The sequence below is a fragment of the Antennarius striatus genome, chromosome 20 (genome assembly GCF_040054535.1).
Source record: "Antennarius striatus isolate MH-2024 chromosome 20, ASM4005453v1, whole genome shotgun sequence".
NCBI classification, from domain to species: Eukaryota; Metazoa; Chordata; class Actinopteri; order Lophiiformes; family Antennariidae; genus Antennarius; species Antennarius striatus.
In genome coordinates, this window is record NC_090795.1 from 15,710,037 (window position 1) to 15,998,394 (window position 288,358).

The following is a 288,358-nucleotide window of genomic DNA, read 5'->3' on the forward strand; positions in this document are numbered from 1 at the left end:
ATCTATCAACACTGTTCTCTTCTGCTCTTTGTCCATCACCACTATGTCTGGTTGGTTGGCCAGTAGCTGTTTGTCAGTCTGGAAACTGAAGTCCCACAGGATTTTAGCCTTGTTATTCTCAACCACCTTTGGTGCGATGGGATTTGGATACTTCTAGTCCATACTGGGTACAGATGTTCCTGTACACTATCACAGCTACTTGGTTGAGCCTCTCCATGTATGCTTGCCCAGCTAGCATCTTACACCCTGCTACCACAAGCTGGACTGTCTCTGGGGCTTCTTTACATAGCCTGCACCTTGGGTCAGATCTACTGTGATAGATATTGGCCTCTATTGCTCTTGTACTTAGGGCCTGTTCTTGTGCTGCTATGATCAGTGCCTCTGTGCTGTCTGTCAGTCCAGCTTCGTCCAGCCATAGGTGGGTCTTCTTGATGGCAGCATATTCCTCTATCTGACGGTGGTACATGCCATGTAGGGGCTTGTCCCTCCATGTTGTTTCCTCCTCCTCTCTCTCATCAGGTTTCTGCTGTCTAAGGCATTCACTGAGCAGTTCATCTGTTGGGGCCATCTTCCTGATGTACTCTAGGTTTTTTGACGTTTCATCCTGGACAGTGGCCCTGATGCTCACTAGTCCTCGGCCTCCCTCTTTCCGCTTAGTGTACAGCCTCAGGATGCTGGACTTGGGGTTAAACCCTCCATGCATGGTGAGGAGCTTTCTAGTCTTGATATCTGTGGCTTTTATCTCCTTCCTTGGCCAACCTATGATCCCGGCGGGGTATCTGACGACTGGCAGTAAATACATGTTGATGACTCAGACCTTGTTCTTGCCATTCAGCTGACTTCTCAGGACTTGTCTTACTCTCTGGAGGTGTTTGGCTGTGGATGACATCCCTGCGGCCACCTCATGATTGCCATTAACCCATTCAGTTCTGATCATTTTGCTTATCCTTGATACCACCCGGCCACATTTGTCTAAACCGAATGACATCCCTATGTCATCGCTGTAGATCCTGGTGGTGTGGATCAGTGAATCAGTTTCTCGCTCATTCCTGGCATATAGCTTGATGTCATCCATATAGACAAGGTGGCTAATTGTTGCCCCGCTTCGGAATCAGTTTCCGTAACTCCTCTTTGTGATGATGTGACTGAGGGGTTTAGGCCTACACAGAACAGCAGTGGTGATAGTGCATCCCCTTGGTATATGCCGCACTTGATGTTAACTTGGGCAATTGGCTTGTAGTTGGCCTCTAGGATTGTCAGAGTAAGAACAGCTATTGTCTGGCTGATTTTCTAATAGAATCTTCTTGGTGACTTCAAATAAGGTCCTCTGATCTGGACCCAGAGGACGTTTTGTCAACATTTACATCATATTGTATTGTTTTGTCTGTGTCTACTTAAATCCTATATACAGTGCGGCCTCATTCTTTGCGGTTAGTAAGTTCCAGGGACCACACGCGATTAACGAATCCCCAATTGAGATCATGGTCTATTTATCTTATTATTTACGGTGATTTAAACGTTTATGAGCCCTCCCCATACTAATTAAACCACCTTCTATCTGTATTACCTTTTCCCACACTCTGATAGACTGTTTAAAGCACTTTTGTGTCTCACAAAATTCTGAGATTGACAGAACGGAGTGCACTTCCGGATGCCATCAGCCAATAGAATGTGCCTACGGTATTATATAACTGCCTACCACAAGTCCACGATGAGGTGGAGTTGCGAGTTTTAATGCACGAATGCGTGAGGGCACACTGTAAATATATAAAGGTAAATAATTATTCATTAAAAAAAAAACAGAACACACCCAGCAGTTCATTTCCACTCATTGGCTTGTGGTCATTGCTCCTTTGCTTTAATTACAACTGCGGGTACAGCCTAGAGATTGGTCCTAGCTTCCTACACAAATGATGAGGATGAAAAATTATGAAATGAGTAATGTTTTCTGTTCTAGAATGATGACAGCACAGTTTTCTGCTATGTGTTGATTCTCTGCAATGACGTCTGATTCTAGGAATGTCCCTACTGAATGTCCCTGCTGAATGATTTATTTTTTTCACCTAAACCAAGGAATACTTCTCTCCTTACATGCACAGACAATTTTATATGATTGGATTTTACTCATGTGTAATTTCTTCTCTCTGTAGCTCCAGTCTGCCTCTGTCCATTTTATAACTGCCAAACACACAAATCCCATTGACAGGTCTGTGGCTGACATCAACTTCCGGCTGGTCTCCCATCTCTTCTTCACCTACTGTCATGTTTCAGTAAGTTTGTACTCTAATTCCTTTTCTGATAAACTCTTGCAAATCTCCTCACAGTGTAAATCGCTCTGCTATGCATGTTGTTCTAATCTGTTAATTTACATAATCTGGTCTGCATTTCTGTCATGCTGCTTCTGCATTTTTTAAGCTTTCATAACATAATTGTGTATAATAACACATTTTGCTGGAATGGGTGGATGGATGGATATATGTGTGTTGTATAACACACACACACACACACACACACACACACACACACACACACACACACACACACACACACATATATATATATATATAATGCACATTTTCTTTGTTACTTCTTTCTCACTTGCTGCTGTAACTTCATCTCTAGGCCATGTCAGTCTCTGAGACCTGGTACGCCATCAAAGACCACGGCACCAACTATTGCAACCTGTATAACCTCCTGGAAGGTAAGATCGAAAAAACAGCACACTGATGAATTTATTTACTAACCATTCAATTCATGTGAATGTTTTTTTCAAATTTTAAAGTTTGACCCTTATAATGCAGCTCAATGCAACATAATTCACTTGACCATGAAAAAGTACATCAGAATCTGTTTCATGTTGGTTAAGTTAGTAGTGTTGGTGGTATTAATGATCTCAAATACCTGTATTTCCCTTAATTAGTGGAGTGGCAGCAGTGAGATATCATATTGTCTTCCTCCATATAATTTTTTGGACATTTTATTTGAGTGGTTTTCTCAAACACCATCTGACAAACATGAGAATATAGTAAATGTGCAGCTATTTCTCATTAAGGAATTTATACAACATGTACTAAATCTATTAATGATATTAACTCACTTTAGCAGATTGATGAGGCAGCAGTTTAAAATATTCCACGACAATTCAATCTGCATTATGACGTTACTGTGTAGTTCTAGCTGTGTAGTGACTGCTCTTCACTCTGAAGAGAACTCTGCTTTATGCCTGTTTGCCCTGTCATTTTTTAACAGGAAGTGGTCTCACTGAAGCCAGAGGTTATAGAGAGGTCACCAGTGATTTCTTGTGTACACAACGCTCTTCAGCCAACTGCACCATCTACTGATCTGTGCATTGAAAAGAAATTACCACATGTAATCACAACATGCCACATATAAACCATGTGCCATTTCTAAAATGTGCTTTCTTTCTTTTTTTTTGAATGACTATTCATCTATTGTGAAAGCAGACTGTAATAAAAATCAACATGACAACTGATCGTCCCTTAAAATATGTCTTTAATACACTCCATCTAAGTGTGATTAATACACAAATGTCATGGCCAAGAGAAGAAACTAGCAGAAAAGAACTTTCCTGTTAAAGGTCTAGAAAGTACATTATTGTTATTATTTTATTTTTTTACTCATTTTTTTTGTGGAAACAAAGACAAACTAAAAATATAAAAGTATTAAACTGATTGAAAAATAAATATATTTTCTGCACCAGTCTAGTTTATACACTAGGATATTGTCAGTTTTACAAAAAAAAAAAAGTGGATATTATTAGCAAACTCCAATGATTTTGGAGATGTATTTCTACTGCACATTATTGTTCGGTCAAGCAGTCACTTTTCCCGTATAATCAAAATGACAATCACTTCCATTAACAATGGCAAAATAATTCCAAATGCAAAAAAAATTATGGCAGTGTCAGTTTTAGTTTGATTTAGGTATGTATAAAATAAAATTACACTTCTACTTCCAAAATATGCGGATGATTCTGGCTACCTCCCTCAAATTCTTGGAAAACCATGAACCAATTCCTCTGATAAATCCACATTTACAGTATGTCTTGTTTTAGTCAACATGAATTTCTGTCATTTTCATAATACACTAAACCACTATAAAAGAAACATGTGGCATAAATATGACAAAATACTAATTTGGGGATCAGATAGGATATAAAAGTTTGATGTTTTGTGTCTTTTCTTATTGGTTCATGGCCTTTGAGGTGTGTGTGTGTGTGTGTGTGTGTGTGTGTGTGTGTGTGTGTGTGTGTGTGTGTGTGTGTGTGTGTGTGTGTGTGTGTGTGTGTGTGTGTGTGTGTGTGTGTGTGTGTGTGTGTGTGTGTGTGTGAGCGTGCGTGCATGTGTGTGTGTGTTTGTGTGTGTGAAAAATGAAAACATCAAAATCCAACAGAGAGCCACCTGGTGTGAAGGAGGAGCATCATTCTTTCTGACACCTAAACCAGTTTTCACCCTTGAAAATGATTGCGAATTAAGGAGGGAGGAGGGAGCCACACAGAGAAATAACCACTGTTAGCAGGATGTGAATTGCAGGGCAGCTTTCATTAAGGAAGCAATATGCACTGTAGGGCTTTGTCATCCATCACATCATGCTTTAACACTCAGGAGCATCTTATCCTGTTTTAAAGTTACAATATATTGCTTCAAATAAATGTACAGTTCATTACTATGTTGTTAAATTTACAACTCAATGTTGGTAGGTTTTGTCAGCGAATCCCTGGACATTTACAATATCTAAACTGCATTTAATTTCTTCTGCACATGCGCAAGTGAGCCGCAGGTTTTCTTCTGGTCTGTGTGATTGTTCTGTTTTAATTTGTTTTATTTTTTTTGCGTCTTCTTAACTTTTTTCATGATGGATAGTACTGTGCTGATGTAGTCCAAGGAGGAAATCCTAGCCTTGAAAGTCAGATGAGAACCTGGGATTAGGGATCTCGTCCCCACTGAGGTCCAATGGAGGTACAGGTGGACATAAATTTACTGCTTTACATAAGTTATCATTTTCGCTTCAGCAGAAATTAAATTTAAAAATTGCTACTTATTTTGATTTGCTTTGTTATACCCAACACCATAAACTCAATGTATGATATTAAAATTTTCACTCAACAAAATAAAAACATTTGTTAAAAGAGTAAATAGCACTGCAAGTCTATTACACTCACTGAAAACACAAAAGACTGTCTCACGACGGGGACAGAAGGGACACTGGTCCGACACAGCAGGGTTAAAAATGGATGAAAGCATTGGAACTAATGGCACCGTGTAAAATTCTCCACTGGAGATCGGCTGCTGGAGGTTTGTACAAAAGTCTCCATTGTGGATCCGGTCCATATCCTATCATCCTGCTGGTCCAGGCAGTGGGTGCTCTGTCACACAGTCCTCTCCAGTTAATCACTTTCACACAGTTTTTGTAAAATATTTTTTTGTTGGCTGTGTGCACACTGACTTCCTGAAGGGAGGACTGCCCAGCTCTCCAGGCAGGGGACTGATGTGGACCTCTGGGAAAGGATCCCTGTTGTCCGGCACGGTTCCTTTACTGTATTTCAGGAAGAGGCCTCTCTCCCTCCCAGAGAGTCTTTGCCTACGCAGTTGTAGCACCCTCTGAGCCACCCTGGTGGATTGGATGTTCAGCAGGGAGCCCACAGCCTGGGGGTCTGCTGACACTGGCCCAGCATTGTCCACTAGCTGTTGGAGGGTCAGGGTCCTGGCTCTGCACAGCGTTGTCAACAGCCCAGGTGATGCCACAATGCAGACATCCAGTCCGGCTCCATAAACTGGTGGTTCCTTCAGCCCGAAAAGGCAACGTGGATTCTTCCCACCCCTGTGGACCCACCACCCGCAGTGCAGACCGATGGGGTCGGGTGCACTGCCATATGAGTGGCAATGACGACAGGGGGTCACGACGGACCAGACCCGGGCGGCAGAAGTTGGCTTTGGGGATGTGGAATGTCACATCACTGGCGGGGAAGGAGCCGAAGCTTGTGTTGGAGGTGGTGTTACCAGTTGGATCTGGTGTGGCTTACCTCCACGCATAGCCTCGGTTCTGGATCCAAACTCCTGGTTAGGGGTTGGACCTTGTTTTACTCTGGAGTTGCGTCAGGCGAGAGGCGCAGGGCGGGTGTGGGGATACTCACAAGCCCCCGGCTGAGCGCCGCTGTATTGGAGTTTACCCATGGATGAGAGGGTCGCTTCCCTACGCTTTAAGGCTGTGGGGGGGGAAACTCTGACTGTTATTTGTGCATATGCACCAAATATCAGTTCAGAGTATTCGGCCTTCTTGGGGTCCCTAAATGAGGTCCTTGAAGGGATCCCTGCAGGGGACTCCATTGTTCTCCTGGGGGACTTCAATGCACACGTCGTACCATTGCGCACTGCTCACACAGTCTCAGTATACGGTAAATGTCAATACATTTACCGTATATTGAATTTTATTTTATGCCCGGAGTTTGCCCCACCTCACTCCTCAAGCCAGGTGAGATATGCTCCAGCCCCCCGTGACCCACTATGGCAGATAAAGCGGTGATTACAAGATGGATGGATGTAGTGTGATATCCCGTGTGTTGTTACTGCTGTGTTGCTGTCCTGAGTTGTTCTGTGCGTGTGTGAGCTGTGCATTATATATATATATATATATATGTATTACTATATTTAATACTGTGACACCCCTGTTGTTGTATATATATGTATATGTAATATATATATGTAAAACTAGCTCTCCTAGTATATGTCTTATATCTCTCAGGGAAAACAGATCACATATTTTTTGTTAAGCTGTGCTCTCAGGCAATTGTAAAAATGGTGGATGGTGTTCCCTAGCCTTGTCACAGGATATAGAGCAGTCATCCAGCTGGTACACGGTTAGTGGGTCAACCCCTTGTCTCTGCAGAATAAATGTACACACATGATTATGTAAATGATATGTAGCACCTTGGCTTGCATGGTAATGTTTTTGTGTGACTATGCTGTCTCTGGCTTTTGTTTTAAAAGTTTTGGAGGGGTCAGAGAAGAATGGTGCATTGCACATAATGCCATCATTAAATGCATGACACATACTTTAAATTAGACATAGATAGATAGATAGATAGATAGATAGATAGATAGATAGATAGATAGATAGATAGATAGATAGATAGATAGATAGATAGATAGATAGACACATAGCAGTTGTGTATTTATGTATTGATTGTGAGCAGATGTCGCCGTGGTCTAATTAATTTGATTACATCTAGTATTATACACTCACCGGCCACTTTATTAGTTACACCTGTCCAACTGCTCTTTAACACTTATATATTGTGTGTGTGTGTGTGTATATATATATATATATATATATATATATATATATATATATATATATACACAATATATAATATTCTAGTCCAGTCGTAGTACATCTGTATAGAACATTTCAATATAACCATACGTTCTATGCAAAACATATGGTTCTGCATAGAACCAGAACATTAATGAAAGAGTAAAGGAAGAAAAGTTTTATTCGGCAGCTGTCACTCCTCGAAAACATTAATAATAGTAAAATTATGTGTAGATCCCTGTTCCACATAAGTTAGCATATGAAAGTGATATTGACTAAAATAGCATTCACATTTTATTTTTTTCAGCAATATCGTGAAAAACATTTGCTTATAAAAATATTCCTAAATTTCATATTATTTTCTTGATTATTAACTGCAGAGGTTAATGTAAAATATGCATATTTCGGCAAAAAAAAATCATTTCGTGCAGCTGTCTCACACTTGAGATGGTTGTGTGACAGCGAACATTAAAGAGACAAGCAACAAAGGCACATCATGCTGCACTGCACCACATTCTTTGAATCTTTTATGTATTTCAGAATCAAGCTTGGAAATATTAATCCTGTTTTGTGAAAACAATTGCAGTGTGAGCGTTGACAGTTATTGGAGTGCGATATTTTGTTCAACATTTTTAAATTGGTCATAAAATTGTATTTTATGTCAAATATCAGCTAAAATGCTCCTTGTACTAGACCATTTCAAAAGTGGTCAGTTCATTGGTCCCGTGTGCTGGGAGCTGTTGGAGACCACCAGAGGAGGCATAACTAGATACTGTAGCACCTCGACAGCCACGTCCCTCAGGATGCCTATTGGCTCTCTGTTTTGTCAATACAGTCATTTTTCTGGATATGACTGCAATTAAATTAAATTATTTTCTATGTGCTTTAATTCCAAAAAGGTTCAAATGATTAAATAGAGGCTTGTGTCTCATAACTAACCATGCTCATTAGACTTACAATTAGAGGGGACAGTAGGTCTAACTTCAAAATAGTTTTGGCTCTTAGAGATCATTTTTAATTGACAGTTTTCTGTCTTACTGACACATTTTATCTGCCCTTTCTGTGTCCACATTTCACTCCACCAAGATCTGTCCAATTTAAAAGCTGCTTTGTATGCAATGTGTATGACTGTACATGTGTGAATTATTCAAGAAATAAATAATATGTCAACATTATTACTGCATTTTTGCATTTGTTAATAGACTGAAGAATGAGGGGAAAATATACACCCAAACAATCTCTTTACCATCTCTATTTATCTCTTTCTTTCCACCACTCTAGCAATCTCTTTACTATTCTCTCTCTTTTTAGTTCAAAGCTGACAAATCCTTCTCAAACCAATTAAAGTGTATGTAAGGTCCTCAGGGGGCCCTCTGGTGACATTACAGGGTACAGAGTGTCAAGGGGTCTGAAGAGACTATCACTGTGTGCAGCATTCAACCAATATCCCAGAAGCACAACAATAGCTGGCCATAAATCAGCCTTGGTAGAGAGAATAGACGTTGACATGCTGGATATGAGGAGACAAAATTTGCTGCTGTTTGAAAGACCAGAAAATACACATAGTACATCACAAAAGCAGAGGAGGCCCCAACAAATGAAGATAATAATGCATGGCCATGGTCACTGCAATTCCATCCATCGGTTTTCTTGTAGACAAGAAGATTGCAATCATCATTTTGTCAGTCGCTTTTCTGCCTTGCGGTTCAAGGGTGTTTCTTGAGGGTATTCCAGCTGGCTATAGGTGAAAGTCGGGGCACGCCCTGGATAAGACTAGAATTCATCACGGCATAGACACACAAATGCACACGCTCACAATCACACCTTCAAACAATTGTCATGACCAATTCACCTCAGCTGCATATTTTTAAAGGTGGGAGTAAACTGGAGAACCTGGAGAGAACCCACACAGACATTGGGAGAACATAAAAACTCTGAACACAAAGGAATCAAACCCAGAACCTTCTTGCTGTGAGGCAACAGCACTACTGACTGAGGTACCATGCCACCCACAAAACAAAATCTGAATTGACTCTTTAAATGCTGCCATTTAAACAATGGTGCAGCAAAGGATGCAATATGGTTGTTGCTGTCATTTTCCTGAAAGTGACTGATCACCATAATCCCCTAAATGCAATCTGGATTCCACCTAGGACTCTCTGGACAGTCTCTGATTGTGCATGGCTTGTTGGCAACTGCAACACAATCTAACTCAACCACCCCCTTTGTGCCATTGTTCAGAACAAGAGCTTGAACTGTTATTTTTAATCCAGCCCATGTGTCAGTTCACTTTGCATTGAATTCAGTCCCATCGGCTGCTAGTTTTATTATCCTTTCACTGCTCCAGGTTGTGTTTCATTGCAGGAGTCTCCCAAAGTCTGTCTGCTCACACAGCAGATCGAAAGTCAGTATTTTCCTTACAGCCTCTTCAACATATACTTTCATCCTTTTGTCTCCTCCCTCGAGCATATCAGGAAGTCTAGTGACCAGCCCCTAAAGTGTTTGCTGTAGCCGGTACTGTCTCTTTGTTCCCACGGCTTCACCTCATTGCGGATTTTTAGTAGGTAGTCACGTGACACCATACAGGCATGCTATTGGCTGACAGCATCCGGAAATGCTCTCCGTTCCGTGACTTATTGAACACAGTGCACTTCCGTGAGACACAAAAGTGTCTCACAGAAGTGAGACTCCGAGAGTTTCCCACTCTCTGAATCAATCAGAGAGTGGGAAAAGGTCACACAGGCAGAAGGTGGTTTAATATCAGTATGGGGAGGCATCATAAATTACGGTAAATAATAAAATAGTTTGTCGCTATATTGCGGAAATTTGTTTTTCACTGGTGGTCCTGGAACGCATTAACTGCGAGTAACGAGATATTGCTGTACATTTGTCACGTTACATTTTTCAGCTACTATGGTGTTTACTTTTTGCAATACACATTAGTTACAAGACAGCTAAGAGCTGTGAATAAGGATTTATCATGTCTGGTTGACCATCTTTGGGTGAAGCCTCTCTGACGCAGTGTGTTTCTTTTGTCACAAAATGTAACAAATAATGAGCGGATGATGGTTCTTTATGTCTAAGAGAAGTAGAGCATCATATATTTTCTATTTAACTTGCTATATTTTTTGGTTATTACTGGATGGATATGAAACTTAATTACAAATGTATAGATGATATATTTAGCTCTTCTGGAGAACAATATTATGCAAATCTCCCCACCTATATATTTGAATAAGCTCACTTGAAAACCTCACGCTGTCACGCTTTTTAACTCCACCCACTACCTGTCAATCATGGAGCCCAACCAATTATGGTACATCTGATTGGTTAGGCGCCATGGAAGGAATCACATGAACAATATGGCGTAAGGCATCGGACAGCGAGGATTTTTGTTGCTGTTACACCTTTCGTTCACACGACAATGCAGATATCCAGGATGAAAACGCCGGACAAAGTGAAGTTTTTTGAAAACACCTGATCTGCGTTGTCGTGTGGAAGCTGTAACCAAAACTGCGTCCTGGTCCTGTTCTCGGAGTTGTTATGCATATAATATGTATATTTTAATGATGGCAGTACACTGTGTGTGTGTGTGTGTGTGCGGGGGGGGGGGGTGACACCTTATTATATATTATATTATGATAGTTTATGTTTAAAAGGTCGGCCATTAAAGTCTTTTCTATGACTTTAATAAGATGATGTGTGTTTGCATACTGTAAATGTGTGCAAGCATTTGGAGTTGAACAAAAGTTATTTCCCTACGGGAATTATTAATAGATTTATTTATTTGGTTTTTTTACACACACATACACACACACACACACACACACAGACACAGCCAGCCAGCCAGCCAGCCAGACTGACTGACTGACTGACTGACAAACACACACAAACACACACACACACACACACACACACACACACACACACACACACACACACACACACACACACACACACACACACACACACACTGCCATCACTAAAATATACATGTTTTGCATACTTCCTTATTTTGCTGACATTTTTATTCACAGGTTTTCTGCAAAATGTCACACACTTCAAGCTCATGCCAATTGATGTTGTAGACGGACGGACGGACGGACGGACGGACGGACGGACGGACGGACACTTTATTAATCCCGGAGGAAATTGCACATATCCATATCAGGCATACATAATAAATAAATACTTTATAAACACCAGGAAACAAAGAAACACTGACACCACAGCACATACCACAAGACATACACTACACTAACAGACACATGCAGCACTAACAGGACATATACTAAACTAAAATATAAACAGCATAAAATAGAATAAAAAGTAAGAGTGAAGATAGCAGGAGGCCCACATGGTGGGTAAGGTAAACCCTTCTCACATTGTAAGGCATGTCACTATCTAATGTCACAACTTGGCCTGACACTGCAGCACAGGCTGACATCCCATCTCCTCCCCTCCACTCAACCACATGCTGACGTCGCCACCTCCCGCCGCTCCTCCTGAGAGAGTCGTTGTACCCCCTGATGGCATGGGGAATGAAGGAGGACCTCAGCCTCTCTGTGGAGGATCTGTGTGACAGCAGTCTGTCGCTGAAGGTGCTTCTCTGCTGGAAGAAGGTGCTGTGCAGGGGGTGGCTGGTGTTGTTCATGATAGCCTTAACTTTAGACATGGTCTGCTCTCCAGAACTGTCTCCACAGAGTCCAGGCTCAGCCCGACCACTGAGCCCGCTCTGCGGATGAGTCTGTAAAGAGGGTCCATGTCTCTTTTCCTGGCCCCGCCACCCCAACATACAATGGCCTATGACAGCACACTGGAAATGACGGACTGCTAGAACATGAAAAGGAGCACAGGACAGATGTTGAAGGAGGCCAGCCTCCTCAGGAAGTACATCCAGCGCTGCTCCTTCTTGTACACACATTACGAGTTGAGTGACCAGTCTAGTTTGCTGTCTAGCTGCAGTCCCAGGTACTTATAGTTTCCTACCATCTCCACCTCTCTGCCCTTGATGATCACTGACTGTGGAGAGGGGGGTGCCCGCTGGAAATCCAGCACCCTCTCCTTGGTCTTGGAGACGTTTAGCTGGAGCTGGTTCTGTTGGCACCACTCCAAGAAGTCAGCCACCAATGTCCCGTGCTCCCCCTCATCACCCTCCCGGATACATGCCACTATTGCAGTGTTATCTGAGTACTTCTGTATGTGGCATGTATCCAAGCATTTAGCATCCAGTAGATGTCATACTAGAGCAAATGAAGCCTCGTGAAGCTTCGAACTGTAGTGAACCGATTGGGATGAAAGGCTTCAATGCTTCATGGGGTTTCTTCTGCCCATCATTAACTATACACAGATTTCCCAGTTAACGTAATTTTAGAGTGTCAAAACTGTTCCAACAATTTTCATGTTTTTGAGAAGAGAGTTCCAACAGCAGGAAGGACACAGAAAACGGTAATGAATTCTGAGTGAAACTAGCTGGCTAGCATGAACAGTCTGTCCACCTATGGTTTCCGTTTGGAATGGGATAATCAATGTAGTATCCAAAATGCTCCTTGGGCATCTGACAAAAACGGTCTTTAAATAACTACATACAGATTCTGTTCATGTAGTCAGCTAACAGAACTATCACTTCTGTAAAATTTCTTTTCCACTTGCTGTTTTGACAAGCGCCTTTTCCTTTAACGTTAGCTCCTTTCCCAGTCTGACGATTCGTTAGCATTCTTTCTTCTGTCAGCCAGCTAACATTCATGTACATCTTCGTAATGCCCGCCCAGCCCAATCCATGATTTGAGAATACAAATTCTTAACGTCACCACTTTGATTTTTGACTACATTGGGTGCGCTTGGTTTATAATACCTATACATTTGTTTTCATATGTTTGGTATGAAGTCTGATATTATTGTTTTATTGTGGAATTTCCATGGGTTCCTGCTAGTACAATATTAAATGTTTAATATTTACAGGTACAGTCTTGATAGTGTTTTTTTCCTTGGAGAGATTCACCTTTGCTTTACTTGTACAAGTGTTCTTTGTATCTCATTAAATTTGAAAAGCTTGGTTGAGGGCTTTATGTTTATTTATTTTTTACTGTTGTTCAGCTATCCCCTTTCCATGGTCTGTATATTTAGAAACATGTATTTTGTGCTTTTTGGTAAAACTCCAGGATGACATATGACAAAATTTGTAATATTTTACCAATTTTATGATCATATTGTGATTTACTTAATGATTCCTTTTGAAATAGTAATCTGTGTAGTCAGCACAATATGCAAACCAGGGGTCTTCCATATGATTGCCACTTCTGTGCAGATAGGACACGTTTGGGAAGCACATGGACAGGTCAGCTGCACCGCTTTTCCAGAGGGACACAATGGCAAGAACTCTGCAGTTTATTGGTCTTTTTTTTTTCATCTAACTTCATGCCATACCTAAAGCCATGCTGCTCCATAAGTGGTCCATATTGCCAAGTGTGAACTTTCCACTTTAATGCTGGCCTGATGTTCTCTTCAAACTAAATTACCGTCAGGTTCTTGCACTCACAATAAAGTATAATCTCATTTGGGAGGCCACTGTCATCCAGGAGCCTCTTATGCCATTTTCTCATGGATACTCACACAAACACACACCCATCTGTCCATTGCTGGCAGGCCAAAATCTGTCTTCACCACAATGGAGAAGCACACATACTGACAAACATATACATCATGGACACATGGCTGTAATGTCATATTGAGCTCCAGGATTTAGTAGAAATATTATACCACACCCTGTTCTATTCATCTGATCTGAATTGTTTTTTTTTCTATTTTACATCAATTTTGAGAAAATTCATGCCCAAATGATTAAACTGAGGCATTCAGTAAACAGAACACAGATATTTAATCAGATGCATTTCTCCATATGTCTTTGTTATCCCTTTCCGTTAGTTAGTTAGTCACAATGCATGGTCCTTTATTACTAGAGCCAAACATAGCTCTGTATTGTAATGTATTCCAGACAGTGAAAGAAGGATAAAAGTCCAACGAACAGAGCTTAGATAGATAGACAGACAGACAGACAGACAGACAGACAGACAGACAGACAGACAGACAGACAGACAGACAGACAGACAGACAGACAGACAGACAGACAGACAGACAGACAGACAGACAGACAGACAGACAGATGGACGGATGGATGGACGGCTGGACAGACGGACGGATGGAAAGATAGATACATACTTTATTAATCCCAAGGGAAATTACATACATAATCAGCTCACAATAAACACAAAATACACATTACAGTTATGCAATAACAACACAACAAGGAAAGACGACAATTGCAGTTTGGGACAAAAGTAAGCAAGCAAAAACATCAGAAACCAAAGCATAAAAAAGCAGAATGTACAGTTAGCCCACATGGTGAGCAAGGCACATCTATACTTATCATCATGCATCAGAGATAACTTCTTTAGACATGTAAACCAAGGACACCCACAGTGCATTGTTGCCTTTCTGATGGCACAGGGGACAAAGGAGTTCCTCTGTCTCTCTGTGGAGCTTAGTGACAGCAGTCTGCCACTGAAGGTGCTCCTCTGCTGGGAGAAGGCGGTGTGCAGGGGGCGGCTGGTGTTCCCCAGGAGATCCCAGCTAGGACATGGTCCTCCTCTTCAAAGTAATCTCCACAGAGTACATCTTCTGACCGATGACAGAACCAGCCCTCCGAATGAGTCTATCCAGATGCTCAGTGTCCCTTTTCTTGGCACCACCACCCCAACACACAATAGCATAAGACAGCACAATGGACACAATGGACCAGCATAACAACCTTAGCAGCTGATGTTGAAGGAGGCCAGCCTCCTAAGGAAGTACATCAAGCAATTAATCAATCAAACTTTATTTAATCACATCAGCAGACATTTCAAAGCAATTTAACACACAGAAACCCAACAGGACCCTCCATAAGCGACAGCGGTGGGGAAAAAATCCCCTCATTGAGGAAGAAACTCCAGGCAAGACCATGACTCTGGAGGGCCATCATCTGCCTTGACCAGCTCGGTGGCAAAGGAAATACAGTGGGGATAGAGACAGGGCAATGAAAAAAGAGAGAAACAGAGAGAGTGTGGCAGATAGGCCAGATAAAATTTGCAATCCAAATTGTGCTACTCTGCCCTTCCTTACAGTCCAAGTTGTACATCCAGTCCAAGTTGCAGTTCAAGGTATTTGAAAGTTCCAACAACCTCCACTCCCTGCCATCGATGACCACCGGCTGTAGAAGGAACACCATCTCCTTCGTCTTGGAGATGTTCAGCAGGAGCGTATTGGGCTGACACCATTCCACAAAGTTCATCACAAGTCTCCTGTACTCCCACTCCTCAACCTTCCTGATGCATGTTGCAGTGTCATACGAAAACCTCTGCATATATCTGAGTTGTGCTTGAAGTCCATGGTGTAGAGGGTGAAAAGAAGGGGAGAGAGCACAGTCCCCTGTGGAGCACATGGTGGAGCAGGTGCGGAACGGCATCTGAACTCCAACATGAGACTAGTAGGCAAACTGGAAAGGATCCATCATTCCCTTCACCTAGGGAAGCATGAGCTCCAGTACCAGTTTCTCTAGGAGTCTTTATCACAAGTATCTCCTCTTAGTCAATACAATACAAGAGGTATTCCACAGGGAAGAGGGGACCCTCCTCGAGGCTCACCCAGTTCAACACTCCTAACACTCTACCTAACACTCCTTCAGGAGTGTTAGGTAGACCTCATCTGGTCCAGCCACCTTCCTAAGAGGAAGCCTCTTCAGCGCTGATATCAACGGGTCTGAAGTAATGGCAGTGTGGGAAAAGGTGGCATGAAGTGATTAAGTTCAGTCCAGTGAAGTAAAGAGTCTCGCATTTGAAGTACAGAAAATTGTATGATACATATTGTGATGTCTGGATTGGGCTTGGGAGAGGCAGGTGAGGTGGAAGTAGAGGGAGAAGGGGAGCAGGAGGCACATAGGAAGTAGTTAGTAGGACCAGAGGAGTAGCATTGAGTAGAGGGGGAGCTGAACAGATTGAAAAAGCTCTTAAGTTCATCAGCTCGCTCCAAGTTCACCTCCACTGTTATGCACCCATCACCATACCCGTTGATTGTCCCGTGGCCACTCCAGACCTCCAGCACCTGTTTCTGCCCCAGCTGGTTCTCCAGCTTTCTCCAGTTGTCCTCCTTGGCCTCCCTCAAGCATAGGCTCACTGCATGCTGAGCATTCCTCATCTTCTCCTCATTCCTCACTCCTCATTATGCCCTGATGCTGATAGAAAGTGTTTAATAGTACTGGTTGCCGTTGATAGGCAGTGTGTAGATCACTGGATTACAACTGGAAGCTGGAAGAGATCCCTGTTCAGAAAATTCTTTAATAATCATGTTAAACAGGTTATGTCCGACATTACTGAAAAAGTCTTCAATCTATTAATTAAAATTTCTTAATTCTTAATTACAGCCCAAGTTAACAGTCTACACTCACAAAAAAGCTATTTTCCAGCACCTCTTCCTTGATAAATGTGGGATTCCAGACGCAGTCATCCAAGTAGATGGGGGCACTAGCAGAGAAATGTTTACTCTCTGTTTGATGAGCTGAGTAACAAAACAGGTTTTCTCAAAATCCCTACAAAGCCTCTGCTCATCTTGAAGGTGTAGCAGATGTTCTTGTGAACTGACTTAAGGTTTAGTTAGTTTAGTTTATTTGAAAAGGGACAATGCAATTTCATAAAACACATGATTACACATTGTTAAAAAAGCCAGAATTAGCCAGAAGGCTACTTTTCATCTGTAGGTGTCTTAATTAGTACTCAATAATGAATAGTCCAGACAGCAGACGAGGTTGTCTGAAAATCCAACACACTAAATAGAAAACACAGTGGCACAGTAAGTAGAAAAAGAACGAAGAAGAAAGTCAACTTTAATTATCCCCTATGGGGAAATTATCTTTTACACTCCTTGCATTACACCCTTTACAGTTACATGCACATAGACATACATTGTTATATACAGGCCACTTAACACAACACACAACAGCCCGTAGACATGCAATCACAGCAAACAGTATAGGGGGAGGCAGAGTGACGGGTCGCGTGAGGGATCGTGCCCCAATGAGTATCTTTTCAGGGGGACGGCGCCTTGCTCAAGGGCGCCTTGGCAGTGGCTGGGAGTTGAGCCGACAACTTCTTCCATCAGCTCACACTTCGGAGGATGTCTTGGCGGGAGCAGGAATTGAACTGCTGGTGGCTGGGCGATGTCGGGTCTTCAAGACGTCTGCTCTCCTGCTGAGCCACTGCCAGGATTATGTTTGCTCATGTAATAAACACACGTAAACCTCACAGCAAGAAGGCCTTTGGTTTGATTCCACTTTCTCACTTTAAAGTGAATAGGAAGTGAGAAAAGAACTGTCCAAAGATCAGATAGTGAGGGCTGAAGCATTACAATTATGGAAAGTTAAGGGAGGAAGCGAGAATGGCACCGGATAACGGATGGATCCAACTCCATCATCAAATTTGCAGGCGACACAACGGTGATTGGCCTCATCAGTAACAACGATGAGACAGCCTACAGGGAGGAGGTACAGCACATGGCAGCCCGGTGTGCTGACAAAAATCTGCTCCTTAACACCAGAAAGACGAAGGAGCTCATCACCCCATTCACATCAATGGGACAGCTGTGGAACGTGTCTCCAGCTTTAAATTCCTGGAGACCCACATCTCCGATGACCTCTCCTGGTCTGCTAACACCTCCAACCTGGTCAAGAAGGCTCACCAGTGCCTCTTCTTCCTGAGGACATTGAAGAGACACCAGCTGTCTTCAGCCATACTGGGGAACTTCTACCACTGTGCAATTGAGAGGGTCCTGACCAGCTGTATCACTGGTATGGGAATTGCTCTGTCGCAGACCGCGAGATGCTTCAGCGGGTGGTGAAAACTGCCCAACGCATCATAGCAACTCTACTACCAGCCATTGAGGACGTCCAGAGGAAACACTGTATAAGTCGAGCTCGCAGCATCCTCAAAGACTCCTCCCACCCTGCCCACAGACTGTTTGTCCTCCTGCCCTCCGGCAGGTGCTTCAGGAACCTCCAGACAAGAACCAGCAGGCTGAGGAACAGCTTTTTCCCCAGAGCTGTTTCCCTACTGAACTCTGCCCCCTGCTGACCCCTTCACGAATCTCCACACATCTTTCACCCATCTGTAAAATATGTCCACATTACTTAAACCTGTATATAGTCTGTTCACACCACAACAAACTGTTATCCATCTGTATAATATGTATAGCGCATTTATTTCTCATCTGTAAGATATGTCCATAGTACTTCTGTATAGCATGTTCATATCACTCCTTTTATCCATATATCCATATATTATGTCCAATTATACTCACTGCACTTTAGCCTGTATATTGATATTTTTTCCATATTTGATAACCACTGCACTCTAGTCTGTATATTCCAATAATCTGTATACCTTATTATGTATATTGTTGTATAGTTTGTTCATAGCACCACACATGTATGTATATGTATGTGTGTGTGTGTGTGTGTGTGTGTGTGTGTGTGTGTGTGTGTGTGTGTGTGTGTGTGTGTGTGTGTATATATATATATATATATATATATATATATATATATATATATATATATCCGTAACCGAAAACTGCTGTCACAACTAGAGATCGATGAAATACAACGACAATGCTACGGCAAGGGGGAGCCAGGACGCCAGGTCAGCGGGGGGATATCACCCCTCCCACAATCCGTGATTGGGTACCAAGCCCCAAGAGACATAGACAGCCTGAAGCACTGAACCTGAACCTGAAGCACTCGAAACTGCCAAACAGAGACTAACGGCTCTGGCTACCCGACTGAAGCGATACACCAAGGAGATTGAGGCCAGGAGAATAAACAAGACCTTCTCCACTCAACCAGCAAAGGTGTACTCTCAGTGGCAGGGAAATAGCATCCGGCCAGACCCACCAAGAGCTGAGGTGGAGAAATACTGGAAGGGCATATGGGAAAGAAAAGCATCACACAACACCGATGCTCAGTGGCTAGTGGACCTAAGGACTGACCACAGATGCCTCCCAGAACAAGAACCAGTAACCATCTCAATGGCAGACATCCAAGAAAGAGTGTCAAAGATGAAGAGTTGGTCAGCACCGGGCCCCGATATGATCCATACATACTGGCTAAAGAAGCTGACAGCACTCCACGAGCGTCTAGCAGCACAGATGAACCAGCTGCTAAGGGACGGGACGCACCCAGAATGGTTGACTGAAGGCAGGACAGTCCTGATCATGAAAGACCCACAGAAGGAATCTACCCCATCCAACTACCGGCCAATAACCTGTCTCAGTACAACATGGAAGCTCCTGTCAGGCATCATGGCAGCTAAGATGAGTAGGCACATGGATCAATATATGAGTGGGGCACAGAAAGGAGTTGGTAATAACACCAGGGGAGCCAAGCACCAGCTACTGGTGGACAGAGCAGTACACAGAGACTGTAAGAATAGGCAGACCAACTTGTGCACCGCCTGGATTGACTACCAGAAAGCCTACGACTCAATGCCACACACGTGGATACTGGAATGTCTGGAACTGTATAAGATCAACAGGACACTAAGAACCTTCATCAAGAACTCAATGGGGAAGTGGAAGACAACCCTGGAGACTAACTCCAAGCCAATTGCCCAAGTTAACATCAAGTGCGGCATATACCAAGGGGATGCACTATCACCACTGCTGTTCTGCATAGGCCTGAACCCCCTCAGTCACATCATCACAAAGAGTGGCTACGGATACCAATTCCGAAGCGGGACAACAATCAGCCATCTCCTCTACATGGATGACATCAAGCTGTATGCCAGGAATGAGCGAGAAATTGACTCACTGATCCACACCACCAGGATCTACAGCGACGACATAGGGATGTCATTCGGATTAGACAAATGTGGCCGGATGGTATCAAGAAGAGGCAAGATGATCAGAACTGAAGGGGTCAACCTACCAGGGGGCAGGATAGAAGACATCGAGGACAGCTACAAATACCTTGGAATCCCACAGGCTAATGGCAACCATGAGGAGGCCGCAAGGAAGTCATCCACAGCCAAATACCTCCAGAGAGTAAGGCAAGTCCTGAGAAGTCAGCTGAATGGCAAGAACAAGGTCCGAGCCATCAACATGTATGCACTGCCGGTCATCAGATACCCCGCTGGGATCATAAGCTGGCCAAAGGAGGAGATAGAAGCCACAGATATCAAGACTAGAAAGCTCCTCACCATGCATGGAGGGTTTCACCCCAAGTCCAGCATCCTGAGGCTGTACACTAAGCGGAAAGAGGGAGGCCGAGGACTAGTGAGCATCAGGGCCACTGTCCAGGATGAAACGTCAAAAATCCAAGAGTACATCAGGAAGATGGCCCCAACAGATGAACTACTCAGTGAATGCCTTAGACAGCAGAAGCCTGAGGAGGAAGAGGAGGAGGAGGAGACAACATGGAGGGACAAGCCCCTACACGGCATGTACCACCGTCAGATAGAGGAAGTGGCTGATATCAAGAAGACCTACCAATGGCTGAATAAAGCTGGACTGACAGACAGCACAGAGGCACTGATCATGGCAGCACAAGAACAGGCCCTAAGTACAAGGGCAATAGAGGCCAATATCTACCACAGTAGATCTGACCCAAGGTGCAGGCTATGTAAAGAAGCCCCAGAGTCAGTCCAGCATGTGGTAGCAGGGTGTAAGATGCTCGCCAGCTCAGCATACATGGAAAGGCACAACCAAGTAGCTGTGATAGTGTACAGGAACATCTGTACCCGGTATGGACTAGAAGTACCCAAATCCCAATGGGACATACCACCGAAGGTGGTTGAGAACGGAAAGGCTAAGATCCTGTGGGACTTCAGCTTCCAGACCGACAAACAGCTACTGGCTAACAAACCGGACATAGTGGTGATGGACAAAGAGCAGAAGAGAGCAGTGGTCATAGATGTGGCGATTCCAGCTGATGCCAACATCAGGAAGAAGGAACACGAAAAGATTGAGAAATATCAAGGGTTGAAAGAACAGCTGGAACAGATGTGGAAGGTTAAGGTTAATGTGGTCCCCGTGGTAGTAGGAGCACTTGGGGCAGTGACCCCCAAACTGGAAGAGTGGCTCCAGCAGATTCCTGGAACAACATCTGAAGCCTCAGTCCAGAAGAGCGCAGTCCTAGGAACAGCTAAGATACTGCGCAGAACCCTCAGACTCCCAGGCCTCTGGTAGAGGAACCAAACTTGAGGATGACACACAGATACCACCCCACAAAGGTGAGAGGGACATTTTTTATTTTTTTTTATATCACATGAGAAAATCTGTATATCCTGTAATTGCCTTTAAACTAATTGTACTTCTGGTTAGATGCCAAACTGAATTTCTTTACATTGTACCGTATTGGCCCGAATAAAAAAAGATGGAAGGATGGAGACAAATGACAATGTGAGAAGAAGTTGGAGGGAGTAATTTGAGTATTAATTAATGAGGAAAACCAACTAAACGACTAAATAACAGGGAGAGTGTAAATCTGGGAGTGAGACAGATTTGCTTGTATGAAGTGAGGACAACTTTGAAGAGGTTTAAGATTGGATTGTCAGTTGGTCCAAATTATACATCAGTGGAGGCATGCTTAGAATGAAAAGTGGAGTTTTTTTCCAGGTTGAAATCTTGGAATGTCAGTGGATACCTGAAGACTGGATGAGGAGTGCACTGATTCTTCCGTTGAGAATAAGGTTAAAGATCCAGAGCTGCAGTAACTCTTCAGGAGCATAAAGATAGATAGATGCACTTCTCATAAATGACAGATGGAGACCAAAAGCATAACAGGAGAATAGGTATATGCAGAATCGCAGTTCGTTTTAATTCAAAGCAGATTTCAGAATACCAGGTAATCAGTTCAAACAGGCAAACAATTCAGAAGAGGACCAGACAACAGGCAGAGTCAGTACAAGGTAGTCAGACAGGAAGCAGGAATTCTGTAAAGTAGCATACAGTAATCCCTCGCTTATTAACTCTTCAAGATGCGCGGCTTCGCTACATTGCAGATTTTTAGTAGGTTTTCATATGATAACATACACGTATGTTATTGGCTGACAGCATCCGTGTGTGCACTGCATTCCGAGACTCACAGTTCCTCCTGCAACTTTTCTTTAATACAAAAGTGTTTTGAACAGTCTGTGATAACCCGTGTTGTTCGGTCGTGTGTGTGTTGCCCTGAGTTGTCCTACGTGTGTGTGTTTTGCATGTGTTGGCGAGACTGAGAAGGGAAAGTGTGTCAGGATTTGCAGTTGCTTCTCTCTCTCTCCCTCTTCTGAGTCCCTCATAGTTTCCACCTACCTAGGTGTGGCTGTTGCTGGCAGCAGAGCAGCACACCTGTGACTAATCTCCAATCTCCAGACCTTCATGAGGACCAGCTTTCCACCATTCATCGCCAGTTCGTTTGTACTGCTTGTCAGTACCAGTACCTTGGCTCTCCTGAACTCGCACCTTGAGTTTTTGATAACTCTGTTCTCTCCGTGTTCCAGTTCCGGTCTGCTGCCTGTTTGACTATTACCATTCCAGCCGCCTGCCTGCCTTCTCATCTCCTGCCGATTCACCTGCTCAGGCTGATCATCTGGTTCATCATCTCATCACATTCGTTGTTAAATAAATCTCTTTTTACCTTTTACCTGACGTCTGCGCATTTGGGTCCTACAGCAAACCTTGACAGAACGAACTGGCCAACATGGACCCTGCGGAAACAAATTCGGATCGCGTCCGCCTGGCTCTTGCAAATCAATGAGTTCTACTTGGACAACATGAGCAGCTGCTACATAGTCTCTTGGAGAGTCAAAAGACTTCACAAGACCAGATTTCACTGCTTAACTTCGTGATCCAGGAACTTGCCGGCAAACTCCCCACATCCAGTATTCAAGGGTAGCCTGTTTCACTTCAACCTCAAACCTCTGCTGCACCTCAGTCTCCACCGCTGTCCTTCAGAGAAGTTCACATTCCGGACCCTGACCATTATTCAGGTGATATGGGTAAATGTGGGTTTTTTTACTGCAGTGCTCACTGGTTTTTAGTCAAAAGCCAAACACCTATGCCACTGACAATTCTAAAATTGCTTACATTATGGCACTTCTCCATGGGAGGGCGTTAGAGTGGGCAGCTGCAAAATGGCAAAACCAAACTGGTATTCGCAGTGATTACATGACTTTTGAACAGGAGCTGAGAAAAGTTTTTGACCATCCTATCCAGGTTAGAGAAGCTTCTAAGAGGCTCCTCTCGATAACCCAGGGGACTCGTAGTGTGGCAGACTACTCAGTTGAATTCCGGACTCTACCAGCCGAGAGTGGGTGGGATGATTTGGCTCTGCAGAGCGTTTTCTTGAATGGACTTTCTGAACAATTGAAAGATGAACTTGCTGTAAAAAAAGATCCTGCAAATCTTGATTCTTTAATTTTGACATCCATTAAAATGGACAATCGAATCCGCGAGCGTTGTAGGGAGCGTTCATATTTCCACCTTGTCTAACCCTCGCAGTGTCCCACCACGCAGGTTCAGCGCAACCCCTCCTCACAAGCCTGTTGTCCTGACTACTGCAACTTCTGAGGAGGAGCCAATGCAAGTGGCTCGGGCAAAACTAACACCAGATAAGAAGCAGCGTAGAATCAGGGCTGGTGTTTGTATATATTGTGGGATTCAGGGACATTTTCTCGCCACATGTCCTGTTTGGCCAAAAGACTGGGCTCATCAGTGAATATGGGGGTGCTGGTGAGCCACATTTCCACCTCCAATCCTACAAACAAAAATTATACTTCCTGCCATGCTTTGTTTTAGTTACTCTACTCTGCCGTTGACTGCTCTAGTGGATTCCGGAGCAGAGGACAATTTTATGGACTGTAATCTGGCTCAACAAACTGAGTTGGATAGGGTACCCCTTGCTACTCCACTAGTAGCAAATGCTTTAGATGGGAAGCTAATCTCAAAAGTGACCCATTGCTCAGAACTAGTTAAACTTTTGTTATCAAGCAACCATCAAGAACAACTGCAGTTTAAATTAATTTCTTCACCTCAGACTCCGTTAATTTTGGGATATCCTTGGTTAAAACAATATAATCCGAATTTTGATTGGGTCAGTGGAAAAGTGTTGGAGTTCTTTCTGTCACTCAATAATGTTTGCAATCTGCTCTTCCACAACCAGGTTGCGGTATGCCCTCTCCAGTGCCTCCAGATCTAAGTAATGTTCCTGATTTATATCATGATCTGGCACAAGTTTTTAGTAAGAAGCAAGCACTTTCACTTCCACCCCATAGACCTAATGACTGTGCCATCAACCTTCTTCCAGGTTCAACTCTGCCTTCCAGCTGTCTGTACAGTTTGTCCAAACCAGCGAATGAAGCAATGGAGCAGTATATTAAAGACTCTATAGCAGCGGGTATAATCAGACTTTCGTCCTCTCCTGTTGGTACTGGTTTTTTCTTTGTTAGTAAGAAGGATCGTTCACTTCGCCCCTGCATTGACCACCGTGGGTTAAATAACATAACAGCGAAAAACAAATACCCTCTTCCTCTCATCAACTCCGCGTTTCAATCTCTTCACAATGCTACCATCTTTTCTAAACTGGACCTTCGCAATGCGTACCATCTTGTGCACATTTGTAAGGGGGACGAGTGGAAGACGGCATTCAATACACATTTGGGCCATTTTGAAAATCTGGTAATGCCTTTTGGGCTGACAAATGCTCCTGCAGTTTTTCAAGCCCTGGTCAATGACGTATTGAGGGATTTTATGAATCGTTTTGTGTTTGTCTATTTGGACGATATTTTGATTTTCTCTTCTTCTGTAGATGAGCATGTTACCCATGTCCGCCAGGTGCTGCAGAGACTGCTGGAGAACAAACTATTCGCCAAAGCAGAGAAGTGTGAGTTCCATGTTGAGTCGGTTGGATTTCTCGGTTACATCATTGGCAGCGGGCAAGTGAAGCCAGATCCCTCGAAGATCCAAGCAGTTTCACAGTGGCCAGTCCCAGAGACCCATAAACAACATCAAACATTCCTCGGATTTGCTAATTTCTACTGCCGTTTCATCCGGAACTACAGTTCAGTGGCAGCTCCTCTGACTCGTCTCACCTCCCCCAAGATTCCTTTTGTGTGGTCTTCAGACGCGGATGAAGCCTTTCAGGCTCTTAAGAGACGTTTTACTGAAGCACCTGTTCTCATTCATCCTGACCCAACCCTGCAGTTCATCGTCGAGGTGGATGCTTCGGATACTGGTGTTGGAGCTGTTTTGTCACAGCAATCTGCCTCTGACCAGAAACTGCATCCTTGTGCCTTCTTTTCACGCCGTTAATCCACTGCTGAATGGAATCACACTCCTGCAGACTCACCTTACATTGCTGAAAACATTCTCCCACCTTCTTGTGTTTTAGCTGCTCTTATTCCAGCATTTACCGTTCGCCGTCTTATGGATGTTCGCCGTCGTGGCCGTGGCTACCAGTACTTGGTTGACTGGAAGGGTTATGGTCTGGAGGAGCATTCCTGGGTGTCCCGCAGCCTCATGCTGGATCCTGAGTTGATTATGGACTTTTACCGTGCCCATCCTGACAAGCCCGCTGGACCGCCAGGGGGTGGTCGTTGTGGGGGGTTACTGTCAGGATTTACAGTTGCTTCTCTCTCACTCCTTCTTCTGAGTCCCTCATAGTTTCCACCTACCTAGGTGTGGCTGTTGCTGGTAGCAGAGCAGCACACCTGTGACTAATCTCCAATCTCCAGGCCAGGTACATAAAAAATGCAATACAAATACAGTTAAATAAAATTCAGAAATAAAATAAGGCTGAGTCTCAAATAGGCACATAAGCAGACTCTCAATCAAAATTAATACTAAAGCTTACTCAATACAGAAATTCAAAATGAAAAGTATAACATGGCTCTAAATAAGGCAACATCAATAGCAAGATGCCAACGGGCATTTCCTTTAAAAGGGTAAGCTAACTTTACAGGAACTGATGACAGACAACTCTGTGTCCTTAACATGTTTTGCATTTAAATGATACATTAGGCTGGAGCTGCTTTGGTGATATGAAAATTCTCTTTTACAGAAGATACAAATCACTGCGTTTTTGTTGATAGTCCCGTCTTTGTTCTATTTATAAATAAACTTTCCGCCCAAAGGTCTGAGTGGGCTTGCCTCGCTCTCCTGTGTCGCGTCCATCTCTGTTGTCAGTTACTCTGCTTTTGACTAGTGGCGCAGGTAGGAAGTGACATGCCACTGCAGCCTACGGGTCAGTCAATGGGCCACATTTAAAATGCTTGCGCATTGACTTGCCACTCACGATTAATTGCGTTAATTTTTATAGCACGTTAATGGTCAGCGTAATTAATTAATCTAATTTATGCATTAAACTGACACCCCTAATATATATATTTTTTTAAAAATCTCATTTGAAATGTAAGCAAAATATACTTGAATTAAACCAAACAGTGACTGAACATGAGTTCCTCATTTAACACAGAACATAAGACACCTTTGACACACCATAGGTTCGTAAAAGTGTCTAAATCATTCATAGCTCTGAAATAGTTCAAATGGATTCTAATTCTTGTTTGACGCATTCTTTTTAAAATGGCTTCTGCACTGCAGTGAAACGAACCTTCAACCTTTTCCTTCCTGCTTAGATAAATCGACATCTTTGCTTGGCCCAGAAGAAAATTTAGAATCTGCCAATCATTTTTTTTTATCCTTCCTGCGTTTAAGAGAGAGAGAGAGAGAGAGAGAGAGAGAGAGAGAGAGAGAGAGAGACAGAGAGACAGAGAGAGAGAGATTCAAAGTGGGTAGACAGAGAAGTAGGGTAGACAGACATCTTTGGAATAAAATGTCTAGCAATGCGATTCCCAAGACTACCAAAGTCTAAAGGGGTATGATTTCAAGGTGTCATGTTTACACATCTTCACATTTGCCCTGTTCCTTTCATCTCTCATTTTGCAGCTCTTACCAGTCCTGTCTTCTTCTTTTTCATCACAATCACAGACCAGACCAGCCAGACAGGCACTCCCTGTGCTCACTTCTTACAAAGACTCAACAATGGCCTTTGCAGACATATTCTACAGTGGTGTGTGTGTGTGTGTGTATGTGTGTGTGTGTGTGTGTGTGTGTGTGTGTGTGTGTGTGTGTGTGTGTGTGTGTGTGTGTGTGTGTGTGTGTGTGTGTGTGCGTGTGTGTGTTTGGCCCACAGATGGAGAGGTATGATAGTATATATACATTTGAGAATGCCCCCAATTTCTACCTTGTTCATTGTGTTCCACTGCTATTCAGTGAGGGTGTTTTAGAAATCAGACTCCCTATTGACACAACCACTGAATCTAAGGGTCTCTGGTCTGTGGTTTGTGTAGATTTTAGGAAAGGAGATAAATGCATTGCACAGGTCAAAAACAAATCCCAACTCTCAGTGTAGTGAAGAGCACATGAAAGATATTTCACATAAACTATCAAATAGAGACTTCATCATGAACATTTATCAGAAGTATTGTCAGAACTTATGTAAATGAAGAATATTAAACACCAGTACAGGGATTAGTTGTTACAATACCCACAGGCTAACTATAACTAAACTTTTTTTTACATATACTGTTCATACATATACTGTTGATGTTTTGTAAAATTTCTAGTTGTTTCTAGTTGTTACATCAGTGTTTCAGATGACTGATGACGCATCATGAAGAAAAACAATCAACATGCAATATTAGACACCTATAGGAGAATGTGCAGACAGACTAGAAAAGACGTGACATACATCCATCTTCCACCGCTTATCCGTAGTCGGGTCTCGGGGGCATCAGCTTCAACAGGGAGCCCCAAACTTCCCTTTCCCCGGCCACATCCACCAGCTCTGACTGGGGGATCCCAAGGCGTTCCCAGACCAGTGCTGAGATACTGTATAATCCCTCCACCTGGTCCTGGGTCTACCCCGAGGTCTCCTCCCAGCTGGACGTGCCAGAAACATCTCCTTAGGGAGGCACCCCAGAGGCATCCGCACCAGATACCCAAACCACCTCAACTGACTCCTTTCCACGCGAAGGAGCAGCAGCTCTACTCTGAGCCCCTCGTGAACAGCAATGTTTCTCACCTGATCTCGAAGGGAGACACCAGCTATCCGCCTGAGAAAGCCCATTTCAGCCGCTTGTATCTGCGATCTCGTTCTTTCGGTCATGACCCATCGCTCACGGCCATAGGTGAGGGTAGGAACGAAGATTGAATGGTAGATGGAGAGCTTTGCCTCTCAGCTTAGCTCCCTCTTTGTGACATCAGTGCGGTAAAGCGATTGCAATACCGCTCCTGCTGGTCCAATTCTCCGTCCAATCTCACGCTCCATTGTTCCGTCACTCATGAACAGGACCCCAAGATACTGAAACTCCTTCACTTGTGGAAGAACCTCATCCCCCTCAGTCCACCGGTTTCCTGCTGAGGATCATGGCCTCAGATTTGGAGGTGCTGATCCTCATCACTGCTGCTTCACACTCAGCTGCAAACCGGACCAGTGAGTGCTGCAGGTCACAGGCAGATGACGCAAACAGAACCACATCATCTGCAAAAAGCAGGGATGTAATCCTCAGGCCACCAAACTGTAATCCCTCCTCACCGCGACTACGCCTCGATATCCTTTCCATGAAAATCATGAACAGAATTGGTGATAAAGTGCAGCCCTGGCGAAGGCCAACAGCTACTCGGAACAAGTCCGACTTACTACCGTGAACCTGAACACATCTCTCACTTTGAGCGTACAGGGATTGGATGGCCCTGAGGAGAGGCCCCCTCACCCCATACTCCCACAGTACCACCCACAGTATATCCCTGGGGACCCATTCGTACATCTTTTCCAAGTCCACAAAACACATGAAGACTGGATGGGAATACACCCAACCGAGGTTATGCGTGGAGGTAAGCCCCACCAGATCCAACTGGTATCGCTCCACCTCCAACACAAGTTCCGGCTCCTTCCCCGTCAGTGAGGTGACATTCCATGTCCCCAAAGCCAGCTTCTGTCACCCGGGTCTACGTTGTGACCCCCTGTCATCACTGCCACCCATCTGACAGTGCATCCCACCCCATCAGTCTGCCCTGCGGGTGGTGGGTCCACAGGGGTGGGAAGAGTCCACTTTGCCTTTTTGGGCTGAGCTCGGCAGCGGCAGGGAAAAACTCCCTCATCGAGGAAGAGACTCGAGGCAGGACCCATCGAGGGAGGCCATCTGCCTTGACCGTTTGGGTGGAAAAAGAAATGCAATAGAAATAGGGATGGATTAGAGAATGACAGAGACAGAGAGGGAATGGCAGATTGGCCAGATAGAGTCAATATCTTAATGGATTGCATGTTAGGCTGAGTTCACCGACTCCTTGGTTGTTGTGTTCTATACTTGTTCCCCATCATCTAGTTAGTTATTCCAAAAGCACGATTACAGCTGCATGAATGACTATATGAGGGCGACGGCGTCCGCAGCCAGTTCTGATATGTTCTAACATTGTTGAGTCAAGTATAGTGTCTCTTTCACCTACTGCTGATCCCAAAGAACCAGAAAAGTGTCAGTAACTCAGGTCTATAAGATCAATCAGATGAAAACATCCCAGGTGAGTTCTGTTTTGAGTTTCTTTTATTGCAAAAATGTATACAGAAATATAAAATTACATGTACCTTACAAGACCCAGATGAGTGTAACAAAACTTTATCATGGCATATACATATACAACACTGGGTAACCAGAACATAAGACATTTGACAGGACATTACTAAGGACAGTTAACAAAAGGGGTTGGGCAGGTGTGTGTGTGTGTGTGTGTGTGTGTGTGTGTGTGTGTGTGTGTGTGTGTGTGTGTGTGTGTGTGTGTGTGTGTGTGTGTGTGTGTGTGTGTGTGTGTGTGTGTTCATGATGGTTGGTTGTATGTTATTGATAGGTTGACCATGATATTGTCCACGGTGTTGAGGATGTAGTTTGTTGGAATGGGTGAGGTCCACCAGAGGGGAGGGAAAGAGGAAGAAATAATTAAAAAGAAGTATTTCAGGTTGGGTTGGGGGGGGTATTGTTTGGGGGCACCCTGGACCTCACCATCCCAAGCAGATCTGGAGCACAAGACTTGACCAATCCACAAGCCTCACTAACCCTTATACTTAATTTATCTTACAGTATTATGTACCAATGGAAAACACATCATATACTCCAGTAAATGCTTGTCTTATTTGTAGCACAGGACCTTTGGACATTTACAAAATAACTGGAGTTTTTTCAACTTTACTTTAAAGTCCTTGTAATTTATCATTCAATGCCAATGTCATTCAGTAGCTTTCTCACATTCTTCAGTTCCACAGGGTCTGGGTAGACATGACTGAAAGAACAAAACAAATAGACACAATTATTTTAAAATATTCAGCTGGATAGATTTTAGATGTCTGTAAGGTATACCCATAAAGATAATGGACAGAAGCGGCCCTATAGGACAGCCCTGTCACAGTCCAACATGTCTTACTGCCGGCAATATGAACCAAGCCCCAGCTTCAGTCATACAGGAATTGGACAGGCCTCAGCAAAGGGTCTTGAACCCAATAGTGCCAGGGCACTCCCCACAAGACACCACAAGTGATGCGGTTGAATGCCTTTTCTACATCCACAAAGCACAAATGGACATTGAGCAAACTCCCACGAACCCTCAAGCATCTAATGAAGAGTGCAGAGCTGGTCCAGTGTTCCGGGACGTAAATCGCATTGTTCCTCCTGAATCTGATGTTCGACTATTGGTCTAATCCACCTCCCCAGGACCCTGGAATAGACTTTCCCCTGGGAGGCTGAGGAGTGTGATCCTCTGTCATAGCCCATGTGAGTGTTGAAGTCGCCATGAAGAACAATGGAGTCCCCAGTCAGAGCACTTTTCAGTACTCATGCTGTCGACTGCCACCCAATCCACACTGCACCTGTCCCCTACTTTTCTCTCGGCAGGTTGGGCCCACATCGTCCATTTGGGCTGAGCCCAGCTGGGCCACCAGGACAAAGGCCTGGCCACCAAGCCCTCGCATATGAGCCCCAGGGCCCTGGGGGGGGGGGGGTAGTAGTTGTGCCACACCTACTTCTAACACAAATCTACAGAACAGGTATTACATGGATTCAAATGTAAAATAGGACTGATTCACATAAACACAGGTTCACAATCAACTTTACATTTCATTGATCATTATTTTCATGATTAATGCTCATACCAACCATTTCACTCCCTGTGAAGAGCAGATAGAATTCCATTTTCCCATTACTCTTCTTCTGAGATATTTTTCAATACACAATCTGTTATCCCCACTTAATACAAGAACACTTTACTTCTATAATCATCACCAAGAAAATAATCCTGAACATAAACCATCTCAGCTGTTCTTGCCATTCCAACCACAAGAAGAGGTTGTAAAACAATCAAGTCAGCTTATGCACTCCCGCATTGTGAAACAATATATAATGGCAGTTTTGGCAGTCCAATGAAGCGCCAAGGAAATACACAGTTGTTTGAGTGCTTCTTGAGAAACTTTCAAACAGCAGTACCACAAGTCAAGGAAATGCCAAGAACCACAAGACTGATGTGTTTACTGTAAATCTATTTACTACTATTGTACATGCTTCAAATTCATATTGTGACTACCAATTGCCCCCTCACTGGGGTCAATTTATAATAGAGTCGCTGCTCCTTCGGAATGGAGTCAGTTGAGGTGGTTTGGGCATCTGGTGCGGATGCCTCCTGGGCGCCTCTCTAGGGAGGTGTTCCTGGAGCGTCCAACTGGGAGGAGACCTCGAGGCAGACCCAGGACAAGGTGGAGGGATTATATCTCAGGGCTTATATTATATTCCCAAACCTGAATTATATCTCAGGCTTGGAACACCTTGGGATCCCCCAATCGGAGCTGGTGGGTGTGGCCGGGGAAAGGAAAGTTTGGGGCTCCCTGTTGAAGCTGCCGCCCCCACGATCTGACTACGGATGAGCGGTAGAAGATGGATGGATGGATGGATGGATTATCAATTGCCTTGGGATCATCTAGTCAGAGCTGGTTGATGTGGCCAGGGAAAGGGAGGTTTGGGATTCCCTTGAAGCTGCTGCCCTGCGACCTGACTCCAGATGAGTGGATGAAGACAGATGGATCAATTGCACCTTACCTCTATTCAACATTAACTGGAATTTTTTTTAATTTAAATTTAAATTGATGTATTAAGTCTATTAAGAGGACGATAAACAATATTCTGAAACACATGTACTCACTGTCCACTTCCGCCATCTGGTTGTATTTTCAGGGGAATGATCTTTGTTGTGACCACATCCTTTCCATCTTTATTGGTGGAAATCATAAATAGCAGCTTCCGGTCGAAGGCCTTCTCCAGTAGCTTGAGAAGCTTCCTGCCGTCATGGTTGTCAGGAAGAAAAGTACTAATCTGGAGTCCTGTGTAAGGCTGGCCAGGATGAGGGTGTTTCTCCTGCAGAAAGAGTGGTTTCAGTGATGCAAGAAAGAACATACAAATGAACAGATGTAACTTTGTTACTGAAAGTTTAAGTTTAAAACGTTTAAACACCACTATGTATGGTGTTTAAACTATGTAGAGAACTGGAAAAAAAAATTTCAAAGAGTTTGGCCCCCGCCTCACACCCTATGCCAGCTGGGAGGGGTTCCAGCGCCCCGTGACCCACACAAGTGAATGAAGTGGGTAGGAAGATGAATGAAAGAATGAATAACAAGACCCCTTTGAGATGCCTCCATTGCATGTTGTTTTGTAACCCACCTCCACCCCAGCTCCTCCTTTTTTTGTGACTCATTTAATGGCCTTTTTTGTTATTAATATCCCGAATGAGTGTCTCTGTCGCGCTTTGCCGTTTTTCAGATAATGTGTATGATAGCTGTGTCTCTGGCTTTGTATGTTGTTAGGCAGAAAGGCAGAGAGATCAAAAACAGAAACCATAGCACAATTTAAGTTGCTACAATTGTTAATAAACCTGTATTTTGGTCTTGTTACTTTTTTTTGGGGGGGGGACATATTGGTGTAAATAACTATTTACATATAGCTGATGCTGTACTTTGCCAACCCCAAAAACCTGTATAAGACTCAATTGTCTCTTTCTCAAATCCTTACTTTACATTAGTTATAAACTAGAGAACAAATTTCTATCAGGCCAGAGCCAACAAAGGAGGACACAAAAGCAGGACTTCAAAATCTCAAGATCTGAATTAAGAACCAGTGCACAAAAAGTCAGTCCAAAAACACAAGCAACGGTATACTAAGGGGTCATCCAAAAGCAGGGTGAAAAGGAACAAAAATTGTATCTAAAAACAGAACAAAAACAGATGAACTGACACAAAGGGCATTGCACAGACTAAATGCGCAAGGGGGGAGTGTGTTGAGGGACAGGTGAAGCCAATCATGGTGGGGCAGGAAATCACATGGGACTGAAAAAAACAAGGGCACAATGTAAAATGAGAGACAAGCCTGAGTGCTAAAATAAAACAGGAAACATTGACAAGAACTGAAAATGTATGACCATAACAAAGCGTCAGTGTGTAACACCTGCTGTGTACTCTTGATGGGGGCGGCAGTGGCTCAGTTAGTAGAGCGGGTCTTCCAATGTTCCTAAGATCGATAGTTCCATTCCCGCTCCCGCCCACTCACCTCGGAGTGTGAGCTGACAGTGGGAGATGTACGTTCACCTCCTGAGCACTGCCAGGGCACCCTTGAGCAAGGCGCCGTCCCAAGTTGCTCATTAGGGCACACCAATAAAGAGCTGCACCCCCACTCTACCTCCCCCTGCATGCCTACAGGCCCCGTTGCCTGTGTATGTGTTACAGGGGCCTGTACATACTAATATGCAAGTTTAAAAAGTTCCATTCTATGCCAATCGATTGATCTGTAATCCAGGCGCGTTCGAGTGGTGCAAGTAAACAAACACATGTGAACGCGAGGGGGATGGCAGGGTTGATTAGGTAACTCAAAAAGGGGAGGGTGATAGGGAAGACTCAGGGGGGAGGGGTGCAGATAGGGAGCTGAGAGCTACGCACCATTAAAACGGACCTTTTGAGAGCGGAAGAGAATTTTTCAATATTCAATCAAAGATATTGAGGACCATGGATCACTTTGGGGCAAGACATTTCAAATACAGTGTAGTTGGACATCTGGCAACTGAATGACATGAACTGAAAAAGGCATAATATGGAATCTTTGAGTAAAAACCAATGTCTTCACTAGACAGCAGTCAACAAGGAGCAAAGTTCAGACAGCATGAATTTCACACGAAAAGGACACTGGCCTGACGGTGTCTTTACGACGTAAGCTTGATTCCAGATGAAAACAAGTCCTTATTAATACAATGTTTCATAATGTAGGAAATACACAGAATAGAAGGAACAGAGTGGATGCTTACCACAGGAGTCAGGACAAGAATTGTCACAAGAGTTGTGCCAGCTGGGTTAGACTCCAGCAACCCCAGCAATCCGCCATAAATGGAGCAAGTGGTAGACAATGCATGAAAGTAAAAGTGTAAATGTAATGTAATATATATGAATAGGTACCTGTAGAGGTTTGGAAGTGTCTAGGAGAGGTGGCAGTAGAGTTTCTGACTGGGTTGTTGGACAGGAACTTAGATAGTGAGAAGATGCATGAGGAATGGAGAAGTGTGCTAGCCCATTTTTAAGAACAAGGGAGGTGTGCAGAGTTGTGGCAACTACAGAGGAATAAAGCTGATGAGCCAAACAATGAAGTTATGGGAAAGAGTAGTTGAAGCTAGACTAAGGGCAGAAGTGAGCATTTGTGAGCAGCAGTATGGTTTCATGCCAAGAAAGAGTACTACAGCACAGTATTTGCTTTGAGGATGTTGATAGAGAAGTACAGAGAAGGCCAAACAGAGCTGCATTGTGTTTTTTTGTGTGGAGAAAACTTATGCCAGGGTGCCCAGAAAGGAACTGTGGTATTGTATGAAGAAGTCTGGAGTGGCAGAGAAGTATGTTAGAGCGGTGCAGGACATGTATGAGGGCTGTAAGACAATGGTGAGGTGTGCTGTAGGTGTGACAGAGAGTTCAAGGTGGAGGTGGGACGGCATCAGGGATCAGCTCTGAGCCCCTTCTTGTTCGCTATGGTGATGGACAGGCTGACAGATGAGTTTAGACAGGAATCTTCATGGACTATGATGTTTGCAAATGACATTGCGATCTGTAGTGAGAGCAGGGAAGAGGTGGAGGAGAAGCTAGAGAGGTGGAGGTTTGTTCTGGAAAGGAGAGGAATGATGGTTAGCCGCAGTAAGACAGAGTACATGTGTGTGAATGAGAGGTACCCAAGTGGAAGACTGAGGTTACAGGGAGAAGAGATCAAGAAGGTGGAGGATTTTAAGTACTTAGTGTCAACAGTCCAGACCAATGGAGAGTCTGGAAAAGAGGTGAAGAAGCGTGTTCAGGCAGGATGGAACGGGTGGAGGAAAGTGTCAGGTGTGATGTGTGATAGAAGAGTTCCTGCTAAAATGAAAGGGAAAGGTGTACAAAACTGTGGTGAGACCAGCGATGTTGTTTGGTCTAGAGACAGTGTCACTGAGGAAAAGACAGGAGACAGAGCTGGAGGTAGCAGAGATAAAGATTCTGAGGTTCTCTCTGGGAGTGACCAGGAAGGATAGGATCAGGAATGAGTACATCAGAGGGACAGCACATGTTAGAAGTTTTGGAGATAAAGTCAGAGAGGCCAGATTGAAATGGTTTGGACATGTCCAGAGGAGAGATAGTGAATATATTGGTAGAAGGATACTGAGTTTTGAGCTGCCAGGCAGGAGGCCTAGAGGAAGACTAAAGAGGAGGTTTATGGATGTATTGAAGGAGGACATGAAGGTAGTTGGTGTGAGAGAAGAGGATGCAAAGGACAGGGCTAGATGGAGGCAATTAATTCGCTGTGGCGACCCCTGATGGGAAAAGCCGAAAGGAAAAGAAGAAGCAGATATATATGAATAGGTACTTAGTTAGGTAGGTAGGTAGGTAAGTAGGTAGGTAGGTAGACTAGCGGGAACCTGTGGAAATTCCATGATAAAATAATAATATCAGACTTAATTTGTTTTATTTTAATCTTCGGAGTCACAAGAAAACAAACTGCTGTGTCCAACAAAGCCGTAATGGTTCCGTGTATTTGGGATGGACAAACACAAAGACAAAGGCCACTTTGGCAGTCCAGCCATCCAGGTAGACGCAGGCTTCGTGTGTTCCGTCCTGGTGAATAAAGCATCAGGGCTCCCCACATGACAACATGAGGTCCGTCACAATCAAAGAATATAAACCGTTTGACAAAGCCAAAACAGCTTCGTAAGTTAGAGACATTTACAAATGTGAAGTCCGGGGCTAACTCAGCTCGCGGCCCGAGCTTCCGGGTAGATAGCTTATTCAAAAAGTTGAGGAGATATACACAAGCCCGTAACACACACACACACACAAAGAGCCTTTAGGCATACAGGTGAGGGAGAGGTAGTGTGGCGGGAATGGAATGGAAACTAGAACAAATGACCTAGAAACTATATCACTAAAACTATGTCAAACAGAGACTAGCGAGTGAGACAAGATCATATGAGAAGACAACAACTCAAGTTTGGGTTGAATAACTTGAGTTTGAAAAAGCCATGTACCTTGGTACTATGTCTCCAAAAAATACACAATAAATTATTATTATGCATTGAGAAATTAATTAATTTCAATAATAGTAAATATGTACACAATCACATTTGTTTTGATAGCAAAGTCATAAAGTCTTCAACATAGAAGAGAAACTGATATACGACAAGCTTCAGATCAGTGAGTCACCTTTTAGCTAGCAACACTAAACGTGAGATTGGAATGAACAAGGGACATTGGTGGGCTTCCCACACCCAAATTTGTGTTTATACACACACACACACACACACACACACACACACACACACACACACACACACACACACACACACACACACGGTACCATTATTTTTTTACTGGCTTGTTTGTAATCGATTTAGTTGTTTTCTCTACTTCAAGTGTGAGTTTGAATAAGATGACGTAGTTCTGCAACTTCTGTTGATATCAAAACTCTCTCTGGATTTTATTTTGAGAACTAAGATGAACCAACAAAAGGTATTTTATGGAGTTATTATTTATAATGACTGGTTTCTATTTAAAATCATAATAACTAACAAGAACTGGCCCCAAGTGAAAGTCAAATAATGCAACCCAAAAGTCTATCACAATGGTAGGCTGAGACACGCAAGGGGATCAATCCATCCAGTGCAAAACAGAAGACAACTAAGCCGTGCCAATAAAAGAGTGAAGACAGATTTAACACGAGTTGCTCACATCCATGCACATAATACGGAAAACCAGCAGAATATCTTCATCGTTGAAATAGTGAGGCACAAGGAGAGAGTTCAGGTAGATATGCAAAACCATGCCTAACACCACCTTATGCAGTTGCTAGATACAGAGAGAAGGATCTAACATGTGAACAATGACCAGCATATAACTACATGAGAAGAAGAAGAAGAAGAAGTACACTTTATTAATCCCACAAGAGGAAATTACATTGTCACTCAGGTATAGTATATACATTCTGTGTTAGTTTTTTAACAGTATCAGGCCCCCTGAACACAGCACACAAGGGGGCCTGTAAGCATGCAGTTAATACACACATCAAACTACACACATTGGGTGGCAGAGTGACGGGCAGCGGCTTCCACAACGCGCCCCAAATTGAGCAGCTTGTAGGGGGGACAGCACCTTGCTCAAGGGCGCCTCAGCAGTGGCTGGGAGGTGAGCTGACACCTCCCACCATTAGCTCACACTCCGGTGATATCATGGCAGGTGCTGGATTTGATGCACCGATGGTTGGAGCAATCTGTCTGCAAGACATCTTCTCTCCCGCTGAGCCACTGCCACCAAAGATGGTGTAAGAAACATAAAGAAATCAACTCCATCTTGCTGCATCAATACTGATCAGACACATGATCAGAATCTAAACCGTAGATCTCACTGAAGAATATATAGAATATACTGGTTATATAGAATATAGGATTCAGATAAACATATTTCCCTTATTTTGTAAACATTGCTGAATACGGTTCTATTTTTTCCAGTTACATGTAAATTACTTAGTACCATTAAACTGGATAAGAGGTTGTAGCATGTAATATAAAAAAAAAATCATTAAACTTTGGAGTGTTAAATAATTGGGCCCAAACTGTTGTGATAATTGCATATAAAAGCAAAAGCATTGCGTGGAGACCTCGTCTATCTTGGCAAAGATGAGCATTCACTGATCACTATCTAGTTTCTATCAGCTTTCCACTGATATTCACTAAAAATAATATGCTGTATTGTGTGAAACACCATTGTTTTTTGTTTTTTTTTATCCTGCGAGTGTTTGCACTTAGTTATAAGAATACATATGTTTGTTTCTAGGTCTGCATAACAAATCCCTTATTTTACTCAAGACTTAAGAATGAGTTTATCTTAAAAAAGATTATTTACAGTAACCTAGCTAACGCTGCCTTATTGGAGCGGGGGGGGATCGAGGGACAGTGAATATAAATTCACATTGTATTCCCGATTTTTCAAGCAAATTCTGAAACCTCCAAAAAATTACATTGTTGTGGATCATACCAAAATGTTGTTCTTTTTTTCCAGCAGCATGCCCAGCCCTGGTAGATACTCCAAACAAGTATGTTGTTTCACTGTTGAGTAATTTTAGTGCAGTTCTCCTTTTGTCTCGCAAACTAGAATAACCAGCTTTGCACGTGTTCTGCGTTACACTGAACTATTTCTTCTTTCTCTCAAATGGTAATGCCATTAAATAAATAATAAATATTTAACTACGAACACAAATACATTGGGGACACTGCACATTCTATTTTCAAGCAAGAAAACTGGAAAAAGTACATAAATGCTATAATATTTCACAGAAAGTCAAGAAAATGTTGAAAAAACATCAATTAGGGAGGACGTTGATTCTGTGATAAAAAAAGGTGTTAACAGGTAGCGCTTACGTAAGGATCAAGGTAACTACTGCTTATGCTGGCTGTGCATTTGTCCTAAAAAACAGAGTAAAATGGGTCGTTCAAGACACTTTTCTGATGAAGAGCGTTTTCTAATCAAGCACTGGAAAAAAGAGGGGGAAACCTACAAAGAAGTAAAGAAGCTTGTAGGCTGTTCAGCTAAAATGATGTTGAACACTTTAAAATGACAGAACCAGAAAGACGAGGTAGAAAAATAAAAACAACTTCTAGAATGGATTTGGAGTATAGCCAAACTGGCAAAAGTTCAGCCAACGATCATCTCCAGGAGAATTCAAGAAGATACAAATGTGCCTTTGAGTACTATTACAATCAGACAACATCTATGTTAAGCCACTCTACCAGCAAGAATCCCTCCGCAAAGTCCCATTGTTAGAAAACAGGCACCTGCTGAAGCGGTTACAATTTGTCAAAGAACACTGGCCTGAAAAGAAATGGCCTAAAATTTTGTGGACTGCATGCATTAAGCTTCCATGTTGTACAGAGCCAGTATTTGGTGAGCTAACATAACAAAATGTTAGCTAACCATGTAATCTAATTATGCCTCAAAATCTCTGCCACCCTCAATTAAAAGCTTTAGAGAATATCAATACTATCAGAGTGTACTTAAGAATCTTTAGGGATTTAATAGATTTGATGTGCCAGGGCAAGTTATTCCACAGCCTGTGGGCAGTTTCCCAGGCACCATCCTATGTAGAGCTTTTAAAACCAAAAGTAAAATCTGAATATTTTGTCAAGGTCATCATCTCATTTTTATTCCGTTTGCCGCCCGCGTGATGTGCTTTTTGTTTCATCTTTCTATCTGCAACGATTGAGAAGATATTTGGTGGACTAACGGACGAACAAATGGCCAGACCAACGGACGAACACACGAACACTGACAATTACAAAATATCACCGCTTTGAAGCGGGGTGTAATGAGGTATGAACCAGGAATACGTATCCACAAAGACCGGGATCTACATTATTGCCATATATAAATATATCATTTGGACAGAGATGTGTGGCCGGATACTATCAAAGAGAGGCAAAATGAAGTAAACTGAGAGGATCAACCTACTAGAGGGCAACATTACGAGACATCCAGGACAGTTACCTTGGGATCACACGGGTTATTGGAAACCACAAGGAGGCTGCAAGGAAATCTAACACAGCCAAAGACCTTTAGACAGTAAGGCAAATCCTGAGAAGTACGTTGAACGGTATAAGAACAACGTCAAAGCTGTCAACATGTACATACTACCAGTCATCAGATAGCCCACTTGGATCATGAACTGGCCATTGTTGGACATAGAAGCCACAGGTATCAAGGCAAGAAAGCTCCCCACTCCGTTTCATCCACATCCAACACCTTGAGGTATTACACTGGTAGAAAGATGGGGGCTGAGGACTAGCAAGCATTAGGGCCACAGTCCATGATGGAACATGGAAAAGATAAATAGATATATAAATGATTTATTCAAAAGGAAATAGTGTCTGCCTAAATTTCCTACCAAAAAAATACCTAAATTAAGTAGTATATCAACAAGATAGCCCTATTGGATGAATTGCTAAGAGAATACATTAGGCAGCAGAAATGTGATGAGAGTAAGGAGAAAGAGATGTTAGCAGCATGGTAGGATAAGCCCCTGTATGGCATTTACCGCTGTCAAATAGAGTAAGTGTCTGATACAAACAAGACCAGCCAACTGCTGGAAAACACCTGACCAACAGACAGCACAAAGGTTATGACAGCACAAGAGCAGATCCAATGCACAGGGGCTATGGAGAACAGGATCTACCACAGTAGATGTTTCTAACATGATACAGTCCGCAGTGGCAAGGTGTTAGATGCTCACTGGATGAATGTAGATAGCTGGATATACTCCTAAAGGTGGTGTGAAAAATAGGCTCAAGGTGTTAAGGGACTTCCAGACTAACACAAAGCTGCTCGTTAGCCAACCAGACATAGGACCTGAACTGAGGATGACAGACAGACAGAGAGAGAAAGAGAGAGAGAGATTTTTTTGATTTTTAAAATCCCGTTTATGCATAAAAGCCAAATTACAAAATATCACGTTGACACACAAAATCCAAAAGTTTCACGCAAAAAGGAATTCACATCTGAGAGAGAGATAGGATGGAATAGATTGTGTTGTGTGGCATTTTATTTATTCAATTATCAATTACAGTATGAACTCTGACTTTCTTGATATCTGTCTGATTCTATAATGAACAGTGATCTGCGTCACGGTGGGCAGTGATGATGTTTTGGAATGCAAATGAGAAAATGATGAAAAGACCTCAAGAACTTGAGGTAGTTCATTTTAAGGATCTTGAACTGAAATTCAAAACATGAGCTTGAGTTGCATAGCTAATTCTAATCTAAAATGGCATGTAGTGGAAAAGCACAAGGTTTTCACCACACTTACTGTCTGTACTCCATCTGTAAATGTGAAGTTGACCTGCAGGGTGTTACTATTGGGGAATGCTGGCAGGACCCTGTGGAGGATCTCCCAGGTCATCTCACCCTGTGGCTGGCAGCCATTCTGCGCACTGTACACTCCATCCACTGCTTCATTTGCTGCACAGAGAACAGGCCATAGTTCGCTATTTTAAAGATGATTGGAGGACAGTCATTCAAAGCTTGCAGACACAGAGAATTAGATGTGTGTGTGTGTGTGTGTGTGTGTGTGTGTGTGTGTGTGTGTGTGTGTGTGTGTGTGTGTGTGTGTGTGTGTGTGTGTGTGTGTGTGTGTGTGTGTGTGTGTGTGAAGGACCTTGTTGTACAAATGACGGAGGGCCCTGTCCATTCAGATAACGGTTGCAGTGCAACTTTTCAGTACTCTGGCTAGAGCCCATACTGGGAGGGGGTCGATGAAATCAGAGGTGTAGCTGAAGATATATCCATAAAAAAACAATTTATTCTACAAGACCAACACTGACAAGGCAATAATTGTAATTGTAATAATTTTAAAATAGTTGTACTTATTAAAAATTTGACCAAAGTACTAAATAAAATTAAGTTCAATGTAATTTAACATTAAATTAAATTCACATTGGAATATATGCTAGAATAACGTGTTAGATAAAATATTATATCTTAGTGTGAGGCTCCAAGTGATTATTCATAATGTTATTTAATAAGCATAAATATTGAAGGAAAATCACTACTAGTAAATGGAAGGACTTGGTCAGTAACTATTTTGACACAGTCTTAAGAGCATGGTAACTGAACACAGCAAATCGTCACCCTCACATCATTATGAACCATCAGTAGAAGTTGTAATAACAGAAAGCAGGCACAGCCATTGTCATAATAGTGATTGATAACCTGTCCTTTACCAGCAGTTCGTAGTCAGTGTTGTGTCTACACTTTAGAATATGTACTGTAATTTGCCAAACAAAATGTGGATGAAGAACTTGCTGAAATTCTTATGTAGTTCAAATGAGTGTGAAGCAGATAAGAAGTTTAAAATGACTGAGCAGTACCTTTTCTTGTGAAGTTCCTGGAGTTCAGATGTTTGTTGAATTCCTGTGAACAGAGACAGAACCAGGAAGACAGGAGGGCGTGTCGAGCTGCTGGTGAATGCTGAAGGATCCGTTCTACTGGTGGAGCAGCTTTGACAAGGATTCCTCTGTGTGTGTGTGTGTGTGTGTGTGTGTGTGTGTGTGTGTGTGTGTGTGTGTGTGTGTGTGTGTGTGTGTGTGTGTGTGTGTGTGTGTGTGTGTGTGTGTGTGTGTGTGTGTGTGTGTGTGTGTGTGTGTAGGATAAAGATGACATCATTTTTGCTGTATCATAGTTTATGTTTAAAAGGTCGGCCATTAAAACCTTTTCTGTGACTTTAATAAGATGGTTTCTCGTGTCTTGCTATAAATTGATATTCCAATAACCATTGTCAAAACCCGTCTGGCTCCTCAACAATGTTAAATGAGAGTACCAGGGGGTGTCAAAGGGGGTCGTTGAAACGTGAGTTTCACCAAGCCTTTGTTTATTCATGGGTGTCTTTAGCATGAGACACATCACCTGGGGTAATCTGCTGAGTAGCATTTTGGGGAGTTCAGAAAGGACATGATTGTAAATCGGCGAAAGCTGATGTCACAGGACAACAGTTTGCCTTTTATGGATTGTGAAGTCCATGTGAAACGGCACATATTTAAAGATACCAGTGTTCAGATTTTGGACATGGAGAAAGAGATAGAGAGAGAGAGAGACAGAGAGAGAGACAGAGAGACAGAGAGAGAGAGAGAGACAGAGAGAGAGACAGAGAGACAGAGAGAGAGAGAGAGAGAGAGAGAGAGTCAAAGTGGAGAAGTCATTTCTGAACCGGGAGGGTCTGCGATCACCATGACCATAAACATATACCCTTTCATGACTGCAAGGCTATTATCACAAATCAAACACAAACACACTTCCCCTTGACTTCAATAAAGGAATATTCCATTTCCAACCATATGTGATATTTTATGCACTGTTATTCTATTGTATTTCCTTTCCCACCCGACTTGTCAAGGCAGATGACCGCCCTGCAGAGTCTGGCCCTGCCCTCCAGAGTCTGGCTCCACCCTTCAGAGTCTGCCCGGAGTTTCTGCCTCAAAGAGGGAGTTTTTCCTCGCCATCGTCGCCTGTGCTTGCGTGGAATCTCTTCGGGTAATCAGCTTCCTTCCATTTTTTTCTTTTACTGCACTGATCTCCGAGGGGAAATTGACCACAATATAGTGTTAGTCACACATGCATAAAATGTTCACAAAAATTAAAGGAACACTTAAAAGAAACACATGATCCCAATATGATACATCAGATCTCAGTATGAAGTTGAATATCTATACAAATAATAACAGGGCAATGTCTTAGGAGCAAAAGGATGCCAAGTCTTTTAATGGAAATACAAGTTTTCAGCCTACAGAGGGCTCATTTGTGTAGACACCCTAAAATCAGAGTGAAATAAGGGATGTGGTAGGCTAGTCCAGTTTTTCAAAAACTTAATGTCTGCAATTCAAAATGCTTTTTAGTATCTTGTGTGGCCCCCACAAGCTTGTATGCATGCTTGACAACGTCTCGGCACACTCCTCATGATACGACGGATGGTGTCTTGTGGTATTTCCTCCCAGATCTGTGTGAGGGCATTCCTAAGCTGTTGTACAGTCTGAGGAGCACCTAATGCACTTAAACATAATGTCCCACAGATGTTCTATTGGGTTTAAGTCAGGGGATCATGAAGGCCATTCAGTTATTTCAATTCCTTCATCCTCCAGGTACTGCCTGCATACTCTTGCCAGATGAGGCCATTGTCGTGCGTTAGAAGGAAACCAGGACCTCCTGCACCAGCGTAGGGTCTGACAATGGGTTTAAGGATTAAAGGATTAAAAAATGGGTTCAAGGATTAAAGGTGACTTTAATCATGTCACTTTTGGCACGTCAATTCCCACAATGATTCAGTGCATAGACTGCACCACACGGAAGAACAGGACCATCGATCTGTTCTACGGTAATGCCAATGAGGCATACACAGCCAACCCCTCCCCCCACTGGGTAAATCAGATCACAGAGTAGTGTACATACAGCCCATCCACATCCTGCTGGTGAAACGGCTGCCTGCACATTCCGGCAGGGCAGGAGATCCTCTGAACCTGAGGAGATGCTTAGGGACTGTTTCCAGACCATGGACTTGATTGTTATTGTGGGCTCACATTGGGAGGATGTCAATGGGTCAGCTCAGTGCTTAACAGATTATTTGAATTTCTGTGTGAAGACGGTGGTCCCTCTCAGGACAGTCAAGTGTTAACCCAACAATAAACAATGGGTAACCAAGGAGGTCAAGGCTGTCCAGAAAGAAATGAAAAAAGCGGGCATTCAGGAGGAAATCAGGAAGGCCCAGCAAGAAGTAACTCTGCCTGAGGGAAGCCAAGGAGGCGTACAGGAAAAGGCTGGAGAGCCAGCTGGGGGGCAGCTAAGTGCGGGAGGTCTGGAGCCACATGAGGACCATCACCAATTACGGGATCCACCAGCATCACCCATGAATCCACTGATTTACCGCTGACCAGATGACATCAAGGCTGAGGAGCTTTCATCCTAGGAAGGCAGCCGGACCACTGAGACTCCTTCAGACCTGTGCTGCTGAACTGGGAGACCCTTTTCAATATTTTCAGTATTCAACCTCAGTCTGCAGTTGGGGAGGGTCCCGTCTCTGTAGAAGACCACTTGCATCATCTTCAGACACAGGCACTATGCTGGATGGATTCCAACTGGTGCAGGCAGACAGGGCGAAACGAGCGGGAAGAGGAAAAGAGGAGGCCTGGCAGTGTTTGTGAGCGATAGGTGGTGTAACCCTGGGCACCCTGTTATGGAACAACAATGTTGTAAAGATATTGAACATGTTAGCGGTCAGTACAGTATGTGGCCATTCTACCTGCCGCAGGGATTCTTGCATGTTATTGCGGCAATAGCTGCGTATGCTCCCCTGACTGCTGGGGGAGCATACTCATGCAGCTTGTGATGTTCTCCACTGCAGGCTGCAGACAGAGACCCACAGGCCCTCATCTTCATTTCTGGGGACTTTAATAGCAGGACTACCAAAGCAGTCATTTTGACTGCTTTAAAAATTTGCAATGTCATAACTTGGTTTTTAAAAAAGCTGTTTACCAGTAGGACCCTGACGTTTCCTGACTCCCAATCACTCACAGTCAATACAGGTAACCTGTACCTTCAATATGCAGCTCCCACTACCTTATGACATTTGACACAATTATCCTTTGCTTTATTTTTCTTACACATTCTTCACTTGGCACTGCCTCCTTTCCATTTTCTGCCTCTCCAAATGGGCTCTTTCGCCTTCATTTGTCGGGTGTTTGCCTTAATTTTGGGGCAACAGTGACTCAGCGGTAGAGTAGGTCATCCAATGATCCCAAGATCAGCAGTTCGATTCCTGCTCCCACCCGGAGTCTGAGCTGACAGAGGTGTCATCTCACCTCCTGCTGAGGCACTCGTGGGCAAGACGCCGTCCCCATTTACAAGTTGCTCAATAGGGGCGCATCCTACCTCCCCCACACTGCATGCCTACAGATCACTTAAGTGTGTGTGTTAGAGCCTCTGCATGACAAAGAACTAAATGTGAAAGAGGATCAAATATAGCATGTAAAATAAAAGAAAAAATTGCCTTAAGCAGAGTTCATTTGCCAGTCGCATTATGAGATTCCTCTGCGACATCGTCTTATTGGTGCATTTCTTGAACAGGATCGAAGCATTTATGGCAGCCAGGTCAAAAATATTATGAAACACCGCCAATGGCCATCTTCATATAGCGGCGTTCACTGAACATTTCCTCTCCATTTGATCAAGCACATCTACCCCAACCTCGGTTCTGTTGTAGTACATAACAGTCTCCAGTTTAGTCTCGTGGCCACTTGTGATGTTGACAGCTTTGTGGATTGTGATTAGAATGGAGACATTGTTCCTTGGTTTACATTGATAGACTTTTATGGTTGCCACATTTCAGCACTTCTATAATTTGCAGGACCCTTTGCTCCTCTTCAGATGCAGAAAATTCTCCTCTACTCTTGTCTGTGTAGGTTCTCAGTTATCCAGGTCATGGTCATCCAAAGCTGTATAAATCAATCCACTGGACTTTAAGAAAGTTTCTTCTTCATCTCAGTTCTTCAGTTCTTCAGAACTTCTTCAGTTCTTCAGAACTTCTTCAGTTCTGAAGGAGCAGGACCACCAGGCTGAAAAACAACTTATTTCCAGGGGCTGAACTCCAGTGGTGCACTGTAGTCACCCTCACGCCCTGTATATCACCACAAACGCATGGGGATTTAGTGCAATCTATTGATTTTTTTTTAAGTACAATAGACTGAACACTCATACACTTTAATCTGTCACATTGTACATAAAATTGCTGTTCATATACTGTATATATTTTACATATTCAATTTTTCTTTTTTTCTTATATTTATCCAACAGCCTAACTGGGACCTTCAGAGGGGTATTTCGTACCATCTCATGTGGAATTGTGTGTCAGCATGACAAGATTCTGATTCTTTTTTAACCAAATGGTCAAGGCGGATGACCGCCTTCAAGAGTATGGGTCCTGCCCGGAGTTTCTTCCTCAAGGAGGGAATTTTTCCCCGCCACTGTCGCTTATACTTGCTCTGGAGGGTTCTGTTGTTTTTCTGTATGTTAAAGTGCTTTGAAATGTCTGACAATGTGATAAAGTGCTATATAAATAAATGTTGATTAATTGATTGAACAGCATGACTGAGTGGCTGAGGCAGAGAGATATGCTAAACTAAGGTCTGACCTAAGTGCCATCCCTTTGGAGTCTGCCACCATGACACTGTTCGTGGACAGCTCCTGCTTTAGAGACGTGGAAGACTACAAGGACAGGCCCTGTTGTTATAGAGTTAAAAAATGATAACAGTGACGTTGTTCAAATGGAACAGTGTGTGCAGCCATGTTCTAAGCCAGTTGGCAAAACCAAAGGCTTTGACAAATGCTTGTGAGTATGCAGATGGTAAAAATGCTAATATCTATACTGATTCTGCTTATGCACATGGGAGGTGTCATTTTAACTACGAAAGTGTCTTGCCTAGTTCAGAGCATGTGAAATTCATGCAATGGTTGAATTGCGTGTGTAAGCCAGAGGATGCTTTTATTATATGTGTCAACAATAATATTCTTTCAGCTAATTTCCCCTAATTTTTTCAATAATTTCTCCTACGGGGGGATGGCTAAAGGATTTCAGTATCAGTAATAGAGACAGGGTTCACTTTGCTGATTTAGACTGTCCCATTCAGTTCACTGGCAAGATTTATTCTTTGATCATTAGTCTATCCATCTTTCCAGATAACCGGTACCATTAATAAAATTATTTTCACTGAGTAAAATATTTACTACTGTCAACATGTGTATCAAGTGAGTGGTGATGGTAAAGCTCAAAAGAAGTGTGAATGGCATGTAATGAGGAGAGAGGAAGAAATAAAAGAAAGGGAATATAATTGAATTTTTCTTTGTTTTCCTTTTCTGTGTGGATTAGAACAGGATGCCAGTCAGGAATCGGGACGCATTTTCTAAAGCATCCTCTATTCGCTCAGCTTAAGTAGGATTGTGTTTCCCTGCTCCAGAGTCCCTGAGGTCGCTGAAAATCAGACAGACTTTTGTGCCACAAAGCAAATATCCATCCATCCATTTTCTTGTAGACACAATGACCGGTAATAGTCTTATCTAAAGCTGCTTCTACCGCTTTGCAGGTCACGAGTGTCCTGGAGCCTATTCTTGCTGAAGCAAATATCTGTAAACAATAAATCAGTAAAAGTCCAGTCAGTTTTTTAGTAAACTAGTGCTCTTTAAGGCTCTCAGACTATAGTATTGGGAGATCATTAAAGTATTCCAATGAATGAATGCCGGCAATATGCCAACACTCACTCACTGGAATACCGCAGCGAAAGAGATTGATTAGGTAATTTAACCTGAAAATAGTTTAGGAGTTTAGAAAGTTATGAATCTGACTGGCAAGCCCCAGCAGCAAGTGGTGCCAGAGTTCGCTCTTCAGCCAGAGTCAAACAACAAAATGCAAGTTTACTAAACTCTGGATCTCACTCTGTCACTAAATCTATTGAATTCTTCATCCTCGATGTCACTTCTGGGAAACTCTGCCAACTCCAGAGGTACAGGTTTTTTTAGACAGAAACTATCTTTCTGCTGCTCAGATACTATTTTAGGCTGCATATTTCACTATTTGCAGCTTGTAATCTGCAGAATATGATATTCCTTTGTGGGCGCATTTATGCTCAGTTGTCTTTATAAATTGATGTGTACATTTAAAATTTCCAGTGTTACAAGAGTAATAGGGGTAGCAAATACTGTCACACAAGACTAGAGCACCTTCTCACAGCTGTCAGTTGGAAAAAAACAAAACAAATAAAAAATATAATAATAATAACAATAGTAATGATAATAATAACAATGAGAATAATAATAATAATAATAATAATAAATAAAAGTCTCACCTGATTGTGAGTTGCAGTACCAGCCAGACCATGAAAAAAGCATCACTTATGTTCTGATGATACGCTAAGCACAGTGTAGTGCATGTCTTACATGCATTGAATGAAGTAATAGACTAGATTAGTAATAGACACGCCCACTGGGTCAAAGACACACTGTTGTTTCGCTCACTAGAAGAGATTAGTTCATGAATGCCAAATTGTTACACTTTATATCTTGTTAATAAAAACTGAAAAGTCATTAAAATGCCATTGAATAAAAAAAGAAAACAGTAACCATTTTGGGCGGCACGGTGGCGCAGTGGTTTGCGCTGCCGCCTCAGAACATGGCGGACGCGGGTTCGAGTCCTGCTCTGTGCGGAGTTCGCATTCTCTCCCCGTGTCTGCGTGGGTTCTCTCCAGGTTCTCCGGCTTCTTCCCACCTCCAAAAGCATGCGCTGCAGGTTGATTGGCCGTTCCAAACTGACTGTAGAAATGAGTGTGTGTGTGCATGGTTGTGTGGCTCCGCGGTGCACTGGCGTCGTGCCCGGAGTATTCCCCGCCTCACGCCCTATGCCGCTGAGATAGGCTGCGTGACCCGCTGCGGCGGATACAGCGGTGGTAATCTGAATCTGCAGTAACCATTTTCAGAACTGCATTTCATAACATCAAAAATTGAAATTCTATAAGTAAATGCCCATTGTAGCATCTTATTTGCCTTATTTTGTTGTCCAACGATGTGGTTGCAAACTGTCACACTCCATGACAGTACCTGTTTAATTTATGCACTCCTGGTTTCATAATCAGATTTCAGTCATATTAAAAATCACACAGACTATTATAGTCTCTTTGTTAACATACATAATTTGACACAGACAATAGCCAACTTAGATCAGGTTATCTATAAGCATGCAGGTCAGCACATCAGAGACCTATCTTTATTCATCTAATTGCATCTACAAGGACATGTTCTTCAAAGTCTTCATCAATGGATGTGATACTTGACTCCATTGCTGACAATGTCTCACAATATTTAATTAGTATAATCATGGCACAGAGTGTTAGCATGATTTCAGAACCATCTTTTGATGTTCTGTCATAATTATTTTGTGATTTGGTGTTAATAACAATGTACATGGTAAATCTAGGAAGACATAAATTTGGAACTGCTGCTTAATACAACCATATCAATTGATAGTTACCAACAACTCAACTGGTGTGGTACAGGACACCATTTGTATGCTTTAAGTTTGATGTTTCTCATCATCCTCCACACTGCTTCATTTTCATCATTTACAGCTGTTACAGATTTTTTCCACAAAATTTTCCTCTGTTAACCTTGAAATACGATAAATCAAGGCTTTAGTTTATTTTGAGTAAGGTGTACTTCTACTCCACCCAGAACAGGCTTTAGGCTTAGAATATTCATTCACTGGGAAAGCATATGAATATCACTTAAATGGAACTGGTACTTCAAACCAGATTATTATATTATGATAATTATTAAACCTACAATCAAGGAAAATAATTACACATACATGAATTGTTGTGAAATTACGTATAGGCAGACTAAAAGAATGATTTTCCTCAATAAGAATTCTAATTTACTGCAGACTTGTATTCTTCTGCTTCTTCCTTGCTAATTTTATATTGTGTCAGAAAACAGAGAACACACTGTCTTATTTAGGATCTCCATCAATCTACGTATTTTATTGTGTATTTTTACAGACCTTTGTTTACAGCCAAATGATCCCCTCATCACTTAAACCATAAAGTGGCAGGAATATTATCATAAACATCTTGGCTCTAAGTTTAAATGTGTGTAACTATAAATACAGAATATAGTATGAGTTTATACACTATTATCATTCAACTGAACTATGTAAAAGCCACTGTACAATGAGGATAGTAGTCTGGCCATCTTCTCCATGGTGGGAGGGGACGGGGGACAGAAGGGGAGGGGAGACAGAGTGGGCCACAAGGCTTGTATTTGAATAAAGCCATGAATGTATTGTTGTCTAGTCAGCATAGATGATGAATCCAGAGAAGGTGCTGTACTTGTTGTTGTTGCCTCCATGAGCTTTTCCTCCATCTAATTTAATGTAGATCTCATCTCCAGGTTCCAGATGCAACACAGCACTGTTACTGGCATAGTCATAGTTCTGGTCAGCATCCTGGGCTATTGCACTGGCACGCACCTATGGAAATGTACACATGAACACAGAACGAACAAATCATTCAGATTAATTTTGACCAAGATTATTGTCACTAGAATGGATAAAAACCTGTCCAAGAAATTAATTTAGGTAGCATATTTTTGTTCATGACACATACAAAATATACTGTCTGTTGAAATTGTGGACATATATAGAGAAAATTTAAGTGGTGAGGTAGCTGCAGATGGTGATGGTGGACCTTTTTTAGAACTGTCATCACTGGGTCCCTCAGAGCGTCCTCTTTCTGCCCAAGGAGGAAGGAGGGCAGGGACTCATCCCTCTGACCAGCAGAGGCGCTGCGACATGGCTGCAATTCATTCAGCGGTTCCCGACTGGCCCTGAGGACCTGGTGTGGCGGCCTACGATGCAGGCAGTACTGGCCCAGTGCTGTGGTCTGGGACTCGATCAGACTCGATCTTCCATGTTTTTATCAGAGTGTTTTTGGAATCTGGGGACTTTTATCCAAGAGGAGACCAGAGGGTTTTAAATTACTCTATTTGATTTTAAAGGAAACTGTTATCAAAGGAGGACATTTTAATGTTAGAACTATTGAAGGAGCATCAGTGGAGTCCAAATTCATTACAGCTAAAATCTCCACGTTCGGACGTGTGGTGGAGATTTATGGATCCACCCTGGATGACACTTCTGGTCTGTCCTCTGCTGGGGATGTAGCCTCTGTTGTGGGGTCGTGTCCTCTGCTGTGGGTGTGACCTCAGTGAGGCTCATCGGAAACCTGTTGAGGAGCTGGAGGAGCCGACTAACCACACAGCAACTGTCTTTGATAGATTTTTATTGTGCAGGCCTTTTAAACTCGAATCATGCTGATCCTTTCCCCGTAGAGTTTGTCTCTTTGCTCTAACGACTCCCTATCAGACCCTATCAGCCACAGTGACAGTAATGGAAAAAAAATTGTCCCCCTGGACTCCAGAGGGTTGAGGGGGACCCTTTGGAGTACTGTTCTGAATGTTGGCCAGAACCACTCCCACAAAACACTTCATAATGATTGGAAAGAGTACTACCGGCCTGAGGTTATTCAGGTAGGTTGGTAGAGAAATGAGAAGGATACAATTTGAATAAATATAAACATGGTCACTTCAGCATTAGCAATTGTCCTTGCCTCAAGCTGAGACGGGTGGGGTTTATTTTGTAATGAGTATCACCAACAGCTTGAAGGTCCCTCTGCCAGTGTCTCCTTAGGTCACTTCACCCGTGTAGTGAGATATTTTAACAAATGTAAGTAATTTTTTTGATTTTTTTGTGATAACCTCCCACCTCACCATTGGCTCGACTAGCCATTTTCTGTTAACTTGTGCATTTTGGGAAATCTACCATTATGGCTTTTAGCTGCAAGGCTTTTAAATAATATTTACCCCCACTGCAATAAGTGACAATAATTCCAGGCATGTTCAAAAGTTAGCAGCTCATCACATAGGTCACATAGAAGGAGAAACAACCTTCACACACATTCATCCCTACTGTCAGTTTGAATTCACCATCCATTCATGGCTGTAAATCATCTCAACTTCAGCAACTTTTCCACCTCAAATGTTACAGTTGACACTAGAGCCTATCCCACCTGACTACGGGGAGTGGCAGGGTACACAAATATTCTGTTTTACTTTGGCTAATCTTCATTCCTATCCACCATGAAGCCACCTTCTAAATGTTCCTCCAACTGATCCCTGCTTTCACTGCAGATCACATTGTCATCTGCGAACATCATGGTCCATGGGGAATCCAGTCTAACTTCATTTGTCACTCAACCACTCTAAATAAGAAAGGTCTCATAGCTGGTCCCTGATCCCAGTCCCAGCTCTACCTTGAACTCCTGTCACACCTGCAGTACACCTCACCTCTTCTGCTGCCCTCGTTCATGTCCTGTACCATTGTAATTGACTCCCCTGCCACTTTAGACTTCCCCTTGCAGCACAGTGTGCCCTTGTTCCTTGTGGTTAATGCGTTCCAGGAACCACATGTGATTAACGAATTACTGATAGAGCGACAAACTATTTATCTTATTATTTATGGTAATTCAAACATTTATTTTACTTTCCCCATACTGATATTAAACCGTATTACCTTTTCCCACACTCTTATCGACTGTTTAAATGATTTTTGTGTCTCACGTCCAAGACTCACGGAATGTAGCACACTTCTGGATGCCATCAGCCAATCGAATGCTTGTACAGTATCACATGACTGCCTACCAAAAATCCACGAAGAGGTGAAGTTGCGAGCGTTAATGCGGGCACACTGTACTACAGTTCCTCTCTGGATACCCTGTCATAGGCTTTCTCTAGATCATCTCTTCCCACCCATGAAACCATATTGTTGCCCAAAGTCCTAAGTCTAGCCTGTACTACTTGTTTCCAAAACCTCATTGTGTGACTCCTCAACATTATCTCATACCTCACCCTAGTTTTAAATAGGGCATGAGCATACGCTTTCTCCATTCCTCGAGCATCTTCTAACCCACTAGAATTATGTTGAACAACCGGGTCAAAAACTCCATAGCTGCGTCTCCTAGATACTTCCATAACCTAACAGGAATGTCATCCGGACTAACTATTGTCCCGTTCTTCATGCTCTTTAGTGCCATTCAAACTTCAACCTTGCTAATCACTGCTACTTGGGGCGGCAGTGGCTCAGTGGTAGAGCAGACGTCTTGAAGACCAGACATTGCCCAGCCCTCGGCAGTTCGATTCCTGCTCCCGCCAAGACATCCTCCGGAGTGTGAACTGACAGTGGGAGGTGTCAGCTCACCTCCGAGCCATTGCTGAGACGCTCTTGAGCAAAGTGCCGGCCCCCCTACAAGCTGCTCGTTTTGGGCACGATCCCTCACGCGACCCGTCACTCTGCCTCCCCAGACATTGTATAATGTCTGATGTTACTAATTGCATGCCTACAGACCCCTATTGTGTTGTGTTTCAGGGGCTTGTACACAACAATGTATATATGTATAAATGGTCTAAAACATACTGTATATGTATGTAACTGTAGTGTGGAGTGAAGAAGACACTTTCTCCGTAGGGGATACTAAAGTAGACTTTCTTTCTTACTTCCTGGTCCACCACACTTGTATCTTCTACTGGACCTTCTCTCTCATTTTCCTCTTTCATCAACTCAAAGTATTTCTTCCATCTACCCAGTACACTGCTGGCACCAGTTATCACATTTCCAACTCTACCCTTCATCACCCTAACCTGCTACCATCTCTATTCTTCTGTCTTGTCAACTTGTAGAGGTCTTTCTTTCCTCCCAAAGTGTCCAACCATGTCATCACATGCCTCTTGTTTGGCCTTTACCACCTCCACTTTGTGCTTGAGAAATACTGATTTGTCTTCATTAATTCTGCATGGTAAATGACTGTGGAATGCTGACTGAATAGTATGTGTGTAGCCAAATGTTTTTTGTTGACATGATATTTTAAAACGGAATGTTGCGGAGAAATTAATTCATGCTTTTATCTCTTCCAGACTAGATTACTGTAACTCACTTTTTTCAGGCTGCCCCAAAAAGTCTCTGAACACACTTCAACTAATCCAGAACACTGCTGCCCGTGTTCTGACCAGGACCAGTACCTGAGACCATATTTCTCCTTTGTTGACTTCTCTGCACTGGCTTCCTATGAAAGCTAGGATAGATTTTAAAATACTGCTCCTCATTTACAAAGCCCTTCATGGCCAGGCACCGACCTATCTGAAGGCACTTTTAGTTCCATAGAATCCATCAAAAGCATTACACTCTCGATATACCGTACTGGCCTCCTGTGGTTCCTAGAATATACAAAAGTAGGACGGGGGCTAGAGCCTTTAGCTATCAAGCCCCTCTATTGTGGGACCACCTCCCTCCCTCAGTTCGGGAGGCAGACATCCTCTCATTATTTAAGACTAGACTTAAAACATTTCTTTTCAACAAAATTTACAATTAAGGCAGCTTAGGTTGCTAAGTATTTTTTTTATAGACCTACACTGCTGGAGACCCAACATCCAGACTTACTGAGCTCCTCTCTACTCCTGCTTCTTTCTGAATATCTCTGTTACTCTTCCTAGTCTCCAATCACACCTTACTAACTCAACTTCTTCCCTGGAGTCTCTGTGCTCTATGTCCTTACAGGTTTTCTCAGGTTCATCCCTCATCCACCCATCCGCTGTGGACCTGCTCTTCCTATCCCACCAGTATCACCCATCACCTAACCATCGGCTAGAGTCCTGCTGCCTTTCTTCCTCTGTGCCACCATGTGTTCCACCCCTCATCCACCCACCCGATGTGGACCATCTGCTGTGGAGCTTCTCCTCCAAGCCCAACACTATCACCCTTCATCTATCCATCGGCTGGGGTCCTGCTGCCTTTCTTCCTCCGTACCACCATACAGTCATCCATGCAGCTGTAATTGTGGCTTGAATTTACCAACTACATGATGGGGAATACTGTATGTATCGAAGGCAACAACCCATGATTAAGCGCTATAGAAATAAAATTTCATCGATTGAAAATACCTGGGTAATGGCTTTGACAACATACTGAGGTTCTCCTCAGTATGAGGAGGTTCTCCAACACTAGAGGATCCCGAGGAAGTGCCACCAGAGAATGTCCCCACTCAAGAAACTGAACATCTGACATTCTACTACATATTCATTGAAAGTGTTTTCACTTTCTCCATATTGTTTTACTATCACTGTATCACACTTAAGGACAGTAACAATCATCACAACATTGTCAAGGTTATTAAGGTTAAGATTGTTGGTCTTTCTGCTCACCAACTGAGTAATGAGTACGAGCAGCAGCCAAACAGCGTGGCCTGTCAAAGTCCCCGTGACCAACACTGAGCACACTTTGTTTCCAGCATTTGATCCACTGCCATCTGGATGATGGTTCCGCTATTGAGCCAGTAAGGCCCAGAGGGGAAGAAAGACCTTTGTTTCCTAACGCTATTCTCCCCGTGAAGTCTAAGGGGCTGATATAACTTCTTAAGATTTTAGCTTTGTGCAATACTGTCTCATATGCAACATTACCATGCCATTCAGATATGTTGCTCATCCTGCTGTTTACTGCGCATGTGCGAGCTGGCCACAGATTTTTCATCTGCTCTGTTGAATTTTTTGTTTTTATAGTTTTTTTTCATCTTGTCTACGTCTTTACTTTTCTTTCTTTTATCATGATGGACAGTACTACGTTTATGTATTCCAAAGAAGAAATGCTGTCCCTGAAGGTTAGAGGGGAACCAGGGGTTCGCGATCTCATTCCCACCAACATCCAGCAGAGGTACAGAGGGATCCGAGGAGGTAAACAGAAGCAGGCTAGGCTAACAGCTAGAGCTACTAACTGCTGGCAGGTCAGATCCTCGGTTTCCTTGGTCATCATGGAGAATGTAAACTCGCTGCCCAACAAGGTGAACGAACTGACGGCGCTGTGCAGGACTAAGCAGCACTACAGGGAAACCAGCTTGTTTGTGTTCTCTGAGACGTGGCTGACGGACTTCGTAACCGATGTTAACATCGGACTGACCGGCTTTTCCACGGTGCGAGTGGACCGGGACACGAACACCACTGATAAAAAGAAAGGAGGTGGTCTGATAATACCGTACTGGCCTCCTGTGGGGCTTGGGATGCACTGGGGATGCACTGTGGAATACTTTGTGGGGGCCTTTGGTGTCGGTCTACAGTTGGTTTTCATCCACTTATTCTTATGTCTTCTTCCCACGCATCTTCTATGTCATATTATGTTTCTTCCATGTTCTTACGCTTCCTTTTTTATGTTATGTGCACTGTTATGGTAATTAATTATGTAATTACCGTATTGGCCCGAATATAAGACGACCCTGATTATAAGACGACCCCTCTTTTTCAAGACTTTTTGAACACCAAATTTAATTTTTATACAGAAAATAATTACAGTACATCTGAAACAAATGATTTTAACAATTTATTTGAGAGAAAAAGCACCACGGAAAGCTTTTCTCTGACTATGAGCATTTTTTAGGCAATCTTTTTGAGCTCTCCATCTCTGTACATTACACTCTGACACCATATTTCACAGCCGCTTTGCAATTGTTTGAAGACTCTGCCTCATTTATCACCATCATCTTGAAGTTTGCATCATAACTTCTCAGCTGCCGGTTAACCTGGTCAATCTTCGACCCACTTTTCTCCAGATTGTCGCAACGTTTCTCCATTTTCTGTTATCTCTTCTCTTATTTTCTTCTCTTTTCTTTCTTACCGCTATTTTTTATTTTTATTCTTCGTTACAGGGGTTCGCTTTGGCCTGCGGAGTTAAGTTCAGCATTCGCTTTAAATATATCTGGCGCCATCTAGCGTTGTGAATGGGTACAATGTCTAGACCCCGAATGTAAGACGACCCCCACATCTTGTTTCAATGCAAAAAACACCGTCTTATATTTGGGCCAATATGGCAATTATGTAATGTCTTTTTGTCTGTGTCAGTCACTGCTATGCGTACTTGTATTTTTTGTGAGTAGATGTTACTCTGAATTTTCTTCAGAATAAATAAAATGTCTGTCTGTCCGTCCGTCCGCTTGTCTAATTGCTGTTTCAATACATTTGCTTGTAAATGACTTGCTTTTCATTTCTGGCTACTGTTATTTACATCTTTCTAGCTATTATTTACATCTTCACATAATCTGTGATTTTATGTTTTTTATTTTTTCCAGACAAAAAAAATACCCAAATCATGTGTCATTAGTAACCCTTTGAAATAATCACGCTTTTTTGAAATTTTCATGGAAAAGTAGGTGAAAATGTGTGTTTTATGATCAGTCACAGATGTGACCGGTGGGATAATGTGTTGTACAACCATTGAAAGTATGCATAATAAATTAGTCATCCAACAGCAGGGCTAATTAAACTAAATTGTTCAAGGTGCCATTTTGTCAGAAACCCAAAGGGAAACCCTGGCTTTCATACTGAACATGTTTCTCATTTACAGTATACCTTTAACTCAAATCACTTTCAAATTATAACATTTTGAAATCGTGATATCCAAATTTTATATTTTCTTGAAAAAACTCCAGCGCTTAAAGGGTTAAAGAGTGTATAGTAAATAAAGTCACCCTACAGAAACCTAAACAGCAGCCCACACTTCCCCCACTCCACCCCTAAACCAAAACACCAAAAGCACCAAAAGACAAAATAAGAAAACACTCATCCAGATATTTCAACACTTTAGTGCAACTTTCAACATCAACTAGTGCAACATCAATTTAGTGCAACATCAATAGTGCAACTTTCTTTAGTGCATCATTAACACCAACAAAAGACAACAAATAAAATATTTTCAAGCTTTCAACTTTCAAGCAAAGGTTATATTGACTTAAAAAAGGGTATAAAAAAAAAGAGGTAGCCATTAATAACATGTTTTCAAGAAAAGTGCCTTTTCACTCTACAGTCCATGATACATCTTGAAGCACTCAATGTGTAGTGGTGCCTTGTATTTCTCACAATCATAGGTAGTGCGCTAGTCACAACGGCGACATCTCTGGAAACGCTGTATGGTGTTTATTGGCCAGTGCAAAGCATTATCATATCTTGCCTGATCTTCAACAGAAGTAGCCATTAGAGATTTCCTTCCGTGGCGGAGTGGTTTCGTGCCAAAGCTTTGCATAAGGGACTGTGCGACGATGCGTTGGAAGGTTAGCAGGTCGACGGTCCCTCCCATGATGTCTCGGTAAAAGAGGTGGCTGTTCACAAGAGAACTGTTGAGTGCCCATGCTAAGATGGGCCACCACCACTTCTTCAATCTGATTGACATGCTGTATCTTGAAACCTGTTGGTCATGAAGGTCAACACCACCCACGTGCTTTTTGTATCTGCTGATACACCCTCTCACTGTTTAAGAGTAGACTTAAAACTATTCTTTTTCATAAATTTTATTAATTAATGGCAACTTAGGTTACTACGTTTATATTCATATAGACCTACACTGCTGGAGACTCAACATCCAGACTCACTGAGTTCCTCTCTCCTCTCCCTTCTCTCCAACCATCTCTGTTACTCCTCCTCCTCTCTGAAGTCACTCTCCAAGTCTCCAATCACACCGTACTAACTAAACTTCTTCCCTGGAGTCTCTGTGCTCTATGTTATCCCAGGTTTTTCTCAGGTTCACCCCTCATCCGCCCATCTGCTGTGGCCCTGCTCTTCCCATCTCACCAGTACCACCCCTAACCTAATTATCGGCTGGGGTCCGGCTTCCTTTTTCCTCCGCACCACCATACTGTTCCACCGCTCATCCACCCATCCGCTGTGGACCATCTGTTGTGGACCTGCACCTCCCATCCACCAGTATCACCCCTCACCTAACCATCGACTGGGGTCCTGCTGCCTGTCTTCCTTGGTGTCATCTTACTTTTCCACCCCTCCGCCCAGCCGCCGTGGACCTTCCTCTGTGGACCTGCACCTCCGAGGCCACCAGTATCACCCCCATCTCTCCATGTGCTGTGCACCTTATCCTCCAAGCCCACCAGTACCACCCCTCAACTATCCATCGGCTGGGGTCCTGCTTCCTTTCTTCCTCCGTGCCGCCATACAGTCATCCACACAGCTGTAATTGTGCCTTGACTTTAGCAACCTTAACCATATTGATACTGCCTCTATCTGGCCTATCTGTCACTCTCTCTCTGTCTCTCTCTCTCTGTCTCTCTCTCTCTGATGCTGTTCTTGTCTTCCTTTGATTTCTTTTCCACCCAACCGGTCGAGGCGGATGGCCGCCCAAGAGTCTGGGTCCTGCCCGGAGTTTCTTCCTCATGGAGGGAGTTTTTCCCCGCCACTGTCGCTTATGCTTGCTCTGGAGGGTTCAGTTGGGTTTCTCTGTCTGTTAAAGCGCTTTGAAATGTCTGCTGTCATGATTAAGCGCTATATAAATAAAACTTGATTCATTGAACTTGATTGATACAGGTTGGTTGTTTGACTTTCTCGATGGCATGCTGCTGCCTGTTCCATCTATTGATGGTCGCCTCACTGTATTTATCTTCCATGTTGCTTGCCACTGTGACAATATTGTTGTCCTTCCACCGAACCATCAGCTCCTCTCCTTGACAGAGTACTTCAGTGGTTCCTCGGGGGAGCTTCATGAAGGTCTTCTGAGATGTGAATGTGACGTTAAACAGACAGTTCTGCCTTACAGTTCCAGAACTCCCATATCCTCTTTTTGTCATCTCATCGAGGAGGGAAAGGGTGGTGAAGATGTTTCCATTGAAGAAAATGCAACCTTGAGGCACCTGAGCTTGCTCTGCCTGACTGAGGACAACACTGGGTCCCTGACCAAGTCTTCTGACTTTCCTCTGCTGGTGACTGGTGGCTGCTGAGTTCTCTGACTGTCCCCTACGGCAGCTAGAGACCCTTGAGTCTTCGGACTGGCTCCCCTGGCAGCTAGTGGCTGCTGAGTCTTCTGGCTGGCTCTCATTGTTATGTTGTGTTGGAGGGCCGGTATGGTGGATGGGAGAAAGGGGTGTGGTGATGAGGTCACCGTCATCGTCATCTACTTGCAGAAGTTCAGCATTTGCGTTCAGTAGCCTGGCTGGCAAATGGCCTTTGCCCCTCATAGCCCATGTCTGACCCATCGCTATCACAATCAGTTAGGACAGCCTGTTTCTCACTTTAAGGTATCAGTGCAATGTTGCATGTCTTTCCTGGGGGCTCATCTTCATCCAACATATCTAGTATTTGAGCCAGGTCAAACTGAGAGATAACAGGAGAGAAAGAGAAAAATGTGAAAAAATGTGTGTGGTTGATGATGAAGAGGGATGTGCCTTGCCCACCATGTGGGCCCCCAGTTCACAGTTACTGTATATCTGCTTTTCGTGCATTTGGCTACGACTGCTTTCTGCCTGCTTAGCTCTGTTCCTAACTGACATAGTATTGTCTTTTTTTTCTCTATTGTTACTGTGTAATTTTTATATGTATTTATGCATTGATTGTGAGCAAATGATATACAGAATTTCCCTCAGGATCAATAAAGTATCCATCCATCCATTCCCCCATCCATCTATCCATCCATTCACCCATCCATCTATATTACCATTTATTTCAACACTTATACAATTACTTCTTTCATATTACCTCCACAGCAAATACTCATGAGGCGGTTAAACACTTCAGAGAGATTGCCAGCACATCATGAGCCACACAAATGTCGAACAACCACTCACGCACACCTACGGACAATTTGGAAACAACCAATTCCACCTGAATTGCATGTTTTTGGAGATGGGAGGAAACCAGGGAACCCCAAGAGAAACAATGCAGCAACAGGAAGAACATACAAACTTTGCAAAAAACAGAACCGTCTTGCTCTGAGGCGACAACACTACCCACTACACCACCGTACACTTTTCCATGTATGTTGTTCATCATTATGAAAAATAGAAGAAGAATTTTTTTTAGATGTCTAGCATCATCCCTTTGGTCAGAAAACCTTATAATCTGCACTGCAGCAGCTTCTGCATGCAGTGGTCACGTGAGGTCATATGTCACTGGCGACATACTTTGCTTCATCAGTTAGGGCAGCCATTAGAACACACATCACCGAAGCCATAAACCCAGAAAAGAACATGGTGACCTGTGAAGTGAACAGTTATGCCAACACAACAAGACATAAACACAAAGACAAGAACCTATCCTTCTTTAGAATACCTTCTGGGAAGCTAGGAAGGAAATGGAGAGCAAGAATAAACAGGGTAAAAATGACCAAAGATCCGAGGATCTGTCATGAGCACCTGGATGATTTCCAAAGAGATTTGAAGGTAAGATCAATTTTGGATAGTATTTATTCTGAATTCCAAAGGTTAGGTTGATAATTAATTCATGTCTGGAGCTACTGGAGGTATTGCAAAAATGTTTTTATGACCAGATTATCCTGCGATTATGGCACTGGCGAAAAGTAAACAATATCAAAAATGATAGACAGGATCTTACTGAAAAGATCTGTGAAACTGAAATAAAACATACAAAAACAGCATGTCAGGCCCTGATCCTTATACATTCGTAAATACAAAACATAATAACATGTAGTTGATATCAACTCCACACAGTAACGAATGGCGGTTAGCTAAATGCTAACATACTATGAAAATTGCCATCGACGGGCTACCACGTTAGCATCGGTAGCGCGATTTACTTTTCCATACACACAGTAAACCCAAACGGGACATTATAACTAGTGGATATCTCTGTCAGAATGTGATTCAGATGAAGATACCTGGGATGAGCTGCTAAATGTCCAAACTCTCATCCTCCGCAGACATCGGGTGATAATTATACGGGATAATTACCCCCCCCCCCCCCAGGTGAGTTCACTGGGAACTCGTCCTCAATATCTAATGATGATGACATGATTTTAGGTGATATCCTGATCAATCAATCAATCAATTTTTATTTATATAGCGCTTAATCATGGCAACAGACATTTCAAAGCACTGTAACAGACAGAGAAACCCAACTGAACCCTCCAGAGCAAGCATAAGCGACAGTGGCAGGGAAAAACTCCCTCAATGAGGAAGAAACTACGGGCAGGACCCAGACTCTTTTGGGCAGCCATCCGCCTTGACCGGTTGGGTGGAAAAGAAATCAAAGGAAGATAAGAACAGCATCAGAGAGAGAGACAGAGAGAGGCAGATAGGCCAGATAGAGTCAGTGTCAATGTGGTTAAGGTTATGTTTCCCACTGCTAAAGTCAAGGCGCAATTACAGTTGCGTGGATGACTGTATGGCGGCACGGAGGAAGAAAGGAAGCAGGACCCCAGCCGATGGATAAATGAGGAGTGGTACTGGTGGGCTTGGAGGAGAAAGTCCACAGCACATGGAGAGATGGGGGTGATACTGGTGGGGTTGGAGGTGCAGGTCCACAGAGGAAGGTCCACAAAGGATGGGAGGATGAGGGGTGGAGCAGTATGATGACACAAAGGAAGAGAGGCAGCAGGACCCCAGGTGAGGGGTGATACTGGTGGATAGGAGGTGCAGATCCACAGCAGATGGTCCACAGCGGCTGGGTGGATGAGGGGTGGAACAGTATGGTGGCGCGGAGGAAAAAGGGAGCCGGACCACAGCCGATGATTAGGTTAGGGGTGGTACTGGTGAGATGGGAAGAGCAGGGCCATAGCGGATGGGTGGATGAGGGGTGAACCTGAGAAAAACCTGTGAGGACATAGAGCACAGAGACTCCAGGGAAGAAGTTGAGTTAGTACGGTGTGATTGGAGACTTGGAGAGTGAGATCAGCGAGGAGGAGGAGTAACAGAGATGGTTGGAGAGAAGGAAGAGGAGAGAGGAACTCAGTGAGTCTGGATGTTGAGTCTCCAGCAGTGTAGGTCTATAAGAAAAGAAAAACAAAACAAAACAAAACAAAAAACAAAAACGTAGTAACCCAAGTTGCTTTAATTGTAAAATTTATCAAAAAGAAAAGTTTTAAGTCTTAAATAGTGAGAGGGTGTCTGCCCCCTGAACTGAGGTAGGGAGGTGGTTCCACAATAGAGGGGCTTGATAGCAAAAGGCTCTAGCCCCCGTCCTACTTTTGTAAATTCTAGGAACCACCAGTAGGCCAGTATGTTGAAAGCGTAATGCTCTAGATGGATTATATGGAACTAAAAGTTCCTTCAGATAGGTCGGTGCCTGGCTACGAACGGCTTTGTAAGTGAGGAGGAGAATTTTAAAATCTATCCTAGCTTTCAAAGGAAGCCAGTGCAGAGAAGCCTACACAGGAGAAATATGGTCTCAGGTACTGGTCCTGGTCAGAACACAGGCTGCAGCATTCTGAATTAGTTGAAGAGTCTTCAGAGACTTTTTGGGGCAGCCTGAAAAAAGTGCATTACAGTAATCTAGTCTGGAAGTGATGAAAGCGTGGATTAATTTCTCTGCATAATTCCGTTTTAAAATATGCCTGATTTTAGCAATGTTTCGGAGATGGAAAAAGGCCGTTCTAGAAACCTGCTTAATGTGTGTGTTAAACGAGAGATCCTGATCAAAGATGACACCAAGGTTCCTCGCAGTGGTTTTGGCCTCAAACGTGATGTCATCCAAGGCTATTACATCACTTGGCACTACATCCCTAACAGTTTTTCGGCCGAGCACAATGACCTCAGTTTTATCAGAATTTAGATGCAAAAAGTTATTGGTCATCCAATCTTTAATCTCTTTGATACACGCCTGTAATTTGCACAACTGATTGACTTCATCAGGTTCAATCGAGAGATATAATTGCGTATCATTGGCATAACAATGGAAATTGATGGAGTGTTTCCTTATCAAATTACCCAGAGGAAGCATGTAAGATAAACAGTATTAGACCGAGAACCGAGCCTTGAAGAACTCCATAGCTAACTGTAATTGACTGAGAGGAATCCTTATGAACGGTCAGTTAAATAGGACTTAAACCACATCAGTGCTGATCCCTCAATACCAATTGTTTGGTCCAGTAGTGACAGAAGAATATTGCGGTCAATTGTGTCAAACGCCGCACTAAGGTCCAAGAGAACCAGTATAGAAACAAGTCATCTGTCTGAAGCGGTTAGAAGGTCATTGCTAACCTTGACAAGTGCTGTTTCCGTACTATAATGTTCCCTGAAACCTGAATAAACTGTTGGATTTAAGGAAATCACATAACTGATTAGCGAATATTTTCTCCAAGATTTTAGATAAAAACGGGAGATTTGAGATGGGTCGATAATTAATTAGAACAGTAGGGTCCAGGTTAGGTTTTTTGAGAAGTGGCTTGATTACAGCTACTTTAAAGGACCGTGGTACATATCCAGTAGATTAAGACATGTTAATTATATTAAGGAAGTGGTTGCTAAGTAAAGGTAGGGCTTCTTTGATGAGTTTAGTTGGAATTGGATCTAACAGACAGAAGGATGGTTTAGCTGAGGAGATTATTTTAATCAGCTGACTGATCTGTATTGGAGAAAAGACATCCATCAAGAACCAAAGGGTTCAGGAGTCAGCTGTGTGTTTTCCAGATCGAAGGGACCTAAAGAAGGACCAGAGTTTGAGGACAGGACGCCATTAATTTTGTCTCTGATGAGCAGGATCTTATTAATGAAGAAATTCATAAAATCATTGCTGCAGAGACTTGATGGAATACTAGGCTCAAATGCACTGTAGTTCTTTGTCAGTCTGGATACAGTACTGAACAAGAATCTGTGATTGTTTTATTGTCCTCCATTAATGATGAATAATAGGCTGCTCTAGCAGAACGAAGTGCCTTCCTGTATTTATGTAAACCATCTTGCCACGCAGTGCGGTATTCTCCTAGTTTAGTAGAAAGCCATTTCTACTGAGGCTATCATTGCTGTCATCTACGTGAATATTGAAATCACCAACAATAATGACCTTGCCAGTTTTAAGAATTAAACTAGTTAAGAAATCGGCAAATTCAGATAGAAAGTCACTGTATGGACCAGGACGACGATAAATGATGACAAATAATAGGGGCTGAAGTAGTTTCCTGATTGGGTTTGATAGGCTCAGACTAAGACTGTCAAATGAATTGAAGATAATTTTTGGTTTAGGGCTCAATTCTAGCGAGGAATTAAAAATAGATGCAACTCCGCCACCTCTGCCTGAGACTCGAGGGATCTGATAATTTAGGTGACTGGGAGGAGTAACTTCATTTAGGGAAAAATACTCATCCTCACTAAGCCAGGTTTCCGTTAAACAGAATAAATCTATATGATAATATGATATAATGTCATTTATTAAAATAGCTTTTGAAGACAGAGATCTAATATTTAGGAGACCACATGTTATTGTTTTGTACACCGGAGCTGTTGAAGTCCTGGTTTTGATTTTTATTAAATATGGATGTCCAGTTGCCTTCCTCTGGACCTGAAATGACTTAAATTTGCATGAATTAACTTTAAACGGTCGAGGGACAGACACAGTCTCAATGGTGTGTACAGTGGGTGACAATACAGTAGGTGAAAGTGTAGTGGGTGACCGTTCTAGGAGTGCAGAGACCTGTTTAAGACTGATAAATAATAGTTTAAAATGTTGGCTCGTTACGTTGTTGCTTGCTTTATTGGCATTCACCCCGATGTCTACGATTGCATCACTTCTGTTGTCATGGCGCGCTCCATAACTTGAGATAAATTTCGTTTTTCTAAGTCCCCATTGCTCATAAAAAAATTAAAATGCCACCAAGCCTTTTATTTTTACGTATGTACTTCAAATACAGACTGGTTCATTTCGACTTTACTGTCCCTTTAAGGTGTTGTACCTCCCATCTAACACCACCTGAGCTTCTTCTCATGTTCTATCAGATGTTCTATCTCATGTTCCGTCATTTCCAGTGTGCTGTCATACGCCATTGTGTGTTGGGGTGGCGGGGCCAGGAAAGGAGACATGGACCGTCTTAACACACTCATCCGCAGTTCAGGCTCAGTGGTCGGGCCGAGCCTGGACTCTGTGGACCACCTCCACCTCACTTCCCTGGATGATCACTGGCTGTGGAGAGGGGGGTGCCTGCTAGATATCCAGCACCATCTCCTTCGTCTTGGAGACGTTGAGCTAAGCTGGTTCTGGTGGCACCACTCCACAAAGTCGGCCACCAATGTCCCGTACTCGCCCTCCTCTCTCTCCCCGAATACATGCTACAATCGCAGTGTCATCGGAGTACTTCTGTATGTGGCATGTATCCGAGTCGTGCTTGAAGTCCGACGTGTAGGAGGCGAAGAGAAGGGGGGAGAGCATGGTCCCCTGTGGTGTCCCCGTGCTGCTGGTCACCATAGAACACCATAGAAGTATGTCCCCCATATGGACGTACTGGGGTCTATCTGTTAGATAGTCCATGATCCAGCTCATGAGGTAGGGGTCCACAGCCATGGAGGTCAGATTATCCTGCAGGAGCTGGGGCTGGATGGTGTTGAAGGCACTCGAAAAGTCAAAGAAGAGTGCCCTGACAGCACAGCCCCCAACGTCCAGGTAGGAGAGCACACGGTGGAGTAAGTACAAGACGGTGTCATCCACCCCAATCTGGACATGTTAGGCGAACTGGAGAAGGTCCATTGCACCCTGCACATGTGGACGCATGACCTCCAGTACCAGTCGCTCTAGGGTTTTCATTACATTGGAGGTAAGAGCGACCGGTCAGTGGTCGTTGAGCTCAGTAGGGCGTCCTTTCTTGAGTACAGGGACAATGCAGGAGGTCTTCACCAGCCGCAGACTGGGGTTGAACAATCACTGCAGGGGGCCCTCTAGTTCCAAAGCAGAGGCTCGGAGGACACTTGGGGAAACCTGATCCGGTCCAACCGCCTTATAAGGACGGAATCTCTGCAGCGTTGTTGTCACCAGGTCTTCCTTGATGACGGTCTCAGAGACGTGTATTTTGAATAAATACACCTCTCTAATTATAGCAAGTAGAGAGGTGTAAATACATATCTAACAAAGTGTGCTTATCTTTTAATTACAATTAAATGCTTTTTCTGGAACAAATAAAGCATTCCTGCAACTACAGTCATTTCACATAGTGTGCAATAGTATTTATTGAATTGTTTGGGTGACATTTTGACTAGACAAATCTGAATAGTTAGGTTTTACGAAGTTGTATTTTTAAAAGGCTGTAACCATTAATTTCAAGTAGTCCCCACACTAGTTTTTCTAGCTCTGCGGTGCACTGGTGTCACGCCCGGAGTGTCCCCTGTGTCGCACCCCAGTCAGCGGGGATAGGCTCCAGCGACCCGCAACAGCGGATGAAGCGGGTCTAGAAAATGAATGAATGAATATTAACGTCTGGTAAAGGACAATTATCAAATAACCTGTAAAGAACAAACTTTCCTACAAAATGTATCACAAGTTACTCCAATTTGCTCTATTTTAGATTACTTTTTTTCAGCGTCAAATTATTTCAAAGTCTGGGGACATAGTCAAGACCCATTGCTTCTTTGTGTCTATTGTTCAGTTATGCCACACTGTCTTTATATCACATCCTTTCAGCCTGTCAGTCAGCTACTGCAGTGCTGGTGCACAAAACAGAAAACACACATGGGATTAAGGCAGTGAAGCTGCACACCATGTCAAATCAGATGCTGAAAAACATGTTTCAATTAGATCCACTGCCACTGACACTTTTCAGTCAGTTCAAGGGGGAAAATGTATTTTTGAGGGATAAAACCATGGATAACTTACCCATTCTCTTGATTCATGATGTCAGGCCATTGCAACAAGTGAAGTCATCCATGTTGACTTCGGACAGTCAACAGGAATTTATTTAATGTTAAACATTTTCAATATTATCATCTTTGGGTCTCTCTCTCTGTCTTTGAAGGGGCCAGAGAGACAGCCCCAGGAAGGGTAAAGTCTCTCCTGTAGAAGGACGAGGAGGTTGATGATATTGTGATAGACGAGGAATTATTAAAGATAGCTCTTAAGGAAAAACACACAAAAAAAGAATGGATAAAGTGAAGAAAATTGCTAAAGAAACACCTGAGACACCTCCTGAAGTAGCTCGGAGAAAAAAAATGACAACAGTCTGAAAGAGGCCGTAACAAAATATTATGATTCGCAATAGATAAAAAAAATTCTGCAAGAGACAAAAGGTTCAAGGGCAAAAGAAAAAAAAAGTTCCTGACCTCAACATGTTTCTGGATAGCGTCAGCTTTTATATGAAAATTAAAATGAGAAGTGATGAGCCAGTTTTTACAGACCAAGAGTTTTATAGATTTAAAAAACTAAGGAAAGAAGTAAAAGACATGATTGTAGAAGAGATTATTGTGGTGAACGCATAATTGTTTTTTTTTCTTAAATGTGTCTGTTTTTTTTAGTTTGATAAATGTTAAGAGGTTAGATGTTTCTTTTTTCAGAAAACGCACAGTAATTATTGAAAATCCTCTTTAAGTGAATCTCTTTTGGATTTCATGTCAACGTAATTATTCTGTAATTTGACCTTTATGAATAAACGTGATGTTAAAAATCAAAGTCTCTCTCTCTCTCTCTCTCTCTCTCTCTCTCTCTCTCTCTCAAATTGACCTTAAATAACTTAAATAAATAGTTCTAGGCAAGGAAACACTGTTAATTTTGAAGCTTCAAAGTTGTTAATATGCGGGTCTGCTGGTTGGCAATGAACCTAACAGCTTTAATCAGGCTCCCGGTGCTCATACAAACATTTGTTGAAAAGAATATGAAGTAGTGTAAGAAAAACTAGAACCAAAGAAATAAAATTTAAAAAAACAACCACATAAAGAGTAATGAAAATCATTGCATTCAATTTGGTCAGGATCTAAGACGAAGCTTCTGGAGTCCTTTTAAATCGTTTAACTAAGTTAAATCCAGTCCACACTGGATTTGTATTTGAACCGATCTGTTTGAATGGACGCGTCTGTCTCGTTTGCCTCCTTACCTGATTGTTCTTGCACAGATCGGCCCACATGCTGGTTCCATCCCCCCCGCGCATCAGAACGTGGTAAGTGAAGAAATAAATCCCGGGGATGGAGCACGTGAACCTCCCGGTGTTCGGGTCATAGTGGTTTCCCAGGTTGGTCACTTCGTCGTCGAACTTGAGAACCTCATAACCTTCGTGTTGCTTTTTAAGTCCCACGTAGAAGGCGATCTTCGGGACTGTGCTGTAGGTGGCCGCGCTGATCGCCCCCGCAGCGGCGCTCGGTCCCGGCTGTCCGGGTAAGCCGGGTCGACCCGGTTCCCCTTTCTCTCCGGGAGGTCCTGATGAACCAGTTGGTCCCGGCTCACCTGGAGGTCCCATCGGACCCGCTTTACCCGGACGACCTGTTTCCCCTTTCGGACCTTGGATAACAGTGGGGATGGACTGCGCAGCGCCGCCGTCTCGGACCGTGTGCGCGGCGGCGGTGCTGGAGGGAGACTTGGTCCCGTACGGATCACACACCATCCTGCAAGTACCGAGCATTTCGTAGCGAGCCGGCGTCCCCGCTGAGCTGACCAGAACGGGAATCAGGATGACCAGAAGCAGAACCATAACGACCCCCAGGACACCCGCTGCGACCGCCCGCTTCCTGCTGACCAGCCAGGTCAGACCGGAGCGATCGTGTTGTCTTTTGGGTGAAATGTTGCTGCCGGAGAGGTGAACGTCCAGAGAAACGAGTGTAGCTGAGCCACACTTTGTTGTCTTGTTGGTAATAAACTTTTGAAAGAAGCACCCCTCCCCTCGGCGATGTCTCCTCGGTATTTCCGACGTTCGCCCTGGACGCGGGGACTTCAACGCTCCCAGATTCCCAAAACCTCTGGATTGTGCTGCTCTGGGACAGAAGCACGGAGACGGTCTGAACCCAGTTTGGTTCTGAACTCTAGATGTTCAGCATCTGGCTCGTTTCTGAGAGGGAGAAGCATTACTTGTAGCGTCTGCAGGAGAAGGAGCAGCAAACGCAGCATCAAACCAGACACGGTGAGATGATGGAGTGTGAGGACCCGCTGCGCTGCCATCCAATAGAAACACGGTGTTTAGTGACGAAGCTGAAGCCATTGAGGACTGAACGTTCATATCTTTGAACGTCCGATGGATTATTTTACAGATAATACAGACATAACTGTTTGCAGGCCGACTGTTTTCATTCATTCATCTTCTATTCATCAGTTGTCGCGGGTCACTGGGTGCTGGAACCTATCCCAGCTGATTGGGGGTTGTGAGGCAGGGGACACTCCAGGAGCGACACCAGTGAACCCCGGTGCCACACAGAGACACACAAGCACACACACTCACACCTACAGGCAATTTGAAACTGACCAATTCACCTTAAGTGCATGTTTTTGGAAGTGGGAGGAAGCTGGAGAACCCAGAGACAACCCCTTACATAATATGACGGGGGGTGAGAGACCCCTGACCCACTCCCTATAGCAGTAACTGTTCGTTGACTAATTTCATTCACGTAATTTAATGTCATTTTGACTTCGTTCTACTCATTTGTGTCGGAAAAAGCTACGCTGATGTTTTTCCTTGTATATTCCTGTTCAGTGTAGCTCAGTGGTCATGATCACTTCACCAAACCGAAGTCTGGGTTTGTCTATCCCCCGAGAACCCACATCCATTTATACTTAAAAAAAAAATTATGTGGGTTTTAACAAAAACAGAGTGGACCACATAGAACAGGGACATTCACACTGGTGTTACAGTGGGTTCACTTATACATACAGATTAAAACATGTTGCAGGCCTCCAAAACGAGAGAATCCAGTGGGGCAAGTTCTGAATTGAGGCCGGATTAATTTTAAGAAAATTTGTTGACCAAAGAATTTTAGATAACGCAGGAAGTCAAGCCATCACGGCTCATAATTATTCTTGACAACACTGTTTTAATGTGTAAGATTTCTCCAGATGAAGTAAAAAAGCACTTACAGCTGTACTAATCTTACCGCATACAGTAGATGAATAAAATTAGAATCAGTCAGCAAAGAATCTGTCTGCTTTACTTATGAGGATTATGTTGCAAAAATGAAGCCCTCTGAGTTACGTCTGCTTTTATCAGTGCAGACAAGAAAACACTTGCATCTCATGGACAGGTAGCACTGGAGACCCAATGGCCTTCCATTGGGTCTCCGCACACACACACACACACACACACACACAAATATGTTATTCCTAGATTGCATATGTTAATAAGTTATCTGGCCTATCTGCCACTCTACCTTTTCTTTTCTACTCAACTGGTCAAAGTGGATGGCCATCCTCCAGAGTCTGGCTCCGCCCTCCAGAGTGTGGCTCCACCCTCCGGAGTCTGGGTCCACCTGCCAGAGTCTGTAAAAGGACTTTAAAATGTCTGCTGATATGCTGATATGATTAAGCGTTTTATAAATAGAAGTTGTTTGATGGAGGGATTGACTGATTACAGAACAGTTATATTGTTATTGATATGTTGCGTCTGGAGTAGAAGGTCATTTCCTTTTCCCAAACTGTTCATTAAAGTAGAAACAGTAGAAATACAAATGCCCTGGTAATTTTGTGGAACCAATTCCCTCCACCCACATTTCGACATCTAAAGCATTTCAATCATGCGTCATTACATCCCAACAAAATGAATAAATTATTGTTGGGGCTTTACAGCTGACGCAATTAATTAAATGAACTGGACAGAGTAAAATATATATAACAATAACATTTACACATTGTGCACTACTTAAAACAAATCTTTCCAAATACTACACACACAAAAAAGAAAGCAAGATAAATAATAAAGTAAAAATAATAACCGCTATCAAGGCAGGTACATTTCAGTTTCAACGCACTTCTCAAAACAATAAAGATTAATTTACTGCTGTCATCAATCAACAGAATAGCAAGCACCAAGTAGATAACATTAGCCAAAATAAATAACCTTTTCTCAACAAAACTCTAAAACCTTAATTCCTTTGAATATATATCCAGAATGTACAGAATAAACCAAAAATGTTTCTATCAATACCTTCAACGTTGATCAGTCATAATATATTGAGATCAACTCAAAATATTCATCCAATGCTTATGAAAATGAAGTACTTGATGAAGTACTCTGCCTCCCTACCATAAATGACCAAACTCATGCAGTCTGGCACTGCTTACCTGTGCAAAAATTCCAAAAATTTTAAGGGTGGCAGGACATCTTTCTCTGAATATCTCATCATTTAACAATAAAATGTGAAATTAAATTAAAACAAACAATTATCATTGTTTAATGATAAGGTATTCCCACCCTTTGAGCAGATAAAAAGGAAATACAACATACTTTGGGCACAAAAGATATAGCAGCGTACTGGAGAGAGTTCTCACACCCTATCAAGTATTCAACATAGTCCTGTTGACATGAGTCCCATGGTGACAGCTGATCAGGAAGGCTGGCTCTGTGATTGGCTGTAGTCTGGACACTGTGGGGGCTGTGGTGGAGAGGAGGACTCTGAACAAAGTGTTATCCATCATGGATAAACCCGTCACTCCCCACCACACACTGGACGGACAGTGGAGCTCCTTCTCCAACAGACTGCTACAGCTCTGTTGTCAAAGGGACAGATACAGGAAGTCATTCCACAGATACAGGAAGTCATTCTGAGAGATCTTCAAAGTAAGATGGAGCCTCACAGTGAAGAGCTTTATATGTAATCATGAAAATCAGTTATTTAATTTCAGTTCTAGAACTTACAGAACTTACTTATGACAAAAATAAATGTACAGTTAATTAGTGCGGTTATGCAAGGTACATCAACATACACTGTACATATAAAGAAGTCAAAATACACTCACCGGCCACTTTATTAGCTACACCTTGCTAGTACCGGGTTGGACCCCTTTTTGCTTTTAGAGCTGCCTTAATCCTTTGTGGCATATATAGATTCAACAAGGTACTGGAAACATTCCTCAGAGAGTTTGGTCCATATTGACATGATAGCATCAAGCAGTTGCTGCGGATTTTTTGGCTGCAAATCCATGATGCGAATCTCCCATTCCACCACATGCTCTATTTGATTGAGATCTGGCGACAGGGGAGGCCATTTGCTTACAGTGAACTCATTGTTATGTTCTAGAAACCAGCCAGAGATTATTTGAGCTTTATGACATTGGGGGTTGTCCTTCTTGGAAGTAGCCATCAGAAGATGGGTAACTGTGGTCATGAATAGACACTGACTCCATCTGGCCCATCTGCCACTCTCTCTCTCTGTCTGTCTCTTTCTGTTACCCTGTCCTTATCTTAATTTTCTTTCCACCCAGCCGGTCAAGGCGGACGGCCGCCCAAAAGAGTCTGGGTCCTGCCCAGAGTTTCTTCCTCAACGAGGGATTTTTCCCCCACCACTTACACTTCTTTTGGAGGGTTCAGGTGGGTTTTTGTGTCTGTTAAAGCACTTTGAAATGTCATTGCCATGATTAAGCGCTATATAAATAAACTTGATTGAACTTGATTGAGATGGATGCACATGGTCAGCAACAATACTCAGGTAGGCTGTGGCGTTGCAACGATGCTCAATTGGTACTAAGGGCCTCAGAGTGTGCCAAGAAAATGTTCCCCAAACCATTACACCACCACCAGCAGCAGCCTGAACCATTGATATCAGGCAGGATGGATCCATGCTGTCATGCTGTTGATGCCAAAGTCTGACCCTAACATCCAAATATCGCTGCAGAAATTGAGACTCATCAGACCAGGCAACATTTTTATAATCTTTTATTGTCCAATTTTGGTGGTGATGCTGTTCTGCATACCTCAGTTGTAACGAGTGGTTATTTGACTTACTGTTGCCTTCCTACCAGCTCGTCTGGCTATCTTCCTCTCACCTCTGGCATCAACAACTGAACTGTCGCACATTAGATATTTTCCCTTTTCCGAACCATTGTCTGTAAGCCCTAGGGATGGTTGTGTGTGAAAATCCCTGTAAAAGAGCTGTTTCTGAAATAGTCAGACCAGCCCGTCTGGGATCAATAACCATGCCATGCTCAAAGTCACTTTAATCACATTTCTTACCCATTCTGGTGCTCTGTTTGAACTACAGCAGATTGTCTTTACCATGTTTACATGCCTAAATGCATTGAGTTGCTGCCATGTGATTGGCTGATGAGAAATTTGCATTAATGAGCAGTTGGACAGAAGTGTCTACTAAAGTGGCCGCTGAGTGTGTACAGCAATCCCCTTTTACCCGCGGTTAATGCATTCCAGGACCAACCGCAAATAACGAAATACCGCAATATTGCGACAAATTATTTTTCTTATTATTTATGGTAATTTAGACGTATATGAACCCTCCTCATATTGACATTAAACCACTTTCTATCTGTATTACCTTTTCCCACACTCTGATAGATTGTTCAAAGCGCTTTTAAGTGTTTCTTTAATACACGGAAGTGTGCTGCGTTCCGTGAGCGCACTTCTACATGCTGTCAGCCAATAGCAAGGGTGTACGGCATCACGTGGTACAAATGTTTTTACTTTTCATGACACTGCCGTAATTTCCGGAACGTAAGTCCCTACATAGTATATGTTGCACCAGCCAAAAATGTATAGTGAAGAAGAAAAAACATATATAAGTCACATTGAACCAACAGACCCATTTTTGGGGGGCGGGGGAAATTTAACCCCCAAACGAATTTTAAACAAACCCACTAGGAATGGATTTTTTTAAAAGTCGTTGGGCTGTTACCATGTCTTTGTTAAGTCGAACAGAGAAAGTCTAGCTTAGGTCGGTGTGGAGGTCCTGGATGAGATGTCCCTTGCCCGTCAGTGAGTGGATGTTGAGCAGAGCGAAGCTGAGTTCAGTGTTGTCGCAGGTGGCAGTGGTGCTAGCCGAATGAGCTAGGTGGGCTACCATGCTGTGGTCAACCATCGGGCTGATGAGGCATGGATGGCGTTGGGAGTTCGACCAGATGGACTTTACTGCTGTTGTATACAGTGTGGAGTGGTGGCTGAAGAGGGGCCGGTCCACCTCCTGTGCAGTGGCGAGAAGCCATTGAGCAACTTACAAGCCCCACAAGCTGCTCGTTGGGTGCTCTATTGCTGCCTGACCCTCTACCATGTTTCCATCCCAACTTGCATGCTTACAGGGCCATTGTGTGCATGCAGGCATACCGGCGTGTGTGTGCGTTCCAGCCTGTAAATCTGTGGAATATACTGTATATGAGCAAAAAATTATTTCCCCATGTGGATCACTAAAGTATAAATAAAATGTAAAAAAGCAGAAGTGTTATTAATTTGCGATGCTCTCACTGGGTTAGTCTTTCCATTTACACTCAAAGAAAATGTGATCTTGGACTTCAATGCCGCTTGGATGGGCAGGGAGATCCCAGAATAGAGCCGCGATCACTGTCACTTCACTACTCCTAGCTGAAGGAGTCCTATACATTTCATTTTTAACTTTCATTTCTGTGCCCGGTGCTTTTCTTCTTCAATTTGATCCCTCAGTCTATCCCAAATTATTGTTGTTTTAGTCCAACCCATTACCTCAGCCAGATTTATGTCAACTGTTGTTGCATTCACTGAATTTCCTGCACCGTCTTGCACCTCAGTCTCCTTGTACTGAACACCGAAACATACCTCTTCAGAAAGGTTAACATTTCTAATAGATTAAACTCGGCAGAATATCTTTCTGAAGAGGACAACATGTCACAGGGCATTGCAAATACTTTATTTGAAGTGTTCAAAACAGAGAGCCAATGATAAAAGAATTCATTTATTTTCAATATTCGCTTCTTCGCAGGATTACTGGAGCCTAGTCCAGCGGACAGGGGGCGTGAGGCAGGGTACACTCCAGGCACAACACCAGTACACCACGGATCCATGTGGAGACAGACAAACATGCACATACTCAACTCACCCTTATGGGCAATTTGAGACCGGCCAGTTTGCTTGAAGTGCATGTTTTTGGAGGTGAGGTGAAACTGGAAAAACCCAGAGAGAACCCTGAACCACTTTGCTCTGCAGTCCTTGTGCCACCCATGACAAAAGCATGAACTGATAAAAATATATTAATTCATATTTGTAAATGGCTGAAATGCAATACATGCTTATTAAAGCTTATAAAATACAGACAACTTGAAATTGAAGGTACAGTGAAGTTGAAATGCAGGAAAAATTGAGGTGATTCTCAGATCAGTGGAATGATCACAGTTTCTGGTAGGCTTCACCGTAAGTCTGAAAGTCAGAACATCCCACTGTCCATCAGTTTCCACACTTGCCTCAGACCACATCTACTGCTATAGCTGGTACACAGATAATCCCACTCTCCACAGCTATGCTGTCTATATAAATGTTCCATCCACATTCAAACTATTTTATTAGAAATACATACCGGAGTATGTCCCAAAACCTCCTGCTAAATAGTCCAAGATTTTTGGTAATCTAATTTTTGGCACATCTGGGAATTACTTATATAAACTAAGTACACATACTGTTTGATTTGCATAGTATAGACAGTACATCTGTATGTGATTCCAGAAATCCAGAGAGGAACAGAATGATACTCAACAGGAAATCAGGGGTTACAAATACATGAAAGTGTTGGTAAGTAACAAAAACAAGTATAGCCACAAACAGTCTGTTATCATATGTAATGATGTGTGAGTGATTTATATATGTTTGTCCAACATGAAATATAACAAAAAATGGCTTCCAGGAAAACAAAAAAGAACAATGATTGCAATTTCTGAAGTGTATCAAGCACGTATCAAAACCCAAATATTTGAGGGTTGAATACTTTCAGTGACTTTTAATTACAATTAAAACCTAAGTGCAGCAGTGAATAACACTACCCTTTAGAACACTTTCAAGGTTACAGAGGCTTTTAACAAAAAAGAAATTATATATATATATATATATATATATATATGATAGATATATATAGATATATATGATATATATATGATAGATATATATAGATATATATGATAGATATATATAGATATATATGATAGATATATATAGATGACTACCAATGATCACTTTAAATAAAAAGAAGTCCATATAGCACTCAAGACCCAGACATTTCAGAAGGGTCAGAAATCGACACGGACTCATGCACAATAGAATACAGTTCAAAGATTATAGAATAAGAAACGTAATGAATACATTACCGTGTGACAGTGAGTTATTAACAAAAAATAACTAACAATGCAGTGAGGTTAATTGCTAAGCAAGTTCTCTGCTTTTTGTCCTCTTTATTTGTTCTTGGCAGCTAGCGGTTTGCGGCTGATCTTCTTACTCTTATCGTTGCTCTTCTTTGGAGGTTCTGGGTTGGCTTGCATGTGTCTGCCATAGAGACTGAAGAAGAGAAGAAAAACTTTGTTCAGAATGCATAGATAACTAGTAACACAAAGATGCATCTGAACAGCTTCATTGTCTGTCTCTTAGGACCATAAAATGCCCCCAATGAAGCAATGGTGCAATGTGACAGTTGTCAGCTTTGAATTTGGACTTTCAGAGACCCCTACCTGCTCCCCTCTCAAGCACAACGTCTGGCTATTTCTGACAGAGACATTAAATTACTACTGGCTGTAATTAATGAGGTACCTGGTAGGTCAGTATGACAAATATACTCAGAAACAAATGTGGTGTTACACCCAAAAAAACAGGTGCTCCTAAAGTCTTTGCTGGTGCTACTAACTTCTAAATTTGGGATCACCAGTGCTACCAAGAAAAAAAAGTTAATTTCAAGGCCTATTATTAAAGTGTTGAAAAGTATGAATACTTTTCACACAAAAAATGTGACGTTAATGTGACATTTCACTGCTATGCAGATCAAACAAACAATACTTATTATTTGAGACCACTGACACAAACAGCCCAACTGTATAAAAGACAGTAAAATGTGGACAACCTACAACTTGTTACTGCTCAAACCTAACAAAGTTGAAAATTTTGTCTTTGGCCCTACACACCTCAGAAATAAACACTTTGTCTTGAAATGTAGTAGTTAGAACAATCTTTAAAAATAAATCTGAGAGGTAGAGCTCTCAGCTATAAAGCCCATCATCTCTGGAACAACCACACAGTTCCAAGTCTGTGGGGCAAACACTCCCTCAGTGTTAAAGGGTAGAAATAAAACTTTCCTTTTTGATAAACCTTACCGTTTACAGCTGTGGTGCCATAACCTCGGAGTTCCTCTGCCTTACCATTTCCCAGCTCCCTGGTGTTATGTGTGCGTCAGGCATGCTACTTATCTGCTGTCTGGTGGAGATGTGACCACGTGTGCTTTGGTGACGGTTACATAGCTAGGGATCGTGACCTGGACTATCATTCGATTCATTGAGTGTGTCTGTGTATAGCAGTGGTGATCGCTCTCATCACTGCTGTGAATCGATCTCCCATTTACCTGTCTGACGGAGAGGGATCCTTCATCTGTGGTTCTCCCACTGGGTTCTTTTTCTCTCTAAAGGGTTTCTATGATGTTTTTCCTTACCCGTTTTGAAGGTCTGGGGAAAACGGTGGTGTTACTCCACACAGATTGTAAAGCCCTCAGTGGCAAATTGTTAATTTACTATACAAATACAATTTGATTGATTGTTTGATCGATTGAGTGATTGAATGATTGCAATGATTGCAAATAATTGAAGAAGGCATGCTATTAGAGGCAGTGTAATGTCTTGAGCAATGTTCTCCAGGGAAACCTTGAGTCCTGCCATTCATATGGATGTTGCACATACCACCTATCAACACACTGTTGGCCACAAACACCCTTTCATGGAAACAGTATTTAATTGAAACGGCCTGTACAAGAAAGATAAAGAATCCTGCCACAAAACAAGAATGTGCTGAACACAAAAACTTCAAACTGCCCAAATCCATGTCCAAGCAAGCATTGTAGGACATGCTGGACAAACAAGTCCAATCCATGAAGGCCCCACCTCGCAATTTACATGAATTCAATGACCTGCTGCTTACAAGAAGATGACTATGTGCCACAAAAAAAGCTGCCAAAGTTGAAGCCAGTGGTTGAGGAACGTGCAACATATGCATTATGTTTAGTTCACACAGGTTGGCAGAGCTAAAGACTTGAAAACAGCTATCAGAATTAGAGCCCAGTAATTGTATCAGTCAAATCTAAGTGTTTAGTTTGCCTGAGTGCTAAATATATGCATACAATACTTACAACAAGATAAAGGCCATTTATTAGAAATGTATTTCACTAGTTTGATATTGACACCTTTGAAAGTAAAATGTAAGTACTCAAACTGTTATAAAATACAAAATGTTCTTCAGATGAAATAAATCCCAAGATATTTCATCAGGTGTACTGTAAAGATGCTGTATTTCCTGTAAAAATACATTTTACCGCACATGGCCAAGTAATTAATAATGTATAATTTTAAATGATTGTGACCTCATAGACAAATTACTTTAATGTTGAAAATATGTTTAGTGTTATTACTTACTACTTATATGTTTCAGAGCGAACATATTCAAAAACATGGGAAACGCCCAGCTGGAACTGATCTGCAATGGGGGTGACCCAGGGATTATTCTCTGCTTTAAAAACCTGCTTCGGTCCAGTCAGATCCAGATTACCTGCAGATCAACAGGCAGATGAATTGATCACACTCAACACCTTTTCATTTAATAGAAGACAAAAACATGCAATGCACATGAAACCTAAAACAAAAACCTATTAGTTCATATAAAAACATCAAACCAAGAAACAAACATAATAGCGCCCCTCATTACATGATATCATAATTCTGAATTCTTAACTTAGGTTAAATGCTAGTCACTTTCTTGTTAACAATTCCTTACTTGTCGCTTTAAATATCTTATATTCCACATGATGATGGCTCTAAACATTACCAATCTACATGCAAATTTTTTTCTGGGTTTCTGTATGAATCCCCAACAAGCCTGCTAGTGATATGTTAGTCTCTAACTTTTTGTGATTTTATGAGTAAAGAGACCATCCCAAGCATATCTAGACTAGATATGTTGACCAGAATGCAGGTCCAAACCACTAATGCACTGGATTGTGGATGATCTCATCAAGACAGAGTATGTTTTGGTTAGATTTTCTTACCAGATTTACACAACTTTATCTACAACATAAACTAAATTTACACAGAAATACCATAACCTGACCCCCCCCCCCCCAACGGTACACTTCGAGTTACATATTAGCAAAAGCAAGAAACGGTCTTGTGGTGGATTAGTTTTCTGTCACTCAGCTAGAGAAACAACAATCAGATACCATGCATGTGTTCACAGGCATAGCCAGACACAACTGGATTCCACAGGGAATGGAAAAGGTTTTCACTTCCTGAGCTACTAGGTTTAAGGAAAGTGTGTAAACTGATGTCCTGTAACATTTGTATTCTGTGTTTGGTACCTAGTTCAGGGGGCAGGACAGTGAGTCTGTTTCCCTGGATGTGAAGCTCTTTGAGGTGAGCTAGCTCCCCAATCTCCTTAGGCAAGGAGATCAGATCATTATCCCTCAGACTCAACTACAGAAGAGAGAAAAATACAAATAATAAAAAGAAAAAAGTAGGCAACAAAGATTCAGAATTTTAAACATAGAAACAACATTGTAGTTTTGGAAGTCAAATGTTCTTAAACATTTTTATATTAGCTGTTTCTTAAAATTACATGATAATTATATACAGTACAGTCAATAAAATCTAAATAATAAACCCATGGTATGTTGCCTCTACATTATCACATAAAACAGAGGTACTCATCTAAAACTGTAAGAAGTTCATTCCAGTAACTCATTTTGATCAAATCACATATGAAATGTTAGTATTTTTGCATAATTAAGCTTCAACTTCATTCTTCTGTATTTTGAACATTACTTCTGTCTTTCAGGCTGTTGTTGGTAAAACTTATACAGGTAAAAATACAGCAGCCATGCAGGACACATTGGGAAAACAGTGCAGTGAATGCCCATTCTAAATGAATCACCAGACAAGACACATTAATCCCACTGCCATCTTACATAAGATTTACTTCTCTCATTCAATAAAACATGCGTGCAAAAATGACTAAAAATCGTTGTAATATTCAAGAAAATTAAAGCAATATAGTGACCAAATTTCATTTGGATCTAATTTGAATCATCCTCTCATAAGGTTTCACGGTAATCAGTTGAACAAAAGCAAGAAGTGAACCTGATCATATTCATTCATTTTCACAACTGCTTCATCCACTGATCACAAATGTTACAAATTAAATCGACTTGTCTCTGGTCCTGTCCTGGCAAAGTTTACAATGTGTTACTAAATTAATTAACCTGGAATCTGGAGCTTAAATGAGAGTGAATTATGGGACTATTGCTAAAAAATATTGTAGGCTTTTTGGTATCTCTCACTGCTATATTGAATGGTAGCTCATGTGGGTTACTGAGGTTGATTATTTCAGTTGTATTGGCATTAACTTACTATTTGCAGCTTGGTCAGCTTCCCAATGTCAGCAGGTAGAACCTCAAAATCATTATCACTCAGATAGAGAGCCCGTAGAGTAGCTGTAAAACAGAACCCTGTTAGTTAGCGTGGGTGTGTCTGCAGGAGAAGAACGTGAATATCTAAAATATCCAAACAACAACAGATTGTTAGTGTCCTTACGTGTGTCATGTAATGTCTTTATGAAGTTAACTATTGATCTTTATGAGCAATCGCGCTCTTATCCAATTCCATGGGGACAAAAAAAAGTTCATTACGTTAAGCAAATTTATGGAATGTTGACTGAAAGGGTATGGAGTGGGAGGGAAAGGTGCACAAGCAACAGGAAAGGTGCTCAAGGTGAACCTGCTCTCATCTGTGAAAAGTACAGGGTGCCAGTGGCGGACTTGAGCAAATGCCAGTCGAGCTCCACGGTGCTAGGAAGTGAGCTCAGGGCCCACTACAGGAGTCTGGATGCTGAATTCCCACAGGATCTTAGCCTTGTTGTTCTCAACCACCTTAGGTAGCATGTCCCATTAGGATTTGGGTACTTCTAGTCTATACTGAGTACGGATGTTCCTGTGCACTATCACAGCTACTTGGTTGTGCCTCTCCATGTATGCTAACCCAGTTAGCACCCTGCTACCACATGCTGGACTGTCTCTGGGGCTTATTTGCATAGCCTGCACCATGGGTCAGATCTATGGGTGGTAGATATTGGCCTCTATTGCTCTTGTACTTAGGGCCTGTTCTTGGGCTGCCGTGATCAGTGCCTCTGTACTGTCTTTTAGTCTAGCTTTGTCCAGCCATTGGTAGGTCTTCTTGACGTCAGCATCTTCCTCTAATTGACGGTGGTACATGCCATGTAGGGGCTTGTCCCTCTATGTTGTCTCGTCCTCTCTCTCGTTCACTGAGCAGTTCATCTGTTGGGGCCATCTTCCTGATGTATTTCCTAGGTACCCCTTTATTCACCGTGTGTGTGTGTGTGTGTGTGCGTGTGCGTGTGATTGTGTGTGGTACTGTAAACTTACTGAGGTAAAAGAAGTTTCCAGGCAGGGAATTCTGGCTAAGGTTGTTGTAGGTGAGATCCAACACTTCCAGAGCTGGCAACGAACCAAATCCTCTTGGTAAGCTGGTCAGACGGTTCATCCTGAAGCCACAAATACATATATGCAAAATATAAGTTAGTCACACAGAAGTCTATTAGTGTTAATAATGTACTTATTTCAAATCAGATTCTAAATAACATATTTTCCTTTATATTACATGGACAGAAAACGATAGATGACTTCATTAACTACCAAAAGTAAATTAAGTTGTCAAAGCAGCCAAGAATAGTAAAATAGAGTAAAAGTACGACACAGTGCGCCCTTGCGCATTCGCGCATCAACACTTGAGACTTAACCTCATCGCTGGTTTTTGGTAGGTAGTCACGTGATACCGTACGCCCATTCTATTGGCTGACGGAATCTTGAAGTGCGCTACGTTCCATGAGTCTTGGAACGCACTTCCATGAGACACAAAAGTGCTTTAAACAGCCGATAAGAGTGTGGGAAAAGGTAATACAGATGGAAGGTGGTTTGATATCAGTATGGGGAGGGTTAATAAATGCCTAAATTAAGGTAAATAATAAGATAAATAGTTTGGTGCTATATTGCAGAATTCGTTATTTGCGAGCGGTTCCCGGAACACAATAACCGCGAGTAACGAGGGTGCACTGTATACACAATCCAACAAATATGCAAATAACAAAAATTACACAAAGTAATAAAATTCTAATTATGTAGCCCGGTGGTAGACCACATGCTTTGCATTAAAAAAATTATAAATCATAAGTTAAACTCATAAATCTAATAATTATAATAACAATTAATTATAAATGAATTAATTCATCTTAACTGCTGTTTTTGCTTTTGAGGAGCCTATCCCACCGGACTAACTCGTGACCCGCAACAGTGGATGAAGCGCTTGGAAGATGAATTAATTAAAAGTATACTAAATATATTTCTATATATTTTTTTATATTAAATACACACACACACACACATATATATATATATATATATATATATAAAATAAAATTATCAATATTAGCCAATGCATATAAATTTTACAATCATACTATTACCGATGTCCTTCTATAGGGAGATAGATACTTTGATACCTTTATTTAGAAGTGCAGAAATATAAATATATGCATAAATATTCGTAGTAAGTAGAGGGTAAGGTGAAAACAAAAAGGAAAAGAGGAAAATAAATAACGAACAGCCTGAATGAGGCTTACATTCTCCTGAGGAAGCTTGTAGATAGAAAGACCGACAGAAAGAAAGAAGAACGGAGATTGACAGATAGCCAGATGATACTTTAGAATATGAAGCGTTTCTGGTCTATGGACAACAGTAATAAACATGATTCACTGTAGATGAATACAATAAATGGATGATAACCAACCCAAGATTGAGGTGTTTCAGCTTCTGCAGACTGCTGATCTGAGTCGGCAGCTCTTCAATCTGGTTGTTGAACATGTTTAGAACCTCAATGTTCTTCAGCTCAGATATGTTAGCTGGCACAGCTAGAAAACAGAGGAGAACAATGACACACACAATAACTTGCATATATCTCCAACTGATAGCTTTTTATCTAATGAATCACACAGGATGTGGATAACAATCAAGAGCTATTCACATTCTATCGTCCAGTTCATCAATATTAGCAGACAAGATCAACCCCATGTGCTAACTCCACTCATTGTTGTTTGACTGTAATGCTAGATTCTGAAAGTTGAGCTTACAGTCGTATAGTTTCTCTATTCTTCACTTGTATTATTTTCTTTGTGGTCTACTGTCACAGAATAAGTCACAGATCAATGTGCTGATAACAAAGAGCAAAAAACTTGATCCGATTATCAGGCAAAACTAGTGATGCAAACAATCATAAACCAAGCAGGGCCTGACCTGAATGCAGCAAGGAGTATGAGTGCTGGAGAGGTAATGTCTGCACATACTGATAGCATATCAGTTGGACTAGTGTGTCAGTGAGTGTGTTCACACATATTAGTACATGTATAGTGACATTTGTTAGATATTCTATTACAGGACTGCAGAACAAATGGGCCTAAAAGCAGAGAAATAGAAGTGGGTATTCATGAAGTTAAAGATTTTTTATTTATTACAATATTTATTATATTCTTACTCCACGTACGCGAGCAAGCCACAGATTTACTCTGCTCAGCGTTTGTCTGGCTGTGTTTTTATTGTATAATTCTTGATCATGGACAGCCTCCAGCCAGCAGTGCTGGACTGGTGTACTCCAGGGAGATGCTGTCCATGAAGTTCAGAGGAGGGCTGAGGATTTACAATCTCATTCCTGTTGAGCTTCAAAGGAGATATAGCAGTAGAGAGGGATAAACTAAGCTAATGGCTAAAGCCACTAGCCAGAAGCCAGTCAGATTTTCCAGTCCTCCCGTATTCATGAGAAATGAGACCTCCCTGCCATATAAGCTGAACCAACCTGACGGACGGCACTGTGCAGGACTGAGCAGCACTACAAGGAGACTAGCTTATTCATCTCCTCTGAGACGTGAGACAACGCGCAACATGTCTAATACTAATGTCAAGCTAACCGGTTTTCTTCTCCACACGAGTGAACCGGGACATGAACACCGCTGGGCAGTATAAAGTATCAGTTATCTACACAAACACCAGATGGATAGATGTTGAGTGGGTGGGTTGATGACAGACAAACACACAGACAGACAGACGCAGCACACATACATTACATCCCTCTGATGAAGAGGTTGTTTGCTACAACCCCGTGGGTCAGAATATGGCCCCTGATGGAAGCTGAGGAGACACTCAGGGACTGCTTCCAGACCATGGATTGGGATGTTATTGTGGGATTGCATGGGAAAGAAGTCAAGGGGGCTGCACAGCTCGTAGAGGATTATATGAACTTCTGTGTGGACACGGTCCCTGTCAGGAGAGTCAAGTTCTACCCTAACAATAAACCCTGGGTAACAAAGGAGGTCTTGGCTGTCCTGAACAGGGAGAAACCAGCCTTAAGGAGGTGGAATGAGGAGGAGATGAGGAAGGCTCAATAAGTAGTAAGACCCTGCCTGCAGAGGTCCAGGAGCACTAAAGAAAGAAACTAGAACCAGCTGGGGCGTAACCAGGTGCAGGAGGTCTGGAGAGGCTTGAGGACCATCCACTGGGTGTGGAAAAGAATGAAACACAGAGGAAGGGACGTGGAGCGAGATGATGAACTTAACAATTTTTTTTGTTCATCATCTTAAACATCCTCTGCCTCTGCAGACCGGCTTCGTCATGCCTCCTCCTCTTCCTCTACCTTATACCTACCCTGAGCCCACTCCAAAATGCACTGCGCACACTGGATCCATTTCAATTACCAATTTCAATTTAAATTAAATCCCACACACTGGTCCCCCTACCTCACTAGCTCCACCAACACCCCCTGCTACCTCCACCAACACCGATTTTACTGCTGACCAGGTGCTGTCAGGCTGAGGAGGCTTCCCCCCAGGACGGCGGCTGTACTCTTGTGTTTGTTTTGCTGTGTAACTATATGTTCTCAGCATCTGTGTTGTGTATCTTGCCTCTGTAGTATAATTGCTTTCTCTTTTGTGTATTTATGGCTATCTGTGTTTATTTGTGCCCTCACTGCTGTGCTGTTTTGTGGAATGTGTTAGCGTATGAGAGCAGATGATCTACGTCAGTGGTTCCCAAACTTTTCAGTCCGAGCACCCACTTCTACCTCCCGATTTAGCTGACGCACCCCAATGCCCAAAACATGAAAAAAAAGAAAAGGCGTAGTCTTCATAGCCGTATACTGTAGGTATCAAGTTTAATAATATAGGCTCCTGTTAACACAGAATAGATTGTGCAATAATGGGCCTAATGATCTCTCACTTTAGAAACGGTGGGGAGAATAATAGTAACAATATAAAAATGACAATAATAATATTTTAAGTCAAAATGGTCGCCGAGCGAGCCGACTGCAGATGAGTGATGAACAGTAGTTATTACTATGCAGGGCTCGAAATTAACTTTCTTTCTTGGTAGCACTGGTTCTCCCAAATTTAGACGTTAGTAGCACCAGCAAAGACTTCAGGAGCACCTACCCAAAAGCAAGGCAGTGACGGAGCGATAGAGACACTCCGTCCATCTCCGTTCCGCGCCTCTCTCCCCCAGGAGGGCATGCCGCAGCATGTCCTACCGGGAGGAGACCTCGAGGAAGACCTAGGACACGCTGGAGCGACTATGTCTCTCAGATGGCCTGGGAATGCCTCAGGCTCCCCCCGGAGGAGCTGGAGGAGGTATCTAGGGAGAGGGAAGTATGGGCATCCCTGCTGAGACTGTTGCCCCCGCGACCCAACCCCGGATAAGCAGTAGATGATGGATGGATGGATGGGATGGATAGAAGGTAAGTTCGCAAAAAAGTTAAAAGGGCTTGAAAGCATACAGTTTAAAATACAAGTGTGATGTCTCAGTCTTTGGCCTTGAGTTTACGTTATGGCATATTCCAGCATTTCAGAAGCTCACACACAAGCTTTCTCTTCCTAGAGAAATGCCACTCTTTTGTAAAGAAAAAGCTTAACAAAATCATCATCCCATCCAGTCCCTGATTAAGACCAGATGTCAAGAGCTATTATTAGAAGCAGTTTTAATCCTATACTTTACTACTATACAATTTTTGCTGTCTTACTGCAAATAGCATCACAGAAGAGTTGCACAGTGGTGGGGGACAAAGGGGATTGTTATCTACAGTAGTATCATTAGCAGCACCTCCAATAACCACAAGGTGGCACATGCGAGCACTAACAATACTCTGTCCTTCATTGCTTCTGATTCTGCGCATTTGTATTTGTAGCAAGAGGGTGAGAGAGAGAGAGAGAGAGAGAGAGAGAGAGAGAGAGAGAGAGAGAGAAAGAAAGAAAGACAAAGACAAAGACAAGGCTATCCATTTATCATGAATTTTTTTCATTTAAAAAAGATAATCTCCAGATTTATTGCAGCACATGTGATTGTTAAAAAATGCACAGATATAATGAAGGTGTTTATCTGCATTTATAAAGTTACAAATTATGTAACAGGTTTGAATTTAATCTGATTTCAAAAAAATGTCACACACTTCATTTATTTCTACAAATCACTTCAGAGACTCATTGAAAGTGATTGAAAGAGGGAAAGTGGAAAGTGATGGCAGAGAAGGTGCTAAGTGAATCAACTGCTTTATTAGCCTTGTAAAACTTGATAGTGACGTACTTGTGTGTGTTTTGCAAACACTTAACACATCGTGTGACAATATGTCAACCTCTTAATATTTGTCAAAGCGACACACTGACTGATGTAGATGATAATATTGGTAAGTGATAAGTCAGGATAATTACATCCTGCGAAGCGGTGACTTGTCAATGTTTGTGTGTTCGTCCGTCCGTCCACCAAATATCTTCACAGCCATTACAGATAGAAAGGTGTGAGAAAAAGCATATATTACTCGGGCAGCAAAGGGGATGAAAATGAGATGATGACCTTGATGAAACTAGGTCAAGGTCAAATTTCAACTTTAGAACATTTTTTTGTATGTACAAGAACCGGATAAGACGGAAAGACAAAACAAAAAGGCGTTATATTCAGGGAGGCAAGGGTGTGAAAATTAGATCACAACCTTGAAAAACTAGATCAAGGTCAAGTTTTCACTTTTATACCTTTTTAGATACACATCTCTGAAACCTGATGAGATATAATCAGAAAACAAAAAGCAACATTTTTAGGAAGCCAGAGAATTCAGGGATGTCGTGGGATGTTGCGGTCTCTGACTGCCTTGTTAGACATTAGAATTATGGAGCTACTGGCCATTTACTCTGTATGTGTTCATCTTGCTTATCTGCTCCATTGGGGCGAATGCCAAAGTCGCCTGTCACTCTGCCTCCCCTGCACTGTACTAATTTGCATGCTTACAGGCCCATACTCTGATGTGTTTGTTGCAAGGGCTTGTACACAATGTTAAAAACACACATGTGTAACACATATATATGCATGTATAGCTTGAATGAAAAAATAATTTCCCCATTGGGGATCAATAAAGTTGAATTTAATCTTTCTAATCTTAAAATGTTCACTGCTGGATTTCCTGCTTTGGTCTATACTGACCTCTGCTGGTGTCATTACAACACATCGCCCCAACGTCACCTTCATCCTGGATCTCACCATTTTGAGCCTAATTGAAATACAGACTTCTTCTTTTCCTCCATCTAACCCCGTCTTCTGCATCCTCTTCTCTCACACCAACAACCTTCATGTCCTCTTTCACTACATCCATAAACCTCCTCTTTGGTCTTCCTCTAGGCCTCCTGCCTGGCAGTTCAAAACTCAGCATCCTTCTACCGATACACTGCAGCTTTAACGACTCCCTCTATCATGGCAACAATTGAACTTCACAACATACAAACCTACTTAAAATCTTTCAAATAATAAATCAAGAAATAGCTGCCATGTCATTGTCCTCATTGTCTTCTGCACACTTGTTGAACTGATCTAACTGTTCAAGGTAGCAACATGCAAGAGCAGCTTACCTGTGAGCTTGTTGTGGCTGAGGACCAGCTGAGTGATGTTTGACAAAGTGACTGGAATGACAGAAACAAAGTTCTTTTTACATGTTATATTTCAAATTTCGATATTTTTAATTCTTCTCTCTTCCCACCATACCTAACATTTAACCATAAATGGCTAAATATTTATTACGTGAAGAAAGTTACATTTTCACCAAGTACATCACCAAAGATGGCACAAGATTTCTAGCTAATTACATCTAGTTAATTACAAACCAATTATTACCACACACAGTTCAATGCACATCACTTTATTTAAGCTGTATACCACAGATTTGGTTTCTGTCAAGTATTTAAATTAAATATCATGAAAGTCTTTGATTTTTAATATTTTGCAATGAAGAGTTTCGGATGTTATGTTATGACAGAATAGATGTATGTCCACAAACTTGCTGGTGAGACTTACGCTACACCAGCTACTCGCATGAGAAAATCCATTTCAGCCGCTTGTATCCACAGATGTTATTACAAGGTTTCCGGTGTAATTCAATACATGCAAGATGTCATGGTTAACTCCAAACGAATGATGGCGAGATTTTGCATGGTGCAAGCCAGCTTTAGTTATTGAGAACATAGGCGACAAATGAACTTTTCTCATCAAACCATCTGAAGTGTTGTTCCACAACATGGTGAAACTGGCTCTGTTGCAGACAGACTACAGCCCGGTTCAAAGAGTAACGACCAGATCAGGATTGTTACCTCTGGATGCAACAGTAACAGGATCAATTTCGTTACTGCAAGTTGCAGTGCTAAAGAGATAACCTCTAATCAGTGGCCCTTCTGTCAGATGGAAACATCCATCCATAGAGACATTTCAGGGCCGGCGTGACGCTCCTTAGAGAATTGAATTAAATTCAAAAATAAAACCATAGACATTTTGTTGGCACCTCCCACAAATACTTGTCCATTATCTTTTGCAGCTTTCATAATGCCATTTGATTTTGCAAGGATCCTGTCAGGGCAGAACGGTGGTGGGTGTCGCTGTTTCCTCACAGTAAAAACATTCTGAGTTCCTATTACAAGTTTTTTAGTTCTATTACAAGTTCCTCTGCTGGTGTCAGAAGTCCATTTATGTTGGTGTATAGCTTTCTTCTCCTCATGTGAGCTGTTCCACCTTTCGTACTGTTGTGGGTTTCTCTGTAGGATGTATCAGATGTGAATACTAATATTATTAATGGATTGGATTTGTATCGTGCTTTTCTAGGCATTCAAAGACACTTTACAGTGGATCCATTATTTGTTCACTCCTCATTCATACTTGGTAATGGTAAACTACATGTATAGCCACAGCTGCCCTGGGGAAGACTGACAGAAATGTGGCACCCAATCAGCACCAACGGCCTCTCCAACCAACACTGGAGCAATCACACACACTCACTCACCATTGAGTCCCTCACTGGAGGCAAGGAGGGTAAAGTGTCTTACCCAAGGACACAATAACAAATGACTAGGGGAGCGGGAATTGAACCGCCCATCCTACGATCATTGGACGACCTGCTCCACCACTGAGCTACTGCTGCCCTGTTTGCTCGCTGCTTTTCTTTTCCTCATCAAGGCGTAATACCTCTGTCTAGCACAGCCCTCCAGACATCAGCTACCCAACCCACTTGGTTCAGGTAGTCTACCGTTACCCACAGGGCAATGAAAGTTCTATTCTTCATGTTTCCAACAATGCTGTTAACTGACAACATTCTGTTCAGGGAACCTTTTAGACTCTCTCTGGAAGATCTCTTAACTGTTAGACTTTGGCCTGCTGTGCAGAAAAGAAGGTGTCAAGTCTTGAAGTGTAATATTTTCTATTCTTTTCTGAATGATTACAGTTGCTCCACAGTTCAAGGTCTCCTTTTCCATATTTTGCTCTTCATAATGCTCCAGAACGTCAAACACAAAATTATTTTAATAAAGTTAAATAACAAATATTTATAAAAAATATTTTTTTTGTCTTTTATTTTTCAGTCGAATTTTAGTTTGTTACCTTTATCACACTAGTTATAGTCAAAAAAGCACCACAAAAACCAAGTTTGATGTGGTTTACCGACTGTTGTATATTAGGGTGGGCTACATTAGGGTGGGCTACATTAGGGTGGGCTACATTAGGGTGGGCTACATTAGGGTGGGCTACATTAGGGTGGGCTACATTAGGGTGGGCTACATTAGGGTGGGCTACATTAGGGTGGGCTACATTAGGGTGGGCTACATTAGGGTGGGCTACATTAGGGTGGGCTACCTCACCACCTCTTAGGTGTGGAATGTCCTGGAGCTAACTTCATTCCACTGCTCGCCCAAAACAGCTAACCAGGACTGAATCAACACCTCCGCAAACATCAGCGAACATAAATAAAGCGAGAATAAATATCTAATAACAACTTTAAGAGCCTTACATAGTCCTGGGATGTCCAGCATGTTCGAAATGCCCCTGTCACACATCTCCACCTCTGGGAGGTTCTTGTCCCGACTTTCCTCCACTATCTTCCTCAAAGACTTCGACATGTTTCTGAAACCAGGGGGGGAAAAAGTACGTAAAATGTTAGCATTCGTAAACCATAATGTTACGTGGGCGTGCGGTCGTCATACCTACCGCTTAATAGCAAATCAACGCAGCTTTTAAACCCAGCAGAGACCCTTCCTTCAACGAACACCCTACCGGAAGTGTCCGGGAGAGCCACTATTCCATAATAGGATGTTTCTTTTTCTTCAAACTCTTCTCCTGGCTTCTTCTTCCCATTCTTTGACGTTCATTGTTGCCAAACAAACTTTGAGTCGCATTACTGCCACCAACTGGACTGTATTGGAATAGGAGCTGATGGAGCTCAAATCCACTCTTTCCCGTGTAGACGAGAGCAGACAGCCGCTTTAATGGCTCTGTGGGTCACATGTCTGCCGGAGCCAATCACAGCTGACTATGGGCGGTGCCTGATTCTCTTCCCAATGCCGCAAAAAACAGGAAAATGTGTTTCACTCACTCTTAAAATAGAACAAGAATATATGGTCTTTCCTTCATAAGGCATGTATATCCGTTGTTATATACTGGAATTATTTTGTAAATGGTATCGACTGTAAGAATGGACAATTCCCAATATTTTTTGTGACAATAAAGTGAAATAAATTAATTTTACAATTACTGTCTTTATAAATACTACCGTGCAAACCACTACATAAAAATGTATTGATGTGAAGTGTTCTTTTTGCAGAAACCATCCTGAGGCGGTTTAGCTCCTCATGATCTGAGACCATTCAACACCTCTCATTTTGGAATAAATACTAACAACCTCACAAGGACAGGTCATGTCATTTGGGGCAGATAATGAGGAGTTAATAGAACCGAAAACCTTTTAGTTTTATATGAATATCTTTCTAGTTAGTCAGGTCAGGTCAGTTATTGATGATGGGCGCATCATCTGTCAATCTACAGTGTGTTCAGTGCTGGAAAAGTAATGAAATAATAAAATCAACCGTCATCCAGTCGGGAGGGGGCGCTGGTGAGCAACACAAGTTGAAGAAGAACAAGAAGACGAACGAAGAAGGAGGAGGAGGAGGAGAAGAAGAGAGTCGGGTGTTGCCGATGGAGGAGCCGATGGAGGAGCAGAAGGAGCTCCGTGTGCTGGAGCTCTACAGCGGGATTGGAGGGATGCATTACGCTCTGACAGGTCAGCAGACTGTCCGCTAGTCCCGGTGCCTGCCTTTGTTCGTTTTTTCTTCGTCTCTGTTGTTTTTCCCCCCCTTGACAACAATTTCACACTTTGACAGATGGATGCTTTACTTTATTTAGTCCCTGTTCTGGTTACAAACACGGGGTGGTTCCGGTTCGCAGGGGTTCTCCAGCATCTGTAGGGGGTTCATCTGAGAAGAGATCGGAGATCTAGATCATTTATTTCAGCTCAGTTATTCTGTCACAGTCGGGATCTCGTCCAGGTGGAGTTTGATGGATAGAAGGGAACAAGTGAAGCGGTCAGCATGGGGTCCATCCAGACTACATGGAGGAACCTTCTCCATCTGGTCTCCATGGAGACTCAGTCCTCTGGACAGTAGGCAAGGCACGATGTCCTTGTGTTTTGCCATGATTTCTGATTGGAAGTGGGAATTGCAGAGTAAATGCAATGCATTAAAAATAACAGAATTAAAAGTTCATTATCTGTTTTATTTATTATCTGTTTCTGTTTTTGACCTCACAGAGAGTGGCATACCTTTCCAGGTGGTGGCTGCCATCGACATTAACACCACAGCTAATGAAATCTACAGTCACAATTTCCCCAACACTCCCGTCTGGAACAAGACCATTGAGGTGGGGGGTTAAAGTGTGTATCTGGGCTTGCGCTAGCCATTCGCCACTTCGCCATAGGCGAAGTGAATTCCAGATTGCCTACAAGGTTTATAGACTGTGTAGCCACAGTGGCGTTCTTATTTTTATGGAAAAAAGGCTCAAACTTACAATTTTTTCGCTCGCTAGCGAGCGCCACTATTTCTGCATGCCGACGGAAATAGCCCAAGTGACCCGAACGCTCCCGATCATTAAATATGCACTCGGGTCATGACCTCCTCTCGTCCAATGAAACACAAAGATTCTTTTTTTACAAGCTAAACCCTTGAATCGGTGTACGACAAGGCGAGGACGATCGATCTAAATAAATTAAGAATCCAGTGTCATACAGTAGAATTTGTGAAAAAATACTAATTAATCAGCAAATGGTGAATGCTGAGAGGGGGGAGGAGTGGTGACAGACCGATCAGAAGGTAAATGAAAGATATTATCAATACTTTTTTTTAGTCTTAGACTTTTGATCTCTATGACCGGCAGGAATAACCAGCGATGCATGTAAATATGTATTCACTTCGCTTGCTATAATAGCAAGTAAAACTTACAAGTAAACATTGAGTAATATTTTGTATGACTGTATTGTTGAATCTCACATTTATACCTTCATAAAGTAGGACAGAAATAAAGAGAGTTCAGCTTGAACTGTTGACTTTGGTGTATTTTTGTAGGTAAACTGAACAGAAGATATTTCTCTCTCAGAATGCAGGAAAACAACCCCATTTTCTAAAAAAAATTCCCGGGGGGTTCCCCCCCACACACACACTCCACGACAGGTGTGGTTTTACACCACCCAACAATTGAAAACTTCCATCCACTATGTGAAAATACAGTCATACAAATTATTACTCAATGTTTACTTGTCAGTTTTACTTGCTATTACAGCAAGCCGCTGTCTTGGACACAGAATTACTCAATTCGTTTACACTGAGCCACAGTGGCTTAGTCATACTAGCTCCTGGTGCAAGCCCAGTGTGTGTGTGTGTGTGTGTGTGTGTGTGTGTGTGTGTGTGTGTGTATACCTCTATTTTTATTATCTTTTATGTTTTATTTTCAGGGCATAGCAGTTGATGACCTCAATAAATTGTCGTTTGACCTGATTGTGATGAGTCCTCCATGCCAGCCCTTTACGAGGTTGGTTTTATTTCGTGTGCACTGAGTCCTAATAATTCCAAAAATAGTAGAGAACTTCCTTACCCTGGACGCTTGCCTAGTAAATGTCCAACATACTTGCCAATTATCCCCCCACGGGGGATTAATAAAGTAGATTTTAGTGAAGTTTTTTTCATTATCAAGCAAAGATTTATCAAGAAATTCTCAAAAGAGTCTCCTCGGTTTAAGTATTGATTAACATAGTAGTAACAGAGTAATATTTAGAAACTAACTTAAACAAAGAATAAGAAAATTCTGGTTTTGTGATGACAGATATTTGAGAAAAACTGTCTCTTGAATTTGTGCACATGGAAAGCAAAAAAAGAAAAGAAAAAAGGAAGACACTGAATAGACCACATATTAAGCTAATAACAACATCATCTCTGTAGATCCAACTCTGAATCTGCAACATCCCATAGTTACATGATGTACAGTCTTACATATTAATCAAAGAAAACTTATCGTAAATCTCTGTTTAATTATAATGGGGTTTTTTACTTTTTTCCCACCAAAGTTTTTTTTGTTTGTCTCTGTAGGTTAGGATTTAAAAGAGATGTTTCTGATGCCAGAACCAAGAGCTTCCTGCACATCCTGGATCTTCTGCCAAGGTCTTCAATCTTAAGATTTAAATTTATCTTATGGTTAATGTCAGTGAAATAATTTTTTTGCATAAAATACTACATTTTGAAGGCTAATCCTCTTTATTCTCTCAAGCATAAGGTAATTTGACACAGCTCAAAAAGATCAATAATAAGATCAATAATTGTAATTGAAGGCAGTCTGTTGTGAAAGATTGTCAATTTAATGCTAACTTAACTCTAGTCCCAAACTTTTTGACAAGAGGAAGGGACCCGAGGGCCAATCCCAGCAGTCGATGACAATTATATTTAAAACAATGCACAGAAATATTCTGTTATTTAATGTTTCCATTTACAATAATTTCGGGCCTATTGTTGGAAAGCATATTTATTCCCCTTTAAATGGTGCCACATTTGTAAGGAACATCTTTTGGGGGGTGTGGAGCAGAGCCAAGTGTCTGAGAAATATGACAAATCTTCTCTGCCATTATCTCACAACACTTGTTTAAAAGAATAGAATGTCTCAAATAGAATGTATCAAGCTAACTTTGAGGTCTGGGCTCTTACTTGAGCCCCCAGGTTTCTACATGTTGACCGTCTGTACATGTTTTCATTGTTTCCTCTCACCCTACATTTGATGATGTGGTCAGATTGAACAGGTTGCCCAGCTTCATCTTGTTGGAGAATGTTAAAGGGTTTGAGACCTCCTCTGCCAGGTAAACTAATCGCCCATTGTCTTTACAGAATATTCTGTCTGATTATTAGCTAAACATCTAGAGTTGGTAATCCTTAAAGCTGAGTGTAAAGTAGCTTCACTTCTATTTGGACTTTGACAAAGCTTCTCATCAATGAGGCTTCTTCAGTTCTGACTGGTGGACGGTACAACAGTGTTGGTAACTTTTCATAGGTTGCTAACACAGTGATGACTGTTGAGGTAACTCCTTAACAGATGACTCAAAAGTACTTAGAAGATCATTTGCTTCACATTCAGTCTTCAAGGATTAAACATCTTGAAGTTGTAAGTGACTTCTTAATGTAAGTGGGTTAACTTGTGTAATTGTTTTCAGATATTTGAAATTAATTTGGAATCATTCATAAGACAGTTACTTTTCTTAACCACTGTAATAATGATCCATATGAGTGAAAATGTTTGATTTAAGGGGTGATCTGTCCTCATGTTACGCTTCTATTCTCCAGGGAACATTTGGTGGAAACATTAACGAACTGTGGATACGCTTTCCAGGAGATCATGATCTCTCCCACGAGTGTAAGGAAACCATTCTGCGTTACCAGCTTCTGTTGAGATCTCTTTTTATGGAATTTATACATGATAAGTCATATTTACATGCAACGTGTTATTTTCATAAATCCAGGTTGGGATCCCAAATTCGAGACTGCGCTATTTCCTGGTTGCTAAGTTTTCAACACTGAAAGTAAGGCAGACGGTGAGCACTGATCCTCTTTCACATGAAAGATTGATTTTACTGTTTCTATCAATTTTGAGCAGAATTTGTGAATCACTGTCATGCCTGTACTTTCTTAGTGAAGTTTACATTGCAGAACCTAAAGTATTGTTTTCATTGCTGAGGTAGAGAAATTGAAAGGGACAGTAAAGGATATAAACACCTTTACAACATAGGTCAGTAAGTTGTAGATATGATCTACGTACTGAAGAATGATATCTTTAAAACAATTTTAGCCACTCTTCATTTCTCTTTCTGTCCACGGTGTTTTATTGATGTGGCTAAGAGGGAAGAATTGGTATACAGACAATACAGTAGAACCAAAAGTTACCCAACAACCACTTTATATTAGGTTTACTTGGTATATATACCATTTGTCAGCTATTAGTAAAACCTGAACCAACACAAAACAACACAATGTCTGATTGTAACACATTGTCCAATATAAGTTTCTTTAAACAGGGCGAAGTTTTAACATTAAACTCACTGTGACCATATTTGTACCAAAGATATTTTCCCTGTAAAATGTGTCTCCAACATTAGTGAACTAATCATTGAAATCACTGACAGAATGCAATCCTATTTTAGATTTTAGATGCCTTTCCCCATCCTGCTGAGAGTGATCCATCTGAGAAGCCCACAGTCTTGAGTGCTTTTCTTTTGGGGAACTGCCAACCAGAAGAGGAAGAACAGGCCAGTCGTGTCCTCTATAAAGTAGAAACAATGAAGGATGCGCAGAAGAAGCTAAAGCAAAACAGTGATTTGTCTTTGAGGCAGATCCAAGACTTCTTGGAACCACATATGGACGTAAACATGGAACACTATCTCCTTCCTCCTAAAACACTTTTGCGATATGCTTTGCTCTTGGACATTGTTCGGCCCACCTGCAGGAGGTCCATTTGCTTTACCAAAGGGTGGGTGCAACAACTGTGTGCGTGTGTGTGTGTGTGTGTGTGTGTGTGTGTTTTAACAACCCCTGGAAAAGGTTATGGAATCACCAGTCTTGGAGGGTGTTCATACAGTTGTTTAATAGAAAAAATGCAGTTCAGACATGACACAGAACTAAGTCATTTCAAATGGCAACTTTCTGACTTTAAGAAACACTAAAAGAAATTTAAAAAAAGTGTGGAAGTCAGTAAGAGTTACTTTTTTAGACCAGGCAAGTCCGTCATTAAGTTGAATGAGGTGTGCTTGTGTTTGAATTCAAGACACTAGAATGGAATGGCTGTTAAACATGTTGATTTCAGGAAAAAAAATTGAGATGCTCTCTTAATGTTTTCCAGAGCTGCATATGTTCATAGTTCAGGTGTGATAAGTGTTTAATAAGATAGTGTATTTGTGTTTTATCCATAGTTATGGAAGGTATGTTGAGGGAACCGGCTCAGTGCTGCAGTGCTGCATGGAAACACAGGTGAGTTTTGACTTCAGCTGAGGCAATAATGAGATTGAACCACACCAGAGTTGCACGTGACTTTTCATCAGTGTAAAAGTTGGTCCACTTTTGTTGTCGTTTTTGTCATTTCTCATCTTGATATCGGATAACTGCTCTACCGTCTGTCATTGCTGCCCCCGAGTAGGGCGACTGTTCAATCGATCATTGTTCTTCCATACGTCTGCTCTCTAGCCAAAAGTAATTAAACCTCTTTTTCTATGTATTTGGCAAGAAACTATTCAGAAACTTATGGAAAGTTTAATTAATAATTGTTTTGCATTTAAAGGATTTTATATACTGTGCATTTTCAGGATACAAAGATCTTCTACATTTTGCTTAGAAAATGTAGAATGCTTAGAAAATGCTTAGAAAAAAATAAATGAGACATGGTAACACAGCTGATAGAAGCACCACATGTGAAATGCTTTTGACATGGTCATTGGAGACATAATGTGTTTTCATTTGTGGTACAATAGTGAAATGTTAAATTAGGTTATCTTTTTCTTGCATGACATTATCTTAGACTAGAGTGCATGAAAATCTAGAAACAAGTTATAATTTGTTCATTTTTTTCCAATCCAAGCGTGAGGTTACTTCTAGAAACAGGTGACTGCAGCTCTTGGCCTTCATTAAGCGGCTGGTTTGTGTTCATTGGAGTACGCAGCAGATTTCAAGAGTTGTTGAACTGGAGAATTTTTCTCAGTTTTGTTCTAAATTTCACTGTTTTCTCTACTTCCTGTGGATATTCAGGTTTTTCATTCATTCATTCATCGTCGACCGCTTCATCTGCTGTGGCGGGCCCTGGGGGGCTGGAGCCCATCCCAGCTGACTGAGGCCGTGAGGCGGGGGAAAAAATTAATGTTTAATTTTGTTGCTTTTTTTAATTGGTTCATATTTTGCTGCTCTTTCTGTTACTGTTTAATGCTGTGTGTCTGTAAGGGTTGTCAACACCTCAAATTCCCTTCAAGATCAATAATCTCACCTTCTTTCCTTCTACTGCTGTCCTTTTCTTTTCCTTCCATCTGTTGCTCTCCATTCTTCCTTCTCCGTTCTTCCTGCTTTTCTTCTTGTCTTGTTTTTCCTGCTCGTCCTTTCTTCCTTACTATTCCTTCTTTCCTTTCTTTATTTTTTCCTTCTTTCCTTCCTCAGATGGAGAGTGTGTTTAAAGGATTAGACGGGTGCACAGAAGAGGAAAAACTCCAGAGGCTGTTGAAACTGAAGCTCCGTTACTTTACTCCTAGAGAAGTTGCCAACATCATGGGTTTCCCTCCAACTTTCAGTATGTTAAATGACTTCTTTTTTTTGTTTTTCCTTTTGTTCAGACAACATGCATATTTTTTTTTGTACCTCAGAATGGTTGGTTATCCATTTTATTCAAGCTATAGAAACTATAACTACCATTGTACAGTAATTGTGTCGAGGTCCTTTTTTATTTTGCTTCATTTCATTAAAACAAAATGATTTGGATTTAATCTTTTTGGAGGAAAATGTGTAACTTTAGTGTTGCCAAACCTTTTCAAAATTTTCTTCTAAATATCTTATTGGATTTTGAGCATTTGAATGGAGTGTACGCTCATGTGTTACTGTACTAACTGCTTTTATGTATTTTGCAGACTTTCCTGAACAAATATCTACCAAGCAGCGGTACAAAGTTCTTGGAAACAGCCTCAATGTCCAGGTGGTTGCCAGACTCCTATGTCTGCTGGTTTCTTAGGATTGGTGATGCACCAACATTGGAAATCATCTTGTTTTTGTGCCATCGATCAAACAATGAACTCTGACCAATGGCCGTCACTGAAAATGTGTCATTTGTTTTTTGTAGATGATATATATTTCTTCTATATATTTTATTTCTTTGTGTCAAGTAATTCATATTTTTATCATAACTTTTGAGGGATTAATAATGTATATATTCTATTCTGGACTGAAAAAAAATGTGCTCATGCTGAGCAACGATCTGATTCCTAATATAGTTGCAAAGAGATATTTTTTCACCTTGTCCTTTATGGGTAGTGACTGTTAACCACTTTGTCATGTCAGCTAGCATCAGTAACTAGCTTACTGATGCAACAGCAGACACTTATGAAAGGGGAAAAAACACTTGTGTTCTTCAAACTGTGATTCAAGAACTGAATGAAGATAGACTATATAAAACCAAATGCGTGATTGAAAATTGGTGAGGTGGGGCAAAAAGAGCTCATTTCCACTACACTTGAATGTCAAAACAGGAATGAGTAAAATACTATGATGAAGGTGCAGTTGTAGTTGCAGTAATCCAGTCTGATGCACCTGACCTTTAACAGACCTAAAGATAAAACCTTACAAAGTCATGTAGACCCAGTTCTTGCCAACATATGGGGTACGTGGTGATGCTGTTTGAGATACCCAGCCTTACCTGCAGGATTCATGTGCACTGTATATCAGATGGAATGTTACTCAAAAGTAAACTCCCAACCATCACTGAAAAAAAAAAACAGGGAAAGTGGCAGTAGTTCAACGAGAGGTGAGCAATGAAAGAGCAGGTCAGGTAATAAAACATGCAGACCCAAAAGTTACAGATTTTCTTGAGAAAGAACACAATGAAAATAATCGTTACCCGAGTTAAATCACACAAGCTTGATTAGTATTCCACAGTATTGTTGATGATACAGATCCATAGATGTCGGTCCGTGGATGTGGAGAAACAGTCGTAGTCCGAGAGCACGTCTGAAGGTAGAAGTCAGTCTGAAGAAGACTTAACCAAAATATTTATAAAACACACAGTGTCTGTCTATGTGGATGTGTGTGTTCTACCCTGTGTGTAAGAGTCGTGACAAAGGATAAGGGTGTACTGTATATACGAGTTTAATTTGTTCAGTGACCGCTCATTGGTCAATCTGCTCATATCTCAAACAAATTTTTCCCATTTAAAATAAAACTCGATTTACCCTGTACGAGTCTTGTTAAAAAGACCCACATTCCCTAAATTACAATAACGAATTATCGGCCAGTAGACATGCAGACCTACAGTATCTGTGCATAATTAATTACACGTAGGTTACATGAACAATGACAAAGTATGAGAAAAACGCAAAAGTCACAAGAACACATGAGCCATGTTTTTACCCCACAAACAAGAACGAGATCCAGTCTTAGCTGATGTGTCCATCTACCATTACATGGGATTACATGGGAAAGAACTAGATACGTTCTCAGCTGTTGTTGTATCTGTCTGCTATCCATCCGCCTGACCAGAAGAAGTATTGCTAACGGACTGTCCCCTAACCAGACAGTTCCTTAACCACAGTCCCCTAACCATCAACACCTAACCAGACTGTAACCTAGCCAAACTCTCCCCTAACCAGTCACCTGACCACACTATTCCCTAACCAGACTGTCCCCTAACTAATCTGTCATCCACTCAGACTATTCCTTAGCCAGACAGTCACCTAACCAGATTATAATCTAACCAGACAGTTCCCTAACCAGATTTTTTTTTACATCCCGCTTCAAAGCAGTGATGTATTGTAATTGTCATCGTCCGTGTGTTCGTCCGTCCGTCAGTTTGTTCAGATGTCCACCAAATATCTTCACAACCGTTGCAGATAGAATGGGGAAACAAAAAACACATTAATCGACCTTGAGAAAACTAGGTCAAGGTCAAATTACAACTTTTGTACATTTTTTTTTTTACATATCTCAGGAACTGGATAAGATAGAAAGACGAAACAAAAGGCGTTAAATTCAGGGAGGCAAGAGGTGATGAAACTTAGATCACAACTTTGACCTTGAAAAACCAGGTCAAGGTCAAATTTTCACTTTTATACCTTTTTAGCTACGAAACCTGATGAGATGTAATCACAAAACAAAAATCAACATTTTCAGGAAGCCAGAAGCACAAAAATGTAATGATGACCCTCACAATACTGCAGGTTGTCCTGAGTCTGTCTGCTACAGTATACCTCCAGCAGTGGTCAGCTTACAAATATGAAATGAGAAGCCAAATACTCGATAGTACAATATAGAATTCATTGCTGCGACCATTATGAAAGTAGGTCAGGGTAAAATTTTGAATTCAGGGGTGTCACAGGATGTTGCAGTCTCTGACTGCCTTGTATGTATTTCCTTTTTCAACCCAACCAGTCAAGGCACAGGAACGTCCATCCGAGCCAGGATCTGCCCCAGGTTTCATTCCAATGGGGAGTTCTACCTGGCCACTGTCGTTTCACGCTTGCTATGGGGGGGTTGTTTTTTTTCTTCCTTTTTTTGTCTGACTTTGTAAAGCACTGCAAGGCAAGCGCTTTATAAATAAGAGTTTATTTGACATGTATGATGTGACAAAAGGAAGAAGTATGGCCAGGGCTCTTCTATTAGGTAGTGCCATCTTTCTCCACTCCAATCCAAAATGTAGCTGGTACCTTTGACTGAAACTGTCTCATGTTGACTGAAGAGTGGACATCAATGTCAAAAGTGAGAATAATAATAATAATAATCAGAATGCAGACATGTATGAGTGTAGTTCAGCACTTTAATATTTACTCAGAGGCACAAATACAATTTACAAGGCTACCTTCCTCTATGTGTGCCCACAAGGAACAACTGATCCATCCTGAGGCCTGCAGCTGAGCCAGAGAAGAGCATAAACACGCATGCACGCACGCACGCACACACACACACACACACACACACACACACACACACCAGCTGGTGCTCTCATATAACAGAGGTGTTCATTAACAAATCAGATTTAACGTCTGGATCCGAGCTTCTGCGACACCCTGAGGTAAATTTAATCTCCACTCACGGAAACGTTCCAGATGGGAAACACACACAATCCTGTTTATCTCCAGAAACCTTGTTCTTTCTGATTTTAGCGCCTTCTGTTTAAGGTTTTATGCTTTTTTTGTTTCCTGTTACCGCTACACAGCTCAGTAGACTAGAACAAATAAAGTTCTCTAATGATTTTAAAATGTTTTGCCATCTGTTTCTGATGAGTTGGAACAAAATCTCCATCCTCACATGAACCACCTCTCTCTGCCTCCTTTCATAAAAATCACACGGAAACACAAGACTTTGACAGAGGATCAGTTATAATGTTACAAACACCCCAGAAACCCAAACTAGGAATTAACGCAGTCACAAAACAACTGAACAAAAGAAAACAAAGGACTCAAGTAGTATGACCCACAATCACAAGTTGCCATTCGCTTGCAGGAAAATCTGACTTTCCATTTTAAAAATGCTGCACAGCTAAAAAAAAACAACAAAAAACGTGGAAAAACACAAGACGACTTTTCAGTCTGAGTTCCTTCCACAAAACTTGGTAAAGTGTTAAATGGTTTGAAATGCCTTTACCTCCGCTAGCACTAGTAGCTCCTGTACTTCATTAATGTGCATTCATATAGATTCCTTTTTGGAGGAGCTTGTTAGTTTAGAAAGCAGCAGCTACTGCGACCAATACTACTTCCACACTTTCTTTTACTCTGAGACATTTTTGGCACATTTTCTCCTACACATGCTGATATAAACGGATCATCTATTCAGTCTGGGGACACACAGATGTTAGAATATTATAAAAACAAAATGAAAGCATTAGTATTAAATATCCTGGGATGCCTTGTCTGGTGCATCATCAGTATGAGGAGACTGCAGCGCTGGGTTTAATGGTAGAAAGCATCACTGAAGGCGAACAAGCCACATCGGAGGACACACTGAATGAAGACAGTCAACGGTGCTGAAACTGAGATGTAGGAAAAACTCCACTAAGGTGCCCGTTTGTGCTTTAAAATGTTAACAGAACACTTTTCTTTTTTTAAATTATAAAAACTAGGAGGCTGTTTAATATTGTAAAAACCTGCTACTGTCAAAACGTCCCTTTGATTGAAATAACCCCAACTGAGCACATTTCTAACCATTAACGTGTATACATGTCATTTACGAACTTTATAAATGGTGCTAAGGTATAATGACCTATGGCTATTTCCCCTATTCAAACATGTAGCGTGATAATAGTGTCCACCGTGTGGTGAGTATTTACACCCCACCCCCCCCTCGACTCTCCTCTTCAGCGGCTGTAAATCCATGAGCGTTTCTCTACACCTCTGTACGTGTGTCTCCAACGACCGCTGAATGTTTGCCAGAGTTGACGCCAGACAAACGGAGAGACTACAAGGTTCACATCAAGAACGTGTTCACGTCTGCAGAGCTTCACAAGGTGGGGGGGCAGTAATTCAACATCGACGCACGAAGGAATGAATATCAGAAAGTAACAGAACTTTACAAGCTTTCCAGAAGTAAATGGACAGTATGAAGTGTCTCTATGCTCTGTCTTCCATGGGGGGGGGGGTGTAGACACACGCTGTGCTGTTCCTCACAGCCAATCATTTTGTTCTTTTCCTCCTGACGTCTTTCAGAAATCTGTCCCGCCTTCCAAGAGCCCCAGTTCCTTCATCATAACCAAGTTAGGCTTCTTCCTTGAAAATGCCCAGTGGCCAGTATCCATAGCAACAGCACGTATGCAGAATGGGGGGGTTGAGAGTGTTTGTTTTTTTTTTCTTGGTTTGATTTCTTAAGAGTAGATGGTGATGACTTCACGGCCACCGCCTCGCACCAGGAGGACCCGGTTCAGACCCTCCATGAGAACCTCCAAGAACTCCATGTCTGAGGAAACACAGGTCAAGGTTTAAAGCAAACAGAACATCACCTCGCACCACAAAGGCCCACCTTCCATGGCACCAAGATGGTCCTAGAAAATCTCTTTCATGAATGGCTGAACAGCCGGTGTGGAGTTCCACAAACCAAAGGAGTCAAAGCATTCAGAACACCTGCCCCCACCCCATGGAGGACGGAGTCTCCTGAAGTTATTCAGCTGGTGTTCAAGTTATTTAATCATTAAAATCTTGCAAATGAGAGCTGAGCTTCTCAGACTGCATTGGAAATGGAGGAAGGCCTCCCTCTCTGTTGGTTTTACATACATGATCCCTTCAGTTCCTCTCTCCAGACACAAGCTTCACCGGCCTAAACTTTAAAACATCTCGTGTAACTTTTCACATGTATGCGATGGAGAACGTAGACGAGAGCGGTGAGACTGAAGCGTGCTGTAAAGAAGAAGCAGAAGGTTTGGAGGAGTTCTCAGGTGGACCCAGGAGTTCTCAGCTCCCGTCCATGAAGGATACAGTTTTCGTCTCCTCCTCTGTTCCCGGGGGGTCCGGGCATGTTGAGCAGAACCAGGTGAGCTCCCTGCGACTTGTTGACCACCACCTCATTCAGTTTCACCGCCGTGTGCATTCGGCGGACATTGGACTGGTTCCTAGTTCAACAAGGAGGTCAAACCGTTAGCATCAGGCTACTGAACATCTCCTTCACGTTAGCACGTGTTAACCAATGTGGAACTAGACACTCTCTTTATGCTGGGGTCTGATCTGATTTAGATCTCAAAAATTCATCAAGATGTTTTTCACAACAGACACTTTGACGCGTCACAACCGAAAAAGCAGCGGTTCTGTTTAATTCCAGACCCTAGAAAGGAGAAGCTAAACTGGAACTGAGCAACCATTGATGCTACCTGCTGCTGCTTTTCCAGCCATCACATGTCAAAGTGTCTTTACTCAGTCCTGAGAGAATCAGGAGCACAACACTCACTAATGCACGTCTAGAGACACATTCACCAACACATTTTATTCAGGACCGTAATTTCCACACTACTGAGCGCACCTGAACATAAACCGCACCAACTAAACTTTAAAAGAACAAAAACATTGTACATATATAGGTCACATCTGTCTATAAGCCCCAGGTGTTAAAGTGTTAAATCATTAAATATTTACGAACCTCAGATTTTTCATCAGGGATGATGTGGAAATTCTATTCTATTCTACAATAGCGAAGAACAAGTTTCCCCTACAGGAGATTAATAAAAAGTTTAATAAAAGAACTGGTACAATAATAATAATAATAATAATTATTATTATAATTATTATTAATAATACTAATAATAATAATAGTATCATCATCATCATTATTATTATTATATTATTATCATTGTCTTCCTCAGCGCATTATCTCTTGATCACCTATCTGTGTCACTGTTGCACTTCCTGCTAGGGCGCCCCCTGGAGGTTGTTGGCTTGTAAAAATCTATTGATTAACCTAATTTTTTTTTTGGTTCAAAGCATTTGGAAAAAAGTATCAGTTTATAGTCTGGAAATTACGGTACATCATTTTAGTAGAAGCAGTTGTGATGGCGTGATGATTAGCCTCATGCACATAGAAGAAGACAAAACATGGTGAAGGCAAGACTTAATAAAGAGACAACATTTATAAGGTCATGTTGCCCTGAAGCAGAACTGGTGATAATAATGTGTGATTCCAGACTAAGCTGCATGTGCTGATGGCTCAAACTGGATCCTGCTGATCTGTAAATGTTGTCTCTTGATTTTCATCTTTGCTCTCAAAGCGTGTCAACAGTCAGAAGCCAACATTCAGTAGGACAATCGGACAAAGTCCTACTTCCTGCTGGGAAACATTTGTGCCATAATGCCAAGAACAAAGCCAAACAAAGAGACATGGAAAGCACAAATTTGTTCTTGCATACAAAAAAAAATGTCACATGCTGTCAGCCAGTGGAGGCTTTTCCACCAAACACACTTGAGGTCCGTCAGTAGGGTCGCATCTTCACAGGCGAGCCAGAATTTATAAGTTATTCCTTGTTACCCAAGAAGGAATGATATGAAATACTTCATGTGCCATCACAAAACTCTTTACAACTTGAGCTTGTCGGAATTGTTGGACAGTGCAGATGCCACTGCAGGCCGCAAGGAAAAATATTTGATTGTCTTATTTTATGATCAACAATAAGAACTTGTTTTTCTTTGAGTCGCAACTTGTTTGCAAAAATAAGGCCAGACAGGAAGTCTTTTTTTTTTTTTTTTTTCAGCAGCTTCTGCCAGAGGCTTCACAAGCAGTAAGGAGATCACACAGGTGTGACCCTCTCGGTGTGTTTAATGGCATAATGGCATAATAACTGCCAAATCTCAAACTGAGGTGTGCTGTGAAGAAGAGGCGCCGCCGCAACCTTACCGCGCACTTCAACACACACACAGACACACACACACACACACACACACACACACACACACACACACACACACACACACACACACACACACACACACACACACACACACACAGAGAGAGACGAACAGGCAGGAGGCGGACAGAACAGAGCTAGAGCCACCACAGCAGCAGCACAAGGAGGCCTGGGGGTCAACAGAAGAACACTTACAGACTCTCCCACTCTCTGAAGGAGAAAACAGGACAGAACAACAGAAACACACTTAGATGCATCCAAGCTCTGGGCCACATGATTCAACCCGTCCCCACTGGGATGCGTGACCCCCAACCCCACAAAGTGGCACAAGGTTGTCTATAGGAATGTGTTTACCAAGCCTGATTGACATTTAACCTGTAGAGGTGGACCAGGACACTAGTGGCCACATGGCCAGCAGTGGGATGGGGGGGGGCGTGTAGACACACCACATGCAGCATGAATCACACGTCATGCAGACGGTCATCGGCCGCTGCCCTGCCTTCACTGAACCGTTGTCTCCACCGTGTGCTGGAGATCACTTCTCATCCTCCACATATTCTGACTTTTAAAACTCGGGAAAGGTGCAAATGTCTCTCACCAGGCACAAGTAGCACCATGTTGTATATTACAGGGTTATCAGTGGCCCTTTTCAGCTACAGACACACACCCAGAGGCCGATCAGACAGACTTACGGCTTCATGTTAAACAGGTCGCGTACAGCTACGTTGGCGTTGCATTCGCGGTTCCGATTCCGCTCGGTGAACAGCTTGTCCTTCGTCCACGTCATGTGAACCCGCTCAGGCGCGCCTTCGGCCTTGTCATTAATTGCCGCATGAGAGGCCGTGTTTCTGTCGTGGATGAGCTGGGCCTGGAGAGGAGGAGGAGACGAGATGAGAGACGAGCAGGAGAGAGGAAGGTTGGGGGGGGGGGGGGGCTCGAAGGTGAGGAGGTTCAGATGACAAGATCAAATCAGAAACAACGGTGAAGGTTAAAAAGAGTCAAGAACAAACAGCACAATAAGAGATGTGGTCAAACCATGCTAGAAAATGATGAACAATACAAACCTCCACTGCTCAACGATGGTGGAACACATAATAATAATAAATGTACAAATACACAATAGGTCTGCATGCATTCTGCAGCTTAATGATGGACGACAGCGACGGGGGTGAAAATAACACACACAACCACACAGGTTAAAAGAACTAACTAGTCCACAGCGGCTCAATAAACGGATGCTGGTGCACAGTTTTTTCTCACAACAACATTTTTTTAGCGCATCTTTATATAAGACAAACACGTGATTTACTTCTGTAAATATTATCAACAAGTATTTAGCAATGAGTATTTTTTTCGCGTATTTTTGAGACAAAGGTTGTAGGAGTTTAACAAGTTTACACTTATTCCTACTCATTTACGGACAGTGTTCACACCTTTCTGGTGTATTTATTATTGTTAATTATTGTTATTTTGTTTTTGTTATTCGAAATAAATGAATTCATTCATTCATTCATTCATACAAGCTTTATTGGTCTTAAATTGGAGATGGATCAATTGTTGATTGGTTGTTGTAGCTGCCGATTAAATGCATTCATTTTTTATAGTTATGTGTATATAGTGACATAGTTTTCATTACGGTTCTAGATCTGCAGAGTGCATAACTAAAGTGGTAAAATTGTGAAAAAAGTAACCATTAATTACGTTTACCTCCAAAATGTAGACCAGTGGAGGTCTAACTAAGGGCAAAAGGGGAAATACCTCAAACCTGGACGTGACTTCAAGCAAAATGTGCTTAATCATTCAGTAGTACTGTCATCAATAATCACCTATCGATACATAAAGAACAGGATGTCACATGCAGTTGGGAGTCATTGTTGTCTAGTCTGCAGACGGTTACAGGTAAGACAGTCGGGGGAGGAAGACGATGGTGACGATGGGCAAAGGGAGCACAGTATTGTCCTAGAACACGGAGCAGGGAGGTTCTGGGGTCCAAGCCCCAAGAGGAGCTCTGACACTGAGGCTCGTTCACTGTACTGGGTACAAACCAGTCACACTGACTCTCTGTTAGCAATCCTAATGCTAGCAGTCAGCTTAGAAGACACAACCAGAAGCGAGTCTGTACAGAAAGTGAAAATGTTGGCGCTCAGGAGGTTGTGACATAATCCCGAAGACATTTGAGTCCAACTGTGTTCAGAGAATCCTAAAACAATACTGTCCATTCTGTCCACCACACTATTCAGGGAGGATGGGATGGGCTGATGGGAAGTCCAACAGCTGGCTTGTTTCCACAAAGAAGTTCTGAGCGACAGTGCTGGACCATGAGCAACAAGAGGAAGCTTGTCTTTCTCTGATGACATTATGGGGTGTTTGACACTCAGTCAGCTTCTGAGCAGTCGGCTCAAGAGCCTGAACTCACTCCAGCCATTAACCAGCCATGTCTTAGCGCTGGCGCTAGGCCAAGTTATTAAGCTTTAGAAAACAACTAACCCACATCTTAAACATTAATTCTCTTCTGATACGACTATTTCATAATAATGTTAAGTGAGAATCACAAACTTTTCCTCCAGAATCATTGAACTCATGACGACGTCTGTTCTGAACACCTGGTGAACGTCGACGTTCTGAGCCCAGATCTGAAGCCTCGATGATGATTCAGACGACAAGCAGCCTCCGTCTCCACATGATTCACCTTTGTGAAACAGGACAGGAGTCTAACGCTAAGGGACAGCGGGGGGTCACGATGGGGCTACCTCATCCTCCTGAGAATCCTCCATCAGTGAGGACTGTCGGCTGAGGGTCTTGGTCTGAGCCGTGTTCTGGTTCTTCCTTCGGATGGAGCTACGTGACTCATCAGTGATACTCTGAATCTGAGGCGTGGCGCAGACGTGATGTCACAAGAACAAGAGAGGGCCAGTTGTCACTTCATACATGTCAGAATCTGTGTTATATTAGTGATCAGGCTTGTGCTGACAGCATCCAATCAGCTGGCTGCTTTTGGATCTCCATAGTAACGGTGCGTTCCTAGAGCCGAGCTGGGCAGTAGTAAAGCACTGGGGGTCGGGGTTAATACCTCTCTCTCCCTCTCAGTCCTGGACAGCTGCATCTGTTTGAGCATCTGAGACCTCTGCTCCATCACCAGGGTCTTCTCATAGGTGAAGGCTGAGATGTCGTTGTCGTGCTGCACAGCAGAAGAGAAAACACAAATAAAGACTGGGAAACAGGAGGACTCCAGGAAGTCAGGTGACCCAACCCCGAGCCGTCTTCCAGACTAGCTGGTTAAATCATGGATGTTACTGAACTGGTGAAGAAGTATTGTTTATTTAAACTGAACATCGTCACCCTTTAACCATTACCAACACCTTTATCTGAGAACAATATATAATCTCAAGTTGGTCTAGCGATGAAGGCTCACCATCTCCACCACCTCCACTTCTGCATCCAGTCGCAGGTGGTAGAGGAACATCTGGAGATCCTTCTTCATCTGGATGCTGTTGTCATCCATCTGGGCCACAGTGAAGATACGCATCTTACACTTCCTCCACACCTGGAGGAGATCCCACAGTGATCACGAGTGAAGGTCCAAAAACGAGAAATATCGCAAAGGTCTTCAGCCCTTAAGGTGTCTCAGACGGACGACACATGACAGACCTTGTGCTGTCGCAGCAGGAAAGGCAGCAGCATCAGCAGTCCTCCATCATGGACCACCCACCACACGTCAATGCTGCCCTCCCCCAAGCGATCCTGATTGGTCGGAAAACTATCCACGTTCTTTGCCACAAGCAAGGCCTGATGGGCCGCCGTGGTCTCCCTCACTGTCTCTGCATTGACAGGGGAAGAGGAAGAGGAAGAGGAGGGGGAAGGGGAGGGGGAAGGGGAGGGGCTTACTGATCAGGTTTTGTATTTGACATTAAGACATTGCTTTCCCACATAAACACCATAAATTTTGTTACCATTTCTTAGTATGAGTCTTAAAAGTTCATCCTGTACATTTAAATGTACAGGTAGTCCTCAAGATACGAACAGTCAACTTATGAACATTCATAGATACAAACAACCGTGCGCCACCAGTTGGACTAATATAGTTTCCCTTTCAGTCAGAACCCCCCCCCAGAGCAGCGTAGATTAAAGCCTGGCCTAGCCTGTGCACCCCCCAATTGAGGAAGAGATGTTAAAGTTACATTACATTTTGTTTATATGTTGTTTTTATGTCCTGTAACTGTTTCTGGTCAGTCTGAGATAACAGTACTTCAGTATTTGGACTAGTAATGAAATTAAAATTATAGACTGAAATAGAGATTATAGATTTAAATTTAATAGATAATCAACCTTACGAACAACCTCTTGGAACTAACTGTGTTTGTAGGTTGAGGACTACCTGTAATATATTATTTACAATGTAGGCGACTTTCATTTCTATAGAGACTATTTATCTTGATCCTTGTCTTGTGTACCGATGAAGTTCTTCCATGAATGTGCGTCGTTAGACTGCCTCCAGGTCCCGGGCCAGGCCATCAGGACTGTGTTGTGCTTCATGCCCCCCAGCCCTGCAGACTGGATGAGGTGGGAGAAGCCGTCTCTGAGGTTTGACGACACCACCACATGGCAGAAACCTTTAGTTCGCTCTGCTGACATGGAAGACTTGATGTTCTGGACGGAGAACGACAGAAGAGGAGGAATGGACACCTCACCGACAGCTGAATGGAACCATGTGACTGATTCAGAAGATATGATCAATACGACCAGTAGGTGGCAGAGTTCATTTGCAGTGAGTTAAAATGCTAGACGTCAGAATGATGATAGGATAAACCACGATAATACTCAGTGATGAATGGAAAGATCAGTCAGTGGATTAAGAGTTCCCTCTACCTGCTCAGCGTTCTTGGCCTCTGCATCTTTGGTGAGATAAGTTCCCTCGAGGACGTTTCCCACGATGGTCAGGCCTTTCCCTGCCTTCAGCTGTGAGGTGAAGGACAGCAGACGAGGGTGCTTGACTCCCTGATCGGACTCCAGGTTCAGGAGCACCAGCAGCTGAGGCCTGGATGCGTCAGCAGGAAAAGAAAACATGTCAGACTGCTCTCATTGAGGAGGTGGGAGGGAGGTCACATGGTCCCCAGGCCTGGAATAAAACAGACCTGACTCCACTATGTAAATTACAGTAGAACCTCAGAATATAATACAGTAGAAGCTCAGAATATGATACAGTAGAAACTGAGATTATGATACAGTAGAAACTGAGATTATGATACAGAAGTACAGAATCCCTTGTTACTCGCGGTTAATGCGTTCCAGGACCACCGGCAAAAATTAAATTTCACGATAGAGCGATAAACTATTTATTCTATTAATTACAGTTATTTAAACGTTTATGAATCCTCCCCATACTGACATTAAACCATCTCGAAACGCGAATAAATAAGGGATTACTGGATCTCAGATTAAAATAGTGTTATTTTAGATTATAACACTGCACAGTACAAATTCAAGATTTAATCCGTTCTGTGACTGAACTCGTACATCATTAGACGTTTCCCCTTTACCTGTGTATAATTAGTTATATATACGTTACATAAACAATGATTAAGTACAAGAAGATACGAAAAAGTCGCGAGAATGCATTAGCTATGTCTTTACTCCACCAACCAGAACGAGATCCGGTCTCACTGATGTTTTATTCATCCACAGAGTAGTGATGGTGTCCTGAAGCACGCCTAAATTTTGTCTCGTATGTTGAACAAAAATACGGACAGAGCGATGACTCAAATCTCGAAAAAACTCGTATGTCAAGCAGCTGCTGTCTGGAGGGACTACTGCATGTTATTTCCAACAAGAAATGAGTAGCAGTATTACTGTCATATAATATTAGTACTAGAGCACTAGTGTTTTACAATTTACTCAGCACTTAACTTTAGCAGAAAAGGGCCCCTCCATTTCCATCACTTTCAGTCCACCATAACAGCGACAGGGCCTGCTCTGTCAACTGTGACCTTACGTTCACTCACCTCCAGTTCTTAGTGTGTGGTGGCGCCTCCTCCAGGCGAATGAGGGCGTAGCGTGCTGCGTTGAGAGATAGGCCGCGGATGCCGTCTCCCCACTCCTTCTCTGCCCTAGAGCCAAAAAATAGAACACCAGTTATGTCATTAGTGGACATGTTCTAATTTATGAGGTGACCTCCATGTTAGCATCTCATATCAATTAAGTTATTGATATGAGTTCCAATCTCATATCAATAAAGTTGTCCAGTCCTGCTTTCTTCAGTTAAGAACAATCTCCAAAATCAAACCCATGCTCCCACATTCCGACTTAGAAAAAGTAATTCACACATTCATCTTCTCCAGACTCGATTACTGTAGCTCACTCCTCTCTGGCATCATCCATAAATCACTCTCCCACCTCCAACTGGTCCAGAACGCAGCAGCTAGGCTTCTCACTGGTTTTAACAGACGACATCACATTACCCCAATCCTGGCTTCCCTCCATTGGCTCCCTGTGCGTTTTAGAATTGATTTTAAGATTTTGCTGATCACACTTAAAGCCCGTCTGGGTCTGGCCCCGAGTTACATAGCGGAAATGTTGGCCTTAGATCCTTGGGCCCTTCTGTCGATTCCAAAGTCGAGGCTTGAATCTAAAGGCAATCGTGCCTTTTCCATCCGGGCCCCTCGACTTTGGAACGACCTGCCAGAGGAGTTAAGGCGTGTAGAATCAGTGACATCTCTTAAATCATTTCTTAAAACCCATTTTTATAGACTTTTCTTTATGTGATGTCGTCTTTCACTTTTATTTTTATTTATTTTTGTCATCATGCAATGTTGTCTTTTTATCCTTCTATTCTTTTTTTTCTAAGTATTAAAAACAAAAGAATAGTTTTATTGCTTTTATTGTTCTTATCTCTTTTACTATTCTGTCTTAATTCTTGCTCTGGTGTGTTTTGCTTAATTTTACCTCAATTTTAGCTTAATTTTGTCCCGCTTTTATTTGGCCTCACTGTTTTGGCTCTTTGTTGCCATATGTATCCTGCTTTTGCCTTGTTTGTCAAAGCACTTTGTAAACTTTTGTTTTTAAAGGTGTTATATATATAAAGTTATTATTATTATTATTAACATAACAGAAGATTTTCCTTGAATCTCTCTTTTGTGCTCATTCTGTATTCATGATTTTGCCCTGTACATTTTTTTTATCAACATTGTTTGAGTAACGAAGTCATTCTTACCCTCTGTACTCAATGTATTTGTAGATGCAGCCGGCGATGGCCATGGCCACAATAGCGTAATACCAGGAGGAGATGAACATGAGGGCCAGAGACAAGCTCATCCCCAGGAAGGACAGAGCCCTGTGGGGGGGAAACACACTTTACAACAGTCTGTCAGTGGGTTCATGGGAACGTCGGTCCCTAATGGACGGCTGAGAGGCTTAAGACTCCAGTTCAATGTTGAAATCCACAGCTAACAATAGTGCAGGGTTATATTGTTCTAAGTCTTTGTACTGGAAGTAATCCCCCTGAAGGCCATCATCATCGTCACCCCACTCAGTAGGTGTGTGTGTGATGGTGAAGGTGTGTGTGTGTGTGTGTGTGTTGTGGCTGTAGAGACAAACAGAACCATCCTCACACACCAGTGATAGTATTTGAAGCGTGGCCTCCAGTTCGGTGTGCACAGCAGGGTCTGCACCGCACACGCCAAGTTCACAAACAGGTAACACATGAGGAAGAACCTGAATGGAGACATGAGGCACACATGTTAAATTCAGCTTGGAATTCACAGGAAGTGGCTTTAAGAAGTCAAATCCTTTGTGTGGTTTGATGGACTAAACGATGGGGTGGTTCAAACGGATGCTGACATGGAGAGGATGGGGGCCACGGCGTCCAGGGAGGCGATGAGAATGCCGATCTCGCAGATCCCAGCGGTCAGCAGCAGAGCCCAGGTGGGTTCTCCGTTAGCTTTCCCGTGACCAAACACCTAACACACAACCAGGAAACAAGTGAAACATGTGAACCTGACACGCTCACGCAAGGGAGGAGCACGGCTGTGACTGGCGCCGCTTTGACCAACCTGGAGGAAAGGGATGATGCCATCTCTCGCTATCGCCTGCAGAAGACGTGGGGCGCCAGTTAGACTCTGTAGCCCTGCCCCACAGCAGGAGAAGAATGAGCCAATCACAATGACCCAGGGAGAGGGCCAAGATAGCGTGCCTATGACGAGGTTTCCTTTCACCGAGTCACCAAACCTGTAACGCAAACATTGTCCCTACAGTAAAACATCAGGTTGATCATGTTCATTCGTCTCTGTTAGAGGAGTTGTTCCTTGATGCTGAGATGCTCAGGAACAGAGGGGTGGACTGAAGCACTATGGGTAATCAATCAACAGAAACTAAAGCAGAAGTTCAGTAGTTCTCCATTAACAAGTATTATGGGATTATGTGTAAAATAAGATTTTCAGCTGATGTTTTAGAAGTGAGGTTGAGGTTGGTATCAACACAAAGGTTTGTTCATTTCTAATTTTGACAGTTTTTTAACATATATTTGATATTGTGATAAAATGTTATGCTGTGATATGTGTGAGTCTCTTTTAATAGTACAGTGAGTGTTTGAATATGTATATTTTTACTATATTGTAGATGTATTTTACTGATATTACTGGTTTTCATACATCATGGCCAGGGGACTACAGATGAAAACCAGCCTTCTGGCTAATTCTGCCTTTTTTAACCATGTAAAATCATGTGTTCTATGAAATTGCATTGTCCCCTTCAAGTAAACTAAACTATGCAAGGTAATTGTTATTGTATAAATAAATGTGAATCTATTAGTGACTTCAGAATCTGTTATTATGCTAACAATCATGTTAAATTCACTTTTGATGTGTTGAAAATAAGAATGTTTATAATTATTAACCAAGTGACACAAAGGATGCATTTAAAGACTACAGGATTGCATTAAGCTAAAATGATCTGAAGTGTTTTGAGCCTCTAGTGATGGTGGTTCTCATTGTTCACATTATTTTAACTCAAACTCTTTCTTTACTAGTTCAGGAGGCGACATTTAAATGAAGTTGATGACGTGTTCCCTTAGCACACGTAACGTTTTACGGGATTCTCTCTTCAACTCTTACTTGTCTCGAAGCAGGACTCCTTCAATGCAGGCGCCGAACAGGATGACACAGGTGACGTCTGGAAGCTGCGTTCAGGACAGAAACACTACTCCATTGTACTCTATGTGCAGCACAGACATGATACTTATCACTGATATAATCATTCTAGTGCTGATCTGAATTCAGAAAATGTGTTTAAATCACTGCAGAATCCTAAAAGATGAGAGGATACAGATGAAGGAGGTCGTAGCGATAGCCAGGATGGTCCCGATGGGAATGGACTTCTGAGCATCCCGCAGGTCCCCGGAGCGGTTGGACCCCGCCATGATACCTAGACCAGGACAGAAGTTGAGTCTGCAGCCCACAGAGGAGTCCCACATGTGAGTGTGTGTCGGCTCTCACCAGTGACGGATGGGAAGTAGATGCCGACCAGCAGAGTGAAGAAGGTGGTGATGTCATTGACCACGTACGGCATGTAAATGTCTTTGGCTGGGTCGCTTCCTCCCACAGACGGTAGCTTTGTGGCTTCTACCAACATATCCAGATGGCCGTACTGCGACCACATGTTTTCTAAAGGAGACACACAAACGAAGGAGACCAGCTCAGACAACAAAATAGAAAAGAAGCGTGCAAGGAGTTTGTAATTCATCATAAAAGAAGATACAAACTATTTTCTGTACCAACTGACAGATATTAGGTTTGTCATGTCCAGCGGTTACATATTGAGGCATGTTCCCAGATTTAGTAGAATATTCAGAAAAAGATTGCAATCCAAGACGGACGAATGCGTACTCAGATGTTTAACAAAGCATACAGGAGCGTGTGTTCTCGTGACTTTTCATACTTTATCATAGTTTATGTAACTTATATAAAACTAATTATACACAGGTAAAGTCTGCATGTCTACTGGTTGATCTTTTCTTTCATAATTTTGGGTGTTTGGGGCTTTTTTGCAAGACTCGAATGGATTAAAATGATTTTAGTCATTTTAAATGGGGAAATGTTGTTAGACTTACGAGCTGAGTTATGGAATATATTATCAAACTTGTATCTCGAGGTACTTTTTATTAAAATCTTTTACATTAATTACAAGGTATAATTTGGTTGGTTCAGTCTAAGTAGTGGAAGAGAGTGACTGAGAGAATAAAAATTATTTATTTCCATGGAAGGTTTTTGCAGTTTTATGTAGGTGAGAGCCTGTTTTCAAGCCCGATGTCACTAAAGCCTCCAGACTTCGCACCTGAAATGACTCCGCTGGTCAGGCCGGGGATGCCCTGCATACTGGTCACATTGTTGTTCGTAAAGTACTCGTTGCAGGTGGAGTTAAACTCAGAACCAGCACAGAACAGCTTCCACAGCTGGGTAGTTACCGTCACATTATCTATTTCCTCTGTCTTAAGACAGCGATCGAAGTTGTGGTTCTGTAGAGTCCGGTTCCCTAACATACAAACACTGTGGAGGAAAAGAGACACAGTTTGGAATAACTGCTATGTAGTAGTAATACACTAAAAATACTGCTACTTATTGCTCTTATTGCTCTCATCCTGGACTCACGGGAAGTCTGGAGGCTCAAAGATGGTCTTGATGACTCCAGCATAGATGGCCAGGATGGAGAGGATGACACAGGCGAGGAACACCAGGGCCAGCTTGTTGACATACTTCACTCCAACAAACACAACCACAGCCATCAGTGCCAGGCAACATGTACCGTAAACACGCATGTTATTGAGCAGGGCTTCGGCTTCATCCTCCTTCCTCTCTGCAATGAAGATGGCTGCCTTCGGCACAATGTAGGTCTGCATGGAGAAAGGACCGACATGCACGTGTTGTTCCGTCAAACAGAGGATAATCACTTTCAGAAGACGTTTCTGCACGCTCCACTCACCAACAGGATCTCTATGGTGCCCAGAATGTACATGGAGCCAGCAAAGGTTGTGCCGAGGTAAAAGCAGAGACCGACGGCTCCACCGAACTCGGGGCCCAGAGATCTGGAGATCATATAGTAGGAGCCTCCAGCTGGAGAGACAGAACAGCTTCATGCTGAAAAGGTTTGTGACTTCTCATCAGTTGAAACAAATTCAGAAAAGTTTGAATGCATCAATGGTCAGGATGTCTGAAACTTTGACTTCATGTTATTCTTATCTTAAACTGAGCCGAACTACAACCATGTCACTTGTTATAAGGCTTCTTAGTCAAGACATCTTACCGGGAACAACCCCATTGGTTGCGATTGCACTCATGGATATGGCTGTCAGCATGGTCTGGAAGACAGGAGGGAATAAAACAATGAATAAAAATCTGAAGAGCTCAACACATTCATTTGAAATAAACTTCTCGTTCATTTTTAGTGTTAGAACATAAAAAGTGAGCAAAGTAGCTGCAGTTGCTGCCGTTGTAGTTCCTGTTCTTCGTCATCTTCTGCTTCATTCAAAACGGACTTTTCACACTCTTGACTTTTCCACGATCTTCTCTTTAATGCTGTTCTTTTTTGCATGGTTTCCACAATAATAGGACTTGAGCCTGCTAAAGAAGTTTAAGGAGCTTATGCTGTAAATCTGGTGCATTGGTAATGGATACAAGCTTTTCCATAAATCAGTCTTGTTGCGTAGGGTATTAACTAACACAAACTCCGGATAAAAGAACCTACAGAAGAAAAGGGTAGGAAAGAAGATGAGCAGAGACACAAAAGAAAGATGAAAAGTAATAGTGAAATAATGAAAGGAAGAGGTTGACAGCAGAGGAACAGAGGAGAAAGGAGAAAGGAGAGGGGGATGAGGTCGTGACCACGATAAACCCCGTGCGCTATGATGGGCATCCGCTTTAACGTGGCAGACGAGCTGGAGGAAAGCCAATTAGCTAACCATTTTAACTTCCTCTTCCACTGAAACCATAAGCAGCTATACGTTAGCTGACCGGCAGAGAAGAAGAACTAGCTGTGAAAAAGGAAACAAAGAGATGCTGGTCTGGTTACAGAAATCCCGTATCTCAAATCGACCTACTCATTTACTAAACAACCAAAAATCTCCACGTATTTCAGTTAACCTGCACAATGCAGTCATTAAAATAAATCTGAATGTCGGTGTTTTCATAAGGTCTTAGTATGAAGATAATAGTTAAGTTATTGGAGAAGTTATAAGTTATACAATATTTAGACTGTGATTCCTTTATCCACAGAATGGTAGGACAGAAGACATGGTCAATAATAGTTGGAGAACTGATTGTATGAAATACAAAACCAGTTGTTTTCTGGGCCAAGCAGTATTGAGACAAAAAAATAAATCAATACATAAACCGTAAATAATCTCTAATCTCTTTGTCAACACAAAACAAACGACACCAGCTCTACCAGTATTCAATTCAGTCGGTTAATAAACCTGTGTGTAGACCCTCAACGCAACATTTACAGTCGTGATGAGTCAAGGGCAAACCAAATATGACCTGGGAGAGTCAGTGCCGAGTCAGATGTGGTCTAAGCAGTGAAAATGAACGTTAATCTGTTGGGCTAAGCCGAGCTCTCTCTTCTTATGCAACAGTGATGCACTAAAGCTCTCCTGACGCACTAAGACAGATTGGAATATGAAATGCTGCCTGACTCTGGAGCCACACGATCTGAAACAAAGTCACCACAGAAACAGATTCTTTCCTGATAATGTACAAAATAGAGTGAGCATTCACGCATCAACGCTCGCGACTTCACCTCATTGCGGATTTTTGGTAGGCAGTCATGTGATACCGTACGCGCATTCTATTGGCTGACGGTATCCGGCAGTGCGCTACGTTCAGTGAGTCTCGGACTTACGTGAGACACAAAAGTGTTTTAAACAGTCTTATCAGAGTGTGAGAAAAGGTAATAAAGATAGAAAGTGGTTTAATATAGATTCTAAATTAAATTTTAATGCTCATATCAAAAGTACGGTTAAGAGTGGTTTTTATCATCTAAAGAACATTGCCAGGGTGCGGCCATTTTTATCTCAAACCAACACAGAAACACTAATGCAAGCTTTTGTTATTTGTAGAATTGATTACTGCATCTCTTCTCTCTGGTCTCTCCAAAAAAAGCACTACTCCATTACAACATCTTCAAAACTCAGCTGCACGAGTTCTGACGAGGACCAGAAAGAGAGCTCACATCACACCAGTTTTAGAGTCACTGCGCTGGTTATCTTTACGCCACAGAATCAATTTTAAAATCCTTTTAATGGTTTTTAAAGCTCTTAATGGTCTTGGTCCAAATTATTCATCTGATTTGCTTTTATCATGTACACCCTCTAGATCTCTCAGGTCTTCAGGTACTCCCCTTCTAATTTCTCCAAAAGTTTCAACCAAAACATATTGCGAGGCCTCCTTTTACCACTACGGCCCACGTTTGTGGAACAGTTTGCCTGAGGACCTGAGGAAAACAGAGAATGTGGACGTTTTTAAAAAAAAACTCAAGACCCACCTTTTTAACTTTTTTTGTAATTTTAACCTCTTAGTCTAGCTGTGTTTGTGTTGGGGATGAAGGGGATTTTTCTTGTGTAAACTATTTTTGTATTGTTTTTATGTAAAGCACTTTGGGCTACTCACTTTGTATGAAAAGCGCTTTATAAATAAAGTTTGATTGATTGATTGATTGATTGATAATATCAAGATGATTTCAGACGGGGTATAAGGGGCAGGAACTGTTTGGTCTACAGCGGGAGAGCATGGAGAAAAACTGTCCAATCATTTTCCTGTTCCATTAGGAAGCTCAAATCCTTCTGTTGAGACGGGCCTCAGATCGGTTTGTACTCTTCCTGATTAAAGCGACGTAATCCTAGTTCGTCAGACCAGCAAATATAGCCGCCGTGTGGGTGTGGATGTCGCCATCTCTCTGACACTCTCCTGATTGTGGCATTGCATGTCAAGCTGCCAGCTCCCAGTAGAAGCCAGGAGTCACAGTGTCTAAATATAGGAAGATCAGTGGCGAGTCGGTCCACTGGTCTGTCATTCATTGCTCCTATCGGTCTCCCATTAGGAGGATGAAGCAGCATCTGGGTGTCATCACAACACTCCAGGAGAACACGGATGGATTATAGATTAATATGATCACACATTAGTATGAAGGCATTAAAGAACTACATGTGGAACTTACAGAACATCATTAATCTAATGGATTAGACTGTAAAGCCTTTCAGAGAGACGGAACATACAGGAATAAAAAACTGTGCTTTCAGGGCGTCAGTGGAGAACGTCTCACCTCCGTCCTGCTGGACTACAGTATGAAGATGCAGCAGAGCAGGTTTAAAAGGGCAGGGTCAACCCGGCTGGTTTGACTGGGGTGGTTCGACTTCTCCTTGTGGGTGACTATATCTCCCATCGCTCCACATCCTGTCCTTACCCAGTGTTTAAATGTAACATCTAAACAAGGTAATCTAATTATTGCTCTACCCCCTTCTACAAACTACCAAAGGACAGTATTGTAGGACAATTTTAATAAAATGAATGGATCATGCTTTATTGCCTGAAATATATGGTGCAGTGGGTAGCGCTGTTGCGTGAGTGTTTGCTTGTGCTGCGTGAGGCTCCGCACACATTGATCCTACATTTTATGTACAATAATAATAACAATAATAAACTAAAAATAATAATTGTTTTTTATTTTACATTTTATGTTCACATATACACACTGGGTTTTTTTACCATAGTGATTTGGTATATGATTTGTCTGAGGAATGTTTCTTACTAACATTATCATTGGACACAATAAGTACTAAGAAGAGTGGAACTGAGACACTCACACAAGAGCAGCACAAGCCAACGATAGCCAGGGACTCCAAGATGCCTGCAGTACCAACGATCCAGGTGAGTCGAAGGAACAGGATGACCCCCAGAATGTTCTGGAGACAGGGGAGGTAGACCCCCATGAAGGTCCCCATCTGAGGGCTCTGCAGACAGTCCAGGTAAAAACAGATCGACGTGTGAGAAAGATGGGACCGTAGAGTTTCATTAGTGAAGATCGTGATGTCATTAATATGAGGGCACACATTTTTTTAATGTCTTCTATAAGTTTTCACTCATCAGAACTCAACAAAAACAACCACTACCCTCCGTGAGTAGTGAAAATCTTTGGTCCTGAGACAGCTTCATCACATGATGATGTTTGACATTAATGACAATCACAAAGCCTGTGTTGGATGACCAAGACTTCAGCCATGGACGCAGCACAGATGATATCGATTCTAAGCTGTAAATGCTTCACAAGCCTCGTTACCGGTAAAACTGAACTGATCTACACCGTCGGCAACTCAGCTTCTGACCAGAATGAAGACATGTCCACCATCTCCCTTTGTCTTCTTGAGTTGTGTATATAATAAACAGAGTTTGTGTCTCAACCACACAATTTGTCATGCAGTACATCTGTGGCCAGCTGACTTATCAATCCAAGATAATGTCTTATACTCTACTGCAAAGAGTCAGAGTGTAAACATAAAGAGCACAGTGAGCTTTTATCTGGCATTAGTGTAATGTACAGCAATATATTCAATTATGAGTGCTATATATAGTGATATGCTTTTATTTTGTCTGATTGTAATAAATGGAGCTTTACTTTAAAGTAAAAAAAAAAAGGGGGGGGGCAGAACACAATGACTGTGTTTATATTCACTTAAAATACCTGAAGTGTTTTTTCTGCCTTTCAAAGACAAAACAACAGGAAGGCTATTTATTAAGTGTATAATGACAAAACACACAATAATACATAGAACTTGGCCAAAATATGAAGAAGCTTCATTGCTCATACATTTTTAATGAAGTTCATCTGTTCAAAAGTTGTTGTGCAATTGTGAAATGTTCTGTCAGACGACTCTACCTTAACAGTTTTCTTTTTGGGCCCCTCATCCTCCTCAGCCTCCTCATGCTCCTGTGCCCCCTGGGGGAGATTAGTGTAGTTTGCCAGCTTATTGAGCAGTGATGACACCATGGGGTTGCTGTCCATCTCCTCCTACAAAACACCAAAGCTTGTTCAATAATTTCCCCTACATTGGGCCAATAAAAGTAAATTCTTCTTCTTTTCTTTTCAAAACTAAATCAGTATCACACAAACATTAAATACATTAAATACATTAGCCTATCCATGGAAAAGTAGAAAGATATAAAAAAAACTGTCTGAAAGCATAATATTAGAGACATGAAGAGAGACACAAACTGGCACTTTTCAACCCAGTTAGTGAGGGAATTGTTCATTCTGAGGTGAGACTGCTGCTGCCTCAATTCACATCTCACCCATGTATTCAAACAAGAAAGAGGAAAAGTCAGCAAGTTTGAGTTTGAAATCATGCACATTATTCAATTAAAAAATCTATATCAAGCACTGATCTAAAAGAATTTAATTTAATCATTACATATTTTTTACTCCTCAAGGGTGAAGTTGAGGCTCTAGTTGATCATGACGAAAAATATGGAAGGGTTGGTCACCTCAAAAAGAGCCATATTGGTGCCATCGTAGCTGTTATTGCCTTTGTCATTGTCTGTGTTGTTGATGAAAGGACTGTTTTCTTTCGGGACACCATCACCTGTGAAAATGCAACACAAATCAGCTGAAGTTTAACACTGTGGAGGTAGACCAAGAAAGACTGAACAAAACACATCTTCATGGTGTTCCTGAAGGTCTGCAGCTGTCTGATGTTTTACCCTTGCTGTCAATGACTGTATTAGGGATGACACAATACTAGAGGTGCATTCAAGTTTAAAGTCTGGCATCATAACAAGCTTGAATCATTTCGTGCCAATATTTTGATTCATTATTTCTCAATTACATTTTACAATACACAAGTGCTCCTGTGTTTACAGTAGAGAAAGGAAAATATAATTAACCAGTTCTTTGAGTTCTCCAGCTTCCTCCCACCTCCAAAACTTGTGCTTCAGGTAAATTAGCCTGTATAAAACAGCCCGTAGGTGTGAGTGTGTGTGTGACTGTTATCCCAGCCCCCAGTTGGCTGGGATAGGCTCCAGCAGGTGGAGAAAATGGATGAATGGATTATTGGACATAAACTTCACTACTGGACAGTCTAAAGAAAGCTTCAACTAAATGAAGAAAAGTACAAAGAGTAGAAAAGAACAGATAGCAGGAAGTCCACTTGGTTGTCGAGGCACATTCTTCTTAGACTGTAAGACACGTCATCTTCCCAATTACTCCATAAACACCATAAACACCTGGTCCCACTACAGTGCATTTCAAGCCATCTCCTCCCCTCCATTCATCCACTTTGTGTCAATATAGTCACCTCTACCCCCCTCCTCCTGAGAGATTCACTGTACCCCCTGATTACACAGGGCACAAAGGAGGACCTCAGTCCTGGAGGCGCTGTGTGAAAGTACTCTCACTGAAAGAGCTTCTCTGCTGGCAGAAGGTACAGGGGGTGGCCGGTGTTCCCCAGGACTGCCCTGGCTTTGGACATGGTCCTATTTTCCAGAATTGTCTCCAGAGTACAAGCTCTGACCTACCACTGAATCTGCTCTACGGATGAGTCTATTTAGAAGCACCATGTCCCTTTTCCTGGCCTGACCACCCCAACACACAATGGCGTAGGACAGCACACATGACTGGTAGAACATGCGAAGGAGCTCAGATCCACTTCCTCCTGTATGCCTCCTTGGCCTCCCTCAGGCAGAGTCTTACTTCCTGCTGGACCTTCCTCATTTCCTCCTTGTTCCCGCTCCAGAAGACACGCTTCTTCCTGTTCACCTCCTTGGGTAACCAGAGTTTATTGATGAGGTAGGACTTAACTGTCCTGACAGGCACCATTGTGTCCACACAGAAGTTCATATAATCAGTTAGACACTGTGCAGCCCCTTTGACATCTCCCCCATGTGACCCCACTATTATATCACAGTCTGCGGTCTGCAATAAGTCCCTGACTGTCTCCTCAACTTCCAAACCATAAATTATTCCTTGTTTTAGAAGTTCCTGCTGAAACAGTGGAGACTAAATAATTTTTTCACATCTAATAATTCAGATCACAGCAAGAACTTTAACATACCGGGACAATCAATAACTAAACATGCAAATGGACTCATGACGTGCAAAAAATCTCAGGCCAAAAAAACACTATGAAAATGGTACAATTTCAAATGTTGTCAAAAGACCTTGCAAACAACTGCTTCTTGTAATTATTTATTCAGACTCAATTTAAGATATAGAAGCACATAAAACACTAATGAAAGAATCTGAACGATAAGAATGCAAAAATGGAATTTTCAATCAGGCTGAATAGTGACAGAAAAAGAGTGTGTTTCCTCAGGTTAATCAGGTTTATAACATAACTGTCACACAATCAGCAACCACCCCAACTGTGTAGAGAACGTGAATTAAAGAAAAGCCATAGAAGATGTCAACAGAAGATACAATAAGAGAGAAATAGATGGCAATGCTTTCAGGAAGGTTGATAAAAATCAGTTCCGTTTGGAACAGATTCTGAGGTCTGATTCAAACATTCACGAATTGTCAATTTCAATTCATCCACACATCTTCTTATTGCTGAGTCAATCGCAATGATCTCATCTGGAATGTACCCCACCAGGCAAGAGGTGGGGTACACTCTGGGTTGGACATCAGCCCATCGCAGGGTCACATGAAAGACAAACAACCACACACACAGTCACACCACCAGGCAATTAGTACTGATCACCTAAGGTGGAGGAAGGAGGAGTCCATAGAACCTGGAGAGAATGCACACAGACATGATGACATACAAACAGCAAAGAATAGACTCAAAACCTTGCTGTAAGGCAACAGCGGTACCCACAGCGCAACAATACTGCCCAGATTTTCTATTTTTGATTCTGTTTGCAATTTCCTCAGCCAAGTTGAGTGCTATCAACTGTGTTAAATGCATATTTGGAAATATATTTGTTAATAGACAAATGCTTATCACTAGTAGCCAGTTTACTACCACTAAACTCGTGGCAGTGATCCCATGACGCAACACAAATAAATGAATCTTCATCATGATACTGAATGATACTGTCTTACAAAGAATGGCTTTTAGAAAGATTTTATAAACACACCTCTCCCCTGTGAAATAAAAATGTTCCTGAATTATGACCTTCTGACCTTCACCCTCTAACAGGAACAAGAATCACCAAAATCCCTCCCCTAGCACCCTGTCAAGTTCTCCATTACAACACTAAGAGTCATTTTACATATTGCATTAAAGCTGCAGACACTTAAGTGCCTCAAAACAATGAAGAAAAAATATATCAGCATCTCAGGAACTTTGCTCTGTTTGAGATTTCATAGGAAACTTTTCCTGTTTGATCCAGATGCAGGACAAATAAGAGGCTTGCAGCCTGGCTTAGCTCACTGGTAATCACAGAAAAAGTCAAAGCATCCTTGTTCTGTAGAGCTCTTTAAAACACAGTCTAAATATATATTTAAGTGTGTGTTTTTATATGTGTATGTGTGTTATACATGTGTGTTATATACTGTATATATATTTATAAAATGCATACACATACATATATAAACACATAAATACAGCATATACAGGTAGTCCTCAAGATACGAACATTCGACCAATGAACAACTTCCTATGAGCAACACCAGTTTGTTCACGCAGCTCCAACACTCGTCTCCTCCTCTTGTTACATCCCACGAAGGGGATGTACTTTTTGTGTGTTCGTCCATCTGTCTGTCCGTCCGTTCTTTTGTCCACTAAATATCTTTGCAACCATTACAGATACAAAGATGACACAAAAGCACATTACTGTACGTGGGCGGCAAAGGTGATGAAAATGAGATGATGATCTTGACCTTGAGAAAACTAGGTCAAGGTCAAATTTCAACTTTTGTACTCATTGCGGATTTTTGGAAGGCAGTAATGTGATACCGTACACACATCCTATTTGCTGACGGCATCCGGAAGTGCGCTCCATTCTTTGAGTGTGTTTCGGACTTCTGTGAGACACAAATGTGCTTTAAACAGTTGATCAGTGTGGGAAAAGGTCATACAGATAGAAGGTGGTAGTTCGTTGCTCTATCGCGGAGTTCGGTGATTGCCTGTGGTTCCTGGAACGCATTAACTGCGGGGAACGATGGCGCACTGTATCCCTTTTTGGGTACACATCTCTGAAACCTGATGAGAAATAATCGCAAAACAAAAAGCACCATTTTCAGAAAGGCAGAGGCATAAAAATGTGTAGGGCAGAGTAAAATGTTGAATTCAGGAATTCAGGGGTGTCGCAGGATGTTGCAGTCTCTGACTGCCTTGTTGCTATTTGTCTCTGTGAGCATCTCAGAGAGTCAGGCTTGGATACTTTACGGTTTGTCATGGATGATAAAGCAAAGACTAGTAAAGATAGTGATAGTGCGACCATCTCTATGACGACAACTCTGACTGTGATCAACAATAACTCCTCCCTCCTCCTCTTTCTTCATTCTAAAGGAGAGCTACATGCTACAGTATCAATCAATCAATCAAGTTTTATTTATATAGCGCTTAATCATGGCAACAGACATTTCAAAGTGCTTTAACAGACAGAGAAACGCAACTAAACCCTCCAGAGCGAGCATAAGCGACAGTGGCGGGGAAAAACTGTACCGCAGAGTGGATCTTCAGCTGACTCTGGCTGTTGTTGTTGATGCCCTTCCTCTCAAGGATTAAATTATAAGGACAATAGTTTACCATAAACTACTCTGAATTCAAAAGCATCACATGAATCGAGAGTTACACTTAACCATAGATATTGGAACCATACACATGCGTTTTGATTCTTATTTATTGTATAGTATCATGATATTGTGAACACCTGTGTTAATGCAGACTGTTCTTGTGGTGTTGCCCTGAGTTGTGCGTTGTGCTTTAGTTGGGCTGTGGGAAGTTTGCCAGGCTTGGGAAAAGGAAATGAGAGCTAGAGAGTTAGTGATGAGTGGCAGTTGTATGTTCCTGTGTAAAGGGATGACGAAAGCCAATAAAGCCTGTGTCAGTGAGTTTCATCTCTACTGCAGTTCCGGTTAATACCCAGGGTATTACAGTATTATACTCATTTAATGGTTTTCTAGTGATATTAAAAGTCCTATATTTGTGACAGATGTAAAGAGGAGTAACATGTCCTAGACTTGACACTTATTTTTCATTGTATGGTGTTTTTGAAAACCAAGTTATAATTGAGAACAATTTAAAAACATATACTGGTACAGTTCTTTATGTGTTGTTTTTATGTCCTGTAATTATTTCTGGTCTGTCTTAGGAAATAGGACTTTATTATTTAGAGTAGTAATGACATTCAAATGACCTCAAATGCTGTAATGATTATAAATTCAACTTACAAAAAATGAAACTCATGAACAGCCATATATATATATATATATATATATATATATATATATATATATATATATATATATATATATATATATATATATATATATATATATATATATATAATGTGGGTGTGTGTGTGTATATATACAGTATATACCTATAAATACACACACACACACATATATATCACATATATATATACATATATACTGTGTGTGTGTGTGTGTGTATATATATATATATATATATACTGTGTATATACTGTATATATATATTACAATATAGACAGACAGACAGATATAGTAGTAATTTCCAAATGATTGTGCTAACGAACTGTCAGTTTTGCTAATGTTAGTCAGTCAAACCAATATGACATGTAAATAAGTACGCACATGTCAATAATGATAGTACCAAGAAGACATGACTATGAAAGTAAATCTAGCAGAGCCCAGTAGATAGAGTAGACTTCTAGTCGGCAGGTTGTATTCTTGAGCAACACAGTAAGTCAGTGAATGCTGGCTTCTGTTTGAGCGATCTCTCAGACCAGAGGGACCATTCATATCATCATTCCTGTACCTTATTATATTTTATATCAGATTCTCACTAATACATAATCTATATGTTTACAAAGTCTTCAAATTTAATATCTACACAAAGCTAATGACAAAATTAATTTAAATAAAAAATAAAGATGATTATATTCAACTCATTCACTGAGAGCATCTCATACTTTCACTCATAACTTTACTTGGAAAAAAAGGTGAACCTGATCCTTTCACTCTTAAGAGGCTAACTGAACAATGGCCAGTCTCAGCAAAGAGACCAAAATTGGTTCTGAAATTCACCAAAATGTCAAGAAAGCTTTCTAGTCCCCACATATGTACATATGTGGGGACGCACACACGTGTGTCTGTGTGTGTGTGTCTGTGTGAGTGTGTGTGTGAAGCTGTGGTTAACCTTGAGCTCAAGTCAGCCTTTATCAGCACTCTGCTTCCTGATTGGTTCATTCTCGTGAGCAGGTACGTAGAGGATCTGCTAATGGTAAGGCTCAACCTCTTTGGACACAGTGATAAATGACCATGCATCCTATTTATATCTCCTAAGCTTCACACTGTGATGAGGCTGTAAGCTGCCTAAGGCTGCCAGAGTTATCATGTACCAAGAACAGGTAGGAGACATCAGAGTTCTAGAAAGTACAAGTCAAGAATCACCTCCTTCAGTGTGAAATTACAATTATCAGCTTTAAGAGTAAGAAGGAACAGAAATTTACATCATTAACAATATCAACTGTGAATTTGATGGTGAAGGAACTTTTTTTGCACAGTGATCAAATAAGCAGCACAGTTGATTCAAATGACAGGGTATCATCTCAAGTCACTCTCTGTTAATATGTTCCCAACACTTGAACCACTAAACTGAATCTGGTATCGTCACACAAGTCGTTTAGAATTTATCTGGAGTAGAATCACTAAATGAGACTAGATCTGTTTCTGATTTTATTCTGTTATATGAAGTCACTCAATAGAACCAGCAGCATTATGATACATAATAAAGTTAGACAAACAAGATTGCAGAAAAATAAAAAGATCCAACAGACACAATTTAGTGGATCAAATATAGTGGTGCAATTAAAGGGTGACAGAAAAACTTACCCTTCCGTCGAGAGCCTCCCTTGTCCTCCATTCTGGAGAGGGAGTGGAGGGGGAAGGGGGCACCTGGTACAGGTTCCTGGGAACTCCAGTAATGGGGTCCAAAAAGTATAGACCTCTTGCTAGTAAGGTGCAGACGATAGGAACGCTTTCTGCCTTGTGTGGATAATGTCAGGATCAGCTATTGCTGTGACTGTGTGTGTGTGTGACTGTGTGACTGTGTGTGTGTGTGTGTGTGTGTGTGTGCCGACAGCTTAAACCACTGTAATGTAACTTGTGCTGCCAACGTCATCAGACTGACAGATGTGTCGAAGCAGGGTTTAAAACCTGTCAATCAAATCCCTCAGCAAGAAGGATTTAGCGGTATCAAGCTCCACTTGACTTGATGTCAGACGACTGCTGCTATGATTACTTTATACATAGGAATGTGTTTTACTTTTATTGTATCCCAAGCCTTTAAACCCTTCAGGTAAACAATACTGTCTCTTATGAAACATGCAGGAAGGCAGTGAAAGAACCACTAGTGTGTGTCCATGTCTACATAGAACATGAATACAACACGTTCAATTCAAACAGACACTGGCTTCAGGAAGAGCTTTTAAAAACAAAAACAAAAAAATATCACTGGGTCAGAAAAAATTTAAAAGAGCATGTGGAAAAGAAGAGGACAGGTATGAAAAGAAGAAGAGGAAACGGGCAAGAAAGAGACAGAGGGATGAGCCAACAGAAGATAGATCAGTGTTACTTAGCGTCACTGAAATTTGGATCCAGAATGCATTTTTAAACACTGAGAATAAGATGAATGACAAAATAAATGGTAATTTACTGATTACTGGCATAGATTAAAACAGTCCTTCCACTACCTAGCCATGAGGGATTGTCTGTATTTATCTGACACTGACACCGCCACATCGCCCAACGATTAGCTGGCATCTTATCTGAGGTTCACGCCGCCTTTCATCACCTGGGATAGGTTCCAGCAGACCGTGACCCGCAAGGAGAGTAAACAGCTGAAGATGAGACAAATGTGATCGTCTCATCTACAAGAAGATGAATGGATGAATGGATGGATGGAATCACCACTACCATTGATACTTTTCACAAGAACACAAGAACAAGTCTGATATTTGTAATGTTAACGTTGACAGACGACGTCAGCCAGACAGGTTTTCATGTCCTATGAGGACAAATGTGGATCCGCCTAGAAATTAATCAGGAATATTCAGGAAGCTGCAGGATGAGCATGTTAGTGAACAGAGTTCATTTTACCTCAAGAAAGTAGTGCATCCCTGGGATGCGCTTCAAGAAAAAATGTGTTCATCCCAACATGACGTTTATGCATTACAAAAGAAATAACAGAATATACGGTAGAAGCGTACGCAAGGATTGAGTTTAGCCAATAGTACAATATAAACTAGACAAACTGTTAATTTAATGATTTTATTTAAAAAAAACGTAGAATTACATATTATTTTTTCCAAAATGTTACAGCCTGGTGGTCACTCTAAAAAAACAGTTTTTGAAATAAAGAAAGATGTAATACAGTTTTATTTTCATCTTTTGCTTTTCACTCAATAGTTTTCTTTTGAGTGAACACTTCTTTCTCCTGTGGACACTGCAACAAGCTGACAGAACCTTATCTACACACACTTTTGTAAGCTGCATCCTCATTATTCTGTCTTGGGTGTTGACATTTAGTCGTGCCTCACCTATGGAAACAACTGCGTCCATTGCAGATTTTTGCTGGTTTTTGCTAGGCTTCTTCTTATTGAGGTCCTGTTAACCAGCGATCTCTCATTGTCCAGCTTTAATTATCCAATGTCCATGATCATATGTTTCCTTGACTAATTTTTGTCCCATTTTTAAACACTGTGTGTGTTTTTCCACAAATCCTCTGTGATGTTTTTCTCAGTTCGATCAGCCAATCTCGTGTTTACACAATGGAGTCAGGAGTCACATTTGGCTGACTAAAAAAGTAGCTTGATGATTACCGTAGAAAAATTAAGTTATATAATGAAAAATAAGAGTGAAAAACATGACAAAAATATGAGAGAAGTACATAGTAAAGAAACCCCTTGGCTATGGCTGTGCACCACGTGTACGTGTGCATGGACTGGAAGATGATTTGATCAGTATTCAATCGAAGGTATTGAGGACCACGGATCAAAGCATCTGGCATTGTAAAATAGAACATTTTTTAAGTTCATTCAAAAAAAGACTGTATGTTTAACTTTTCTATTTTTTAAGTATGTTCATTAATGCACCCGCTATTGTCCAGCCTCCTGCTGAACGAATTAGTGATTCAGGAGGCAGCCAGCCTCCGTCTCTGCTGAAGAGCTCTGGAAGCACAGGTGGTTCTGTTAGGAGTCTTCATCTCATCTGTGTTGCTATCTGCTATCTCTCACTCTCCTCTTGATAAAACCCCACAGGTTCTCTACAGGGCTCAGGTAAGCAGTCAGTTAGCTAACCAACCAGTAACATCATGCTATGTCTCTCCACGCCTCCTCCAGACTCTGGGACCTGTATTTCCATCTGAAAGGGACTATTGACCATGACACACTGGTACAAATCTTTTTCACTTTAGCCCAGTTAAGACACGTTTGATGTTATCACTGATTCAGTAGTGGCTTGACACCAGGAATGAGACACTTGTAGTCTATTTCCTGGACGTGTCTGTGTGTGGAGGCTCTAGACGCTGTGATTCCAGTCCTGTCAGCTATGACCTTCTGTGGCTTCCTCTCACTCATAGTTATCCAACACTAGTGGATGACTCAGTTCATGGCAGTCTTTGTAAGTTTGTGGTTGCAGTGACAGCGGTTGCTGGTCCAAATTAGCTGAAACACTGACGGCTGGATTGCAGGAAAATATATTATATCTACACTTCATTTCGGTTTTCAAATTATTATTTATTTAGCACCATGTAATAGAGTGGTCTCAGTGAAGAGACCAAAAAATATACTGCTATTTGGCGGGAACGTGAAGACAGCTAATTAAAGAACAAGTAGGCTGGATGTCCTTGTGTTTTGAGTTCATACACCAGAATGGATGGTTGTGCTTTTAGACTGTAATCAATGTCCACAAGAGAGAAGTCGACTCATCAGTAACAATTTGGTCCAGATCCAACTCTTTGAAGGCTGCTGAGCCAAGTGCAGCACCTTGTGGTCAAATCTGGAATACCTGTAAAAGGTGATTTCATATGAACCCATTTCAAATTTTTTATAGAGATTTTTTATTGAGATCAAACTCTGATTAAAAGTTAAACAACAGCCACTAAGATGACATATTTTCTGTTCTTTTGTAAACTGTTGACAAATTAATTAGTGCCTTATAATATAATAACAACAACCTCAATCTGAAAACCAGGAATGCTCAGCCTCATCTTTAAATAACACTTTAAATCCAGAAGCAACAGAGCTGGACCTCATAATCGATTGTGGAAATGTGGCCACATCAATATCATTGATCAGACACTTAGCTGTGGAGAGTCAGACTGCTAAAAGTTTCTGGCAGCCCACAAAGAGCTGGCAAACATATTTTTTTAGCTGGACGTCATTGACATCAGTCAGAGAACCTTAGTTAAAAAAAAGCCAGCAGAAGCCCAAAAGCCTCTACAAACTACAGGCAACAGAAAACACACAGAAGAAGGTCTAGAGGTGCCCTCATTACTTCGCTTATCAGAGACACCATATGGACAGCAGGGAACCAGAGGGGAGGGGAATAGTGAGCAGGAAACAGGAAGTCATTGTCAGCGGAAGCGACTGTCTGACCAAACCATCCTCCAGCAGTGAAGAACCTTTAGCTCCTTCCTTTCATGGAGAAATACATTCAGAATCTAGACAGAACAGCAGACAGCTTTAGAGAGATTTGGCTATGCTAACTGAGTTTTCTTTATCTCGAGTTTTCAGACTATCTGTAGCATCTGTGACGATTTAGTCCCTCTGCCCTCTAGTGTTTCACTGACGCTGATATTTCAGCTAATGCAAATGCTTGAGGCTCACCAGAGGCAATGGCTGCCTTCTCTTTATTTTTATGATACGCAACACATACTATTAGGTACAAATTTTGATTCTTCAGTGCCGGCCTTGACAAATAAAATGTCCGACAGGAAGACAAGTCGTATTACGTGACGTCCCGATCCTTTGCTCAATCTCTGCATTCCTAAAGCAGCGATCTCCTCTCCCTCACTGACAGAGGGTTATTCCACAGAGGCAGGAACAGGATAAAGTCCACTCCGGCTGACAAATGTGGACTCACTGGATTGTGAGAGTGGTCATTCTAAGGATTCAGGAAGACTCAGGAACTGACAGCACAGCAAAAATACATGTGATGTATTTATGTCAATTTGTTACTTGGGGATCATTTCAGTCGTAATTCTATGAACCACATACTTGTTGCAGCTACTGACTGAACACAGTCAGGTTGTGCTTTTGTGTTGCACATGGAATAAGCAAACCTGAATCTTGCAGCCAAGTAAAACACACACCGAACATTGAGCAACATGGTGCGATCAGTTAAGACAGGATTACCAAACACAGGTTGAGATTACTGCTGGAGCTCTGCAACAGAACTCTGTCTGTGCCTGTCTTGAAGACCCCAACATAATATGTCGGCTTTAGTTAACAGCTATGCTACCCTCACATAGGAAATTTAGTCTATCAGATGACGTTCAGATGAAGTTCTCTAATCAACCTTCTTTTTCATTAAACTTCAAAACTTCAATAGTCATGTGCCACAGCCCAACAAACATGGAGTGACAAGATCACACCACTGTGTTCCCACAATGACTGGCCTCCCTGACTCATTCTAAAATGCTGCCTTCAGACAATGTGCTCCTTTATTTAAACCTTCACTAACAGATATGTCACAGGTCACCACACTGAAGACAATCTGCAGTCCACAGAAAAGGCCAAAAATAGACGCATGAGAAACCATTAGGTTGAAAGTCAAATGTAATAACTACTGTAATTAAAAAAGGTGCTGGGTAGGAGTCCTTTCTATCAGGAGTTTGTATGTTCTCTCTGTGTCTATGCTGGTTCTCTCCAGGTTCTCCAGCTTCCTCCCACTTCCACAAACATGAAGCTGAGGTGGATGGATCAATCTAAATTGGCTGTAGGAGTGTGTGTGTGTGTGATTGTGTGTTCATGAGGCCCTGTGATTTGCTGGTGACAAGTCCATCACCAGACAATAATAATTATCACACATCTCATCTTCAAGCAAATGAATAGATGGGATAATTAAAAGAAGAGTTAGGAAACTAATGGTAATGTGTGGAATGTTACTGGGTGAACACTTCCTGTACACTTACTGATCATGATTCAGTGTTTCTATGGTGCTCATGCTTGTTTGACACCAGAGAGAGACAACAACGTCACACGGAGACTAGACACCAAACAGCTGTGAACAGAAACAGACCTGCCTGGGAAATAACAGGAACCACATGGACTGATAGAAAAAGTCCAACTGCTGACCGACCCAGCACTTCAAATGAACACAACTTGGTAACCACTGCACACTACACTACACTTCACCAATCACCACAGAACTAGATGTAATGTTCACTTGCTTCTACAGGGTTTAATTACAACAAAGGGATCTCCAAGTCTTCTCAACATGTAGCAGAGAAACTGTCAGAGAAAGAGTGAGGCAGCTAGAAAGGGATCCCTGACCCCACAAAGAGTGACATCAGTAACCTGGGAATGGGAAAAAACAACATGGATCAGTCCTGGAGGACACAAACCCAGAAATTTTTCCATGTAGTTGTTGAGGTAAAAACTCAGGTTTTCTCTTGGATCCTATAGTGTCAAACAGACAACACCTACTGTATAGGAGCGGAACACTGGTCAGAACATGTTATTGCTGTTGTTCTGTAATGTCCTCTTCCTTCTATTCCTACCTATCTATTTCTATCTCTCTCTGTTGTTCCTCAATGTTTCAGATGCACAGCTTTCTACATGGCCAGAACGAGTGCTTCCATCCCTGTACAGAGGTCTGCCGAGCACTGCTTCTTTCAGTCACATCTTAAAGTTTTGTACCGTTACGTATGCTCCCACTCTAACACCACCCAGGTCCACCCACTCTCATGGGGATAACCCCTTGAACAAGAAACTTCTGTCCAGCCCCACGCTGGTGGCGCTCGTCAGTGAAAACGGGGCTTCTAATCATGGAATACAGCATAATGACGAGTAATCCAGTTACCAAACCGAAGATGGTGAATCAGAAGAAGACATAGAAGTCGTGGCAGTTAACTATGTAACAAAGTTTGTGTATGTCAGAGCTCACCGGCAAGTGAATACGGTGTCGCTCTGAGCGAAGAATCTTGTGATCGGTCAAGAGCAGAAAGAAAATACAGATGAAAGTCCATCGAAGGAGATCAACTGCAACAAAGTGCTGGCAGTAAATGAGTTAATATAGATGGTTACAACATAGACTAAGATCAGCACCAGAGCTTAGCAGTAGAAGCAAACTAATGCTTCAGGTCTGCAGCGGCTTCTGAGCAGACCTGCAGTCAACTGGGCCCAAGAGTGGCTGGAGTAAGATGAAATATGAACATCGGTCAGTCATAGGTAAAAAACATGCTTTGGCTTTTAAATCTACAATTAAAATATTAAATATGAAAATACTCAATCCATCTGATGCTTTCTAGAAATACAGAGCCTTGTTTTCTAGTCGAAGAGCAGGAGACAGTTAACTTGCTCAGACGACGAACTGGTAACGATTGTTATTGGAACTAAAAGACCTGCCGGTCCATTTTACACAAACACTAACATTTCCTGTAAGAAGTGTCTGAGGTAAAAAGTAGTGAGTTAAAAAAAGCCAAGAGCAATAAATGTTCCGCTGAATGCCGTCAGTGAGGCCACACTGCCCCACATCAAATCAAAACACACAGTGATTGCTACTCCATGGGATGTCGTCAACATCCTCAGGAGGATATAAAGAACATTAATACAAAAGGAACCCTGTAAACAGCAAGGAAGCAGCAATGTGAAGAGTGAATCCAAAGAACTGGATACAGCAGATCACCTCCCCCCACTCAGCCAACGGGAAGCAAGCCAGTCGGATAATCAATAACAGGGACTGCAATTTGACTCAGTCCTCCCAGCACAAAGCTTGTGCTATGAAGGCCTCGCCCTGCAAACATTCATCCATTCCCTGTCATTTGACATTCCATACATCTCACACTCAAATGAAACAACTTAGACAAAATAGACACATATTAAAGCATTTCAGTCATTTGTCCTGATGCTGAGACCAAGGGCTGCCTCACACTGGTAGGAAACAAAGCAGCAGCATTACTTCCTATATAACCATCGTCATTGATCATACTCATACGCAGATTTAACTGCAGCGTTACAGATGAAAATAGAACCAAGGCAGTTACAGACTGCAACATCCCATGAAAACCCTGAATTCAAAACTTTACCTTGACCTACTTGCATAGGTCAAAGTACTAGCTTTGATCTACGGTCTTCCTCACACTGGCCTTCTCCCTTGTCTGTATCTTATCCGGTTCCTGAGTGTACAAAAGTTGAAATTTGACCTTGACTTCTCAAGGTCAAGGTCAACAGCTCATTTTCATCCCGTTCGCCGCTCAAGTAATGTGCTTTTTGTTTCATCTTTCTATATTTAAGATTTAATATACTTAAGGAATCCCCAAAGGGAAATTAAGAGCACACTCTAGTTAGTCAAGTCAAATCCAATCATATGCATATTAGTGTGTACAGGCCCTGAACAAACAAACACACACAGGGGGCCTGTCCGCATGCAGAGGGAGGTAGAGTGGCGGGCAGCTCCTTCCTGGTGCGCCCCAAATGAGCAACTTGCAAGGGGGACGGCGCCTTGCTCAAGGGTGCCTCAGCAGTGCTCCGAAGGTGAGCTGACACCTCCCACTGTCAGCTCACCTCCGGGTGTTTTTTTTGCAGGAGCGGGAATTGAACCGCCGATCTCTGAACATTGGACGACACGCTCTACCGCTCGCTAAACCACTATGCCACCGCTGCCCCAACTGCAACAGTTGTGAAGATATTTGGTGTGGACTAACAAAAGGACAAACGAACGGGCGGACGGACGGACGGACGATCACACATACACTGTCAATTACAATATACTGTAGTGGCGCTTTGAAGTGGGATGTAATTAAAATACTGGCAGGTGACTCAGTGCTGCATGAAGCACAGTGAAAAAGGTACCTCTGCTGTTACAGCCTGGCAAAACTTGGAGAACAAGTTAGGAGTTTGCTGTACATGATAACATGTGCCTGTGACCCTGCAATGCTCAACTTCAAGTGCTGCCCTGGTTTCGGTCTCCACACAGGTTGATCTCAAGATCCCGCTGGTGGGAAAAAGAACTTGCTCTTCCGCCATCAAATCTTGACACTGCATTGATGTCCACGTCCAGAAAACGGATTATACAAGTCTGGATAAACTGAGTAAAGTCTCATGTTCCTAAGTCCACCATTTCTACCAGCTGTCAGCTCAGCCGACAAGAGCTGCCTCTTCTTCAAATTCACTGAACTTCATATTTCCTAAACTGCTCAGCAAAGAGAAGATGTCTGCCATTTGAAGTCCCATTGATCGGTAGTTGACACAGACAGACATCACGGTGAGGTTGAGGAGGGTGAGTCATGTCGGAGTTTGCGCAACAACGCTTATCAATGTAAAGCTATGTTGGGAGAAAGTCATGTGTGTCTCAATTAAAAGGCCTGGGTTATGTCCTAGTAGGGATCATAGCAACCCATTTAAACAATAACACAGAAGAAGCACAAGTACATAACATTGAGAGGACAACACTGGCATGGACAGACACCTTGGTATTAGTCTGCTCTAGCCTTCACTGACCTCCACATTATACACCGATGACAGCCTGACAACAGTCTTCTAAACAATACAAGCAACAGTCAGCCAGCAGCTGGATGGAGCTTCAACAGTCAGCCAGCAGCTAGATGGAGCTTCAACAGTCAGCCAGCAGCTTGATGGAGATTCAGCAGTCAGCCAGCAGCTGTATGGAGCTTCAACAGTCAGCCAGCAGCGAGGGCTGGCTCTCAGCTGGACAAGCATCAGGTTTCCACGGACACAACCCACGAGGTCCAAACGCAGACGTCTGGCTTGAGCCTTTCCTGTTGTTCACGTTCATTCTGCATTCATTCTGCCTTATACACACAATGGTACATATCCAACCACCAACCGGACGCAAGGAAAAGTATCAGATCTCACCTGTGGCTCCCTGCTCTTCCTCTTTCATCACATTGTTGTCATCCACATCTATATCTTCGTCACCTTCGGTTGTTTTCCTCGTGTTATCCTTCACCGGGACCACAGTGAAGCTGGTGGGCATTTTTACATCTGCTTCCTCTGATCGTGTCCGTTAGTCCCTCTTTTCTTCCTCTCCTTTCTCCTCCCTCTCTGTCAAGCTCTTCTTTCTCTCACTCTTCCTCAGTCAACCGCTGTTGCTCTGCTCTTTTCACCAGGGTGCCTCCCTGCTGTTTGTTGGACTTCTGCTCCCGGGGCAGACGTCTGCTCTTACTTATGGGTTTCTGTTGCTAGCGCTGCACATACATGTGACCCCATCCACCCCACCCCCCTTCACCCACAATCCAAATAAGGAACAGCATGACTGCCGCGCCCAATCGGGGCAGTACACACAGAAAACACTTTCAAAACCATGACATGCATCTATGCTAATGAGTGTGTGTGTTTGTGTGTATATGTATGTGTGGGGGGTCAGGAATGTAGTTGTGTTACCTACAATACAAAGCAGCTACTAGCTTTTGCCCAAAAAGAGAAGGAAGTCATTGGATGGAGAACACACACCAACACATACATCCAGAACCTAATTTCCTACGCAAGTGTTATTTGATCTTGTGAGTCTGGGCGGGCAAGGCTGATGTAAAGACATGCATTGGTCATCTAAACAAACGCCCCCTTACATTATGCATGTGGAAGAATGTGTGTACATACAGGTCCACTGTGAGTGGATTGTCCTGTGTGCTGCTGCTCTGAGTGGAGTACATCCACAATGAATCCACTACAAGCTCTTATTTCTTCAGAGAAACTCAGGAGTTACAGTAATTATGACATCGTAGTTTCTTCACATGAAAACATGGAAGTTTCTGTCTGACCTGCTCGTAAAGAGGTCTTCCTACTTTGGTTCTCCTATATGTCGACTGTGAATCGATCAACTAAGGGAAGGGTGGGGACAGCTGGTAATAGGAGGGGGCAGAGACTGAGTGGAGAGAAGAGTGGACAGGAAGTCTGGCCAACTTATAAGAAAACATCATCTCCTTTTCACCAGCTGGAGTAAAACATTTCATGCAACACCCCTGTGCTTCCTACATGTCTGCAGGCCTTGGAGATAAGTTTGATGAAAGTGACACTGATAATCTATTTGTTACAGAACCTCACTAACCCCACCTTCCAGTGAATTCTGCTGACACTCACCGGACTCTATACACTGATTAGTCTGTGCTTCCTCTAAGTGGACATGATTCACTGATGACTCTTTTCACATCTTTGACTTATCTGCATGTCATCTTCAGAATATTAAAAAATGATTTAGTCTCCTTCACAATGTAATAAATGCATGGCAATGTTATTGCTCAGTGTGTCAACTGGTTGGAATGCTGGATGAAGTATGATATTGTGAATGAAGGCCAATGTTCTCTGAACGATATACAGTAGTTCCTTGAAATACAAGTTTAATATAACAAATTTTCTCCATTAAAATAACTAAAATCATTATAATGCATTCCAGACTAGTGAAACAGCCCCAGCAGATGGACCGGCAGGTCATTGTATTATTGTGTTTCTAGAAGCATAATTATCATGGCAGTTGACATATAATGTCTCGTGGTAAACTAGGAAGCCACTCAGTAGGATGCAGCTGTGTGTGAGATGAATGTCATGTACATACATCTCTCACACTCGTATATACAAGTATTTCTCAACTTACGAACATTCGACTTACGAACATTTGGATATGGATGATGAAGCAAAGGCTAGTGAAAATAGTGGTAGTAGCAACAACTCTAACCAAAAATAACTCCTCCCTCCTCTTCATCTTCCTTTACTCTAAAGGTAAGCTACATGTTACATACTAAAGTACTGTACAGTGGATCATCAACATCAACAACCTACTGACTGTTGTTGTTTGATGCTCTTAAAAACTGGTGGAGAGTTCCTTAAAGTGTTTTTTTTTCTTCTTCTCTTCAAGGATTAAATTATGTAGAGCCAAAAATTTAGTTAGTTTAGCGTAAACTTATCTGAATTCAAAAAAATCACATGGATCACAAGTGACACTTTATGGTAGATACTGAAACTATATGTATGTATTTTAAGATGATTTTAGTTTTTTATTCTTATTTTTTTTACAGGAACAGGATATTATGTGCTTTTAATGGTTTTATAGTGATTTTAAAAATCCAAAATTTCTGGTAGATAAACATGAAGTCGAGTGAAATGGCGTAAACTGGATTTTTATTTTTTGTGTATTTTTCTTTTAAACCGGCATATAATTGAGAAAAACTCAAAACTTGTATTTTATTTTATTTTATTATATGTTGTTTACATGTCTTGTTATTGTTTCTGGTCAGTCTTAGTCTTATTATTGTATTTAGAGTAGTAATAACATTTAAATGACCTAAAAAGTGATTATAAATAGAAATTTAATAAATAACAACTTACGAAAAAAATTCAGCTTACAAACAACCGCTCAGATCCAATTGTGGTTGAGGACTATCTGTATGTCTGAGCCATAATTTAGATTTGCTCCAAACATTTTAAGTTCTTCCAGCATCCATATTTTGTTCCATCAAGTTCCATGAACATGAACACAATACACGCCAGAGGACAGACTGAACTCCCTCATCACACACAGTGAATTGTCTACAGCTACAAAAATAACAACGGTTCAACTGAGCTCAGCGCTTCCTCCAGAGGCTCAGATTTGACCTCCTGTGGATGAAGCCATTGATTCTGAGGAAAGATGAGACTAGATGGTAAAAGAATCTCTGTGGAGACAGAGCCCGAATGGATTCCCATGGATTTTAACTATTCCATTTAAGTGTACGTTTAATGTCTTATTTTTACCTTTTATGGGTTTAAATCTCATATATTAATGATTATTCATAATAAATAAATAACTGCAAAGTTGGCAGCTGAATTACCAATACAATCAAATATTATTCTAATCTAATATCATTACTGTTAAATAAATGTGTAATATGATGAACAACAAAGTAAAATTGGGCTTACCGTACTGTATATGTGATCAATATAGTGGTAAATATGCAGTTATAAATAAGTACTGATTGAGCGATCAATAACTGCTAAAGGAGAAGTGAAAACTACCAGCTTTCAGCAGGCTGTAGAAACACTGACTCTGTGCGCCCTCTGGTGACAGTAGGAAGGACATCTCCTCTGCAGCTGAATCATGTATGGACAGTTTAAACAGCATGAGTTCAGACATGCACACACTGGGTAGTAGTATGGCTGCGCAGTGGGTAGCGCTATTGCCTCACAGCAAGGTGGTTCTGGGTTCGAGTCCCGCAACGTACGGAGTTTTCATGTTCTCGCCATGTATGCGTGAGTTCTCTCTGGGTTCTCCGGCATTCTCCCACCTCCAAAAACATGCACTCAGGTGAATTGATAATTCCAAATTGCCCGTAGGCGTGAGTGATTGTCTTTTATGTGTCTGTGGTGCACTGGCATCACGCTCGGAGTGTCCCCCACCTCTCGTCTGCAAATCCACTGGGTTGGGCTGCAGCAACCCCCATGACCCTCGAAAGCAGAAGCAGATAAGAACAACTTCTCACAACTAATGGTGATGGTAGGTTGAAGACTACGTATCTGAAGGACCCATAGTGGATAACAAGCTAGAAAATCACCTCTGCATGGACTCATGACCTCAAGATTTGTACAGAAAGTATAGAAAAAAAACACATTCTGAGAAATAAAAGACAAAACGTCGACTGCTCACCTCACATCCAGCCAGTGGTATCTCACTGGGGTCATTTCATTCTGACAACTGATAAGTATAAAATCAATACTATGCAGAAATCTAGTTCGGCGTTGGTCCACTGACTCCCAACAACTTCTGAAAAGAAGTTCTGATTAATCTTGCTGTCTCATCTGATTTTTTTCCTCGTAACACTGGATGCTTACACAATCCAGCTGAGTGTAACACACAGTATGTGTACATTAGATTTCACTGTCTGAAAGCTAAAAATGTCACACACACATGTCCCCACAGTCTGTGAACACACTGGTAATATCTCTGCTGGAGTCTGGGGCTCCTCTAGACTAGCAAACTGGAAAGCAATCTCTTTTCCCCACTTGACCACATGTGGAAACACACTGGTTCTACCAACAGAATGACAAAACCTTCCAGGGTCTGGAGCCTGAGCACAGGGCTGACATATAGAGACACACCTATCCACAGTGGAGGCTCAGGCCTGGAACCATCTAGTTCTGTGGGATGGCAGCGTTAAGGAAAGAGGAAAGAAGCTTTACATCTCCTGTCCATGATTGCTGTCCACTGGTATGCAGAGAATGTGATGAATGTGAACTATGGGCTGTGGACAGAGCGACTCAGTGAAATAGCCTCACTATTCACTATCAGTGAGTCTAAATCATACAGTCCACAGTAGAACGAAGAAGGTCCATGAGGCCTTGGACTGCCACACCCCACCTGTCTCAGGTAGCAGACGTGTTCCTGCCAGTCATCCATGACAAAATTGGACACAACAGGCTCAGGTGACACAGTGAGACTCCACCGGTTGAAAACAACAATATAAAATGAATGAACTAACATGTAATTCACTGTAATCATAATATAATTTAATCATATTAGAGTAATCCCTAGTTTTACTCGCGGTCAATGTATTCCAGGACTACCCTTGACAAATTAAATTCCGTGATATAGCGGCAAACTATTTTATTATTTACAGTAATTTAAACGTTTATGAACCCTCCCCATACTGATATTAAACCACTTTCTATCTGTATTACCTTTTCCCACACTCTGATAGACTGTTTAAAGCACTTTTGTATTAAAGAAAAGTTGCAGGAGGAACCTCGAGTCTCGGAACACAGCACACAGACAGATGCTGTCAGTCAATAGCATACGCGTACAGTATCACGTGACTACCTATTAAAGATCCACAGTGTAGTGAAGAGTAGTAGTATTGTAGTATTGTACTGTAGTATTTATACTATACAACTACTGTATACTTCAGCCTAAAGGAAATCAAAGTGTTCTTTCTACCTATATAGATATTAAATGTCATTCTCCATATATGATAAAAACTGAATCCATGTGAAAGGAAGCGGACATCCTTTTTGTCTTGTTGGGTTCTACCTCTGACAACGGATCAGCCCTAGAACATGTACAGTAAGAGACCCACAAGTCCTTCTCTTTTGGGTCGAGGGACCTCCATGGTGGTCATGTTCTCATTCTGTTATTCCACCACTGAGGCTTTCTCCATGTCAATCAATTAACTGTGTGTGCATCGGACGACAACCCATCGAGGTTTCTTACAGCAATCCCTGAGCTGTGACTTTCATTTAAAGATACCGTAGGTGGTAAGAGCATCGAACACGTATCAGAAGGTTATTGGTTCGAGTCCCATTCCCCTTGGGTGTCAGTATTCTGATATTCTGCTCCAGTTTGGGGTTAAGAATGTCCCTGAAGGGTTTGTCTGTCCAGGTATGTGGACACAGGACGAACCCGTCAGCAGGTCTGCGGAAACAGGAGGTGACTCATGTGTTTTGTCGGCTCAGTTCCTTTTTGGGCAGACAGCTTAGAGCCTTCATATGCTGTGGAAACATTTGAGGCTCCTGCTGCGTGACAGTTCCATCTCTGGTTTTTGACTGAGTGCTTGAGTGGGGCGGGGTTAGGAAGGTCAGCCTTCACTCTGCATTCAAACATATCCACATGTCTGCCTACACATATCTGACATCTGATACCCTCAGCCACCAAGGCTCTGCTACTGTACTCAGTGTTTCCTGTCCCTTCATATGTGTGATGACATGAAATAGAAATGAATGTTTCATTTTGGTTGTGTTTTTTCAGCCGTCATCAGGTTGTAATACCAATTTATATCTACTGTACCAATATCTACTACCGGTTACACTTCTACTGCTTCTCATTTGGCTTTATTTTGTCACACAGTTAAAAATTTTTTACTGTGTATTGCAGCAGTAGTTAGGACAGCCATAATGTTTCACAGTAAACACCTTGAGTAGCCTTAAACATCATGCTGACCAAGAGCTGGAAACCCCACCGACTCCAAATACAAAAAACTGCAGGGAAAAACCAGACATTGTGAGGCTGAAAACAGCACAAGCCACATTGTTAAGTGCACAGCATGAGTAACCATAACAGGGTTAGATTATGCAGTGAGCACAGTGCATTGATTTGAAGCAGTGTGATGAGATTAAGGACGTTCCAGCCTTGTCTCGCTATCATTTATACAAGATTGAGTTCAATATCAGAGACCTTGGTTCAGAACGACCTCGTAGTTTTTACTAGAAGTAGGACGGAAGGTAGAAGGCAGAATTCTTAGCACCAGAGCACACCCGTGTTTCTTACCATCCTCTGTATTATGCGGCCTTTCTGCAACATACTGTACATTGCTGTACTTTAGAGGCGGCAGTATTTCAGTTCACTAAGTCTTGGGATGAGGATTCCGGTTCAAGACCCCATGTGGGCCAAAATATTTGGATTATGAACTGGCAGTGGAAGGTGCCAGTTCACCTCCTGAGCACTGCTAAGGTGCCCCTGAGAAAAGATGTGTAAATTGGAGTGGAAAAAAAAGTGATTGACCTTTCATGTATAGTTATCAGAAGAGAATCCCTCAGATACGGTCAGGAAAAGGACAAAGGAAACAGATGGAGCAAGCTAAGCTATCGCTGCCCCTTGGGTCTTGGTAATGATATACTTATGTATGTGTCATCTGTCATGAGTTCAACATGCTTGCCTTTGAAATACCTGCTACCGACAATCATGTCGTGACTCCAGAACTGCAAGACCAGAACCTTGCATGCTGCAGTCATGAGGTGTGACGTGTATTTGTAGGTAGAGCTGACTGATCACCGGTCAGGTCGTCCTCTAGGGTTCTTCACCAACTTGCACAGCAAACAAAGGAGGTCCGCATGATCATTAAGGAGATGAATCACTTATGAGCTGCTGATAGTGTTAGATGCCACCGCTGCTGACCTCCAGTTACATTCAAAGACGATACATTTCGAGGATTGGACCAAAAGTCCATTTCCCAAAAAAAGAGGATCATTATATGCAGACCCTTCTCTTTGGGATGTGAGGGACATGCCCTTTCTCCTTAACATTGCAATGTTGTTGTAAATAAGGACAACTGTAAAAAATATCCCAAGTCAGAGTGGTGGGAGCAACACAGGAGCAAGAACATTGGATTGCCAGGGTCCAGTTGGTGTCTGACTGCTGGACTCCAAATAGAGGGCAGCAGCTGTATCCCAAACATGACCGCTCAAACACATATGGAAATATGAAGCGGTGAAAACGTTCTGAAGACCATAACACTACATTGTCTAGCAGAGCTGAAACTGTCACTGACATCCTGTAAACCTTCATACTGAAACTCCAGATCAGGTTGGACTTGTCCATTAAAATTAAAAGACACGATTATGCAATCAAAATATATGTACGATGTGGGCTTTTGTAAGAACACTTTCATCTACATAATGATGACTACTGACAAAAAATTCAAATTGCACAATACATATATTCCAGTGTTGAAATTTAAACAGGAACTTCTTTTAGCGTTTTGGTGTCAGCATGCTGGACGCTGCAAACGATCACGTGAACGGCACCAAGCTTCTGCATATTTGTGCTAAAATAACCCAGCGTGTCCATGAAGTTTACAACGGGAAAAACCAATGGTCCAGTAGCAGGAGGCACAGCCCCCCTCTCCTAAAAGCTAAAAGCATCCATGAAAACAAAATGACCATAAATCAACATAAAACCAACAGAGGTCCTGCTCTGCTGTGGATCATAGTGAGTGGGGCATAATTTCACATCAGCTTTAAGACCAAACTGCTCCATAACTGCCAGTGATTCCTTTCTTTGTCTTGTACTAATGACGTCACCACATGATCACCTGACCGACAGCCTGTTGGCTGTCCACAAAGGTCAGGGGCCTGGCTTCTCTGTTGCAGCAGCTAATGCTAGCATGACTCCAGCTGGTGAACACCCACACTCAACAGCAACATCCACCCACAGACCTGCCAGCGTGTGAACATTAAACAGCATACTGATCCGTCAGGCTTAAAGACCGTTATCCCTCATCTATCTTTCCCTGCCCTCCTAATCTCCCAAAAGTCCAAACGTAACCTCAGCCAGCCTGTTTCTGAGGTCACATCTGTTCCCCTGAAACATCTTCATGTGATTCCAGTAACTATTTATATATTCAGGACATCTCTGCTGGTGACACTATGTTTACATAGCTCATGCATGGTCTAAACACAGAATACTCCTCTTAGGCCACAATCAGTAACTTCACAGCTAATTTTCATGTTTTCCCTGCATGACTAACAGACCAGTCTCTGCTTTGCACAAACGAAACAAGGAAGCAAAAACACATTGATAAAAGTCGGACACTCCAGTGAAACAAACAGCCAATCCACAAACCAGTAAGATCTTTGGTATAAGTTCCACTTCCCCTTTTACTTAACCCCCCACCAGTGCATCGATTCTGTTATCTTGAGAAAGGCAAACAAAAAACAGCTCAGCTTTAACCCAAAGGTATGTATTTGAATCCTATGAATGTAGTTTAATGCATTTACTATCCAAGCTAGTAAAGGAAACTATTCTGCATTTTCTGGTACAAGAACAGCATTGATCTCATCATTGCAGTAAGAATAGGAAAACAAAGACCCTCGGGTAACGGGCCCCACCAGCTAGAGATGCCTCGGTAATGGAAAATGCCAAGTCATCCATTATCCAGACTAATTAATTATAGATATGTACTGCATCCAGGAATTTCATTTAGTAAATAGATTACCAACAAACAGGCATCCCATGTAATCCGTCATGTATTCATTAGAACATAGAACAGAACAGAATAGAACAGGGGACAAAACAGGAAGTAACCACTAGATCAATACATCATAGATTACATTCGATGTTATTTACTGTCATCAAAATATAAGGTGAATGGTGAGTTATTTGTTCTTGTACGGCATGTCAAAATTAGTTTTCTAGTCTATCTTAGAACAGCCTTATCAGTACACATAGGTTGTACTTTTAGGTCATCATATATACAGATAGTCTTCAACCTACAAACACAATTGTTTCCAAGAGGTTGTTCGTAAGTTGAATTGTATGTAAGTCGTTATTTATTAAATTTCAATTGATAATCACCATTTAAAGTAATTTAGTTGTCATTACTTTTCTAACTACAAAATGTTTACCAGAAACAATACGAAGACACAAAAACAACACATAACAAGAACCATTGCAGTCACAATCTGCAATATCCCGTGACGCCCCTGAATTGAAAAACTTTACCCTGACCTACTTGCATAGGTCAAAGATCAAAGTTAGTGCTTTTCAAAGATCAAAGCAGTAGCTTTGATCTACGGTATCACTCACACTGGCCTTCTCCGTCGTCTTTCTATGTTATCCAGTTCCTGAGTGTACCTTGATCTAGTTTTCTGAAGGTCAAGGTCATCATCTCATTTTCATCCCCTTTGCCGCCCGAGTAATGTGTTTTGTTTCATCTTTCTATCTCCCAAGGTTGCTACCGGCTGCAAATATATTTGGTGTACTAACTAATGGACGGAAGGACGAACGGACAGACGGACGAATGGACGAACACATAAACACTGACAATCACAATACATCACTGCTTTGAAGCGGGATGTAATAAAATAAAATAGAGGTACACGTCATTTCAAGTTAATAAGGAAGAGGAGGAAGAAGGAGTTATTGTCTGTCAGAGTCAGAATTGTCATCAGAAAGATGGTCAACAGTAAATTATCCAAGGTACAATGCCCGATGCTCTGGGATGCTCACAGAGACAACAACAAACAACAACAGGAGGAGGATATGAGTGCTGAAGCCGCGTGAACGCAGCGGTGCTGCTCAGCGGAGTTTGTGGCAGAGAGGGGAACTACAGTAGTTGGATATGGCGGAGAACGTTTGTAGTTATCTATGAATGTCTGCATGTTGAGGACTACCTGTAGTTCATAAAAAAACAACAGGGATGGATGGATGGACTGTGCTTCCTAACAGGGTTGAATGGATTAATTGCTTTGTCATGGAAACTTTGAAGACCAACAGGAGAACCACCGACACTGTGATCACATGACTAGACCACATGATCTGATGTGTCAGAAACGCTCCTTGTGAATCATGGAATCGCTCTTCTTCACTGATTTAGTCTGTCTCTCATACATTGTTGTTGTCGTTATTTATCATGATATTGACTACATATTAAAAGGGCCTTACCTCAGATTGTAGGAAGCAGCGTGAAGTGATCCTCAAACTGTTGTATAACAACATTTTAAAGGTGAACTGCCCCACATGAAGTTCCCTTCATTATACTGTGATATTTGATGGTGAACACTAAAATGTATTACAATGTGCATGGAAACCATCATGTATTTACTGATGATTGGTGGCGATATACTTTATACTTCTCACTTAAATGAAAAATAATTCCTATCAAAATTGAATATTGCTGATGAAATAACTCCCATAAAACCCAGTTTCTAAATTTGTAAGTTTCAAATCAACTTACTTGCAACTGTGTTTTCAACCCATCATCACACCAACAACATTCAGCAAGAGGATTTTCTACGGCTGTCGACAGAAATAATGTTTCTTGCCTCTTCCTGAGACTATTCAAAACCAGCGGTTCGCGGCGGAGTGAATTCCTCCCCTTTAAATCAACCAAGCTATGATACGAGGCCATTTAAATATGTTGGATCAGATTTTTTAATTGGATACACAACAAAGTCTACACACTCAAAGATACAATTTGTCTGCAAGTTCAATTCTGTAAAAAATTCTCCTCACGTTTAGGTGTGTCCACACCAAGTTAACCAGCAGCTAATGTTAAATACGTGTATATACATACACACAAAAAGACACAACGGAATAATAAAGACACTGAATAAAGTGAAACAGGAAAGTTTCCATCATTATTTCCATCACATTCCCCGCACCATCAACATTATATAATATACTACAACATTCATTTGAACAGTAAAGTAAAACCACTGCTTTAAAGAACAATGTGCTACTGTGTTGAAACAGTCCTTCAGAAAGCAATCGCATCTCAAATAAAGATGCATGACGTTTATCAGACACATCAATCAGTCTGATCAATGGAAATGGATCTACAGGAATCAATGACTTGTGACTGAAACAGAGCTGTTGTCCATCTCTTTAGAGGACCAGATGATTGGAATGAATATCTAACCAGGAAATCAATCAAAAAATCATTTTGTGTGACATGAAATTGTCCCTCTGCTCCTGATGTTAAGCCTTTACCACCCTCAACCTGCAGGTCATGAACACATCTATATAACACAAGAGAATGTCCAATGATTGCTTATATTATTGGGTCAGCATCAGAACTAAATATTATTTCCTGCATTGGTCCAATGAACACATAACTAAGTTTATCCCAGCACAGATTCACCAGGCTAACAACAAATCATTCCTCCCAGTAACTAGGTAACTAGGCTTCCACGGACAGCCCATAATCCACACAACCTGTTGCTGTAGAGTCACCATGTTTGAAGGAAGTGAGTGACAGACCTAGCTGTGTGACACTATGTTTCAGAGACTAGAACCCTACAGTAACCTCCAATAGAACACCAGACAGAACCAGCGCAGACACAAGTCTGGATTCCAGCCGGTTTAAACAAGCGGGTATCTTCATAACAGGATTTGTTAAGCCTGCTTGAAGGCGATGCTCTGGACTTCCAGAGACACGTTTTATTATAACTTCTTATAATTTTAGCTAGAGAAATAATGAAGGTGATCAAGTGTTCTGTCAATACAGGACATTTTGAAGGGCAAACTCTTGGCACACCCGGGTCCCGGACCGCTTCATCCCGTCCCGGGTGATGGTTTTACCGTATCTGTTGGGCTCCCTGTTGTACTCCAGGATGGGCACCGCGGCGTGGGGGTCCTGCTCGGGGTCCTCCACCGCCGCCTCCTCCTGCTCCACGCTGCTTCCGCTGGTGTCTCCTGCCGGCTCGGTAACAAACGCGACCGAGTGCCGCCCCTCCGCGGCTGCCTCCACCGGGACTACCACAAACCTGTCCCCCATGGTCCTCCTACCTCCGTCCCCACGGCTGTCGACCTGCTCAGTGGAGGGAAGTCTCACCGTGACCTCTTCTTCACGCCAGTGAGCGCGCGCGGGCATCGGACAGTGTACAGTGGACACGCGCTCACTGTTTGATCAGAGGATTGATTACACTGTACATAGCCCCGCCCTCGGCCGTCTGCTATTGGTGCACAGGATCAAAGCGCGCTGTCAGTCACTCCAATGAACCAATCAGCTCCTACCTGATGTTTGTGTCGGTTGAACGATTTAAATATGTCAGATCCAACTCCGGGACTGAAGTGGAACTCCAGGTGAAGCATCCGTGGATCCACAACTGAAATGGTTCGATTCCACTGCAGTGTGTAGACAGTTACAAGAGATCTGCAGTGAAGTTCATGGATCATACTAGCACTGCTTGACAATAAATACCCTAAATAAATCAATGGAATTTCAGTAATGAAAGATAGTAAAGATCAGACTGAAGGTGGAAGCTGCTGACTCAGATTTCAAAGGTAAATCACGAAGCAAACCTCCACGACAGTGTGGGTTTCAGTCTCACTTCATCGAGACCCTTGAGTGTTGCCTTTCAAATGCCACCCACGTCACGACTGGGTGACTATGACTTTACCCATAGTTTATAAATGAATTTAGATCACAGATGCAATCCAAGGTTTTGCAAATTATGGAATATATATTTTATTCTATACAAACACCATGTCAATCAGTCACTGACTGACTGACAAACACCAATAGTATCTGATATTAACTGTTAATGTTTGTGATAATTTGGGTACCAGAGGGTGGACATCAGTATTGAGTTAGAAAGCTGTGTGTGTGTGTGTGTGTGTGTGTGTGTGTGTGTGTGTGTGTGTGTGTGTGTGTGCGTGCGTGCGTGCGTGTGCGTGCGTGTGTGCGTGTGTTTGTGTGTGTTTCCATCCTATCCGTGTAAATAAAAAAAATCCCACTGCAAAATTGTTTTTCCACTTCTTGTAGCGCATGTCGACACAATGGAACACATGAACCAGGATGTTACTTGAAATTCATCACAAGCTTAAAGGCTCAAAGTGATGGGATACTTAACACTCACTCTGTACATCCTCCATTAGCAGCATCCTGCCATAGAAACTCAATAATTCATTCTAATTTAATACAAGTGATTGGTTCATCACTTAACAGCACCTCGCTATAGTAACTTTGATATGTGATATTCTAAAATAAATGCTTCCTGCAGGAAGAGATGTTGTTTCCTGGCAGTTTTTGGTATGGTCAACTAAAACTACATGACCAGAGTGGTTGGGTTTGAGCGGATCACACCCTTTTTAACCCTAACCCAAACCTGAACCCTAACCATAACACTAACTATAACCAGAGCCCCTAACCATAGTTCTAACCCAACCTTAACCACAATGCTAAACCTGACCCCTAATCCCTAATCCTAACACTAACTATAACCAGAGCCCCTAACCGTAACGCTAAACCTGATCCCTAATCCCTAATCCTAACCCAACTTTAACCACAATGCCAAACCTGACCCCTAATCCTAACACTAACTATAACCAGAGCCCCTAACCGTAACGCTAAACCTGATCCCTAATCCTTAATCCTAACCTAATTTTAACCATAACACTAAACCTGACCCCTAATCCCTAATCTTTACCTAAACATTAACCCAACCTTAACATAACCATAACGCTAACCCTAACCCGAAACCTAACCCTAACCTGAACCTTAACCTTAACCCTAACCCTGACACAGACCCTAACCCTGACCCATAACCCTAACCCCTAAACCGAACCCTAACCTGAACCTTAACCTTAACCCTAACCCTAACTCCTACATCCTTAATCCTAACATTTAATATTTGGATTCTAATCCTCATCACCTGCTTCTTTTAAACTGGAAACATTTAAATTTGTGCTGAAGATACACCCTAACAGTTAATAGTTATTTAAATGTTCTTTTATTTATATGCTTACCAGATGGCATTCTGCAGCAGCTCTAAACACGAACAAATGGTATAAATCATCCTTGCACGTTCATCTTTGTTCATGTTTAAATGACTCTCTTTTTAAATCCTGGGTGTGGTACCATAGGGGCCCTGTGTTTCATACACAGGTCATGGATGTAGACCTAAACCTAGGTCAAGTCCAAAACCTTTGAATCACAAATAGCAGCCGTTTGTCAAGATAGTTTCATATTCTAGCGTGCCGGATTGGTTATTTAGCATTCATTACACAAAATAAACAACATAATGATGTAGAGTTCCTGAGGACACAATATTCTGGATGAATGCCAGGTCGCCCTCTGACAGTAATTGCTGTGGTGTGGTCGTCTAAAATAGACAGCTGGGGGATATTTGGAGACCTGGGAGGAGGAGGGACAACTCAGTTTAGCTACTGATGATTCACTGGAGTCCCCGGAAGTGCAGCAAAGATGAGTTTAAAGGTCATTCCAGACAAGCTCCCCCATCTTTATGTATGAGACCGTTCTGGACAGTTGGTTGTGTTGATATTTTGGTCTTTTGCAGTCAGACTGAATGAATTTTAAAAGGTTGGATTTAACCCAGCCGGGCTGGGGGACTTAAATACAGGGCTGACAAAGTGACTAGCAATACTTCACACTGAGTTAAACTCACAATACTTCCAGCAGGACAGCATGACATGCAGGTTGTTTTCTAAGCTGGGGTAGGACAAATGTGGCAGTTACAACACAGCCTGACAGCGACAAGTACCTTTGTCTCACCTTCATGATAAAGAGACTTTCCATGTAGTAATCACATTTTCCACTACTTTTTTGAACTAAAATAGTGTTTTGTATGTTTTAAACAGAATTTAAAATAAATTTAGTCATTTTTTGATTGTGTGTCATCACAGTGTGACAGGATAGAGCAGGTTTAGCCTACGACACATTAGCCTACGACTCGCATGATTGCTTTTGACTCATTTCAAATAAGGACCAGCGGTCTACAAACAGCCTCCTGTCGTGGTGCTGCGTTGTCACGGAAGCGCTCCCCTGACAGCCAACTGAACAAACTGGCTGCTGAGGTGAGGCTGTAGTTACCTGGGTGACACAGAACTATATTTAACCCTCTTGAGCTGGCATTCCAGTTTCAACGATAAGAGACAGCCTGTGTTGAGTGTGTGGTCCCGTTCTCATCTCATGTAATCATGGCAACAGTGAACAAATCTAGAGATGAAACTTGCAGGTTTGAAAAGTTTATGTTGCGCTTTTTTGTTCCTATTCTTGTTCTTCACACACACACACACACACACACACACACACACACACACACACACACACACACACACACACACACACACACACACACACACACACACACACACGGCCTCTTTTTGTTCTCTGTTTCATATCATCTGACTGTCCATCTTTTCCTTGCTCATTTCCTTCATCATTCTTTCTCCTCTTTTCCTTTATTTCTTTCTAAACGTGGGGTGGTACAAAACCATTCTCTAGAGGGCTGACAGAAATTAGTTCTAGCGATCGAAGCAGGACTTGTTGACTGGGCTTGTTTTTGTGTGAACGCACATGGAACACTGTGAAACATCCCATGGGCTGCACTATTCAGAGGGGACAGGTGTCTGTTGGTGTGTTTGTGTACTGTGGAGACAGACGTTTTATATTTAAAGTTGTGTCAGAAGGTGTCCACACATGAATCACACAAAGGTGACTATGACATGTGAGGCAGGAAGAGTTTATTGATCAAGAAATGCTTTGTCTTCTGTCGGGTGTTTCGGAAACCCCGGCTTAGATTTTTCTTCACTTCAGATATTTTTTTGTCATTAATTAGTTTTTCATATTTATCTCTTTGTTGAACATATCACAGATATAGCGATAATATTCCAGATAATATTCATGAATGAATGAATGAATGAATCTTCTTGTACATCAGATAACCATAATCTGACATACAGGCCAGGGGTCTGCTAAAGCCTCTATATAGCTGTGTTCATATCAGTCCACATCACATCTTGTTTTAATAAATACATCTAGACGTTTTCTTCTGTAGTCCAGGTGACTATGAAGACCGTCACAAACACACCAAAAGCAGCAAGTCCTCATTTAACCAGCAGAGGCAGAATTACTGTATATCTCCACCTTCTGGGAAGAGTCATTACATGAAGACTGAGGAAGGGTAAACGGAGGTGTAAAATCAAGGTTAAATCATAGACCAATCACCAGTGAGAACAAGAGGCAGCACAACAATTGATATTACAATTATTATGTCAATTAAAATGTTGAAAAATTGCCAGAACTGGACTCTGAGGAATAGCTCTAAAAATGAGCACTTTTACAAGTATTTCTTGTCAGTCATCAAGCTAGACCCATATGAGGTTTTAACTTTTAAGTCTGGGAGGTGGAACTTTAGCACAATAATTACAATAACACAACAAGGCAGTTGGAGACTGCAACATCCCGCGACACCCCTGAATTCAAAATTTTACCCGGACCTACTTTCACCTACTTTCTCCAGAATTTTGCACCCTCCATCCATCCATCCATCCATCCATCCATCCATCTTCCACCGCTTATCCGTAGTCGGGTCGCGGGGGCAGCAGCTTCAACAGGGAGCCCCAAACTTCCCTTTCCCCGGCCACATCCACCAGCTCTGACTGGGGGATCCCAAGGCGTTCCCAGGCCAGTGTTGAGATATAATCCCTCCACCTGGTCCTGGGTCTGCCCTGAGGTCTCCTCCCAGCTGGACGTGCCAGAAACACCTCCCTAGGGAGGCGTCCAGGAGGCATCCGCACCAGATGCCTAAACCACCTCAACTGAGTCCTTTCCACGAGAAGGAGCAGCGTCTCTGCGAACAGCAGTGTTTCTCACCTTATCTCTAAGGGAGACACCAGCTATCCGCCTGAGAAAGCCCATCTCAGCCGCTTGTATCCGCGATCTCGTTCTTTCGATCATGACCCATCGCTCATGACCATAGGTGAGGGTAGGAACGAAGATTGAATGGTAGATGGAGAGCTTTGCCTCTTGGCTTAGCTCCCTCTTTGTGACAACAGGGCGGTAAAGCGACTGCAATACCGCTCCTGCTGCCCCAATTCTCCGTCCAATCTCACGCTCCACTGTTCCCTCACTCGTGAACAGGACTCCAAGATACTTAAACTCCTTCACCTGTGGAAGGACCTCATTCCCTCCTCGGAGAAGGCAGTCCACCGGTTTCCTGCTGAGGACCACCACGGTGTTCGAGAGTTACCGCCCCTTGAGGCACCCAAGACCTTGAGACCACAGCTCTCAGCTGCAGCTGCAGCTTCAGCAATGGAAGCTTTGAACATCAACCATTCAGGTTCAATGCCCCCAGACTCTACAGGGATTTACGAGAAGCTCCTTCAGAGGTGTCAATGGAAGGCCTCGTGGACCGAGCCCTCCTCCAGATGTTCCCAGTTCACTCGCACTACTCATTTGGGCTTACCAGGTCTATCCAAAGGTTTCCTCCGCCAACGGACCCAACTCACCACCAGGTGGTGATCAGTTGACAGCTCTGCCCCTCTCTTCACCCGAGTGTCCAAAACACACAGTTGGAGGTCAGATGATACGATCACAAGATCAATCATTGACCTCCGACCCAGGGTGCTCTGGTACCAGGTACACTTGTGAGCATCCTTGTGTTCGAACATGGTGTTGGTTATGAACAATCCGTGACTAGCACAGAAGTCCAACAACATAACACCGCTGGGGTTTAGATCAGGGAGGCCATTCCTCCCAATCACAATTCTTTGTCTGGCCCTTCACCTGAGACCTGCTTGCCTTGGGTGACCCTACCAGGAGTACAAGACTCCCGACAACATAGCTTCCAGGATCCTTAGGGCACACAAACCTCTCCACCAGGATAAGGTGATGGTTCCTTGGAGAGGCGTGTCAGAGAGGTGTACCTAAAAAGGTATGAGTGAAAATTTGACCTTGACATAGTTTTTCAAGTTCAATGTTGTTCAAGGTTTTTCAAGTTCAAATTTTCACCCCCTTGCCTCCCTGAATATAATGCCTTTTGTTTCATCTTCCTATCTTATCCGGTTGTTGATATGTGCAAAAACATGTACAAAAGTTGAAATTTGACCTTGACCTAGTTTTCTCAAGGTCAAGGTCATCATCTCAATTTAATCCCCTTTTGCCACCCAAGTAATTTAATTTTTTTTTCATCTTTCTATCTGCAACGGTAGTGAAGATATTTGGTGGGCGGACGAACACACAAACACTGACAACACATGCCAAATGAGGTCTGCTCAGATGAATGGTGCGGTTACCTGGACCCCTGACCATGGCTCCTCCTCTGTTCAGATGGGTTTTTTTTTAAATCTGCTTGATTAGGAACTGATTCAAGTTCCAAACCATGGAGCTTTGGTGGACGAGCCAGGAAGGACAATAGTTGGGGACCGACACAGGTGAGAAAACCGTACAAAATCTACTGGGGTAGTAGTAACCTCATGAAGTGAATATTACTGAGGATGTTTGACATGACTGGACACGTGCAAAGTTTGGTTATTTTTATTGGAAGATTTGCTTAATGTTTTAATTCTGACAAATTACTTTAAATTGCAAATATTTACATTGACACTTAGAAAAGACAAACATTACACAGTAATATTTTACTGGGCAGTCATTCTCTTTGCATGGCACACTTCTCTGTAAACATAATATTGATGATGGGAGAGTCACGCTACCAGGTCGTCTCTCATCCCAAAGTTACTCAATTTAAACATCTGGGGCTACAGAAGGTTCTGAACGGTGGCAGAAGGACAACAGCGTTGACTTTTTGTCATCTTCCTGCCCTACACAGAAACAAACAAATGAAATGTCAGTGAATGACTTTGTTAGTCTGAGTGTGTACTGTGTGTGTGTGTGTGTGTGTGTGTGTGTGTGTGTGTGTGTGTGTGTGTGTGTGTGTGTGTGTGTGTGTGTGTGTGTGTGTGTGTGTGTGTGTTTCTGTGTGTGTGTGTGTGTGTGTGTGTGTGTGTTCACATTAAAGTGTTTGGCTCTACTTACATAGTTTTGTTTAGCTGACCATTCAGGATGCTGTTTCATGTGTATCTCTTTTGCCATCAGGGCTTCTCTGTAATATTTGTCCTGCTCCTCCTTTGGCAGAGCTTTCCACTGTGGACAGATAGATATAAATATAGATATATAGATAGATATCCACTGGAATGAATTAACTGTGTTATGACTAACACTGTTAGTGTGGTTGTGTTAGTCATACTCTCAAGCTCCCTAATACAGACACGAGCAGGAACACATGAACAACACTGAGTAGTTGACTGGGTGATTGTTTGCATCACCACGCCCTGCTCTTTGGGGTAAGCTCCAGCAATTCACCAACCAGCGTACGCAGAAATCTCAAATCTGTCTTCATTCATCATCAAATACCGGCCTCATCCGCTGTTGACGGTCGCGGGGTGCAGGAACTTATCCCAGCTGACTGGGGGCGTGAGAGAGGGTATACTCCGGGTGCGACGTCAGTGCACCATAGAGCCACACATAAACGGACAACCGCACACACTCACACCTATGGGCAATGCTGGTATCATCAGTTCACCTAAGTTGAAGGGAGAATGTGCAAACTCCACACAGAGCGGGACTCGAACCACCTTGCTGTACGGAGACAGCGCTACCCACTGCGCGACCGTGCCACCCGGCACTGCAAATATGAGTGTGTCAAATATCCAAAAGTCAAACTCTATTACCTTCTGACCCAGAAATGCATTCACAGCACCGCTCCCTGAGTGCAGGACGTTAGGATGAACATATGCCCTCTGCTCCTTCAAGAACATCATGAATGCATTTGGTGGCTTCTTAATATAGGGTTGGTTGAAATACTGATTCCTCGTATGAAACCTTAAACACATAGTAGAGCTCAGGTTAACATGGAAGTGAAGAGAGCAGTTGAATGGTATACAATATATGTCAACGTTAACCTTGTTTGTGCTGGATATTTATATCCATTAGTGATTCATGCAAAGATGTTTTCAGTGAATAGCACAACATGAAATCAAACGAATGACGAGAACATTGTGATAAAATCATAAGTGTGACTTAAAAGTAGTAAAAAGTTTCTTCAGGATGAAACTGTGCAGAGCAAAATTACTTTTTTGGATTTTTTTTGGATTTTCTTGAAGGAGCAGCAACAGCAGGGTTAGCTGAAACTTGTGGGTATCTGTACACTGGTAGTCCATTCCTTCACAAAGAAAAGATAAACATTAGATCAAAGAAACAAAGTGTGAGATTTTTAATTACTACTCTCATTCATGCGAATGTCGCTTACAGTATTCCAACAAATTCCATGGTGTACTGTGAGCTCTCAGCATTGTCAGGAGTCTGAATGTACAAACAGAACAGGTGATTAGATGAGCTGCAATGATGTCACAAGTCACCAAGAAGACAGGACTATACCTCTCATTACAATAATAAATTCATTCATCTTAGTGACCATTGCTTCCGTTGTCGTGATCGACATGAAGGACACTTAGAAAAAGAAAATTCACTACAAAAAAATGGATGGATGGATGGATGGATGGATGGATGGATGGACGGATGGATGGATGGACGGACAGATGGACGGAAGGACGGACCAATAGATGGACTTACTGTTTGTGGAGCAGCAGCAGCAGAAGTGCCAACCATTGGTGCTGTTGGGTTGTTTGAGACAGGCCAGTAACCCTCCGGGTGCTGTGGAGGTGCAGCAAAAGATGTCTCAGGCCCACAATAGGACAGGAGGACAACTCTTCTTACACTTTACAGTTAGAAAAAGAAAAATTCACTACAAGAAAATGTATGAGTGGATGGACTTACTGTTTGTGGAGCAGCAGCAGAAGAGCTGCCAACCATTGGTGCTGTTGGGTTGTTTGAGATAGGCCAGTAACCCTCCGGGGGCTGTGGAGGAGCAGCAGAAAAATGCCTCAGGTCTACAATAGGACAGAACTACAGTAATCCCTTGCGCATTCGCACTTCAAGATGCCCGGCTTCACCTCATCGTGGATTTGTAGCAGGTAGTCACGTGGTACCGTACGCACATTTTACTGGTTGGCAGCATCCGGAAGTGCGCTGCGTTCAGAGACTCATGGAACACAGTGCACTTCCGTGTATTAAAGAAACACTTAAAAGCGCCTTAAACAATCTGTTAGAGTGTGGGAAAACATAATACAGACAAAAGATGGTTTAATATCAGTATGGGAGAGTTTATACACATTTAAATTACCATAAATAATAAAATAAATAGTTTGTCGCAACATCACGGAACTTCGTTATTTGCTTGTGGTCCTGGAACACATTAACCGCGAGTAACGAGACATCACTGCATACCTTTCCTTACAATTTACGTTTAGAAAAAGAAAATTAACTACAAGAAAATGGATGAGTAGATGGAGTTACTCTTTGTGGAGCAGCAGCAGCAGAAAAGCCAACCATGGGTGCTGTTGAGTTGTTTGAGACAGGCCAGTAACTCTCCGGATGCTGTGGAGAAGCAGTAGAAGATGTCTCAGGTCCACAATAGGACAAGACTATACCCCTCTTTACAATTTAGACTTAGAAAAATAAAATGAACTACAAGAAAATAGATGAGTGGATGGTTTTACTCTTTGTGGAGCAGCAGCAGAAGTGCCAACCATTGGTGCTGTTGGATTATTTGAGATAGGCCAATAACCCTCCACGTGCTGTGGAGGAGGATCAGAATGATGCCTCAGGTTAACAAAAGGGCAGGATTACACCTCTCCTGAAATTAGACTTAGAAAAACAAATGTACTACAAGAAAATGGATGGATGGATGGACAGATGGACGGACAAACGGAGGATTCCAAGATGGCCACGCGCAACAGTGCAACGGTCAGACAACTCTCCCAGGGCTCCAACTATTCTTTACCTGTAGATTCACCTTTTGATTCAATTTTTGTCTCTACCTTGCTGAACATCAAGAAGTACAGCAGAGAGGAACTACTTCACCAACAACATCCTGGTGTGGTTCAAGAACTCCTCTCAGGCCGACAAGAAGGCTCTGGAAAGGGTCAGGAAATCAGCACAGGAAGTGGTAAGTATACAGCTCTCCTCTCTGCATCTCTCTGTGATTCTTGTGGCCCTATGCAGACATCTACAACACCAGATGTCTTCATAAGGCCACAAGCATCACCAGTGAGTGTTCACACTTCCTGGCCATAGTCAGTTCTCTTTTCTGCCCTCTGGGAGGAGGTACAGGTCCATCATGGCCCGGATTTCTAGACTGACCAACACGTTTTATTCAAGTGTGATCAGAGTCTTCTTCTTCTTTTCCTTTCAGCTTTTCCCTTCAGGGGTCGCCACAGCGAATCAATTTCCTCCATCTAGCCCTGTCCTTTGAATCCTCTTCTCTCACACCAACTACCTTCATGTCCTCCCTTATTACATCCATAAACCTCCTCTTTGGTCTTCCTCTAGGCCTCCTGCCTGGCAGTTCAAAACTCTGCATCCTTCTACCAATATATTCACTATCTCTCCTCTGGACATGTCCAAACCATCTCAGTCTGGCCTCTCTGACTTTATCTCCAAGACCTCTAACATGTGCTGTCCCTCTGATGTACTCATTCCTGATCCTATCCTTCCTGGTCACTCCCAGAGAGAACCTCAGCATCTTCATCTCTGCTACCTCCAGCTCTGTCTCCTGTCTTTTCCTCAGTGACACTGTCTCTAGACCAAACAACGTCGCTGGTCTCACCACAGTTTTGTACACCTTTCCCTTCATTTTAGCTGAAACTCATCTATCACACATCACACCTGACACTTTCCTCCACCCGTTCCATCCTGCCTGGACACGCAAAAGTAACTGATGGCACGCATTTAGAAGTCCTTCCCATATATATATATATATATATATATATATATATATATATATATATATATATATATATATATATATATATATATATATATATCAGTCAGTCATTTTCCAACCCGCTTAATCCGCTAACGCAGGTCGCGGGGTAGCCAGTGCCTATCCTGGCAGTCTCAGGGCGTGAGGCGGGGGACACTCCGGGCACGACGCCAGTGTACCGCGGAGCCACACAGAAACAAACAAGCATTCACACACACACTCACTCCTACGGTCAATTTGAGACCGGCCAATTAACCTGAAGCGCATGCTTTTGGAGGTGGGAGGAAGCCGGAGAACCCGGAGAGAACCCACGCAGACACGGGGAGAGCATGCGAACTCCGCACAGAGCGGGACCCGAACCCGGGTCCGCCGTGATGTGAGGCAGCAGCGCTAACCACTGCGCCACCGTGCCGCCTTATATATATATATATATATATATATATATATATATATATATATATATCTTTGCAACCGTTGCAGATAGAAAGATGAAACAAAAACAACATTACTCGGGCAGCAAAGGGGATGAAAATGAGATAATGACCTTGACCTTGGTAAAACTAGGTCAAGGTAAAATTTTAACTTTTGTACACTGGGGATCTGGATAAGTAACTGTAGAAAGACGAGGGAGAAGGCCAGTGTAAGACCATAGATCAAAGCTAGTGCTTCGATCTATGAAAGTAGGCCAGAGCACTAGCTTTGATCTTTGACCTATGCAAGTAGGTAAAATTTTGAATTCAGGGGTATCACAGGATGTTGCAGTCTCCGACTGCATTGGCTCTTGTCAAACTTGTTCTTTGCACCTAAGTTGGGTTTTTTTGCACTGAGAAAATTTTGTTGAACACTTGTGTATGATGACATTAATGCATTCAATTTATGTTTGGATGGACAGAAGGACGGACTTACGGTTTGGGGAGCAGCAGTAGAATTGCCAACCACTGATGCTGTTGCGTTGTTTGAGACAGGCCAGTAACCCTCCAGGTGCTGTGGAGGAGCAACAGAAAGATGCTTCATGTCCACAATATGACAGAAATATCTCTCTTTACAATTTATATTTAGAAAAAGAAAATTAACTACAAGAAAATCAATGAGTGGATAGACTTACTCTTTGTGGAGCAGCAGTAGAAGTGCCAACCATTGGTGCTGCTGGGTTGTTTGAGACAGGCCAGTAACCCTCCGGGTGCTGTGGAGGAGCAGCAGAAGATGTCTCAGCTCCACAATAGGGCAGGACTATTCCTCTCCTTACAATTTAGACTTAGAAAAAGAAAATTAACTACATGAAAATGGATGGATGGATGAATGGATGGGTGGAGGGACGGATGGACAGGTGGATAGAAGTGTGGACGGACAGATGATTGGACGGTCAGACTTACGGTTTGTAAAGCAGCAGCAGAAGAACTACTAAGCATTGGTGTTGTTTGGTTGTTTGAGACAGACCAGTAACCCTGCAATTGCTGTGGAGGAGCAGCAGGAGGGTAGCTACCAGCCACTTCTGTTGGGAAGGCCTCGTTGAGCCATAAAACATGCTGCATCAGTGGATCCAGGATATTCTGTGGTTCCATGTCAGCAGGGTTACTAATGGCCATGGCTGTTGGGCCATCCTCTGTAGAACCCTCACACATATTATGAGGTGGATTGGCAAGAGGTGGAGAGCTGCAATTTGCTGTCGGGATGTTCTCATCAAACCACTGTTCATACAGGTCCACTGTTTGAGCACAATCCATTGTTCCCAGCTCCAACATTTGTCTGCCTGCTTCTGGTGTACTGCACCCAGAACCTTGCCCATTGTCACCCTTAGCTATCCCTGGAACATTGTTGAGCAAAGGAGATAGAGAAAAGGATAAATCGTCCAGATTGTCCACAATGTTGTCCAGAGGTGGTAACTCTTTGCTTTCGATCTCAGATATAAACAGAAGCCTTCCAGTCACTTTGTCCGAATACCTGTAAAGCGCAAAGATATACCGAAGTTGGCTTATGTGGGGATACTTTGTACATTTTGCAACATTTATGTGACACTGATAGTGTTGTTTGGACAACATATTAAAGGTGTCACTGGTTAAGAAAAAGTGAATGAGGCCTTCAGTTATAAATGACAAGCTCAAGTGGACAAATTCTTGTTTGTTGCTGTTACATGTGGAGGACATTGACTTGATTGTTGAAGTACTTAGATGGTCTGGTTGTAACCTTTTATCTCATGTATACGTTACAGTAATCCCTCGTTTATTCGCGCTTCAAGACATGCAGCTCGACTACATTGCAGATTTTTAGTAGTGATACCGTACGTGCATGCTATTGGCTGACAGTATCCGTGTGTGCACTGTGGTTCCGAGACCTTCGGTTCCTCCCATAACTTTTCTTTAACACAAAAGCATTTTAAACAGTATATAAGAGTGTGGGAAAGGTAATACAGATATAAGATGGCTGAATATCAGTATGGGGAGGCTTCATAAATGTTTAAATTACCGTAAAATTAAATATATATTTCGTCGCTATATTGCAGAATTTTGTTTTTCGCAGGTGGTCCAGGGATGCATTAACTGCAAGATATGAGGAATTACCATATGATGTTATTTATTAATTACAATTGTAAACAGAAAATAATCAAACTAAACTAGAACCAAGGCAGTCAGAGACTGCACCATCCCGCGACACTACTGAATTCAAAATTTTACCCTGACCTACTTTCACAGGTCAGGATAAATCAAATCATAAATAGATCGAAGCACTAGCTTTGATCTATGGTCTTACACTGGCCTTCTCCCTCTTCATTCAGAGACTGCAACATGCCGTGACTTACCGTGACTTACTTCCAGGCTAGGTCAGGGTACTGTGAAAGTGGTATCCGACAAGTGCATAGCTTTGACCTTTCAGGGTAGATCAAAGGTATGCACTAGCTTTCACCACAGATCGAAGCTAGTGCATAGGTAGATCAAAGTACTAGCTGTGATATATGGTATTACACTGGCCTTCTCCCTTGTGTTACTATCTTATCAAGTTCCTGAGTGTACAAAACTTGAAATCTGACCTTGACCTAGTTTTCTCAAGGTCAAGGTCATCATCTCATTTTCATTCCCTTTGCCGCCCGAGAAATCTGCTTGTTTCGTCTTTCCTTCTAGAACGGTTGAGAAGATATTTGGTGGACTAACGAACGGACAAACACATGAACACTGATGGAACAGGTGGAGGTGTGATGTCAGGTGTGATGTGTGATAGAAGAGTTTCAGCTAAAATGAAAGGAAAGGTGTACAAAACTGTGGTGAGACCAGCGATGTTGTTTGGTCTAGAGACAGTGTCACTGAGGAAAAGACAGGAGACAGAGCTGGAGGTAGCAGAGATGAAGATGCTGAGGTTCTCTCTGGGAGTGACCAGGAAGGATAGGATCAGGAATGAGTACATCAGAGGGACAGCACATGTTAGAGGTTCTGGAGATAAAGTCAGAGGCCAGAATGAGATGGTTTGGACATGTCCAGAGGAGAGATAGTGAATATATTGGTAGAAGGATGCTGAGTTTTGAACTGCTAGGCAGGAGGCCTAGAGGAAGACCAAAGAGGTTTATGGATGTAGTGAAAGAGGACATGAAGGTAGTTGGTGTGAGAGAAGAGGATGAGAAGACAGGGTTAGATGGTGGACACTGATTTGCTGTAGCGACCCCTGAAGGGAAAAGCTGAGAGCAGATTGCTCCTATATGGAAAGATCCACGAGATGACTTGTTAGGATTTGGCGCTAAAAAAATAAAATCTAATTTGACTGTTTTGTACTACAGTATTTTGTACTACTTTTATCAGTAAATTTCAGCAACTAAGGAAAAACCCTGTGTGTGTTGACGTCTTTCTAAGATGGCAAAGCAATCAAGTGATTAGGTTTACTTGACGATGCTCAGAATGGCCTCGTTGTAACAATAGGGGCCGTTCACAGTTGATTAAAAGGCACTCAGACAATCATGAATGCAATCCCTTTAGCGCTGCTCCATCTAGTGGACGCATATCGCAACTACAGCCACTAGTTTTTTTTAATTTATTGTAAGAATTTTTTTATTATATGCGCCTTATAATCTTGTGCGCCATATATACTAAATAAAATTAGAAAATAAACAATTCATTAAAGGTGCGCCTTATAATCCAGTGCACCTTATAGTGCAGAAAATGATGTATATATTTATATGTATATTTATCCATGTATTGCAGGCTCTATCTATTGAGGTTAAATGTGTATATACATTGAGGTTACAAATGTAAGTGCCACACACACACACACACACACACACACACACACACACACACACACACACACACACACACACACACACACACACACACACACACACACACACACACACACACACACACACACAATTAAGCCATAATTGTGTGGAAATTTAGGGCGCACCTTTCGGCAACAGTCTCCTCACTGTGAATGTCATTGATATTTATTGTGCTCATGTTAATTACTATGTCAATGGTCAGGTTGTGGACTGTGCTTTAAAGGGAGACTTTTTCTTTTAAGGGGACTGTAGCTTTCATCTGGACTGTTGCTTTCATCTGGACTGGTGACCTTTTTACATCCCGCGAAGCAGTGATGTATTGTAATTTTCAGTGTTTGTGAGTTCATCCGTCTGTCTGTCCATCCGTCCATATGTCCGTCCGTCCGTCCATAGAACAAAGCACTAGCTTTGATCTATGGACGGACACATAGAAATTGTTGTAATTCCTACACCGCTCACCTGATTTGGATGCAAATACCCTCAAATTAAAGCTGGAAGTCTACACTTAAAGCACATATTGTTTGTGTCATTTAAAATCCATTGTGGAGGTGCACAGGGCCAAAAAGGTGAAAATAGAGTTGATGTCCCAATATTTACGGACCTGACTGTAGGTCAGGGTAAAAATTTGAATACAGGGGTGTCGAGGGATGTTGCGGTCTCTGACTGCTTTGCTTTTCTAGTTCAAAATTGTTGTCCAGTGATCTGTTCAGACATTTCTCATTGTGTTAGTTAATGTGATGGGGTAGGTAGGATGCACACACCGTGGCTCCTCTCTCCCGCTAGAGCGGTTCTTTCATGTTTTTTTTTTTTTACTGCCTGTGGGTCTGAGAGGACTCTAATTTCATCTGTGCTGTATGTCGTGCATATTCGGTACATTTGACAATAAAGTTGACTATGACTATGACTGTGCCTCTACTTTCCTCTTCCTTAAGTATGTTGTGGTTCCGAGCAGTGGATAACTCAATTTCTGATCTCAAATGTTTATTGGTAATCAATATTTGAAACATTAGAATACTGAGCACCAGTAGAAAAGCCAAGACCAAGAATGCACACACACACACACACACACACACACACACACACACACACACACACACACACACACACACACACACACACACACACACACACACACACACACACACACACACACACACACACACACACACTTATACCTACGAGCAATTTGAAACCGGCCAATTAACCTGGAGTGCATGTTTTTGGCGGTGGGAGAAAGCCGGAGAACCCGGAGAGAACCCACGCAGACACCAGGAGAACACGCAAACTCCACACAGAGCAGGACTTGAACCAGGAACCTCCTTGCTGTGCGGCAACGGCACTACCCACTGCGCCACTATGCTGCCCAGTTGCTCTTAATCTATTTCCATGCAAAAGAAAGCATTAAAAACAGGAAGTAAAAACACAAAAATAAAATTCTGTTCATTTCTCACACAAATGTGTGAGTTATTTTTAGCATTCCAGATTTAATTCTTGGTCACTGCTTATGCAGTTGACTGTTTGGTGCTGAGAGTAGCTTGTATGTTGTGTGTGAGTTAAGGGGGGGTGGGGGCAATAGGGGGCAGAGTTCAGCAGCGAGACAGCTGTTGGGAAAAAGCTGTTCCAGTACTGTTCCAGTAGCACCTCCCAGAGGGCAGGAGGGCAAACAGTCTGTGTGCTGGGTGGCAGGAACCCTTCTCCTTAGACAACACTGCCTGTAGATGTCCTTAATTGCAGGAAGTGGGGCTCTGGCAATACACTGAGCGGTTTTCCCCCCTCTGTGCATCGCCTTCCAGTCTAAGATAGAGCAGTTCCCATACCAGAAAATGGAGGAGCGGTGGTAGCATAACTGAACAACTTGCTGGCTGTTAGTCAGAGAGTTCATTAACCAGTTGCAGATAGAAGCTCAGGTGCCCAGATCAGTGAGTTTGGTTGTTAACTTAGAGGGGATGACAGTTTTGAATGCTGAACTGAAGTCTTCGAACGGCATCCTGGCATTTGTGTCATTGTTGTCTGGGTGTGGGTGTGTGTCATTGTTGTCTGCAGCGCTATGGTTTCTACTGCTATACAAATTGATGGGGGTCCAGGGTGGGTGGCAGACAGAATTTGAGGTGTGCCAGAACCAGCTGCTCTAAGCACTAAGCACAGGTGAGCGGCACTGGATGGTAGTTTTTGAAGCAAGTTGGTGTGGCCACCTCTGGTCCCCAGCCCAAGACTTAGTGGACTTGAGCTATGGCGGACCCAGGATAGCTACGGCTCGGAAGACGAGATCCCACGAGGATGAGGGCGTGTCATGTTGAAAGACCCGTAACACCCGATGGTTCCAGGAACATCAGTGAAAATGTGTCAGGCAGCATCTGTACATGTATTTGCACAGCCAGAAGTCAAGTCAAGTCAACATTTATTTTGTATTTGACTAACAGCTCAAAGCTCCTTGTTCATGAGAGGATAAATAACAGCAACAAATCCTCACAGTTGCAAATGTTTAACATGGTTTCCTTATTTTGTGGTTGTAAAATTCTCGAAGATGAACGTTGTAGGTCTGTTTCCTGCACTAGTTCCATGTGGCAGTTGATCCGCAAGTACTTTTTCACTTGAAATGATATAATCTGCCTCAAGAGATCAGTTTTGGTGGTGATTAAATTATAGTCACAGTCAAATTTATAGTCAAATGTACCATGAAAGAAGCGCTCTTGCAGGAGAGAAAGGAGCCGCTGTGTGTGCACGCGCCGCCATCCTATCCTATCCCGATAAGCAAAGAACCCAACAGAATATATTCAGAGACGAGTCTGATTGAGCAGGAAAGTCTTGTGTTTTTTAAAGGAAGGTTGATTGGTGTACATACTACTGAATTCTGTTTTGAGTTTGTTTTTGGAGTCCAGTTTTATTTTAAAGATCTCATTGTTTTGTTTTTATGTTTATGGTCTTAATGCAGCAGCTAGTCTTCATGGATTAGCTGCACAGTCCTCTGTCTTCTGCCAGATTGTCGTGTGTTTGTCCTGACTCTCCAGCCAGTGTAACCTGCCTGACGTTTGACCCTGCTTTGATTCTGCCTAGTTTTGGGCAGATGAAGCTTCATAAAGCTTTGAAGTCTTTCATCCAATTGTATCACTCCAGCGCAAAACTTCATGAGGCTTCATTTGCTCTAGTCGGACATCTACTGGGAGCAAAAAAATATCATTACTTTACTTTTTACTATTACCTTGAAGTGTGCAGCATTTTGCAGAAAGCCTGTGAATAAAAAAAAGTCTGCCAAACAAGTGTATTGCAGTGATGAAGTACACTGTGTGAATATACTAAAGTATATCCCCACCTATATATTTGAATAAGCTCACTTGAAAACCTCACGGTGTCACGTTTTAACTCCGCCCATTACCTGTCAATCAAGGCACAACCAATCAACCAATTATATGTTTATCTATTTGTTTATTCATTCATTTATTCATTCATTCATTCACAAAGATGCCGACGACAGTTCTGGGTCAGAGTGGAATGCGCTGCCCCCTGGTGGAGACCTCTGTGATGGGAGCGCTTGGTTTATAATACCAATACATTTCTTTTCATATGTTTGGTATGGCGTCTGATATTATTGTTTTGTACATACAGTGTTCTCGTTTGCGTGCATTTGCGTTTGATAGGGATGCACGATCATCAGACAACTTGCGTCCCTGGGACGCAAGCTTTTAATACTTACAATAAAAGAAATCGATGCTACATTTTTCCGCGATATACCGTATTGGCCCAAATATAAGACGGTGTTTTTCGCATTGAAATAAGACTTAAAAAGTGGGGGTCATCTTACATTCGGGGTCTAGACATTATACCCATTCACAACGCTAGATGGCGCCAGATATGTTTGAAGCGAATGCTGAACTTAACTCCCCAGGTGAAAGTGAACCCCTGAGACGAAGAAGAAAAATAAAAATAGCAGTAAGAAAGAAAAGAGAAGACAGTAAGAGAAGAAAATGGAAAACGTAGTGATCACAAATGTGATTGTACTTTAAATGTTCAGATATTAAGATGTGATACCGTTTTTGCACGATTTGAAAGAGGCAAAATAACAAACTTTTTCTCTCAAATAGATTGTTATAATCATTTGTTTCAGATGTACTGTAATTTTTTTCTGTATAAAAATTAAATTTGGTGTTCAAAAAGTCTTTTTTCAAACTTGAGTCTTGAAAAAGAGGGGGTCATCTTATAATCAGCGTCATCTTATATTAGGGCCAATACGGTAATATTCAGGAAACTACATTTTATTTCCTTTTTAAACCCCCTGGGATCATTCTTGACCCCAGGGGGTTTAAATATAAGGTTTCAAAAAAATCATAAATATATGAGTAATCTAAAAAACCCCACATCTAAGCCATTGTCTCCCTCATTGTCATTGTTTGTCAGCTTAAATTTGTTGTTCAAACCATTGGCTCATTTCTGTCTTTACGTCTGTCTCTGCATGTTTCCCCCTGTATTTATAACCTTCTCGTAGAGTTTGAATCAAACGTTGAATCAAACGTTGAAATATATCTGTATCCGTCTTACTGGCCCAGACAGTAACATTTGTGAACTTTTAATTTCTTGTTAAGATGACAATATAAACCTAATGTGATACTACTACAAAACACACACACACACACACACACACACACACACACACACACACACACACACACACACGCACGCACGCACGCACACACACACACTGTATGATTATAAAAGACACCACTAGATGGCAACAACTCTCCATATTAGAGTCCTTGAAATTAGTATTAAAGTTGTACTTTATTCAAAATTGGGAATTGGATGTTCCTGCAGCATATGAACTAAAGCTTACAGAATACAAACAATCCCTCATAAATACTGTATGTAAATATGTGTGTTTAAAGTGATTCAATGAAGACATTTGTCCCTTTAGTAATTATTTTCTTGCAACATAATCTGATAAACATAGTCTGGTACAGTAATCTTAGAGTTATGTTGTGTTATAATTTATCATTTTATGTCAATTATTGATGTTATTTCCATTTACAGTTGCTTTTGCAGTCAGTGAGCAGTCAGGAACAAGTGCTGTTTTTTCAGTGTCGATGTTTGGGCCGATAGGAGGGGGATGGTAGGTAGTGGGGGGGCTGTGTTACGTACGGAACGGTTACGGCACCAACAATAACATAGTCAAGTATTAATAAATGCACAGTTTCAAGCCAGTGAACCTCCCTGCTGATTTACCTCATCTGAATTACAACATATTCAATATCATGATTTTAAACATTCTTATTTCCCATTGACCTTCTAAGTGAACGTGTGGGTGCAGATGATGGCTGCAGAATTGACGGAAAGATTTGAACTGCAGCAAGACAGAAAGTGAAGTGACTTCAAGACATTACAGCGTGAGTGAAATAACACGTCACACTTTTATTTGGAAGTTTTTGTACACAAAAACTACTAAAAACAAGTTGATAATGAAAGAACTGTTACGTTTACTGCTTTCCCCCTAATATGTCTGTGATGACGTCATCGCCATGGGGATAGCAACTGGAATGCTTGTTACCCACATTGTTTTTAGCTCTTCTCCTCTAATGAAATTCATTCACTCAAGCAGACATGGCTTTCATGTGATCCCTCTTTTACCATGCAAACTATAAAACATTGGTACACACTTTTTAAAATGGGTTTCCACAAACAGTCGATGACTAAATTCCTTTTCCCCCCGTCCAAAAACACCCTTTATTTACCCTTCACACAGACCAACTGGGTCGCCTGTTTTCTGTCGTCCTGACATGAGGATGGGTATTGATCGGTCTTTCATAAAGAAACCCTGAAGCAATAAATCAATCCCAAATTTGCAATGTTTGAATTTTGAGACACTTCATTAAACCTTATCATTATAAAACTACATTGCTATGCTAAGGACATGTAAATAAACCATAAAACAGTCACACGTGCATTCAATACATCTTATCATATAGTACTGTATGTAAACTCAGGTTTCCAGGGCGATGGTGTGGCCAGGAGGTATCTCTGATTGTGGGGACGGATACAGATTCAGGTTGTTTGTTCTAAGGTCTGTTGTCAGTCCAGTAAAAAGATTCCCACAGCAGAAGCCAGCGGCGCCTGCTGAGGGCAGAAATCTACCACCTGCAGGACGGATACGGAGCATCCTGCTTCCTGGATGCTCGCTGCTGCTAAACCTCAGCCATGGAGACCCAACGTGGGATTACAGGAGCTCTGAAGGCTTCCTACACACTCAGTGTCTCTCCTCCTCTGCTACGTGACATGAGAGACAGCATTTTAACTTATCTCTAAAACTCATGCTTCATGCGCAGAATGTAAAGTTATAAAAAGCAAACGTTGGAGCAAACAGGAGAAACAAAAACAATAATTTTGAACAAGGATCTACAATGACTTCATTTTGTAAAAGGATTCAAACTATACACAACCAACTAGGAGAAGCATCATTTAAAAAAAAAAAAATCTTTTTAAAAATATTCTTTTGCCCGCAGATTTTCTTACTTTTTGGTATCACAAGAATTCTTATCAGCACATCACATTTCTGAAAATGAATCTGACAGGACTTAGGTCAACTGATGGTTTTTTTTAATCTAATGTCATCATTGTGCTACTTGTGTAATGAAGCATCAGGGAGGAAAAACTCACATCTAGACTCCAGCATGAGTGCCATTATAAAAAAATGGTTTGTGAGTTACACAAGAACCTGTAATATCAGGTGTCCATCTGTGGACTTTGGCTTTGCCGTCTCCTCCTGGCTGAATGAGGATGGCGCTTCTGGAAGCCATAGATGGATCTTCATCAAAGAAGTTAAAGGGACGAAGGAAGAAGCCCACTGCATTACCAGGTGTCGCTGTGTTGGGGATGTCCTCTGAGTGAGGCACATGCAGGAAGCCCACTGTCACCCAGGCAACCAGGTCCTACACAAAGGAGGGTAAATATTATGTGAGAATTTTCGGACACATAACAGACCGTTGTTATTGACTTGAAAGTGCAAACAGACAAAGATGTCAGCATTCATGAGTTATCGTGATGGGGACTGTCCAGAGCTGATGGTCAGATTCTTTTAGGGGAACAAAGCATTACTGATCTCCTAGAACATCCACTATCACCTCAAAATACAAATCATATTTTCTGAACATCAGAAAGCACCCCCATTTTTTAACTGTGGCACCTGGCTGAACACGACCCAACAGGAGACGGCGTACGTCCCCTGCTCTTGCAAGTTCCTCTCATGGGGATTTCTCCAAAGATAATGTGCGTTTTATTTTAGAATCTCATTTGTCAAAAATAATATTAATTTTTGAAATACAATACCATGCAACAAAAATTCTTCCATGATATGAAATGAAAACAGAAAGACAGACAGATGAACAGACTGAGAAAGCCTAACTAAATAAAAGTAAACTGTTAGCAATGTCTGATCAGAAGATCTTACACAGAATAGTAAGATTATAGACCACCTTTTCCTTTCAGAATAATACATTCGTAAGAGTTGATGTGAATCTTAATCGTAATGATGCCCTCTACTTGAAATAAAAATAATTACAATTAAATAATTTCATTATATCCAACTAGTTTTAAGATTAAAGGAACATTTTTTTTCTATTTCTTATTAAAAAAATTGAATTAATAGTCATTTAATTCCTGTCATGTGGTTCATATAGTATATATTGTGAGCAACAGTTTAATTCATTATATAACTACTGCTTTTACATGCTTGTGTCATGGCTGTACCTGGTTGATGATATCTTCATTGTTGCGAATGTAGTCCTCAAAACACACAACAGGGTCCCAGGGGTTGTTCTGGGTGTAAATGCTGCTGCTGGTCCTTTCACTGTCTTTGTGACGAGTCACAGCCAAAGGGTACCTGTGGAGAGAAGAGGCAATTCGTTTTGGAATTGCTTTGAAATCACCGTTATACCAATAATAACTCAATCTTTACTGCAACCTTGACATAGATGAGTGGTTAATAAATGTTTTTTACAGTCAAACAGAGCCTTTTCTATCAGTTAGAGCAATGAACTTCTTGAGTTTTGAGGAACAGAGCAGTTATCTTGAGTTAACCCTTAAACAGAGAAGCCACTAACTTTAGCACACAAGTCCTCTCACTGTCGTTGCTACTTTGACTCCCAAACCATAAATCTACTTGATCCAATTTTCAACCAAACTGGGATTAGATGATCAATTTCTTCGGCCCACTGCCTTTTGTTGTTTCTATCACCACATACTATGTTATCAATGTGATTCTGCATGTGATTCTGCTTTCTGCATGCGACTAAAACTAACATTGTAATCTGGATTGCGTTAATAGTTTCCACACAGGGACTAATAAATTATATACATGTACATGTATTTATTTAAGCCTACAATAACTGAAATATGCTCCATGGTGCAGTGGCGTCATGCCTGGAGTGTACCCTGCTCATGCCTGATATAAAGTTTCAACTAGCAATAATTGCGTATCAGATAAACCTCATAGGCTACGACACTGCCACTGCACAAAAGCCGCTGGGATAGGCTCCAGTTACCCCCGAACCCGCAACAGCGGAAGAATCAGGTGCTGCAAATGAATGAATGAATGAACGAACAAATGAATGAATGCATGAATGAATGAATGAATGAATAACTGAAATATGTGTTCTGTCAACATTGCAGGACAATGTTATTACCTTGACCAAGAGATGCCATTTTCTTCCCTCCAGCCTCTTGGCAGGACACTGTGAGCATGTGAGTTAAACTGGATCCGGTAACTCTTTTGGTGACCCCATTTATTTTTCTCATTGGGATTCGTGAAGCTCACATATCGGGGGAACTTCTTGCCGAAGCGATAGGCGGCAGATCGCTCAGTCTTGTGCTCAGTCCGATGGAGTCTGGACTGGACCACATTATGATTTGGACTCCATGGCTTTGTGACATTGACAAACTTCAAATCCAGTGTCTCGAAGCTATTCTCACGACCTGTGAAAATGAAATGTAAATGTGCATCAATTTTTTATACATCAAAATACGTTCATTTTTATTAAAGAAATTTCCATTTTCAAATATATTTAAATTACTTTAAAATAAGTGATTTGACAGGTCTTGCAAGACTCACTGACAGCAAGTAGCCTTGATCCCAGATAGCATTTATTATGCCCACCAGTTTCAGAAGACGGTGTGCTTTATGACAGAGTAAGGTCCAGCAAGCCATTTTATCTAAACTAATATAACTAAAAGGACAAAGAAAGGAGAGTATCCTTGTTGCTTGACTTACATTTTATATAAGTCATTGATTTTACGGCATCAAATTTAATTGAAAGCACACCCAAGTTAAAATCTTTTGAACGGTGGTGCACAAATTAGTTTTACGTAAGTGAATTCTTGCGTCTATATTTTTAATGTAGGTTTTCCACATCATGTAAAAAGAAAGATGGTAGGTCTAATGAAGATAGTAGCATCAAAGTCAAACTCTAAAGAGTTATCATGATTATTGATAATGAAATGATCTGGCATTGACAGGATAAGAGCTCTGGTCCAACCCATAACTCCCTACTTTCTTGCAGAGCTGAATAGATCACTGGAGAATCATGCAAAATGTTCACTTTGTAGGGAATGTAGAAAGCGTTTCAAAATATGTGAATTTAGCCATTTTTAAAAGTACACAGTCAATGATCCGTTAAAAGTAACAGTAATGAGTCCTTTAAACAAAGTGACTTAACCATAATACTCACCAGCAATGTCCAGGTCCACCTTATAATGGATGAGATGGGTATGCAGATTACCCAGCACATAATGGTACACTTTGTTGCCATAGTGAAGTCCATTTGGTGTAAAAAAAGTGGAATGGATGTAGCCTGTAGCACTGACTTTTACCTCCATCACTCCATTCTGATAGAAGAGGAAGTCCCAGATGTAGTCGTAGTTGTAAACTGTTGAAGTTGTACGCAGCACGAGTACAGTGTTGTCTAGTCCTCCATAGAACTTGTATCCCTCCTTGAAGTCTGTGTCATAATGCCTTCTCAGAGGGATAGCCATCGTCATCTCAAAAATACAGAGTGCGTTTTTGTAATGCACAGGTTTGTCTGTATCAAAGTAGCTGTAAAGGTCAACAAACGTGGCAATTTCAGGACAGTCAACTCCAGGTGCCAGCTCAAAGGTTGATGTGCCCATTGCCCAGCCGGCATCTATATACTTTGTTTGCATGCCAGCAGGAGTATCACCGGCGTAGAAGGCAATTGCTTCTTGGAGGCTGATCTCATAGGCAATCCTTTCTCCATTGAAACGGAGGTCAAAGATTTGAGCACCAGCTGTACTACGAACTCCATAGGAAAAAGACCACCCAGCATATTCAACAAAATTCTGGTCAATGTGATAGCGATGCCCTTGGGGCTCTACAAGCTTTGGCCCGTTTATGTTGGTGGGAGGGTAGAGGGTTCCCCGGGGAATATAGGTGGAGTACAAGTCACCATTGTCTGGATCGGGCAGTTTGGCCATTTCTATATCTCCTGACTCATATTTTTCTAAGAGTTCTTCAACACTGTCAAAGTACATGCTGTTGTACCAGACCTTCTCAACTGTCCATTTTTGTGGATCCAGGTCTTTGTGGTTGACCATCATCTCAAACCCAATGGGGTGGATGTAGAAACCATCTTCAAACTTCTGTAAAATTAGCCAGCTCTTCCTTTCAAATGGACCATCCCCACGAGGTGCTACGTCTGAGTATGTCAGACAGCGATCAGTGCAGTTTATAAAGGAATACCCTGTGGCCTCAAACAGGAATTTATCGACTTTAGATGTCATTTTCTTAACAAATTTAGTGAGATGGTGATACTCTGCAATTGTCGTAGGCCTTGAATCAAAGTTGGTATGTTTACCCCCTTTAAATGTTTTGATAATATGGGACTTTGGGGATGGCAATGGACTCACAATGTACTCAGTGATGTTGGGCTTGTCCTGATTTCCAAATTGGACGATCACACGGGCTTCACGTGGGGGTTTGGCCTGTCCACGGTCCAGAGCTCTCAGGGCTTCGTGCTTTCGTGGCAGATGAAGTTCCATTAGTAGGATGCTGTTTTTCTTCAGGGTCATGCTACTAGCATCAGTGAGTTGCATCTCTGGGATTGCATGCAGGTAGCTCCGCACTGCTTTCATTTCACGTACTGTGAGGTCAGCAAACATTGGGGCACCATGATGAGACCAGTCTCTTGATCTGGAAGCACTGCAGCCGCCCAAGCAGACCAGTAGCAGCACACACAGAAGCTTCATGGCTGTATTACAAAGAGCAAGGAATAGAAAGCTAGAATTTAGTGGTGCAACAGAAAACCTGAACACAGTAAAGTTGAAAGTTGATATTTTTAAATAAAATTTTAGAGTAGGCAACAAGATAGCCCATGTCATTAAAGCAGATAGAACAAGACATACATACAACAACGTTCAAACCTGGTGAATAAAAGGCTAGTTTGAAAATATAAGTTTTGTTGGAAACACTGCTGCTGCAACGAGTTAGGTGATAGCTTTACAAAACTATACAAGATAAAAGGTTAAGTAAACAAAAGAGAAGGGCAAAGTCAACTTGGCACTGGTGATAGGTGTCATTTGGATTGACATTGTAACCTATTGCAAGTTTACAATGCTCAGTTCAACAAGACACTGCTTAAAACATTAGCTATTGGGATACCTTGGCAGGTGTTAGGAGAGATTAGTTTCAACCTCTACCTCCACATCACACTTTACGTTCCCAACTTGTGTGCATCAATTAATTGTTGTTTAATGGCACTAAATGTAGCCTTTTTTCACCCCTGGATTGAGTGATGCGCAGCCTAGCAGAGTAGAAAAGAAGTGGTTGTAGTCCACACTTGTACAGTTTGGATTGGATGTTTCTATATTCCACCAGTTGCTGCTCAAGCACAGTGTGCCCTAAAGCTGCTCACTTGTGGGCACATCTGGCCCGAGCTGCACCCCACTCTTCCTCCCACTTTATATTCTGCATGGGCAAAGGCCCCTTTGTACGTGGTTGTGTCTGCTTTTTAGGGGCCTGTATAAACGCATGTATTTTCATATTTATGCATGACAATAATCAGTAAATGAGTTTAAAAAAATATTGTCCCCAAGTGGGATTAATAAAGTACATTTCTTAATCCTTCTCCTTCTAGTCCTCTGCGAAACCAATGCTGTGAACCCTGGTAGGTTCACTTCTCTCTTTCCCAGTGTTCCCAGACTATGGCATACTTAATTAGGAAGTGATGCAGGTGGAGCATACCAGGAACGGTCTGTCCCCCGGCTTGGACTTGGTCGTTGGACTACAGTGCACTCAGAATTTCTGGAGGGGATGGATGTAGCTCCCTTCCATAGACCTCAGTGAGTCGTTCTGAGAAGAACTGTGAGAGGCTTCTGTTTTCAGTAGACTGGCAGACCAAGAATGCCAGTGTTTCACTTCCTACTACGTCCCTTTAGGTCAGAACATTGAGCTGCTTGTTTAGAGACATTATCAAGTTAAATTTTGCACACAGCCTCAAAGTCCTGCAGACCTTGATTGGCTTCTTCAAAAAATAAGTGCAGTGAGGATATTCAGTGAGGATTGAATTAGTGAGTGAGTGAGTGAGTGAGTGAGTGAGTGAGTGAGTGAGTGAGTGAGTGAGTGAGTGAGTGAGTGAGTGAGTGAGTGAGTGAGTGAATGGAATTTAACTGGGGGTATAATATTCATTATTCAGGGTTAGCGATAAACTTTACTGAAGGTCAATGGGAGCTCAAGCTTTTCATGTAGACTCCAATAGCACCAAATCCAGAGACTTACTTCTACGTTATTAATGCCATTTGTCACAATACTTTTCATATACCTAATAAAGTCTTTGTGTTTTTATGCAGCTCTATATGAATACCAAAGATAGAAGATGAAGCTACTGTACCTTTAGCTGTCTTCCTGCTTTAAGCACCCCCTTGAAAAATTTGTTGAATCACACCAGCTCTTCTGCTTCAGCACAACTCATATGGGGACGGTGATCTATGGACTGTTGCTTATAATTAATCTCCCACGTGACAGTGACGAAGCTGATTGGCCAACAGCGGACTGTAAATGTGTTGAAATAATAGGGGCAATGTTCAATTATCCTTCAAATAAACTATATAATGTAACAATTTGTAGAGTGCAATCTATTTCTTATCTGTCCAGTACAGGTAGGAAATTTCGATTAAGTAATGTGAAATGTTTGGAGCCCAAATTTTAAGCCTGTTGGCTTCTTTTTAATACATAGTGTGTGGCCCATCTGCTGTTTATGGACCTTTCAGATTATGATTGTCTAAAGTTGGGATGGTCCTCATCGGTCTCTTTCAGGTTTAGAGATAAGAAACTGTTCCTATCTTATCAGAGTAACTTAACCCATTTTTCTCTGTGTGATGGTCTTAGTGGGGATGGGTGTAGTTACCTCTCAGGTGTGTAATTTTGTTTATTATTGAGATTTTTTCTTCTGTTTGTGCATTACATATTTTAATAAAGGATATTATGACAAATGAAACTCAACTCAGGCTCTTAAATAATAATAAAATAATATCTCAAAGCGAGTTTTTTCACTATAATGCAACACAATAGTAACGCATTAGACTCATTTGTCATTGATTATTGAATCAGCACCTTATTTTTTTCTCACATAGATTTATAAATGTTATTGTCTGAATGAACTCGTCAAGCCACTTAACAAATCATGTAAAAAGAAAGATGGTAGGTCTAATGAAGATAGTAGCATCAAAGTCAAACTCTAAAGAGTTAACATGATTATTGATAATGAAATGATCTGGCATTGACAGGATAAGAGCTCTGGTCCAACCCATAACTCCCTACTTTCTTGCAGAGCTGAATAGATCACTGATGAATCATGCAAAATGTTCACTTTGTAGGGAATGTAGAAAGCGTTTCAAAATATGTGAATTTAGCCATTTTTAAAAGTACACAGTCAATGATCCGTTAAAAGTAACAGTAATGAGTCCTTTAAACAAAGTGACTTAACCATAATACTCACCAGCAATGTCCAGGTCCACCTTATAATGGATGAGATGGGTATGCAGATTACCCAGCACATAATGGTACACTTTGTTGCCATAGTGAAGTCCATTTGGTGTAAAAAAAGTGGAATGGATGTAGCCTGTAGCACTGACTTTTACCTCCATCACTCCATTCTGATAGAAGAGGAAGTCCCAGATGTAGTCGTAGTTGTAAACTGTTGAAGTTGTACGCAGCACAAGTACAGTGTTGTCTAGTCCTCCATAGAACTTGTATCCCTCCTTGAAGTCTGTGTCATAATGCCTTCTCAGAGGGATAGCCATCGTCATCTCAAAAATACAGAGTGCGTTTTTGTAATGCACAGGTTTGTCTGTATCAAAGTAGCTGTAAAGGTCAACAAACGTGGCAATTTCAGGACAGTCAACTCCAGGTGCCAGCTCAAAGGTTGATGTGCCCATTGCCCAGCCGGCATCTATATACTTTGTTTGCATGCCAGCAGGAGTATCACCGGCGTAGAAGGCAATTGCTTCTTGGAGGCTGATCTCATAGGCAATCCTTTCTCCATTGAAACGGAGGTCAAAGATTTGAGCACCAGCTGTACTACGAACTCCATAGGAAAAAGACCACCCAGCATATTCAACAAAATTCTGGTCAATGTGATAGCGATGCCCTTGGGGCTCTACAAGCTTTGGCCCGTTTATGTTGGTGGGAGGGTAGAGGGTTCCCCGGGGAATATAGGTGGAGTACAAGTCACCATTGTCTGGATCGGGCAGTTTGGCCATTTCTATATCTCCTGATTCATATTTTTCTAAGAGTTCTTCAACACTGTCAAAGTACATGCTGTTGTACCAGACCTTCTCAACTGTCCATTTTTGTGGATCCAGGTCTTGGTGGATGGACACTACCTTGACAGCCAGCAATTAGGTGAAGGAATACATATCTTCACTTGTCAAATTGGGAACGGCTTCAGAGAAAATTTCGGAATCCAATATTGTTTTGGTACAACTACACACTCAACATTAATTTTAGTGACTTCCGGTGTCATTACTGCCGACATGAATTCCCATCTGACTAAATTTAGTCTACTCTCTGCTTGCACATTGACATTTGATACACAACACTATGCATGATGGTTGCTGGTGCAGATTGTTTCATATTTCTCAAAATGGAGCTGCCAGTGGTCAAGGTGGACAATCATCCTCCAGGAGTCGGGGTCTCCTCCAGGTTTCTGCCTGTTAAAAGGAAATTTTTTCTCACCATTGTTTGCTCCTGGAGGATTCTGTTGATTTTCTGTAAACAGGTAAAATGCCACGAGATGACTTCTGTCAATAAAATACATTAAAGTACATTACATTTACATACATATAAATAAAATGGGATTGTGGGCTTTGGTTTTGGCCTTTGCTTCTTTGGACAGTAATCAATCTTAAAGTGGGAAAGGCAACAAAAAGAGGAAGCACTGAAAAAAAACAAAAAAAAACAATGAAAAACCTGAACCTGAAAATGAACCTTCAAACAAAAAAATTAACAGATTTGATAACCTAATACCATGACTGTGTTCTCCCTACAAATTTGATGAAGCAGATAATCTAAAACATATTTTAAAATATCTCATGCTCAGAATAAATCAAAACTTTAAATTGTACAATCAAATTTCAGCTCCTGAAAAAAGAGAAAAACTGTCATTTTTTGTTAAAGAAGCATAAAAAATATTATTATTGATTATTTATATAAATTCCAATCAATGTAAAGAAGATGTTAGACATGATCTGTAATTAAATAAAATATACTCCTTTACTTTAATATACAAATATAATTCTAAAAGGCCTGCACTATTCCTGAAAAAGTCTGTCTTTCTTTCTTCCTTCTTGGAAGTCATGTTCAGCTCCAATATATAAAGCTGCCCTTCACCTGAGGGAAAAGTGGTCTACTACAGCAAACCCTCCCTTTCATTGCAACCGTGTCCTTTTCTGGCATAAAAAGTTCTGCGACAGAGGTCACAGAAGATTATTTAAAAGGTATTCATGACACAATTTTCCCAGTCATTGTTAATTTGCTCTTTTTAAGTACCTGAGACAGAAACCAACGTACTGTCAGAAACTGTCTGCGTGATTATTCAAAAGCTGGATTGCATGTAATTAATTAATCACTCCTTGCGCCTTAAAGACGGATTAATGTGATTCAGTTAAAGAAAATATATGACATGGTGTGAGCAAACACATATTAGTGTAAAGATGCAATATAAGGATTCTCCCTCCTCCTCTTTTTTGTCCACATCTCTTGATCACTATATAGTGATGCAGTCAGTTTATTAGTTTACTCCTTATTCATATAAGGATGGCCGAGCCAATCGTAACCCACTGCTTCTCTTTCATCATTAAACCAACTCCTCGTATCATCAGCAGCTGTTTCTTCCTCTTTTCTGAGCTCAAGCTGAGGTGTAGCATGGTGACAGCTGTGTTTGAGCCCCCCATTGAAGGGTTGAGAGGTCAAACTTGGGATTTTGGTGTGCTTAAAAGCCTTTGGTACCAATGTTTGTTGACACACTTCATTGAATAAATGCCCCATCATCCTTCCCGAAATGCCTCCCTTTACAGGATTAGGCTCTGACAAATACCTCTTTATTTGGTGGCTGGGGCTCCACCACACACTCCATCAGCAGCATTTCGTAATGTTTGGGGCGAGACCAGGGGATGTGCCGGATGTGTCGGTCACTGGTTCGGGGTCCAATGTCAGAATCTGCAGCTGTGACTTTGCCTCCTTTATCCAATGGCAGCAGGTTCAGATGCCACTGTAGACCCCATGAATCACCCCCCACATTTAGAGCCCTGATTCTGGGACTTTGGTCCCCAGAAGTCAAAGTAACCTGAAACTGAGCACTCTATCCCAGCCTAGTGGATGGGACAATAAAGAACAATAGTGATCAACAAACCAAGGTCTTTTACAAAGTATTTGACAGGTAAGTGCATCTTCTGATAATTCCACTCAAGTGATGGCTTCATAGAGATGTGCATAATTTACAAAAAAGATATGAATTAATGTGATTATCCATAGGGATTGTTTAAATCAATCTGATCAAAGGCATTTAACTGTAAAGTTGCCTTACTCTTCTTCTTATTAAGTCAATAAGGATTTCTTTAGCTGACAATAAAGATGTTTTTCATTTCATTTTCATTTTGGCAGCATTGGGGATTTAAAATTAATGTTCAAAGTTTAATTTATTTTTTTTCTTTTCATGAATGTGATGGACAGACCTTGAGTGAAGGGCATGGAGAACATATTGCTGACTCTGGCTGGCCTGCAGACAGTGATGGGAATGGGGTGAGTTTCATATAGTCCAGTGGAAACAGAGGAACACATTTTATAGGTAGCGCTATAAAATATATAGACTGCGTAAAGATGAAATATGACAAGAGTCATATGAGACTGGAAATGCTCATTTTTTATATAAAGGACCATAATTGCATAATCAGTGTATACTCTGTTACTTAATCCACACAAGTTTACAAGAACAGTAGAAGTTTCATGTTCATGTTGGAATTCACAGCGCTGAATGACACTTTAGGCAGCTATCTTTGAACCCAACCAAACATGAGATGACAACTATGCATTGTGCTGCAGACACTGGTGTGAACACTTGGTTGAGGAGAGACTGGAGCGAATTTCGTCCCCACGTCTGCAGCTGGAGGTGAGCTGCTCTGAGGTGTATCAGTACAACACCAAGGGTTGGAGGCTGGATGTGGACAGGATGCGTATCAAGCATGGAGGTGATGATGGGATTGCTCTGTACTACAAAAAACAAGGCCCCGAGGCATCCTGCTTCTTGTACAAGTGAGTGAATTCGACCCCTTTCTAGGTATGAACACTTTCTCTAAGACCGTCAGATTGTTACTGATGGTTGTCGTGAAGCGTGAATGAACGGATGAGGGAACCTTAAGATTAATGAAGAGATCTTACTTTCCTCTTTTGTTTATTGTCAGAGTGTAGTAAGTAATAAGTCATGTGCTCCAACTGGAATAAAGCTTCATTAAGCTGGGAAAAATGGGGAAGAACAAGTAATGAATGTACAGTATATAAGAGGCACTATGACCAGTGGTGGATGAATGGACATACGGTCCCTTCACCTGGTGTGTCTATTATTCGCAGACCTCCAGACATGGAGAGCCAGGTGGTGAACAAGACCATGAGGGGTTGTTGTGAGGGATGGGGTGGACCCCGCTGCTCTGAGGGTGAGAAGTTTGCATCAAAATCAATTAAAAGTTAATCAGTTTACTAATGGGTATGGAATAAATGTAAATGTAATGTAATTGTTAAAGTATTATGGGATCACCTTCATATCTGTATGCACGAGTGCGACATGTCCAGTGCACTTTTATCGCTCATGAGAAGAGACAAATCATTTTAACTTTACTACTTTACTACTTTTACTACTTTACAGATTCTCATTGATATGAATCTCTAAAGACTGTGATGTACCACCCTCCCCCTTTTAACATTCATAAATTTCCTGCTCTCCTCCACCCAGCTGTGGGTGTGCGTGGTCAGTGTTACTCCACATGGAGTTGTGAGGAGTTCCCTGGAGTTCACAACTCCTCCTTGATGCAGATGGAGCAGTGCTGCAGCAGCCTATGGGGTCTGAGCTGGAGGAATTCATCAGACCAGACTTGCTTGTCTTGTACCTACACCCTCCTCCCTGGTTAGTGAACCTACATGCACTCAGGCTCACACACACTGTGGACGTACCTTCCTGTTTTTGATGATGCATGGAATTGTTTCTCTTTTGCTCAACACAAGAGAATATATCCTTTTAAAATGTTTTTAGTGTGTGCTGTACATTCATACAATAACACCATAGAAGTTCTGTTCATTAGCTTGCCCTCCTCTCCAGACTCCCAGTTCTCCCCTCTGGTCCGCGGTGGCCTCCTGGGCAGTGTCCGGGTGCCTCCGAACTCGGCCACATGCCTGTCCTGGGGTGGAACCCACTACCGCACCTTTGACAGAAAGCACTTCCACTTCCAGGGCAGCTGCACCTACCTGCTGGCTTCATCCAATGACGGCACATGGGCAGTCTACATTAGTACAGTCTGTGACAGTAGTGGAGACTGCAGCAAGGTGTGGACTATGGCACCTTCCCCAAGTGACGGTTAATTAACCTGTCATTTGCCCCCATCCATAAAGTAGCAGTAGTTATTTGTTAGAATGGTCTTGTGTAAATATATACTGTATGTTCATATATCTGTGGTTCTCTGCTCTCAGGCATTAAGGATGATGTTGGGTCTAGATCTGGTTTCAGTTCTTCACAGGAATTTATCACTGAATGGCCTACCTGTCCCACGAGGAGAACCCCTCTTCCAAAATGGTAAGTACCATCACAGCTCTTCCTTATACACATTGTGCAGTCATGATAAGAGTAAGATGTGAATCCAGATACAGTAGCTCAATATTGTTACTAAAAACTTATTGTGTTTTTATTTTCCTATTCAAAAATCAGAGCTTTGCCCTCACAGTAGATCATATTTAATATAGAAGCTCTTGGAGAGATATAAAGTTCACCTTGTGAGGTTCACTTCTTTATAAAAATTTACAAAACCATTCTAGTCTTCCTGAGGCTGACCTTCCTATTCTAAACAAACATGTTTAGAGCCTAGCTCCCTCTCTTGGCATCAGAACTTCAGGTGCAGCTATTCTACACTTGTCTCCCTGACCATGATTATTAATCATGATTATGAATCTTCTGGAGTGTTTACTGAGTATGACGCCACCTCTCCTAAAAACATTCAGCAAACATACAGTAGAAGTGCATGAAGACAGATATTGAACAGATATTGGCCACATATTTGTTTCAAATTCACCTTCAAAATTTTGGAAATACAAAACTAACAGTGAGCCACAATGCTCATGACTAGCTGGCTAGCATTAGCAAAAAAAAAATAAAATAAAAAATTAACATCTCATTTTAGCCACCATTCAGATAGATGATTATTTTTTAGATTTAATAAAACATGTTTCAATATCAGCTGTTTGTTTAATTTCTTTTCGGCCAGAATTAATCTATGGGTCCATTTGTTTGTGAAGGGAGTCGATCCAATAATTAACTGCTGATGAAATGATATGATATGCGCTGAATTAATCTTGGGCTGTGAACAAGCTGGGCATTACACATGTGTGATTGGTGCAGTAACTAACAATATTGTTTGTGTATTGTTATCGAGAATATGCCCATAATGCACAGAGAATGCAACAATAAACCCATAATTCCATATGTGACACTGGACGCCTATCATTATTGTTCAAACAATGATTCTCAATGATTTAATTAGAGTTGTGTCACTTAAAATCTTGTGAATTTAAAAACTGAAGTGTTATGTTAGCATGTTTGCATGGACTGTGTTCACCTACCAACACAACTGAGCAGAACAACCTTCAGATGTGATCAAGGAGAGCTGATCATATCCAAATCAGGACACATTTACCCCTTCCTTTAACAGTTATTTATTTATCACTATCTAGATGATACATACAGATACCAATCAGACTTTAATACCATGTATAGATAAGGTCAGTGTTCTTGTTTAATAATGTTAAAGCATGACACAAAACTGGATTGAAGTCCAGCATATCCCTTTTTATGGTAGCAATAGCTGAAACAGGTGTGCTTGTGTCAAGAATACATTTAGAATGTTTATTTCTCATCAAATGGATATTTAAGTTCAAATAGCCTTCTATCTTCTCTTGTAGATATATTCCAATGTTGGCAAGTGAAATTTTTAGTGGGTTTTTTCTGCATCTACAATAGAGAAAATACATGTAAATACAACAAACACAAAATTGAGCTTCAATTATTAAAGAATACAGTGTGAACTATAGTAAGTCATGATTTGAATGGTTGCACATGGTAATGCTAGTTTTCTCTGGCTTCACGATTACTATTCTCAGATAACAGAAGATGACACACTTTTTGAAGAAATATTTGTGCGTAAAAATAGAAACATGCAATGCAGTGTCCTTTCTTCTTTAAGGGGTGAGCATTCATTGGCTGGGTGACTTTGTGTTTGTGGAGAGTGGCTTGGGCATAAGACTGAAGTTTGATCTTAACAATACGGTCTACCTGACTGTCACCGCTGAGCACCTGGAAGCCACTAGGGGGCTCTGTGGAGTCTATAACAACAATCCCGATGGTGAGTCAAACACTCAGTATGTGACCAGGAAGGGTTTTGGGGCTCAGAGGTGTACCTTTTGATAAAAAGTTGCTTGTTTTACATTTTACTGAGTTAGTACTTTGGTAAACTGTTTCTCTGTCCCTGCCATAGATGATTTCAGCACGGTGGGAAGAACTGTGACCCAGTATGCTGCCAGTTTTGGCAACTCATGGAAAGTTCCTGACCAAGTGAATGAAGTAAAGGACTGAATTCATCAAATGATTATTTCCTACCATTGAGATAGAATAAATTGCTCAGACATTTTTTCTTTGATTATTTCGACTTGGTACAGATGACCACTTGGCTCCATAGCTCACCAAAACCACATCTTCCTCCATCACACCAATATCCTCTTTGGCATTCATCTTCACTCTGAGCTTCACAGCTCTATCCTCATCAACATAGCTGGCCTTATTAACATCATACACCTAGACTCCGTACTGAAAGCAATTGATTGATGATCCAAAGCTCAGACCCAATGGTTCAATTCTAATATGCAAGTCTGCACCAAGGTCTATTCTGGCATAGGGCTGTCTAGACTCCATGGGAACTAGTTTGTTAGTTTTTATTTTAATCCTGTTTACAATCCAACCAACTACCCAAACAGAAAAAAGAAAGTTCTATGATGCTATGAAGATATTCTGTGATGTATCATTTGCACATTTTCGTGAAGTAATGGGTGTCTTCATCTTCCATCTTCAGGGCTGCAGCGATGCGGCTGAGCTGGGACACAGCTGTGATGTCTCAGCAGACGCTAATCTACGCAGGCAGGCAGAGTTAATGTGTCACCGACTCCTGGAGGACCCTTTCACACACTGCCACCACCGGGTCAGACTCACCAACATGCAGCACAATCTCTTAGTGTTACCAATATTTGCTAACTTTGGTGTTAACACAAAGGCGTCCCTGGAACAGTAAATCATTTACCACTGGCTAATTGCTCAAACATTTCCAAGAAATAGATTGTATTGAAATGAAGCTTCATTGATGGGAAAGCATCATGTTAAACATCCATTAATAGCTGAGTGTCATGAGGTAGTCAGTGGTACTGCCTCAAAGTTCTGAATTTCAATTTGGTATTTTCTATTTCTAACATGAGCAAAGCCACGTCATGAAATTCACATTAGTAAGTTATCCTATTATTGAAAATGTTCTGCAATCACATATTCTATCTCTCAAGACACTACATTATTCAAAATGATGTCTATATACTTCTCGATGCAGTATCCTCCTAACCCTCCTGTCGTCCCCGGGACAAAAATACCTGCAAATGTGTTAAAAAACAAAAAGTTCCCTCAATGATATTTTTTCAACTTGAAATTTGATGAATTTTCTTAGATTGACGCCGACATTAGAAAGAGTGAATTGTTGTTTTATTAACATTTCCATGTAAGCTGTATAAAAAAGAGTACAAAGATCATCTTTTGGTCAAAATGACCCAACAGTCAAATTTAATTGAAATCACAGTTACAGATATATTTACACACCACAGAATGTGAGAATCAATCAGAACATTTAGTTCTGTCTCAGATCAATCAGTAGTAGATGAAAACAAGACCAGATAGGCTGTTCTCGTGTCCTGCACTGCCTTTGATCTGACCTATATGTGACAATATTGTTCCCTTTGTTTGTGGATTCCCAGAGGGTACAAAGATGCTGCAGAGAACAGTACCACACATTTTCTTTGTGCTGAAGCCGTGAGTGTGTGTTATAACATCAGACAGGCTCTAGAGCTGAGTTTTTCCAAATGTCCAGCAAGGCAACTCTTGCTTGACACCTATTCAGAAAACAATAATGCAGTTGACAATGGCATTGCAACTAGTGGTGTCTTGATTAAATGCAGTCTTTCTTCCAGGTGAAGAAGGAAAACTGAAAATTCAATTAAGCTGCTTATATTGAGTATCTAGTGAAGACTGGTCGTTTTGACCCCGAGGACATGGGAATATACAGAATATGAGGACAACAGGAGGGTTCTAAGAAACCTCCAACTGATGAACTTGTTTTGTTTTTTTTTCAGTTGGACCCATCAGCCTACATAGACACGTGTCTCTACTTATACTGCAGTCTACCACTCAAACAGAGGGGCCCTGCAGTGTGTGACACCTTGGCAAGCTATGCCCGGGAGTGCGCCCAGAAACACGTCATCATCCTGTGGAGGACATCCTCCCTATGTGGTAATGAAATATAAAGGTTCCAGAGTCCCATGGACTGAGTGAGGGAAGGAATCTAGGACTGGTGGAAATGAAACATCTAGTGTAATCATAGCACAGCCTCCTGAACACGAAATACCATAGATCCATTGGCTTTTATAAAAAACAGTTATGACAATCCAAGTTCCCTTGAATGACAAACTATAGTGTCCTACCCGTAACACCCACATGAAATCTACAGGCTTTATTTTGGATTATGTTTACGAACTGGTGTTTATACGCTGCTGTTGTCTTAGAAATGTCAAATCAGACATGCCACGTTGGGCAAAGTTCCCTCTTTTAAATGTAAGTGTGTCTTAGCTCGGACACAGGATACCGCTAAAATACGCTACAACAATAACTGCAGTCATTCATTCATCGTCAAACGCTTCATATGTAGTATTGAATTTGTGGTCGTTAAGACTATAAATACTAAATTCAATCTACCCACTGAATACGCAGGTCAGTGTCCAGAACAAACGGGACAAGAGGCTGGCAATTAAAACAAGAATTTACAATTTATTAAAACAGGTTACTGGACTAAAACCTAATTTAAAACAATTAAAAATCCGACACCTAAAATTACAGGGCAGGCAAATGAGACAAGCCTAGAGCCACACAGTATAAAAACACCTGACAGGTAAGCAGTGGTAGTTACGCACAAGTACCCAAAGGCTTCACCTTCTGGAGCCCAAAACACACAATAAAATACTGGGAGTCACTGCAGACACAGCACACACGTTATGATGCCAATATATAGGCAAGGCACTCCAAACAATAAAATATAGAATAAATAAAGCAATGACTCAAAAGAATTAAAAGGAGGGTCACTAGAGGAATGGAGCCATGCGCCTCCCCCCGACCCTACCACTCTTAAATAATTGTACCTGTCGGTGTAGGTGACGCCCCTGCCCTTGTAATGTGTCAGTTAAAATAGAAATAAAATAATTAAAAGGGAAATAAAACACAGGCCAGTAACTCTAAAAGACTAGGGAAAGAACAGTGACAGTCATCGCACTTGTGGACAATTCTGGCTCATCCAGGGACTTAGTCACACTAAGGTGTGGCTCAGGTGTGTGTCTGCCACCGCGCAAACCAATAGCATGTGACGTCTGATGCTGATAGAGAGAGAGCGAGAGCATTGCTACCAGCATGCTTAAATAGCTTCCGCCCTGGGTCTTAAAGGTATCCCTGTTACATATATATATATATATATATATATATATATATATATATATATATATATATACTGTATACAGTATGAAATGTTCCTCTCACCCTTTCAGGGTGGTATCTGTGTGTCATCCTCAAGCTCGGGTCCTCTACCAGAGGCCTGGGAGTCTGAGGGTTCTGCGCAGTATCTTAGCTGTTCCTAGGACTGCGTTCTTCTGGACTGAGGCTTCAGATGTTGTTCCAGGAATCTGCTGGAGCCACTCATACAGTTTTAAGTGCTCCTACTACCACGGGGACCATGTTAGCCTTGACTGTCCACATCTGTTCCAGCTGTTCTTTCAACCCTTGATACACAATCATTTCGTGTTCCTTCTTCCTGATGTTGGCATCAGCTGGAATCACCACATCTATCACCACTGCTCTCTTCTGCTCTTTGTCCATCACCACAATGTCCAGTTTGTTGGCCAGCAGCTGTTTGTCATTCTGGAAGCTGAAGTCCCACAGGATCTTAGCCTTGTTGTTTTCAACCACCTTCGGCAGTATGTCCCATTGGGTTTTGGGTACTTCTAGTCCTTACTGGGTAGTGATGTTCTTGTGCACTATCACAGCTACTTGGTTGTGCCTCTCCATGTATGCTGACCCGGCTAGCATCTTACACTGTGCTACCACATGCTGGACTGTCTCTGGGCTTCTTTACATAGCCTACACCTTGGGTCAGATCTACTGTGGTAGATATTGGCCTCCATTGCTCTTGTACTTAGGGCTTGTTCTTGTGCTGCCATGATCAGTGCCTCTGAGCTGTCTGTCAGTCTAGCTTTATGCAGCCATTGGTAGGTATTCAATATCATGGCTTTATATATGAGCGGGGCACAGAATGGAGTTGGTAGTAACACCAGGGGACCCAAGCACCAGCCATTGGTGGACAGAACAGTCCACAGAGACTGTCAGAACAGGCAGACCAACCTGTGCACCGCTTGGATTGACTACCAGAAAGCCTACCTGCCTAAAGCGGCAGGTAGCTACATTCAGATGCACCCCAATGAGCACTCAACATGAGCCTTGAACCGGCCCCCCTCTGGTCATCAGCCTAAGACTTAGTGGACAAACAAAGAGAAAACAGCAGATTTATGATCCAATCATTTTATGATTGACTCACTTTTATACAAGAAAAAAAAAAGAAACAAATAGAATGTTTTACAAGAAATCAAAACAATTTGCTCATAATGGCCATCCTGTTCAGTGTAAAGTGAGTATTACCCTCGAAGATGAAAGTCCTAATCAACCCAACCTGTTTCCTCTGTGTTTGTCTCTTTAGCTCGTGGGTGTCCCAGAGGTCAGGTGTTTTCAGATTGTGTGTCCTCTTGTCCTGCGACTTGTGCATCTCCCCAAACACCCAGGGCTGCTGCAGCTCTGGGACAGTGCAGAGAGGAGTGTGTGGGGGGCTGTGAGTGTCCCACGGGCCTCTACCTCCACCAGGGACTCTGCCTCAAAAGGGATGACTGTCCTTGTTTCCACCGGAGACGCACCTTCCAGCCAGGGGACAAGATCCAGCAGAGGTGCAACTCCTGGTATGACTGTTTGTCCTTGTTCTGTTGTTTTATGTTTTATTGCTATTTCATGCTTCACTCCAATACTCTTATTTATTCCTAATCCTCTCAGTGTGTGTAAATCAGGGCAGTGGGAGTGTACTGGGGAAAGGTGTGCAGCCCACTGCAGCCTGATGGGGGCGCTACAGGTGACCACCTTTGACAAAAAGAGGTATTCCCTGCAGGGAGGAGACTGTTCCTTCATTGTTCTGGAGGTGAGATATGTTGAATACAACCTCGAGAACACTGACATACTAGAGATGTATTTTGTGTGTTGCCCCCTGATTTGTGCTGATATTGTGTGTGTCAGGACTTTGTTGACAGGAAATTGGTGGTCAGTGTGCAATGTGGAGAGTGTACAGCTGGGGGAGGTGTAGGAGGAGGCGGGGGAGATCTGTGCTGTCTGAAGGAGATATCAGTCACAGCGTTCCGCACCACAGTCATCGTCACAGACAGCGGTGAGATCATCTCTGTTTCAGCGCTGCATGTTCATTCGGAGACATGCCCTGTTAAATAAATCAATATTTCCTGTTAAATAAATCTATATACCCTGCAAAATTAATCTATATACCGTGACTAATTAAAATCACATACTCATCTATAAAGTGTTTTGATAAAAATGATCTTGTGAAGAGTTCCAATCCTGTTTTTTGGCCGCTGTAGCTTAGACAGAGACTTGGTTGTGGAATTGGAGGGTGGGCGGTTCAAGATCTGCATGGATCAAAGTATGTGTGTATGAGTGTGAAATGATAGCTAAGAGGTATGAGTTCACCACCTGAACACTGCTGAGGTGCCCTTGAGCAAGGCAACAAACCCATCAAGATCTCTCTTGATTGCATGTTGTACAGGTCCGTGTGTGTGTGTGTCTGTCTGTCTGTGCGTGAGTGTGTGCATGTGCGTGCACGCTTTCCAGCCTGTATGTTTGTGATATATAGAGCTAAAAAAAAGAATTTCCCCACTGTGGGATTAATAAAAGAACTTTCTTTTATCTTCCTTTCAGTCCATTTATTATATTTTAAAGAAAAAACAATTACTGTATATCAGCTCAGTAAATTCATGCTCTGTAGACCACAAACCTTCACTGAGACCTGAACAGGCCTGCAATGAAAGGCAACATGGGTAAAAGTTTAAAACATTGTCATAGCCAGTGAAGACGTGAGCTCACTGCACATTCTTTTCAGTTAAACTTTCGGGACTTCTAGGTAGATCTGGATCTGGAACTTATTTTCATTTGTTTTAATTTTTGGTGCTGGTGGAGGTTTGTGCTCTTTGATAGTTTTCTTGTTGTGAGTGTGTTCATGAGTTTCCATTGTCCTACAGGTATGGTGACGCTGAATGACAAGAGGCAGCTGCTGCCTGTGGTGACGGGGGACCTGGTTGTGCGTAGGGCCTCCTCTTCATTTCTCCTCATCCAGACCTTTGGAGCTCAACTCCTCTGGCACCTAGAAGGACCTCTGGTTCTCATCACCCTGCAGCCTGGCTTTGCACACAAGGTGACCGCCGTACCTGATCATTTATAGTCCATTTAGTCCCAAAGTGGTTCTAACCAAATTTTATTATGTGCTGTATTTCCAGACATGTTGCACTACACTTAGATATAGATCATGAATAAAGAAATTAAATGGGATGAATTAACAAGACTCACAAGAACTTCAGCTCTATAATGCACTGAATTGTGGTGAACTAGTAGTAAACTTGCTGCATTCAAGGTGCGTGGTCTGTGTGGAACGCTGACTTGGAACCAGCATGATGACTTCACCACGCCAGAAGGAGATGTGGAGAGCAGTGTGTCATCTTTTGCAGAGAAATTCACTACAGAGCCTTGTATTTTACCTAGAGGAGCTCCACCTGACCCCTGTACCACCTACACTCAGAGGAGGCAGTATGCAGAGACGGTGTGCTCCATCATACATAGCTCCGTTTTTCAGGTAGATTGCAGTGTGGTAAAAGTCCATCCACTTTAGGGGGGAATCGTCTTTTGTGTTTGCTCCCCCGATATTCACACAATCTCCCTCTCTGACCGTAGGCATGTCACGATGTGGTGGAGAGGGAACCCTATTACCATCTGTGTCTGTCAGAGGTGTGTGGATGTGCCCCTCACAGGGCTTGTCACTGCACCATCCTTACCGCCTACACCCGACACTGCGCTCAGGAGGGCACCGCTGTCAGCTGGCGAAACCAGACCCTCTGTCGTAAGTAAATGTAAAGGAAGATCTTGGTTAGGTGGTGCTTTGAGTTACCATAGTAATGGAGTTTGCAGAAATGACCTCATCTGTCGCTCTCAATTAGATCAGAAGAGATGTCTCCAGATTTGCCATCTACATATCCTACATGTAGTCATGTAATTGGTGTCCTCAATCATCTCTTCTTACTACTGGTAGGATTGTGGTCCATATTATCATATTAGGTATATGAAACTAATGAGATTCAGCTGAAAATCTAAATGGGAGAGCAGTCATGATGAATTACAGATGAATAGAGAGGACGAGGGCTTCACAATATCTGGCTGCAGCAGAGAAGAGCACAGATTTTAAGTTTGGCAAGAGCATTGCGATTAAATAGTAGAGAGACATCGGCGTGGTTAAACTGTAAAAAGCTTAATGTCTGTCGTCAGCAGATCAGTTTTGAAGAGATTGGTAGAGAGATATTGGTAAAGGACCTTATGCTCAGTTCCATATGACAACTATTCTGATGCTTTGAGTTGATAACATGAACCGCATTGCTGTGCTACGACAGCACTACCCACTGCACCACTGTGCCACCTCCATCCATCCATCCATCCATCCATCCATCCATCCATCCATCCATCCATCCATCCATCCATCCATTCATCCATCCATCCATTATCTACCGCTTATCCGGGGCCGGGTCGCAGGGGCAACAATCTCAAGAGGGATGCCCATACTTACCTCTCCCAAGACACCTCTTCCAGCTCCTCCGGGGGGGAGCCCGAGGTGTTTCCAGGCCAGTCGAGAGGTATAGTCCCTCCAGCATGTCCTAGGTCTTCCTTGAGGTCTCCTCCCGGTAGGACATGCCCGGAACACCTCCCCAGGGAGGCGTCCAGGAGGCATCCGGAACAGATGCCTGAGCCACCTCAGCTGGCTCCGCTCGAGGTGGAAGAGCAGCGGCTCTACTCCGAGCTCCTCCCTGGTGACTGAGCTCCTCACCCTGTCTCTAAGGGTACGCCCAGCCACTCTATGGAGGAAATTCCTTTCAGTCGCTTGTATCCAGGATCTTGTTCTTTCGGTCATGACCCAAAGCTTGTGACCATATGTAAGAGTAGGAAGATAGATTGACTGGTAAATCGAGAGCTTCGTCTTGCGACTCAGCTCCTTCTTCACCACGACAGACCTGCTGCATCACTGCAGAAGCTGCACCGATCCATCTGTAAATCTCACGTTCCATCCTTCCCTCAATCTTGAACAAGACTCCAACATACTTAAACTCCTCCAATTGGGGCAAGGACTCTCCACCGACCTGGAGAGGGTACACCACCCTTTTCCGGTCGAGAACCATGGCCTTGGATTTAGAGGTGCTGATCCTCATCCCACTGTGCCACCTGTTTGTGCTATATACTGTTGAATCCTTTACCTGAACCATGCTGTTTTAGTCTCTTATAGTGGATAATGGACCATTTTCAGACTTTTCTCCATGTAAATGCCATCCATCTATCTTCTTCCGCTTATCCGTAGTCGGGTCGCGGGGCTAGCAGCTTCAACAGAGAGCCCCAAACTTCCCTTTCCCCGGCCACATCCAACCACATCTGACTGGGTGATCCCAAGGCGTTCCAGGCCAGTGTTGGCCAGTTTTATCTCTAAGGTCGACACCAGCTATCCGCCTGAGAAAGCCCATTTCCGCCGCTTGTATCCGCAATTTCTTTCTTTTGGTCATGACCCATCACTCATGACCACAGGTGAGGGTAGGAACAAGGATTAAACAGTAGATGGAGATTTTTGCCTCTCAGCTTAGCTCCCTTTTTTTTGCAAAAGTGCAGTAAAGTGACTGTAAATTTTTAATGCCAGAACTTGAAAATGAAAAACTCTCAGTAAAATTCTTGTTTTGTGTAAAAAGGGCATAATCACAACAAAAACATCAACAGCCAAGAACAGGAGATTACCTCGCACGCCAGGGGTGTTAGCTTCTTCAGAGAACATGTTCAGATTGAGTTGACCTCATTGATGCCAGTATGATGTGATACTTGCCTATTTTACAAGAGTGACCATCTTTTGGTACTATATGTCCTACAACAGAATTATTACTGGACATTGAGGTTTCAGTCACAATAACACAATAACACATTCTAACATTCAAGCATTCCTTTGTCCTATCCTGTCTTCCAGCTGTCCAGTGTTCAGGGGGTCAGGTCTACCAGGAGTGTGGTCGTGCTTGTGGGAGCTCCTGTTCAGAGAGGTGGAACTGTGATGATAATGGTGGTGAGGTGGGTTTCAGGACATGTGTTCCAGGCTGCCAGTGCCCACCAGGACTAATGCAGGACCATGAGGGCCAGTGTGTTCCCATCAAAATGTGTCCCTGTGTGCAAGGAGACGAGATACACAACCCTGGTGCTGTTATTACCAACAACTGTAACACCTGGTATGTGGTCAGGGTGAACTTCAGCTATTTCTTCAAACCAGGATATTATGACTAATGCTATCTGACTCCTTTTTCAGATATTGAGGTTCTCTTGAGTTCTTCCAGTTTTAGCCCAGTTTATCTGGTGGAATAAATATAATGAGGTACCAAATATGATCACAGCTAAATTAGCCTTAGTTTTCTTTAGACAGCTCATTCTAATTTGATTTTATGCTACCAAATTTCATATGGGATGAAGGAGGGATGAAGTCTTGAGAACACACACGGCAGATACACTAAAGCTATCAAAATTAAATAATTTCATGGAAGTTAATCCAGTTAAAATGTTTTGTGACCCAGCAGATGTTAGAACAAGATGTTAATTTTACAAGACATCATATAAATGGCACATTCTCTTATAGCTTATAGCTCTTATAGCTATCCACTGGCTGGTTTTATATTGTTGCATATGTGATAAAGAATTAGAGATTGTAAGCATATTGTCTCCGTTGTGGTGTGATATAATTTCACTAAAGCTTCATCTGTACAGTTCTTTCTTCAATGAGCCTTTGTCCCATGAGGTGACGAAAGCATTCAGTCCAGCATTCAGTCCAGCAGATAGACAGATTCAATCCATATACAGTATAACCTCTTGACCTTAAAACTGTTTGTGTGCTACTCAAACGACACAGATTAGCCAGTAGGCAGTAGTAGAGCACACACACTGTCATCACTCGGCAATCAGGAAATGGCTTTGTGATCCAACACACCATGAGAGCTGATAATCAATATCCATCGGAGACATAGCAACAGATTTAAAAAGCTGGACGCCATGGTATTTCTGTGGGTTATCCCAATATAAACGTTGCAAGCAAGTATTTGTAGTATTTAGAAATTTGCATTACAGCATTAGTACAATGCTACTATGGTAAAGTAAAAGTAAATACTTGCAGCTAAACTCTTCATTTTACAGTTCGTATTGAATGTTGTCTATGTGAGCGTGTGCCATCACCAGAGGCCCTGGTGGTGTGAGGGCTCTGATGAAATCACTCTATATTCCTGCCCCTGATTCAGGATAGGTTGATTTCATTGCGTCTCTTCACTACACTTTATGGGTCTGAGTCATCACTTCTAGAAAGCAGCAGCACAATGATCGTCTGCCTTCATTACAAGTCAATGTGTGTGTGGTTATTGTACTTATGTGTGTCACTCATCTTCCTCCGAAGCTGTAAATGTGTCTGATTATCTACTTCAATGAAAGGTGAAATATGAATGACTATTATTGCACTAATAAAAGATATGACATACAGTACGTTCAGTCTCTGCGGGCAACCTTTGGCTATTGATTCTGAGGATTTGTTTCATCAAACCTCACACTTCGCTCTGATGGTGTTTTGTACCTATTTTTAACGGCTGTTTGGTCCAATTGTATGTTGATCCATACTAACCGCTCACATTTCTGTAACTATGGGTTGAAATTATAACCTATTAGCTTATTATCTTTTTTAAAAATATTTGTGTAAAAGCATGTTTTAAAAGATATATTAATCAGTGATTCCTGTCAGTTGAAGTCATCTCTGATTCTGCTCCTTCTCCCCTTCCCTTCACAGCATCTGTGAGAGGGGACAGTTTAACTGTACTCAACGGCGCTGTGAGGTGACCCGGTGTCCAGGCTCTCTAATCTATTCTCCTCGATCCTGCCTCCTCACCTGCTCCAGTCTGGACCCCCCAGGCCAACAGCAGGACTTCAGTGTCGCCCATTCAAGCTGCAGGGAGCCCCTGTCTGGCTGCGTCTGTCCCCAGGGAACTGTGTTACTTGTAGGTGATAATTTTAACTTAGTCTCATGAGAGGGACAGTCGTCACAGCATCTCATCCTTTTTCCATTTAAGATGCTTCTATGCTCGTATTTGTTTGGCAAAGGTTTTCATGCAAGATGCCCTTCCTGCCACAACACTCTGCATTTATTCCAGCTTAGTACTGGCCTACAGTCTACACTGGCTTGTGTTCATGTAGGGCTGCAGATACCGGAAATTGAACCTGGCAGCATACATGGGAAGCATGCGATCTACCACTAATCTATTGGAAAGGAGACTACAGAGATATTTCGCAAAAGACGATGTAGTGATGATATTAGAGATGGGTCTCTTCCAAAATACATACACCAATCCATCATACACACACTACAGGACCCTGCAGTGGTGAAGCTAATTAGAATGCAGCCATTGCAACTAATGCCACCTATGGTTAAAAAGCATATCATAGCTGTTTAGCTTTACTTATTAAAAATCTGGTATGAAAAGTTCGAATGATAAATATATTGTTAGAAAATACATGAATTGTTGCAACCGTACAAATATACCGTAAACTTGTCCTCATGCATGACGACAGTAGATCATAGCATGGAAGCTGCCCTGACTCAGAATCAGATCATCTTCAAGTGATTTAGCGTCTTTAGCAGATTCAGATTACGGGAAAAAACAATAATGGAACTAAATTGACTTCAAGTACACTCATTTTTTTCACACATAATGCATCAGAGTTTTGAATATAATGCTTCTTTACGTCAGGGCGATCACTGTGTTCTGCCACATGAGTGTCCGTGCCACCATAATGGTCGACTTTACCACAGCAATGACACCATCATTAAAGACTGCAACACATGGTAAAGTATGCAACTATCCTGTTTAACCACGCTCCTTAGACGTTGAATTTTTCTCAGCTATTCCTCATTAATCCCTGCAGTGTGTGTCAGGACCGCCGCTGGCACTGCAGCCAGTATGCCTGTGCTGGTGTGTGTGTTGCAACTGGTGACCCACACTACGTGACATTCGATGGCCGCTCTTACTCTTTCCTGGGTGACTGCCAGTATGTGCTGGCGAGAGAGACCAGCGGTTTGTTCAGTGTCACGGCAGAGAATGTTCCCTGTGGGAGCACTGGGGTCACCTGTACGAAGTCAGTGACCCTCAGCCTTGTGAATACCGTCATCCATCTGCTGAGAGGTAAGATTTAGTTCCATCGGGTGGGTGAAGGCTAATGAAAGGGTGCAATGAAAGAACGTGTGTTCTGTAGGTAAAGCTGTGACAGTCAACGGGATGCCAGTCAGTCTACCAAAGTCTTACAGCGGCAGTGGCCTGACTCTGGAGAGGGTTGGCCTGTTTGTCTCCCTTTCCTCCAGACTGGGGGTCACTGTACTTTGGGATGGAGGTGGGCTTCACACACGTCCGCCTCTACAAACCTAAACCATGTCTCACTCAAACATTTCACACTGAACGTCACACCACTGAAGATCATGTGTGGAGCTGTGATGATTCATTTAATTCTTCTTGTCCTCCTTTGGACTTGTCCCGTTATGGATCTCCACATTGGGTCGCCCTTTTCCATGTCAGCCTATCATCTACATCCTCCTCTCTAACACCAACTGCCCTCATGTCTTCCTCACTACATCCATCCACCCTCCTCTTTGGTCTTCCTATTGCCCTCTTTCCTGGTAGCTCCATTCTCATGACCCTTTCACCAACATCCTCACCATCTCTCCTCTGGACGTGTCCAAACCATCCAGGTCTGGTCTTTCTGTATCCAGAACATCTCACCTTGGCTGTTCCTCTGAAGAACTCATTTCTGAACCTATCCAACCAGGTCACTCCCAGAATCATCCAAAAATTTGACTTATTTAATTATTTCCCACATATTATTACCTTTTATTTGCTACACTTTTTATGAACAACACATTTTTAAATCTTTCAGAAATTGACTGTAGAAGGTCAGCTCATGTCTGACAGTTTAGAGCTGATATGCCTCATGTTGTCTCCAGGTATGCGTGTTTATGTACGTCTGGAGTCTCACCTCAGAGGTCGGGTCGGTGGCCTGTGTGGTAACTTTGATGGGGACACAGAGAATGATTTCACTACCCGACAGGGCATTGTGGAATCAACAGCTGAACTATTTGGAAACTCCTGGAAGGTCAGTTCATCCTGCCCTGATGTAGCAGACCAGGACCTCAGAGATCCTTGTACTGTGAGTACAACGCAAGCATTCAGGAACATCATTAAAATTTGGTTTACTCACTTTGATGGTGTTGCAAATCCAGGTTTGTAGACAGATGCCCATATATACTACTTTCTTTCCTTTCCCCGTTTTCAGCTGAACCCACACAGAATGACTTGGGCAAGGAAAAGGTGTGGAGTCCTGACCCAGGCCCTTTTCTCCCAGTGCCACTCTGAGGTGCCCTTCCAGCAATATTATGACTGGTGTGTCTTTGATGCTTGTGGGTGAGTTTAACTCAGTAAAAATGGCACCTTCTCTCCCAGAATTTCTTGATCAGTGCTCTAATTTTAGAGATATTCTTTGTAACTTCAAGGATATTATAAAGTTTTTTAGATTTTTGCATAAAGACACATCTATTGGCATAAGACTGATCATAGGTGATATTTTGTAGGAGTTGTGTGAGCTGTTACATGCGCAAAAATCACATTTGAGGCTCTGTGACGTTCCACTTCATGTAGTCCCATATCCCATACTTTTCTATGTCTATATGTAGGTGATAAGCAACTCTATGAGTTTATGTAACCAAAAGACACTAAGCATATAGATACACTCAAGGTCTGCCAAGTTGCATTTAAGGAATGGACTTCACTAAAGAAGGGCGCTAGAAGCAATGGTTAAAGTTGGATTTTGCAAAAAGATGAATTCTACGTTCCACATTCGCAATGACAGCCAGGCCAGGTCATAAAATTGTAATAAAATGATCTTCAACCCTCTTCAACACTAATCATAAAACCATAAATACTCATAAACCTAGAACACAAAGAAGATTCAAAAATTTGTAAACCTTACATTGAATTACTTTTTACAGTCAGTCATTTCGCGTCACATCTTGTGATACATCAACACATGTAGGTCCTGCCTCTACTGGACGGCAGTTTATCTGGAACATGATGTCTGTGTAGGTTCTCAGTTACCAAGGTCATGGTTATCCAAAGCTGTTTAAGTCAATCCACTGGACGTTAAGAAAGTTCTTTCGAAGACATTTCGTCTCTCATCCAAGAGACTTCTTCAGTTCTGAGATTGCAGGTCAGTCAGTCAGTCAGTAGGGCTCTTGCGATGGGGGGGTGTCCCATCCCTGTGCGTTGAGCCAACCAGATGAGTCAGTTTGTTCCAACGCTGGCGGTCTTGTCCCAGCTGCTCTTCATCCTCCACAGCAACTCCCTGTTGTCGGAGGTCGCCCGCAATGATGTCAAGCCATCAGGTGCGGTGCTTGCCTCGAGGTCGTTTCCAGCCTGCGGTCTTAGGGTCAAACTGGAGAATGGCTCTTGTTAGGTGATCAGGGGGAAGGCGGAGGACATGACCAAACCAGCGGGTACGACATTGCCATCTATAGTGGCAGCCAGGTTCTTATTTAATGGTTAAGTTTCTGAGCCGTAGAGCAGGATAGAGAGGATGGCGGAGTTGTAAATTCTGAGCTTCATCTTGCGGGAGACAGTCTGGTGCTGCCAGAGTGGCTTCCAAAGGGGACCGCAGAGCTGATGCTACCAGTGCTCTTCTACGGAGAATCTCTGGTTTAAGGTCCCCATTGTCCGTCACCATGGACCCCAGATACACAAAGCTCTTGACAGGCTCCACAGTGTCATCACCCAGTTGCAAGGGAGGTGGATCTGGTCCGTCACCAACATGTATGAATTTGGTTTTGCTCCAGCTCACTCGAAGACCAAGCTTCTCTGCCTCTCCTCTGTATATGTCCAGGGCGTCTTTCAGCTGGCTGTAAGATGAGCTGAGTAGGATGGTGTCGTCAGCATACTCCAGGTCGGTCAGGTGGTAGTTTCCGAGGGACACCCCAGGGACTCGCTCACAGACCCTGGACATCAGATGGTCAATGATACAGTTAAACAGGTCAGGAGCGGCCACTGGCAAACGCCACTGGAGATGGGGAACCAGTCGGAGTCTGTACCGTTGATACGGACACAGCTCTCTGCAATGCTGTAGAGCAGCTTGAGCAGTGCAACGATCTTAGGTGGTGCTCCAAGGGTCTGTAGAATGCTCCAGAGTGAGGCATGGCAGACAGTAAATCAAAGGCAGCCTTGAAATCATGAACCTGATGTATAACTGGCGATCTTTTTCGGAATTTGTGGGTCTTCTCTATGAGCAGGGCTATGAGATTGCAGGGCATTATGGAAAATTTCTACCCCCTTCTCTTTCTACAGATATTCATGAATTCCTTTTCCTTAGAATTTGACTGTACTTGTTTGAAATGTGGCAGGCAAGCTAAGAGTAATGCTCTGATGTCTTTTATAAATTGCTGAGCATTACTCAGCAAATAGAGGACCCACTTGATCTCAGTTTAATATCTCTGCTCTATCTCTCAAACTGGTTCTGTTTAAGTGGAGAACCAGTTCGTATTTATTTTTCTGTGGATTTTTTATTTGTATGGCATTTATACTTTATTTTAATCCTAAACAACATTGTAAGTTTGATTTAACACATCACATTGAATAATTATATCATTAGTTCATTATTTATCATTTATTAATTTGCTAAAATGAATTATTTGGACTTGCTAAAATCTAATACAATGTGTTCATGCATAAAATGCACAATGCAAAATCTTTGTTCAGTCAAGCTTTTCCATTTTTTATTTTTTTTTGTGATGTTTGTGGTCCATCACTGCCCCAATGTGGAAACATGCAATACTACCCTGAAGTCAGTGGAACTGTTATCCCCACTCTCATCCTCATACATGTCTTGTTCATGCATATTCTTTAATGAAATTATTGGATGCTCAAGCACAAACACCAACCTAAGTTGTCCATTGTTGATAGCATGAAGATTAATTTGTCTTTGTTTTAGCATAACTTAATTCATCTTCACTGAGCGCTTACAGTAACAATGGACATGAGTTAATGTGTGGTTAAGTATGAAGAGTACTAATTTATTGCTTGTGTATTAGCTGTGACTCTGGTGGGGACTGTGAGTGTCTCTGCACAGCCATTGCTGTCTACGCTGAAGAGTGTAACCGCCAAGGGGTGTACATCCGCTGGAGATCCCAGGAGCTGTGTCGTATGTCGAATTCAAGCACCAGACACACGTTCAGTCATACAGAGTTTGCTCCAGTCTTTCTTGTCTCATGTTCCTGTCTTGATCTTGCTGCTTCTCGAATCCCCCTCAGCTCTGCAGTGTGAGAACGGACTGGTGTATGATCCCTGTGGACCAGCCTGCTCCCCCTCATGTCCTGGTGTCCGCCACAGTCCAGCTTCCCAATGTGGAGCTCTCTCCTGTGTGGAGGGCTGCTTCTGTCCTGCTGGCACAGTCCTACGCGGTGAGAGAGTCATCAAGGGTGATGCATGACAATGTGTTTAATGGGTACATGTCTGCAATTCATGAGTCATCAGATCCTCAGCATCTGGCTCTGATGTACTGATAATGAGTTTAGAGGGACAAGCATTTCTATTTGCACCTAAACAATATATATTCACATTTTGAATGATGAGAGTACACGCAAAAATATTTCTTATTAATATCCCAATTTTTTAATTACAGGATTATGATATTAATGGGAAGATTGACCTGAAAATGATCACATTTATATTTTCGAGTAGATTGCCCTTTCCTGCTTCGCACACATCAAGAACACTGACCTTTACCCTGTAGACAAAATAAAAATAAATTTTAAATTCAACATTTTCAGTCAAGTTGACCTAGGAGGAAAATTTTAATGCGTTCGTGGTCTTCCATGTTGCACCATCGGCAGGACAAATGTTTTTGCGTTTAGACCGTAAGAACAGAATCATCTGTAAATGTTTGATTCTACAGGAGAAAGATGTGTATTTCCCCATCAGTGTCCATGTGAGTGGGAGGGATCTTTTTTCCCACCTGGAACCGCCATCACTCGACACTGCCAGAACTGGTCAGTCGGCTTCAGGTCCAGTGCTTATAGTCCACCATTTTTCTGCAAGTTCAATGGTTGTCTTTTTGTTTTTGTGTACAGCTCCTGTGAGGATGGCTTGTGGCAGTGTGATGGCATGGCTTGCCCTCCTTCCTCCCCCACCTGTTTAGACACGGAGTTTACCTGTGGTGGGGGGCGCTGCATCCCCTCCATGTGGGTGTGTGACAATGAGGATGACTGTGGCGATGGTTCAGATGAAGTATGCCCAACAACCTGCTCTCCTGACCAGTTCCGCTGCACCACCACATCAAGGTGAACCAACATGTAACTTTAAAGGCCCCATATTCTCCTCTTTTAAATCAGTTTCAAACAGCAGTCAGACATCCAACTACACTGTATTCAAAATGTATTGACCAAAACTGATCCAAAGTCCTGAATTTCGACTGTCTATGGCTGCGTTCAGACTGCAGGCAAATCGAATTCTAATCAGATTCCCTTTCATATCCGATTTCTAGGGATGACCATCCACACTGTTTTTAGCAAGTATCCAAATGCGATTTTACTCTGTTTAGACTGGGCCAGGTTACTGGATGATCTGACAGGTTTTCGTAGCAACGACGTCAGGGCGGAGGTGTCCGCCACATTTTTTAACTTTCATATGCCCTTGCAGCGCTTACAGTGACGTCACGGTCAGTCAAAACCGTTCAGTGTGTTTGGAGGTCTTCAGGTTTGAAATACGATCTGAAAATACCTCCCGAAAGTAGTTTCAATCTGTCCTGCAAAAATCAGATTTTATGTGGGATGTGACTGTACAAACTACAAAAGAGACATCTGCTTTCAATCTGGATGAGCTAAAGATCGCATTCTGGCTCCCAGTCTGAACGCAGCCCAAAAGTCGCTCAAATGAGCTCTATTGATGTGCTTTGCCTATCATTACCTGCCTTGCCTGTTACACGCCCCTCTCACTGAGAGGATGCGGCTAATGGTAGCACGGGCTAAGCTTACATACAACGTAACCTCTTTACTTTAGCTGGGACAAAATCGAAGTTTTGTTGATTTGTACAACCAACAACTGAACAACTTGCGTGTCTACCTCTGAACAACGACATTGCAACACACTGCTATCTTACTGATGGACACACAGGACACACCTCAGGGTGAACGCCCCCTTATCCAGGGAGAGGGGTGTGTGTTAGCCCCACAAACGTAATCTAACAGGGTGTCCTCACACAGATGGGGCAGGGCTATGCAAATCACTCCTTTCAATACATTACATAAAGAGCTGATTCGGTGTGTTTGAGCAGCGTTTCACCAGTTTGTGGGCTGCAGTGTTGATACAGAAGCAGGAAATTGTACTGGAGGAGTTGATGAACGAGGAAAATAAGAGACGACTAGCAGAGGTGGCTGTTGTGGACCGGGATGTAGCAAAGATTAGTCAGGATGAAGTGAGGGGGGCATTGAAGAGGTTGAAGAGTGGAAAGGCACTTGGTCCTGGTGATGTGGAGGTTTGGAAGTGTCTAGGAGAGGTGGCAGTAGAGTTTCTGACTGGGTTGTTCAACAGGATCTTAGATAGTGAGAAGATGCCTGAGGAATGGAGGAGAAGTGTGCTGGTGCCCATTTTTAAGAAAAAGGGAGATGTGCAGAGTTGTGGCAACCAGAGGAATAAAGCTGATGAGCCACACAATGAAGTTATGGGAAAGAGTAGTGGAAGCTAGACTAAGGGCAGAAGTGAGCCTTTGTGAGCAGCGGTATGGTTTCATGCAAAAAAAAAGAGTACTAGAGATACATTATTTTGCTTTAAGAATGTTGACAAAGAAGTACAGAGAAGGCCAGAGGGAGCTGCATTGTGTTTTTGTAGATCTGGAGAAAGCTGATGACAGGGTGTCCAGAGAGGAACTGTGGTATTGTATGAGGAAGTCTGGAGTGGCAGAGAAGTATGTTAGAGCGGTGCAGGACATGTATGAGGACTGTAAGACAGTGGTGAGGTGTGCTGTAGGTGTGACAGAGGAGTTCAAGGTGGAGGTGGGACTGCATCCGGGATCAGCTCTGAGCCCCTTCTTGTTTGCTATGGTGATGGACGGGCTGACAGACCAGGTTAGACAGGAATCTCCATGGACTATGATGTTTGCAGATGACATTGTGATCTGCAGTGAGAGCAGGGAACAGGTGGAGGAGAAGCTAGAGAGGTGGAGGTTTGTCCTGGAAAGGAGAGGAATGAAGGTTAGCCGCAGTAAGACAGAGTACATGTGTGTGAATGAGAGGGACCCAAGTGGAAGAGTGAGGTTACAGAGAGAAGAGATCAAGAAGGTGGAGGATTTGAAGTACTTAGGCTCAACAGTCCAGAGCAATGGAGAGTGTGGAAAAGAGGTGAAGAAGCGTGTACAGTCAGGATGGAACGGGTGGAGGAAAGTGTCAGGTGTGATGTGTGATAGAAGAGTTTCAGCTAAAATGAAAAGAAAGGTGTACAAAACTGTGGTGAGACCAGCGATGTTGTTTGGTCTAGAGACAGTGTCACTGAAGAAAAGACAGGAGACAGAGCTGGAGGTAGCAGAGATGAAGATGCTGAGGTTCTCTCTGGGAGTGACCAGGATGGATAGGATCAGGAATGAGTACATCAGAGGGACAGCACATGTTAGAGGTTCTGGAGATAAAGTCAGAGAGGCCAGACTGAGATGGTTTGGACATGTCCAGAGGAGAGATAGTGAATATATTGGTAGAAGGATGCTGAGTTTTGAACTGCCAGGCAGGAGGCCTAGAGGAAGACCAAAGAAGAGGTTTATGGATGTAGTGAAAGAATACATGAAGGTAGTTGGTGTGAGAGAAGAGGATGCAGAAGACAGGGTTAGATGGAGGCAACCGATTCGCTGTGGCGACCCCTGAAGGGAAAAACCGAAAAACGAAGTAGAGTTGATACAGAACCCATTTGTTGCACTCATTCTAGGAGTTTGTAGAGTTAGCAAGGACCATTATACATATGTAGAGAGCAGAAAGAACATGATATTCATAATCTGGAACTGTTAACATGTGTGCCCCAGAAAGTCACCAGCATTGTTTTACCCACCAATAGTGAGACATGGCCAAACAAACCTGTATCCCGACTTAGTTATTCCAACAAATTACATCAAGTATTGCAGACTAAGAGATTACTGGTACCGACATAGATTTTTGATTTTTTTTTACTTTAAAGAGTCACTCCTGAAACAATTATAACCCCTACATTGCAGTGGACCATGTTTGAACCTGGCTCTGCGTTGTGATGGCCACCCAGACTGTGCTGACCAATCAGACGAGGAGTACTGTGGACCGACCACCCCTGTGCCCTTGTGTCCTCCTGGGGAGTTTCAGTGTGACAGTGGAAAGTGTCTGCCAGCCACCCATGTCTGCAACGGAAGGCTGGACTGTGGTTTTGCTGATGGGTCTGATGAGGAGGGTAAGCTGTCACTGCGCCACCAGTGTAACCTGAACAAGATACCATAATTCGCAGAATTTATTTTGTAAGGTATTTCTTTGTCAAACACCTCACAGACTGTGGTAAGATGTGTGCTGAGGGGGAGTTCCTGTGTGCCAGTGGACGTTGCATTCTCTACCTGCACCGCTGCGATGGACATGATGACTGTGGAGACCACAGTGATGAGAGGGGGTGTGTTTCCCACAACCTTTTACAGCTACTTTTTCTCAATACAGTTCATTCCATGTTTTTTGTGAAGATTACTGGACTTTTTTTTAATATTGAATTGATTTAATTGCCTGATTTAATCATGAAACAAGTGGTTTTGCTGTCTTTAGATGTGTGTGTGCACTAGGGGAGTTTCAGTGTCCTGGAGACCAGTGTGTCCCTGCAGACAGAGTGTGTGACGGACACAGAGACTGTCCCTCTGGAACAGATGAAGCTCTCTGTCCAAGTAAAGGTACAATTAAATACAAAATCGGCTCTTGCAGTTATCTGATGGATGGATGGATGGATGGATGGAAGGACGGACGTGTCAGTGATAATATTTTTGTCCGTGGCAGTGACCTGCGCTCCTGATCAGTTTGCCTGTAGTGATGGTGTTTGCGTTGCCACCTCTAAGTTGTGCGATGGAACAACAGACTGTACAAGAGGAGAAGATGAGATCAAATTAAATTGCTTCAGTGTCAATGCAACACAGTCACCCCCACTTGCGACCCCAACTATACCCACTCCAGGTAAAAATCAATAGAAAAGGAAGTGATTTTTCAGTGCTTCGTGTTTCTTTCATGCGTTTCTGTTTCCACAGCTTGTCGCTCCTCTGAGTTCAGCTGTGCCTTTGGTGGGCAGTGTGTCCCTCAGGCCTGGCGCTGTGATGGAGAGACAGACTGCATGGATGGTAGTGATGAGCAGCAGTGTGCTACACCCTGTAGCTTTGGTCATGTTTCTTGCCTCAGTGGGGATCAATGTGTGGACTACCAGCAGCTCTGTGATGGAATCCCACACTGCAGAGATGCGTCAGATGAAAGTATCGACAACTGTGGTTAGTTACTGTTAACCCAGGAAGCAGCAGGACATAACTCATCAGGCACTATTAAAATGTTAGTTCAGGTATGCTGACAGTGATATCTGCCTACTAGGATCTACCGGGATACCTCCTTGTCCAGGCAGCTTCCCGTGTGACAACCGCACCTGTGTGAACATGTCACAAGTGTGCAACGGTGTTGCAGACTGTCCACGGGGCGACGATGAGTTGGTGTGTGGTGAGTTCTAAGACATACGGAGAGGCTAATGGACAGAATGGGAGTGAGGATGGATGCGTAGAGAGGCAATGAGGCATTAAAAGAAATCAACGACAAGAAACTAAAATGTAGAGACAAAGTGAAAGGGGGAAAATGTACTTTACAACTATCACCTTATATAAAAAAAAAAAGTAATAGATGTTATCTCATGATTATGTGATGATAAATTTGAAACTGTGTTCAGATAAAATCTTGACCACGCCCGCTGGCGACAGGAACAGCACTTTCACCTGCCCTGAATTCACCTGTATGGACGGATCCTGTGTCCCCTTTAATATGGTGAGATCACTTTCTACCACCAGCCAAACTTTATGTATTTAGTTATTACTAAGCTAGTTAATAGTTAATAAAATAAAAATAGAATTCCTTCTTTTGCAATATCAAGTTAAAAGAAATTTCACCTTAACACAGCACATATCACTCTTGCTTTTTGGTAATGCGAGGTGGTTGAATGTGGTTTCTGACAGGCCATGTAAGATTTGTAAAATTATCGGACGTGCATATCTTTTTAATCATTACCATCTGAACCACATTGACACTAAGAGCGGATCCTTTCTGTGGTGCCTTCAAATACTGAAACCCTTTGTTCAGTAGTTTTTTGTAATCTTGCTGACAGTCAAACAAACAACCAACTAAATAATAGACACAGAAACCATGACCTAGTTGGCTGAGGCAATAATGAATGATGAGCATCATAGTTTATCCTGTTTATGACATCATGTGAAACACGTAGGAGTGTAAGTTTGAGAAGGAAAACAAAATAGTAGTATGCCTCACCCTGACACATTTTCAGGTGTGTAATGGTGTGGCAGACTGCATGGACTCTGCTCTAGCGCCAACTGGAGGCCCCTCTGATGAGCAGGGCTGCAGAAACTGGACGCCCTGGGGTCCCTGGGATGCCTGCAGCACCTCCTGTGGTACAGGCTCAATGAGCCGGAACAGAACCTGCCCCCCAGGAGACCTGCTGCATCAGTGTCAGGGACAGGACATCCAGAGGCAGCAGTGCTTTACCACCACCTGTCCTGGTAATGAAGAGAACACGAGTAAAGAACAGTTTAAAAATGTCAATTATAAAACTTGCTGCTCTAATGTGATGCTCTCATATCTCCCCTCTAGTGGATGGGCAATGGCTGCCATGGGCAAACTGGTCCAACTGTTCCAGCAGCTGTGGTGGAGTGCAGGTCAGACACAGAGGCTGTATCCCTCCTCGCTATGGAGGCCGAGACTGTTCCCAACTGCCTGGACCAACCAACCTAGCTATGCAAATACGTAAGAGCTGCCTGTAAACTAGCTTTGAACTAAAATGTTTTTTGTTTTTTAAATTTTTTAAATTTATTTATTATTATATTGAAATATTTCAACATTATCTATTTTGATATCAACAGTTATGGCTTATTGATCAGGAAAATTAAAGAAATTGGTGTCTCAAAATATCAGAATGAATTCATGAGACCAAATAAGGATTTATAATACAGAAAACCTCAGCAAATTACATCTACTCATCTGGACATCTCCACTCATCTACATTCAGGGGTGTCTTTCATCTTTCTCATGGAGCACAGGTGAGGGGGGTTGGTTAGTCTGTCGACCACTCTGTGAACAGTAGCCCTTTAAGCTAAGAACTGATCCTTCCCTTACTCCATGGGGGGAGGCAAGGATTGTCTTCAGAACAACTGTCAAGTCATCAATTGTCCCCATACTAGCAGTAATGACTGAAGGATTTGTGGTATTTATAGTGTATAATTAGTGATATAATGTATAATCTATTCAAACTAATATGTTCCATATAAATTCTATATATTTATTCTAATGTAGAATAAAATAAAAATAATTTCTAATTTATTATAATTATTACTTTTGTATGAATTTGTATTTGAATTTGTATGTTCTCCCCGTGTCTCAGGGTTTTCCGGCTTCCACTAATAACAAAAAACTTCAATTTGGGAATTGTAAATTGTCTGCAGGTGTGAATGTTTGTTTTTCTGAGTATGGTCTCATGATGAAGTGGTGAAATGTCCAGGTTGTCTCACCTGTACTCAGCTGGGTTAGGGTCCAGCTAACCCACAACCTGTATTTTGGAAAAATGGCCCAAGACAAAACAATTGTGATCATCTTGTATCAAAGAAAATTAATGGAATGAGTCTAGAAAACAAATTGTTTTCACTTTGTGAAAAAATTGAAAAGAAAATTGAAGTTCCATGATATTCAAATGTTTACTTGTTTCTCTGTAAACCTTTCTGCAAGACTTCAAACCGCAGGAGAAAATGCGTGCACTTTTGATTTTGCAGTGCAAGATGTGTAACACTTGTGCTGTCATTCCTTTCCACTCCAGAGTCCTGTCCTAATGATGGATGTGTGACCACTAGTTGCCCCAGTGGGCTGGTGAGACATAGCTGTGCTCCTTGCCCGGTGTCCTGTGCCCATATCAGCAGTGGGACAGCTTGTGAGCCCCCAAAAGCATCTTGTTCTTCTGGTCAGTCAGGAAGTTTCTCTATTGTTGCTTCTTATATATGCCCTGTTGATCTTCACTCTTTGGTGTCATTTGCTATGTCTCCTCCTTTAGGCTGCTGGTGTCCAGATGGACAAGTAATGAACCACTTACAGCAGTGTGTGCTGCCAGAGGAGTGTGTGTGTGAGTTGTCAGGAGTGCGCTACTGGCCGGGCCAGCAGATGAAGGTGAACTGTGAGATTTGTGTTTGTGAAAGAGGAAGGCCTCAGAAATGCCAGCCGAATCCTGACTGTTCTGGTGAGTCCATAGATCATTACCTTCTTGCTGGGTATCATTTTTCATTTGCCTCACATCTTGATCATATAAAGTCAGTTTTGTCACCCTGCAGTGCACTGTGGCTGGTCAGCTTGGTCAGAGTGGGGGGAGTGTTTGGGACCCTGTGGAGTTCAGAGCATCCAGTGGTCGTTTCGCAGCCCCAACAATCCAACCAATTATGGAGATGGGAGAACCTGTAGAGGAATTTACAGGAAAGCTCGAAGGTATGGTGCCCCATATTTATTTTCCCTATTTAACCTAGTATCAACCTGAATGCAAATACTGAGCTTTCCAAGCAACATATGAAAGACTCAGACATCTGAATTTTGATTAATTTTGTAATTTTGTAACATCCAACTGTGTAAACCTGCTTGATCTAAATTTTGATTTGGATCTCATCAAAATGCTACGACGCCCCCCCCCAAAAAAAAATAAAATTAAAATAAAAATTTAAAAGAATCCAAGAATGAACAAAAACAAAAAACAAAAACAATGGATCTACACCAAACTTTAAAGTTAAAGGTAAATGTTCCTAGCAGCTGACAAGGCTTTACCTTGTCAGCTGCTAGGAGCTGCTGGCTGCCACAGCCTGACCTGTCAGGGTAAAATGAGCTAAACGCAAAAACAGACCATTGGGGAAGACATAACCTCTTCAAAAGAAGTAACTCTTTATCCATCCGTCCGTCTTCTTGTAGGCAAGCCAACAGCAATCGTTTTGTCTACAGCTGCTTATCCACTTTATGGGTCTCAGGTGGCCACAGGCGAGAGACAGGGTACACCCCGGTTGAGACCTCAACTCATCACGGGGCAATAACAAAGACGAGACAAGCAAATAAACTACGCATGCTCATAATCACACCCATGGACAAATTTTGATGTGACAAATTTCTCCAAGTTGCATGTTGTTAGAGGTGAGAGGAAGCAGGGAAACCAGGAGAGAACCCACACAGACTCAGGGAGAACATCGAAACTCTGAACAGGAAAGAGTCTAACTTTGAACCTTCTTGTGCAGGTGCCAAACAGACCCTTGTGATAAATGCAAGTACCAGGGTCAGTCCCATGCTGTGGGAAACAGGTGGAGGTCAGGCCAGTGCCAGCTATGTTCCTGTTTGCCCAGCCTTACAGTGCAGTGCTCCACCTACTGTCCGTACGCCGTCAGTGGCTGCCCTCAGGTAACACAAATATTGGATTTGTTCATGCTGTCATTAGAAGGCACTGTATGAGACTTATCACATGTAAACAGTCCTGAGCACACACTCACATCATGATCCACAGCTCTACCTCCTCTTTATCCTTTGCTCTTCCTCTACTTTGCTGTATCTTATAGCAACGCTAATACATGTGTGACATGACTTAAATGTTCTATGCATTTTTGTTTGAGCAGGGCCAGAGTCTGGTGCCTGAAGAGGAAGACAAGTGCTGTTACTGCAAAGGTAAAATTCAGACTGTTGTTCTGCTATCTGTATTTGATGGTGAATAAAATGGTTTGCATTCTGCCATCAGTGGTTGGAATGGTGTCATGGAGTGATCATTATTGTCATAGATGATGGACAGTCCTGAGCACACACTCTCGTCATGATCCACAGCCTTGCCTCCTCTTTATCCTTTGTTCTTTCTCCACATTGCAATAGATGAATGCAGTTATCAATATACATTTCATTTGTTCTAAGGTTGCTCATAGCTTCCTCAAAATCTGGGCAGAGCTGTGCCCCTCCTACCCCCAACTTGTGACTTTTGCATATTTTTCATGCTTTCACTCAACACGAGGGAATGGCAGTTGGCAAGAGGCTCAACAGTCTAATAAGCTTTCTATTCTATAATTCCCCAACAGGAAAAAATTACACAGATGCTGTAACCATTCCTCCTGTCATCCTGACCTCCACGCCGGAAATACCTCTTGTTCAAACATATCCACTTCCTCCTGGAGGTCAGTGTGAAGGATTGCAAATGTGTTTAATCAGTTCAGAATATTGTCTGACTTATCTATTTACTCTTTTTTATTTTATCATTTTCATGGGATTTCTCCCTGTCTCTTATTCAGAGGAATGTTGGTCTCCTCTGGGTGTTCAGTTTCTTCCAGCTTCCAGTTTCAGAGCCTCATCACAACAGACAGGTCACCCCCCTGAGGCAGGTCGCCTCCATTGGTGGGACCCCCAGAGGGACCTTCAGGTATACCGTGGGATGTAAATGGCTCAACATTATACTGCCCTTCAGATGGCTCCTAAATGAAAAGAGAATGTATTAAAATTAGGCGGAGCAGTAATGTGAATAATAATTTGACAACATCAAACATGTAATACAGTCCAATGAACTGACAATTTAATTTTCACACTTGGAATACTGTGACCTGCATTATTAAGTCTTGAATTTACTAATGTACTCTGGAAACTATTCATTTGCAGGGTTGGAGTCCAGAACCTGAGGATTATAAGGACCTTCCACAGCAGAACCCTGATGGACACATCAGCAGCACACAGAGCACATATCTTCAGATAGACCTGCTGCAGCCATACAACATCACTGGTAAACATGCATGCAGAAGAACACCTGGACTAAAGGCTGCTTGACTTACCCTGTACTGAAACAGAACTACTCAAGTCTCTTTACCACTCTCCTGTAGGTGTGCTAAGCCAGGGTGGTGGTGCTTTTGGCACCTTTGTGTCCAGCTTCTACCTCCAGCTCAGCCAGGATGGCAAACGATGGTACACTTACAAAGAGCTTGGTACTGACACCCAACCTAGAGCCAAGGTAGGACATGGAACCAAGGTCATGCAACTAGTTTCGTTTTTTTTGTAATCTGTTAATTAATGGATGACCACTCTTCCTCCAGGTATTTCAAGGTAACCATGATGATCAAGGAGTAGTGGACAGCCGTCTGGACAGAATGGTGTCTGCTCAGTATGTTCGCCTACTACCACATGAGTTCCAGAATGGCATCTACCTTCGACTTGAGATTATGGGCTGTGGCAATAGTATGTAGAATGCTCACTCTCACTTTATGATATTGTGAATACATTTTATTTTGATTCTAAGATGATTTTGTCTCTTCCAGGTGATTACTGGGTGACGACCTTCACTCCTCTCCCTACTGTCACTCCTGTAGGTGGCTGCAAAAACATGGAGTTTCACTGTAATAATGGCCGCTGTGTACCTGCAGGCCAGCGGGGTGTTGTCTGTGATGGGGTCAACGACTGTGGGGATGGATCAGATGAGCTGCACTGTGGTGAGGTGTTCAACCCAACCTACTACATTTACAATTATTGCAGTTGAGCTTTTCTACGTCTGAAATGTTGACTTCCTCTGGTGTTGTCATTCACCCCCTGTCTAGAATTTGACTCTATTTCAGGTTTTGTAATTCTGGTCACCTCACAGGTACCCAGCCGTCCCCCACAGCCTCCAGTCCTCGCAGCTGCCCTGCTAGTCAGTTCTCCTGCCCTCCACCAGGGGGCTGCATTGAAGCAAGGCAGCGCTGTGACGGGATCCCCCACTGTCCCAAAGGAGAAGACGAAAGCGGCTGTTATCCCCACGACATCACTACCCAGTCTGACAGGTATGGACAGTGTTGTCATTTAAGAAAGCGGTCCCCAACCTTTTTAGGGGACCGCTGTCATCTAAGCCAGTGAGCCTTATTTTGAAATATAGCGACTTACAATCAGCGCATTCAACATAGGAGAAATTCTGATCATTTCTATATAAAAGGATGAACAAGTCAAATAATGATAATGATAATGATAATTAGTAGGAGCCCTGAAATGGAAAAAGGTTTTTTAATGCTTTTTGGTCGATCTCAAGATATTCTGCCTTGATTTTAATGAAGAACACTGGCACAGCTGTGGGCGCTTCAGGTTTGGGGTAATGGCTGGTAACCTGTCATGTGACTGAGACCTGTCAAGAGGCACAGACACAGACGTCTGTGCGTCACTCCGCACAGACGCACCACAGTTCAGGTAGTCCTAAACTAAAGAACACAATTGGTTCAGAGAAGATGTTCATAAGCCGATTTGTTTTTAAATTGCTGTTTATTTAAATTCAATCTGTAGTCACCATTTGAGATCATTCAAATGTTATTACTACTCTAAATACAAAAGTACTTTCCCCTAAAACTGACCAGAAACAGTAACAGGACACAAACTTTCACATCTCTACCTCTGCTGTGTGCATTTTAAAAACATAAATACATTGTGAGTTCATTCTGTGCTCAGAAGTTCAGAGAGAATTTTAAATTATAATTTTTTTTATTTAATTTATTTTTTATGTATTTTTAACATTATTTATTTACAATTTTTATACTTTATTAAATTGAAGAATAATAAGAAAACAATACATATTTTTTTTCTCAATGCACTTAGACACTAGAAGAAACACATCTCAGGTGGGTGAGGCATATGAAGTGCTCGACACCCTGGACAGTTTCAACATCCCAGTAACATACTGTACATTCAACCATCATAAACGTGACACACACACACACACACACACACACACACACACACACACACACACACACACACACACACACACACACACACACACACACACACACACACACACACACACACACACACACACACACTCCCTCTGAAACAGTCCCAATCCCCCTTGTAACCTGTCCCTGGTAATGTCATGTCTCATGTTCTTGCTCACCAGTGTTATATCAGTTTATTAGTGCATGTTATAATGTTATAATGGGTTCTTGCATTTTTTTGTATTTGTGTATGCACTTTTTGCAATAAAAAAAGAGAAAAGTTCACAGATGTGGATAAAAGGAGGAGGAAACGCTACAGATGACGCCTACAGGAAACAAGAAAACACCACATGAAGTCTGATATCAGAGCAAACTGGTCACTTGGTCTGAGACTTGATGAGTCATGTTAACATGACGTTAAATATGAATCCATGGGGTGTTAATGTTATGCTGCTCAGCAGGGGTTGTGGCAGAAAGAGGAACTACAGTCGTCAGACAGGGCGGAATGGTCGTAATTCAAATCTTTGTATCTTGAGGACTACCTGTAGTTACTTATAATATTTAAAATTATTATCATAATACATTTGTAATACTTAAAAATTTGATATGTTGTTGATTCAGTCTGCATTCTAACATTATGTCCGATCCCTGTTTACCCAGATCTGCTGCCATTCATTGTTTTAATGTGAGCTGAAGGATTTTGAGTAATTTCTTCATGGTTCTGTGTTAATTCGCAGACCACACACCCCCACTGCTGCCCCTCTCAGGACTCCATCCATGGCTGCTGTTACTCTCCCTGCAGTAACAACTGTGAGAAAACACTCTATTAACTGTTCATCACATAAACTAGTCCTGCATGTCTAAAGCTTCCCTTTTTTCCACTTCTTTAATTTTTATTCTAATGAACTAACAAAAGTTCAACTAGATATGATGCTGTGCATATGAGTCACATAAATGAAGGATTGATATTTACAAATAAAATAACACATGTACATTTAAAATAAAAGCCGAGGATGTAGCTCAGTGGCAGAGCTCATGCTTCACATGTATGCTGCCCTGGGTTCAAAACCCTGCATCTGCAACCCTACGGGGGCACACGCCAGTGTTAACTGTAGGCTGGTTCAAAGCCCGGGAAAATGCAGAGGGCTGCAGTAGGAAGGGCAACCAGCATAAAAATCTTTGCCAGACAAATAGGGATGTTCATCTAAAATGGAAAAAGAATGAAACACTGTGGTGCCCCCTAATGAGACAAGAAGAAAGAGCGTTTTAAAAAACAGAAACAAGCATAGCTTTAGTGAATCCTGAAACCAACATGTAATATTCTTAAATATCCTTCTTTTTTCGTGTGTTTTCTGGATTTCTTTACACTCAATAGAACTTCTTGCAGAATGAGTCTTTTGTTTTTTGCTTTGCTCACAGGTTGGGGGTCCAGGATATCATGGTAAGTGTTAATGGTGGAATTACTGTGTATAATGAATAATAATAAATCTGATATTGCTGCAGACCATTTTAATTTGTTTGGTGAGCTCAGTTTGTCATGTTGACTCTGTTCATAAATTTCTGTAGGCATGTGCTCCTCTCCGCTTGGACTGGAGGATGGGAGAATCCGTTATGGTCAGCTGACCTCATCCTCCCATCGTGAGAACAACCCAGCTGATGCCGGACGCCTTAACATTGTCCCTAACGTGTGAGTGGTCTCTCTGTCTCAATGCAGCATGTCTTAAAAGGAGATAACAGTACACAGATTCAAAGAAAATAAGAGCATTTGTGCAGTCAGGTGATGGAGCCTGGATGGAGCCCATTGCCAAATGATCTCAACCCCTATTTTGAAGTGGATTTCCTGGAGCCCACTTGGGTATCGGGGGTGGTGACCCAGGGCAGTGGACGCATGTGGGGTTACCTCACTAAATACCGCCTGGCCTTTGCTCTGCATAGGCCAGTCTTCACTGACTACACTGAGGATGGGAAGCCTGATAGCCCTGCTAAGGTAAGTCTTCTCCGGGTATATGTATCTTAATACAAATTTTGTTCCACATGAACATGGAAGATAAAAAATAAAGACCCAGCACATTGTCCATACACATCCTCATGTAGATTCATCTTCTTGGTTGTGCTATAGGTGTTCACAGTGCGTATGGTGGGCAGGACTCCAGTTACCCGCTGGCTCAGCAAACTGGTCAGAGCTCGCTATATGCGCGTTATTCCCGTGGAGTTCAGACACACCTTCTACCTGCGAGCAGAAATCCTTGGCTGCCGAGGAGGTGAGGAAATGGACTGGTGCTCAACTGTATTAAAGTTCTATGTTCTCAGGACCAGTGCTCAGCTTTAATTTGAAAACCTTTGCTCTAGATGAGCTGGTGACACCCAGCCCGACTGCAGCTCCTTCTAGTGGTGGGATGGTGACTGTGCAGCGATGTGAGCCAGGCCAGTTTACATGCCGGCAAAGTGAGGAGTGTGTCTCTGTGGTTGTGCTCTGTGATGGGCGACCTGACTGCAAGGACCACTCTGATGAGATCAACTGTGGTGAGAGCTTAGGGTCATATTGTCATTTTTGTTTTCCATCTTCTGTCATTCCACACAACCAGTGTTTTGTTCCCATAAGCATTTCAGTGAATTAAAACCATTATTACTGTCTATTTTATTTTATTTTATTTCTGTCCCTTCCCCTTAATCTCCTCTTCAGGAATGGCACCAACCAGAGGCTTTCCAGGCCTGCAGAACCAGACCAGCCCCACAGGGAGACCAGGTTTCCACTATGACAACATTACAAGTGTCCCAGGCCTCCATACCACCAGGCCCCAGGGTGGCCTTCCCGGTGTAGCTAGTCCTGGGGTCACAGGTCAGCATGAACTTCAAGCACAGTACTTCTCACTTTTTTATATTCAATAAAGAATTATTATTTTTGTTTTGATTCTGTTTTTTTTTCCAGGCCATTGGACCACCACAGAAGGGGTTACCACAGGCCAGCCTGGACTGCACTTTACCACATCCCTCCGTCCTGGACAACCTGGATTACAAACCACTAAATGTAAAAGACATGTCATCTTGCTTGTAAATCGAGAGCACATGTGTCAAACTCAAGGCCCGGGGGCCAAACGTCGCCACATCATTTTATGTGGCCCGCGAGGGCATAAAAGGGTCAGAGTGTTTAAAAATAAATAGGTCAAAACCAAAAACTACATTTCCCACAGTGCAGTAATTCAGCCCATTTTAACTCTTGATAAAAAACGTTTTGAACAAATTTAATGTCGTAACTTGTGTTTCATATTATTTTTTCTGGAAAAAATTTGCTTGGATAGTTTTTATCCTTGATTGATGGAGTTCTGTGGGTTTAATAACCTGAAAAATATAACAGAGAAACATTTTTTTTTCTGTGCAACTGTAATGTTTCTACTTGAATAAGTAATACATTCAGTTAATTAAAATTAAGGTGTAGTTACAGTTATTTAGCATTACATTCAGTTACACTTAGTTACATTTATAAGTTACATCTGCCCCTTTGAGTACAGCCAGTGTGCTGACATGGCCCTCGGTGAAAATGAGAACACCCATGTCCTAGACTCTAGTATGGATAACAGACCAGTATGTTTGTAATCTGCATATTATTTTAATTTACAGCTCCATGGATCCCTACAACCTCTCTCGATGCTGGTTTACCCAGAGTGCTTTGTGTGGAGGGACAGTTTTCATGTCGATCATTTGGGTGTGTCAACTCAGCACTGGTGTGCAATGGCAGACGGGATTGTTTGGATGGGTCGGATGAAGAACACTGTGGTTTGTATCAATCACTATTTAAAACACTGTGTCATTTGTCCTCATGATATGTGCCAAGTAGGAAAAGTTTGATATCAAGACTTCATGTAGATTTAAATTAAAGACAAAAATAAACAACTAATCCACTTTGCTTCAGTTAACACTCATGTGTACTCATGTGTGTTACTAGGCTCCACAGTCAGACCTGCAACGACCCCCCAGGGGCCGCTGCTGCCCAGTCCCTGCTCCAATAAGCAGTTCTCCTGTACCAGTGGGGAGTGTGTTCACCTGGATCGCAGGTGTGACCTGCAGATGGACTGTTTGGATGGGTCGGATGAGAAGGACTGTGGTAAGAAGGAGAATAAAGGCAAAAAACTCTCCTCTCCTCTCCTCTCTTTCCGGTTTCCGTGTGAGTGGTGGATCGAGCGGCGGATTGAGTGGCGCGAGTGGGTTGAATGTTTTTTCTCTCCTTGTGGTTGGACTAATTGCACCTCTTTCTTTTTCTTCTGTACTATGTGCATGGCCAGGTAAGTGCTTTATCTTTATTTTGGTGTGTGAATCGTTATTTGAGTGTTTGCTGGTGTTGTGAGGACTCTCAGGGCGCAATGGCGCCCGCTGAGCCGCCATCTCCGTCACTACAGCAGGGAGTACGGATCATCCCTCCGGATAACACCGTGTCGGTGGAAGATGTTCTACAGGCAGTATGAGACCAGGTGGGTCATGAGAATGTGTTGTATGCTTCGAGAATGAACAAAGGCGTCTATCAGCTGATAGAGCGTGGTGTGTTCATCAACCAGCTGTTTGTTCAGGTGTCCCAACTGTCGGCACCATCCACGCGGATCACCGTGTCAGGTGTTCCGCCGTTTATTCCAAATGAGATGTTGGAAAATGGGCTCCATCGGTTTGGTAAATTTGAAAGTGGGTTTACTGAGATAAAACTGGGTTGTAAAAGCCCTAAACTGAAGCACGTTAAGTCCCTGCGCCGGCAGGTGTTCATGTTTCTGGACACACCCGATCAGTATCTGGAGGTGTCCTTCACAGTAAAAACGGTCATGTGTCTTTCATGGTGTCGCTAATTCTGGGAAGATTAAATGTTTTGAATGTAGTGATGTTGGACATAAACGTGTGTAACCCCTCTATTCTGGCCCACTCCCAGCAGACTGATGACAGCACAACTTCTCCCAGATTGATAATATTTATTGTTGATCAACAATATATATATATATATATATATATATATATATATATATATATATATATATATATATATATATATATATATATATATATGTATATATAATTTTATATATATATATAATAATAATTATTATTATTATTATTATTACGGGAATTATGACAAATATAACGATCAACCTTTTTTTGTATGTAGATAGATAGATAGATAGATAGATAGATAGATAGATAGATAGATACATAGATAGATAGATAGATAGATAGATACTTTATTAATCCCAGAGGAAATTGCATATATCCACTGCTCAGGCATTACATAACAAATAATACTGGATAAACACCAGGAGAAAAGGAAACACTGACATCACAGGACATACCACAAGACATACACTACACTAACAGACAGACACATGCAGCACAAACAGGACTTATATACTAAACTATAACTAAAATATAAACAGTATAAAATTTAAAAATAATACAGTATTAAAATATAAACAGTATAAAATAAAATCTAAACAGTATAAAATTGAATTAAAATATAAAACAGTATAAAAAAATAAAAAAATAAATTAGGTCTTCCACAGTGACGGGACCCTCCCCAGCCGCAGACTGAGGTTGAACAATTGCTGCAGGGGGTCCCCTAGTTCCGAAGCACAGGCTCGGAGGAGTCTGTTTACAATGAATTAATGAATGTTTACAATGAATTAATATAATAACTTCCCAGCTAAATGCAAAGGCTCTTAGATATTTTCATCATGAAAGAAAAAAAAACATATTTCACTTTACAACATACCTGTTGATCAACAACAACAACAACACAGGTGGTTGGTGGTGACTGTGTATGGCTCAAGTAACACAGCTCCCTAAACATCAGAACGGAAAAAAAACAGTACATTTCAATGGACTGCGCCATTACTATTGTACAACTCCATGCTGAATCCTGCAACTTGTCACGCTAGAGCAGAAGAGAAAACTGCACACACTTCGACCCAATGACAGTTGCAAAACATGCCCACAACATTCATATAACTTGAAATTAGCATTTTTTAACTTAATATAACAAAAATCGCAGAGCTGTTTGTAACCTACTATAAGAGGAAATGCAGCAACGCAAGAGGCCGCGCTGCCCGTTATCTGCTACTTATATAGACCCCACCTGTCACCAGAGGGCGATATTACACCCGAGGGAAAATTACATAGAGCCTTGCATAGATTAACCATAATACAAAATAATTTTGGCATACTTCAACCACATTAACAATCATGTTACATTCTCCTCCCCTGAATTCGTCAAAATCCCAGAACACATAGAATCCAAGGGAATCCCAACATATCACATGAGCAAAGACTTTGAACGAATATAGCACAGGTACTAAAACAATGTGCTCAGTCAAGCCACGAGGCTGTTCAATGAAGAAGTCAGGAAAGCAGTTCAACACATAACACAAACCCTTCACTGATGACATGAAAAATGCCTGAATACACTTCTCAAATTCAATTCAAACCCAACCCAAACATATGCAACAGTAGAGAAAAAAAAGAAAACAAAAATAATCAGTCTTACAGCTAATCAGTCTAAGCAAACAAGGTTTGTCTGTTCATAGTCTGAATAAGTCTGTTGACTGGCTTAACAATACGGGCAGCTCTGGTTCTACGACGGCCAGACGGTGTCGCCCGGAATGTGCCAGAGGAAACGCCATCATGGCCCTCTGGGCAACAGGAGCCATTGAGAGGGGCACCTGAAACAGGGGACAGGGCACCGAAATCAGGGGCAGGGGTAGCTGAATCAGGGGCATGAGCACTTAGATCAGGATCTGCAACCAGAACGACAGGCACATCAGCAGCAGCGCCCACTGGGATGTGAGAGACCCAGTCTTGAATACGAGTGACATCGTCCAGAATCAGACTTCGCAAGTTGGAGGGAGGCAATATCTACATCATCAGACAGACCTGGGTCATCGGAGGACATAACCACACTGCCAGGATGAGTGGGTCGGGCAGATACATCCACGTCATCAAGCTCACCCATATCTCACGAGGAGCACAGAGACCGTGTGAGCCGCTCAATGGAAAGATCAACAGTGGAATTCTCCTCCAAAGCACAGGAAGAGACGAAGGAGCCACACTCGTCAGCCTCAGGCAAGACTGGCAAGAAATTCACACAAAGCAACAAGTTGCGGTGGACGAACTTTGACTGGCCCGATATGGGATTCCGAATCTCAAAGGTGTGAGTCCGAGTGTTGCTGTTGATCACCATGTAAACCACATCACCCCATCGGTCCACTAACTTCCTCTGTCCTCTCTCACCCTTGTTCGCTAGAAGAACCCTGTCACCAGGCTCGATTTCCACTCCCTTGACTCTCCGGTTGTATCTGTCAGCCTGCCGCCTCTGCTCAGCACCAGCATGCTTCTCCGCCAGAATCATGGCCTCACGAAGATCGTTCCTCAGATCTGCAACATACTGAGGGAATGCAACCTCACTGTCGTCTCTCAGAGTAGATTTGAATAGCACATCAACAGGCAGACAAGGAACACGGCCAAACATTAAGTAGAAAGGGGGAAAGCCAGTTGTTTCGTGCGTGGTGCTATTCTACATGAATGTCAGGGTATGTAGCATTTGAGGCCAAGCCTGTTTAGAATGAGGTAGAAGGGTTCTGAGCATACTTCCCAGAGTAATGTTGAAACGCTCAGCGGATCCATTCCCCATCGGATGATAGGCAGTGGTGTGAGACTTCTTGTCACCCGAGACCTGAAGAAGTGCCGCTATCAACTCGCTCTCAAAGTTTGCCGATTTGATCCTTTCACCAGGTGGGAGAGTTAATTCCTACTGGTGTTTTAACAACAAACTCCTGCAGGATAGGAGTTTCTGTAGGAGTTTTCAGGTTTTCTGGCAGAGATGGAGGGAGAAAAAGTTCAAATTCAATTTGATAAAGTTGTGGTGGGAGGTTGGAAAGACACAGATCCGGGTGTTCTGCCAACAGTACACAGCTTTATCGACATTTAAACTTAAGAGAATTGTAATAGGGCTTGAAGCGGACATGAGTTTCTTAGAGAAGGGATTACTTCAGGACTCAAGACCAAAGACAGATCGCCTGCTGCAGGAAAAGAGGCAGGAGCTCAGCTCTTTCCTCCAAGAAAGAGTGAAGGGAGTGCTCGTCTGGTCCCGCTTCCTTCAACTGAAGGATATTGATGCTCCCAGCTCTTTCTTCTTCAACCTAGAGAGATCAGTAGCGCAGAGGAAGAGAATGACCTGCCTGCAGCTTCGAGGAGGTGTTCTATCTACTGATCCAGCAGAGATGAGGCGGCACGCAATGGACTTTTATGCGGACCTCTTCAGGGCAGAAGATTGCAGCATTGAGAGTTGTGAGGAGCTCTTGGATGGTCTTCCTCAACTTAGTCCAGAAGAGAAAGCTGTTCTGGATCTAGAGATGTCTCTGGAGGAACTTACTACAGCAATTAATCAAATGGAGCAAGGAAAGGCACCAGGATTTGATGGCCTCTCATCTGAATTCTATAAACATTTTTTGAATATCCTTGGGCCAGATCTGCATGGGGTCATCCTTGAAAGTTTTAGAACTGGGTCTCTTCCTGTGTCCTGCTAGAGAGCAGTGCTCTCTCTGTTGCCGAAGATTAAGAACTAGAAACCGGTTGCTCTGTTGTGCACAGATTACAAGGTGCTCTCCAGAGCGCTGTCCAATCAGCTAAAAGATGTTTTAGCTTTAATTGTGGACCGTGACCAGACTTACTGTGTCCCTGAGTGAAGCATCATGGACAATATTTTCCTCGTGAGAGACATTTTTGATTTGTGTCGGGAATATGGTGTTAATGTTGGTATTGTGTCACTAGATCAAGAAAAAGCTTTTGATAGGGTATATCATTCATATTTTTTGCTGCACTTAAAGTTTTTGGTTTTGGTGATGGGTTTATGTCTTGGGTTAGTTTATTGTATAATGGTGCACAGTGTATGTTGAAGATGGGGGCAAGGGCTGAGTCGGCCGATTCCTGTGCAGCGAGGGATCAGGCAGGGCTGTCCTATTTCAGGACAACTCTACAGCCTTGCCATAGAGCCCTTGCTGTGCAGATTGCGAGGGCGGCTCAGTGGTTTTTCGAAACCTGGATCACTCGGTTTTGAGCGTCCTCCTGTTTTATCCGCTTATGCAGGTGATGTTTGTGTTTTTGTGTCAACACAGGGGGATGTTCGGAATTTGAGGGATACTCTGTCCTTATATGAAAGTGCCTCATCTGCATGGGTGAATTGGGGAAAGAGTGAGGCATTGTTGATAGGACAGTGGAGGGATCAAGTGGTTGCCTGGAGGGCTTAAGTGGGTGAATGAGGGGCTGGAAGTTTTGGGTGTTTTTTGGGGCACTGAGGGCTTCCAGAGGAGGAACTGGGAGGGAGTGAAGGAGAAAGTGTGCGCCAAGTTGTCTAGATGGAAATGGTTGCTACCCCAGCTGTCATATAGGGGAAGAGGTCTGGTTGCTAATAACTTGGTTTCCTCGACTCTGTGGCACAAGCTCTTTCCTTTGACTCCACCGTCTAGTCTATTAGACGAGATCCAAAAAATTATTGTGGACTTCTTCTGGTCTGGCCGGCATTGCGTCCAAGCACCAGTGCTCTACCACCAGTCCTTGGTGAAGGAGGCCAAGGACTGGTGGACGTCAAATCTAAACTTGCCTCATTCCGACTGCAGTCAGCTCAAAGATTCCTTTACAACTGTGGCCCTAGCTGGTTGGATTCTGCTTGTCTGCTGCTGAGGAGAGCGGGGAGGTTGGCCTACGACAAACAGCTGTTCCTGCTTCGTTCGGAGAAGTTAGACCTTTCTTGGCTGTCTTCCTTTTACGCAACTGTTATGCAAGCCTGGAGGATGCTTAACATAGCCCGCACTAAGCCTGAAACACCAGGACTGTGGCTATTTGACGAACCGCTATTTTTTAATGATTTTTAAAAAACTGACACTTTGCAATCGGTTAGCTTGAGGGTTAAGCTTAGGGGAGCTGGCTGCACTAAACTGGGGCATCTGATGGGGACGACAGTCGATGCCCTAAGGGAGAAGTGTGGCATCAACTCCATCAGACTGGTTGAGAGAGTGGTGGATGAAGTCTGTGGCGCACTACCCCCTTCATTAAGAAGATTTGCAAGGGACTGGGACCTCTGTAATCAGTGGAGCGAGGAAGGCATTTACGTTTTTCCTTCGGTGACGATAACCCCAGCCTTTGGGGAGTGAAGGGAAGGAGGACTCCTGACAATAACGACACCCACACTTGGCAGTTTTAAAGAGGCAAAGAAAAAGGACCTCTATGAGATGTGTGTAAAGATTTCACACATTAGAACATTAGGAGGTGTTGGGGAGTCGATGTGGGCCCGTTTTTTTGGCCCAGATTCTTCCCCGAAGGGCAGTTGGCGGAGCCTGTACAAGCTGCCTGTTGTGAAACGGGCAGCAGACCTCCAGTGGAGGGTTGTACACGGGGCTATAGTCACGAACAGATACGGGGCACACCTTGATCCTGAGCTGGGGGAGGGGTGTATATTTTTTGGAAACTGCGAAACCTTGGAACATTTAATGGTTCATTGTGCCCGGCTGGTGGCACTGTTTGATTTACTAAAACGGTGGTTTCGGGGTTTTGGAAAAAAATTACGTTGGACCTAAATATTCAGCGGTAAGTAAGCCTGTTATTGTGTTGCTCAATTTTTTGTCTGCAACTGCAAACTGGCCATCTGGATTATGCATAGGAACCAGACTCAGGGTGCTGACGGCACTGAAGTCGTACCTGTGCTGGAGTGACAGACAATTTTGTTGGTTTCCAACCAAATATGAGGTGGGTGAAAGGTTTTATGTTCTGTAGATAGATAGATAGATAGATAGATAGATAGATAGATAGATAGATAGATAGATAGATATTTTATTAATCCCGGAGGAAATTGCACATATCCACTGCTCAGACATTACATAACGAATAAATACTGGATAAACACCAGGAGAAAAAGAAACACTGACATCACAGGACATACCACAAGACATACACTACACTAACAAACACATGCAGCACTAACAGGACTTATATACTAAACTATAACCAAAATATAAACAGTATAAAATTAAATAAAATCCATTAAACCGCATGCTGACCTCACCACCTCCCCACCGCTCCTCCTGAGAGAGTCATTGTACCCCCTGATGGCACGGGGCATGAAGGAGGACCTCAGCCTCTCTGTGGAGGATCTGTGTGACAGCAGTCTGCCGCTGAATGTGCTTCTCTGCTGGGAGAAGGTGGTGTGTAGGGGGTGGCTGGTGTTGTTCATGATAGCCTTAACTTTAGACATGGTCTGCTCTCCAGAAGCATCTCCACAGAGTCCAGGCTCAGACCGACCACTGAGCCCGCTCTGCGGATGAGTCTGTTCAGATGGTCCATATCTCCTCGCCCCGCCACCCCAACACACAATGGCCTATGACAGCACAATACGGACTGATAGAACATGAGAAGGAGCTTAGGACAGATGTTAAAGGAGGCCAGCCTCCTCAGGAAGTACATCCTGCTCTGCCCCTTCTTGTAGACAGTCTAAGTTGAGTGATCAGTCCAGTCTGCTGTCTAACTGCAGTCCCAGATACTTATAGTTTTCTACCACCTCCACCTCGCTGCCCTCGATGATCACTGGCTGTGGAGAGGGAGGTGCCCGCCGGAAATCCAGCACCATCTCCTTTGTCTTGGAGACGTTGAGATGGAGCTGGTTCTGTTGGCACCACTCCACGAAGTCAGCCACCAATTCCCTGTACTCCCCCTTATCACCCTCCCGGATACATGCCACAATCACAGTGTCATCAGAGTACTTCTGTATGTGGCATGTTTCCGAGTTATGCCTGAAGTCGGGTGTGTAGAGGGTGAAGAGAATGGGGGAGAGTACGGTCCCCTGTGGCACCCCCGTGCTGTTTGTCACCATAAAAGACAAATAATTCCCCATACAGACGTACTGGGGTCTGTCCGTTGGGTAGTCCATGATCCAGCTCACGAGGTAGGGGTCCACAGCCATGGAGGTCAGTTTATCCTGCAGAAGCAGGGCCTGGATGGGGTTGAAGGCGCTCGAATAGTCAAAGAAGAGCACCCTAACGGCACAGCCCCCGGAGTCCAGGTAGGAGAGCACGCGGTGGAGAAGGTAAAAGCAGGGCTCGAAATTGTGCCCATTTTGGTCGCATAAGCACCCAAATTTTTATCAGTGCGACTATTAATTATATTTGGGTGCACCGGTGCAACTACGGAAAAAAATCTGGTGCGCCTTTTTTTGTGAGACCGCGCTCCTGCGGTCCTGCCAGGAAACAATGAGAGTGCAACTGCGGCTGCTCTCCTGGGCGAGGGAGAGAGGCGTGCGGAACGGAGATGGACGGAGTGGTCTCTATCGCTCCGTCACTGCCTTGCTTTTGGGTAGGTGCTGCTAAAGTCTTTGCTGGTGCTACTAACTTCTAAATTTGGGAGCACCAGTGCTACCAAGAAAAAAAGTTAATTTTGAGCCCTGGGTACAAGACAGCGTTGTCAACCCAAACCTTGGCCTGATAAGTACACTGGAGAGGGTCCATTGCACCCTGCACCTGTGGACGCATAAGCTCCAGGACCAGTCGCTCTAGGGTCTTCATTACATGGGAGGTAAGAGCGACCGGTCGGTGGTCGTTGAGCTCAGTAGGGCGTCCTTTCTTGGGTACAGGGACGATGCAGGAGGTCTTCCACAGTGACGGGACCCTACTCAGTCGTAGACTGAGGCTGAAAAATCGCTGCAGGGAGTCCCCCAGTTCCGAAGCACGGGCTTGGAGGAGTCTTGGGGAGACCTTATCCTGTCCAGCCGCCTGATAGGGATGGAGCCTCCTCAGCGTTGTCGTCACCAGGTCTGCAGTGATAACGGTCTCGGTCGTGGTGGGAGCAGGAGGTTGTGGCGAGGTTGGAAGTCCAGTGGTTGAATTGGGGCCATTGAGCTTCGCAGTTCTTGGAGTGGGCTCGGGAGAAGTGGCAGGGGTGGAAGGAGAGGAAGCACAGGAGGAGGGAGCATCAGTGGAGCCGAGACGAGGAGCCGGGAGTGGTGGGGGAGCTGAACCGATTGAAAAAGCTGTTTAGTTCATTCGCTCGTTCACCATTCCCCTCCACAGTGCTGCGCCCTTTCCCGTGTTCAGTGATGCTTCTCATCCCATTCCAGACCTCCCACACCTGGTTGCACCCCAGCTGCTTCTCCAGCTTCCTCCCATATGCCTCCTTGGCCTCCCTCAGGCAGTCTCACTTCCTGCTGGGCCTTCCTCATCTCCTCCTCGTTCTTGCTCCTGAATGCCCACTTCTTCCCTTTCAGGACAGCCTTGACTTCCTTGTTACCCAGGGTTTGTTGTTGGGGTAACACCTGACTTTTCTGACAGGGGCCACGGTGTCCACACAGAAGTTCATGTAATCTGTAAAACACTGAGCTTCCCCCTCAATGTCCTCCCCATAGGGGAGGGATGATCACTCTTTGGTGATCACTCTTTGATGATCACTCTGTAAGGGATGATCACTTTGGTTAATTTTTGATTGATACTGGTATGGTGGTGCAATGGGTAGTGTTGTCGCCACACAGAAAGGCAGTTCCTGGTTCGAGTCCAGCTCTGTGTGGAGTTTGCATGTTTTCCGCATGTCTGTGTGGGTTCGCCCGGAGTATCCTCTGCCTGCCGCCCCCAGTCAGCTGGGATACATTGCAGCCTACCGCGACCCATGACAGCGGATGAAGCGAGTAATGACGATGATTGATGATTGATTGATTGATTGATTGATTGATTGGCTTTGGGTTTGTTGGTTTATGGTGGTTTCCTTCTTGTTGTGATTTCCAGTTCAACAGTTAGTATAAATAAATGTTGTTGTTTTTTTGAAAACCAAACCTTTTCTCCTCCAGTTGACTGCATCATGTCTCCATGGACTGCATGGAGTGCATGCAGTGTGTCCTGTGGTCTGGGCTCCTTGTTCCGACAGAGGGATGTACTGAGGGAGGCCCTGCCTGGAGGCGCATGTAGTGGAGCTCAGTTTGACAGTCAAGCTTGTTTCCCTCGGGCGTGTCCAGGTCGGTTCAAGCAGCTGACTTCAGTAACAATCCATCTCTCACTGGGTGTCTTATTCATCTTAATCGTCTGTGTCCTCCTGTAGTCGATGGCTACTGGTCAGAGTGGTCAGAATGGTCAGAGTGTGACGTACAGTGTGGAGGTGGTGTCAGACAGAGGAACAGAACCTGCTCTGCTCCTCCTCCCAAAAATGGTGGGCGCGACTGTGAGGGAATGACACAGCAGAGTCAGAGCTGCAACAGTGAGCCATGTACCAAAGATGTTGGCACCCAGACAGGTGAGTCATGCTTTAACGATGATCAGTAATAGTATTAGTACAGGTAGTCCTCAACATATGAACACTTTTGGTTCCGAGAGGTTGCTTTTAGTTGAATTGTTTGTAAGTCGGTATTTATTAAATTTCAATCTATAATCACCATTTCAAGTCATTTAAATGTCATTACTACTCAAAATACTAAAATACTATTCCCTAAGATTGACCATATACAATTACAGCACATAAAAACAACACATAATGAAATACATGTACATTTCGTTTTGAGTTGAGTCGATTATATTGTATGTTGGTTTTCAAAAAAATACACAGAAAAATTAAAATCAAGTTTACATCATTTCACTAGAATAAATGTCTATCTGCTGCGAATGGAGTAGAAATTCCTAGAAAACCATTACAAGTGCATAATATTATGTTACTGTAAAATAAATAAGAACATTTAATACATTAAAGTATAGATGTACACATCACTGTAGACCCATAATTTAGCTTACCTTTGTCATCGGAGTGATTGCCTTCACAACCACAATTTTCTCTTGCCTTATGCTTTTTGCTAATACTATTAGCATTAGCCTTTGCTTTATCAGTCATGAAAAACAGTCAAGTATCCAAGGTACGGTGCCTGATGGCCTGAGATACGCCTTTGCTCGTATCTTTCGATGTTCATAAGTTGAATGTTCTTATCTTGAGGACTATCTGCATTAATCATTTTCACATGATTCACTCTGTACACCATCTTAAAGCATGCGTCTGATTGGCTGTTCAGGTTGCATGAACGGAATGATTCTCGTGACGGAGGCAGACTGCCAGGCTGGGAGGGTGTCATCATGTCCGCCTACCTGCTCCCATCCAACCTTGATCATCAACTGCACTGCAGCATGTGTTCCAGGTAGGACACACAGGTTGATGTATGTTTGCACCAGCTGTGTGCAGCAGGATGTGATTGTTTGCTTTAAAATGTCAATCTGAGAGCTTGAGGTGATGTCACACATGAACCTCATCCATTCTGTTGTTATATTATTCAGACAAAGCAAAAAGGCAACACACCTGCCCTGAAGCAATGCTGTCACTAACCAAATACTGTACGTTCTCCACAGGGTGTCGCTGTCCTGGTGGTCTGTACCTTCAGGGTGGGCGATGCGTGAATGCCAGCCACTGCAATTGTTTCTGGGATGGACGAACATTACAGCCAGGGCAAACCATCAGCAAAAATGATTGTACGACATGGTGAGAGTTAAATGATTCATTTGTATTTTAGCTCATTAAACTATATCCAAGGTCTCCAATCAGTATTTTATTGAGTGCTGATGTTAGAAAACTAAAAGGCAGACTCTGTCCCATCAGTGTGTGCACAGACGGTCAAGTAACCTGTGACGCCTCCAGTTGTGTGAACTGTCACTGGTCGACCTGGACATCATGGTCACCATGCGACGTAACCTGTGGTCACGGGTTGCAGCAGCGCTTTAGGTGAGTCTGTTTGATTCCATATGGTGATGATGGTGATGGTGAAACTCCTTTCACTCAAACAGTTATCACAACAGACCCACATCTGCATTCATAAGTTTACCTGTTTCTAACATTTTTGTTGCCATGATTTGTATATTTTTTTCACAAAATTTCTTTGATTTACTATTTCATGTATTCCTAAATGAACTGTAATTTGGTGTTACATCAAACTGTCAGTTAAACTTTCGATCATTTACTGTTTTGCTCTTACACTGCATATTGAAGCAGAGTGTTTTTGTCTGGGTGGTTTCTTCAGGTCTCCGGTGAACCCAGTTGGAGCAGTCAGAATCCAGCCGTGTCCAGGAGACTCATCTGAGGCCCGCCACTGCTCCAGCTCCTGCCTGCCTGGTACACTGACAACACCACTAAACCAGTTGCTAGCTGCATTTTATTTATTGAGATCATGTTTTTCTTGGTATTTATCATTTGCTTCAATTACGGTATGTCATAGCATGACATACCGTAATTGTTTCTGGATCTTGATCTAAAATGATTAGATATAATAAATACTTTTCTCATCTGTAGCCCTCCCAGAAGGACTGTGGAGTAAATGGACTAGTTGGTCAGAGTGCAGTAAAACGTGTTTCAACCACGTCAATAAAGTTGGGATCAGACGGCGATTCCGCAACTGCAACCACACAACCAAACCTCTCAACCCCACACAATTAAATTCCACCTGTGAAGATAGTGAGGAACAGGAGCCTTGCAACACCGTACACTGTCCAGGTATGGCCCACACAGAACTCACAAGTCCAAGATGCATCTCTTCCCTGTGCAAATTATGTGTTAGATTTCACAAGAATATTTAATTATTTACTCCCAGTTAATGGTGGCTGGTCACCATGGTCGCCGTGGTCCCGGTGCTCCTCTGAGTGTGACTCCGGCGTTCAAATACGAGAACGTTTCTGCAATTCACCCTCCCCACAGGATGGGGGCAGCAGTTGCCCAGGGCCACACATACAGACCAGAGACTGCAACTCGCACCCCTGCTTAGGTACCATCATGTTTTGGAGGGAAAGGATTAACTTGTGAAAGTAAATGTAAGGCTCCATGAAAACTGTTTGTTTTGTTCTTTTGCGCCTCTCAGGTGTGTGTCCAGAGGGCATGGTGTACATGACTGTAGCAGAATGCGAGGCTCACGGTGGTGCATGCCCACGAATGTGTCTGGATATGACCCCCAAAGAGGTGGAGTGCGCCACCTCCTGCTATGATGGCTGCTACTGCGCTCCGGGCCACTATCTGCTCAACGGTAGCTGTGTGCTCCTGGCACTGTGCCCTTGTTACCACCAGGGGGAGCTGTACCAGGCCAGGTCCACCCTGCCTGTGGATGCTTGCAACAACTGGTAATGTCAGCATGTGTCGTCTGTGATTAAGAAAGATGAAACCTTTATCAAAATATGGTTAAAATCGTTCCTACCATGCATTTTGTGTATCAAATAGTACCTGCATTAATGGAGAAATGGACTGTGGAACACTGACCTGCCCTGGTGAGTGGTTTTATATTTATTCTGGATTTAACTGCACATTAAATTTTCATCCAATTTTATTCCTGATGTGTTTCCCAGTGGACTGTGGCTGGAGCAGCTGGACCCAGTGGAGCTCCTGCAGTCGGACATGTGATGTTGGTGTGAGAAGGAGGTATCGCTCTGGAACCAATCCCCCTGTGGCTTTTGGGGGTCAACCCTGCAAAGGAGACAGAGTTGGTATTGACACCTGCAGCATTGAACCCTGTTTTGGTGAGTTCTGAATACAGAGGTTACATGCACTGAATCCATAATTTGAAATGTGAAGTCACTTCATGTAAAGTTAATCTAGTTGTGATGTGTCTGAAGGTATAAAGGAGCCATGGACTGCCTGGTCCCAGTGTTCAGTGACGTGTGGAGGAGGCTACAGGACCCGAACCCGTGGGCCCATCCGAATCCACGGCACAGCTCAGCAGTTCAGTGCCTGTAACCTGCAGCCCTGTGGTACGCCAAGACCCACGCTTTAATTCGACAATCCTGTCATGCTTACTGTCCTAAGTGGATACCTTACCCTAAGACATTGGGTTGTGTTAAAAACCTTCTTTTACACATTTATTGCATGAAAAGGCAAAAACAATAAGAAGCTGGTGATAATTCAAGGATTCAAAGATATTTCCACATTGTAGAAAATAGTAATAAGAGGACTTGTGTTCCTGTCAGGAGACGGAAGAGTGTGTCCTCCAGGCCAGCAGTGGCAGCAGTGTGTGAGGGGAGCAGTGTCCTGTACAGACCTCACAATGGACCTGAGCAGGAACTGCACACCTGGCTGCCAGTGTCCAAGTGGGACTGTCCAACAGGTGTGTAGGGCTGAACACACACACACACACACACACACACACACACACACACACACACACACACGCACACACTCACACACACACACACACACACACACACACACACACACACACACACACACACACACACACACACACACACACACACACACACACACACACAAACAGTCAGCACAGGCATGCCGTTAATGTTTTTTTACTTTCAGGATGGTTTGTGTGTGCACCAGTCTGAGTGTCGGTGTGATTTGGATGGAGAGAAGTACCAGCCAGGACAGTCTGTTCTCACAGACTGCAACAACTGGTCTGATATTTCATTGATTTCTGGAATTTCTGTGTAACCCATAATGACCATTTGTCCACCTGCATGATGGTAAAGCTGTCAATGTGTGTCTATGTTTCAGTACGTGTGAAAAGGGGAAGCTGGTAAACTGCACTCGGGCCGGCTGCAGTGGTAGGTGATGTTACATTCATTGTGTTTTCATTGTTGTCATGTTATATATTCTCGTACTTTGAAAACATTTAAAAAGCCTTTTAACTAATGATGTGTAAAATCAGATCTATCACTTTCGGTCTCTTCCTTAACACACAACCCAGTTGATGGCCAGTGGTCAGCTTGGACCCCCTGGGGTCAGTGCTCGGTGTCATGTGGAGCGGGCATCCAGTCTCGGTACCGTTTCTGTTCCAGCCCCCAGAGGTCTGGGGGTGGTCTGCCCTGTGTGGGCGCTCACAGAGAGGACCAGGTCTGCATCACATCACCATGTGACAGTGAGTCTGGTTTGTGTTACTTACCATTCACTGACAGTACTCTACTTTAAACTGGAAAACACTTTAAAGTTGTGTGAGCAATTTAAATTCAAGATTATGATTAAATTTGCATGTTATTTAAGTAAGAGATCATGACAATAAACAAAATGAAGGTAAAGATACTGTATCATATAATCTAGATGACTCCACAAATCCATGTCAGATTAGGCCAACACAACTCCATAATTATGGCTGTCAAGTGAAATCGCAATAAAGGTATTTGACAGAAAACCAACTACCATTCAGCATTTAGCTGTTAGAGGATCTGTCTCTTGTCAGCTCTACCCAGGAGACTTTAATTCACAGCAGTGGCCACCTGTCGTGTTACACTGTAATAAAGTAGATTTAATGTGAGAATTGATCACAGAATTTGAGAAAAAAATAGTATACTTTCAGTGAGAAAACTATTTATGAAGAAACAAAATATTTAATCCAAAAATGTAATCCAGATTTAAAAAATGAATATTGCCAAATACAGGAGAGTTTTCAGTGTAGGTGATAGCTATCTAGTCACATCTTTATATTTTCTAGCAGTGTACCAAAGGTATTTTGATACCTCTAAAGTAGATAAAGAGTAGATGCATCCTTCAGACTGATTTTATTGATGTCTTTGCGTATTATTGTGTGAAATGCTGTCCAAACACCAAATTGCTGACTGACTGTCTTTAAAGTGACTCATGACTTGATGAATGATTTGATTCATAATGTCCCTCTCCAGGTGATGGCAGCTGGGGTCAGTGGAATCACTGGACCACGTGTAGCAAGTCGTGTGGTGGGGGGGTTCGAAGCCGTAGGAGACAGTGTGACAGTCCCAGTCCAGAGGGGAAGGGGAACTACTGTGAGGGTGTGGGAGCTGAGGTCACAGGCTGTAACACGGACCACTGCCCAGGTTGGTGCACAGAGTGAGAATGTAGGCTAGGGTCTGAAGTAGTCTCAATGGTCTTACGGTCATGATGGTGTGTTTCTAGTGGCGCCATGCTCTCAGGTCCCGGGCACAGCATACAGTACCTGTGGCCCCTCCTGCCCACGCTTCTGCGAAGACCTGGCTGTAGGTATCCCAGCAGCCTCCATCTGTCAGCTTGTCAATGTTTCACCATCATTTGTGGGCATAAATGACAAAACCTGATCTAGAAACTTTTCCTCCGTGACTATTAGCACTGTGAGTGGCAATGTGAGCCGGGGTGTTACTGTACTGGGGGTAAGGTGCTGTCTTCTAACGGGACAGTTTGCGTGGAGAGAGACGACTGTCCCTGCCTGGACCTCAGCACTGGACTCAGACTGGCCCCAGGGGAGACCACTGAAACCCCTGATGGATGTAACAACTGGTCAGACCAATTGACACACAAGAAGCCATATTTCACATCAGGACACAAGAGGCAGGAAAACTATTTGATTTTTACCTCATCTTTGCTTCAGCACCTGTGAGGCTGGGAGGCTGAACTGCTCCAGAGACCCCTGTCCAGGTGAAACACCACGCTGCAGATACTGGAAGTTGTACTTTTCGCATGATCAGTGGACTTGATTTCTTTGATAACCACTTGATTTGATTTGATAACCATCTCAACTCCAGCAAAAACAATTTAAATTTGAACAGATTTTATGAATGATTACATGATTAAAAGTTGTACATTAATAGCGATCTGGCATCCCTCTGTGTTTCCAGTGTCAGGTGGCTGGTGTGAATGGTCAGAGTGGACTCCCTGCTCCAGGACCTGTGGGGCAGAGTCGGTGTCCCGCTATAGGAGTTGTGGCTGCCCTGAGGTCAAGGCGGGAGGTGCACCCTGTCCTGGGGAACAAGAAATACACAAGGGGGTCGGAGTTCAAATCCAGAGACAGCCGTGTCCTGTCATCACCTTCTGTCCAGGTTATCAGAGCCCATAATCAGTTTCTATAGAAACATAAGAAACATAAGAACATAAGTTTTTGTTACAGCAATAGAAAAATATTTAATCACTCTTGTAGCTGTTTAAATTTTGTCCTTGATGACTTGCGGTAGAATTTGGTGTGGTGTATCCATTCTACTTGCTTGTGTTTCTGTTGTTTTGACATGGCCCTTTGTTGTCCTTAAATGCACTCTTTTCTTGAAGCCTCTTCAATCACTAATCACCACACACACCTCTTGTTTGTCTTACTTCCCCTGTAGTCCATGGTTCATGGAGTCCCTGGTCAGTGTGGTCCGAGTGTGATGGCTGCTCTGGCTCATCCACTCGCACCAGAGAGTGTAAGAGCCCTCCTTCCATGTTTGGTGGCCTGCCCTGTCTTGGAACAAGCAGGCAACAAGTTGGTTGCCATGACAACATCACTGTCTGCTCAGGTCAGCACAAAGTAGCCATCTGGACAAGGCTTTACCTTTTTGCATTTGTACGTCCGTCCCTGGAGGCGAGGCTGGGAGGGGGTCAGCAGGGTGACAGGCCCATGCTACATGGTTCATCAATCACTCATGTCACTGATTAACCCACAGGTTACTTCTTCAAGTCAGGTTGGATTCCTGTTCTGTTCACACTTCATAAGACCCTGTCAGACCATACTAGACTACCGTCTAGACAAAACTAGGCTGGACTAGAACACAGTAGACTCCAGACTACTCCAGACTACTCAACAGTAGGCTGTGCTAAAAAGCACTAAACAACACAAGACCATACCAGAACACACTAAACCATACAAGACCAGAAGACTCCACTCAATGGGTTCTGCTGCTGCTGTTCTCTGTCTTGCTTTACACAGACTGTGGTGGAGGCCAGGAAGAATGGCCTTGTGGGAAACCCTGTCCTCGGTCCTGTTCAGATCTCCATGGTGACACAGATTGCTTGGATTCCTCTGGGTGCAGTCGGACCTGTGGGTGTCCTGGTGACATGGTTCTGCAGGATGGAATGTGTGTGTCCAGACAGGAGTGTCGCTGTAAACACCAGAACAGCTCTGCTACCGGTCAGAACCACAGTGTTACCATGAGTGATTGAAAGTGGTCACAGTGTCTGTTCAGACTTCACTGGAATTGTATGATCAATGTTTTATGTTCTCTTTTCTCATACAGTAATGACATCCGGGCCCAGTTCAGGTAATGCATCATGGGTAAAGCCTGATGGAGATGACTGGCAGTTTGTGGATCCAGGAGACATCATCATCAGTGACTGCAAAAACTGGTACGGCACAACTGATTCTAGAAACACGAAGGAAATAGTTACCTATCTCTTTATAGATATTCAAATATAAAGACTAATGCTCTAGACCAGTGGTTCCCGGGCCGTATCCTCGTACCTGTCCGTGGGTCAATCGGTACCGAAGACAAGGAATCCAGAACTTCCATTATTTCATTTTTATCTCCCATCTGATTCCAAGCGATGATTGGCTTTAAATGACTGGATTCTCTTCTCCACACCTGTCTGTGAGTCAGTCTTGATGCTTGTCAAGATGCTTGCCTCGGTCACATGACTACCTTTTTAAAAGGGGCTGCTCCACCCGCTAACACAGAATACATTACCTCTAAATTAAAACTTCCAAGGTAGCAAGACTAACACAAAGCAAACGTTGCTCATGATCTTACGAGGACACTTAATAAATTGATACACATTGGATTCACATTTATACATATACTTAGAAAAATCTGTTTTCTGCTGGTCGTATCATTTTATTTAGTTGCATTTATGAATCACACCTTAAAGGCCGGTCTGCGAAAATATTGTCTGACATTAAAGTGGTCCATGGCGCAAAAAAGGGTGAGGACCACTGGTCTAACAGACATGTTGGTGCTTTATTGTTGTGTTTGGATGATAATTCAGTTCATGTGAGGCTGGAGTTCTGCAGTGTCAGTCAGTCCCCGGTTGCTATGTTGACGGCGGCTGGAGCCAGTGGGGGTCCTGGACTGAGTGCTCACTTCCTTGTGGAGGAGGAGTGAAATCCAGGACACGCCAGTGTAGCAACCCATCTCCTCAGAACGGGGGGAGAGGCTGCGCGGGAGCGGCTGAACAACAGACAGACTGCAACACACACCTGTGCACAGGTATCAGTCTGTCTGATACCATCTACCATTTGTCAGGTGCGTTAGCGCCTTTCCACCATGCAGTTGTCATCTCAGAATGTTTTTACCTCCAGACTCTGGGGGCCCGTGGCGTCCCTGGTCACAGTGGTCTGTGTGCTCTGTCAGCTGTGGGGGGGGACAGCAGTCACGCTCTCGTCTCTGCAGCTCTCTGCCCTGCAGTGGCCTCAGCCGTCAGAGCAAAACCTGCAACACTCAGGTCTGCCTCGGTGAGTCCAAGGTCATAACTGGAACCCAGCACACAGGTGTATGGTTGTGTTCACTCTGATTCTGCTGACATCTCGTCATCCTGCAGAGGTGGGCTGCCCTCCAGGTAGGTTGTACAGGGAGTGTGAGCGAGGTGAAGGATGTCCATTCAGCTGCTCTCAGGTCAGTGGCAGGGAGGGCTGCTACTCCGATGGCTGCGAGGAAGGCTGCCATTGTCCTCTGCACACCTACCAGCACCATGGAGTCTGTCTGCAGGTGTGCACGCTTTCATTTTCCTCAACTGCAGCATTCTGATAAACTGATATCATCAGATACAGGTAGTCCTCAAGATACAAACATTCAACTTACAAACATTCGGAGACATGAACAAACGTGCAATCTCTCTGATGACAACTGCCTGAGAGTTGCTTGAAGTGTTTTCTTCTTCTTCTCAACGATCAAATTATGCAGAACAAAAGTTTACCGTAAACTAATCTGGAATTCAAAACGATTATGTTAAGTGACTCTTAACAATAGATATTAGAACTATAAATTTGTTTTTAAATATGATTATATGGTTTTATTCTTAATTCTTGTACAGTTGCTTGACATTATGTGCCGTAACGGTTGAAATGATTAAATAATGACTAACAATTCCACCTATGATCAACCTCTCAAAACCAATTGTGTTCGCAGGTTTTTGACTACCTCTATTTAGCATCTAGAAAATGCTGATTTTATAAAAGGAACAGAGTGTTGATAGCAAACCAGCATCCCTCCATGTTTTATGACTGATGTCCTGAGATGAACGCACCATTGACCTGAAGTCATCTCATGTGTTTCAGGAGTGTCCGTGTCTGGTGGACAGAGACTTTCTGACCTCTCTGCAGAGTTATTCTGTCACACCGGTGGCATCTCTGCTCTTCCACAACATCTCTGTGGGAGACGAGCTGCAGTCTGGAGACAGACTGGACCATGACTGCAGCACCTGGTCAGATATTAATCACACTCCCAGCTACATGTTCTATATTCCTGTACATAGACTGTAGGGCGTGATCCCTAATCTGAAAATAAGCATCGGTTTAAACCTCCTTAAAGAAAACCACGGCAACAATTCAGATTTTAAATCTGTGATGTTCCCTGCAGCCACTGTGAACATGGTAGATGGAACTGCTCCTTAGAGCATTGCCCAGTGGATGGGGGTCTCTCACCCTGGAGCTCCTGGAGCTCCTGCTCCCTGTCCTGTGGAGGCCTAGGAGTTAAGACTCGCACCAGGGGCTGCACACAGCCTCCCCCTGCCCACGGAGGGAGAAACTGCAAGCGGCCATACCAAGAAACCACCTACTGCCAGGCCCCTGACTGCCCAGGTAGGGGGCTGGTTTATGTAAGGGTTGTTTGTCACTGAGGGTATTTAGGAGAGTCGGGATGATGGGTTTGCTCATCTCACTTTAGCCTTGCAGCTATCATTAATAGTCATAACACTGATTATTATTATCACAGAGTTGATACTCAAACTGTTTTTCTGCTCAACAGGTGTTGTTGGTCCAACAGAAGAACCACCTTCATCAGGTAAACTATCCTTCATGAAGTTCAATATCAGCGAGGCGCTCCTCATGTTCGTGACTACATTTCTTTATCCACTTTCTGATTTTCTGCCCTTTCGTCCACGGATTCTGCACTTTATTAACTGATATGAAACATACAGCTGTTTGTTACACTGAACAGAAACCCATTCTACTACACCAAGCACCACTTTCACCAACATGTCATCATTATTACTGGAGAAATCTGGAAATAATTTCCAGACTAACCTCCAAGAAAACCATGTAAAACGCGTCCAATAGAGGCAAAGCATCCCTCAAAGTACAACTACGATGTGTTAACATTAAACACAATTTGTGTTGGGAATTAAGGTTCTGTGAAGCAGGCAAACAATTAATATACTGTATTATGTCCAATAAACAATAAGTTCAAACATGAAATTTGTAAAATGCATAATTAAATTACAAATATGAAATGAGTTCGATGCATGATTAAATTGACATTAGTCAAACCTCAACTTAAATGCACAATAAATTTTATTCAATAAAGACAACTTTTAACTTACAATGAAATATCAAGACACACAGCATACATCACCAGCTTCAGCAGCATGTGTTCAGTGGCAAAGAGGAAGCCCTGCCCATTCTTGCCTGTATTTATAGGGGAGGCAATGACAGACAGGAAGAGCTTCCACCACCTTATGGAGTGGAGAGGGAATGTAATCTTTAGTTTTTTAGGTAATTTCTAACAATTAGGTATATAAAAAAACAACCTGAATACAAACTGAAGATGTCTGTGTAGGTTCTCATTCATCCAGGTCATGGTTATCCAAAGTTGAATGAAGGTTAGCTGAATTTTGAATTTCACAAAATCCCAAACAGGGGCAACTACAACAAGAACCTTATTTTATACACTAAAAAATGTAGATTTAATTCATCAACAAAAATAATGCGAACACATAAAGAAAAGAAAATAGTAAAAAACAAGACGAGATAATTGTTTGGCCTGCTGTTTTGTAAAAGTGACGGACGTTTGCGTGTGCGTTATAATAAAACATGATCTCATGACTTCAGCCTGCCTCCTCCGTGTCTCCTCTAGATGAGGACGCCGGCTTCTCTCCCTGGTCTTCATGGAGTCCCTGCTTGAAGACCTGCTCTAACACCCTTCACCCTGTGATCAAGTCCCGTCGTCGACAGTGTGTGAGCCCCCCCTGCTCTGGAGGCTCTCTGCAGGAGAAGGCCTGCAATCTGCCTCAGTGTCCAGGTAGCTTTGAGTTAATTTCCTCTGAGTGTCCAGCTACCAAACATCTTCTCAGATTGTGTGTTCTTGCACTCTAGAGACATCTCTGTAGTTGTTGAACAAATCACTTAGGATGAACACAGTCAGCTCTCATCAAGTTCTCACAAAGGTCTCTTAATAACACAGCATGTCTGTAACATCTGATATCGGCCCCGATCAGTTCACATTAACAACAATCAACAGCTTCCAGTAAAATCTACCGTCTCTTGAGATTAGCCTGTGGAAAAAAAATTCACTAACATCAAACCAACAGATGTTTGTGTCAAGAAGCTGAACATGATTAGCGTGGTGTTCTCTCTCACACGGGCTCCTCACAGCTCAACAATGAGCCCTCTGTTATCTTCATTCACAACCAGCCACCACAGCTACTACATTATCGACTGGATCATTGAAAGTTGTGCTCCTCAAAAATGATCAAGCACTTCTTTTACCAACTGAAAGTTCAATTATTCCAGTTCTTTGAATTGGAAATTAAGCTGGTCACAGACTCAAACCGATGACGTCCACGATTTGCCGTGTCCTAACTTCTCTTCACACCGTATTCCCTCCTTTCACCTCTCACAGAACTGTAATTTTTCTCTATTTGGCAAGTACAGAACAAAAAGTGTAGTGTTTAAGTGTAAGTTAAAATCTTATTTGCTATTTTTCTTCTAGCCTTCTTAGTCCTACAATGAAGTTGGTTATTTAATGGAGTTCTGCTTTTGCTCTGTGTTCCCAGATGTAGGTGTGATTTGCAAGGGGCCCCACTGCGCCTTCAGGAACTGTTCGTGGACAGAGTGGGGGCCGTGGGCCTCCTGTTCACGGTCCTGTGGAGTGGGTCAGCAGCAGAGGATCCGCACCTTCCTCAGTCCCGGCACCAACGGCTCGTGGTGTGAGGACATCTTAGGAGGGAACCTTGAGCATCGCTTCTGTAACATCAGACCCTGCAAAGGTCAGAGGTCATCCGTCTGCTGGTCATCCGGCCTGCTGCTCTCAGTAGCTGAGGAGCTTCTTTATGGCTCCGTTCAGTTCAGATAATGAAGGGGCCACAGACTGATACCTCTGGGGCCTCTGGACAGATGTCATCTCAGCTGGTTCATAATCTGTCTGTCTAATAAAGTCTCTCCGTACGAATCCACAGGAGACACACCAGAAACAACAGTTGTTCTTTAAACATTGGTTTATTAGTGTGACTGTATGTGTGTGTGTAGAATGAACTGTTGGCTTGGTTCTTCATGTCTGTGTGTGTTTGCTGTGTGTTGTGGCTGCAGTGGACGGTGGTTGGTCCCGCTGGAGTCCCTGGTCCCGTTGCGATAAGCGCTGTGGCGGCGGACGTTCCATACGCACCCGGTCCTGCTCCAGCCCCCCGCCCAAAAATGGTGGCAAGAAGTGTGAAGGGGAGAAGAACCAGGTCAAACCGTGCAACACCAAGCCCTGTGGTGAGCCTCACCGTGTTTACACGCTGGTTGGGCCGGTAATGTCACGACTTCTGGGACAGCTCAGTGTAGCACCAGTTTTCTGTTATGTTAAAATCCATGCGTTTCTGTTTGTGTGTCGTCAGATGAGAAACAATGTCCTCCAGGCCAGGAGTTCACATCGTGTGCCAACCAGTGTCCACAGCGGTGCTCAGACCTGCAGCAGGGCATCGAGTGCCGGGGAGACACCCAATGTCAGCCAGGCTGCCGCTGCCCGAGGGGTACCGGGACATTTTACTGACAGAGAACCGTGTGTGTGTGTGTGTGTGTGTGTGTGTGTGTGTGTGTGTGTGTGTGTGTGTGTGTGTGTGTGTGTGTGTGTGTGTAGCTTTTGTCTACTTATCAAAAACATTCACTGTCCCAACCCAGAGCTGAGAATTGCAGCTGCTGCTGTCACAGTGGAGGAAGCCAGCTAACCAATCAGCTCAAAGCTTTGTTTTATATTCTGCTGAGAGGAAAACTGTAACTGAGCTACCACTGCGGTACCCGAGGTCACTTTGAGTCATTTTGTTATTTTGGATAAATATTTTATAATTTTTAATTGGAAAAAATTAGTTATTATATTTATTTTCTCCAGCAAGGAGATGATGTTTAAAAACTAAAACAACCAGATATATCCAGGACTCTTATTTTCACTTTGAAAATTACTTGACCGAGTCTCCATCCACATTCACCCCCACCTGCGCGACTGTCTTGGACACCAATGTTTTGGAGGTTATGGGTTATTTGGTTCTACATGGTAATGTGAAGATTTAAATTCTGACTTTAAATTCTGTTTAAAGGCTTGATAATGAATTGATATACAATACACTATGCAATAACCCAATAATAATGAATTATTCAGTATTTATCCCAGAAGTATCTTTTTAAGGAAAGAAACTGTGTACTACTGTGTGTAATATATGCATTAAATGTAGCGTCTGTGTGTGTGTGTGCGTGCGTGCAGGCCAGCTGCAGCAGGACGGGCTGTGTGTGCAGCTGTGGCAGTGTGACTGTGTGGACTCGCTGGGGCAGACGTGGGTGGCGGGCAGCTGGCATCAGGTGGACTGCAACAACTGCAGCTGCTCTGATGGGCAGCTCCTCTGCACCAATCACAGCTGCCAGACCTCCTGCGCGTGGAGCTCCTGGTCCACATGGGCATCCTGCAGCGTCACCTGTGGGCGGGGCCAGAGAACCAGATACAGGTAAGGAAGTGTTTGATAACACCTGTTGTTTATTCTTAAATGCTTCTCAAAGGCGTTTGTGCTTCCGTTGTGCAACAGGTCACTGATTTCAGAGACGAACGGGACGGACTGCCAGTTTGAGGAAGTTCAGCATAAGCCCTGCAACCCTGGATCCTGCCCGCCTCTCTGTCTCCATGACAACCAGGAGCTCAGTTTGGGAGACACGTGGCTGCAGGGCGAGTGCAAACAATGGTGAGATGGACGCACACAGACAACGGAATATTTGCACCATCAACTGCGTGATGTTTCCACTTTTCCTTGCAAACACTCTCCCTTGTGTTCCCAAACAGCACCTGCACTCCGGAGGGGGATTACTGCCAAGACGTCGACTGCAGAGGTCGATCCTTGTGTTTATTTGATTGATTCCTATTCTCTTGACCTGGAAAGGTGTCCTCTGACCCCGTTTTGCTTGTGGTTTCTAGTGGACGGAGGCTGGACCCCGTGGTCGGTGTGGTCTGACTGCTCCGTCAGCTGTGGTCGGGGCCAACAGGTTCGGACCCACGCCTGCATCAACCCCCCACCACGGAACAATGGATCTCACTGCAGGGGGCCGGACAGAGAAACACAGGACTGCGTCACCCCTCCCTGTCTGGGTGTGTTCATGGTCTAAAGGTGTCTCTGTATCCCCCAGAGACAGCATATTTATAGACTTACACAACCTGAAACAGCATTGTAATGCATCACATGCTCTGATCACACTCAATCCAGATGACCTTTGCCCCTGGTCACCGTGGTCAGCATGCTCCCGCAGCTGCGGGGCAGGTGTTGTGTCAAGACGCAGGGCGTGTTTGTGCGAGGGGGGGGGAAATGCAGGGTGTCCTGAAGACGTGGAGGCAGAGAGGAGCAGGGAGGAGACCCAGCTGTGTTACACACGGCCCTGTCCAGGTAACAGAAAAACCATCATGAAAATTCCTTGGGCTTTTGAGAGACTTTTATAAAAGTTTTCCTACCATTATGTCAAAGGGCTTGAAAACTGAAAACATTTATGTCCATCAGTGACTTTCAGATAATCATGAAGAATGAAGTGAGTTTGGTGCCAATAAAGTGTGCTACTTCTTCTTCTTCTTCTAACCAACACTTTGTACTGCCATGAAATAGAGTTCAATGCTTCACTGAAGTAACACAATGGAGCCTGATTGGCTGGATGTGTTGTGTGTCAGGCTGTCCCATGTCAGACTGGAGTGTTTGGTCCCAGTGCTCCTGTGAGTCTCAGAGGCAGCAGCGATACCGTGTAGCTCTCTCTCCGGCCACCAGGGGGCAACAGTGCACTCCTGTTGAGACGCAGAGCAGGACCTGCAGTCTCCAGAACTGTGGAGGTGAGATCAAGAATCTGTTTGTTTGCACAAACATTTCCAGTTTTTTTTTTTTTTATTCAGTCATTGTTTTACGGCTTAAAAGACACCTTTCTTTCATTTTCTTAATTTCCATGTTCTTAAACCAGGAAATACAGCACCCGTGCAGAATCTTGTTGTTTGATTTTGTGTGGGTTGAAATTCTGCCTTCTTTTTTTTTTATAGACTGTGAAGCCCCATTTGTGTACTCAGCTTGTGGTTCCCCCTGTCAGAAGCATTGTGCACTACAGGGCAGTAAAGATCTATGTTCAGGCATAAGGGAGTGTACACCTGGCTGCTACTGCCCACAGGTAAATATTTAATTACCTGCACATAGAATAATTTACAGTGTACAGACAGTCAGCTATGCTCACAGCAATCCTGAACTGAATCATTCTTTATATCTTAGAACTAAGAAACTTGTGTTTTTCATGGTTAGGATTTCTAAAAATAAACACCACAGCCGGCAGATGAAATATTTTAACATATTGAGAACAAAGGTGTGTCAGACAACTAATTCAAATCAATGTGATAAAAATCATGTGTGTTAAATCAACACCTAAAGACGGTCAATTTAGATGTGGGCATTCAGAAATAATACATGTTCTCACATTCTCCTCTGAGCAGTTATTACAGACTCCGATATATGACAAACATCAATTCTGATAACGACGCAGTGTGGCTGTTTACTGGTCAACTGGCTCATCTGTGTGTCACCAGACCAAGAATGTATTGTGATAAATTTCAGACACGCTGTGCTGCATATTGCTGCCTGTACATCTTTTTGATCCAAGTCGTGATGCTGTTTGCCCCCGTTTGGGAGCCTCTAGCTCTGATTTATTGCACAAATGTGAAAACTGCCATCTGATAGACTGATGATTTGCCCATACAGCAGCAAGGAGACAAGCTAATGAAATATGGAACACAAGAGTCAATACGTCAGTAACACTGAACAAATGGATAATATTATATCACTGAATGCTGGAGCCTTTAATAATGGATTTGTTTGGCCTAGCAGGATGAGTGAGTAACACTACAGTGTGTTTATTAGAGGTTTTTCAGTGAAAACAGCTGCAGGCTGCAGCCAAAAACAGCCAAATGATGGGTGTGTGAATATGAACCAGGATGCAAAGGTGTAGCCAAGCATCTAAACAACAAATAATCTAATCAGTTGCTGCTTTGCTGGGAGGAGGCCCTATCTTTGTGGATGATGGCTCGTTGTTTTGGGACATTTTAATAGAGGATACCTGTCTAACCATTGGCTGTACCTGTACCGCCGTACGTCTCCTTGGCCCCCGTGTTAAAACCAAAATAAAAACATGACCTGTTCTTTAACCACTTGCTCTTCTTGATGAATTGCTGTCCCATCCAGGGCCTGCTGCAGCAGAACGGTACCTGTGTTCTCCCAGAAGACTGCGGCTGCATCCACCTGTATCACCACGCTTCAGGGCAACCCCCCACGGCCGTCACCGTCCCCCAGGGGGACACAGTCACCATAGGCTGTAGTACCTGGTTAGACCTCACTGTTTAATTCATAGGGGCCCCGATGGAGCGCCTATGTGTTCTGTACCAGCCTCCTGTCTCAACTGGAATAGATCTTTAGCAGCAAACGCACTGAGCCTGTGTCGTTTCACTGCAACCAAACACTGCATTTAAACTGGATAAATGTAGAGGGGGGTCGGCCTGTTGGCGCACATTCATGTTAATCATTCTTGTAGAATTCTTGTCTGCGCTCTTCTTGAGTGTTTGCATGTGATCTGTGATATTTGTCGTATTATCATCACGCCTTTGTCTGTTTCGTGATGCAGCCTTTGCCATGATGGGAGTCTGCAGTGTGACACGAGAGAGTGTGAAGGTAAGGAAGCAGAGTAAAGTCATTTAAAAAGCTCTTATTTGAACCATTCCACCAACATGTCATGTCTCCGCTCCATCTTTCAGTGATCCTCAGTGAGTGGTCGGAGTGGACTCCATGCTCTCCCTGCTCACCCCCTCCCCCCTCACCACACAGCACCTCCCAAGCAGGAGCTGACAGTGGCAGGGATGTGGTTTCAATTCAGAAGAGTTTTCGGGCCTGTTTGGACTTGGATTCTGGTCTTCCTGTCTCTAAAGAGGAGGAGGGTCAATGTCCAGGACCACTGGTCAAGGAGAGACTCTGCCCAGATGTGGACATCTGTAGAGGTAAAGGTGTTTGTCCCAGAGGAAAGAAAAAACAGTTTCTGGCCTGAGTGAATCTTTAATCTGAGAATGCAGTCAGCTCCTTACCTGACGGAGTCAGGTCCAGGTGCAAATTAAAGTCCTTGATGAGGAACACGGATGAATCGGAGAGTGTCACTCAGCCCCACTCAGCATGTTGAAGTAGTTTAATAATTTCCTCCATTGTAAAAGTGTAAATGGAGAAGGCCACTAACAAGGCAGTGCTTTGATTTGCATGGCAAAGTCAAAAAACTGACTCACAGAGGGGGTCAGAGAATGACTGAAGCCCTGGAGCAAAGCGTTCTCTGAGAACAGGGAAGTGTGTGTGTGTGTGTGTGTGTGTGTGTGTGTGTGTGTGTGTGTGTACAGTACACACATATATAGAGTGTATGAATATATATATATTACAATTGCACTTATAATTTATTTATTTGACATATAAGATATGAAAAGAGTAGTTGAGCCATATATTGATTTTAAACAGGGAAAACGTTTAAAGAGTAATATGATGGATAAATATAAGACAAAAGTGCATAAACTCCAATAAATTATACAATTTAGTTCTGATGCAATAAAATTAATGAATAAGTAAGAATTTTGTCTAATGGGGTTAAGAGGTGGGGGAGGAAAATGATTTCGGTTGAGTTGAAAAAGCTGTAATGACTGAAGGTGATTCTCTATTTTCTTAGTGTGGCTGTTAAATTTTGGAGTCATAATCAATGTTTTCATCAAAATATTTTTAGTGTGGCTAACTTATGGTTACAATCTCATAATACTATGGCGAGATGTTTTTCTTTTCTTTTTTTTAAACCATAATCTCAGTTAATGAAAGGTGCTTCCAGATGACTGGACAACTACAGCTAATTTGATCAGGGAGACAGGTAAGAGAGTACTTGGGGTGTCACCTGGAAGGAAAGTAGATAAGGAGACTTGGTGGTGGAATGAGGAGGTACAGGAGTGTATACAGAGAAAGAGGTTAGCTCAGAAGAAGTGGGACACTGAGAGGACTGAGGAGAGTAGACAGGAGTACAGGGAGATGCAGCGTAAGGTGAAGGTAGAGGTAGCAAAGGCCAAACAAGAAGCTTATGATGACTTGTATGCTAGGTTGGACAGTAAGGAGGGAGAGACTGATCTATACAGGTTGGCAAGACAGAGAGATTAGATGGGAAGGACGTGCAGCAGGTTAGGGTGATTAAGGATAGGGATGGAAGTCTATTGACAGGTGCCAGTAGTGTGATGGGAAGATGGAAAGAGTACTTCGAAGAGCTGATGAACGTGGAAAATGAGAGAGAACAAAGACTAGAAGAGGTGACTGTTGTGGACCAGGGTGTAGCAAAGATCAGTCAGGACGAAGTGAGGAGGGCACTGAAGAGGATGAAGAGTGGAAAGGCAGTCGGTCCTGATGATATACCTGTGGAGGTATGGAAGTGTCTAGGAGAGGTGGCAGTAGAGTTTCTGACTGGGTTGTTCAACAGGATCTTAGATAGTGAGAAGATGCCTGAGGAATGGAGGAGAAGTGTGATGGTGCCCATTTTTAAGAACAAGGGAGATGTGCAGAGTTGTGGCAACTACAGAGGAATAAAGCTGATGAACAATACAATGAAGTCATGGGAGAGAGTAGTGGAAGCTAGACTAAGGGCAGGAGTGAACATTTGTGAGCAGCAGTATGGTTTCATGCCAAAAAAGAGTACTACAGATGCAGTATTTGCTTTGAGGATGTTGATAGAGAAGTACAGAGAAGGCCAGAGGGAGCTGCATTGTGTTTTTGTAGATATGGAGAAAGCTTATGACAGGGTGCCCAGAGAGGAACTGTGTTCTGTATGAAGAAGTCTGGAGTGGCAGAGAAGTATGTTAGAGCGGTGCAGGACATGTATGAGGACTGTAAGACAGTGGTGAGGTTGTTTGCAGATGACATTGTGATCTGCAGTGAGAGCAAGGAACAGGTGGAGGAGAAGCTAGAGAGGTGGAGGTTTGTCCTGGAAAGGAGAGGAATGAAGGTTAGCCGCAGTAAAACAGAGTACATGTGTGTGAATGAGAGGGACCCAAGTGGAAGAGTGAGGTTACAGGGAGAAGAGATCAAGAAGGTAGAGGATTTTAAGTACTTAGGGTCAACAGTCCAGAGCAATGGAGAGTGTGGAAAAGAGGTGAAGAAGCGTGTCCAGGCAGGATGGAACGGGTGGAGGAAAGTGTCAGGTGTGATGTGTGATAGAAGAGTTTCAGCTAAAATGAAAGGAAAGGTGTACAAAACTGTGGTGAGACCAGCGATGTTGTTTGGTCTAGAGACAGTGTCACTGAGGAAAAGACAGGAGACAGAGCTGGAGGTAGCAGAGATGAAGATGCTGAGGTTCTCTCTGGGAGTGACCAGGATGGATAGGGTCAGGAATGAGTACATCAGAGGGACAGCACATGTTAGAGGTTCTGGAGATAAAGTCAGAGAGGCCAGACTGAGATGGTTTGGACATGTCCAGAGGAGAGATAGTGAATATATTGGTAGAAGGATGCTGAGTTTTGAACTGCCAGGCAGGAGGCCTAGAGGAAGACCAAAGAGGAGGTTTATGGATGTAGTGAAAGAGGACATGAAGGTAGCTGGTGTGAGAGAAGAGGATGGAGAAGACAGGGTTAGATGGAGGACACTGATTCGCTGTGGCGACCCCTGAAGGGAAACACTGAAAGGAAAAGAAGAAGAAGAAACTCAGTTAATGAAGGGTGATTGTAATGGTTACACTGAAGGGTCCCAAGAATGGAACCTTAAGGAACTCCATGTGCTCTTTTCAGATATATGATCACATCATGATGCAAATTATTCTCCATCCAACAAGTTACATGAACACCAGATTAGTTATATTCCCGAAATGGTCACCCATGGTCCAACTTTCATAGTAGCTTTAAAACACAAGAACTGTTAATGATAGGAGCGGGTATTTCTACTTTACTTCTGTCAGCCCCCTTCTGCCAATAGCAATAATCAGTGATTTCTGTGAAAAATTAGACTGTATGCATCCCTGCTATTTCCATCATTCCTGCTGTTTAAAGTCCCAGCGTCTGTGGGGACACATAAGGCTGATTGGATTTGGTGTTCTGCCTCTGCAAAGAATGATTCATATTCGGCTGTGCTTCTTCTTCCTCTTCCTTCAACCACCTTCTCTGGTGCTCTCCCTTTGGGTTTGAATGAGAATGGCTCTGATTTACCGCCGTACCCGGTGAACCTTAGGTTTGATTTTAATATTTACAAAGTTTTATATCTTATCACATTCACTCCAAATTTTTAAAAGCTACTTAGTGTGAAAATTGTTTCCTACAAATAAATGAAACAAATTTGATCTATAAGATATTGATCAATGTCATTATCTCATGTATGTCCATAAACAAGAAATATGTATTTGGTATCGCTGATGATGATCAGTAGAGCGGCCATTAGAAGTGTTGCAGCAGTCATCAGTGTAATTGAAGTCATTATAATCAGGGTGAGAGCTGAGCTGATGTTGGTTATGCTAAACATTCACCCTTCCAGATGTGTGTCAGTGGAGTGTGTGGAGCGCCTGGACAGCCTGTGCCGACCCGTGCAGCGGAGGAGTCAGGCAGCGCTACAGACGGCCTCTAGCCTCTCCTCCAGGACCCCACTGTGAGGGCCAGCAGAACCAGAGCCACAGCTGCAACACTGGACTCTGCCCAGGTAGGACCCTCCGCAGTCAGCAATTCACATGAAGTCTCCAATGCAAAGGATGCTTACTAAGCAATTTCTAAGTCAATAGTTGTATTGACCACAAATTGATTGTAGAATCAGATCCTTCATTGCAAAAGGTCTTTTCAGCACAACTTAGCTGACCTAGTGTTTCCAAGCCCTGCTGTGGAATTGAAAAAAATGCTGGATAAGCGTCTGAGACCATTTGTATTCTGCAGCACATGCAGAAACACATTTTAGGTATATATATATTTTTAATTATTTTTTATATTATACACATATATATATTTTTATAAGTTTAATTTATCCATTTTTTGTGTTGCTTTTTAGATACTTTGTGTGTGTATGTGTACGTGTAGTGTATACGTATATATGAATGTGTGAGTTTATACTACACACACACACACACACACACACACACACACACACACACACACACACACACACAAACACACACACACACACACACACACACACACACACACACACACACTCACACAAACACACCTGGAGCACAGACACAAACATCTCCAATGAATGTGAGAGACACTGCTTGTTGCTTCACCAGGTGAGCGCTGTGAGGACAGGGGGCGGACCTACCAGGAGAGCTGTGCCAATCAGTGTCCTCGCAGTTGCACTGACTTATGGGAGCATGTGCAGTGTCTCCAGGGAGCCTGTCACCCAGGTAACATTTGATTTGTGTTTGATTATACATTTTCTTCCACTTTTCGTTTCTCTTTAACTCTCTCGTTAATTGTTGCAGGCTGCCGGTGTCCAGAGGGACGATTGTTACAAGATGGACGTTGTGTCCCAGTGACGGAGTGTCGCTGTGGGATTCCATCAGGAAAAGGGACGCAGGAGTTCTCCCCTAAAGAGGAGTTTTCCATAGACTGTAACACCTGGTGAGATTCCCGACTGAGTTTGAGATTATCATCAATTCTTTTAGTAGAGAGTTGCTCACATTTTGATTTACCAGTCTGTCAAGGTCTATTTAATGTATGTCTCTACTTTTCTCTACACACGGGCGTTTATCATACCTCTCTTTTAAATCTGTAGTACATGTGAGAATGGCACTTTGGTGTGCATCAAACTTCCCTGCCCAATCTATGAGCCCTGGAGCCAATGGAGCCCCTGCTCAGCCTCCTGTGGGCGGGGCCAGAGGATAAGAACTCGTTCCTGCAAGGACAAAGGGGGGGATTCCTCCTGTTCTGACACCAGGCAGATGGAGACCTGTGATCTGCCTTCATGTCCAGGTCTGACGTGGATTAAGTACCCTCATTATTAGATGAGGACGTCCTAGCTTGTTGTTCTTTGCACTACATCAACCAACACGTTCAGATCTCCATCGGCTTTCCCTCTTCCCCCAGTGGGATGTTTGCTGAGTGGGTGGTCATCCTGGAGCGAGTGCAGCACCACATGTGGTGGGGGGTTGTCAGTGCGGAACAAGACGGTCATTAGAGAGCCAGAGCCGGGAGGTACGGCTTGTGTGGGACCCCTGGAACAGCACATAGTCTGTAACACCAACAGCTGCCTGAATGGTAACACACACACATACACACACATATACACACACTCATAACACACCTTTATCATGTTTAGTAATCAATGTAATTCCAGAACTATATCAAATTAAGTAATACTAGTAAGAACTTGGATGGATAGACTGTGCCTCGCTCAAGGGCGCCCCCTGTTGAACCATTTATATTCATTCACTCATTTCCCATACCCGCTTCATCCGCTGTAGCGAGTTACAGATGTCATTTATTCAAAATGTAATTTAAATGTAATAATAATGATATAATAATAATAACCAAGGCAGTCACAGACTGCAACATCCCACAAATCCCATGAATTCAAAATTTTACCCTGACATACTTTCATAGATCAAAGCACTAGTTTTGATCTATAGTCTTACTCACACTGGCCTTCTCCCTCGTCTTTCTATCTTATCCGGTTCCTGAGTGTAAAAAAGTTGAAATTTGACCTTGACCTTGTTTTCTCAAGGTCATCATCTCATTTTCATCCTCTTTGCCACCTAAGTAATGTGCTTTTTGTGTCATCTTTCTATCTGCACAGTTGCGAAGATATTTGGTGGACATACTAACGGATGAATGAACAAACAGACGAACATTGACAAACACAATGCGTCACCATTTTGAAGCAGGATGTGATAATCATTATAATTATAATAATAATAGTAATGATAATGATAATAATTTTCAGGTTTTCAGGTATGCACACATCATACACATATGTTTCTGTCATATATATTAGTTGTATGTTCATTTGTGTTGCAGAGTGTCCCACTGGGCAGGTGTTTAGTGACTGTTCTAACTCCTGTCCCCATGTCTGTGAGGACCTGTGGACACACACTCAGTGTGTACCTGGACCCTGCTCCCCGGGTTGCACCTGCCCCACCGGACAGGTCAGGGCAGTTTGTGTGGTGGATAGCTGTGGTGTAGCTTCACATGGCTACTGACAGCTGTAGACCTGATCCTATCCAGTCTCATTTTGTCCCTCATAGGTGTTGCATGAAGGTTCCTGTGTGCCCCACACTGACTGTCCCTGTTCATCAATGTCCCTGCCGGAGGGTCACCCAAGCAGGAATGTCCAATATGAGGAGAAGACTGGAGCTCTGCTGCCGCCAGGAACAACCGTCCAGCACCTCTGCAACACATGGTAATAGTCTCCACACAGCTCTGTCCAACTGCCAGTACCTCTGTCCTGTGACGGGAGTGTGTCGCCGCGCCCATTATCAACCAGTAACTAGACTAAATCTGACCCCAAAACAAAAGAATAGGTGAAAATTAAAAAAACCTCATGTTTATTTTCCAGTCAGCTACGCCCAGTCCAGTTAGGCCCCGATGGTCTCCTGGTAGTCTTCCAGAGACAGACATGCTGTATGTCGTTTCATGTCTCTCCCACTGGTTTGGATGCTCTTTAACACAGGCTGATGGACATAGCTGCGTGTTCTGATGTGTCCTCTGGTGTCTCACTGTTCCATAATATCACCCTTATTGTTTTGACCCCCTCTGCGCCCCTTACCTTCTGCTGCCTCTTCCAGTGTGTGCCAGGGAGGAATGTTCAACTGCACCTCTGAGCTGTGTGATGGTGAGTGACGCTCCGTCACAGCTGTTCCTGCCAAATACATTTCATGCACCGTTTTAGCTCTGACCAGCAGCAATAAAGTTTGCGTGAAATGTCAAGACCATGATTGATATGTTGAATGTCTATAGGTTGTAACAGCTGCTGCAACAGTTGGCTTCAATAACTGACAGACAGTTGGATCAATTATGAGTTTCAAATGCCTGGACTGGGTTTTCCTTTCGTAAACATGGGGGACATCTTTAAATGGTCTTGGAGAAGGAACTGAAAGTTAAGGCAGCCAAATTCACCCACATTTAAATGTGTTAAGAGTTCTGATGTAATCCAGATTTTATTTGTGACAATCTCATCAGCAGTACCCTTTAGTCTCCTGTCAGGCAGGAACAACACTGATCTGTATTTTCCATCAGTATTCTGCCTGCAATTCGAAGTAGAACTCAAATCAGTGGAATTAAATAAAGTTCCTGTGGCAGTGACAGCATGCATGTTCAGGTAAAAATCCAGATGTCTATAGAGCGCTGTTGAGAGTCAGAGAGCCAATAGTTATTTTTAATTCAAAAAGTAACACAGACTTGGTCTCCAGTGCTGTAAATGAAGTTGGATGGTAAAAATAATAAAATTAGATTAATACTACAACAAAAACACAAACAAAAAAAACACACTTTACTTTTTTTACAAAAACATTTCAAATGTTAAACACAAATGAGTTAAAATCACTGTAATGATTAGATTAGATGAAACGTGACACAATAAGATAAGAGATTTACCCAAGAGATGAGATAGGATCAGAGATGTCAGGATAGTCCATCCAGTGCGCTTTGGGCTAGATACTACAACATACGTGTGCTTTGGGCTAGATGCTACAACATACGTGTGCTTTGGGCTAGATGCTACAACAGACGTGTGCTTTGGGTTAGATGCTGCAACAGACGTGTACTTTGGTTTAGATACTACAACATACGTGTGCTTTGGGTGTTACAACAGACGTGTGCTTTGGGTTAGATGCTGCAACAGACGTGTGCTTTGGGTTAGATGCTGCAACAGACGTGTGCTTTGGGTTGGATGCTACAAGACACCAGTCTAAAATCCAGTCTAAAATGTCTTCCCTTTGAAGAAAAAATCCATTTGGTGCTGAGCTGTGGTCTGTTGAAGATTACACATATGTCACATGACAGATGTGTCTGCCATCTGTCATATAACATGCATGATTGAACCAGGATTAATACCTTAACAGAACTTTTCTCATGAGCCCCATTTTATCACAGACAAATGGTGTTACCTGTGGAGACTATCTGTGCTATCAGCCGGTGTCCAGCTGTGGACACCTGTTGTCAGGCTGTTGAAGCCCGTAGAGAATCCAGGGATCCAAGGACTTTGAATACAAGATCACAGAAGTAGATAAACCTGTTGTCTGCTGTCAGGTTAAGTTTGCCTTGCCGGACTGGAGGCTGTACCGAGGCTTTTCAGGTAAAAGGAGACTTGGAAAAGTCAGTTCAATCAGCAGTGTTCCAGAACAGATCCACCCGAATCTGATGGAGGGACTGCAGGGAGAAAGAACTAGAATCATGACACCACAAACACAAAAGAGCCAAATTGACAGCAGAGACTGGATATGTGTACAGACAGAGTTGGAGTTGATGCACCAGATATTGGAAGCGAAGGAGAGTAATGATGACAGCTGGCAGGTGGTGGCCTGATCCCGAGGACCCGACTCACACAGTCGGTGGAGAGATCCTGCCGATAGAGGGACGTGGATGATGTCATGGAACATGGACTCAGTTCTCTTGAAACACATCTTGTCAAAGTTGCTTCCAAATATTGCTGTTTTTTTTTTCCTCTGGAAGACCTCTTGAATTAAAAATAATACAATGTGTTGTGCGTCATCCATCGATGACTTTACCAGACCTCTGTTGAAGACCTTGGTGTTCCTTCTTGACATCCACTTGGGTTTTTCTTCTTGAATAAAAACCCAAATGATTGTCGTTTCTGTTTCCGGAGCTGAGGAACAGCTGCAGGTAGATGAAGGTGAGATGATCTCTGACATGAAAGTGTTTATAATCCTCTTCCTGTTCCCCCTCAGTGGACTGTGAGTGGGCCAACTGGTCCCAGTGGAGTCCATGTTCAGCAAGCTGCGGTTCGGGCCAACAGAGCTCCACCAGAGTCAAACTGCGGTCCAGCCAGTACGGAGGAAGACCCTGTGAGGGGCCCGACCACCGCACCACAAGCTGCATGGCCCCTGACTGTTGTGAGTGAGAGATGGTGGTCGTAAATGGTAGCATTAGCAGTGACAGCTGTATTTACAGCAGTAGGAAGACTTCTTTCATGTCCCCTTACTGCTATCATGCCTGTCAGGATTAACGTCCTCACAAAGCACTGGAGCGGTTTATGATGTTAACAGCAGATTTACCGCTTAGATTCCAGGTGATTCTTTGAACAGTAGGTCTCAGATTCCCTTAAGGTGGAATTACTATAATGATGGCAGGGGTTTATTGATCACGACTGTCTGGATTCTTTGAAGGATCTACTTATGTTTTGGTCATACAGGCAAACCTTGGTTTTTGAACGCTTTAGACATCGAACAAATTGGAATTCGACCAAAAAATTCGGAATTTTTTTTTGTCTTAGAAATCGAACAAAATTTGGAAGTCGACGCCAACTCGAACGACCATAAATGTAAAAATTCTTATCTTTATTGTACTTATGATTTAACATTATTATTACATACATTATTATTATTATTATTATTATTATTATTATTATTATTATTATTATTATTATTATTATTATTATTATTATTATTATTATTATATACATTATTATTTTAGTTTACTGTATCCAATAATTTTTCACTTGATTTGCGTTCCATTGCCTATGGTACGAGTTACGGTACCATAAAACTCATACCTTAGGCTGACCTGATTACGTCCATGTTTTGTTTCTTTCTTACATTCTCCTGTTTGCTTCTTTCTTTTACATTTCTTTGATATGTTTCATTACTATACAATTTGATATATAAATGACATTGTGAAATAACATGTGTTGAAAAAAGGTAGTTTTCTAGCGTCTTGGAACGGATTCAGACCATTTACATTATTTGTCATGGGAAATTCGAACTTGGAATTCGAACAAATCGCTATTCGACCAGCCTTCAGGAACGAATTGTGGTCTGAAACCGAAGTTTGCTTGTATATGCCACATATACATATTCTCTACATATTCGCTACATATTCTCCTGGATGAGAAAGTAAAAGTCAACCTGCTATTTATGCAGGAGAAATGTGTAGAAACAGGGATGTTCACAGTATCAAGAATAAATAAAAGAGAAAGCAAAAATAAAATCCAATCATACAAACATGTTAAAAATAGCATGTAAAAATATGTCAGATCATCAGCAGGGGGGTCCTGTCCCTCTGCAGGGTGTCCCGTGGAGGAGCAGTGGAGGAGGAGTGTGTCTGAGGAGGTGCTGCTGTGTGAGAGGAGCTGCCAGGAGATTTACTCCCCTCCCATCAACTGCAGCCACTCTTCTGAGGGCTGCGTGTGTCGGGGGGGCTTCTACCGAAACACCCAGGGGGGGTGTGTCATTCCCGCCCTCTGCCCCTGCCATGACCAGGGTGTCCTGAGGGAGGTAAACTCACGCACGCACGCACGCACACACACACACACACACGCATACACACACACACACACACACACACACACACACACACACACACACACACACACACACACACACACACACACACACACACACACACCTTGTACCATTGTTGCTGCCTCTTTGTGGTGTTTGTTTCAAACTATGCTTTACCCCCCGCCCCCACTCCATTTACTCCTATTGTGTTATTTACTCATAAAGAATGACCCGTTAAAAGATGAGTGACATGCCCCCCCCAGGCCACTTTGCAGCCTCATCCATTATGTAATAAAAAAAAACCCCGGCACTCGGACTGTCCCTCCGTCTCTTGTTTTCTCCATCACTCCTGTCATCTGTTTCCTCCCTCTCCCACTTATCCTTTCTTTCTGCCAGTCTGTCCCCCTTCACTCTCTGTGTGTAAACGATTGACTTTTATTTTATTGATTTATTTGTTTTATATACTGATTATAATCCCTGAAGGGAAAAGTATGACATATATCTCTATAAAACCCTCTACAGTTTTCTAATCAACCACCTCATGAATATGAACCACAAATGGCTCCGTCTGAGCCACAGTCCCTCCCTAGTGGGTGATTCTGTACTGTAACACACACATGCAAAATACATCATGACGTTTTATGTATTAATATAATTACAGCATCATCACCGACATTCATGACATAAATTATGCAGCGAGGTATTTAATGATCGTCTGAAGAAATAGATCTGGAGCTGTGTGTGTGTGTGCGTGTGTGTGTGTGTGTGTGCGAGCCAGGCCGGATCAGAGTGGGAGGAGGGATGCCTGTCCTGTCGCTGTGTGAATGGGAGGAAATCGTGCCAGTCGAGATGTTCAGCGTTCCACTGCGATGAGGTGAGACACACACACACACACACACACACACACACACACACACACACACACACACACACACACACACACACACACACACAAACTCTGATAAGGGACAGTAAAGTCAAAATGAACTAGGTCTGTATTTGACCCGGGGGTCCGGGGGTTGGAGTCCACTGCTCCACTGTGGTTGCATCATTTTTCTGAATGCCCACTAATACTAAAGGGTTAACTTTAATGTCACTAGGCAATCCTTCCTCTCATCCATAGTACAGTGGTACCTCTACTAGGAAATTAATTGGTTCTGGAAGACATTTCATAAGTAGAAAATTACGTAAGTAGAGACGCGTTTTCCATGATAATGCCCTAATCCGTTCCAAGCCTCCCAAAATCCAGACATAAATGTTTTATTAAACATAAAAATGCATCAAAACATGTAACAAATACATGTTACGATTAGATTATTACACAATAAAAGAGAGTTGTGCATAATGTAAAAACAAAGAATAGAGTAAAGAATAATAATGATGGTCATTTACCTTTTAACTGCTGTCCTCATTGTTTTCTGCCCTCTTTGGTTCATGCCCTCTTGCCCCACCATGAACAACAGAGAGAATTCCAGAGTGAACTCCTTTTGAACTTCTCCAACCACCCACGCGATGCCTTAAACTCCTTAAACTTCCTTTTGTTTTAATAACGTGGTGATTGTAGATACATTACAGCCATATTCTTTGGTGAGATCAACCAAACGCGTCCCTTTTTCATGCTGTTCTGTAACTTCTTGCTTTGTTTGTACGGACAATGGGATGCCAAGAAGACACTAGGTAATAGCCAATGGCAGAGCAGCTATAAGAACGTTGCATTCAGGAACCTGTGGGAGCTGCGAGTATCAGCCCATACTGTATTTTTGCCTTTCATAAGTTGAAATTTCTTTTGTAACTAGAGGCAATATTTTCCTGTTGAGGCGTTTCGTAAGTTGAAAATTTCATAAGTAGAGACGTTGGTAAGTAGAGGTACCACTCCGCTTCAAAGTGTCTGCCATTACTTTGCCCAGCTGTCAGTGGATTGAAGCCCTGCAGTCTCCCTAAAAGTGAAGTTAGCTCAGAATGTAGTCAGCGATGACAAAGTGACCCTGTTTCTCCGGTGTGCTTACCTGAGGTAGATCCTCTCACAGCCAGCCGTCAGGAAGCAGATGTTTTTAATTATCGTTGTATTTTCAGAATCACAAACGATGGTTTTAGCTTGGAGGCAACTCAGTTGGAGAAATGTTACACTTGGCAGAAAACCAAAACGTACCAAATACTTCAAGAAAGGCAGAAAAGAGGGTTTTTAGAGAGCTCAGTCCGGTCAGCCAGTACAGCTCCCTTCTAATGGTTTAGCTCCCACAGTTTTTTTGCTGGTTCCAAACATCTCAACCTCTCTCATCCTCATCAGGAATGTGTGGGATGTTGTCTGAAAGTTGCTGCTGTAACAGATCAATAGTTGACAGCCTTCCACCTGCCTGCTCCTCTCCCTCCTCGTCTCGTAAAACACCGAAATCTGCTTCCCGAGAGAAGTTTCAATTCTTCTCTACAGTTTGGCCAAAGCTGAGACTTGTCCCAGGAAAGCCCCGGTGATATTTATTCAAAGCACAACGTCAGTTAACAAAGTTTTAATTTTAAAATCAATCAATACTAAGTTTGGTGTCTATTTAAAATTCATTTAAAACATTCTGGGATAAGCTCTGGATGATAGTTTTGTCCTGTCGTGCGTGATGATGGCGTCAGTGTCGACTTGTCATTACTGGTGGCAGGCCGTTCGCTGAGAAAAAATACTCCGTCGTCCTTTGTGAGCCGTTAGCAGCTGGTCATCCAGCAGAAGACCGTGAGTCATGATCAATTATGCATGAGCTCTGTGCGAGGCAAATGAAAAGTCCAACTAAAATATGAATACATTTCTGTAGTCCTGGAGAGATGTGGACATTTCTGGTGAAGCACAAATACAGATTCAGCCCAGCCTGCCCTTCTACAGGTGAAGGTGAAGGCTGATGTCAGAGACGTCCTGCTGAGGCAGGATAATGAAGCTTTCTTCTGCCAAACACTCCATCATTCACCATGCTGACATCTCACCTTCTGTTTCTGAGAGTCAAACTACCAGTAAAAGTCAAATCATCATATATTTTTGTGTACCCTGCATGAATTAACATTTTAAATTAGGATGGCAGGACTTAACTTCCATTGAAAACAGGTGGTAGTTCCTTATCAGGTAAATACTGTATATTGTAAGTACAGTAGTACCTCGAGATATGAGCATACAAGTCTTTCCCACATGTTGGTCTCATCACCTGAGACCGGATCTCGTTCTTTCCGTGTTGGCGGATGGATACGACATCGGTGAGACCGGATCTCGTTCTCCTTGGTGGACTAAAGACGTAGGTCGTGTGTTCTCGTGACTTTTGCATTTCTTTTCATTCTTTATCACTGTTTATGTAACTTATAGATAATTAATTATATGCTGGTAAAGTCTGCATGTCCATTGGTTGATAATTTGTTTTTTTTTTATAATTTAGGTAGTTTGGGGCTTTTTTACAGGACGACGGGAACGGATTAAAATGATTTTTCATTCTTTCATTGTCTACCACTTGTTCCACTTATTGTGGGTCTTGATTAATTGATTTTAGTTATTTTCAATCAGGGAAGTGTTGATTTACAAACTCAGTTATGGAACGGATGAAACTCGTATCTTACCATGTTAAAGGAATATGACAGAATCCATCCTTGATCCTTCGATCGTATTTGCAACAATATTTTGTAGGTTCTTCCTTTGACAACCTGGAACTCTTCCAGATACACACACCCCATCATTACACTCCATCAATGCATAAAAACTCTTTCCTGCGTGCAGACCCGTCCTTGACTCAGTGGGATCAGTGTGTAACGTTAGTGCTTCGGTGCTGTCTAAAGGCTGGAGTAAAAATACTTTGTGCTGACATCCGGAGCTTTAGAGGAGAGGCTGATTACACCAGTGAGCTCCACGCTGCTGGCAGCGGACTGACTGCTCCACCTGTGGTACCCTGATCTGGCATCCCTACATCCCTCACCCCCCCCCCCCGAGGCTGCGTTTACTTATGTCTCAGTGAAAGTGCTTATTATCCTGGGTAATATGCAAAGGTCTTCATGCCTCCTCCCCTGATTGGCTGTAAATAGGTCACTGTAGTTATGTTTGGCTCACAGTTTTTTATTTTATTTTCAAAATTCCAAAATATAACTTCACTGGTTTGGTTGGAGAAATTTTCTTTCTTTCTTTTTTTTTAAATTTAACGATTCTTAATTTAATAGCCTTTTTTTTTTTAATTTAATGTTTATTTTCTGGACCAGACACCTCAACAGAACTCCCATTTCTATGTCACAGCATTTGTGCAACACAGACTGAACTACCGTTTACTGTAACTGAGGAGTCCTTCCCTTTGAAATAAGCAGGGATCTACATTTCACACAGTTTCTACCCAGTGACACACCAAACACTCGCGTACGCTCATGTCCAGAGGCTCCGTCTACCAGAGGGGGCTGCTGACAGAGTGGGAGGACAGGTCCTCAGGGTGGATAGTTAGGAGTGTGTGAGACCTGGCGCGCTTTGAGGGTGAGCTGAGGCTGAAGCACGCTGTTAGACGTGTGATCATGTGACTCCTCATGCTAACAGCAGCTATTCTCAGACAGACTCCACAGGATGTGCTACTTACCTCTGGATCCCTGAGTCTCAGTGACTTTGTGTCCTATTGTCAGCGTCTCACTCTAATTTGAAAGTCTCCTCTTTTCCTTACTTCCTCTCCTTCACCTTTCTGTTCTGTTCTCTGGGTTCTCTTCTCTGTAGTTCCTCCTTTTTGCTCTATTAATTCTTGACCTCATGATTCCTGTGAATTAGGGATGAATAAATCCTAAATCTGTGAGGAGAAAAATGACTAGTGGTGCGTTTTTTTGTTTTTTTTCTTTTCTATCATGCGTAACTTATACACACAGGTAAAGTCTGCATGTCCATTGGTTGATAAAAATGTATTTCCATAATATAGGGGGGTTTGAGGTTCATTTACAAGACTGAGACAGATTGAGATTAATATTTTGTGCGTTTTAGTGGGTTTGGTCATTATTTCACTTTTCCTTAAGCGCTACTATTATGTTTACAACTTTTTTTCCCCATTCCTTGAATCCTTGAATAGATTGTCCCAAGAACCCCATTGAATAAGATTCTAACTTTTTAAGGGTATAGTTTACAGAAATGTATTAAACCTAAAGCAGAATTAGTAGATAAGACAAAAATAATGTACTACTTGATTTTTGTTATTTGTCTTTTCCTTTTTCTAATTTATATAGAATTAATTGTTCAGTCTCCAGGATTGCTTGTTTTAATTACGTTTCATGCATTTAACTCTGAATGTCACTGAGTAATGAGACCAAAACTATATATGCAGTCCAATGTCCAATGAATTGAGTTTGAGTGTTAAAATGGTGATGTCTGTTTCATCAGAGCACTGTATTATACAGCTATGCATTTCCATTGAGACTGATGAGATGCTATTGCCTGACAGCTACTGGCTTCTGTCTCTCAGGGGGAGGTGAAGGTGGAGGAACCAGGCAGCTGCTGTCCGGTCTGCAGGAAACAGTTTCCAGGTTTGTACAGTGTGTAGAAGAACAGCCCCCCTGAATAAACCAAAGCCCCCTGAGAGCATCTTCCCAGTGGAGGAAACATCACAAGTCTGTGAGGGCCCCCCCCTGTGAGGGGGTCTCTGGCTCCTTCTCCTCCTCTGTCCTTTTTCTCCTCCTTTCTCATGCAAATGCATCCCTACATCCAATTTTAAAACCGTGTCATCTTCGGCCACTTTGCTGATCACAGGTCTGCTGGAGTCTGTCCCAGCTGGCCAGGGGTGAAAAACAGGGTACACCCCAAGATACGACGCCAGCTTTGGATTGACCAGCTCACTTTAGTTGCGTGTTTTTTGAGGTGGAAGAAAGCCAGAGAACCCAGAGAGAACCCACGCAGAACCATGGAGAACATACAAACTCTACACACAAAGGACTTGAAACCGCTCATGCAAATACAAAAAATTAGAAATCTAAAAATACTTTCAAGTTTTCCACTCCTGGCTCACATTGTCTCCTTTCTCTTGGCTTTCTGTCGACCCAATTAGTCTGTCCTTTCTTATCGCCTCCCCCCTCTGTGTTCCTGTTAGGGGAACCCATGCCAGAGTGTCGTCGCTATGTGCAGGTTAGGAATATCACCAAGGGAGACTGTTGGCTTGACAACGTGGAGGTCAGCTTCTGCAGGGGACGCTGTTTGTCCAGGACTGATGTCATCCTGGAGGTACGCAGAGATCTCCACACGAACACACACACAGGACGTATGTATCTGAACGTGCATTATTGATGAACATTGACCTCAACAGGAAAGGAAACTGGGAGCAAAAAAAAACACAGATGAAACCTCTCCAATCATGACTATACATTTAATTAGGAATGTTTCGCAGTCATCATAAAGACCTTGTTCATTACTGCCTTTGCTGTCGGTCAACAGCCCAACTGTCCATCTGGTTCCTCCTTAAACACGAGCCACTGGCTGCCAGGTGTCAACAGAGCTTTTGCAAAACAAAGTGAATTCAAATTAGCGGCTGCTCTCACTCACTGTAATGTCACCTTTCCACTAACAAACACGCTCCAGCTGCCGGTTCCTTCTGTTTGCGGTAGTTGTACACAGGCTTTACCTGGTTTCACCAATGATTCCAGGTAAACAAACATCCAGCCGTTGGCTCGGCGTCAGTCTAGATGAGATGTTCTCAACGGGAGCGCGGTGCAGGGGTCACGTGTTGGAGTCTGCTTTCCTTTCCTGCTTCCGCTTGTTTTGATTTTTATATGTTGTATCTGGCTCATCATTTCATCACCATGGCAACTTTGTACTTGTATTTGCATGCATACATCACCACCATAAAAATACAACCGGTCAGATTAGGGAAAATAAACATTCGCTCAATCATTAAAAGCCTGTTACCGAGGCAACTAAGATGACAACCGGTGACTAGGTGACGGATAAGTTTCCTCTTCATTCATTCAGCAGGAGGAGGAAGACAAACCAGCACTGTTTACACTAATGACACCAAACACCATCTGAAGGTTAAAAGCAGGCAAACACACACACACGCACGCACGCACGCACGCACGCACGCACACACACACACACACACACACACACACACACACACACTGAACTTACCAATGTATGAACCACAACTACCAATAGAGGTACTACTCTGTCACCAGAGTAGAAAGTCCATCTTCCTGATACTAGATGTCAGAAAGTCAAAGCGTTTTTAAGAATGATTTACTAATAAAACACTTTAAACAGTATTCTTTTTAATAACGGCAATTAATGATCCCACAGATAATTGTAAGTCGTCTGCAAAGCATTGTGGCATCTTTCAGCTCATTGTTTTGGTCTTAGCAAGCAATGAGCTGCAGATTTAATGTCACTGACAGCAGGTAGTCTCCAGTATAGAGGAACCTGCTGTTGGCAAACTGGTCAGAAGCCAACAACAGATGACTGGTGGACACCATGAAGCAGCTGAAGGATCGTTGATGACCACACCAGGGTCATGAGCTCCCATGGTGTCTCCAGATGATGGTGAAGTTGTTTTGTAACTGCTGAATGCTCTTCTTCCCCTTTCGGCTTTCCCCTTCAGGGGTCGCCACAGCGAGTCAGTGTCCTCCATCTAACCCTGTCCTTTGCATCCTCTTCTCTCACACCAACTACCTTCATGTCCTCTTTCACTACATCCATAAACCTCCTCTTTGGTCTTCCTCTAGTTTTCCTGCCTGGCAGTTCAAAACTCAGCATCCTTCTACCAATATATTCACTATCTCTCCTCTGGACATGTCCAAACCAATATCAGTCTGGCCTCTCTGACTTTATCTCCAAAACCTCTAACATGTGCTGTCCCTCTGATGTACTCATTTCTGATCCTATCCTTCCTGGTCACTCCCAGAGAGAACCTCAGCATCTTCATCTCTGCTACCTCCATCTCTGTCTCCTGTCTTTTCCTCAGTGACACTGTCTCTAGACCAAACAACATCGCTGGTCTCACCACAGTTTTGTACACCTTTCCTTTCATTTTAGCTGAAACTCTTCTATCACACATCACACCTGACACTTTCCTCCACCCGTTCCATCCTGCCTGGACACGCTTCTTCACCTCTTTTCCACACTCTCCATTGCTCTGGACTGTTGACCCTAAGTACTTAAAATCCTCCACCTTCTTGATCTCTTCTCCCTCTAACCTCACTCTTCCCCTTGGGTCCCTCTCATTCACACACATGTACTCTGTCTTACTGCGGCTAACCTTCATTCCTCTCCTTTCCAGAACAAACCTCCACCTCTCTAGCTTCTCCTCCACCTGTTCCCTGCTCTCACTACAGACTGCTGAATGCTGCTCTATGTTTACCAGTGGACTGAATACAGTGTACTTAACAGAGCTCATTTGGGTAAAAACATTATGACTGATGAGGTTACAGTTTGGTAGACAGTAAAGCTCCGGCAAGCTGCACAATAACACTTATCTGAAATACAGAGCTGCTCCATCCAGACTGGTAGACACCAAACTGGTGAGACAGGTGAGTCTTCAGCACAGGCCAAAAATAGTCAGCAGGCCGTGAGCACTAGACAGTACTCAGGACCAAAGAAAAAAGTTGATATAAATTAATAAAGTGAATAAATAAATGATTTAGTTGTGAAGTTAAAGCGTGTCTGACTACCTGGCTGAAGCAGTATTACCTTCCACACTGGTGGATCCCTGTGTTTACACCCAGCAGTGTGTTGACACATGAACAATCACCTGTACACCATAATGTTATGTAAAGCAGGAAAGGGAAACAACACAAATTACACGCTAAAAGAATCACAGGTGGTGTCTTCTCATAACACAAAGCAGGGAACCAGAACGGAACCACATGTCTGTCTCTCCTGGAGATCTGAGGTTGAGAATAATGTTTCCGACTGGTGCCGTATGTAGACTGTAGCAGCGCAATATATAAAATGTAAAAAAAAAAGTGTTTTTTGTTTTGATCTCACTTGTTACTTCAGGAAACAATCAGATTTCAGCCGGAGAAAGCGTCCGTCTGGGTCCACGCATGCCAGTAACACTTCCCTTCCATCGTCTTGTCCCCCCCAGGAGCCCTACCTCCAGTCGCTGTGTGAATGCTGCAGCTACCGTTTGGACCCCAACACCCCCGTCCGCTTCCTGAGCCTGCAGTGCGCCGGCGGGGACAGCGAGCCGGTCGTCCTGCCCATTATACACAGCTGTGAATGCACCAGCTGCCAAGGTGGGAATGTGGTCGGCTAGACTTGTATGTGCATCCGTCTCGTCATTGTGAGAGCCCAGCATTTAAAATGAGTGTGAAAACATTCCCATATCAAAGTGTTTACACACTCAGTTGTGAAACGAGAACATCGTGGGGGGCTAATGGGTATTTTACAAACACGGAAAGTCAGGGATGTGATTCCAGGGAACGTCCCAGACCTTTCCCACACACACATTTATTTATAATTTCAGCATTACTAAAGGTTTTGGATCAGATTAGTTTGGATTTTTTTGTTTTATTTTTGAGAGGTTAGAATCCACCGGATCTAATCCTGATTCGGTCAATGATCTAATTCTAATTTGATCTTGAATTGCAGAGCACTTAACTGTGAACTTTCATGGTAATTGATTATTGATTGATTATCCTTGTTACAATTAACAACGATGAATGAAGGAGGAGGAAGTAGGAAGTACGTCCTCTGTTGGATCCTGTCTTCATTACTGAGTCTGTGGAAGAAACCCACCGTAGATCCTGGGAATGTGTCCATCCCAGAATCCTGGATGTCTCCACAGCACACTCAATGTTGAATCTGGTAATGGCGCAGAGTTGGGGGTTCCCCCCCCTGACGTCTGTTGTTGTTTCCACAGTTTTGAGCTGCTGGTCAGTGGAAAGTCATGTGGCATCAGTGTGTTTAATGGTTTGACCCCACAGGTTGAACCAGCGTCACGTCCGTGACGTCCTCTCTTCATATGATCACTGTGGCACCCTCCGTTTGGGACACACACACACACACACACACACACACACACACACACACACACACACACACACACACACGGTCACTGACATACAGATTCACGCCGCTGCTCACACTATAATCCCAGCAAACATACGTTTGCCTTTGGCCACCATGAATAATTCAATGTGGACCCCCCCACCTGTGAACCAATTACGCGTTGATCCATTCATCAACACGGCTGATTGCTTGAGCTAATCGGATGTAGCTGCAAACGACACAGACCATCAGCCAGCACACACACACACACACACACACACACACACACACACACACACACACACACACACACACACACACACACACACACACACACACACACACACACACACACACACACACACACACACACACACACACACATTAACACATATTAACACATATTAACACTTCATTTTCTCATTTCTCATCTGATCTGATCTTTCCTGACACACACTGACACCGCCTGGCCCCCCCCCCCAAAAAAAAAAAGTCACACACTCTCATATTTTCCATCTCCATCACATCCCAAAGATTTTCAATGGGGTTATGGTCTGCGGTGACCAATCCATGTGTGAAAATGATGTCTCATGCTCCCGAACCACTCCTTCACAGTTTCAGCCCAATGAATTCTGGGATTGTCCTCTTGGAACATTCCCGGTCAGGTCCGGTGTAGGTTCAGCTACAGTTTGTGTTCAAAGAATGAGGTCAGCTGACTACCTGAGTAAACTGGACGACCAGGTCATTCTATCAATGGATTGTTTTCTTCCCGGACGGCATATTAGCCAGCAAAATGAACAAAATGAAACTTTTTGGAAAGTTTCTTTGCAGAGGGTCAAAGAGGCAGTGAGGACACGAAAGAGGAACCTTTGATAAAATGTAAAATTATGGTTTTATTTTGTTGTATTTATCCACCTCTGCTTAAAGGCCAGTCTGTGAAAATACCGTCTGATGTTAAACCGGTCCGTGGAGCAAAAAAGGTTGGGGACCGCTGGTCTATACATTGAAGCAGCTTTCATACGGGTTCAGTTTAATGTAGACCCCCAGATGTCCCAGGATGTGTTTGGTGATCTCACACAGAGATACGCTGATGACACCGGGCTTCTGTTCTCCCCAGGTGGTGACCTGTCTAGACGCTGAGCTGGTGTGCTGTGTGTGTGTGTTTGTGTGTGTGTGTGTGTGTGTGTGTGTGTGTGTGTGTGTGTGTGTGTGTATGAATGTGAGAGCTGTCCGCTGAAGCCAGCTGGCTGATGGATGGAGAACCTTGAGGTGGACGGATCAACAGATGAGTGAGGAGATGAGCCCCTGATGATCGATGTTGCTCTGCAGCCTGCAGTCGTCATATAACTGGATGCTGATCATTTTCTACTGTATATGTAAAGACATTATAATACAATACAAGCCTGACCTGTTCAAACATGTAAATGTTCTTTAACCTGGTTTCCAGACTGGTCATACATGTTTCCAGTGTGGCTCCAGACCAGTCAGTAAACACAGGCTGAGACTGTAAGAATATTAATATTGTTGTTGTTGTTTATCTCCACATCACTCATTTCCTCCTTCCCCCAGAGTATGCGTTCCTGTCACACAATTTCAAACATGAATGACTTCTTATCACAAGTGCTTTAATGTACAAATTAAAAAGCCTATCTTTGTTAGGTAAGCCGTGACGTCTAAGTCCACACGCGATCACCAGATGATGGACATCACTGTATTTAAATAAACATGAACTGCTGACACATGTCTTCACAGGCTATAAAACAGCCTCTCAAATTGTTATTTTTATTTTGTAACAGTAATCCAACTGTGTTTAGTTTATGTCTCTAGTTTACATACTGTATGTACCCCTTACATACACATGTGCGCTGGAATTCAGGTCCACGGAGAGAAAATGAAGTAAAAGTACCTGAAGTTTGAAGGAAATATCTTAAAAATTTGTTACACAAGTTTGCATCTTCCAGCTGTAGAGAAATGTCTCAGTTTTTACTGTTTTTGTTCTTTATATAAAAATTAAACTGTGAGGTTTTTATAGAAGCAGTGATGCAATGATGTGTAGTTTTATCCAGAAAATAAATGTGTTTATCTTGTGATTTACTTTGTGCAGAATAAATGTTTCCGATTGATTTGAAACATGTTTTGGTTTGGAAGGTTCTACTTGTTACACACGGTGATGTTTGGAATGACAGTTTAATTTGCTGCTCTGTTTATTCATTAGAAGGAGATGTAGCTTATAACCGATGTGTCACAATGAAGAGCTAAGCGTCTTCTCTCCCATTATTCAAACATGTATTCATCGGTGGGCACGGAGAGATGCATGAGGAGCTTCCTAGACTAGTCATCACGTTCTCTCTCATCCTGGTGTGTGTTTGTATGAAACTGTTTAACAAGCTGGGATCAAGAAACTCAGGTTTTCTCTTCCCTTCCCCGGCTCCCCATCCTCCCTCCTCCATCTCTATTTTCCTGACTAAATAAGGGAGTTGAGAGGGGAAGGCTGACCAGCACGCCTCCTCTCACTTTGAGCTGCGGTGTTTAACACTGCTGAGTGTAATAAGTGCAGAAACTGATGCATTTTTAATTCATGAAAAAAAATGTCACATTTTGATGGATAACTCCTCAGGCTTGGTCCCGACTGCAAGGCTTCCTATTCATCACGTCTGATCCGTCACTGAAACACTGATCTGTGGAGAAATGAATGCATTTATGCTGATGTGTAGGTCATGGTGATGAATGGATCCAGGCCTGCGTCTGACGGCAATAAGAACAACAAAATGCTACTGCTCAGAACTATTTGAAGTGATCTACATGATCTAGTTATAAGAGAATTAATGGGACAGCGTGATTGTGTTGGACATGCAGGGGGGGGGGGGCGCTGCCTCCAGGTGCCATCAGTTAAAAAAAAAGAAGGAGCTGTATTTATCCATCTTGTCTTCACAGTTTGATGTCCTGAATACAAATGGAAAGCCCCCACGTGTCTTGTAATGTTCCATTCTTCAAGTAGATTCTGATGTAACGGGGAGAACGACAGACAGCCTGTTGTTACCAGAAGGATTTAAAATCAAATCATTAAATTTAGGATCAGTTCCCCCAAAAATAAGACACCACGACATTTAATACTCGTGTTCAATAAAAAAAATGTGAACCAAGCTAACATAATTTGTTTGTGTGATCATTTTTGATCTCTCAAGTCCACCACACAGAATGATTTTATTAACACAGCCATCCATCAGGTGTTTCTGATTTTTTTGGATATATTTCTCTCCTTTATTAAAGAAAACAAAACATAAAACCAAACATGGTGGAAAAAGAAGTAGCGTCGTCTATAAAGGGTAACCCACATCTTCCTACTCTTCCTGACGGCATCTTATTTTGGCGTGGGGAACCTCGGCGGTATGATGTAGCTGCAACCTACTTGATGAATTCCCATCATCCCCAGTATCGTCTATAGAACATGTGTTAAACTCAAGGCCCGGGGGCCAAATGTGGCCCGCCACATCGTTTTATGTGGCCCGCGAGAGCATAAAGGGTCAGAATGTCTAAAAAGAATAGGTCAAATGTGTGCTTTGACCAAAACTACATTTCCTACAATGCAGAAACCGATCCCGTTTTAACTCTGACAAAACGTTACAAAAGGATTTATGTTACAGCACAGAAATAAGAAAACATTTTTCTGTGTAACTATAATGTTCGTAACTTCAGTAACACTTTTAATTAAAGTTATTTAACATTAAGGAGTAGTTACATTCCAGGTAGTAAAACACAGGCAGTACAACAGGCAGTACAATATGCAGTACAACACAGGCAGTACAACAGGCAGTACAACACAGGCAGTACAACAGACAGTACAACATGCAGTAAAACAGTCAGTACAAAAGGCAGTACAACAGACAGTACAACAGGCAGTACAACAGGCAATACAACAGGCAGTACAACATGCAGTACAACATGCAGTAAAACAGTCAGTACAACAGGCAGTACAACAGCCAGTACAACAGGCAGTACAACAGGCAGTACAACATGCAGTACAACATGCAGTAAAACAGTCAGTACAACAGACAGTACAACAGGCAGTACAACAGTCAGTACAACAGGCAGTACAACAGACAGTACAACATGCAGTAAAACAGGCAGTACAACATGCAGTAAAACAGGCAGTACAACATGCAGTAAAACAGGCAGTACAACATGCAGTAAAACAGGCAGTACAACATGCAGTAAAACAGGCAGTACAACATGCAGTAAAACAGGCAGTACAACAGGCAGTAGAGCACAAAGTATGAGATTTATGTTAGATTACATTGAGTACATTTATTAGTTACATTTATTAGTTACATTTATTAGTTACATTTATTAGTTACATTTATTAGTTACATTTATTAGTTACATCTGTTAGTCTGGCCCTCTGAGGCCATTATGCTGATGTGGCCCTTAGTGACACCCCCGGTCTATAGGTGGGGGGGGGGGGGGGACACGGAGGAGCGCACCTATCAGCAGCAGCTGGCCTGTTGGACATTCACCTCATGGTGCTGTACTCCGGATCCGCCCCCCCCCCCCCTCAGAACCTCAGGTGTGGACCCCCCCCGCCCCTTCCTGTCCAGTAAAGAGTTAACAGCGCGGCTCTGCGCCGGTGGCGCCGAGCGGAGAGAGAACCCCTCCAAACCGCCCATCGAGGACGCGTCGAGCTGCGCGCCGCTTCGCTCCGTCCTGAGGACCCTCCGTGTTCCTGCCCCCCCCCTCAGTCGAGCAGATCCTCACAGGAGGAGGAGCTGGGATGAGATTCGAGCCGTAAACGCGCATCCCGAACCATGGCTCCATCGACGGTCGTCGGAACGCTCGCCCGGTCCGCCGCTCCGGAGCGGGCTGCAGCCCTGGATGAGAGCCGCGCCGGGTCTCACCGAGCCTGAGACCGGGAGGACACCCCAGCTGTCAGGCGGCCCTCCCCAGGGGGACTCAAACCAACACCCTCCTGGTCACCTGGAAACAGCTGAGTCCTTTAACCCCCCCTCATCCCCATCCGCGCCTCTCCGTCAGAGATCAGCCGCTCGCCTTTCGCGGCTGTTAACAACTTGGGAAAACTTTGCCCCCCCCCCCCTGGATTACGGCCACCGACACCGTCAGCGTTGAGTCTCCATGCGGTGAGATAAAACTCCTGAAAAGTCTCTGAAATCAAGGGGGCCAGGGGCCACCGCAGCCAGGATGCCCGTCCGGAGGGGCCATGTGGCCCCCCAGAACACTTTCCTGGACACCATCATCAGGAAATTCGATAGTCAAAGTAAGATTGGATCTTTATTTGAATTTTTTTAACATATTTTCAAACACTGAAGCCGCTTTTATTAATAGATAGTATCTATCAATAATCTATAATAGATTGATTATTAATAGATAGTATCTATCAATAATCTATAATAGATTGATTATTAATAGATAGTAACACACAAACAGCAGAAAATCATGATGTTCACACGTGACTGGAGTTGACCTTATCGTAAATTGCTTGACTGCTGTAGCTGTAGTGTTTCTGCTCTCATCCACATCCAGTCAGCTCTACATGGACTGTGAAAGAAGCACAGTAAGTTACACACCGTGTTGCTTCAGGGCGTACAGTCTACCGTTCAGAATATACTGAAGCACCTCGAAACAGAACCAAAGAAAGCAAATACTGTACTCAATAATCAAATTGATGAGTCTACAGTAAATTATCTGCCACAAACACAAATAATGCATTGAAGCTGCTGAATGTTTCATTGAGCTCAGGGACATGAAATTTGAAGCTGCTTATATTTAAAGAACAGAGGCTTCATCCATCCTCGCCTCCCCGCGGCGCCGTTATCTTTGATGCAAATCATTCATGACTTCTTTTTTCCGTCTCTGAACGTGTGATCTGACTTCAAATGTGCCTCGGCTGCATCAACGGCATCTTTTTCCCTTTCCGGAAATTTACCCCGGGGCTGATGAGAGCAATGAGAACGCTGATAGTTGTGAGGAAACGTGAGGAAACGTGTGGAAGTTGTGACTTCAGCTTCTTATGAATGACATTTCTTCTAAACTGAAGCACTTTTAGAGGGACTCTAAATGTCAAACCCTCCCCCAGGAGCAGGTAGTTCTGTAGATGTGAGCTGAGTGAGAAGGTTGGAATCTTTCTGGATGCATGAAGTAGGCTCTACCTCTATGGTTCACACCCTGTGAGACCATAGAGGGTCAGTGTGTGACGCCTCCCTGTGTCTGAGCTCCAACATAGTTGTTAAAGTGGAGAAAATGTGCAGAAAACACTGGAGCTCTTCAGCGAGCTGCTGGAAAGAGACTCCGGTCCAGCTGAATGACTGACAGTGAAGCTGGGAAGCTGACTTTAATCCTGCAGGTATTTTCCATCTGACCCTGTAGAGGTGACATATTCTCCTGCTGACGGTGTCTTCTAGCATGACCGTCTCTTTTCTTCAGCTGGATTTGTTGCCTGATGTGAGACTATTTGACCAGAGAAACTTCATCCCGACCTGATTGAGTTTAACCAGTCCGTGTTGGTCCGTGTTGTTGTTGGGGGGTGGGGGTGGGGGGTGGGGGGTAGCTGGAGGAGTGTCAGTAAGCAGCACAGGAAGTCAAACTGAGGAGATTTCTCTCCGATGCAGAAAGTCTGCCATCGATCAGGAGGATTTTTAACTCCTGTGGGTAATCTTTCACCAGTCCAGTCATTTGAATCCACCCCTTTTTGAAACATGAGCCCACCCCTCTCCGAGCTGAACGCTTGTTTGTTGGTGGAGGAGTTCAATGGGTGGGTGGGTGGGGGGGCTTCACACGGCAGTGAAATCCCCATCTTTATCGTCATGGGGGCTGGTGAATTTGATCTAAGCAGGAGACACATCCTGGTCATATGGACACATGATGGAAAACCTGTCTGAATGTGGGGGTGTGTTCATATGGACACATGATGGAAAACCTGTCTGAATGTGGGGGTGTCAGGAGCTGCCCTTACAGAACGTCTACTGGAAGAGTCCAGCCTTTAAATAATGGACATCAGGCTCTGGACACGTGATGCTCAGCTGGAGAAGAGACTGATAATGTAAATAGGAGCACCTGCTACCCCCCCCCACACACACACACAGAGATACGTCCTCCTGACGTATCGCGTGTCAGGGGAGAGAATCCTGTTTTAAATGCTGTTGAAGCCTTCATCTCTGGTCGGGTCACTTCTCCTGCTCCAAATCTCATGACTAGAGAAATATGTTTTTTTCCACAGGATGAAATATGAAGAACTTCAGTGGTAAAAAAAAAGAGATTTTGGTGATAAGTCACATGGCATCACCTCTGTTCCACTGCAGTAAACACCTTTAAGGGGTATGTTAAAGCCATGAATGAAATAACAGCAAATAGAATCAGAAATTTGCCCTTTTTTGAAATATGATAGACCAATAATATAATAAAAGTCCTGAAGCTGTAATGTAATAATTTTTTGCTGGTAACTTAATAATTTATTATGCTGGCGGTGCACTGGTGTCACACCCTGCCTCACGCCCCCAGTCGGCTGTGATAGGCTCCAGCAACCCTGTGACCCACGGCAGCGGGAGCAGCGGGTGATAAAGATGAATGAAAAATGAATGAATTCATGACATAATAATTGATTACGTTATTGGCTTGGTAAAAAGGAAAAACCCTCACCTTAACGCTAACCCTCAGCCAACAATGATCACGATATCGGTTCAGCCACGTTATTGGCTTCAGCAGCGCAGCATCGACTCAACCAGAGAGCAGAGAATCCATCAGTGATGAACATGGAAGTTCATCTTGAGAAATGATGAAATGAGGATTTCAGCTCAGTATATATCACACAGGTTAGAAGCTACAGGTGTGTTTTCTGACCTCTTCCTAGTTTCTCGCTAGAATGTTCAACCGTTGCTCAAAAAATGCTACAAGTTGATTCTCAAATGTTAAAATTTCCTTGCTTGGTTTTTATATTCTTGTTTTACCTCTGGTCTGTTACTTTTGTATCGACGTCTTCATTTTACAGTCAGTTTTTTATGTGTTTTCTCTCTGACTTCAAAAAAGAACTTTTTCTGACCTCCGGTTTGTTGGGAGATGATCTTATATCAAACTGAATTAGTGGGCATCAAGCTGAAGGAAGAGGCCTGCAGTAAAGCTGAAACTTTCAGTAATGAAATATGATCCAGGAAGTCCAAGATTCAATTTGATTGTCATTATACAACCCAAAATTGTGTAATGACATTATTCTTGTGGTCTCTTCCATTACTCCCAAAACAAAAAAGAACAATAAATGAACGATGAAGCAGTAAATGACCTGTGCTCTGGGCGTGTCTGACACCTGCCGCAGAGCCTTCCTGTCCCAGCCCATAATGGGACACGGTTGGTCAGGATGTTTATTAATCACGTGGTTTTTCGTGGCTGCGTGGTTGGTTGGGACCAATTAAAAATGTTGCGTTGCACTAAAAAAACAAAACAAAACTGAATATAGAGATTGTGTCCCCTCCTTGAAAACAAGCGTTAACACATCTGACGAGAGTCGGAGGTCACAGCAACCTTTTGGGAAATGTGTTGTTGTCTGTTTGCTGCTCCTTAGAGGAGGCTTTGCCCAATTACAAGCCTCAAAGCCACTGTCCTCCAGGGAGGATGTTACCATTCTACAGCTGAAATACAAACACATCGTTTCCATAGCAACCACCCCTCTGACTCCCCCACCCACACCCACACACGCCACAAGAAAAGGTGCAGTACTGAACAACTGCAGGTCAAGTTTTACCTTCTGCTTCTTTTGGAAATAATGCTGACTGTAGTGAGAGAAGAATGGCTTCAAAATCCAAGAACTGATGAATTAATTAATATATTAGAGGTTTGCTTTAAAATGAGGAATAAACGGAGAAGAGGAAAAGTCTTCCTGAAGCCTGATCTTCTTTTTCTTCAGAGATGGAAAGATGAGCTGCGCTCACATGGACCTTTTTTTTTTTTAAACGTCATTCCCACGTAAACTGTCATTTTAATGAAAATTCTCCCCTATCCATCAAACATGCATCATTAATTCACATCTGACAGTAGTTTATCTTTATGTGAGTATAATTGGCCACTCAGTGTCGCCCTGCTATCCTGAAATGTGATTGGCTTTCTGTTCAAGTCTGACACAGGACCTCCAAACGATAAGGGTTCCCCAAGTTTCCTTGTTTCTGTTGTGTTTGGTGAGATTCATGGAGTTTGGTATTTTTTCAAGTCATATTTATTTGGATGTGTTAAATACACTCATTTAAGTGTCTTTGAATTAAATCATTAGCTTAAATAATGTCACTCCTAATTTGATTCCGTCTTGACTCCATTTTCAAATCCTATACTGAGGAAACCTCACATCGGGGTTCCTGTTTAATGAGTTATTGTTGTGTGTGTAGGTTTATCAACACACACAAACACACACAAACACACACACACACACACACACACACACACACACGCACACACGCACACACTTCATGCCATTTGTGTGGATGTCAGGGCCTTATTGGGCGTCTAGATGTCCAACAAACGCACCACTTTCTTCTGTCGGAGCCGTCTTTGATTCAAACCATCACATCTTTTCTGTTGGGGTGTTTGAAGCGGGGGCCGGCAGACATCAGAAACTGTATTTTCACTGAATGAGTTGACAGAGGAAAGAAGAATGGAGTTTTGTTTTTGTTTTTTCTCCTGAATTGACAGATGGGGTGCTCAGGAATATGCATTTCACAAGTTTGTCTCATTGGGAGCAGTTTATAGTCCAGCAAAGGATCCGTCATGAAAGGGTTGGAGCAGCACAGCCAACGGGATTTTATTCAACAAGCAAAAACAGGAGAAAAAAGATTTGATCTTGAAATGTGAGCGTGTAGATGTGAGACGCTGAAGCTCAGGAAGACGTTTCAGGTGGGACAAGATCACTGCTGGGGCTGACAAAGAAAAGAATTAAATTAACATGAAATAAACTAGACTGTTTGCTTCTGTTTGATTTTTTTTTTTTTTTTTTTAAAGAGAAAAAAAAAAAGTATTTTGTTCATGTCTGAATGTTTTACAACTAGGATTGGCTTTGTCCCAGGCTAAACATGTTTCATTAGAACACATCTGCATGGAGTCTGCTTAGAAACAGCGTCCAGCTGGTTGGAAACACTGCCCCTCTGGAGGGAGGGTGTGAAAGTCAATCCAGCAGATATATAAGATAAACCAGAAATGCTCTGGCTGTCCCCCAACTTCAGAAACACATTTTCAAGTATAAAACTTTTTTGCTTTGATGGAAAAAAGAAACAAACTGTAAACACAATTTGCGTCCACCTCGTGCTTTTCCTTCAGGTTCTCTGGATGAGTTTCCCCATTCTCGTTTCCCATGACCTCTCTTTTTTTTTAAAGCCTGGAGCCTGTAGATTTCTTATTCATTGCTTCGCAACTAAAACACTTTACACTCTGTATATTCTCTTTTACATTATTCTCATATTACACCTTGGAAAAAAACAACAATGCACAAGATTCGTAGATATAGTATTACATTCTGCTGATTGAATATTAGTAAATCACAACCAAAGTAATATATTGGCAAACCACAGCGTGTCTAAAATGAGAAACAATCCTGATCATATAACATAGAAGGTGGCTGTGCTGCTGGCTGTGGATCAGACCTCCTTCCAGCGGCAACTGCGGGTCAAACAGCCGCCATCAGGCGCCTCATTCTGTGCTGCTCAGCCTCTCAGAACCTCATGCATCGATGGATGAATCTCACAGCTGGATGAGGTGAAGAGCTCGATTTTCCCTCTGGAGGATGGGAGAGGTGCCTTCTGTGTTTCTGTGAAGAAAAAACAAAACAAAGAAAAAAACACGACTGCTACTGTGTGCATGTACTCGCAGTAACATATGGATGGATAGCACGTATGGATCAGGCTGTGAAGAGACATCACAGGCGTGTGGATCGCTTCTCCTCTCCCTGCGTTCCTTCTGGAGGTTCAGCAGCTTCAACACATTCTGGATGTCTCCTTCATAAATGTTCCGTGGCTGCAGCAACGTGGAGACCAGGAAGGACTGAAGGTGGTGCTTTGCTTTCTCAGCTCCGTCAGCTTCAACGGGAGGCTGGAAACGCCACGGCAACCAGGAAGAGCCTCATGGAGACGCTTTGGTGTGAGGTCACTCACCCCTCTCCTTCTGTCCCTCCGCTCCGGTCCTCAAATGCCCACGGACGTTAACACACACACACACACACACACACACACACACACACACACACACACACACACACACACACACACACACACACACACACACACACACACACACACACACACACACACACACACACACACACACACACACACTTGTAAACACTCTTCTCTCCCTGCCCTCCCTCTCTACCATGCTCTTGTCTTTTGTCTGCTGTCTGTCTCATTTGACAACTTATTTTCTCCCCCCACCCCACACCCCCCCATCTCTCCATGCTCAGCAGATGTCCATTGCTCTGTCACTCTGCCTTCTGATCTTAAACGGGCTCAGGTCCAACTAGGAAACATGACACCTGCTGAGGGGCACCGAGAGGAGGCTGTGTTTGGGATTGTGTGTGTGTGTGTGTGTGTGTGTGTCTTTACTGCATGTATTGTCTCTACTGTGTGTGTGCTGTGTGTATTAAATGTAGTGTGTACTGTATGTAGTGTGTCTCCACAGTTACATCCTCTGTTTATTATAATGTATACCATAATATAACAGTCAAATATAGTAAGAAAAAACAAACTAAGACAAATTATGAATAATGACTTTTAAAATAGTCAAATAATCTATTTCAAAATCTGATATGAAAAACAAGTTCACTCATTCTGGAGTAAGATATAAGTACAGTGCACGGTGGTAGAGCTGACAAGACCAGGTGTTACGATCAGTAGGACACCCCCGATCGTCTGCAGTGCTCCCCAATCCACATCCTCCCAAGAACCCAGAAACCAGAGCATTTAGTGGTCCTGGTTTTGCTTTGGCCAGAGTCAAGGAAGGTGGAACATGTAATTCCAACCCTGAGACACTTCCTCATGTAGGAGGGTTGGACTGCGGGTCCAACTGATAAAAGAAGATCGACTAAGCAGAGATGCTTCTGTTGTGGCTGAAGGAATTTAAAACGGGACCTTTAGCATTTCTTCTCTATTACCAGGGGAGTGGAGCACAGTAATGCTCAATATTAATGTGGGATTCGTGCGTACAAGGCTGCACATGTGGATTTATTCATTCATTCATTCATTCATTCATTCGTTCCCCTGGAGTTATGACAATCCGTGATCGTCTCGTCTTCAGCCAGGTATCCAAATCCGGGTCGCGGGCCGATGCTGGAGCCGATCCCTGCTGACTAAGGGTAAATGACTGGTACACCCTGGGTTAGTCGCCAATTAATCGCAAGGCCACATAGAAGGTGGTGGAGCTCCTATCAACATCATACTTCGACATGGGTGTAGTGATGAACTGATGCACTGTAGGTGGTGGCAGTTGTTTGTGGATTAGAGATCAGCAAAGATTATATGAGCAGAGAGGAGGAGACGAGAGAGACAATTGTAGAATGGACAAATCCACCTCCCAGCTCATATTAGTACAGAGAATGTTTATATATATATATATATATATATATATATATATATATATATATATATATATATATATATATATATATATATATATATATATACACACTGTATATATGTATATATATGTACATTTATATACATATACGTATATATGTGTGTGTGTGTGTATATATATATACATATATATATATATATATATATATATTTGTATATGTATGTATACATGTAACTAAATAGTTATTGTGCCAGTATTGCAGTGTTGTTTTTGTTGTTTTATAGAAGGAAACAGCTGTTGAAATGTTTGAGGCGTAACTACAGCAAAAATAATTGTCAGTCACTGTTCATGTAAAGCTAATTTCTGCAATAAAAACTGTGTTATTGCCGAAACCAGCTTATGTCTTACCGCTGATAACTGCACAACAAAAGAAGGTAGAAACAAAGTCTTTTTCTGAAGAAACAGATGATTTATTCTATTTTTACTTTGGCGTTTTTATTGTTTCCATAGTGATTGAACACAATATTCTGTGGGTCTTGAAAGATCAGTCAAAATGCTCAAAAACCTCTGGCAGTGTTGTGATCCCTGCTCTAAAAAGGCTGGCAGCAAATGAGTTAGTGAACTAAATCCAAAAGCATTAATCAATGTAACATTAGTGATTTTTGATCATTAATCTTACAGTCACTTCTGTTGTTAGCCATCGGTTAGCAATCCCATGATGAGGCTGTCAAAAACAATCACTGGTTGTCTTCCTGACTCATCATCCATTCAGAGAATATAAAATTAAATGTTCATGCCAACCAGTTTAAGAGGAAATCCATGGATAATTGCTGACTTAATTTGTGATAGCCGAGTTGTGACCCTGACGATGGCCTGAATCTATGGCTCAAACTTTGTCATGGTTGGCCATGAAGGGCAGCTTAGCTCTCAGCTGCATTGATATCAGGCGTGTTAATGACCAGAAAAACATCAAACAAGAAGGAACAGCTTGTGAGTAAAATGCAGCTAATATAATAGACAGGGATCAAACAGACAAATCCTGACCATAAAGAGAAGATGGTCTAGAATCCCAAGTGTTGAAAAACTGTGGCGTTTTTCATTTTATACTTCATTATCTGTGGCGGATTGTTTTATAATGTCGTCATGATCAGAATTTGAGTCAATGAAGTTAGGTGTTCTCTGTGTGTGATGGAACCCAGCTGACCCATGTGAACATAGAGCCTAAAAAGAGCTGCACATGCCCTGAGACCAACTTTCATAAAGATGCTTTTGAAAAGTCAGAATGAAAATTTGTTTTCTTCACAGTGATTGAGGGAAAGATTAGCTCCCTCTCTGTTTCCGTAGATGGCGGGGCATATCTGTAGGAGTCATAGCCCCCTTCATGTTATCTGGATCTAATTGGCTTAGCCTTCTTAAGAGCATGAGTCCAAAGGGCTAAAGCATCAATCGCTGCATCGCTGCCGTGTCCTGGCTCACAGGCTTCAGGGCATCAGTAGGACCTCTTCAGGTTCTCCAGGACTCAAATGCAATCAGGAGAAGAATGAAAAGATTCAAATGGAAACTTTCACACAGACAGTTACCCTTTAGGTCCTTTGAACATAGCTGGAATGGAATGGTAGGACATCATTCCCTGAAATGTGATGTTACAGTACTGTAACACTGTCCATTAAAATTACTAAGGGGTTTCCTGACTCCCACTGGCACCGAGAGGCTGGTTGACAGGTGGAAAGGTCACATTCACCGGGTCCATCAAAGATGTTTAATGTCGAGGTTTTAGTTCGGTCCAGTAAAGCTCTGCAGCAGCTAAACGCTGTGATCGAAAGTAACATCCGTGTTTTTGTCACAGATGTCTGGTTGATTCAAAGAGATTGTAAATCACATATAGAGGATACAAATCTATTGTTACAGTCACGACAAACAATCAGCAGCTCAGCTGAGGAACCAATTACTTGATATCCATTTTGCAGGATGTGATTGGTTTGTTCATTGGTTGGTTACACAAGCTCATGAAAATGGGTCTTGTTCCAAAAAAAAGAAAAGAAAGTCTTTTCTTGTTGCATATTGTATTTTCTTGCATGTGTGTGTGTGTATGTAATCTAAATTAAACTGAATTCATCTTTTTCACATACGTCGTGATCAGAATTTGCTCTAGGTAGAGTGACTAAGCAGTGTGAGGGCGTGCCTGTGTGTTTATCATCACTTATTCTTTGCGGTCCAAAGTTGCTTTAGCTCTCCATCCTCTCCTGTCCTCTTCCTCAGCCCTTCACCCGTTCCTATTTATCACCGTTAATCTCCTGGCAGCTGCCATTTAGCGCTCATCCTCCCGTTTATCAAGACCACCTCTCTGAGGCCCCCTAAAAACATCCCGCCTCTCTCATTTCGTCTTCCTATCACCTGTATGGAGGAAATAGGATCCCTCAAACACACACACTTTGGTATAGGAAAGGCCATCTCACCAATTTAAAGACCCTGGAGTTTCCAGTGTCCCTGGGATTAGACCTCATTTGCATAAATCTGCATAACCTTGTTATGGCTGCAGAAGCCACTGTGCAGACTGTACCCTGAGACACTTCAGAGTACAGCATCTCATTTAGGACTGCTGTGATTATGGGATTATCACTCTTAACGACTGCCGGGGGACTGCACTCTAAAAAGTGCCACGAAGCCAAACTGTGTTGAAGGGGGGAAGGCAAGCCTTGGGTGATCTTCACATCACCTTCTCATAGAACTCGGTCATCGACGTATTTTCATTGTGTTTTTGGTTTCAAAATCAATAGTAACCTCCAGCAGAGTGCCTGTGCTGGAGGTTACTATTAATTAATGCCTTAGAAATATGAATCTGAGGTTTTCTACCTGGTTTTTATTTTCTGTCTCTACTGTGATCCCTCATTACTCGCGGTTAATGTGTTCCAGGACATTTAAGCATTGATGAACCCTCCCATACTGATATTAAACCACCTTGTATCTGCATTACCTTTTCCCACACTCTAATAGATTGTTAAAGCGCTTGTAAGTGTTTCCCTGATATATGAAAGTGTGCTGCGTTCCGTGAGTCTCAAAACCTATGAAAAATCTGCAATGAGGTGAAGCCGGGCATCTTGAAGTGCGGATGCGCGAGGGATTGCTGTATTCCGATATTTGTGCTATTACTGCTATAATATATTTTTTCCCTGCCTCTCATGATGTCACCTACATGATGTCTCATCCAAAAGTAGACAGAGTATCAAAACCATAAAGTATTTCACAAAGAAAGAATATGGTTTAGAGTCCAGTTACACACTTTTCTACTGTATCAAAGTATTTTTCAACATTTGCTAGAGCAGCTATTTAGCAGGGAGGCTTTATAAAACTTTTTTGGCACATTTGGCATCAGAACACAAGGACATGATTTACAAAATACTGAGAGCATTCTGATTCTGTGTTTATTGGTGTCAATCAGTGGAGTTTCACGTCATTGCTGCCTTTTATTTACAGCCCCATCTGTAAGCTAATCTGCTACAGGAACCAGTATTTGATATTTTTGTAGTAATGGTATTGGAGATATAACTGAGATCTGTATATAAACTATATTTTTCGGACTTATTGTATTTCAGAGATTTCAATATATAATGAAGTCTCTTGTCTCTGACCTTCATTTACTTTCCTCGTGACATTTAGAGATAATGTCAAGGTTGATGAAGCCCAGATGGTGAAGATGCCACGCTAAAGGGAAAAGCCATTAAAAGAACAGCTGAGTGTTAATAAGGTTAACATTGCTTCAAGTGGGAGTAAATGCTGCAAGGAATCCCAAAATAATGCTTGAAAAAAGATCGAAATGATTGAACCCAGTACCAACCCCAACCCCTGACCCTAAATCTAAAGTCAATCCTATCCCTGAGCCCTGGTCCTAACCTTAACTCAAACTCCAATCCTAACCCAAACCCTAACTCTAACTCCAGTCCTAACCCTAACTCTATCAACATCAAAAGTCAAAGTCAACTTTATTGTCAAATTTACCATATATGCACGACATACAGTAGAGATGAAATTGAAGTCCTGTCAGACCCACGGTGGAACAGGCAGTACAACACAGGTAGTACAACAGGCAGTACACCACAGGCAGTTAAACAGGCAGCTCAACATAGGCAGTACAACACAGACAGGACAACAGGCAGTACAAGACAAAGTGTAAGACAAAAGACAAGGACGCTAAACATCTCTATACACTCTCTAATCCCGTAAGGGGAAAGTGACGTGTGCACAGTCCTTGAATTAACGGCGGGAGAGAGAGAGATTGTCAGGTGCTGGGGGGACAGAGCAGGGTGAGGGTAGAGTTCAAGAATGTGGCAGGGGGCAGACCAGGGAGGGAGATGATCCTGCTGATATGCCATGCAATGGCAATCCTAACCCTAATCCTAACCCTAGCTCTACCTTCAATTATAACCTTACCCCTGGCCATCAAGCACAGGAGTTTTTTGTGTCTTCTTTCAAAAATTGTCAACAATGTGATCATGAATTGACCAATCACAGCCTAAATATGGTCGACGTTAGAAAAGGTTGAAGAAAACTGAACTCATGGTTATGCATGAATAGTCATGATTATTGATGATGTGTGATTTTTAAAACCTACAACAAAGTGGAAGACTAGAATTTGTCTCGAAGAAGAAACCATTGGATCACAGTCGAGTGGTGGATCCATGACTTCTTCATTTTTTTTGTATTACTTCATTTATTCTAACACTGCAAGATCCATGAGGAAAGGGATGTAATGAAAAATGTTATTGTCATATTTGCGGAAACTTTTATTGGAGACAGGGATCAGTCAAGGGAATGGTTGATTACCTTTTAGGGAAGAATCCACCCAGTGGGACAAGGAAACAGATTTTTCCTTGCACACAATTTCTGGACAGAACTCAGTTCTAGCATATGTCACGGTAAGAGAATGTAAATATCATGTAAATGTTGCATATCTGTTTGAATGCTTGGTCTTAGCTGCCTCTGAATACTCTGTTTATGCCAAGGTATAACAGGATTCTCAACAACCTTCCTGGTGGAAACATTCACATGCAGGTCATGAATGTAGTGTAATCTAGAATGTAATCTTCTACATAATAGCTATGCTAGGACAGTGCAGTGTTGATGTTGAAGTTACACTGCCAACTTCTGCTTTGGCATACATATTGCAGCTTTTCCTACCATATTTGTGTGTATGAAAATTATTTGAACAACGGTGTTGGATGAAGACAGAAGGTTTTTAACACAGAAATGTATAAATGTCAGGGTTTTTTTTTAAAAAATCTTCATCATGCAAACATGGTTGTGACA

General features: G+C 42.7%; 10 protein-coding genes and 1 pseudogene across 19 annotated transcripts in view; 4 read left to right on the plus strand and 7 right to left on the minus strand.

Annotated features, from left to right (window-relative positions):
* The window catches only part of LOC137587863 (uncharacterized), a 6,740-nt gene extending 3,258 nt beyond the window's left edge, over positions 1-3,482 (plus strand). Inside the window, exons 3-5 of the mRNA XM_068304529.1 lie at positions 2,151-2,270; positions 2,623-2,701; positions 3,250-3,482. Of these exons, the coding sequence (XP_068160630.1) occupies positions 2,151-2,270; positions 2,623-2,701; positions 3,250-3,341 (291 nt within the window). The 3' untranslated portion in view covers positions 3,342-3,482. The remainder of the gene's footprint in view (positions 1-2,150; positions 2,271-2,622; positions 2,702-3,249) is intronic.
* Positions 3,483-30,036: 26,554 nt separating this feature from the next.
* On the minus strand, positions 30,037-43,017 carry dtx3la (deltex E3 ubiquitin ligase 3L a). 2 transcript variants are annotated; one of them, XM_068304337.1, is made up of 5 exons: positions 42,886-43,017; positions 42,174-42,288; positions 41,826-41,977; positions 32,629-32,840; positions 30,037-30,723 (listed from the first exon to the last, which is right to left on the minus strand). In XM_068304337.1, the coding sequence occupies exons 2-5, from the start codon at positions 42,253-42,255 to the stop codon at positions 30,654-30,656; spliced, it is 516 nt and encodes a 171-aa protein (XP_068160438.1). In that variant the 5' UTR covers positions 42,256-42,288; positions 42,886-43,017; the 3' UTR covers positions 30,037-30,653. The 2 variants fall into 2 exon arrangements, with proteins under 2 accessions (XP_068160438.1, XP_068160439.1); XM_068304338.1 differs by lacking the exon at positions 30,037-30,723 and adding an exon at positions 30,752-32,477.
* An 8,100-nt stretch (positions 43,018-51,117) lies between these two features.
* Positions 51,118-70,814, minus strand: c1ql3a (complement component 1, q subcomponent-like 3a). The gene is made up of 2 exons (XM_068304216.1): positions 69,927-70,814; positions 51,118-51,572 (listed from the first exon to the last, which is right to left on the minus strand). The coding sequence occupies exons 1-2, from the start codon at positions 70,515-70,517 to the stop codon at positions 51,393-51,395; spliced, it is 771 nt and encodes a 256-aa protein (XP_068160317.1). The 5' UTR covers positions 70,518-70,814; the 3' UTR covers positions 51,118-51,392.
* LOC137587872 (uncharacterized) lies at positions 65,653-68,733 on the minus strand. The gene is made up of 4 exons (XM_068304547.1): positions 68,717-68,733; positions 67,356-67,487; positions 67,187-67,307; positions 65,653-66,706 (listed from the first exon to the last, which is right to left on the minus strand). The coding sequence occupies exons 1-4, from the start codon at positions 68,731-68,733 to the stop codon at positions 65,843-65,845; spliced, it is 1,134 nt and encodes a 377-aa protein (XP_068160648.1). The 3' UTR covers positions 65,653-65,842.
* Positions 70,815-76,265: 5,451 nt separating the features above from the next.
* On the minus strand, positions 76,266-92,724 carry rsu1 (Ras suppressor protein 1). Its single transcript, XM_068304521.1, has 9 exons — positions 92,566-92,724; positions 92,369-92,481; positions 89,952-90,002; positions 84,812-84,932; positions 83,392-83,510; positions 82,361-82,443; positions 81,313-81,427; positions 80,375-80,507; positions 76,266-78,263 (listed from the first exon to the last, which is right to left on the minus strand). The coding sequence occupies exons 2-9, from the start codon at positions 92,475-92,477 to the stop codon at positions 78,161-78,163; spliced, it is 834 nt and encodes a 277-aa protein (XP_068160622.1). The 5' UTR covers positions 92,478-92,481; positions 92,566-92,724; the 3' UTR covers positions 76,266-78,160.
* A 640-nt stretch (positions 92,725-93,364) lies between these two features.
* trdmt1 (tRNA aspartic acid methyltransferase 1) lies at positions 93,365-105,534 on the plus strand. Of its 5 annotated transcripts, none has more exons than XM_068304348.1 (12): positions 93,365-93,634; positions 93,884-94,021; positions 94,160-94,269; positions 95,357-95,433; positions 95,988-96,059; positions 96,680-96,745; positions 97,227-97,296; positions 97,403-97,462; positions 98,081-98,406; positions 98,846-98,903; positions 100,074-100,203; positions 100,538-105,534. In XM_068304348.1, the coding sequence occupies exons 1-12, from the start codon at positions 93,370-93,372 to the stop codon at positions 100,636-100,638; spliced, it is 1,473 nt and encodes a 490-aa protein (XP_068160449.1). In that variant the 5' UTR covers positions 93,365-93,369; the 3' UTR covers positions 100,639-105,534. The 5 variants fall into 5 exon arrangements, with proteins under 5 accessions (XP_068160449.1, XP_068160448.1, XP_068160451.1 ...); XM_068304347.1 differs by having other exon boundaries at positions 93,369-93,634; positions 97,403-97,474; XM_068304350.1 differs by having other exon boundaries at positions 93,374-93,634; positions 93,799-94,021; positions 97,403-97,474.
* Positions 105,371-152,416, minus strand: slc12a7b (solute carrier family 12 member 7b). 5 transcript variants are annotated; one of them, XM_068304341.1, is made up of 26 exons: positions 152,119-152,416; positions 124,509-124,606; positions 123,904-124,035; positions 122,834-122,980; positions 119,281-119,335; positions 118,960-119,090; positions 118,629-118,870; positions 118,315-118,526; positions 117,477-117,644; positions 117,307-117,405; positions 117,096-117,153; positions 116,037-116,211; positions 115,825-115,943; positions 115,600-115,698; positions 115,199-115,318; positions 113,991-114,095; positions 112,858-113,026; positions 112,443-112,638; positions 111,640-111,809; positions 111,404-111,535; positions 111,062-111,169; positions 110,742-110,858; positions 108,684-108,859; positions 108,187-108,201; positions 106,079-106,212; positions 105,371-105,563 (listed from the first exon to the last, which is right to left on the minus strand). In XM_068304341.1, the coding sequence occupies exons 1-26, from the start codon at positions 152,408-152,410 to the stop codon at positions 105,472-105,474; spliced, it is 3,561 nt and encodes a 1,186-aa protein (XP_068160442.1). In that variant the 5' UTR covers positions 152,411-152,416; the 3' UTR covers positions 105,371-105,471. The 5 variants fall into 5 exon arrangements, with proteins under 5 accessions (XP_068160442.1, XP_068160446.1, XP_068160444.1 ...); XM_068304345.1 differs by lacking the exon at positions 152,119-152,416 and adding an exon at positions 140,214-140,532; XM_068304343.1 differs by lacking the exon at positions 110,742-110,858.
* Positions 152,417-172,840: 20,424 nt separating this feature from the next.
* On the minus strand, positions 172,841-180,378 carry aoc1 (amine oxidase copper containing 1). Its single transcript, XM_068304215.1, has 5 exons — positions 180,306-180,378; positions 177,132-178,667; positions 176,091-176,379; positions 175,156-175,288; positions 172,841-174,338 (listed from the first exon to the last, which is right to left on the minus strand). The coding sequence occupies exons 2-5, from the start codon at positions 178,663-178,665 to the stop codon at positions 174,069-174,071; spliced, it is 2,226 nt and encodes a 741-aa protein (XP_068160316.1). The 5' UTR covers positions 178,666-178,667; positions 180,306-180,378; the 3' UTR covers positions 172,841-174,068.
* LOC137587949 (U4 spliceosomal RNA) lies at positions 175,774-175,927 on the minus strand (annotated as a pseudogene).
* Positions 180,379-184,661: 4,283 nt separating the features above from the next.
* Positions 184,662-271,730, plus strand: sspo (SCO-spondin). Its single transcript, XM_068304597.1, has 117 exons — positions 184,662-184,714; positions 185,015-185,224; positions 185,540-185,622; positions 185,919-186,089; positions 186,282-186,505; positions 186,650-186,752; positions 188,413-188,571; positions 188,704-188,789; positions 189,295-189,420; positions 190,610-190,766; positions 193,270-193,522; positions 193,614-193,755; positions 193,851-193,998; positions 194,861-195,033; positions 195,250-195,468; positions 195,567-195,732; positions 197,881-198,133; positions 199,723-199,930; positions 200,681-200,775; positions 200,856-201,112; positions 201,183-201,317; positions 201,925-202,127; positions 202,254-202,381; positions 205,054-205,163; positions 205,273-205,422; positions 205,917-206,010; positions 206,092-206,301; positions 209,214-209,419; positions 209,515-209,629; positions 209,776-209,897; positions 210,001-210,174; positions 210,246-210,479; positions 210,577-210,699; positions 210,923-211,017; positions 211,532-211,763; positions 211,855-212,007; positions 213,071-213,211; positions 213,302-213,484; positions 213,576-213,726; positions 214,515-214,674; positions 214,887-214,935; positions 215,334-215,429; positions 215,544-215,671; positions 215,905-216,025; positions 216,123-216,250; positions 216,333-216,474; positions 216,555-216,725; positions 216,875-217,052; positions 218,705-218,777; positions 219,387-219,408; positions 219,534-219,654; positions 219,741-219,954; positions 220,087-220,228; positions 220,317-220,490; positions 220,651-220,818; positions 220,906-220,995; positions 221,586-221,741; positions 221,911-222,069; positions 231,814-231,978; positions 232,062-232,253; positions 233,017-233,139; positions 233,348-233,477; positions 233,595-233,717; positions 234,013-234,104; positions 234,282-234,482; positions 234,580-234,750; positions 234,844-235,099; positions 235,197-235,243; positions 235,322-235,492; positions 235,589-235,723; positions 235,940-236,076; positions 236,283-236,377; positions 236,478-236,527; positions 236,671-236,841; positions 237,599-237,769; positions 237,849-237,928; positions 238,036-238,205; positions 238,297-238,343; positions 238,544-238,744; positions 239,024-239,194; positions 239,605-239,805; positions 239,912-240,020; positions 240,657-240,877; positions 240,970-241,122; positions 241,209-241,375; positions 241,945-242,090; positions 242,246-242,466; positions 242,633-242,668; positions 243,740-243,904; positions 244,665-244,871; positions 245,191-245,358; positions 245,481-245,615; positions 246,341-246,578; positions 246,657-246,809; positions 246,908-246,954; positions 247,040-247,210; positions 247,326-247,502; positions 247,778-247,933; positions 248,135-248,259; positions 249,321-249,460; positions 249,757-249,803; positions 249,887-250,126; positions 253,653-253,814; positions 254,392-254,508; positions 254,587-254,725; positions 254,880-255,076; positions 255,191-255,361; positions 256,121-256,248; positions 256,348-256,502; positions 256,888-256,934; positions 259,009-259,173; positions 260,345-260,553; positions 261,338-261,433; positions 265,995-266,055; positions 266,616-266,746; positions 269,601-269,751; positions 271,623-271,730. Exons 1-117 carry the CDS (start codon positions 184,662-184,664, stop codon positions 271,643-271,645), a joined length of 17,211 nt encoding a protein of 5,736 aa, XP_068160698.1. The 3' UTR covers positions 271,646-271,730.
* Positions 271,731-275,665: 3,935 nt separating this feature from the next.
* kcnh2b (potassium voltage-gated channel, subfamily H (eag-related), member 2b) overlaps positions 275,666-288,358 on the plus strand; it is a 187,515-nt gene continuing 174,822 nt past the window's right edge. Inside the window, exon 1 of the mRNA XM_068343914.1 lies at positions 275,666-275,774. Within this exon, the coding sequence (XP_068200015.1) occupies positions 275,699-275,774 (76 nt within the window). The 5' untranslated portion in view covers positions 275,666-275,698. The remainder of the gene's footprint in view (positions 275,775-288,358) is intronic.

Excerpts from the sequence above, each read along its gene's own strand:
- LOC137587872 (XM_068304547.1), bottom strand. Across the intron at positions 67,308-67,355 it reads TATCTAACAGATAGACCCCA|CAGCACGGGGACACCACAGG; the intron begins GTACGTCCATAT and ends TATGGTGACCAG. Across the intron at positions 66,707-67,186 it reads ACTCCGATGACACTGCGATT|CAATGGGGACTTAGAAAAAC; the intron begins GTAGCATGTATT and ends TTTTTTTATGAG.
- c1ql3a (XM_068304216.1), bottom strand. The coding sequence starts at position 70,517 with ATGGTTCTGCTTCTGGTCATCCTGATTCCCGTTCTGGTCAGCTCAGCG. Across the intron at positions 51,573-69,926 it reads ATCTGTGCAAGAACAATCAG|GTGCGTGCCAGTGCAATAGC; the intron begins GTAAGGAGGCAA and ends ACATTTCCATAG.
- sspo (XM_068304597.1), top strand. The coding sequence starts at position 184,662 with ATGGAGAACATATTGCTGACTCTGGCTGGCCTGCAGACAGTGATGGGA. Across the intron at positions 190,767-193,269 it reads GAGGACATCCTCCCTATGTG|CTCGTGGGTGTCCCAGAGGT; the intron begins GTAATGAAATAT and ends TTGTCTCTTTAG. Across the intron at positions 195,034-195,249 it reads AGCCTGGCTTTGCACACAAG|GTGCGTGGTCTGTGTGGAAC; the intron begins GTGACCGCCGTA and ends GCTGCATTCAAG.
- dtx3la (XM_068304337.1), bottom strand. The coding sequence starts at position 42,255 with ATGGGCTCTAGCCAGAGTACTGAAAAGTTGCACTGCAACCGTTATCTG. Across the intron at positions 41,978-42,173 it reads TCCGTCATTTGTACAACAAG|CAAATGAAGCAGTGGATGGA; the intron begins GTCCTTCACACA and ends TTCTCTGTGCAG. Across the intron at positions 30,724-32,628 it reads CCAGATGGCGGAAGTGGACA|TCATGTCTACCCAGACCCTG; the intron begins GTGAGTACATGT and ends TTGTTCTTTCAG.
- slc12a7b (XM_068304341.1), bottom strand. The coding sequence starts at position 152,410 with ATGCCCGCGCGCGCTCACTGGCGTGAAGAAGAGGTCACGGTGAGACTT. Across the intron at positions 115,319-115,599 it reads CGCTTCAAATACTATCACTG|GGCTCTGTCCTTCCTGGGGA; the intron begins GTGTGTGAGGAT and ends TCCCCCCCACAG. Across the intron at positions 111,810-112,442 it reads TTCATGGAAGAACTTCATCG|AGACAGTGAGGGAGACCACG; the intron begins GTACACAAGACA and ends CTGTCAATGCAG.
- rsu1 (XM_068304521.1), bottom strand. The coding sequence starts at position 92,477 with ATGTCGAAGTCTTTGAGGAAGATAGTGGAGGAAAGTCGGGACAAGAAC. Across the intron at positions 90,003-92,368 it reads GCTGGACATCCCAGGACTAT|TCACTTTGTCAAACATCACT; the intron begins GTAAGGCTCTTA and ends CTGTCATTCCAG. Across the intron at positions 84,933-89,951 it reads CAGCCACAACAAGCTCACAG|CTGTGCCAGCTAACATATCT; the intron begins GTAAGCTGCTCT and ends TCTGTTTTCTAG.
- trdmt1 (XM_068304347.1), top strand. The coding sequence starts at position 93,370 with ATGATGGGCGCATCATCTGTCAATCTACAGTGTGTTCAGTGCTGGAAA. Across the intron at positions 94,270-95,356 it reads TCTGGAACAAGACCATTGAG|GGCATAGCAGTTGATGACCT; the intron begins GTGGGGGGTTAA and ends TTTTATTTTCAG. Across the intron at positions 96,746-97,226 it reads TTTGAGACCTCCTCTGCCAG|GGAACATTTGGTGGAAACAT; the intron begins GTAAACTAATCG and ends TCTATTCTCCAG.
- aoc1 (XM_068304215.1), bottom strand. The coding sequence starts at position 178,665 with ATGAAGCTTCTGTGTGTGCTGCTACTGGTCTGCTTGGGCGGCTGCAGT. Across the intron at positions 175,289-176,090 it reads AATGGCATCTCTTGGTCAAG|GTACCCTTTGGCTGTGACTC; the intron begins GTAATAACATTG and ends TTCTCTCCACAG. Across the intron at positions 174,339-175,155 it reads ATGAAGATATCATCAACCAG|GACCTGGTTGCCTGGGTGAC; the intron begins GTACAGCCATGA and ends TCCTTTGTGTAG.